The sequence below is a fragment of the Suillus fuscotomentosus genome (genome assembly GCF_016647785.1).
Source record: "Suillus fuscotomentosus strain FC203 chromosome Unknown F5891scaffold_29, whole genome shotgun sequence".
Classification (NCBI taxonomy): Eukaryota; Fungi; Basidiomycota; class Agaricomycetes; order Boletales; family Suillaceae; genus Suillus; species Suillus fuscotomentosus.
Window position 1 is genome coordinate 298,996 of NW_024539541.1, and position 259,521 is coordinate 558,516.

The following is a 259,521-nucleotide window of genomic DNA, read 5'->3' on the forward strand; positions in this document are numbered from 1 at the left end:
CTGAGAAGTAGAAGAAGCAGAGCACTTTCCAAGTGCTATTAGTCTGTTATGGTTAGTCACACGTTCTCTAGAAAATATTGCCGTCCGGGGCTCGCAGCTTCAAGTTGTACTTGTTTGTCTCAGGCATGAACTTTCGAGTCCCGGGCACCTGCGGCGTGCTTCATAACTTGTCAAAGAAGTTTTCGACTACTAATAGGTCAGACAGTCATGTCTGGACTCTGCGTGTCACAAACGTACTAGGAACATCGATCAGCCAAGCCAAGCGAAACTTTCGTCAGGTCGGGTGCGAGACGCATAATTTATCAAGTCCAACTCCTTATTATCTTAACCGCAAGTGGACCTTACTTCTGTGACTCCGGAGTAACCATTTTCTCATCTTGCTTATTTGTTTGCACGGATAACAGTCACTTGGTGCGTCCAACCGGCAGGAAAGATATTCTCATCTTACAATCAAAAGGCACAGGTATAAAAAAATAGGAAACTACATCTCAAGAGCATCGTGAACATTGATTTTGACCTGAGACCTCGTTCTTGCGTCGCCCCAGGACATTCGGGGGAAAAAAATCCTTGTGTAATACAAAACCTACTTTGTGGTGATGTGGTGACAGGGATTAATAACCCGTCATTAATACCTATTCACTACCGTCCCTTGCTAGTCAGGCCAGGTCGTTCCTATCACTACCGTGGATCCAGAGCTTGTGATAAACTCAGTTTACATGTTTATCCGCCGACTATGTGACTCTGGCTATGCCAACACTGAAGTCTGCCAGCGGCAACCATTCTGATAGAACCACCGAGCCTGTGCTTACCAAAATCACGATTTTAGGATATATAAGCAAGCTGTCGACTCTCAGAACTATCATTCGGGATCCCCTCGACGCATCCAAATTATCTAGCACAAGACATGCGTTTTTCATTCCTCCTTGCTGTTGTTGCTACTCTGACAACATCCATAATGTCTGTCAGTGCATGCACAGACGAAGACGGGCTTTGTGGCGCGAGTAACGTGGGAGGCGATCCATGCTGCTCAGGCCTTACTTGCAAGTTGGGTGTGAGTATGATCCATCCGCTTTGGATCCGAGATCCAGCTCCATAACTTACCCCTTGCGCCTTGTATCAATAGAATCTCAGCGGCACAAACAAAGTCTGGTACTGCCAGTAGCCTTCTCTCGATTGACTTTGAAGACCGAGGATGTTCGTGGCAGTGAGTCGTCTTTCTGCTTTCACGTTGTCCCAGTGGTCAATTGATTACACGATACGCAGATGATCGATGTCCTTATTACTGCACGAATTTCCAGCTTTTTGTCGAGCAGACTCTAGAATAACATAACATTAGAAAAACTTCCTCGCAAATCGATAAAACACATTCATGTTACTCGACTTGCGTACGATTTCCCACTACTAATGCACAAAAAACTGGTGTATTCAGCCAACATCAAAATTGAAGATCGTCAAGACAGATCATTAAGAAGGAAGAAGGGCTAGTGCCGGTAACTGCTTTGCTAACATCTCAAAGTAGTTTTATCGATAGGCTGTCCAGTAATGCTCTGCCTTGCGTGCGTTTTTCGTACAATTGCCTTGGGTCCATAGGATTCTGGCGGTTACTCGCGCTCATGAGGTCTCTCCGAATGTGCGGCGGTCTTTTGAAACAAATAGAGTTGAGTACTGTAAATAATCTGAAACAGCATATCAATGAGCCTGGCTCTGCGTGTGTTCTTATCGACTTTCTCATACTTTGTTCTGTCCAGTGCCACCTGAGCACCACAACTTGGGACCGTTGTCAGACTGGACCGAATCTTGAAGCTTGAGCTTGAAGTCTGAGCATGTTGTAATGTCCTGGTCAAGTTTCCGATACCCACTCGATAGCTGCAAACCCAATTAATCAACATTTATCACAAAGGGATCTATCACCTCAGGCATTACTTCTCGGTATCAATAGAGACCTTTGAGGTAGGGTTTCCATGTTGTGGGAAACTTACCTCTGAGGTGCGCCCTCCCACCATTCTATTAATAACGTGCCTCATACATTACATCCAGCGCCTCCTGGCGTGGCTCGCGTGCCGTCCGCATCAGGGAAAGCCTCTGCCAGGAAATTCACCGAAATATTCAAACTCGAGCTTAAAACGGTTGAATTCCAGGAAATGTAGTATTTTCACAGAAATCATTGTATTTCAGATGAATGTAGTCGATTCTAGTACTAGTCAGATAATAGTTAAATAAGCATGCCTGTCGCTGAACGAGTTTACGAAGAAGGTAGAACAAAGCTCCAGAACGGTACTACTGGTCCATTCACGAGGTGCTACAGGGCCGAATTTTGGAATAAGATGTACACTCCTGCGAATATCAGAAATGTCAATGATGCTTGCCAGACGCTCTCCATTACGAATGAGGCGGGAAATTTTATACAAACCATGGTTTGCTTCAGGCTGCCCGAATGGCATGAACCATTCCACATATGCAAAGTGGGTAGGCAAAATTCCAGGTGTGCGAAATAAGGCAGCTGTAGCCTGGCTTGTCAGCGTGAAGATGATGCGCACTTGTGCAACACGATACCCTGATATTGATGATCAAATATTAGCATGATGTTACAAGGGATTAGTACAAAAAACACGCACCATCAACACCTGTCGTCCCACCACCATCTTCGTTAACTAAAACCGTGTCGAAGCGCGCAGGAACTATCTGCCTTCTTTTGTCCTTTCGTGGTGGCTGACAGTGCACTGAATCCACGGTAACGGTTGAATCACGATGTCCGTGAGCATTGATTGCGTGGAACTTGACCCTATGGAATGCGGCAACAGTCTGGAAGGGAAGGATGACATGGGAAGCTTCTTGTTCAAGTTGCGCTGGAGAAAGGCCAGGTTGATTTGTGCGAACGACATAACGAGCTAATGCTTCGGTGAAAAAAGTGGCGCCATAGTTGTGAACTACACTATCCAATGGAACACGTCTAATAGTTGGGTGTTTCGTCATCTTGATCGAGCGACGATAGTCCATGTCGGGCGGTAACCTGTCTTGTGGAGGAGGATCGCCAGCAAGGCGCCATTGGACGAAATTATTGTGCCATAACATCTTCTCGCATCTTTCAAGCCAGAGTGTCATTTGCGTATATTCGTCTTTATGGTTAGTAGCTCTGTAAGCATCCTTTGCGAGATCAATATGTAAGCGTTCGGTGTACTCGGTGTTGTAGTTGTCAGTCGTGCCATATAGTTTGATCATATGCACATAATGACGGAAGAAATGGAGTTTTGGAAGGTTGAAATTCGCTCGAATGCCGAGATCGACAAAGATGCTTTTGTTGTCATGAAAGCGAGTCAGGGCTTCAGTGAGAAGCGCGAGAGTTTGATCGGTGTGGCAAGGGTACTGAGCGAGGTAAAGGAAGTCGAGGATGGCACGAACAGCACGAAGAAGGCGACCACTGTCAAGATTTCCAGGCAATCGGATATCAATGATGATACCGAGCAAAAAGCGGCAGATTTGGTTGTGTTCTGTTCCACTGACACGAGAAAGGCCACTGATGCCTTTCATAAACAGGCGAATATTGTGATTTGGCGGAAGCCTGCGGCTACGGGCATCAATCTCAGCCTCACTGAACGCTTCCTTGATCCACTCGATCAGATGCTTGATGATGCCCTGATAGAGCTGGTGCAACACGTCTGGAGTGATTGACTGGAAGATATTAGTGTGCGGGAGTTCCTCCCAAAATGGTTTGAAGACGGGCTTGATACCGCATTCCTGGCATGCTCTTGTCCACATGCCATAGTCCTCATCGACGAGTGACAAAGCAGCAAGAATCGCTGCCAGGTCCCGAAGCTTCACAGGAATGTCAGGACTCCCCAGCTCGTCCCGTGGAATGTCACACTTCGGACACTCTCCCGATTTAATTCCTGTTGTTAGCAGTTGTTCCGGGTAATCTGCAGAATAACAGGCGAGAATAGGATGTCCCCGTCATACAACTCCATCGCCGCTCGCCATGGCAATACCGTCTTCTCCAGGGACTCTCAAAGGTTCTAAGATGTGACGCAAGCAGGCGTGGAATAAATTTGTTGAAGTACGTCGTCTAGCGGCCTTATTCGTAATGTGTTCGAGCTTGGCAGTGGGCAGATATGCAAGCAGGATCCATGCTTGTCGGGAAGGCTTTCGACGAATTTCCTTCGGAATATTCCCTATCGTCATGTAGACGGGATATGCAGATTTGTTTCTAAACATGGTGACCTGAGTCTTGTCCGACGAAAGGATAATGGGTATGACAGTGGCTCCAGTCTTAAGCTCCTTCTGTGTGAAGTGATACATGGTAAGCACACATAGGCAGCACAAATATATGTATGATCACTTGCCTGGGTGGACCACCACCATTTGCCTGTGTGAAGATCGTGATACATTCTGACGGTCTTATCAGGGTCGGCATAATGACGCTCAGGAGCATGAATGAGATGTGGCGAGAAATCCGGATCTGAATAGAGAGCTTTAACACACTCCATGATATCGCGTGAGTATACATCGAAGGCCTCATTAGCGACAATTATCTCTTCATGTTTGAATCGTGGTCGTCTGCATGGCAGCTTTCGGTCGATAATCTGATTGAGTTCACGGGAGTTTCGATAGGAAAGCCCTAAGGCATCATAAAGCTTCAATGACGGATGCTGTTCAGAATATCATTGACCATCATTTCGGAAATCAAACTCACCCTGTCAATTGCCAGCAGATCTGAAAAAGCTGTCGAGCTTGCACCACGAAGCTTTGCCCACTTCGCAACCTTGTAATCTATGCGAGAAGTGAAAGGAGCCCACTTATTGTCTGAGTCCGGCAGTTTGTCCTTATAGGACTTGAAGGCCGTAGTGCCGGCACAATGTAGTGGAGCCCCTGCACCACGCCATGGAAACTCCTCAATAGTGGGGCATTGGCCAAGGGGTGCCTCGGCTTGCTGTCGTTCCGTGTGATGTGGTTGTGGTTGCAGAACAGCATCCTCCAAATCACTGGCAGCTGAATCGATGTCCGGTGGTATAGGACCTGCAGGGAATTCCCAGCCGCGCTCAAGCTCAGCATCATGAGCTGCTACAACGTCTCCATCTCCGTCTCCATCTCCGTCTCCGTCTCTGTCTCCGGGTTCATCATCGTCCTCGGACTCCATGAATTGATGACGGTCCTCTGGCCACTCGAAATCTTCTTCATCATAGTTGCCAAAGTAGTCCCCTGTAAATTCAGTTAATGCTGGTGGTTCAAAGTCGCTGTGATCGTCATCTGTATCCATATAAAAACTAGAATGATGTTGAAATAGAGCTGCACATGGCGGATTTTTCGTAGTGGCAAGATGATGAGAATGGCCAGTGAGCTCGAAGTTCTTAGCGCAGCCTGGGCAAGTGATCATTCTGGTGGTAAAAAAACAAGGGCCGTAACAAAGACAACCTACAGCCACAAACAAAGCTTCAAGCAAAGTTCAGCGGACTACGAACTTTGTCAACCCTGCCCCAGCGCAACCCTGCAACCCTGCCCATGCAAAGTTCAGCGGACTATGAACTTTTTTCTTTAACACTGCCCACCAACTTGACCGCTACATTCTTTTTACCCTCAGTGTCCTGTATCATTCAATTTCGTAGCAGTACACTCTTTGAAAAGAGAAAACACTCATTCACCTTTTAAAATGCCTCCCCGTCCATCTGAGATAGCTGCTCAGAAGCGGAATGCTAAAAAGAAAGAGAAAGTAGCGGCGAGACAAGTGTCTTCCGGCGCTGAGGTCGTAACCCCAGACATAGCTGATGACATCACAGATAGCAGTGAGTACAGAGGCTGTCATAATCAGACCCAAAAAAACTCACATTCTCGCAAAGAGCTGCAACGGTCTTCAAAGAAAAAAGCACTGGAGCGCAAAGGTGAGCGCCTAAACCCATATTGTGCAAAAAAAATTATGCTACATACCTATGTCAGTCTGGAATGATACAACCAGCAATAATCGCAAGCGTGCACCAACAGTGACTGAGCTTCTGTCTGCGCCTGCAACAAAGTCAGTAAGGAAGACACTGAAAGCAGTCGAAAAGACACAGAAAGCAGTTGAAGGTGGTGGTCGTGAGAGAAGCAGTATGTGTGGCCTCTTTAAAACCGAGTCGAAGTGATACTCAACTTAAAATAGGTGTAGCTTCCACTCTCACGAGTCACAATGGTGTGTCAGTTGACACCGACGACTCTGCGAGTGAATATGGTATCAGCGACTCTGAATCCAATAAGTCAGATGTCAATGTGGAAGTTGAAGACGACAGTGATATCTCAGACTTACTGTCTAAAACCCCGGAGAATCTTCATGAGGTACTAATGAAAGAGGTGCATGAGATTTCAAATTTACTAGCTGATAGTCACTTACAAATTGGTACAATGTCAGATTCCGCGTTTTGTTCCACCCTGCCTTGCTTCACGTTACAGTGATAGTTCAGCCGCTGCATCAACGTGGGATGATGATGATCCGGCGGGCCAACTCGTCACGGTCACAGCTGACTCAGTCAAGGTCAAATGCGAGCCTGACGAGAAGAAGAAAAGGAGCAAGCTCGAAGGACGACAACAGATTGAGGTGACCTAACAATCCCTTTCACTGGCCCGATTCACGATTATTTCTGATTTTTGCTTTGTAGAGACCACAGTTTGCACAGCCGTCACATGACTTAGATGATTCCATCGCTGTCACAACCCCCGGACCGGAACCACGTGACACATCCAACACTTATGCGCCTTTCAAATGGCCTGAGTTCACTAATCTAGTTTACGAAGCAGACGGCTCCATCAACCTCAAGGCTCAGAACACACGCGTACAGATGGTTTTGAAGACGGCTGTCTTTGAACTCAAGAAATCTGCTATCTTCGAGAATGCATTCCCTACTATCATCGAGAAATGAACCATGGCTATGCAAGCAGTCAGTAACGCTGCCTACAAGCATAAAGAAAGGGCTATATTGAAGAGGCTTAAACACGACACTGACTTTGCAGTTGCTCTTGCTAGTATTGTTCGTGTTTGTTTTTGGTATGAACTCGACGCTGATGCTCTTGCTTGAAGCCTGAGGGACGGCTTAGTGCTTTCCGCACTGGTATCAAAAAGCTCGCTCATCAAATCGTTGTGTCTCGATTCGCACTTCGGAGAGGTTGTTCCAATGAGGTCGAAGAGCTCCTGAAAAGTCACAAGTATATTTTTCCAACTAACCAAAATGTGAGTGGTTAGTGTCATGTTTCATTGTCGATATTGATGTCACTGCCCAGGGTAAAGTCCTTGGTGATCAACCTTTCTGCGACGAGGCCATGATCGATACGCTACATCAGTCATTGTTCGACGGCGAGAACTCGATCGGAGTTCAATCACATGAAGATTTTGTGTCGGTCTTAGATGGCAATGATGAGCCGGAGCTCCCCATAGCTATGGTTGCCTTGATTGCAACTGTTGTACGTTTTTTATTTGTATTTTCTAGATGAATACTTACGAAATGTGATGGTTGTTGCAGATCTATGCCATACTGATGGACTGGAGGAGCGGCAATCCACCGTCGAGCTCTCAAGTCAAATCATTCAATGCTACTGTCTACATTAGTGTTTACAAAGCCCATGAAGCAACCCTCACTCGGATCTTTGAAGGCGGTAAAAAGAAGTATCATGCGCTGATGGCACGGCTTTACAAGGCTGTCTGGTGCGTTTCATCATCCTCTGATCAAATGCCTGCCATTAACATACTATGTTAGTGTGTCGGACAATGTGTTGCTGCCATCTGGTGCGCTGAGCAACTTCGACTACCTCGATCTCAGTGCAATGTCCGAGGATTGAACTAAGGTTGTTGTGCCATGTGCACCCGCGGATACCCATGTATTACTGATCTCACTTTGTACATTTTGATAGTCATTCGTACATACTGACAGGCCATTCTGATCCAATATAATGTTGATTTTCGTGTATTTTGACAATAACCGACGAGTGAATTCGAACTAATTCGTTGAAACTATGACCGGACTTAAATAAAACAGTAAAACATGATTTCGCTGAAAATCAAAGGAAAACCAGGGATTTACTGGAAATTACCTCGATTTCGGGGGGAAGGCTTTCCCTGATGCGTGCCGCTCAAACCTATCCTCCATTCATTATTGCGCACCTCCAGCATTCCCAGGGCGCATTGGCCTCTATATGCTCTTGGGGCCCTCGCGCCACAGGAATCAAAACCTCATCATGGTGTCTATCACTAAGTTTGTGTTGTTAGTGAGTCTTCCTTGCCACTCACTCTCTCCCTTTCACCATGGTCTCAACCAGTGCTCTCGCTCCTACTCATGGAGCTCAATGTGTATCATCTGGACTAGGCCACCATTTTGTCAGCCCGAAGAAATCCAGAGATAAGAAAAAATCTCAGACACACATTGAGTTACCTGGCGCGCAAGCCAAACACCGTCAACTGCTAGCTCGTATGCAACAACTGATGAAACCAGAGCACAAACAGACCAAAGTTCATGCTGTAGATGCAGTTGAAACTGTCTCTGATACTAGTCAGACTGACGCCTTAGCCGAAATTCCTGATCCAGACTTCGAAATACCATCAGAACCTTCTTCCGACATACTTGCGCAAGAATCTCATATTAAACGTCGCATTTTACCTGACAAGGCCACAGACTCATTGTATAGCAGTTGGAAAACATTGATACCCTTCCTTGTTGAACCACATCTCAAATATTCTGCGCAAACGCTAGCAACAGCACTGGAGATTACCCCTGAGGTCATCTCTGCATGCGCCACACATTTGTGCCCTCAAAAGTGAACAACAATTGCATGTTTATTTTTCGACAGTAAGTCTTCTTATCTTTGAGTATACACCATGTTAATGAATGAACACACACATTCAGGATTGAGCCCATTCAGTGAAATAGTCCGTATCTCACAGCCAGCCCAATTTGACAATTCCCCATACTATACGAGCCATCCCATATGGGCCCATGGGCAATTGTAGCCATAAGATATGGCTGGGCCCATGGTTAACAATACACGAGAGTCTTGATTGGGCCCATAGTCAACTGGTAGGTGTATAGCACATTGGCACCGTGGATAACGTTTCGGCCTATGAGTCCATGACTCATGTCTTGGCCCACATGAATAATGTTTTGGCCTATGAGTTCGTGACTCACATCTCGGCCCACATGAATAATGTTTTGGCCTATGAGTTTGTGACTCATATCTCGGCCCACATGAATAATGTTTCAGCCCATGACTCTGTAACTTAGGTCTTGGCCCACATAAATAATGTTTCGGCCCATGACTCTGTAACTTAGGTCTCAGCCCACATGAATAATGTTTCGGCCCATGACTCTGTAACTTAGGTCTCGGCCCACATGAATGACGTTTCGGCCCATGACTCTGTAACTTAGGTCTCGGCCCACATAAATAACTTTTGGCCCATGAGTCCGTGTCTCACATCTCGGCCCATGACCACATGAATCACATCTAGACAGATATCAAATAACATTCCGGCCCATGAACCCTGAATACTTTTCAGCCGATATAAATGATGTGTTGGCCCATGGGTTAGAGAACTTTCCAATGTTTCACTGTGGAGTCCCAGAAGGAAACCTCTAAAGCCGAATGTCATGGCCATACAAGGAATACTGGCCGATCGTTAACATATACAACACCGGTCACTCACATTTCCAGTATAGTGATGGAATACAAATCATATGAAGTAGGTGAAACAGAACAGTGAGGATGATAAAGTCTACATACTGTTTAAAATGTCTTCCACCTTGCTGTACTTTGCATAATCTTCCTCAGAATACCATGCGTGCTCCCCATGGGGCATCTTGAAATGGTTATGAACACTGTCTCTCATGAACCATGCCCACACCCATCGGTCGCCGGTCTGCATGTCCACTGCATGGTGGATAAGCCGACCGCAGAACTGCTACCATCACTCCTGAGTCATACATCAACTCAATACCTAGGTTATGTAGCGTCATGCGGGCACTTCTATAGTTGCTGACCGATGTCATTAAGTCAAACCATTCAGGACAGCATTTTGGATCACGGTGTGCGGGTGACTGGTGGTTGGCCATCACAGCGACACCTGTGAAGACCAATGCCCAGTGTCTAATGCGCTCATACATCTTGGTTTGACCACTGGAATATGCCCAGTGTCCAACCTCAAGGGTGGTGCGCAATGAGGACCAATACAGGCTGGGGTGCATGACCCTCAATGCAGCCAAGGCGAGGAGAGATGGTCGTCGCATAGATTTTATGATGGTTACACCTTGAGGGCCTTTGAGACTAGCTGATATCTCTGGACAGCAGCTCACATCAGCATTATCTTGAGCATGACCATGAGGCTTGTTCTGGTCAGGCCCTTGAATGTTGATGATGATGAGACATGACTGACCTCGTGACCTTGTTGAAACCAGCATGGAGATACATTGATGCAGCCTGGGGACACACCAGGTGTTTCGGTCAGATAGAAATAGGACCTGTCTGTTCTCCAAATGCAATTGGCATTCACTGGGGACAGACTTTTCTTGAGGAGATCATTGGCACAATGCATTGCCGCACTGATATCCTCCTGCAGCACAACCATTCAATGAATGACCAACATGAAAGAACACACTCACCTTCACCCAGTCCGACAGTGCTCTGGACACATACCACAAGATGATGCGATGACCTGTATCCAACAGAACACAAGGCTTTTCAAGAACCATTTCACAACTGGGCAGAAATTTCTGCAGCAGCTGCGCTTCCTGTGTATCGCTTCGGCCTGTCGGCTGTTGTCCACAAGCATCGCTGTATCGTTTCCTGTTGATGTTTAGCTGAACTGTTGTTGTTTAGTCAGGACGTAAATACCGAATATAAAGAGAACCTACTAGGATTGGTATATGCATCGGCCAGAGTTGATGCTAATTGTGCACAACTCAACATGATTTCGACATCAAGCTCCATGGGTGGAATAATGTATTCAGATTGAGAAACATGGGCCCAAAATTGATCCTCGACGTATTGGCTAGCTAAATGGACCTTTTGCAATGCCCAATCCTTGGGCACTTCGACAGTATGCATGCAATGTTTTTCAACGAGTAAAATTGTGTAACAGACTGCGGGTGATATCTGCCGAGACGATAATTATGAGACCTCTGGCTTGCAAAGCACGAGGATGATGGTTCAAAACTTCAGTTGGGCACATGTTCCAGCACCGACGGTGCTCGGATGCCTTGCCAAGATGATGATAGCCGAAAAATGTTCACATGATATTATGACCTGATTTTGGAACATTACATAATCAAAGCCGAAGGACTTTTCATTGGCTGACTGCTGATGTCATTATATACATATTCCATGATATCATGAATCATAAGCTAAATATTGTCAACATGAAAAGCATATAATATAACACAATTTATGGAGCGTCAAGTTGTTATGTGCAGGTGACCAAGGTGTAAATTATAACTATGGAGTCGTCACCATCTGTCTCACACAATGTACCACACGGCGAGAAGCTTCCATAGCATGGCCGATATTAATCTCCTCCAGGTGGCCGAGAGACTCAGCACCAATGACAGCCTCAATCTGTTTATCTTCAATCATTCGGCGAACTTCATCAGTAGCACGTGCTGCTGCTGCCCTGACTGCGAGAAGTTGCTTACTCAATGGACCTCCCTGAGGATTCATGGTGGTGGGTAAAGCAGCCAGTAATGCACCCTCCGGCTGTCCTATGTTAGCCGACACATTGCAAAATAACTGAAATCTCACCCATTGCTGAAAATGTTTGCTCACGATGTCCATCACTTCTGTAAAGTTTAACTGCACTTCTGCAGTCTGGAAACACATGTCCCAGCGGTCATTCCACCAGGAATAAGGGTGATATTTGACAAGCCGACGACCTTCCCACAAACAGAGATGCTTCTCTGTGGGCAAGCGAGAAATGAATGAGTGAGTTCTTCATAGCAAAACAACCCCAACTGCCACCTGCCGATGAGGCCCGCTATCTGCACCAGAAAAAATGGTAGAGTGGGCTGCATGTTGGCTCCCATGCAGATGTTAATGAATGGCAAGACAAATGTCTCAACATCGGGTCAATTTATTGGAGGCATACGAGTCAAGAACAAAACTCACTTGTGCTTCCCACATAATGTGCTTTCCCAGCAATTGATATACATTGGGTGTGCGCTGTACATAGCTCTTGCCAACGGCATGGCGGATGGCCATGAATCTAGATGTTGCAAACTTGAATACTTTGGAAGCATCCCAGAGTGTGAAGTGTGGTAGTGGATCATTATAGTGACCTCCAGGTCGTTTGCCTTTCGTTGAGCAATGGCCAGTTGAGGGCGAATCATTCCAGGATGAGTTGTTGGAAGTGCGTGACATTAGTCGAGATTAACGTAGTAGCTATCAAGATGGATTATGTTGTGATGAGGACCAGTGGAGATTTAAACTCAGCATACATCTCTCGGCTGGACTTTGGAATGATTTATTATGTTATCACTTACAATGCTCACTGTTAAATAATGACCCTAAAATTGAAGCATGGTGGCATCACTGGAATCTAGAAAACTATGCTATTTTGTGCGACATTTCAAATAATTCTCCGCTTAAAGCATAGTGCATTCGGCCATATTGAAACCGAGCACGCAGACATCCCTCAACCGATATATAGAATCATCTTATATTATGTGTGATGTTCAATGATTGTTTACTTGACATATTTTTCGGCCAGATTGCAACCGAACCAACATACATACTTGGGCCGGAGCTCGGTTCTATATTACTGTCTTCGGTCGGATCAAATTATAACATCTTGTTGCTGGCACTTTAAACTATAATATATTATGTGCTAAGTTTTTCATTAATCTCAAAGTCAAGGATGGTGCTTTCGGCCGAAATGCAACAAACCAAACAGACATCACTCATCCAGTATTTGGAAAAATCTGCTACCATGACATCGTGCATGACATGAAACATTCAAGCTAGGATGCTCGTCAATATATTCTGTAACAATTTTCCCCTAGCTTTATGATTAATGTTGTTCACCAGATGATGAATACAATTCAGATCGCCAATATTGTACCAATTTGTAGAAATGTATCTGAATACCTGGTAAATGTAACGATGTATTCAAAAGTATGCGTGTCAATCCTCATTGTTGCGATCCTGTTCCTCCTCCAATCTCTGCACATTGTATATTAAATCATCTAGTGAGCCAAGCATTCCACAATGATAATCAAGCACTCTGTATAACCTGACCAGATCTCTACATGCTTGTGTGATGCTGTCTCTTCGCTCAGTATATGAAACCTCCACCACACGTCTGGCATATATCATTTCTTTGGCCGTGGTTTCACGGCAATTCCCAATACCTGAAGACATGAGATCTCTGGCAATTCGATCAACTAAAAGATTCATTATGAGTCGGAATATGTGACAGAGTGTATTGACTTACTTTCATGGTCATCATTGACCTCCAGGTGATCTATGACATGGGCGATGGCCTCTGCAGCATCAGCATACAAAGGATCGTGGTTTTGAAGGCCGTCCGCCGTCCTGGGGGATTTCCAGGACACGTGTGGGGCTGCACGGTCACCCAAGTTCTCAACTTGACTGGCGAGTACAGCTTGCGTCGACAGTTCTTTCATGATGGCCTCATCCTCATACTCCAAGCACAAATCACCTGGTAATGTGATGCTGGCCGATGGATTTATATGTGTTGGTCCAATTGTGCTATTTGAAGCTATGGTCGGGAGAGCTTCATCCTCGTACCCCAAGCACAGATCGGCTGGCAGTGATGGATCAGTAGATGCCTTGATGTCATTTAGCCAGACTAAATGATTTGAAGATGTAGTGGGGAGAGCCTCATCTGCATAACCACAGAAAGAACAAGATGGACACAGTTTCAGGCGAGTGTTGAACAATATGATTGACCGACTCACCTGAAGACGTGGTTTGGATGGTCTCACCTTCATGCCTCGAGCAAAGGTCGGCCAGCGACACCACAGTCAGGTGATGGTTCCGTAAGAGTTGACTGAAGGGCATCATCTGATGACTTCATAGAGAAAATCTTCTCCTCGTATCCAAAGTCAAGATTAGCTGGCAATTCAATGTCAGGTAATGACTCTATTGCTGTTGGATGTACTGGACGATCTAACGGTGTGATTGGCAGGAAGTCGCCCTCATAACCAAAGTCAAGATCGGCTGGTAATAGGATCTGGGGGGATTGCTCGACACCTGCCCGGTAAACTTGAGGGTTTTGAGGTGCGGTTGCGATGTAATCTTCCTCATACCCAAGGTACAGATCAGCCATGAACACATCATCAGCCGATTTGCCTGTGCACATGAGGTCGACAGCACAAGGCAATGGTGTATCAACAGAGATGCGACCGTCAGGATGGTTTGTCTTTGAATCAGGTTCATTTGTCACGGTCGGCCCTGAAGTCGGCGATCACAGATGTGCTATTTTCGGATGAGGCTTGTGATTGCACCTCGTCATCATCAAAGCCTGGGTAAATTTCGGCTAAATTTATTATGTGAGATCTGAGATAACGTAATGGAGGAGGACATACCAGAAGCCGGCCTTGGCTTGCACAGACCAAGTAATGTTCTATACATTGATTCTGCTAACATATGGCCATATCCCAGAAATACCTTGTCTGAAAATCGTTAAGTTGTGTTGTAAAATAAAATTTGACAAGCTACCTGCTTCACTCATTTCTGCAAGATATTCTTCGGTAGGTACATTATCCTCGTCAGAAAATGCTAACAGAAGCGTCAGGATGATTATATGTGCCAAAATGAAAACATACAAGTTTGTGGCAATTGTCTGGGTGAAAACTCATGTTGCAGGTATCTGGTCTCATCACTGTAATGGACAAAGGGCACCGACACTTCAAGACAACAATAAGTACTCCCAAAGCATAATAATAGCTGACCTACACATTGGGGGCTTGGATGTATCAGCAACTGGTTTTGCAGATGCGTTGGCAGTCACAGGGAGGGCTTGTGACATGGATATGCCATCGTCATCGTCATAGTTGCAATCGAATGAGGCTGTAATATATCCTATTAGTATGTACTGTGCAAGAATACAATCCACACCTTGTTGGGCCGATGGCGAGGATGACGTGTCATAGCCTGCATAGAAAATCTGCAGTTTGTCTGTAAGTTTGCTATATAATGGAAAATAGAACTTACTGAATGGTTCTGCGGTCTCAACTGGAACTTTTTCATCACCAGTGAAAACACGTAACATGTCATCTGTAGATGCGAGCGATGTCAGCCGAAGTAAATAATATGTGAAACTTACAATCTACAATTGAGTGTGAGATGGTAATGTCATCCTTGGACTCAATAATATCTGGCCAGTCATCAGTGTTGCCGCTGGATTGAGTGGCATAACCTGTTTCAAAATCTAACATGTCCACTCATAGTACAACCAAGGGTCAGCCGAAATCTCCTCAATGGAGAATGGACTTACGCTGGTCCAATGCAGCAATATCTTGGTCTTGACTGAAATTATCATAGCCGGTGAAAAAACTGGACGTTTCATCTAAACATCCAACCGAGATTCAGCCGACAATAACATGAGATGGGAAGGAACTCACTGTCGGAACTATGGTCGGATACTAGATTGAATCGTACACGATGCGCCATAATACAAATGCCGATAACAGACTGTCGAAATCTACAAAATTGTGATCAGTGCAGTGACTTAGGGCTACAATGATGTCACATTCAACTTACTAGCTACCAGTACATCATGTGCGTGAGAACCCACAATTAACTGCGCATTAACGATTAAGGTTGTAGAAATCAATGAATTCCCACAGGTACAATGTCACGTGATGTTGGCCAGCCGGTCCGAGCATCTCATAACTTTGTTTGTACTTCTCTTCAATTCAACTCCCACTTGAAATCGTGTACATTTGGCGATCACAAAACATGTCCTCTCACACAGAATCCAATGCTGCCATGGAACTTGCATACAACAAGATGCAAGACATTGTCTCCAAGGCGTTGAAGATGCAAGATGGCCACCCAGAGCATCAGAAGCACACAGTTTTCCTTAGCAATTGAACTTGTAAGTCTCAGCTCGGTTGTGATCACACTTAATAGTCCCATCTTATCAATGTAGTCATCGGCATTAGGTTCTCATGTCCGATCGGCCACATTGATCCCGCTGATGGTATTGTCCATTGCCACAGAGATCAAGGATGCCACCCACCAGAGAAAGTTCTTGAGGCCGATTAACTGGCGATCACTACGACACAACGAACCCTCATATTGATGACCACCCCTTCAAGGAAAAAGCTCGTGCTTACATCGCAGATCATCCCATCGAACCAGCAACCATGCCATCTTTGGCAATCGGATCATTGGACATGGCACACACATCTGCAGCTGCTGCCATGGTAGAGGTCAATCCTAATCCCACAATGAAGCCAGACCACGTCGCCCGACATTTCCATACTACCCCCCCTCGCCCATCTCATATTCAATCTCACACATCCTCCCGGCCTCGATCATTTGGACTGGTATCCAGCTTCATGGAGACAAAGGGAAAGGTCAAGGGGAAGGGAAAGGAAGCTGAACCATCTACGCCCCATCAGCCGATTGCCTCACAAAACACTTGCTGGAAATGCTCTCGAAGTCCAACTGCCCCTCCCAATCGGCCAGTCACAAGATGCCAGAACATTCAGAAGTCAAGAGTGATCTTGAGTGACACAGAATACCAGGACACCACAGATGATGAAGACCAAGATGAGGATGAAGAAGACACGCTCATGGAGGACAATGAACTGATGAGGACTGCCGTTAGGAAGGTGAAAGGGAAGCAGAAGGCTAAGTGAGAAACTGACGACAAAGCTACAAGAGGACGGTCGATGCTTCCATCGATTGTAGTAAAGGTCAGTGATTCTTTTTCTTTCCCTTCAATTTGTTTATTGATCTACAACCACAGCAGAAGAAAAATCTGCCCAGTATGTCCAAGTCAGCACCTGGGACATCGGCCACGTCATCACCAAAACACTCATGGGATTGTGATCTGTGCTTGCAAGCAGGAGTGCCTTGTCTGCCTGGAATCGGAAAATGCACTAAGAGGCCCATTGGTGCATGTGCCTGCTGCCACCAGAGCAAGCTGAGATGCAGGCCACCTACAGACACCGTTGTGAACCCTCCTGCCGCCACCACCAGCCAACCAGAGCCAACAAACAAAAACATCACTTGGTCAAAATCTCGGGCTTGGCCAGTCTCCTCCACCAGGACGAGGGCAGGTACACAGGCCTCAGCGGTCAGGGATGAATCTGTATTAATCGAGACGTCATCTGCTGGTGGTCAAGCAGGTAAATATAATTTACTATTGATATCCATCCTATATCCTAACTAACCATAACAAGATACTCAGGAGGCATCTCCAAATATCACTGATGCTCAAACACCAAACTCCGCAGACGACGAATCAACGGCTGTTGATGGTGACCCCATGCGCAGGCCGGACAGATCCTCCACGGTGCCGATGCTCACCCAACCCATCCCACCCTCTCCTACAGCCAATATATCACTTCCCGCAGCTAGTACGGACCAAATGGTTACCACAACCTCCTCTCGGGCATCAGCACCTCCCGGTATAGCTATCACAATGAGCCCCTCGTCACTAGGTTGGTCTTCATCTTTTCCAGGTGCACCGGCTGGCACCAATGTACCTGGCCTATCTGATTCTCATCATCAACCTTGCACCCAGCAATAAAGTAGGAAGGCCATGCTTAATATTGAAGGTTTAATGTTGTACAATAGGTGTCAAATGGTCTACATACATTTACATTAATGCTGAAATGTACCATATTGTATTGCAAGTTCTTGAATGAATCAATACAATGACTGATTTCATATGGTTTACCACGAGGAGATTTGGAAATGTGTAACCGAAGGTAAGCAAGCATCAAAGTTCAATATGTAATACATAGTCATGCAATTGAGTACAGTCAAGATCACATTTATTGTGACACTCAAACGAGCACATTTCGGCCGGCCAATACATGGGAACCACCAACAAATCAGTGTTGTACAACACTATTCGTGGTCAGCATACCTGCTGGGCAACCTTCTTTGTCTAACTGCCTGTTTCCTAGGAGGTTCTGGCAGTTCATCTACTCTCCGTCGTTTGACGCCTTTACCCTGTTCTGGTCTCAGCATCAGATCTGCACCCGTCCCTCCTGAACGATCATCTATATGTTGGCAATTCGAGGATACAGCTGTATTTGCGTTCTGACAAGTATTGTTGGCTGCTCTGAATGTGTGAACTTCAGCTGGTGTCAATGTCGTTCCGGATGTCTTTTCGGAAGTCTTCCTATCCCTCAGCGGTAGCATACTGGGTGTCTCATCCAGGGTACCATTTTGACCATGAATCATCCTGACAGTATCTGCGACAGGAGCCTGTGAATGCTGTTTATCCACGAAGTGATCAAGGAGAACATGTTTGCCTGTGGCAGTTGGACGATGACTGCTGGTGCCAAGCAGTTTTCCGGCTGGCCGAGGTCTTGGCCGAGATCTCTCTACAGGTAGATTGTTTGGTACTGGTGTCACTAAGGCACCTGTTGGAGATCCTTCATGTATTGCAACCATTGCTGAGGTGGATGTCAATGACTTAGACTTCTCCGGATGCCCCAGCCGGGGTGGTGGCTTGGGTACAAGTATGTGAGGTTGTGGGACGATGTTATTGTGTGGTGGCATAGAATTTTGTTTGGCCGTGATAGGACCGATGGTCAATGCATTCTGAAAGATATGCTTTTGATTTACTTGCTTCAACCAGCCGGCCAGGCCAGGCCAAGGACGTGGTTTTTGCAATGGCATCACTAGATTTCTCGTAGCTCCACCCTTTGCATCTCCAAGGTTCTTTGGTAAACATTGGTTGTGAGGCGATGATGAGCTTGCATTAATGTCCGGGGTTGACTCAGCACCGGTTCTGGGTCTCTTCCCACCCCTGATGTGCTGGATTTTTTCTGCCTGGCCAATCACCATCATTGCCGTTGGAGAGATAGATATCGGAGGATAAGTCACATCACTCTCGTCGGTCTGTGGTAAACGAGTCCTGATTCCTCTCTTCACTAATGGCCTTGGTTGTATTGAATCATCGGACTCTGGCTCCTTTCTACAGGAGATGGAGGCAACCCTCGCCTTCATATGACCATTGCCTTTCCATCCAGCATTTTGGCTCGATTGGCTGTCAATGTCAATGATTGGACCGATGGGAGAGTTACAACATGACCCAGTGGTTGCTCTCTGTCTTGCAAGACACTTTGACTTTTGACGTGGTGGAAGGCGTGCATCATCATTGTCCTCAGAAGACTCCTCGTCTGTATTCTGGTTGCCAGTGCTCCTTGCTCTTGATTTGCGTGTCCTAGACCATTGTAATGGCTGATGGCTTCTAGCTCGATCATTCGACCTCTGAGTTGGTTTCCTAACAGGAGAGTGTATGTTTCCATCTGAGTCCACCCATCCCTTGAATTCAAATGTGGTGTCAGTTGTGTGTTTCTGCCTCTGATGCCAGAATTGAAGAAGCATTTGAGCCTCAGCCTTCTTCAGCTTGGACGGATCTTTTATTCTTGTTGCCTCAGGGAGATATTTACTCTTGATGAATTCTTCTTGCTGCGATATAATCGTCGCCCACGGAACGGGAACTTTCACCTTCTGGCAACAATGTCCTGTTCACAATGTCAGTTTGGCCGAAGCATGTCCATCATCGAGCTTACGGTAATGTATTGTCATGAAGTCACGAATAAGATCCTTTGTGGTTTGAAGATCAAGGCCTTGATTGTCCAGGATGATTGGCATGCCCTCATTATCCAATTCAAAGTGAAACAGCTGTCAAACCTGCCTGTGTCTTTCCACGGATCACCCGATCGTCGGTCCCTTCCTGCATATCTGGTGGGTTACACTCAGCATGCATCCTGGCAGACCAACAATCACTTACTGAACTGTTCCTCTGCATATGGATTCCATTCTTCCAATATAACTTGCCAATCCTTCGTGTCCATGAATCGTTCACCGCCGCCAATTTTGTCGTTAAAATCATGGCTGCATTGGATATCAGTGTGAATATATAACTGAGCATGACCTTCTGTACTCACCCTCCAATCATTAGCTTTCTGTCTTGTTCCTTCCATGCTGATACCACAAATATTCTCATTCCGGCTTGCCTGTACATCTCTGTTGCAAAATACTTTATCAATGATTCACCCTTTGTCTTCGCAATATTGGTTTGTATATCTGCTGGCGGACCTTCCTGTGACCATGCCAATGTGGTCGCTTCAGCCTCCTTTAACTCATCGGAGGTAAGACCTTGCATAATTTTGGTGACAACACGTTGGTAATGTTTCATCATTCCCTTTTCCCCCAGCTTCATCCCAGTCTGCTCCTGGATGATGGTTTTTACCTTGGCCTTTCATTGTTGTTTGATCACCTCTCGAGCTGTCCATTTTCGGCCATACTTGATGAGATGCTTTCGAACGCGCTGCTTGCGTGCACCATTATTGTAGAACCATTGCTTGTACATCTGGCATGCATGGTAACTGAGGAGTGTTTAAAGACGGCCGAGTGACATACATATTTGCGACACTTCAGTGCATCCTTGTCCATCTTCAGGGCCAGAAGATGAGCTTCCTTGACAGCAGCATTCAGTACTGCATGGCATTGTGGGTACAACAATTCAGATGGTCATTCTGAACAATGTGTTGGGTCTTGCAGAACCTAGCTGCTATTCGACCCTAAAGGATTTCTGGACCGGGCTCAGGCTCAGAGGAGAGGAAATATCATAAACTGTGCTGAATACTCAGACTCATAGTAAAACTGGTAAAAAGATGACTTGATTATGTAAGCTAAGGTGCAAACATAACTATAGGTAAAACAGCCTCTGCAAGCCCAGCCAGGAATCAGTCCCTACAGTGTTCTCCACCTTTGCAAGAGTTCCATTGCTCCAGGTGTGATTGCAGGGCAAGCCGTTCATTCTCATTCAATGTGATCTGCTTGTTGTCACCTGTCTGAGTCCTCTGTCAAGCCATTTTGCAATGAGGAATCTTTCTGATGAAGTGCTGGTAGTACGCAACAGAGGACGAATGTGGTACAGATTTAGTACAGATTTATTCTTGTTATCCAAACACATGAATATGTCATCATGTCCTGATCTATGTCATACTTCTCATTGGTCCGACCGAAATTGCTTTCCGTAAATATTGGTTTCAACCTATTATTGTTGACTAGCATTTCTAACAAACATTAAATATGAAGAGGCCAATGGTGTTCAATAATCCTCAGCCACCAAGTTCCAGCAGTGGTGCAAACACCTCAGCCCCGAGATTAATACTATTTTGAACGAGCCTCTCTTGCTAAAACATCTTCAGTTATCTCTTCCTCCACCTTGTTGATTAATGTGAGATGTTGCATGATACTTGCAATTGTACCATCATTGGTTCATGACATCCTCTGTAACATCCACTTTGAGCTACTTTTGCGAGTGACAGAACTCATTGCCCCAGGTCCTCGAAGGATATCCTTGTATATAATCTTTCGGCCAGAAGCATTGGTATAAAACCATTCCAGGTATAACTGTTGTAAATGTCATCTCAGATGATCGTTGATTACATGAACAAATTCAGACACCCATTTCCACTGTTTCAATTTCCATTGATGCATATGAGGTGCGAGAGGTTGTACATGCTCTGTTACCTCCATCAATACATTCTTGCGCACGGCGCCTGTAGCAGGGTTCCAGTCATCCAGATGAGTTTCAAGGGCAAGGACTTCGAATTCATTCAGAGGTATCTGATTGGTGACTCTAGTGAATTGTCGGATGTAAGGCATGAGTCAAAAAGCAATTTCAATGATGTGATGCAAGTTGGTGGTGATGTTCATGCAGGGAGGATGTCAAGTCAAAATGACGTTGCCATGTCAAATTTGAGCTGTCGGAATATCATTATCTAATAGAATAGCAGGTAAATAATAATGTTATTATCACACAAATTGTAATGCCCTAGTATAGGCTACCATCCTCACCTTATTTACTCTCCACATGGGAAAATCTATAGTAAAGGAATGGACACCACAGAAGAGTGTCAGGGTTGTAGTATGGAAAAGCAGAAACACTAACAGAGGGGACAAAGGCCGGTGGGTCGACATTGCATGCAACCAACGCTCCAAGCAAAAGCAAGAAACACCGAGCAAATCAACACCCCACCGATAACAAAGCATCTTATACAGTGGTGGAGACAAACAATATGATATGGGTGCTATGCATGTCCCGGCTCCAGCGCTGCCAAAGTCCCTGGTAAGATAATCCCACAGTGTGTCACAGTATTGCATCCTAACATGCAAATGGAGAGCCAGAATGACTATCTTCGGCAGTGGCAACTGCGCACTGAGGAGTATCTCATACTGCTACTAGACAGAGAAGCACCACCCATCGGCCGTGCATGTGTCATCTGTGAGCAGGCTGGTGTCTTCAGGTATCATTGTTGCTTGGGAGAACCATTTTATTGCTCCAACTGCTGCCGGACTGCGCACAGAAGATTGCCATTTCATCACATTTCTGAATGGAATGGAACATACTTTGAGGAGTCCTCCCTAACAAAGGCTGGCCTAGAATTTTATCTTGGCCACGGCGGCGAGCCATGCCTGAGCGATCCAGACATTCTCACTGGTGATGTCTTTGACTGGGTTGAGACAGATGATCAGATTGACCCAGACGACATACCCCCCGAGACTGTTATGACATGGGTTTCTGATACGAAGGCCACAACGATAGTAGACAAGACTGGGATACACTTGCTCATCTTGAGGTACTGTCAATGCCCGAACTCTCTCAGTCCAGATAGGCAGCTCTTTCAGATGGGTATGTTCCCAGCATCCTTCACCCACCCAAAGACAGCCTTTACGTTTGCGGGATTGGACAACTATCTCCTTGACAATCTGGAATGCGGGACATCGGCCATGAATCATTTTAGCAAGTTGAGACGAATGGCATCCAGTGTTTTCCCTCATATCATTCCAGTAAGTCTAAAGTCTCTTTCGGCCGACACATTATCAGGTACATGATGAGAATGCTCAATGATTTGTTCAGGACCATTATTGAGAAATGATGAGAGTTTCGAGACAATGGCGGCAGCTAAAGTCTCTGAAATGGAATGGCTTTGGGCATGAAGTACAAAAACCAAAATCGGGGGAACTGGCCCTGTTTTGCGCCACATGCCCACAGCCAGGGATTAATATGACTCTCCCGGAAACAGATTCGGCCAGCCGAGATCCTAATAACACTTGGTTATATACCCAATCGTTAGTCATGGATGGCAATTTCAAGGCTGAACATTTGCATATGGCAAATCCCAATGATGAAGTTTGGTTAATGGATGGTCAGGGCTTCATGGTGGGCAAAGACCAATACAAACTTCATCTTGACCAGGCCAAGGACCACATTGAACAGTCGGACTGTAACAATCACAAGGCAGTCAATCTAGCCAATGCATCCAGGCACAAACTTGAAGCAACTGGAATTGATGGTTGTGCATGTGCCCAGCACGGCTGCTTTGTTCCTCACTCAATGGTAGATTTCCAAAAGGGAGAACGGTGGGTGGCATGAACACAATGTTAATTAGTTTATTTAACATCATTTCTACCACAGGCAAATGAATATGGATTATGCGCTTTGCCAAGCACTGAATTATAATACTGCCGGAATCACATGTGCTCTGACCTTTTACAATGTTAACTGTCAATACAATAAGAATCTCAGGAGCCAAGTAGGCCAAAGTCCCTATTTAGGGATGCCAGTCGATATCAACATCACACCAGGAATCGGCCTGTGGCACGTTTATGGACATCAAGAAAGCTGTGTTGTACGCTACGCATCCAATTTCATTCCTGGTGCTGCGAGAATCAATGGAGAGATAATGGAAACATTGTGGTCGCCCCTGAATATTATCTCACCATCGGCCTGTGGCATGTCGACTCCTCACCGAAAGGAGTGCTTGGATTACTAGATGAATGGAGCCCATTCAGTAACATTTTCCGACTTAGTCAGACAGCCAAAGGTTGAGATTCTGCCCAGGTAACCGGGCCATCCAAGTGGGCCCACAGTACAGAAATCACCGACACTGGCAGTTGGGCTGAGGTGTGAGGTCCATAGAGATGAGTGGGCCCAAAATGTGTGACCGGGTGGGCCTGCATGCTTGAGGGTGAGAATGGGCCAGGTGGATTTGCGAAAATTTTGACAGGATGGGCCCAGCCCGCATGTATGCGTATATATGGGCTCAGGAAACAGGGCAATGGATGGGCCCAAAATGTGTGACCAGGTGGGCCTGCATGCTTAAGGGTGAGAATGGGCCAGGCGGATTTGCGAAAATTTTGACAGATGGGCCCAGCCTGCATGTATGCGTACATATGGGCTTGGGAAACAGGGCAACAGATGGGCCCAAAATGTGTGACCGGCTGGGCCTGCATGCCTAAGGGTGAGAATAAGCCAGGCGGATTTGCGAAAATTGTGACGGATGGGCCCAGCTTGTAGGCATGCTCGGGAACAAGGGTAATGGATGGGCCCAAAATGTGCGATCGGGTAGGCCTGCAATGCCCGAGGATAGGCCCAGCGAATTGCATGTAATGTTGAAAATCACGAGGGATGGGCCCACCGTGGATTTCATATCAGAAAAGGCAAATTGGCCCAGTGCATATGCAGATGTGGTCTTGGAAACAGTGACAGTGTGTTAGGGGGTTTGGCATCAGGGACTTCCGAGGGTCTGTCCGAGGTGTCAGGGGTCCTGCCTGAGCCTCGAGGTCCATAGGTACATATAGCTAGAGCATGTCAGTAGTCATCCTTTGCCCATTCCAGTTGTCCTGTTCCTTCTGTCTGGTCTGAGTGCCACCTATCCAACGGATGGGCCCAGTCCACTGTGTTTGGACTCAGAAAAGGCAACCAATGGGCCCAGTCCCCCATGGGTAAAATAACTTCGAGTGGAGTCTCGGGGAAGGCTATGGATGGGCCCAGAACATGCTTATTTGCTTGCGAAAATGGTGGCTGATGGGCTGAATGTGCTTGGAAGGGACTCAGGAATAGACCCTTCCACCCATGAGCGTGGAATTGGAAAGGGCGACGGATGGGCCCAGCACTCATCGTATATAGCCGAGAATGGTGGAGCCCGTAGATTTGGTCTCGGTGAAGGCGACGGGTGGACTCAACTTGTGTGTATTCCCGAGAATGGTGACGGATGTGTGCAGCATGTATGTTGCATGATGGAAAGGGGCTACAGATGGACCATCTGTCATCCCTTGCAATGGCAATGATTTCTGGGCCCATTGGGCAAAGATAACAAATTGGTCGGGTGGCAGACAGAACCTTCATGTAGTTTGTGCTCGGCCAGAGCGGCAGATAGGCAAAGATCCTTACCGACCCTGGGTTCTGACGACATCCCAATGATAGGTCCGCCAGGCACTTCTGACATCCTATTTGCGCCTTGGCAGGAATATAGTGTATCGTACGTGGGGCTGACGCCATTTGATGGGCCATTAACATTCACTGGGCCGTCCGAGATGCCCTTCATTAACGAAGAGTTGGCATTGCCAGACCTGTCTGATATCCTGTTTGCACAAGGGCCAATTATGCTTCCTCTGTCCCGCTCATACGTCCGCTGGGCCATTGATTTATAATCAGCTAGGGCGCCATCAATGGAACCTCGGACTGTCAGAGACATTGCTCTTGATGCCTTCCTCTATTTATAATGTTTGCTGTCTGGAATGCATCAGGATGTCCGAGCGATCTTTTGCACAAGACTACGATCTCCGGCTAGAAGTCAACACAGCCGACGATGTCCTTATTATGCGATTGATGCATCGGACACAAACCACATGGGTGAGAAGTGGGTTAAGGCTTGTTGCGGTTGCAGACAGCGGTGCAAAGGCAATGTACGGATCGGCCCAGAGAGTGCTGATACGGAGGGGCCCAACTGGCCCAGCCCATACACATTCATAGCGCGGATCGGTCCAATGCAGAAGTATCTGGTGCAACCGGTTGTTCTGAACCTAGTGCATAGAAACTCTATATGCAGATCGGCCCAGTGCACAAGCACCCGGAGGAGCCCAACTGGTCATTCTGGTACTAATTCGGCATGCGGATCAGGCCCAGTGGGTAAATTGTAGGCCCAGTATGTGTGTATCCTGATTTGGGCAACTTCCGGAAGGCTCAAGCGACACGATGTGCCACCCATTGATATTGCATTGCGGCAGGGAAAATGGAAGGGCCCAGCTAGTCGTTTTGAGCACAATCAATGAGTTTAGTTAATGCATATACATTGATGCTCGGGACATGTTGATGGATGCGCTCAGTCAGTAATATAATATATCAGCAAAGCAAGTAAGTAATGCATTCAGGTCTCGTTGGGGCTTGGGAATGTTGGGGCCGGAACATGAACATGCTGTTTTGGACTCTAAGTAGTCAGCATCATACCTTGGTAGTTTAAAATCTCGGCAAAATATAATCGAGCACCAGTGGTCCCGGATGTTGATGGCGACGTGGGCCTTTACAAAGGTGACTCCGAATGCGAACTCCCAAATGGATATGTCTCATTATAAACAGAAATTTTCAGCACTGTATCAGTATTAAATAGATTGGTTGTCGCTATTCAGAACTGCACCGTGATGACTGGTTCCGGAAGCTAGTACAATCAGACAACCACATATCAGGTCATCACCACTTGGTATGGTGGGTGATCACAATCAGTTCCAGATGCACCTTCTGTGTATGATGCTAAATCATGTCGGATATATGCAGGCGCCGTCTGGCCAGTATCACGGTGATTCACGGAACCAAGAGGGTACTCCTATTGCCCGACTCATGCTTTCGTCCACTGGACTCCTGGATGCACTTGCCGGTACAATAATCTCATGTGAAGATGATTTGCGCATGCTCAGGTCCCAACTTTTAGTTAGAATGAAGCAATACTATGATTTGACAAAGATCTGATAACAATACCACATACACAATTTGCATGGACTCAACTTATTGAACTCGGATACAAATGCAGCACCAGGCTGAACATGCAATATTCTAACAGTACACAGTCCTCTGGAATATCTACAGTACATGTGGGGGTCCCACAATCAGATCTATCCTATATAACTAGTGACTATTTAAAGTTGTCATAACGTCGTCCATCTATTTTAGGGATTCCAAAGATTTCCACCGGGCATCAGATTCGTTGAGCCATTGCTCTAACTCGTCCAACCACTGAAGCAGGTTGGTCTCAACTGAACCCACTCTGACCTCCAACGGGTCTACCCGCTCATTGGCGGCAAGGAGATCCAACCTCCAACCGAGGTCCTGGATGCCCTGCAATATGTCTCTTGTGGTGGGCTCTGGTTCCAGCAGGTTGGTGGGCGCAGGTGATTGCCAGTGTTCCGGCTGTATTTGAGCCTGACCCGGTGTAGGGATTCATTTCTGGCTGGGCTTGTAGAGACTGTTTTTACCTTACCTTATGTTGGCACTTTTGTAGCTTACATAAGCAAGCAATCTTTTCACCAGTTACCAGTATGAGTCTGAGAGATCAGCAGTTTTCTATTATATTTCTTCTTCTCTGAGCCTTGAGCCTGGTCCAGAAACCCTTTAGGGTTGAATAGCAGCTAGGTTCTGCAAGACCCAACACATTGTTCATACTCACCAATCATCCCCCAAATTCACCTATTATCCCACCACAGTCATTAATTACCAGCTTCTCCCACAATTCTCACTTTTCAGCATCTTGTCCTCCTCCCCAGCGCATTGATAAGCATTTTTCCCACGCGTTTTTCGAGCGGATCTCTCGCAAACTTAGGGTCGTATTCCCCTCGTCCGTACGATCATTTTTCGCCCTGGCTCATCGAAATTGGAGCAGTAGTTGTGGAGATATCGAGTTTTTGGTGTTTTTGAGAAGTTGAGGGGAGATAAGGGTTTTCTGGGTGCTCTAAGGCCTGTCTCATTTAGCTCTTTTGGCAATTTACCATCCCCCAGTGGCTCTGTCAATTGCCCCAATCAGCTTCTTGATAGGACCAGTCCTTGTTGCCCTGCACCCTACCCCTTCCTCCTCCTCTCTCTTGCACCTCCGCACTTTTTCGCACTTTCACCAGCCCATTTCGCATCAGAATCGCATCTACCCTATATCCGTTTTGAAGCCCTCGTTCATGGCTTTCATTCGCGCATATCCGCGCCTTCGCGCGCTCAGCCGTTCGCTCGCTATCCGCATTTGCGCGTTCCCCTCTGTTCTTTCGCCCCATTTTTTGTGTTTTCTTTATATCTCGTCGCCCCGTGATCGCGCGCCCATCGCCTTAGGCGCGTTCTGACCGCATTTCTCCGCTCTTTCTATCCATCCGATCAGATTTCCGATACGCCCGCACGCGCCCTCGCTATCCGCACTTCTCGCAATTTCCGCCCTTTTCCACCATTTCCCTCGTTTCTCACTCAGTTCTCCACCAAACCTAGTCAACCCTATACTCATTTCGAAGCCCTTGTTCGCCTCTTTCTATCTGTCTACTCCCCATCGTCATCCATGCAACCATCATCGCATTTCTTTCACTTTAGCATCACTGCTCCTCCAGTACTAAAAGCAAAGTCTGGAGGATATTGTTTTATTGCATTGCCTGACTCTCACTCACTGGCGCAGTTTACCTGGCATACGCGTCAAGGAAACAAAAGATGTTTGAGGACCCCCAGGTTAGTTTACTTAAGTTTAGCTTAGCTTTGGTTTATATAGGTAGATGACTGGGGACAGTCATGATTCAAAGTCCCCATGAGATGTAGGGATTCATTTCTGGCTGGGCTGGTAGAGACTGTTTTTACCTTACCTTATGTTGGCACTTTTGTAGCTTACATAATCAAGCAATCTTTTCACCAGTTACCAGTATGAGTCTGAGTGCTCAGCAGTTTTCTATGATATTTCCTCTCCTCTGAGCCTTAAGCCTAGTCCAGAAACCCTTTAGGATCGAATAGCATAGTGCCTCGGAAGTCCGGTCCCGAACCTAGGTTCGAACTCGAACCTTTGCAGACTGGACCATTGGTTCAGTCACAGGTCTGGTATTTCTGCTGGACCGAACCCCCTAATAGGTCCGAGGTCCGGTATTTTCCTGGAGCACGTGAACCGGTCCAGACGCGTCCAGGACCGGTTTGAACCTGATGTATTTTTATCCAACTTAGATTCTCAAACCGGCAACGAAGCCTCATGTTTTTGGTAAGGTTTTCTGTTTAAGCATTGTGCTTGCCCGTCACTTTACTGTCTTCCCCCCCTTCTAGCCTACTTGCAGTAACTACATTGCCCTCATCCATGTTCTTCTCTTGGTCTCTTCAGCAATGCGACTTATCAAGGTGCCAGTACATTCACAACACGTTCACTGTTTGTCGTTGCTAACTTCTAATGCCATTTATTTCAGGACATACTGTCCACACTTTTGATTCACCACACTGCTGTTCTGGCATTTGTTCACACTCCGGCGTTTTCTGGTGTGGAATGTTCGTGTATCAGGGCTTTATGGTGCGCAATCATTTTGAATTTAGTTACAATATACTTACTTGTTGTATAAGATGGCCATTTTCACTCCCTGCTACCGCTACTGCTGCCACCATGTCCTCCGCACATCGTGTTGATGGTTCAGCTGAAAGATGCTAGTGAGATTGATTGGTACAATGATTGCAGGATTACCTTGCCATCCAGGGATCCGCAGTTGCGTCCGAGCGTGCATTTTCAAGCGGCAGCATTACTGGGACCGCACGTCGCAGCTGTTTGCAGCCAGCAACATTCGAGGCTCTCCAGTTGCTCAAGAGCGCATACTGTCAAGGCCACATTTCTGCAACATCCCAGGCTGAGTTTGCTGCTCCTTATGATAACTGCGTTGTCGTCGAGGAAGAGTTTTAGTAGTTATTTGTACTAGCAGGTTTTGTTCTCATTTTTTGTTAATTTTAATTTTTTTTGCAATTTAAACAACGGTTCGAGAGTTCGAACGTGTTCTGAACCTGAACTGAACCCTTCCGAACGCGTTCGAAGGCGTCCGGTCCAAGGTTCGGCCACCATGCCTGAACCTGACCAATGGTCAAGTTCAGGGTTCGCAGACATAGGGCCATGAACCTGACCGAACCGGACTTCGGAGGCACTAGAATAGCAGCTAGGTTCTGCAAGACCCAACATATTGTTCAGACTCACCATCTGAATTGTTGTACCTTCACCGGAAGGACCTCCATGGGCTTTTTCTCCGCTCCTACCGAATCCAATGAGCTCAACTCATTCCGAGGCCATGAGAAAACATACCTTTGCTACCAGCAATGCTCCGTTGAGAGCGAGAAGGACGTGCCGCGACTTTTTTGGAGACAGCTCGGGACTTGGACGTCTTGGGGGTTTTGCATGCATCAGAGGATGCTTTCGCCGCATTACCTTGCAACCTCTGCCGGACACCAACACCGTCGATTGCGCACGCGATCTTCATGTTGTCGCAATTGGCGCAGGCGAGGTGTGTGTACCCAAATTTCTTGTCGGGGAGGACAAGGCAGGCTATGTCCAACTTGGCACACTTGTCGCAGCGCCGGGGGTGGTAACGAACGGAATGCTTCAAATTCATTAGCCCATGTTTATAACGATGCATACACAGATTTACCTGCCAAGGAGTAGCGACATCAGAATCCGAGCCCCATTCTGCAGGCTTAAAAATGGCTCAATGTCCGCGCTATGCTTATGTGAGAATCACTTACCCGAGTTTCTGCATCCAGGAAATCCTTGTCTGTGACTAGGAGAATGTCCTTGTCAGTAGCGACAGGCGGCAATTCCTGGAGTGGTAAGCTGTTAGATGCCTGATCAAAGATGAATGGACATACCCTTCGTTTTACATGGATGACTCCTCTGGTTGGCTCTTTTTCGACATCGGACTTCACCTTCCTCATCTTTTTGGCAACTGTGGTCCCATCAATATCTTCATCTTCCGCCTTCCTCTTCTTGCTATCGCCGGCCGTGAAAGCTATCTTCCACTGTTCCCTCTCAGCTTCTGGAAAATACAAGTGTCGGTATCTTAGGGGCGGATGTGCTGGACGACCAACATGGGGCGGGTTCTTGGCCGCTCACACCCGTCGTTTCGGTTCCTCTACCGGTTTAGCGATGACATCCAGGTCTGTTTGGGATGGCATAGATGGCGGAGTCGAGGGAGTCGATGGTGGGACGATGAGGGCCAGTGGTATTGGGACGGTGGTGGGAATATCAGTCGATGTCGCGATGGCGGGAATGTTAAATGTGGAGAGGGGGCGATAGTCCACGGTCTTCTCAAATTGTGGGTGGTTCTTTATCCGAGGGTCGTCGTTGGTGACGGAGGTCCAGTTGGAGACATTTTCAAAGGCCCCACCCTTTGAGTGCTGTCTCACAATGGCGGCAAATGAGAGTAGCTGTGGGGAGAATAATGTAGCATTCCCACTGTATAGTTTTAAGTCTTTTGCCTGTGTCGAATGTCTTAGTTTAACACGGAGAATTTGCAATAAACATAACAAACACTCACCACACACCTGGCAATCTCGTCCGACAGCTTTAAGGCCTCGGGATCACCCTTCTTCACCTTGATGCAGCGCTGAGCGAGCGATTGCACGACAGCGAGCATGGCATTCAGGGCATCATTTGCTACTTCGGGAGGTACGGCCATGATGTCTGATTGAAAGAAAACACGGTAGTGAACAGGGTAAATACGGCAGATATGAGAAGTTGACTTAGAAAATTCCGACAAGTCTGGATTGTAATCAATCCGGTCATGAGTAATGCTGGGGACTTGTGGCTTGTGGATAGGGAAATGTGGATTAGTGGCAACGGTATTGTACTTGGGAGTGGTTCTATTATTGTCCTATGCATTCAGATGTAATACTAATAATCCATCCATCAATGTCCGGATAAACCGATACTGCATGTTTGAACGAGCCAAACTGTCTGCTGCCCTGTATCCACCCATCTTGGTCAGGGTGCGATTCAACTTCTTATGCTCATTTTCCCCACGATTTCCACATGTGATACTTCTGAAACCCTATGCTCGGATCCACTGGCCAGAACTTATTTGTTGTCAAAGCCCCATTACTTATTCGCCGCCCAGCTTATACAATTTTGTCACTGCATTGCAATTATTCTACTAGTAGCAGTTGTGAATGCATTTGACAAGTGCGGCCGAACAAGTAGCCTATGTAACAGATAACTACTGATATAATTTATGTATGAAATGAGCTAGCTAATTTGGCAATTGTAGCCCAGTAGTAGTGCTGCCGTGGTCAGATTCGGTCTGGTTCAGAGGGTCATTGAGGAGAACCCAGAACTGGACCAGCAATTAGGTTCTATGAAATGTCTGAACCCATAACCAGACCACGGAGAACCGTTCTCTGTGGTCCAGTATGGTTTTGTTGGGTTCCGAACCAAAACCGGACCCAAAATTTTCTAGTAGTGTCCGAATGCTGTGATGGAAAGGTGAAACAGGTTCTGGCAGGCTTTCTGTGATTAAATCAAAGCATAGGGCATCTACACTTATGTCAGGGAGTGCGAGTCGATTGAGGAGGGATCCCTTTGCGAATAGATAAATCCCAGCTAGGTGAACGCATAGCACCCAAAACAAGATACATTGTGGTGCTATCAATTTCAATGCTGAGCGTCCGCTCAACGTCACTGAATGCAGTAAGGATTGAGAATGCTCCATTTTACAAAAAAGTTGGCTGTCTATGAGATATCAGGTCTATGAACGACTTCTTACGACTATATATTAAGAAATTGGCCGGAAGGTTGGATTTGTCTTTATAAAGCCAGCCTGTGCGTGTTTGGCAAGTTCTTGGTACATATGGGCCTGCCGAATCGCATAACACTTGTGTCCCTCCGTTTGTGCCTCGCCATTCGATGTGAGCCTTGTCAACCACATGCTTGCTTTGAAGAGGAAACACTCCAGAGTCCACCCCATTTCAGGTTCAACGAGTATGAGTTCTTCCGCCCATCGGTCACGTAATGCTTTCGTGCGAAGCCAATGAACCCTGTAAACTGTCGTGTCTTGAGCCTCGGCTCGAAATATCCGGATTACAACTGATGTACATTCATTCATCCAATCGCTGCTGACAGAATCACCTTGTACGTCTAGCGACCAGAATCACGGGAGAGTTGCATTTCGCTGCCCCTGGGCATTCGGGTCCGCCATGGCAGCAGTGGTTTTGAGATGGCACTTTTCCATCTGGAGATACTTCTTAAGTAGGCCATGAGCGTCTAGGTTTCCTAGTTGTGCCTGACATTTCATATAAATCATCGTGTTGAGTCGGATGACCCTTTCAACCTGAATGAACCTGCATCCATGCCCTCGTTGACTTGGCTTGTGATTTCGCCAGACGCATGGCGGTACGAAAGAGCACAGCCTTATCCACTAGATGCATTCTGATCGCTTGCAAGGCATCATTGGCCTGACCTTCCCGAAGTGCAATTTCCTGACCAATGAGGTGTTCAACTCCCAGCTCCGCACAGTGTGCTACGCCGAAATTAGATGGCAGAGGTATCACGGTCTTCTCGGGGTAGAAGAGATCCCGCAGCCGACATCCATGTGCTTCGGGTTCAGATTCTGTATCACTGCCATTAATCCCTTCATCTTCTGAATCGTCATCCATGAAGTCCAAGTGAAGATCTCTGATTTCATCATCAATGTCAAAGCCCTCGCCGAGATGTGTTGCTGCCACCATTGTAAACTCATCTATCTGACTTTGCAATTTTGTCTGACATTGGCATATATCCAAGGTTTGGGTTTCTGTGGGGTGTCTGCCAAGCCTCCTAGTATCCATAGTCAGCGCAATCTGCATCTCTTCTATGGTAATGCCGGATGCAATCCATGTAGCAGCACCTCATTGCAGATTCCCACCCAATCGGCCTACCCAGGGAGGACAGCAAAGCTAGCTCCTGCTGCTTCCGAGTTGGTGCTGGTCCATGCAATCAGTTTTGTGGGGCGGACAGCTGAGGGAGCAGAAACTCACCCCTCTTTAACTGAACTTCAAATACATCCATCGCTGATGGATCGGCGACTCGACATGAATGTGCATATCGGTCTTGTTCTTCCCATGTTGCAATCATGATAGGATCGGTGGTTTCATTGAGCTTGTCAAAAGCAGAGGCACTTTCTGCGACGCCCTTCAGTAGCTTCCTTATATTTCCGGCAAAGAATACTGCCTATATCAATGCCATTAGAAAATCTTTACCAAGGAGATTCATAGCTCAACTCATGTGAATCATCTTCATAAAATTAGAGTCATTCATCTGGTAATCAAGACACTCTTGCCGATGGGGAGTTGACATCCCTCTCGCGGCAGGAGAAATGATATTCAGAGGCGCCCACAACGTCTCCATGATTTCTCCGTCGATCCTAGTGGCCCCGGTGATAAATGTTGATGCATACCAAACATAGCATTTGTCTTGGTGTCCATGAACATGCCAGAGGCCAATTCCCGGTATGATCTCCATTCCAGAAGGGAGGCTCAAATAGAGGCTCTCGTTCACCCGACGCTGGAAGTGCTTGTTATACTGACAATTAATGTCATAAAATGTCAAAGCTTGACTGAGCCCATTTGTGCGGTGGCTTAACGCGTTACATAGGGCGTAGTCCATATTCATTTGCCTAATCACGGAAGTCACCTCGTGAATCAAATCGGTAGAATCCTGAAACATACCGTTTGCCCTTTTGAAAATCCACAACCGAATGAGGTACAAAACAGCTGTGGCGGGCACACGCACACCCGCCTATCCCAGTAGCTTCTATTTTATGTCGTGACGCATTGGCCTGGTTTACAGCTTGGTGATTGTTGCACTCGGACGGTTGAACAACGTCTTTGGCAATGGCTAGATGAGCCTTATATCGGTCTTTGGAAACCATGAAGCACTGGCCATCAGTCAACCAGACTTCATCTTCCAGGTGAGTAGGATGAAGGTGCTCTGCTTTGAAGTTGCTATCCATGACCAGCGATCGGGCATATAGCCAACTGGGATCATCGGGGTGCCTATTGGCCGGTAGTGGGGCGTTAATGCCGGGCTGAGGGCAAGCCAGGCAAAAGAGAGCGAGTTCACCAGATGTCGGCCTTCTTCTCTCATAACCAAACCCATTCCATTTGAGCAGCTTCAGCTGTCGCCATTGCCGTGCTACCCTCATCAGTTCTCTGTAATGGTCCTGTGGGGAATTGAGCTTTGATGATGTTGAATTTCTATATGCAACACCTACAGGGACTAGTTGCGGAAATATACTTGACATCATTCTTCTCAACTTGTTGTAGTAATTCATTGCCGAAGTTCCGCATTCCAAGTTGTCCAAGGCGAAACCATCCAGCACCGGAAAGGTAAATGCGGTCTTCGGCCGGGTGAAGGATGCCAGAAACATGCCCATCTCAAATAATTGCTTGTTGGTGGTACAAGCATTCAGACACTGACAAAACTGTATCATGAGCGAATGTACTCCGGACTTGTCAACGATGGTTATGCATTGCTTGCTGTTCAAGAATGGAAGTTCGAGTATAGTAGGGAGGTCCTCTTCCGGTTGATGTATTGGCTCGTCGGTGTCCTCCCATTCGTGGATTTCCCCAAGTACTGGACAAGTCTTTCCCTGATGCCCCAAATAAATTTCCATGCCCATCTTAGTCAGAGACGTTTCCTCAAAAAATCCTCCATTCCATTTCCCTATCTTATGGAAGGGCAGTCTCTGGTGCTCATCTCTGCAGCACTTCAAACAAAATAATGGCTCGCCGAGACAGTCGTGGCACCTATACACAGTTGACTCAGCACTGCACAGGCAGCATGATTTATCTGCTGGTGGAGCCTCTCGTTCGTGGAGGATCCGGAGGTAATCATCAGTCTGAAATTTCCATTCCCAGAGATAATCATTTGGGCTCTAGGACATCGGTCAGCGCAAAACATATGGCATGAACATTGTAGTACACCTTTGTCTTCTTTCTCCCTAATGGTAAGTTGAGCGCACCAATTGGTTCCTTATTACCAAAGTCCTCATAGTCAGCATTGAAATCGGTTGATGATTGATCCCATGCCCTATCAGAATTATGTTTTCTGGGAGACTTTGCTGGAGATGATTGCACGGATGGGCTTGGCTGACTGGGTTTGACTGGACACCACTTCCCTTTCAAGCCGCGAGTGGTCTCTGTTGTTTTCCATAGTCACCCATTGCGCCGTTCCCCGTGGAGCCAATGTCCTTGCCCTAGACTTGCCCATGTGGTGACTGGAGACTTGTGTGAATTTTAAGACAAGCAAAATTTGCATGCTAACACTTGGCTCACTTAATAGCCAAATGAAGCGCAAATTAAGTAAAGGACATGATTTTAAATAAGACCCCATTCAAAATAACCTTGTCCTTCAATGATGTCCGACCACAACTCTGCCTCTGATTCAGAGTCCAACAAACAACCTCCAGCAAATGAAGAAGAGGTTGCTGTCCTGCAATCTTACCTCGAGCAATGGCGCTTTGCTTCTACATCGGAGCGCAAGAATATATTGAAAGCAGCTACAATGGAAGCCCGGACAAAAGCACCAGTCATGTCAATTGTGCTGTTCAAGGCTCATAAAGCGGTGTGTGGCCATTAATTTTTTGGTATATGATACGCTCCTCATCGTTATTCAGACATATGAGACATGGTTCCAAAACCATGCCAAAGCGAAGAAACCAGGGAAACCCCCAATCAAGATGGGGCAGAAATGGACCGAGAGAAGCGTCAGACACACTCCAGAAAAAGGAGCTCTTGAAGAAAATCAAGGACGAGACTGGTGCCAAACCCAGAACAAAGGAGATGATGAACCATTACACAGTCCACCTAAACCGGCTGATGGCATCACTGTCACCAGAAGACCTTCAAGAAGCCAAAGAGATGGCCGATGAATGGAATAGTCAGGGTGTTCCAGATGATGTCAAAATCGAGATCGCGAGAAAGAAGGGCGACGACATGATCCAACATTTTTCATCGGAGATGTGGAACCGCACGGGAATGAGAGTGTTCATTTTATCAGCTTGGAAGGATGGAGAGAGCAAGGTCCAGGTGGCCGGGTGCGTTTTCCAACTGCTGTGATCCACAATGTCTCACCCCACAGACAGATGACTATAACCAAGAGTTCGGTGGTGCCGAGTCGTTCATGAAGAGTTACAACTGGAAAGTGATTGAGCCAGAATGGGACGCATATGCCACCAGTGTATTCGGTAAGCCACTTCATTATGTATCCGGTGCAAACTAACTGCGATCAGAGGGCAATGTGGACAAGAATCCGGTTGCTCGGAAGAAAGGCAGACAGGACAACATGTATACCCTTGACATCGGAGGATGATGGATATCCTGTAATCCCTGAATACATATCCATGGACTTAGATACAAAGAAGGCAGTCGTCCAGGCATTTTTGACATGGCACTACAGTGCGTCGATTTCCTTCTTCCGGTGAATTCAGTGACTCAAACAACATGAAGGGACGTGCTGTGGGGACCCTAAAGTTTCTATACCATGGAAGTATGTGATACCCAGGTACGACAAGATCATTCCCATACAATATCTTCCGGAAGGTCACAATCTCGCCGAGCCATCAAAGCTAAGGCAGGTCCACGCCACAGAGCTTTTATGATTTTGGTATAGGAGACAGGAAGAAGGCGAAGAGCACATCTTCGAATTTACAGGATGGTGGGACAATGATAGCCAGGATATCGTCCTTGCGACCGACCACAATAGGCGTGTCACAAGCCAGGCACAGCCAACCACCCAGACGAAGAAGCCATCGGGATCAAAGTCAAAGAAGCATGGCCATCACGGGCAATCCACAGGTGGACAATCTTCTGGTAACAAGGGGAGCAACGATGAGCCAGCCCCTGCACATCGTTCCAGAGTCAAGGCAACAAAGAGCGCCTCATCTACAACTCCCGAAAACAAGAGCGAGGGATCTAAGAACAAATGCACGTCTTCCGACAAGGACATAGATCGTATCGGGACAACCGATGAGTCCTCTGCTGAACCATCTGAGCAATTGGATGATGATGTACTGCCTTCACAGAAAGGAAGGCAGTTGAAGGGGAGGAAGTCGCATATGGGGTTGCCGAGGCACCGCTACCGAGCGTCTGTCACAAGTAGCAATGACTCTGACAGTGAGGTCGAACAGAATCTCCCTCAAAAGGCCCTTGCACCTTCAGACAAACATGTCAAGATGGATATGGTAAAAAATAGCAAGGCTCAGATCCTCGATATCAGCTCGACAGATAGCAGCACGATAGATGATGTCAAACAGACTGCAAAGTTTACTGCATGCGAGGGATCTAAATCCGGCATCACACGACTGGTGATACCACCCACCTGCACGGTAGGACCAGCCTCCCGGTCTGGCGGCGCCGCACCCAGCTCCGGGCGAATGCCAGTCACATGGAATCCGCATCAACAAGGACAGCAGAACCTGCAATGCCCATAGCACACCATCTGACCGGTAAAGAACATGCAAAGAAGGGAGGAAGGAAATGTGCTGCCGAAGAAACTTTAGAAGGGTCACCTCCTAAAGGGAAAAGAGGCCGAGCAATTGTAAAACAGGTCACCAAGAATGAGATAGAGCCCGTGGCGAAGAGACTGAAGAAACGGGTCGCTGAAGAATCCATGGAAGGATCTCCTTCAAAACGCACCTGAGCAAAACATCCAACCGCCTTCCCACGATGCGTGCGCGCAAGCCAAACTCCCGATATGCTACCGACTATGTAAGAACTTGAGCACAAAATTATGCTGCATGGTTTGTATCATAACTCTCTATTCCGGTTTTCTTCGGATAAAGAGACATGGACATTGTACATTTTGTTTGTATGGTGATACATAATGCTACTACTACATGGTTCTTTCTATGAATGAAAGTTATAAATCCTCTCAAATCAACCGATGTCTACCGATCACCTTGCTGAAGGTTTGTTACCATGGCATCCAACGGATCCATAATGCGCCTGTGGATGTCCAGCAATCGGTAGATTGCAACAACATCCTCACCGAGCTCTGTCACTCTGTCCCTGCGCATCTGCGTATGCACCTATGAGCCTTTGGTTCGCCCGCAATGTGGCTGCCGGAAGTGAGTCAGGCATGCCAGCAGGATTTTGCTTGACCATATTTTGTGTAGATGCATTTCCTGTTCCAAATATATGTAAGGTATAACCATTCTACAAGTCACTACGACTTACGCTGATCAGTACTGATGCTGTTCAGGTGCTGGATGGCATAAGTGCATCGACAGGCTGGCCTCCTGAAACGTGTTCCGTTGGGACACTCCATGCAAAGATGCTGAGCAAGCTACACGATTAGCAGCATATACAACATATCCGAAAACACTCACATCCAGCATCCGACGTGAGGTCGATTACTTCCGGTATCTCTATGCTCATCGGCCCATATCTGGCGTCTCTTGTTGATTTGGGAGCTGCAATATGATTAGCGACAAGTATAGAATATCAGGACTAACTTACATCCAGAAGACGATGTCAGGTCAATTATATAAAGCCCATCCATCAGAGTCGGACTGTTCGTCCGGCGACCGATTTGTCCATTTTGAGGGTCATGTCTTGATGCAATATCCTGGTTGTCGGCATCACTTCCCCATCTGCAGTCATAAGGGTCCTCCGGAATTGTGACCGGGGACGCACTGTCGGCATCTTTTTCTTCCTCCCATCCGCAATTGTACAGGTCTTCTGTTGCAACACCTGAGATGAATGCTGCACCATCATCCTGCTGATCGCTCCATCTGCAGTCATATGGATCTTCTGCGCATTCAACTGTCATAACTGAGTCCATGAGCCCCGCACCATCATCCGGTCGATGCTCCCATCCACAATTGTATGGATCATCTTGATGGCCGAGAGTCATCAAAGAGGCCATGGGTTGCGCATCTACAGCATCCTCCCATCTGCAGTTGTACACGTCTTCTTCCTCAACCATAGGCAGACCCGGTACCAGACCATTCTTCAACTCATCCTCCTGTTCAAAGTTGTTTGAGTCTTCCTTCACTCCCAGTGTATCGAGCCCCTTCAGTGACCTAACCCTGTAAACATGGTCAGCCCACCTTGACATTTCTTCTGAGTGACGTGGGCCAGCCCGCCATGGGCCCACCTTATCATGGTATGTCATTGTGTTCGAGTGGGCCTGTGTGTGCCATGTAACCCATGATTATGACTAGGCCTACTGCACATATTTATTGAAATGTTGCAGTGGGCCCACATGAGTCTATATGGGCATACATTGCATTAGAGGTGGGCCCATAGTACACTGGAAAGGTATTTCCCCTAGAGTTTCGAGTGGGCCCATGCATGTCTACAGGATCACCGGCGCAATACAGGGCGGCGAGCAACACAAGTTGTGCCGGCAAAGACAAATAAGATGTGCAACCGGCAGGATTATGCATGTCATCGCTGGCAGGCGAGAATGACATGTCAAATCCGGCACAATTATTATCATCGCAACCGGCGATGAATTACACTGGCGCCCAATATTATAAATTCATTCAAAACGGCAGGTGGGAATTACTGCTAAAATTAGATTGAGCACAACCGCCGGCAATTGGGCATTTTGCAACCAGGCGAACAGTGGTGCGAATCACGACTAGATCACAATTAAGTTATTAAAAATGTCACCGTGCATCAGCGATGTTGTCCGGCGGGTGCTCCTGATGCGCAGTCCTTTCATACGATGACCTGCACCAAACCGGTGTAGAGAATCATGCCTCTCATGGCGTGATATGGTAGTTTTCACCAAGGAGTATACAGCACGAACTCATAGCATTACTCTGTGCGCTACCCGCAGCTATCTCTATATGACGCGCAGCTTTCCCGCGCAACGCGCGCCATGCGCGCACCATTCCCGCGCTTCGCGATGTATACGCGCGCGCGCGTTCCCGCGCTTGCGCGCCCTATGGCGCCAGCCATCCAGAAGCATCCATCCACTGTCCACCAAGCCCTCTAGTGCGTATATTTCCATTTCTTTTATTAGCATATCATTCCACCTTTATTTTTATCATGAATTCTCACTTATATATATCTTTACATACCTACTCGGTAGCGCTTCGGCTCCGCATGACCGCGCTTAGGCGCGCTATATAAACGCCAGCAGTACATACTATTACTTACCTTACTTTTCCCTTGAACTTACTAGTTATCACCCACTATTTACTTAGCAGTACATAGTAGAAGTCTATTGGTCTACACTTTGCATCTATCTTTTCTTATATTGCTTTATATCATCACTTAAGCTTAGTCTCTTTTATTTCCGCTTACGCGCGCGCGCTTTCCCGCGCTTCGCGCTAATACGCGCGCGCGTTCCCGCGCCTTCGTACCTTGCGCGCACTTGTGCTTTCTCACGCTTCGCTGAAGCGCGTACCTCTAGATCTTCGCAGCACTCGCTTCCCCTAGGGTCGAACGCACTTGTCTCCTCAAGAATAGCAGACTAGGTAATGCGCGACCTCACAACATTTTATAGATACAGTTAGGAGCATCCTTGTTCCTCATTGTATTGTTGTTTCTACACCGGTTTGGTGCATGGACGACCAATACTCTCTCATGAGTCATATACCCTGAAATACCACTATGAAACCCTTTTCCCTCTTATCTGAAGTTGGACTGAGGCTAAAGGAATATTTTTTGCTTTTCTTTTATTTTCCAAGTCTGTATACCAGCAGCCTGAATATTTTAGTACATTTAATTCTGCAATGAGTTTTGCTTAGTCAGCCATGGTGATGACTCAGACAAAATCCCACACATGTCAGGTGACTGTGAAAAATATTTCCCACATATGTTGTCCTGGAAAAACATTAGTAAACCCCTAAATACTAGGCTCGCGTCATTCTCACCCTTCAAACAAAGCAAAGCAAAGATAGCCACACACAGGATTCATATCATGTGACACTTCTTACTCTCCTTCTGGATTTGTCATCAGGGGTTGGACAGGTCACATGACTTAGCAAAATACCCAATGACTCACTATGACTTACTCTAGATACTTACTATGACTCACTATGACTCACCTTGCACATATGACTCATTATGACTCTTGATGACTCTTGAATACACTAGTAGCACAGCCACATTTATTGTGTATATAATGACCCCAGTTTTTGAAATAATAACAAGCGAACAGCAGCAGATAGTAGGGTGTTTTTCAGCCCATCCAACACTAAGTTGTGAGTAAGGTGTGATAAGCGTCAGTACCAGTGTCAAGAACTGTCTTAAGACTGAGAGGAACATTCTCAAGAGACAGTAATACTGCAAGCTCATCATACTAAATGACCAGCTGTGAGCTCACTGTGTGCAACAACCAGCAAACAAGGTACAGCCACAGTTATATTCTATTTTCTATTTTCTTTTTCTTTTCTTTTACTTTCACCAACCTTTGGTGGTCTTTGTCCAGAAATATATTTCCAAAATATTCGTGTTGTCTCTACGTCCACCTAAGACTCAGAAGTAGCATAGTGGGGAGACTTTAGGAATTGATAGTGAAGCTTGACCTCACTCATCTGAGTAGCGATACTGAGCCAAGATATTCTGTGCCTGCTAGGCTTTAGCCATTGAAGAGGGGACTTGGTAGTAAACCCAAGGACGTCCGTTCCTGAGTCTGTTTGAATACTCAAAGAAGAGTTCCTTGACAGCAGGTTCAATATTGAGCTAAGAGTTCTACAATAAAGCATTTGACTAGTCTTGACCTTTGATTCTACCTGTTTTGTGCTGAGGGGGTTTATCATTGTAATTCTGCACCATTTCTTTGGAGTATAGTTGGTATGAAGCACTGTTGTTGAAAGGGAACTTGAGGAAGAATCCCGTATATTCTTTTGGTCATTGTCATACTGTCGGGCTGACCATTGTTTGTTTGTTTTCCTGTCAAAGTCCATAGATTGGATTGACCATCATATTACTGATCTTGGAGAAGTATCCTTAGCTGAACATACTTTGGGTAGTATACAACTAGCCACCCACGAACGACCACATTATCAGTCATTGGTATTTGTCTGAATCACTGACTGTGGAGATATTTGTTTTTATAGGTGTTTATCTATAGATCATCTATCTAAGAAGACAACGAGTGGGCCCACATGAATTCTATCGATCAGTTGGGCCCACGACGCGTCACATCGCAATGGCCGAGCCTGAAGGATGTATGTCCATGTAGCGTGGGCCTGCCATCAGCCGATGAGTGGGTTGGGCCCATTTCTCTTCCAAGCCATGGAAGGGTGGGCCCAGGCCAGTTCCCTGGTTTGTAGGGCTGGCCGAGCCAATTTCAATATGCCCACGGGTGGGCCCGCCTGTGATGTGACAGATGGGCTGGGCTCAACGGCAATCAACTGGACAGGTGAGCGGGCCCGGGAACTGCACAGATGATACAGGTGGGCCTGGCTAATACATCATGTTGCTAAGATGTGGGCCCGCTGGTGATCTGATACATGAGCTGGGCCTGATCTCAGTCACAGGAAAGGCGGACAGGCCTGGTGGATCGCTCGGACACTAGCAGTTGGCCCAGCAGATGTGCACTCGCTAGCGAGTGGGCCCACTCCATCCCTTCATACGCATGGGCTCATACAGATGCAACTCTGCATACAGGTGGGCCCCGACGATGTATTCTGGTGTCAGGAGTGGGCTGATGCACGCCAGATCAATAGAGTTGGCCTATGCGAGGTACACAGCAGACGTGGGTGGGCCCATGTTACACCATATCCTGAAATTCAGGACATGCTGCTGTCGGCTAGTCTCGCCAGCAAGACATGTATGGCGACTCACAATGCCGATGAATCATGGCAGCCAAGCATAACGGAACAGGCAAGACATAAACATACTGCTGTCGGCTGGTCTCGCCAGCAGGACATGTACAGCGACTCAAAATGCCGATGAAACATGGCAGCCAAGCATAACGGAACAGGTGAGACATAAACATACTGCTGTCGGCTGATCTCGGCCGGTAGCACATGCACAGCTACTCACAATGCCGATCAAACACGGTGGCCAAGCATAATTGAACAGGCGAGAAATGAACATGCTGCTGTCAGCTAATCTCGCCGGCAGGACATGACCTGGCCACTCACAATGCCAGTGAATCAAGCATGGCGATGTGGGCAGATATCCATATTCACAGTCAGATTTACAATTGTTGGGAAACAAAAATGTTATGTACACTAAACTACAGTGGGTATATATTGTACATTGCATGACATGGGAAAATTATTTACGCCGGCACAACATGTATTGTGCAATTACATTGCCGGCTCACCAGAAACATTAGAGTCCTCCGCCTCAGGAGTCTTTATGGTGACCTGGCAAGCAAGCCGAATCCTCCATCTCTTGGGCTGGACCAGCAGCCAAGTCAGGACACTCATCAGCGGCGATATCTGTGGGGGTCACCGAGGAAGGCGGATCGACAAGGCGGTGAATGTCGGCGATCTTGCCGGCGAGCAGATCGGTGCAGTTATCTTGCGCATCCACGCGCATGTATGCAGCTTGTAGCAGCTGGTCGCCTGCCACCACTTGACCCATCAGAGCCTCGACGGTTGCACAAAGTGCAGTGACTTCCATCTTCAGCGCTTGCAGTTCCTGGTCATGGGCGATACAGGATGGCGCCAAGATGGATGATGGGCCGGCGGCCACGGGATCGTCCAGCGTTTGGGACAACTCGGGATTGGCAACCGCCGGTGTTGCAGGAGGCGCCGGCTCTTCCTCAACTAATGGGCCGGCGTCTGGAGCTGGATCTTCTAGACTGGGAGTTAGCATGTCTTCAGCGCTGTAGAAATGATCTCACCTTGAATCGGCGAAGGGCGGCGCCGGGACTTGGAACGCGCTCGGCGGCCAGCCGAGGACTTGCCTTTGGCTGGGGGAGGATTGGAGCCTTTCCCACCGCAACGAATCTTGAGGTGGCTGCACAGCGCACAAACCTTCAAGGTCCGGCCGTTATTCTTGTTGATGCCCTGACGGCAGATGAGATCGCGGGCCACACATTGGCCACAGCGAGGAGCCCATGTGGGCGCCGAAGTATCGGCGAACTCATCTTCTGTCAAGACGGCACCTGAAAAGTTGGTGGTAATCTGTGCCGATGGTGAGTGAGATAAGGCAACAATGAAAAAAATACGACTCCCTTTCTTGACAATCACCGTCGGCTTGATCTGGATAATGGGTTCTTCATTGGCATCCATCTCTTCCTCACTGGCGACTTCTACATATTGGCCTGATTTTTGGGCCGGTGGGTCTACAACTGTTAGCTAAAGGTACCATCAATCGAGGCTCATGTCAGAAAAGGTAAAAACTTACTTTATTAGTCGGTGGCACCAACTCATCCTCATCAAGCTCATCATCAGTGTCAATGGCAGCCCTGGACTTGCCGCGCTGCTTCTTGGAGATTGCCGGGCGGCTTCGGCTATGGGCATTTGAGGCCCGGGGATGCTTGCCATGCTGAGTGCCTCGCCCCCGTTCTTCAGCAGGCAAGGAAGGAGGTTGTGAAGGGCCGGCTTTGGGAGATGGCGACCTGAGATTCTCCTCAGTAATGGACGGTGGCAGGGAAGAGGGGGTGGCCTTGAATGTGGCGATCATCCCCTCGGATCTGCGACCACACAGGTGGGGTGCTCTTACAGCGTTGTCGCCGTCGAGGTGCTCCTGTAGTTCGGCAGCAGCCGACAAAATCAAAGGTGACAATACTGTCACCCAAGAGCCGTGGGTCATAACTACTTCAGTCTAAAGAGCAATCAGACACGCCACAAATCACAAGAGAAACTGACTTACTATGGCCTGCCCCATCGTGGTGGCAAGTGAGAGATGCGTGGCATCAGCCTGGCTGCAACTGGCAGGCTTGCCCAAGGATATGTTCGATCTTGTCAGAAAGATCACGGAAAGATTGGTTAGCGGCGGCTACACGGTTTGATGGAGACATGGTGGTAGTAGTTAGATGAGGAACGGCGACAAACAGAACACAACATAATATATACAAATTTCATGTGGCCACAGTGGTGGCTGATTATGTCATTTTCCCATTGTCCGCCCACAGGTACTGTACAATCAATTGTACAGGACCTTCTCCACAAAGACCACAGTTTACACTCAAATGTTTGGTGACCGTTCACCATTAGTAGCACGCTGCACAATGAATTTGTGGATCTCCAAGGATGTGGCCAAGCACCAATCAAAGATACCCACCGTGAGAATTCAAATCCTGACCCATTAATCTATTTAAACCCTGTTTCGTACACATTTCGAAGTCAAAATTCATTCTCCCACCCATGTCTTCCCAACAAGACTTGGAATTTACCTTAAAGGATTTCACACAAATTTTCGAGCATGCCAGATCCCACCTGCTCGCCATTCGCATTGAGCTAGAAAAAACAAAGCTCACAATATTGCCAGATGATAGCCGGGTGATCGGTGAATATCTGAATTGGGACATAGAAGTAAGTTTCAACTTGTCCTATTTTGCACAGAGGTCAATTGACCTCCCAGGCTTACACACTCCCTTGGATGGCGTTTTGTGCTAGGTTGTCTATCAACCCACCACTATCCAAGCACCTCCGTCACATGGTCGGCATGCTTTCAATGAAACAGCTCGACATGCTGAAAGACTACACAGAGGTGTATGAGGCATTCCTCAGTTTGCCGGTTTCGCCATCCGGGCCATGGACTAAGGGCCGCCTTGTCCGGGAGTATCGCCATGCTTGGTGGACGGGTCTTGCGACCATCAAGCTGGATGAAAAGTTGTCCAGATACCCGAATGGCGTTGAGGTGAAGGAATGTGTCACAGCGCATTTTGCGCAATTGGTGAGTGATTGACTTCACATGGATGACAACTAACAAATGCCGGTTGCAGTTTGAGGGAGACGCCTTAGTCACACTGGTGACACCGGTTCAAGCAATGTCGATGCTGATTGCTCAGCAGCTAGCCACCATCTGCGCCGAGGCTAGGGAAGAAGGAGAATATCTTTTAAAGATGTTGGAAGACAAGGTTCTAGAGGCGAAGATGGTGGCAGCCACTATGCTGAGAATGGACACGACATTAGGGGATGATGTACTGCAAGCCATCACGGCATCCGACAAACTAGTAAAGTATTTGAAAAAGAGGCCACAGCATAAAGGCTGGTCTGAGTAGTTAGCTATAATGTCCTCTATGTAGTAATAGGTCCTTTGAGATATGAATAGATTCCAAAGATGGCTGTCTGGACAGGATGCTGGTTCAATGGCTCATGCAATTCAACAATGGCCATACTGGTCTCATTTCATCTATAACAATTTGTGGGCACGGCGGTCAATCCTCTTATCATTGCCGAAGTTGCACAATCCTGCGAACGACATTGCCGGGCTCACAAAACAATGGCAGTGTGCTCCAGCGATAGACCACCAGCCTGACCAACAAGCCGGACCGTCCTGTTCATGGACGTAGATTGGCTACCATTGCCAATGATCCCCAGCCACTGCTGATGAGTGCCATCCTGTGTGCTTCAGTGATAGTAAACTAATTGAGCATATATTCAAGCAACCTTTGGCATTCACTATACTAGTGTGTTACACCGGCGGTCATGCAGCCATCACCCAGTTGAATGAATCTCTCGCCTCTCCAAACAGATGTTGATAGATTTTGCACTGCCTCTCTGAGTATGCCACATGTCCATGCTTCTGGGCTAGCTTCAAGATGGCACCGAGACGGATCCATTTGTCGGCCTTCCGAAGCAAAAAGTTACATGTCCAATCCATTTCATGCTGAACAAGCAACAACTCTTCTGCCCATTGGTCTCTCATAGCCTTGGCACGAAGCCAGTGAACACGGTAAACTGCAACATCGGCGGTATAAGTGCCGCTTCCATGGAGTATTGGTGACCTGCTCACACTCATTCAGCCAGTCACTGCTATCGGAGTCCCCTTCCATGTCCAATGACCAAAACCAAGCTAACACATTGTTCCTCTGCCCTCTTGAATTTGGATCGGCGACGGCAGTGCTGACCTTGAGATGCTCCCTTGTCAACGGTTGGTATCTCTTGAGCAGTGCATCATCTGCGCCGAGTCTGCACAATTGCGATCGGCATTTTGAATAGATACTTGCATTGATGCTGACTGCCCTGTCCACTGAATGAACTTGAGCCCAAGCTCTGGTAGACAACGCTTGTGATTTTGCTACTCTGACAGTCTTCCGGAAAATGACCGCCTTGTCAGCCAAATGCACCCTGATGTGGTGCAGGGCATCATTTGCCTGACCTTGCCGGAGCATGAGTTCCTGATCGGCGATATCAGCAACACCAAGGGCCGCACATTTCTCTAGCCCCATATTGGAAGGCAAAGAAATTACCGCCTTTTCCAGCTCAAACGCTCTAAGCTCGGTGTCCATAGCTTCTTCAGCGTCTTCTTGAAGTATTAACAGATCTGGCTGCATGATCTGCATGTCATTGTCGCCTAATTCCTCACCGAGAATGATTGCTCTGGCCGCCGTCCAGCGATCAATATCCCGTTGCAGGGTATCACGTCAGTGACCAATCGCCAATCACTGAGTATCTGTTGCTCGATGTCCAAGCTTTCTCACATCCATCTGCAGCATGACCTGGGCTTCCTCGATAGCAAGGCCCTCTGCCAGCCACATTGCCGCACCTCTCCGGCGCACCTCGCCAGGCCACCGGCCTTGCGCCGTTAACAACCTTAACTCTTGCTGTTTTCTTGTCGGCACTGTGCAAGAATCAGAACTGACTGTCCGTATGATAAGTCTACATACCTTTGCACAGCTGAACTTCATAAATGTCCATTGCTGTTGGATCATGGTGCCGCCGTTCATGTGCCAACCTCTCTTGGGCCTCCCAATCTTTGACTTTATCGGCATCGGCGCTCTCATCAAGCCTCTCAAATACCATGTTGCTGTCGGCAACCCCTTTCATAGCTTCCTTGTATTTTGGCAAAGCGATTTGCCTGTACGGTCTCTGCTATCAGATTCATGCAAAGAATAAATGAGACACCCACTCATTCTGATCATTTTCATGAAGTTGCAATCATTCATTTGGTAATCCAGGCATTCTTTTCGGTGAGGAGTTCCCATGCCACGGGCCGCCGGTGAGATTATATTTAATGGCACCCATAAGGTCTCCATGATCTCGCCGTTGATCCTGGCTGCGCCTTGTATGAAATTGGAAGCATATCTGACATAGCAGCTGTCTTGATGGCCATGGACATGCCATAGTCCGATGCCAGGGGTGATTTCCAGCTTGTCATGCATCTTCAGCAATGGACTGTTGGCGATGCGGTCCTGGAGGTGCTTATGATACTGACAGTTCACATCATAGAAGGTCAATATATGGCGGATGCCCTCGGCATTGAGTTTCAGTGCCTTGCACAGCGCATAATCCATATTCATCTGTCTGTTGACAGTCGGCGATAACGCACACGGTCCGAGTGATTGTACACACCTTTCTCCCTTCTGAAAATCTACCATGGTGTGTGGGACAAAACAACCATGCCTCGCACATGCACATCCGCCGATGCCAGTGGCCTCTAATCTGTGACGAGATGTATTTGCCAAATTTACCGCGCGGTGGTTGTTGCATGGCATCCTTGGCAATGGCCAAATGCTCCTTGTACAAGGCATCACCGACCATGAAACCATGACCGTCCATGAGAGACACTTCATCAATGGGATTTGTGGCATGAAGATGCTTGGCTTTGAAGTTTCCGTCCATGACAAGTGATCTTGTGTATAACCAACTCGGAGTCTCTCAAGCAGATCCATTGTTAGCATTGATGTCCTCGGCGGTGCCTCCAGCGGGCAATGTGACATTAATTCCTGGCTGAGGACATGCCGGACAAAAGAGGGCTAGATCGCCTGGTCTCACTTCCTTTTCCTCATGGCTGAAGCCATTCCACTTCAGGAGCTTCAACTTCCGCCATTGTCTTGCCACCCTCATGAGCTCCTGGTAACGGTCCTTTATCACAATTAATGAAATGGCAGATGGTGCACCACAAAGCTCACCAGCACCAAGTGAGGAAAGACGCTTGTGGTCATCCTCCTTAACTTGCTGTAATAATTCATCGCCGAAGTCCTGCACTCCAGGTTGTCGAGTAAGAAGTCATTCAAGACATCAAAGGTGAATGCTGTCTTCGGTTCTATGAATGACACCGGAAACAAACCCATGTTAAACAACTGTATATCTGCGGTGTCGGCCTCTGGGCATGTGCAATACTTGACGATGTGGGTATGTACTCCGGACTTGTCAACTATTGTTGTCATGGCCTTGTTGTTCTTAATGAACGGCACACCGGTCGGTAGGTCATGGGCCTCCTTTGTGCTCTGCTCGGCATTTGGTTCCTCCAATGTGCTCTCGGCATCCGTATCATTGGAACCTCCTTCCTCTGTGGTGAACAGAGCTGACTCCCCTACATCATCATCCCATGGACATGCATTTCCTCCATGTCCAAGCCAGATCACCATCCCACTCTTGACCAAGCAACTTTCCTCAAAGAACAAGCCTGTCCATTGACTAACCCGATGAAAGGGAAGCCTCTGGTGCTGGGTTCTGCAACAACTTGTGCAAAAGAGAGGCTCACCGAAAGCATCCATGGCATTTATAGACACCATCTGTCCCACAGATGATACATGACCTATCTGATGGAACTTCTCTTTCAAGGAGTATGTCAAGATATGCTTTGGTCTTTGGGACCCATTGACGTATATAGTCATTTTGACTCTGAATACAGATCAGTGGTGAAATAGAGGTGATATCAGCGGATGGCTCACCAAGGACTTTGGCAGGTGCAGTGGAGTCACCATGTGATCACCAAGGTTGCCTGAAAAGTCATCTCCCCCATGATAAAGCATACCATAAGATTCCTGCTTTGAGGAAGACTTAGTAGGGGTTGCTGGAACTGATCTACTAATGATAGGTCTCTCCACCCATTTGCCGACCACCTTTCTCGTCCTATATGTTCTCTGCCATTCCACCACTGCATACTTACATTTTGGAGTCCACTCTTGTAGTCTAGAACCTCCCATTTGTTGAGCCCAGTACTGGATAAGAATCTGAAAGAATGACAAGTTTCAATTGACCGATGCAATATGGTCATATTGATTGATCACCATTGGTTACAAGTACATAATAAGAATTATAATATAAGCTGAACCGAGCAGAACACAGCAATCATATCCACTATATATCCATGATATGAACTGTAATATAGGGTGAATCAACCGAGCAGAACAGAACAAAACCATGGAACACCAACGACAGTCAACCAACTGTTGTTGAGTCTGGAAAGATTCACCATCACCATCCTTTATAACACAACATGCCAAGAAGTGAATCTCCTATTGTGGTTCCACAAAAAAAGGTTTGCTTGCAGAAGGCTGAAGTCTTGGTCCTCAGAGCCCACCTAGAAGACTGGAAGTCTGTGAAAGGTAAAGAACATTCAAGGGTGCTGCTTGCCATCTACAAGGAAGCATCCCTCCAAGCTCCCACCAAGGAAAAGGCCCTGTTGAAAGCTCGGCAAAAGGTATTTAACAGTTTATAACATATCGGAGATCCTGGAGCATGATAACATGTCTGTCAAAGATTTACAAGCAGTGGTTGCAGAACCAGTCTCGCCGGAGAGGAGCTGCAAAGCCCCTTATCAAGTATGGCCGTCATTGGACGGCGAGGCAAGTCTTGATTCACACACACAAAGCCTCGATTCGACAGGAGACAGGAGATATGGCTGGAAGCGAGGGGATGATTACCAAGTGGCCGAAGGCAGCAAAGACAGTCATTAATTGTTTGTCAGCAGAGGAGAGAGAGGAAGTGGAGGCCATGGCGGAGAAGTGGAACAACAAAGCGGCGCTGCCGGATATTCAGGCCGAGGTCGCCGAGAGCAAGGGCGCCAACATGATCGAGCATTTTGCCACTGAAATGTTCAAGAAAGCTGGAATAAGGGTCTGCATCCTATCAGCTTGGAAAGACAGCCAAGGCAAGCTTATGTTGGGAGGGTGAGTGTCATTGCCAATCAATCGGCAATTTATTCAACAGTCACTGCAGCCACAACTTCAATGAACAATTTGTGGATGGAGAGAGCTTTATCAAGACAAGGGATTGGGAAGGCATCATCATGTCTGAATGGGTGGAATATGCGGGGGAGCAATTTGGTGAGGCCATGTGAGTGTCTTACCGGCGAGCATACTGAGGCAAATGAATGTTTAGATGGCGAGGACGACGGGGAACCCCAGATGGTCAAATCAAAGAGACGAGTCCCCAGGAAATTAGTTGAACTTGACGAAGACGCCAATGGGTGGCCAATTCTGCCCGACACAACAGGATGGAAATGAGCGGAACAACAGCACATGATTCAGTCTTTCTTGACGAAGCTCTATAGTACTTTGTTTTGCTCTGTCAGATTGTACATCATTCTGATTCTTAACAGGAATGTGCTCCGGTGAAGAAAACCTGAAAGCGGCGGTGCCATGGGGGGATGTAATCCATGACCCATGGGCATTCTTTGACGGTGCCCACTGGCCAGCCAGCGTGCAGCTCAAGGAGCCATCCAAGATGGATAAAGCAGATGCCACCACCATACTAGATTTCTGGTTTGACCGCCAGAAAAACAACATGCAACCGGCATTTTCATTCAAGGCCTGGAAAGACTCCGATGGTGAGATGCAAGAGGCAGACATGTGTCCACCCACTGCTCACCATGGCAATGCCACAAAGCAGAGCAAAGGCAAGGGTAAGGGCAAAGCCAACCATAAAGCCAACCGCCACCGTGTCGTGGAGAATAGCAATTCGGAGGACAAGTTGGACAGTGATCTCGGAGAGGATGGTGTTAGTCCATCCAGTGAAGATGAGGAAGCACCATCCACCAGTGGAGAGCCCAAGATTTCGCCACCCCCAAAGGTCGCCTTGCCGACCAAGAAGACATGGGCTGCAGGGTCACGCCGGGCTACCAAAGAAGTTGTCACTGAGATCAGTGGGGTTCAGAAGCCTCTGATGAAAGGTTCTATTCCCTCCAGACAGCCTCTCAAGTCACAGGGGAGCAAGGAGGTCGCATATACATCACATGAGCCTCCCAAGAACTTGAAATGCCATGGCACTAACGCCGTGAGTGACATGCTGGCAAAGCGAACCAGGAGTAAAACCACTGCGCCAGAAGCTTCAAGGGCTAAGCGGGGCAGGAAGTAATCATTATGTCATATTACATCTGTACATAGGATACGCCGGCATAGAATGAAAAGCACTGTCCGCCGGTGCACATCAGTGTAACTCATCGGCAATGTGAATGTATGGCCATTAACATAACATTGGTGGTACTAAAGAAATAGCCGCAACTAATTGAAAGATATAATGTATGTACTATGGATTACCGGCGGTCCTCTCTGCTGTCTCAACCTCATTTGCGAGAGAGTCCATGAACGAAAGCTGGCATATGTGGTGCTCAGATGCATGATGAAGGGTGATAAGATCTTTGAAGATCCTAGTCAACCGATCTCTGGACTCACAGAACACCGATAATACAGCGCGGTTGCTGTCCAAGACATCTTCCGGCGTGGGATCTCGTACATCATCGCCAGGCCTAATGAGGCTACCCAGCATTGTTTGGGCGAGTCGATCAACTGTAAATAAGTCAGTAAAGTTGGAAGACTCATGTCAGTTGCGGGACTTACATTCATCCCCATTGAGCCATTTCACAATGTCAATGGCAGCCTTCTCAGCATCACCGATAAGGCCTCTGATGGTGCCTTGGCGGATCACTTGACTGGTGGAATCGAGTTTCCGTTGTTTGGCAGCGGGGAAAGCACCCTCCCAGTTCAGCAAGGCCTTGGGCATGTAAGGGTCTGGCTCAGGAGCCGATGCTGCCTCTGGCACAGCGGCTATGTTAGGCGCCAGTCTTACCATCGGCACCAGTGCAGCTTGTGGCACAGCGGCTGTAATAGGCGCCAGTGTCCATTCCCCTACCTTTGCCAGAGGGACCTTACAACCGAACTGGAATGCTAGAATGGTGGTTAATCTTCAAATAACTAATGCATATAGATGAGCGACTTACATTTATTATTATGGTCAAACCCAACATGGGTAGCAACAGCTGCTGTTGTTGAAGGTGGCTCCTTCCAGCCGAAGTTGAACTTGGCTGTATGTTTGGCCACCGGTGCCTGAGGAGGAGTTGAGGGCAGTGGTGGAGATATGGCTCTCTTGAGAGGTATCACCGACACTGGCACTCCATTGTCGGGAGTGTTGGAAAAGCTACAGCGGTTGTGCCAGACATCCTGCGGCAAGGGCAGTGAGGGTGGAATCTCACTCTCCACATTCATTCCAAAGTTGAATGGTTGAGATGCCTGGACCGGCGGCTTCTCTGTGGCAATGGACCGAGTCCAGCCAAAATTGAATGTTATGGGAGCTGGGGAAGATGGTGCAGGCTCTGAGTCGACTGCCGCTGGGCGTGCCGGAACTGCCGGCTGCTCTGTGGTATGGGATTGAGTCCAGCCAAAGTTAAATTTTGTTGGAGCTGGGGAAGGTGATGTAAGGTCCACTGCCTGCATGGCCATGCTTGGTCGCTGTAAACCCAAAGTCGAATTTTTGAGGTTGTGGTGGTGTCACAGCTGTGTGATGTGCCGCCTCCGGCTCAAGGGCATCTGCCATGACTTGCTTTCGCACCGGAAACCCAAAATTGAAGGTTCAGGGGACGGTACGCCTCATACGCGCAAAGTCTGCCGTAAGATGGCTGGGCGAATTCCCAAACCCGAAGTTGAACCCTAATTGGAAATAAATTAACAATCATGCATGCCACAGAAACACGTACTTGGAGGTTGGTTGCCAGTGTTGGAAATCGGCGAGTTGGAGGGTGTATCGCCGTTCGTGGGCCACATACTACAGTGACCTATCTCCATATAATACGAGGGAACGGACGTGCATAATATCCCGTATGATATGGGCCAGCGGATCATGGGCCCATGATAAAAATATTCTCGACTATGACGGATGGGCCGGGAGGCAAATTATTCCCGATGGAGGTGGGTGGGCCCATGCAGGGAATATATAGAGTAGATGAGTGGGCCGATGTAAATGAATATTAGATAGACGGGTGGGCCGAGGTAGCTGGATATTATGCAGATGGGTGTATTAAGGTAGATGTGTATGAGATAGATGGGTAGGTACTTGTTATCACATTCACGGGTGGGCCCAGACACATATTAAATTAGACGGGTGGGCCGAGGGTATTATAAAATATTGTATTATACGGGTGGGCCCAGACGCATATTAATTAGACCGGTGGGCCGAGGGTGTTGTATGGGATGTTGTATTAGACCGGTGGGCCGAGGGTGGTATACAATATAGATGGGTGGGCCCATGTGTATCATAATTGTAGACATGATGGAGCTGAGGTAGTTGTACATCAACCAAATCAGAGGAGGTAATAAATCAAAGTTACCAAGTTCCCGGAGCATCAGGTGATCTCCTGACATGGCAGTGCGAAGCTTGTGTTGCCCAATGAGATGCCAAGTTCCAGCCACCAGAATTTGAGTCAACTGTACCGAGTTCCGAGTTCCGGGACCCGGAACTCACCACATAAGTTGGTTAATACTTTTTGATGGTGCACAGGTTGTCTTGCAGAATGTGGAATCTGGGGTGCGAAGCTTGTGTTGCCCTATGAGAAGCCAAGTTCCGACCACCAGAATTGGAGTCAACTGTACCGAGTTCCGGGACCCGGAACTCAACACATAATTTAGTTAATACTTTCCATGTTAAATGGCCAACCGAAGTTGAGATGTTTCTGAAGAGAGCAGCAGGTGCTCTCTTGACATGGCCTCTGATGGTGCTTAGGTTGTCTTGCAGAATGTGGAATCCGCGGTGCGAAGCTTGTGTTGCCCTACGAGAAGCCAAGTTCCGACCACCAAAATGTGAGTCAACCGTACTCAGAGGAGGTAATAAATCAAAGTTACCGAGTTCCCGGAGCAGCAGGTGATCTCCTGACATGGCTGTGCGAAGCTTGTGTTGCCCTACGAGACTCCAAATTCCGACCACCCAAATATGGGTCAACCATACCGACCTCCAAGTTCCAGGACCTGGGAGTTGACAAATGAATATCTGATGACCAGCGAGTCAACCTTACTCAGAGGAGGTAATAAATCACAGTTACCGAGTTCCTGGAGCAGCAGGTGATCTCCTGATATGGCAGTACGAAGCTTGTGTTGCCCTACGAGACGCCAAATTCCGACCACCCAAATATGGGTCAACCGTACCGACTTCCGAGTACCGGGACCCGGGAGTCGACAAATGAATATCTGATGACCAGCACACTTCCAATCAGGTAGTATTTCATTGAGCAATGGATAATAATACATCTTTGACAGCAGCCAAAATTATCCATGGCTCCCTTATCTGATCCTCTCTATCTCCACCCCCTATAACACCAAAGTCCGGACATCCAGCATTCAGCGTCTGATTTCCCAAGATTAACATCCAGCATGAATGGTTCTTCCCCTTCCCCTCCTGATAGCATAAAAATCTGGCGCACTTGGGCCCTGACTGTGACTTATGAAGCAGGGGAATATACTGAACAGAAATTCAAGGCAGAGAAGACTGGAGGAGGCCCAGTCATACCTTCCCCCAACCTAGACACTGATCTGGTGATGGCGTGCGATCACTTGGCTGATGTACTCATAAAGGCATCTAAAAATCCCAGTGGGTCTTCCTGCAGATTCGGAAAATTCTATTTATCATTCAAATTCCTGCATGACAGTTCAGATGCAGATGGATATTGCAAGATATAGCAAATTGATCTCCCCGAAGGACACCAGGCATAATGAACATAGAGAGGTGAGGTTGCTTGAGAGGTGTCCTCCTGGCCATGAAGGCAAAAGGTTGGTCGATGAACCTGCAATAATTCTTGATGCATCCGGTGCCATCATTGCATGGTATCTCTCAGATGCCCTGACAGACACCACCCAGGTGTGTAATATACATTGTTACTCGATGGATATCGAATATTAATGGAACCTACAGAAGGAAATCAGGGAGGCCACCTATTTGCTTTCTCCAAGCCTCGAAAAAAGTGTAAGGGCTGATGGCAATTGGCGAACTAATCAAAGGTTGTTCAACCGGGGCTTGGAAGATGTTGGAGCAACTCCCGGATGCATCAATCTATCTCCGGCATGGTTTCAACAGGGACACAAGGTAGGATCTGATGAGATGGTGATTCCGGCAGTCATACTTACCAATCCCAAAGAATGTGTCCGATCCGGAGGTATCTGCATCATTGAAGGGACCTTCCTGCAAGAATATCCTCAAAGCCATTGCAAGGCCAGCAGCCATTGCGTCTGCGGCACTCAGAGTCATGCATCCTGAGCAGTACTGGGCAGGGTTGAGAACCTTGTCAAACCTTGGAAATATAGCAGTAAGCAATGATCTGCCACAGATGCCGGAGGCCCTGCAGTACTGGGCATCCGTGTTTAACACCCTCTCCATCATTTCCAATCGGGAAACCCCCCATCATCGAGACCACATGTCCATTGCTGAATGCTTTGACATTCTCACCACCATGGGGGACTATTCTAATGCTCGGATGACAATGCCAAACCTTCAGCTGGAGTTCAAGTACAATTCCGGCTGTATGATTGCGTTTTCCGGAAAGATTGTGAGACATGGAGTGTATGATGTGGAAGGGGATCAGATTGCTTGGGCATGGTATATGAGGGATGCTGTTCATATTTATGCTGGTGTTCCATCATGTGGATGGGCTAGTGTGGATGGTCCATACAGCGTGTGAAAGATCAAACAAAGAGCAAGCATTGTGACCTATATACATTCCAACAAATGAATACCATGTACCAATTGTGATCCGGACCTCAATACTCAATTTTGAGCATTTCCCAAGTGATATGTGGGACTAAATAATTTGGATGCAAGCCTCGGTATTCGATAATTGGAACTCGGGACTTGACATATGGGAGTCCTGAGTGCTGGGGTACTTAGTCCCGACACCTGGACCTCAGTACGTGATATTTGAGACTGGGGGAAGATGTATAAATACGCTCGACGAGTTCCGGATGCCCAGGTCCTGAGTCCTGAATTTTGGAGGTCGGGGCTCGGAGACCCGGAGCTCGGCAACTGTGTTGGGTGTCAGGGTATCCAGACCATTGGAGATAGCATGTGTCAGTATTTTGCGTTTCATGGTTTATGTTGGGTGAATATGGAATCGGGGATCAGGGACTCGGTATTCAGAACAGTGTCAAGTCCCAGGTCACGAGCTCCGAGTCCCAAGTGCCGAACCCCGAGTCCCGAGTCCCGAATTTCGGAGGTCGGGGTTCGGCGACCCAGAGCTCGGCAACTGTGTTGGGTGTCAGGGTACTTGGAGCATTGGAGATAGCATTTGTCAGTATTTTAAGTTTCATGGTTTATGTTTCGTGATTATGGAATCAGGTGTCAGGGACTCGGTATTCAGAACAGTGTTGAGTCCCAGGTCATGAGCTCCGAGTCCCGAGTCCCAAAACCCACACCCAGCAGTTGCCGAGCTCTGGGTCGCCGAACTCCGACCTCTGAAATTCGGGACTCGGGACTCGGGGTTCGGCACTTGGGACTCGGAGCTCGTGACCTGGGACTTGACACTGTTCTGAATACCGAGTCCCTGATCCCCGATTCCATATTCACCCAACATAAACCATGAAACGCAAAATACTGACACATGCTATCTCCAATGGTCTGGATACCCTGACACCCAACACAGTTGCCGAGCTCCGGGTCTCCGAGCCCTGACCTCTGAAATTCGGGACTCGGGACCTGGGCGTCCGGGACTCGAATGTGAGATTTTCGAATGCATAGAATATGTTACATCTTGTATACAATGAAGAGTGAATGGGACTACACTCCTTTGCCTTTCCTCAATTTCTCTAACATGTCAGTGTACATCTTCACCTCTCCCATCTTAGCTTCGATGCCATGATCTTGCTCCTTCAGCAATGCTTCCATGCGTTCTTTGATGAATCTCAGTCCCATGAGTGGTGGAGTTGAAGTGTTTTTCAACTTCTCTGGAAGTACCAAAGCATCATCCTCAACATTAAGCTGAAACAGATAAGTCATCAATCAAGGTAATTCAGCTGACATCTTACCGCCCAATACTGGTAGTGAGAGATGCAGGAAGCCATTATTTCATCCCACTGCCATGGTTGATCAAGGATCCAGTTGTTTCCCCTCCACCATGGACATGTATATGCGAACACAATCTGGGATGGATGTCCTGCAATTGGCTCATCATGAAATGAAAAGACGTCGTCCGGAACCGTGTTCCAGGTCAGCATGGGATACAACTTAAGGATATAAGCGACAGGGACCGGAAGAACCGACACAATATTCTGTGAAGCGGAGTACTGCAGGAGTGGTGTGACAAATGTCTGCTCAAATTCTTAGCATTGACCAACAAAGTCATCAGGGCAGTGGTAACATACATTCATCTCCCATTGCAGCCCGGCTTTAAAATACTTGATCCAGTCAGCAGATAGACCATTGTTGGCAGCTTCCGTCCGATATTGAGAGATGATTGCATGGACGTGCGATCCAGCCATTGCCAATGTGCAGGAAATAGTTGCAAGGCTCAGCTTCAGAGGTCGGTAATGGCTTCCGGGATTCAGAGTGCCAGAAGTGGATGCATGAGATGCAGACATGGCTAATACAGGACTATGGCGCTGGCAATACAAGTGAAAGATGGTCAAGATGTGAAGATAAGAATCACTTATGGATGGATACGAAATTCAAACTCCGACATGGGCTGACCCGGACAATTCCCGGGCATCAATTATGTATGTGGAAAAAGGGACTTCATGAGAAAACAATGTTCATTCATCTCCAGCCTCTATCAACACATTTTGTAGGTCTTGAAAAGCTGCCTGTGCATCCTGTGCCAGCAATGAATACATGTGGGATTGCCTTCCGGCGTAGCATCCGTGACCCGGAAGTCGTTTCTCCAATGATTCCTGCATGTGCTCGCCCCATATGGTTGTTTTCCACAAAAAGAACTTACATGTCCAATCCATCTCCAATGTGACCAATAGCATTTCTTCCCTCCATTGATCTCGTAGTGCCTTTGCCCTCAGCCAATGGACTTGGTAAACTTGGCATGGGTCCAGTCAGGTAACCACGGGATATGACATGCAAGCGGGAACTCACATTCTTCATTCCATGATTGATCAGGACCCCCAAGGTCGACTTCAACAGACCAAAACCAAGCCAAAGATTCATTTCATTGACCTCGGGCATTTGGGTCACCCACTGCAGTGCTGATTTTGAGTTGCTCGCGAAGCAGGGGTTTGTATTTCTGAAGCTGGTCTTGCCCCGGCTCAAGTTTCATCATTTGCTTCCTTGTCTTTGTATATATGCTGGCATGGAGGGAGACTGCCTGCTGCACCGACGTCACCTGGGACCAAGCTCGAGTTTTCAGGGCCTGGGAATTGGCCTGCCTAACGATTGTTCGGAACAGGATGGCCTTGTTGCAAAGGTAAATGCGGAGATTGTGAAGGGCATCATTGGCCTGCCCTTCACGAAGCGACATCTCCAGGGGAATCAGATCCTTTGCCATGCATTGTCTGCATCTATCAACCCCCAGGTTTGATGGCAATGGGATTACAGTTAGCTCGGGAGAGTTTGTCCATGTGTGAGATGTCTCTGTGAAATCCGCCGGGTCATCATCGAGATCATCTAGAATGTCTACGTCCAAGTCTTTAGGTTCATCATCTGCATCAAATCCCTCCCCGAGATGTGTTAGAGCAGACCGAGCAAATCCATCTATCTGGCCTTGGAGCCAATCTCTTTGATGGGCGATGTCTAATCTCTGTGTCTCGGTGGATCTTCTTCCGATCCTTCGGACCTCGATGAGCAATGCAATCTGAGCCTCTTCAATTGCTAACCCTGTTGATATCCATGTCGCCACAGATCTGCGAGAGGGTGCTGCATTGCGGGCGTTACCCTCCTTTAACAATCTAAGCTCGATCTCCTTTTTGCTAGGTGCTGAGTGCAATATTAATTCAGACCTCGACGGAGACAATGGAACTCAATGTACCCTTTTTGATATTGATCTCATATTCATCCATGGCTGAAGGTTCATTCAATCTGCTTGACTGAGCTATCCTCTCCCTGGCTAACCATTCTGTCTTCAAATGTAAGGGTGCTGCTTCATCGAGTCTGTCGAATGCCTTTCCACTTTCTAAGATACCATTCCTAGCCAGTTTGTATTTCCGGCATAGAGTCCTTTTCATGCAAATCATCTTGCAGAAATTGGAGTCATTCATCTGATAATCAAGGCATTCCTTTCGGTGGGGAGATGACATTCCCCGAGCAGCAGGGGATATCAAATTGAGCCATGCCCATAGCATCTCCATGATCTCTCCATCGATCCGACCAATGCCTTCAATAAAGTTAGAAGCATATCGGACATAGCAGCTGTCCTGATGGCCATGAACGTGCCATAACCCAATTCCGGGAATGATGGTTAGTTGTGGTGCCATTTCTAGAAATCGACTTCGATCCACCCGAACCTGAAAGTGTTTGTTGTATTGACAATTAATATCATAGAAGGTGACAGCCCTGGTGATGCCTTCCATGTTGTGCCAGGAAGCCTTGCAAAGGGCATAGTCCATGTTCATTTGTCTGCAAGTGACCCATGGTTAACTTGTGAATGGGGAATGGTGGATGTGGCTTGCCTTTCGCCTTTCTGAAAATCCACCATGGAGTGAGGGACAAAGCAACTGTGTCTGGCACAGGCAACTCCCCCGATACCGGTGGACTCCAGCTTGTGCCGAGCAGCATTAGCTTGATTTACTGCCTGGTGATTGTTGCAGCTTGATTTTTCCACTGTGTCAGCAGCCTCTGCCAGATGCATTTTATACCTGTCCTTTCCTACCATGAATCCAAGCCCTATCGGACAGCCAAACTTCATCGAATGGCTTAATGGGATGCAGAAGTTCGGCTTTGAAATTTCCGTCCATCACAAATGACTGGGTGTATTTCCAGCTTGGATCCCTAGTATTATTATGGAGGCCACATAGGTTGAGAATAGGACTCACTCATCAAGAGATTCATCCTCTGACAACAGCACATTAATCCCAGGCTGAGGACATGCTGGGCAAAATAATGCAAGTTCTCCTGTGCTTGGGTTATCAGAACGATGGCCAAAGCCATGCCATTTCATTGTCTTCAACTGCCTCCACTGTCGAGCAACCCTCATGAGCTCTCTGTATCGGTCCTTGCAATGTGCTTTGTCAATATGATGTCCAGTAGATCATGAGGGTAAGGCATTACCGGAACAAGGTGTGGAAACATGCTGGAGGTCATTCGCCGGAGCTTGCTGTAATAGTTCATTGCCGAGGTGCCGCATTCAAGGCTGTCCAGTAGAAAATCATTGAGCACTCTGAAGGTGAACACAGTCTTTGGCCTGTTAAAAGATGCAGGGAAAAATCCATGTCGAAACATTTGAATGTCCGGACTCATGGCATTTGGACATTCACAGCATTGAACCTCCAGGTGATGAACTCTGGACTTGTCCACGATGACCATGGTGTTTTCCTTTGGCTGGAACTCGGGTCCGGACACAAATGGCAGATCTTCAGGCTCGAGCAAGTCTTCGGGTTCATCTTCTTCAAACAAATTCCACCGATCAGGTGACCGCCGGACATTGTTTGCCATCATGGCCAAGGTATATAATGAGTCCCACATGAGCTAGACAACTCCGCTCGAAGAATCGCCCATTCCATTGACTGATCCAGTGGAAAGGATTGCGACGATGTTGACTCCTGCAACAGCCCGTGCAATAAAGTGGCTCGCCAAGACAATCTTGACATTTGTACACCCCATCCTGTTGGCAGATGATGCATCTCCTGTCTTCGGATGGAGCTTCTCGATCGAGGAGGTGATGTAGATATGATTCCTGCCTTGGCAGCCATTGCCTGAGGTAGTCATTTTGACTCTGTATTTTGAATGCTTAGCCATAGTTTGAATGACACTCCAACATTGTACATGAACTTGCCATGGTTTTTGGGAGTTGCAAAGGCTCAAATGAGCCTTGGTCCTGCTCGTAAGTATTGTCAGGAAAGTCTTCCCAAGGAGGTGGTGCCTCAACAGGCTGAATTGTTGATGATTCCGGGGGAGAGTTAGGCATGGACCTGTAGGCATGTCGCCTCGTGCTTGCAAGTGGGACCTTGACCCAAGTCTTCCTACCTTTGCTGCCCCTTGCTTCCACCCTGTGAGATTTTTGCACTGGGGTGCATCTACCTATCTTCATCTTGTTTATTAATGTTGCAAGCAAGGCATCAGCTCAGGTGTAATGAATTGTTATTGCAATATGATGTGGTGCAGTCCTGTTGGCTTCATTACAAATTCATTTCCATTAATGGCTCAGGGTCCAATATGGGCCGATTAACCTATCATTAGGCTTTGCTCAAAGTTCAACTTCGCACAATTCATTAATACTTTCACCTTGCAAATCCTTAGCCATTTCTGCATTCTGATTCACTATGGCAAGAACAGGTCATTCCACCAACACGACTTCCGGAAGACACAGGATGCAGTCAACCACAGTCTCAGAAGCTCACGGACAAGGAGATTTTGGAGTTGAAGAACTACCTTCCTGAGTGGACTGCTGCCAAAAGGAGTGAGAAGCGAGCGATTTTCACTGCCATAGCAAGGGCGGCCAGGTTGTTTGCTTCAAAGTTGGACCAAAAACAATGGAAAAAGAGGAAGCAGGTGAGGCTTCTTTGTTGTGTTGAAAAACTAAATTTTTAACTGTCACATTCTTTCATCAACTCTTAGGTGCACAAGACTTGGTTGTTCAACAACAAGAAAAAGAAGGAAAGGAAGGACATGATCAAGTATGGGAGGAAATGGATGCCCAGGATGGTGGTCTACCAGCAAAAACGCGAAGAGGTGCTGAAGAGGATTGAGGACGAGTCCGGGGTAAAGCCAGGAGATCCTGGTATGTTCAAACATTATCAGGTGGTGGTGAAGAGAATCATGGCTGAATTGGACGACGACGAGTTGGAGAAGGCTAAAGAAACAGCCGAAGAGTGGTCCAACAACTGTCCGCCTCTGGAGATACAAGCACAAGTCGCTCGTAAGAAGGGTCCAGCATATATGGAGCACTTTTCGAAACGAGATGTGGAGGCAATGTGGGATGAGAGTGTTTGTGATGTCGGCTTGGAAGAATGAAAAGGGCGAGGTGCTGTTCGGGATGTGAGTACATTTATCCATTGACGGAGATTTTCGTCTCAAAATATTCATGCAGGCATGATGATAATGAGGCCTTAGGAGATGGGGACAGCTTCATGAAGATGAAGGACTGGGAGGACATTGAGCCAGTGTGGCAGGAGTACGCGCAGGAACAGTTCGGTGAGTGTGTGAACCATGTATACCAGATTGAACATATTGAGCATCACAATGATAGGTGCCGGGGCACGGGATGGAGGACGTCAGGTCAAGGGAGGTCGAAAACGAATTCGAAAACCAGCCTTGAGGATAAGAAGGCCATAGTGAGGGCCTTTCTTACATTGCACTATCGTGAGTTTGTCGTCGCATCACCTGACAAATTGTTCAATGCATGGACAAAGGGATATGCTCTGGGAAGGACAAGGCGGTTGTGCCATGGAGTGCCATTGTACAAAGTCAGGATGACTTCGTGGCCCGGACATATCTTCCGGTGGATGTTGACTTGAAGGAACCTTCGAAGCTGCAAATTTGGGACACCACTACCTTGCTCCAGTTTTGGCTCGCTCAGCAAGAAACAGGCGAAGGGCCCACATTTCTGTTCAAAGCATGGAAGAACAAAGATGGGGACATGGTACCATCTGTCATATCTGGCAACTCGCCCTCTCCTCAGACTCATATAGTGAGAAGGCAACAGAGGGTTACCATCCGAAGGCCTCGGGAGTCATTGACAGAAGCCAAGAGTGATAAGGAGAGTGCCACTCATCATACGGAGCATAATGTGGATGATGACCTGGCTGACGGGAGACCTCCGCTGAAGAAGCCCAGGATGGGAGGTCCTACACCCAGAGGGCCGGCAGTCCCACGTTCAATTCCAAAGCCTCGCCCGGCCAAGCCGGCCAAAAAAGGTGCATTACTGACATCACAATTGGGAGACCTCCTCGCTGGGTTAACTGACAACACGACGGGCGAGGTTAGAGATGATGTCGAAATGGAAGAGAGTATCACACCGCCGGCACAGAAAAGGAGGAGGGGCACTCGAGTCACTGTTGAACCATCCACGAGGACAACCCGGAGTAAGTTGCAAATGCCAGTAGACAGTACACCTAGAGTAACCAGAGCACAGGGACACACTTAATGTACATATATCTTCCTGCCCTCATGTGTAATGTCATAAGTGCTATTATGTATATGTCAAAGTACTAACAATCAAATTGTAATTGCCAAATGCCAAATCTCGAGTACCAAGGCCTGAGTACCGAACCCTGAATACCGAAGCCCGAACGCCGGTCACCGAGTACCAAGGCCCGAGTACCGAACACCGAGTACCGAGCCCCGAGGCCCGAGTTCCGAGGCCCAAGTTCCGAGGCCCAAGTTCCGAGGCCCGAGTTCCAAGCCCCGAGTACCAAGCACCGACTACCGAGCCCCAACTGCCGAGCCCCAACTACTGAGCCCCAAGTACCGAGCCCCAACTACCGAGCCCCAAGTACCGAGCACAGAAAACCTGGCAGCGAGTACTGGGTAGGTAGAGTATACAAGTACCAAGGACTACCTACTGAGTAGTACTGCAATGTGTCTACTATCAGACATTGATCAATATTTACATGTTACTTGAGTCCTCAAAGGCCTCAATGAGGGTATCCAATACCTTCAGCATTTCGGAGGTTGACTCCCTTACCCTTTGCATCCTCCAGAGGTCCACATCTGCTTTCCGCAGTTTGTCGCATGTTTCAGCCCATGCCATCCTGAATGGTCTGTCAGCCTCAAGAATTTGGGCTACTGTAGGGGCAGGAAGATTTCCATGATGCTGTTCGTAATCTCCCAGGCGATCTACAATTGATTGAACTTGCAGGATATTAGCAGAGATAAATAATCAACTGTTGTATACTTACTTTCAGCTTGATCATAAGATCCGATTGGCATGAACTCCTGAACCATGGCACGCAGGGCTTCATTGTTGAGTTCCGGCTCGGGCGATTGACATTCGGGAGTTTCTGACATAGCTTAGGAGATAGCATGAGTAAAGCACATGAAATGATATGAATATACCTACAAGGTATGGGTGCACCTGGTACACCCGGAGTGGCCGGATCGGGCTCTGGAGTTGATTCATTCACTGGGGAAATGCCATGAAAGGTGACCATGGGATTGAAAGAGTAATCTCACCAGCCATAGGAAAATCGGGTATAACCGGAGCATCATCAGACGAAATCAAGGTATCCTCCGGACCAAGATACAAGTCCAGGTCATCGTACAGGGCCAGTCCATCTGCCAGAGCCGGAGATGATGGATCTGGAGATATGTGATGAATTTGCACATGTAAAATATGTACATTTGAATTGGAAAACATACCGGGAATTACATTCAACACATCCAAACCACCGGACGATCCAGAATCAGAGTCTAACTCATCATCCAGCCCAAGGTATATATCATCTAATGGATCTGAACCATGTCAGATCAATTGACTGAAATCAGAAAAAACAAAACATACCAAGGGACATCCGGGACTGGGAGGACTCATCCACATCCATTGAAGTAAATTCAGTGACCAGAGGGTCATGAAATCTGACCCCAGGTTGAGAGCTCATGATATCTGATGAGCTGATGCACTGATGAACTGATTGATAACTGATAATGTCGAAGTTCAACACATGGCCGGTGATTGCCGAAAGTTGAACGATGACCAAACAAACACAAACAATCAACGAATTTTCAACATTGTCCTTCAATTGTATTGTTTCTTTGAAACTTCATTCTATTGATAACAGATTTCACCCTGCTTTCAACATTCTCACATCTGTCAACTCCATCCAAATGTCTACTCAAGTTCAATCTTCATTGGCCAACCTCAAGGCATCCACTGCTCAACTTGTGGGCATCATTGCCGGCGCCCGGCACATCCCGGCCAGCTCTGTGGACGTCCACCTTGTTCTAACAAAGCAGGTTACCACTCTTTTGGTATGTTGAACTTATTAAATTAGTGTAACATTAATGTTTGTAATGTCCGGGTAGGCTGACATCATCCGGGCCCATGAGAAAGGGGAGTACATCCCTGGAATTGTGGTGTCCTGCTCTAAGGAGCTGATGAGGGTGCGTTCCATGACTCCCCGGGCATTGCCCAACTGGCACAGCATTGGCCACGATGACCCCCGGGTGGCTAGACATGCCTGGCGCAAGCAAGTCCGTGCCTGGGAGGCGTTGGGTGACAATTCCTGTGATCTCCCTGTTGTCCCTAACGTTTCCACTGGCCCACTCACTGTCAACCTTCCGTCTCCACCTGTCCCTTCACCTGCACTTGTCCCTTCCCCCACCCCCGTCATTCCCTCACCTCCGGTCGTCGCCGGACCTTCCGGCAAGACGACCCCTGAGGTCCAGGACAAAGGAAAGGTAAGGCCACCTCCATCGACCTGTCGCCGGAAGTTGGGGGGAGCAACAAGAGGAAGTCTCCAATGATTTCGGGACACTCCTCCTAACCTCCAAAGTCGGCGCTGAAGGCTCGCAAGAGTGTCAAGTCAAGTCAACTCCCCAAGTCGAAGCCGTTTGTGGAGTCGGAAGATGATGAGGACCCAATTGTTCAGGTATGTGTTCTGGCTGATTTCTGACATGCTCTCAATTTGTTGCAGCCGATTTCGCGTGGAGTGCCGGAGGTCGTCCTTCCCCAGCGCACCATTGTGGTAAGGAAGCCCCAGTCGCCTCGGTCACCCGGTTCCCCCAAGAAGCAATCATTTGGGCCTGCTTCGGTAAGGTTGCATTTTTCGTTTGGACTTTAAATATATGCTCATGTGTCCACAGCTGACTGCCGGCAGTTGTCCGGAGGTTACGGTGAGTCGTTTGGACATGTCCGGACCTCCCATGTATAATTCCCACTCATTCCCATTACATTAGAAATCTCCCATCAGTTGTCCATCTCCCATCAGTCGTCCGGAGGCTCGGGTAAGTCCTAGAAGTTTTCCAGAAACTCATGTGTATTAACAATCTGTCAGGCAACCTCCGGCAGGCGTCCGGAAGTTGAGGAGGAGTCCTCCGATGATACTTCCAGTTCTTCGGATGGTGACCCGCCGGCCACTACCACATTTGATATCACCATTCCCGGCCCAGTGAGTACTCAAATAAATTCCCCTTAGTCCATCTACTAACGGATACTACAGAACAACCCCTGCCATTATTGTGTCAAGGAAAATTGGCCCTGTGCGACTCGATTGGACAAGAGGTCCAGCCTCCCCTGCTTGTCTTGCATCCGCTGCTCCACCAAGAAGATCAAATGCAACCCTGCATCTCTGGGATCCCTGCCCAAATGGACCTGAGGGAAGTCTACCACCGGCCGGACGCGTTCCAAGACACCTGCCCCTGCTCCATCCAATGCTCCATCTCCCTCCCGGTCAAGGGCCTGAACTCGTAGTCAATCTCGTGGCCCTTCCCAAACTCCAGCCATCCCTGCTGCAACCACACCCCAGGTGCAGTCACGTGGTCGCAGCAAGACCATCACTACCAAGAAGACACCTGCACCTGCACCTGCACCTGTTCCTGCACCTGCGCCAGCTGGTATGTCACCCATACTTTTGATGACTGGCTGACCAAATTTTTTACTTAGCAGTCAGGTCTTCCAGTGTCGCAGTGCCTCGTGCAGCACTCAATGTTCCCATGCCAGATCTCCATTCCATGGCAATCGCAATTCGGGATGGTGCAGCTCGCATCGCTATTCTTGAGGCTCGGGTGCAGGAGCAGGACGCTAAGATTGATACCCTGCAACGCCTCCATGAGAGCCTCCGGCACACAGTGGTCGACTGGCACCCTTCATTTTCACTTCCGGACACACCGGCCGATGGAATAATGTTGCTTGGTCAAGGAGGTCCCCCCCGTCCATGTCACCCCTCCCCTCCGCACTTTCCAACCTCATTGATTTGGACTTTTCAGTCATGCAACCTACATCCTTGACGCCTGAGCATGAATCTGCTGTGGTAGGTCCCATGGTTGAGCCCACCCAAGTTCAGCCTGAGGGTCCACAATCCTCCGGCGAAATTGATCTCCCTGATGAACCAGGCAACCTCCTGCCAGAATCCCCTGGCGATATTGTGGTCCCTAATGAACCAGGTAACCTCCTGCCAGAATATGATTCTTCTGATGAGGAGATGGATGTTGAGGGAAAGGTTGATCTTCCTGGTGAGGAGGTTGACATGGCTACATAATTGCTCAGTGATAGATGTACATAAATGTTTTTCCATGCATGTTACCTATGCCACAATTGAATCATTCAATGATCACTCCCGATATCCAGAACTCGAAACTGCAGATTGAGGTAGATATCACCCGAAACCCGAACACCCGAATGTCAAATTATCAGTGCCGAACCCCGAGTCCCGGGTGCCGGGTACTGAGTCCCGACACCCGGAACTCAGGATTTGACATTTTAGACGAACGACATCTTCCAGACATGTTTAAATCAACCTATGTATATCTGTAAACATTTTACTGACCCCCAAACCCCAAACTGAGATGTACCAACCCCCGAACCCCGAAACCCGAGAGTGCCAGGTCTCGGGTGTCTGGAACTCAGAACTTGGGAGAATTTGGGGAGATCAATACAATTTAATTTACAATCGAGTTGATTGACAACACATTGACTTACCCATGTTTGCAATATATTTTTGTTTAGACATACCGAGTTCCGAGTTCCGGACATCCGATACCCGAGACCCGAGACTGCCGGGTCTCGGGTTTCGGGTGTCCGGAACTCGGAACTGGGGAAAATTTGGGGAGATCAATACAATTTGATTCACAATCAAGTTGATTGACAACACATTGAATTAACTATGTTTGCAATATATTTTTGTTTAGACATACTGAGTTCCGAGTTCCGGACACCCGATACCTGAGACCTGAGACTGCCGGGTCTCGGGTGTCCGGAACTCGGAACTCGGTATGTCTAAACAAAAATATATTGCAAACATAGTTAATTCAATGTGTTGTCAATCAACTTGATTGTGAATCAAATTGTATTGATCTCCCCAAATTTTCCCCAGTTCCGAGTTCCGGACACCCGAAACCCGAGACCCGGCAGTCTCGGGTCTCGGGTATCGGATGTCCGGAACTCGGAACTCGGTATGTCTAAACAAAAATATATTGCAAACATGGGTAAGTCAATGTGTTGTCAATCAACTCGATTGTAAATTAAATTGTATTGATCTCCCCAAATTCTCCCAAGTTCCGAGTTCCAGACACCCGATACCCGAGACCCGGCACTCTCGGGTTTCAGGGTTCAGGGGTTGGTACATCTCGGTTTGGGGTTTGGCACTGAAAATTTGACATATATATTTTTGTGTGTTGTGCTTCTGGTGTCCATGCTTAGAAATAGGATTTGTTGCACACCAGGGTTCAGGTGTGGGGTTTTTCCACTTCAGTCCTGGATTATTGGTCAATGCCACACATGATAGATTCATGTTTTTGTGCTTAGGGGTTTATATTTGGTGGTTGATGGTAGGTATATGCACTGATAGTGTACATGTATCCTATGTGTTTGATTCACTGGTGGCTACATCAGCTGTATGTCTTGATGGAACATATCTAGGCTCACCCATATATGTAATACACCCCTGTCGGCCCGCCCATCTATGTATTATCCCCCACGTCGGCTGACCCGTCTATGTAATACATCCTATGTTGGCCCACCCGTCTATATAATTATACCCCACCTCGGCCCACCTGTCTATGTAATAAATATTTTATAGCACCCTCGGCCCACCTGTCTATTTGATATCCCTTTCGTCGGCCCACCCGTTGTCTTGTTACTTAAGGGTCTTATATGAAAGTTGTGTATAATGACAACACAATTATACACGGTGAAGACTTCTTGCCAGTCCTTAAGTCCACGGTCTCCGACTTTTCTACTTCGTGGGAGGTAACATGGTGAGTTCTTGGGAGGATTTAGTTTGTTGTCCTCTTCTTGTGTAGTCTTATACGAAGTTGTTGTGGAATGTTCTGTGTTCTGGATAAATTCGTTAGGTTTGTTTCAGCCTAGTAGGTCGTGTTTCAACCTATGAAAGTCTGTTTCAACTTTGTCGTCCTTAGATGTGTCTCACTTTCCGTTGAAAGGGAGAGTCTTATGAATACACGTAAAGCTTAGAATGAGAGCTGTTCAATGGTTATATAGTCAACCCCTGTAAGGTAGTATATAACCTAGAGTAGAATAACGATAATGAAAGTTATATAGTCGACCCCTGTAAGGTAGTATATAACTTTAGAATAGATAATGATATCTTAGATTACCTCAAGGCACTTATATTGGCCTGCACTTTAAGTCTTAGTGGTCTCACACGGTTTGAGATAAGAGTCAAGTGGGAGGATTGTATTTCATGGGTGAAAATGGGGTCCTTTTATACCTTTTGGGAACCCCCTTACTAAGCATGATTAATCAGATGGATTAGTAAGAATGTGGCTTACAAACCAGGTGATGAATCAGCTTATTACTAAGTACATTACAAATACAGTGTAATCTTACAAAGAAATTAGAAACCATGACAAACCATGACTAAACATGTTGAGTCATGTTAAATGTTGTTACAAAGCATGGCCAATCATGACTAAACATGCTGAGTCAGCTTAAATAATGTTACAAACCAGAATATTTCCCAGTCACATGATGTGATGACAAATAAAAGCTGGTGGCTGAAAGAAGCCAAATACAAATAAACAGTCAGAAATAAATAGAGATACAAAACTTGGTGGCTGAAAGAAGCCAAATAAAAATAAACAATGAGAAATAAACAGAACGTCACATGCTTGATACAAATACAAGGTAAAATAAGCCTGTAAAGTGAGAAATAAAATACAAGACAATGAAATAAAGGAAAAATAGAGAGGTAACTTAGTGACAAAGGGCTAGACAGTCTCTCATATCTTCCTTATCACTCTCTATATATATCTGACATGGTATGAATCACATACCATGCATGACATCCACCCCAGACAAAAAATCGCAACTGTCCCCAGTTGAAGGGTAGGTCATGACATTTTGTTAATTGTGATGTTGTTAACTCCTCCATCTGTTTTCTGGGTTGACAAGATGGTGACATTCATCTAGGAGTCTGAAAATTTTGAAGTATACTGCACATGTAGGACATATTTGTGATAATGCTTCCTGGTAATTATGATCCCAGAAGTATATCATTTGATTGTAATGGGTTCTGATATCTTGAAAAATAAAGTCTTCGTGAAGTTTATTGCAATCCTCTAACAAGATGTCAAATAAACTTGCAATGTTTTGTTGAATTCGCTTCTCTATAGTGGAGTCTTTTCCATTCATGATGTGATGTGTTTTGTTATTTGTCCTCTGAGAGGAAAGAAGTATCTGAATCTGATCCTGATGAATTTTCCTCATAGTATTGATCATTGTCAAGAGTATCTGCAATTGTTTGCAGAGTAGGATTGTTTTGGCTTATATATGGAATTAGTCTAAAGGAGGCTACACCACGTCTAGACAGAGTTCCATTCATTTCTTTTAGAATGTAGGATCCACCTTTGGTTTGTCTCTCAACAACAAAGGGTCCTAAGTATCGTGGTTTTGTTTTGTGATTCAGTTCTTTCTCAACTTGAGTATTTCGGACTAGTACAAGATCACCTGGTGCAAATGATTTTCTGTGCATCCTCAGATGATATTTCTGTTCAAACTGAAGCTTGGACTTAAATCTGGCCTTCTTTAATATTTTAGCGGCACGTCTCAAGTCTTCAGGACGTCTTTCGATTTGGCGTATTCGTAATGTGAGGAAATCAACAGGATTCATATTCTCGTGAAATCCATCAACAAGGAATGTTGCTTCACTAAGGTCAAAAGGTAGAACAGGATGGACTCCATGTAATAGGTAGAAAGGTGAGAATCCAGTTGCATGGCTTGTGGTAATGTTTTCGGCAAAGAGTGCCTGAGGAACCTTCTCAGGCCATCGTGAGATGTGCTTTTCACAACTTTTTACTATTGCTTCTCTGATATTAAAGTGTCCACGTTCAACTACCCCATTTGCTTGTGAGTTGTAGGGCGAGATTTGAATCTGTGGAATGTCCACTTGTTGAAGTAAATTTTGGAATGCTCCCTTAACTTCGGAGCCATTATTGGTAACTATCTGTCCTATTGCTCCATATTGGCAATACAAGTCTTCCCAGAAAAACTTGGCCATAGCTTTGGCAGAGGCAGATCGTAATGCTCTTCCTTCTACATATCGTGAAAGATCATCTCGAGCTAACACTAGATGCTTCATACCATTCCCGGCAGGCATCTTGAGTATGTCAATGTAGATCTTTGTGAAGATTGTGGCAGTTGTAGAGACTGTGATAGGTATGTGCATTTTCTTGGTGCTTCGAATCTGACAATCATGACAAGATTGTACATGGTGCTTAACATCAGTATACATATGTGGCCAGAAGAATCTGTATTGAATAGTCTCAAAGGTAGACTGTACTCCTTTGTGACCTAAATCTTCATGTGCTCCTGTCAGTATAGACAGTCGTTTATCGGGGTCAAAAATAACAAGTAAAGGGGGTCTATCTGGTAGACGCTTGTACATCTTTCCCTTTTGTACGAAGAATCGAGTTGTACACTTGACAAATTTCTTGCGTTTAGCAGTACTTTCAAAACTTGGTGCTTCAAGTGTGGTAAGGAACTTGAAAATATCTGTCAAAGTCTGCTCTTGATCAGCAGCTGACAAGAATACGGATGGTAGGTTATTGGGATTATATGGATGTGCAGTGAAATTTGAGATTGATGTGAATAGGGCTATTTCGTCTAACCAAGAGTCATCTTCAGGGATAATCTCTTCGTCTGAAGCTAGAGGGCGTCGAGATAAGCCATCAGGCCCTCTGAAACTTGTTGCTGGTACATGGTGAAATGTGAAATCAAATAGGAGAATTCCTTGAATCCATCTATTGATTGTAGCATTTGGTTGTAGGTCGGGCTTATTAAGCATGCCTTTAATATATTTTGCGTCAACTTCAACATGGAGGTTCTGAACTCCAATGATGTGAAGTCTGTAATGTCGAAGTGCTCTGAAAAGTCCATACAATTCTAACTTGGGCTGAGAGTATCGTGACTCTGCATCCCCCATAGGTAAAGAACCATATTGTGCTGGTCGTCGTCGTCCTTCATCATCTATTTGTGAAAGGATGATTCCTACAGCTATGAAGCTGGAATCGACTGATAAATATACGGGATTTGAGGAAGTATAGTCAATGCTTCTCATTGCTGGTGCTGAACATATACGTTCCTTCAAAGTTTCGAAAGAAATATCTTGCTTCTCTCCCCAAATAAAAGGGGCATCTTTTTTCCAAAGTTGGGTGATAGGTTTTGCTAGTTCAGAAAATCCTAGTATCCAAATACGAACTGTCCCACAAAGTCCCATAAATCCTCGGGCTTCTTTAACCGTAGTGGGGATTGGCCAGTTAAGAATTTTTGACACTTTCTCGGTATCAGGTAGTCTACCTTCTGGAGTACAGCGCTGTCCTACGATAAGGACGTCTGGAAGGCAACACTGAATTTTTGTAGCGGAGAATGTTGCACCTACATCTTTTATACGGTGCATGATACGGTGAACATCATTTGCATGTTCCCAAATAAATTGTCTAATCCCTGGGTTTTCTTCTAAGACCTCGGGATTACCTTCATTGTCAGGATAGATAGTCTTTGGACCTTTGACTGGAAGGTCATCTATGAAAACATTGGCTACATGTGGGATTTCATCCTGCAGTACAAAGCTGGTACATTTCTGAAATTCTGCAGGTGCATTTGTGTAGCCCATTGGTAAGGCTATTAAGCGTAGCAGACCTAATGGTGTTAGGAAAGCTGTAAGATCTCTGCTTTCTGGGTGCATTTTACATGCATCAAATCCCCAGAATAAATCGAATACGGTGTAACACTGAGCTCCTGCAAATGACTCTACAAAGTCATCAACTATAGGAATGAGACCAGCATCTCGAATAGAAATTTTGTTGAGAGGTTGAAGATCATGGACTAGTCTTAGTTTTCCATTCTTCTTGAGTACACAGAACCAGCGTGAACGGTATGCAGATTGGCTTGGTTCATATACCCCTGCGTTAATCTTGGATTTGAGTAGTTCAATAACTTTCTGACGTATCCCAGGTGGGATAGGAATATTCTTATATTCCCAAGGTACATGAGGTACAGTGGGAATAATGTATGGGGTGAAATATGATTCTTTGAGAGTACCCCTATCAGTTTCTTCAAATGCTAGGGTCTCTTGATTTAAATTCATGATGTGTTGAAAAAGTTTCACTTCTTCAGGTAGTAGAAATCCTTTTGAATTTATCCCAAGGTCAACCATACGTTCATGAGTTAGACGTCCATTAGGAATAAATTCAGGAGGATGTGGAGTTAATGCTATTAAGTTTTGAAGTGGGTTATGAGGAAAATGACGATCTACTCTGGCTCCTTGAGGAAAAGTTCCTGACATGGGCTTGACTTTTTTGTCGACCCTCTTGTACATTGTGAGTACTGGATTTCCCTCAGGATAGTTGATAGAGTCACAGGAAATTAAGATATCAGACTCAGTATCAGAATTGTCATAATATTCTGAGTCTTGAAGTATAGATTCTTCATTTTGATTGGAGTTTGTGGTTTGGTTTTTGGATGTGAGATTATTTCTAAGTCTCTCAAAACAATCTTCTATAGACTCGTTTTCAAGTAAATCTGAAGGATACACTAGCATCTCCTTACTTGAATTTTGTTCAATAGGTTTTGAGTGACTTAGACATAAAACTTGATTTTGATGTTGTTGAAACTTAGGTTTTTCAGACAAAAATTTGGACCACCAAAGACTTGAATTACAGAATAGGTAACTCATATCTAAGGCTATCACTTGACTTTTTACACCTTTTTCCTGTATCAATACACTCATACACATAAGTCTGCAATGTAGTTTTTGTGAATAGGCAAGAGCACTAGAGACAATCAAAACAAACAAAGACAAACAAGTGAAACAAGATACTGAGTCGAAAATGGAGATATAAATACATAGGCACTGGTTCGAAGACGCGAGGGTCCATGTTTTTGGGATTATGTGAATTTTCACACGAGGCAATAGAAGTCGAAGGGGAAATAGAAATGATGGACATATACGAAATTTTGAGACTTGAGGATCCAGTAACGAGTTTTTAGATTTTCTATTAGAAAGATTGATAAGTTGAAAAGATAATAATGAAGGATAGAAGTTTACCTCTAGAGTACTAGAGAAAAAACTTCTTAGCCTTAGATTTCGGCTCTTCATCAGGTTCCTCAGCAATATCTGAGAGAACAAACCATTCCTTTGAATAAAAGGGGTCTTCGAACATCTCACTTCGAAAAGGTGATGTTGCTATGATAGTGAGGCCCGAGCACGCGATCCCAAGGACTAGGTCTCTGTCTGATGCAAGACGAAGGATGTCCTTGACAGTCCCAACATCAAGGAGACGAGATTCAGTAAGGGCACTGACAGTGTCCTCGTCAGGGAAGGGCATAAGGAGGGCATCCAGGATCTTCGAAGCTAGCTCTCCTTCTCCATGAGCTTCGGCAATAGCTGCATATGAGTTCATCCGTTTAGCCTCACTCTCTGAGAAAAAAGGATTGACGTCGTTGTAGCGTCCAGTGTAGACTTTGTTAGTTAGACCTCCCTGAATGTGCAGGGTTTGGTCACATTTGATGGTCCTCGCGTGAGAGGATGCTTCAGCAAGCATGCGAGTCGAAAGGACAGTTTCAATGACATGGATTAAGTGCCGAGTGTGTGCCCTGTGGTCCTTGAGTTCTCGGACTCATTCGTGCCAAGTCCTCCCAGAACGCGGACCTCCAGTGGGCAGTTTGACAGTTCCAGGGATGATAGGATGTCCAGGGTAGCTTCCGTCTCGGAACGAATGGTAGTTCCAATCATTAGCAATAATCTCGTCTTGACAGAAACAGTAGGACTCAATAGCCTGGACAATGTTATGAATATAAACAGAATGATAGTTGTTGTACTTCGCGAACTCAGAGCTTGGATATTCCTCGGCCTCGAGCCTTGTTAAACCTTCGAATGAAACATACTTCCTACCATCAGGTCGACTCGGGCCTCGATAAGGGAAGGTCCCTTCTGTAGGTGTAGGTGCTGTGTCAGGTAGGGTTAACATAGGGATGTCTTCGTCATCCTGCGCGAGGCTCGAATCTCTCAAAGTAGGCTTAGAGGGCAAATTATATTCATATTCACCCTTGAAAGGATGAGACGGCACAAGCGAGGGGACATATTCATCATCCTTAGGTAAGCTCGCGTTAGAATTTGGAGGTGCTACCAGGAATGCGCTAGATGGTAGTGCGGACATCAAGTTTGAATACATAGACTCGTCGTCGAACGAAGGACGGACGAGAAAAATGTCGACAGAGTCTTGAGCACCAATAGGAGGAGGTGTGGATGCTGTAGAGGATGGCATGGACGTGTTCTCGTTTGCATTAGCATTGTCTGCTTGATTTAATATATAGTTGAGTGTGTTGTAAAAACTTAGAGTGTGAATGCTCTCACCATTCGGGGCAAGAAGCAAAGGCTCTCCTTCGTCTGGACCAATCGCGTGCACGACCTCGTCTTCCCTAGGTTCATCTGGCAGGGAGGCAATAGGTGGAATTAGGCTGTCAGAGAAGCTCTCTGTTTTGTTAGAAGTGCACGGGATTTTGTCAAAACAAAGTTCATTTTTAATCAACGATACATGTATATTTAATTTAGGTATCGTGTTGGGGTTAGAGAGAGAGGGTGGCGCGATGCCCGAAGTTGCGATGGGTGAAGGACCAATGGTGGAGAGAGATGGTGGCAAAAGGCCAATGGTGGAGAGAGATGGTGGCGCGATGCCCGAAGTTGCGATGGGCGAAGCGCCAATGGTGCAGAGAGATGGTGGCAAAGGGCCAATGGTGGAGAGAGATGGTGGCGCGATGCCCGAAGTTGCGATGGGCGAAGCGCCAATGGTGCAGAGAGATGGTGGCGAAGCGCCAATGGTGGAGAGGGGGGTGCCGGTACCCAGAGTAGTGTTGGGTGGAGGTAGTAGGAGGGTGCCAGTACCCAAAGTAGCGTTGGGTGGAAGGATGGTGCCGGCCATGCCCAAGGTAGTGTTGGGAGGAAGGATGGTGCCGGTACCCCAGGTATTACCCAAGGTAGCGGAAGGTGGAAAGAGGGTGCCGGTACCCAAGGTGGTGTTGGGTGAAGGTAGTAGGAGGGTGCCGGCAGTAGCATTGACGTTGGCATTGGCCAAAAATTATCGAGGAGGGGGTGAATAAGATGTACCATTTGTTTTAATTAGATTTTGAATATAATAAGAATTAAAAAAAGACGTACCCTTCCCTCCAACAAAGTCTCCAGCTCCAGGATCCTCTACAGGGTCGTCCGGGTCCAGGGAAGATCCGTCCCAGAGGATGGGAGAATAAGAGGGAGAGGGAGGATCATCCTGGTCGTTGCCGGCAGGTGGGGAGAAGGCAGTAGCGTGGAAGGAAAGTGTGAGCGCGTCATTCTCAATGGAAGTGCTGAACCGGAAATTGCCGGGATTCTCAAAAAGGAAATCGGCCAGTTCGGCGCGAGTATTGTCGAACACGTGTTCTGGCATATTCCGAAAACGCAATAGATTACCAAAAATGGATGTGCATGTGATTTCTGGATGCCTTGCGCTGGATTGATCAGACACGAGGCCAGTGGGCGCTGGGCGTAGCACTGGTTCTGGCGCTTCTTTTATATATTTTGAGAAATCTTTTATTTCAATTTTGGCTGACTGATCTCGGCCTTTGCTGATAAATTTCTTACGAATAAAATTCTCAGCATGGAGATCATTTTGTAATTGTTTGGTCATGTGATTTTTGAGTTTAGAGTTTCGCGCGCTAAATTCTGAATTCGGTAATTCTTCATTAATTTCGCAAAACATTGTCGTTTCGCCCATATTAGCGACCCAAGTGGACGGTTCAAAGTCCCAATTAGGATCATTTCCGTCAGGAGTGCATAGAAGTTCATAACGGACTTCTAAATCAAGTGGATTTTTGAATAATAACCACGTCCCGTCCTTTCTTTCGTCAATGGAGATGTAGTTTCCTCTTTGCCATGGACGACCTAATAATAGACTGAATGGTACGTGATCACCAACAAACAAATTCGCGTGAGTACTAACTCCTCCACAATCTAGTGGAACATTTTGTACCAATCCGCGTAGTTTGCCTTCGCCGCCATTCGCATCGTTCATAGATACTGACTTGGCAATATCTATAGGCCTATTAATAATAGTCTTCCAGACGTGTTTGTTTACAATATTGAGTTGTGAACCCGTGTCAATTATTGCATTAATCGCTTGACCGTCACAATGCATGGCTATTTTGATTAATAGTCCACGTGTCTTTGTCCATACTGAATGTGCTTCTATCTTCGAGTCATTAGGTAAGGACTTTGGTTTGATAGCATTAGCGAGGATTCCGCTAAGCTCACAAGAAGTGCCAAGAAGCTCTCCTACCTCAAGTCGGATAGGAGTCCTCAACACTGTTTCAAGAATTTTCTCTGGCTTAATTTTAGCCGCGATGTCAGAGACGCGTTGACGTGTTGTTGTATTCTTACGATCAGAGTTTGGGATTGATTTGTAAGGTGTGTCATTGGTCTTTGGGTGTTTCTCATTGACCTTCCTTTCATCCACATCATCCATGATGATGTCTTCACTATCCCACCCATTATCTAGACCTTTTCCCGTCTCTTTCTTATTTGCAGGCTTTGTCTTTGTGGGTGAAACGGGTTGTGTGGACTTAGGTTTGGTATGAGTATCAGCCTTCTTGGCTTGAGTAGTGGGAACTTTATCTTTCCCTTTATCTTTTTCGCTCGGTTTCCTTAGGGTTTTGCTTTGACCTGGAGGGAATACCTCCTGGAACCTTTCGTGTCTTCCTTGTGTGGAGTTTCGTGTAACTCTTTCAACTGGGAATGCATATGTTTCTTCATCTGTATCACTTTCTTCTTCACTCTCTTCATACTGGTTGGTTGAATCATCCATGTCACTATCTTTGCTATCAGAACTCACATACTCTTCGATGTATGCGGTCCTAGTCTCTTGACTTTTATTTTGCTTATTTGCACTATAGGTTTGTGTGTCTCCGCTATTCACTTTGATAAAGTGAGCTACTGGCACACTGTCCTCTCGCTTTAGTGCTTCAATGATCGTTTCTTCAGGTAGCCGTCTTACAGTTCTTCCATCTGGTTTTCCTATTTGCCCATGGTGTGTACGCTGTAGCTTACCATCAGCGATTAGTTTATTTATCTGTGGACACATTGGAATACCATGTCCCTTTTCACCACAACCAAAGCATGTTCATTCATTGAAAGGGGTGTTCGGTGGGTGATAGAACCTAGTACCTGGTTGTGGTCCTCTGAATGTCTGATTGGTGTTACTGTTTTGCCTTACATTATTTTGTCCATTCTGATTGTAGTAAGGCTTATATTCTCCTTGGGTAGCATTACCTCTTTTCAAAATAGGGGCTGCTATCATTTCTTTGATAGTAGGATCGATTCGTGTTGCTCTGTAATAATACAAAGCATAGTCTGGATCATCGAGTGAGATTGCATTGAGTCTCTTGATGAGTCCCTTTATTTCATCCATAGGTTCTGGTGAAGTGATACTAGGACTCTTAGTATCTTTTGAGGAAGTCTTAGTTTTGGCTTCCTTGACATGTCCTTTCGCTTTCTTTTGAGCTTTCTTTACTTCTTTCTTATCTTTTGGCTCTGGGGCCTTCTTCTTCTTACGAAAAAACTCGGTTTCAGATTCACTAGACTCTGAGTCTGTATTGGCATCAGAGTTTTCTTCAGTAGAGGAGTCAGTTTCAGACTCAGTCTCTACTTCAGAAACTAATAGGTCTGCATCAAACCGGTCACGGTGTAACAATTTCTCTGCTATTGCGACAACTCGGTCTACTGGGAAGGCTTCAGATAGATCTCTGTCTGGATCCTTGGCCATGAGGCGTGTTTCAATTTTGATACGGAGTTTCTTATAAATCCCCTCCCAGAAGTAACTTGCATATTCTTCACTTGTTAATTTCTTGGCTTGTTCAAGCCATCCTGCAATACAAATAAACCCTCTCACATACTTCTTCCAAGCTGTGAGTGTAGGGATTTTCTTTCCTCGTGTTGTCCTTACATAGGACAATAAATCTTTGCGTCTATATCGCTTCGTGTCAAGGTCTACATCATAATACTTCAGAATGTCAGCCTTGAGTTTGCCCCAGTTATTAGATCTGAAGCTCGGTAGTCCCTCTACAAATTCTGTTACATGACGGGACATGTACTGGGTAATAGATTCACATTTCTCCTCATCAGAGGTTACATTGTGATAATCACACAGTTTTTCATAGTGTTTCAGAAAGTCCTTGACTTCTGAAAATCCACCCTTGAATTTGGCAGGTGCTGCCTTAGTTCCAGGGTTAGGCAATGTTAATACGGATCGTGTAGTCATGTTTGACCTTTGTTTGTGTTGCGTTGATACGATTGTTGATGTTGTGATGTGTGTGTGGAGTGATTTATACAAAGTATGGCTTTGTTTACGATTGTTGTGATTTCTTTGTTGTGTTTAAATATGTTTGTTGACGTTTTGTTGTGTGGGTGGAATGAATTATATGAAGTGTGCTTTGTTTACGATTGTTTTGCAATGTTTGGTACAAGAAGAAGCCTCCCTCGCGGTGGGCTCCAGTGATGTCTTGTTACTTAAGGGTCTTATATGAAAGTTGTGTATAATGACAACACAATTATACACGGTGAAGACTTCTTGCCAGTCCTTAAGTCCACGGTCTCCGACTTTTCTACTTCGTGGGAGGTAACATGGTGAGTTCTTGGGAGGATTTAGTTTGTTGTCCTCTTCTTGTGTAGTCTTATACGAAGTTGTTGTGGAATGTTCTGTGTTCTGGATAAATTCGTTAGGTTTGTTTCAGCCTAGTAGGTCGTGTTTCAACCTATGAAAGTCTGTTTCAACTTTGTCGTCCTTAGATGTGTCTCACTTTCCGTTGAAAGGGAGAGTCTTATGAATACACGTAAAGCTTAGAATGAGAGCTGTTCAATGGTTATATAGTCAACCCCTGTAAGGTAGTATATAACCTAGAGTAGAATAACGATAATGAAAGTTATATAGTCGACCCCTGTAAGGTAGTATATAACTTTAGAATAGATAATGATATCTTAGATTACCTCAAGGCACTTATATTGGCCTGCACTTTAAGTCTTAGTGGTCTCACACGGTTTGAGATAAGAGTCAAGTGGGAGGATTGTATTTCATGGGTGAAAATGGGGTCCTTTTATACCTTTTGGGAACCCCCTTACTAAGCATGATTAATCAGATGGATTAGTAAGAATGTGGCTTACAAACCAGGTGATGAATCAGCTTATTACTAAGTACATTACAAATACAGTGTAATCTTACAAAGAAATTAGAAACCATGACAAACCATGACTAAACATGTTGAGTCATGTTAAATGTTGTTACAAAGCATGGCCAATCATGACTAAACATGCTGAGTCAGCTTAAATAATGTTACAAACCAGAATATTTCCCAGTCACATGATGTGATGACAAATAAAAGCTGGTGGCTGAAAGAAGCCAAATACAAATAAACAGTCAGAAATAAATAGAGATACAAAACTTGGTGGCTGAAAGAAGCCAAATAAAAATAAACAATGAGAAATAAACAGAACGTCACATGCTTGATACAAATACAAGGTAAAATAAGCCTGTAAAGTGAGAAATAAAATACAAGACAATGAAATAAAGGAAAAATAGAGAGGTAACTTAGTGACAAAGGGCTAGACAGTCTCTCATATCTTCCTTATCACTCTCTATATATCTGACATGGTATGAATCACATACCATGCATGACACCGTATATGTAATACATTCCACGTCGGCCCACCTGTATATGTAATACACCCTACGTCAGCCCACCCGTCTATGTAATATTCCCTACCTCGGCCCACCCATATATGTAATACACCGATGTCGGCCCGCCCGTCTATATAACAATATTTCCCTTACATCTCTCTTCAGCCCAGCTGTCTATAATATCCTACTCTACATATTACCCAGATGGGCCCACCCATCTCCATGAATGATCATATTCCCCCGGCCCATCCATCAACATTAATGATATATATATCATTGGCATACATGGGCCCACCCGTCTCGATCGGAAATAATATGTGTCCCATCTGTCATCATCGAGAATATACACAACATGGGCCCATGATCAGCTGGCCCGTCTCATACGGGATATTATGGAGGTCGGGTGGCCCGTATAATACGGAATTTGTCACTGAAGGGGCTCCATGGGCAGCTCAAAATGGACGTGACGGTTGCTAGTCATATTGTAGAAAAAAGTGATGAGGTTTCAGATGAGTGATTGGAAGATCCATCGAAGACATGAGCATTAAATATGTGCTGATTAGTGTTGTGGCTGCATCTGCGGGGTTTAAACACTTAGCCAGGACAATAGATTATGTGCGTGTGAAAATTGACACGTAGTCACAGATGTGGTCAGAGATCAGTGCTTTTGAATCTGCATGCCGCCGCATGGTACGGGTGACCAAGCTGAGTTTGTATTATGACATGAAATTTTAATTCGTTCCATCTGCCATATAATGACAAGCGAATTGTCCCCATTTTTGTTATCTACACTCACATTCCCTGCTCATCATGCCATCCTCAGAAGTCTCGAACAAGGTCTTCAATGAGGTAACTGCCGGTGTGCTCCAAATTTTGGCAAGAGCCTTGCAGTTGAGCGAAGGTCCCACTGGCCACCTGAACATGGCCACAGAGATGGCAAACATCATGGTCAGCATGTCCTCATTAGTCATGCACTGTTACCTAATTAAGCACAGACTCTGGCATTTCAAACTCATGCACGGTTGGTGACTGAAATTCCGCTGATCTTGCTTTCGGCAGCCATGGAATTAATGGAGCATGTAGATCGTGTTGGTCAGACATTGTTTCTTAGTGTCCCGGTGTGGAACAACATCAAGTCTAACAACTCTCACATCGAGCGCCATCAGTTATATGGCAAGGCTCACAAGGTAATTACTGCCTCGGCGCCAGCACCGATGTCGCAACCTCCAGATACACCACTGGTCGAGGCGACCACAAATACACCGGCGGTCCCATCAGTGGCAGCAAAGTCCGAGCCACTTGGAAGATCTGTCACGAGGAAGATGCCGATAGACTTGTGTCAGGACAGTGACGAAGTCGAAATCGTTGGGGATATCACCCAAAGTGATGCTCTCCACAAGAGGAAGCGGAGCTCTACTGGTGGATCTGCAGAGGTCACTGTTTGCTCTGAAGACAAGGTCATCGTGCCGGCGATTGTGGACAAAGCTGAGGATGTCGCTCCGGGCGATACAAATACAATGCCGACTAGACCAAGGCCAAAGCCGAAAAGCAAGCGGGTGGAGATAGTAGTCTCATCTGGGTCTGAGGTCCCAATGGATAGAAAAGGGAAGGGAAGGGAAGTTATGTTGCTGTCAGAGACACGCCGGCGGGACCATGAGCAGAAGAAGTCTAGAGATGTGAGTTCTGGCAAGCCGCCGAAAAAGGCCTCTGACCATCCTCCGCTGATGCAAAACGCTGGTGATCAATGGAAACCATGGTATGAGGTCCAGGTAGGGAGCTTTGTCATTCTATCTTTATGATTGTCTCATTACTGTATTCTCCAGAAAAGGTTCAGCACTAGGACTGCTGCACGCGACCGGCAAAAAAGTGAAGCTATGTTGCTGGAACAAAAGGCATCGGTCGCCCCTGAGCCTGTGGGTACCATGAGCACGGCGATGCAGACTGATGTCAATGCTGTAAGCTCCCAAAATGCCTTGAGTCTTCCTCCTTCTTATTCGGTAAAGAACACTCCCATCGCCGCAATTCCACTCACGCTGCCTCCTCATCCAACTCAATCGCTGAAGACATGGAAATTGACATGCCCGGTGACAAGGTTGCAAGGGATTTGTAGGTCATGATGCTAGAGGTGAAACTTGATTCGGTGTCGCCCCTAGTGGCGGTTCAGGACACCATCAATAACCTTCAGACTCAGGTGGCTGACATCCGAACTCAGAATGCCAAGATGGCCGAGTTGGTTCAAATCATGAACGCCCGCCTTGCTGCTCAGGATACTGACATCCGAGCTATGGAGAAAATGCGTGCCGAGGTCGCCGGATTGCAAGAGGAGGTGAAGGCCTTGCATGCCGAATCTCAGACTCGTGAGGCTCAGATCCGGAGCGCCGATGCAGTGTTGACTGCACAAGGACATCATACTGCCGTCCTGATGGATGCCTATGAGTCCATCTGGCAATGTGTTGTCCCCAACCCACCCGTTCCTCATTTTAATAATGCTGTGTTATTCCCTCCTGCCGGTCATCCAGTCCCATACAGTCAAGGCATGAGCGCCGGGCAGGCCCAGGCAATGGAATGGCTTTATTTCAATTTCACCCCAGGTCCGTCCACCATCGCAGGTACTTCCATTCCAAGTATCTCCGCCGCACACGCCGGACCCTCAGGTTCCCAGATCACCCGTCCCTCCGGTGAATCGGCATCTGGGAAGGGTCCCGCCACCTAAATGATTTCCATTGGTCATTATTCTTACAGTCACCATGTAGTGGTAGATAATTTGGAACTGTGCAATAATATTCTTGTTCAACATTCACTATTGATCATCCTCCCTCAGAGATGCACCATTGTGAGGTGCCGCTGCAATGCCGGTGATTTCCTTACCTTCCGGTGACCGACTCCGAAGCTGCGGTCCATTGTCTTTATCTAGCATCATTATGTTTGTGTTATCCATTCATCGGGAAGGCTCGGGCATGTGGCTTTCTTAACCGGGGGCCTAACATTCTTTTATGTCATTATCTTATGTCCCATCATCGATTCCCAATAAGTGGTAATTATAAAGGTGTTGACCAGTCAGTGATATGGTTGTGTCTGTCCCCGCCTCCATGAGTTTGCTCCCTGCTGACTGGGCTTTGGCCACCACTCATCTTGCCAGTGACTATGTTTGCCGCCAGTTCTGTGCCATTGTTGGAGTGATGCCAAAGGTCCTCCCGCCGCTGGAGCTCGATGTTGTTTTGATGCTAGGTTGCTCTCACCTCGCAAGGATCCTCGCCAATGCATATCTCAATCCTGGTAATGACCTTTCCGTGCATCTGGTGCTAGTGTTGATTTGAATTGGCTTTAGTCACTATCAACTTTGATATGACGAGATATTCCGAAGTACTGCAAAAGCAGGAGAGAGGTGTTAACCCCGGACATGAAGAATCGCTCCTTACCCGATACCCGCTGGATCGTGAGATTATCCTGGAGCGTCCTGCAGTTGTCCTCGACAAATTTGGTCTTATCGTGCTATGGTACCTCCCCGGAGCAATTGATGCTGCCATGAAGGTAGGCTTGCACAACTCGCCGATGATCTCTGCTGTTACATAATGACATGCTTTCGGCAACAATGATGATGTCAGGCCCGCTGGGCAAAAGTATCACCCGTGGTACATCGCCGAAGGACACATGGCATACCCATAAATCCAATTTTCAAATCAGTGAACATGGCCTTACCTCAGGGTGCATAAATCTATCGCCGGGGTGGTTCCTGCAAGGTCATCCGGTGCATTGACTGTTCGGAACAGAATATTCTTGCCTGATTTCTTCATAGGCTCCCTAGTTTCAGCCTGAAGTGTCGGCGACCCTTAAAAGCGACGATGGTGCAGCTTACTGCCGGGCGATGTGCAGACCGGCAGCCCTTGTTGCCGCTGCATTGAGAGTCATGCACTCCGGTCTCTATTGGTCATCATTGACCACACAACTGGGGCTTTGGGTTTGGGCAGATACTCATCAAACACAGATCATGGGGACTTGGCTCAGAGAATGGGCATCTGTCTTTACCGTCATCGCCGTTATGTGCAACCGGTATACTCCCTTGCACTGAGATGCTCTATCCCGCACTCAATGGTTTGACATAATGACCAGTGTCGGCGGGTATACATTGGCGCGAATGAAGATGCCAAATATTGGGATTGAAATTGCATATAATGCAGGTGTCATGGCCGGCGCCTCGGGAAGAATTGTTAGGCATGGGGTGAACTGGGTGAACAGCGATCGAGTTGGCTGGGTGTGGTACATGAGGGATGATATCCATGAATTTGTAGATGTACCTCGAGGTGATTATTCAAGGTACAAATCTGTAGTTACCGATGCGATGGAATTTGCATAGAATTGGGGTATATATAGTACATTTGGGGATTTCTTCAAAGTCATTGATCCCTCAGTTCCATACAAGCATCAGCGATTGTCAGTGCCGTTCGGCGCCATATCGCCGGTTCAAGTTTATCAGTGGATATTGTGCAGCCCGCTGGGCCTGCCTGTTAATCCCGTTAGCCAAGACTGGGCCCGTTCTGCTTGTTTGATGTGATGTGGGCCCACCCCAGATTTAAGAGGTGTCATATGGCCTGCGTGCCAATTTGGCTTACCTGGGATGGGCCCATTGCATCGATCTGGTGCTATTGGGCCCACCTGGCCACCGCTGCACAGGGGGTAGGTCCGACTGTATACAATGCTGACGCCTCTGGGCCTGTGCGTCTCCCTAACGTCCCTTGGGGTTTCATTACGATTATGCGGCCAGCCCATGAGCTCCAAGATAGAGATCTGGGCCCAGCAGTGTTCATGAATGTGGTGCTCCAGGCCCACCCATCCGCCGCACATACGGGGCCCGGGCCTATTCAATTCAGGCAACATGATATGGGCTCCCTCAAGCGCCTTATCGCCGCAGCCCCAGCTCAGCCACATATAAGGTAGTATCTGCTTGGGCCCACCACTCCATTCATCCCACCAGCAATGAGCCCATTGTTTTATTCTACCTATCATGTGGGCCCACCTGTTGTATCAAAGCATATTGGTAGGACCCACCGGACTACATCGCCGGTGCGCTGAGTAATCTCCGCCGGCCGTTGATTACTTTGCACGTCCGGTAGTCCGCTACATGCGCCAGCGGTCGTTGACCTTATGATCCGCCATCATTTCATCACCGCTACATTCGCCAGTGGTGGTATTTCCACTCACTGGTTTACTTTTACATTCACTGGAATGCCTCATTTTTTTGGCCACTGGCAATTCATCGGTGCCAGTATTCCAGCCATCTCGGAAACTCATGGGCCCACTCGGAATTGTTGAATGATCCCTGTTCCTCATTACTGCGAGTCCACCTGTAAACACAGTCTACTTCATCCAGACCCCTGTCAGCCCACTGCAATGTTTCGAAGAATATCAGCAGTGGGCCTGCCCATAACAATATGGTACACAGCACCGCCGGGCCCACCCATGTACACCGACATACACTCATAAAGTGGGCCCATGTCACATGGAGAAAATGTCAAGGTGGGCTGGCCAGTAAGTAAGGTGATATGTCACTGTATTATGTGACTCCATTATTAAGAGCACACGCTTCTTGATCGTGCTGGTGTTCCCATTGACTCAATGTCCCTCAGTGTTTGTCAATGTTATCGTGTATCATGGTCATCAACACATCTTCATCAACAATGAAGACCACATCAGTAAATCAACTCTAAGTTGATATGACCGGGTAGTGCTGACAAATAGAACTCATTATGATGCATCTAGATTTAGAATTGCACATTATTATCCTTGTGCAACATATATACGAGAGAATATATGACTTTGCTAGGAAGATTTCATTTTGACACACATCTTATAAGTATGCAACATATGTATGAAAGAATACATGACTATGCTATGTATATCTCATTTTGATATATATCTTATAAGTAGATATCAATGTGACTAGTAACCTCCATAGACTGCAATCAGCTGGCTGTAGATCATCAAATTTATAGCATGTCGCAACACTTTGTTCATGTTAGCTATATGCCTGCGAAAACCGCAATTGTGACGATGAATTGACAATGTCTTATAATGCAATGCCAGGCGCCATCAGAAATCAACGAGGATATAATTTTCATATGTAATGACAATTCTACGACAATTAAAATACAGTATGACAATAAATTGCACTTAGTGATTGAGATTTAAGTGGTAGCACCTAGTATTGAACGCAACTGGTTGAGACCGCAGTGATGTGCAAATTACCTTGGAAATAAGCTGGCGTGCAGGGCGACTGATCACATAGTACTAGATCACCTTAATCTTGATATGAAGGCTGAAAGTTTCGATACTATTTCATGATGGGTACTACCGAGCGAATGGTAATTGACTATCAGAGACATAGAGAAGTAGCACAATTGACATAGATCCAATCTGACGTACAACTAGCTTAAATAGAAAAATATCAATACAACGTTAAAGAAATGTCCCAAACTACGATCAGGGAGGAGTCAGGGCTACAAACCGATAACACAACTACAATTGAGAAGATTACATCAGTAAAGAGACATTGGAAGAGGCATATGAAGACAAAAACCAACCATCAGACCAATCATTGTTATGTCCATACGTCACAGCACTCCCAGAAGAACCTGCAGAAATCTTAGTATGAGAACAGAAGCAAGGGCTGCATGCTCACCATCAGACTCAGTGCCCTCGGACTCAGCAATGCGTGATAGGGCTTCAGACAGCATATCCACTTCTGTCTGTGCGCGGTGCTTCTTCAGGTCCAGAATATGAATATCGGACCTAAGCTGGTCCAGACTTTTGGACTCTTTGGCTTTGAAGCCATGCCTGTTATTGAGGTATGGGGGCTTGCTCTCTGCAAGAGATGCGTTCACATATGTACGATATGTGATGTGATCCACCCAAGCTTTCAGAAAACGTGGCAGGGAAAGAAATATATCTTTGGACTACATAGCATCAGAATACAAGGTCCTGTAGCATAGTGATAGCACTCACGATTGGAGAGTATTCGATTTCTAGAGTCTGTGGAAAATCAATTTTGCGGCTGACATTAGATTCAACTTTCATAGTAGTGTCTTGGAAAGACGACGACGCGAGGAGCCATGCTTTGCACTTTTCTGTGATGTTACTCGAAGGCTGGAAGCAGCCCAATCTAACCAAGCTAGGCGCCGAGCGTGCTCCCGCGTTCTCGACAGCGTTCACTGTGACCGGCTGCTTTAGACCAACTAAAAACAAAATTAAGTGTTGTCACTATCCTTTGAACAGTTTTACTTACGTGTGTGAGCGTCTGGGTGAGACCTAGTCTCCAGCTCTTCGCACGCATTAGAAATAGCATTGCTAAACAATGAGACTTCCATCTGGGCTCGGAGCATTCTGTCCTGCATCAGACATCGTCCTCCTCCCGCAAATAATATTATATGCTCTTCTTGCTGGAGTATCTCCTGCATCGCGACCTCCTTAAGGCTCACATCAAGGAAAGCCATAAGATTGTGGGAGTCGACCCAACCAAACAGCACTGAAGCTGTGACAAGGAGGGAGTCTGGAAGCTGGAGGAAAAGTCAGAAAAAATATAAGAAGGTTGTGAGCGTACTAACATCGGCACGTCCCTGTTTCCGGAGCCATGCCACGAGGGCGGCCTCGCTCTGGTCATTTCCAAGAAAGTGACATTTTGGATGTCTATCCCATGTAGAAAGAAAATGTGAACAAATATCGAACATATTGAAGTGGAAGAAAAGAGACTCGCAGGGCGTTCTCACGATTGTTCAATACTTACACAACCTATACAGAAGATTGGGAAAGGATGGCCAACTGATGGCCAACTAACTATTAATCAAATGTATTTCGAAGTGATGGCATCATGGCCAGCCGACGGCGATCAAACTCTAAAATAATAGAAGGTTTAATTGAATACACAAATTAAATAATAATTATAACTCAGCGTACCAATTCATTTGCGCAACTTGGCGTTGACTATGGCGGAAGCCGTTTCAACTGTCACAAAGTTTGCAGCCAACCAACATATATTTCAAAATACAGATGAGACACAGAATACAAAATCAAGTCATAGCAGACAAAGAAGTAGCTGTAGAATTGTTCAGCCTTCCGATGTGGCAAACATCGGCCTCACTGTACATCACGTTAGGCATCAGCAGCAGTACGGATGCACATGTGAACTCACATAATGGTGCAAAGCCTGCGGAAGTCACTCATGAGTGTGACAAAATCTGGATCGTTCTGCTGATGCAGCAACATGAAAGCGGTTTCGCGCAGTTCTTGATGCACCTGGCTGACGGTCGAAAAGGGAGGCATGACATCAGATATCTCCCAAATGCTGATCAGCTTTATCATGAGAGCATTGTAACACTGAAAATAAAAGTAAAAAAGTGCTCGCCAGGAGAGTCAAAGGTGCTTACAGTGGACCCCAGTAATGCAAGTGTATCTATGGGAGGGTGTGGGGCATGCCTGAACGCCGCGGGGTCGAGATCAGCCATAACAAGTCTGATTCGACATATGGTGGTGGTACAGAAGGCAAGATGATACATGATTTCCTTTGCAATCTGCTCCCTTGTAAAGACTACAAAACTGTTGGCCTAAATGCAAAATAAGGTTCGACAATGTAAGAAATAAATTCACTGGAACTTACTGCGATGGGGAGCATATGCGCGTAAGGGCGAGTAAACATTCGCAAAAGGCCCAGAATCTTCTCCCTTAGGGCTATGCCCCACAGTACATCACTTCCAAGGCCAAAACCAGCGCGAGGGTCGTCTAAGGAATGTGCTACTACTCACCTAGTATCATAAAGAAACTGCGATAACCATGGACTCGCCTATACTGAAATTAGACTAGTGAATACAAACAAAAATGACGCATACCATGAGCAACACGTCGTTGTGCGATATGGGCAACTTGGTTACTGCGGTGTCATGCATGGTATGTGATTCATACCATGTCAGATATATATAGAGAGTGATAAGGAAGATATGAGAGACTGTCTAGCCCTTTGTCACTAAGTTACCTCTCTATTTTTCCTTTATTTCATTGTCTTGTATTTTATTTCTCACTTTACAGGCTTATTTTACCTTGTATTTGTATCAAGCATGTGACGTTCTGTTTATTTCTCATTGTTTATTTTTATTTGGCTTCTTTCAGCCACCAAGTTTTGTATCTCTATTTATTTCTGACTGTTTATTTGTATTTGGCTTCTTTCAGCCACCAGCTTTTATTTGTCATCACATCATGTGACTGGGAAATATTCTGGTTTGTAACATTATTTAAGCTGACTCAGCATGTTTAGTCATGATTGGCCATGCTTTGTAACAACATTTAACATGACTCAACATGTTTAGTCATGGTTTGTCATGGTTTCTAATTTCTTTGTAAGATTACACTGTATTTGTAATGTACTTAGTAATAAGCTGATTCATCACCTGGTTTGTAAGCCACATTCTTACCAATCCATCTGATTAATCATGCTTAGTAAGGGGGTTCCCAAAAGGTATAAAAGGACCCCATTTTCACCCATGAAATACAATCCTCCCACTTGACTCTTATCTCAAACCGTGTGAGACCACTAAGACTTAAAGTGCAGGCCAATATAAGTGCCTTGAGGTAATCTAAGATATCATTATCTATTCTAAAGTTATATACTACCTTACAGGGGTCGACTATATAACTTTCATTATCGTTATTCTACTCTAGGTTATATACTACCTTACAGGGGTTGACTATATAACCATTGAACAGCTCTCATTCTAAGCTTTACGTGTATTCATAAGACTCTCCCTTTCAACGGAAAGTGAGACACATCTAAGGACGACAAAGTTGAAACAGACTTTCATAGGTTGAAACACGACCTACTAGGCTGAAACAAACCTAACGAATTTATCCAGAACACAGAACATTCCACAACAACTTCGTATAAGACTACACAAGAAGAGGACAACAAACTAAATCCTCCCAAGAACTCACCATGTTACCTCCCACGAAGTAGAAAAGTCGGAGACCGTGGACTTAAGGACTGGCAAGAAGTCTTCATCGTGTATAATTGTGTTGTCATTATACACAACTTTCATATAAGACCCTTAAGTAACAAGACAGTGTGTAGCCTTCGGCGACTGCACAGACAAACCAACTTCACCGACCTCTTCCTCTTCCTCTTCATCTTCATCATCCTCCTCGGCCTCATGAAGGATAAACTTGTATGCGGCCTACATTTGTAGTTTAGTTTATTAAAACATAAGTCGAAACCTTAACTTACTTTCGATAATCTTCGTGACTTATGAATCTGTGACTTTGGCAAGCGGCCGACTGCCCTCGAGCCAGGTATACCCATGGAAGACTTTGCTGGTGAGTCCAGTATGTACATCTTCCTGATAACCCTAAGGTTCTTCAAGGATTCAGCGTTGTCGGCATCGCCGGAGAACAACAGACGTCTGGGTTCCACCCAGTCATCTTCAGAGTAGCGATCGCCGAGGTACGCTTCAAGCGCGTCGTTCATCTCGGAGAACAACATAGATGTCGTCAGGAATTTTTCAAGTATATCCCAAGCACCATTATCGCACAGCGCCTGATTTCCTGTATGGTGTGCTCATGAATGACAATGTTTAGAATATCAAATTAAGATCACTTACCTTGAAGTGTGCAATGATGCTTTGGGGGCGGTTCATCACCACCAGATGCTGCGCGTTTTGACATCATTCTGAGCCTAGGAGATATGATCAATTCGGAAATATACAATGAACTTTGAAGCTTTCACATACTACTACGTTACTTGATGGGCTACTATGTTATCTCTAGTACGGTCTATATTATCTAGTACTACTGACTATCGTATTTGAGTCATATTCAAGGTGATGGTAGGAGAAAGAGGGTATGTTGATGCCTGAAGCCTGTATTTATAGTGAACAACTATTTTGGATTAGCCAATACTACATACAGTGGTACGAACTGTGGTTGTGGACAGTTGTGGGCAGGCAAGTCGGGGTACGAATTATTGACATTGTTCGACAGTGCAACAATAAAAATTGAAGGTGTTGTGGAGCTCCGAGCAATGATGTAGCAAAAATATTAATCATAGTCAAGTCAAGCCCGACATTTGAAAGACCTCCCACCCGTCACATACACTATTAACTACACTGCATACACCGCCAGCCAAAGCTTACCTCCACACAGTACTATACTTAATTACATTGGTGCTAAATATATCTTAGGCTACGGAAACAGAAAGAGGTATATTATGTCCGAGTCAAAGGTTGATATAATGAATGACAATATATTCAGACTCAGCTGGCAATACCCGATTAGTCAGAGTGTTGGCGCCAAATGCCGGCTGACTTTGAATATAGTTGTTCACTATATTAGCGTGCTCCTTGCATGAACTTAACTTCTTTCTAGTGTTCGTTATACCTTACCATACAGTATACTATCAACTATACTTACTTTGAGTTTTGTTACCTTACCGTACAGTAATATACTATCAACTATACTTACTTCGACTTTTGTACTTTGTACTTTGGTACTCAAGTTGTCTTGACGTCAGACTTCAGTAGTTCGTGTCGGTAATGAATAGTGGGATACTCCAGTGTGTATAGCTGCCAAATGTTGACGTCGTTTTCACGTCCGGCAGTATCATTCAGCCCTCAATGTCGCACACGGTAAGCATATTCTTAAGTCTTTTCAGTGTGCTACTTTAATTCAAAACTGGATATTAGATGACCGCGCGGTCGCGCCCCCATCCTGTAAGTGATATCTTCATAATTGTCAAGTTCCTCGTTCAAGGGTGCGCATTGGTTGTAGTAACGTCAGTCACAGTCTTGACTTTCCCATAAGGATTTTCATTCTGTCATGCACCAGCAAATTTTCTCAACCTTGTAACCTCTATTTGTTTCAACCCGCTAATACATATTGGTAGGCTATGTACAGTCACATGGTTGAGCACACACCAAAACGTCTACTTTCGACATTATGGTGCAGGAAGGTCATATGGGCACACCTCAATCGTTGCAAGCTCTTTGTTGAGCTTCATTATCGAAACACACAAACTCTGGCGAGAAGCCGGGAGAAGGCGCGCCTTCTTGAATTTGATCAAGGTGGGGTATATCGATGTCATCCGGCATAAGGACCTCAAGGTTCTCGGCACGGTGATACTCTTCCAGCCATCTGTGTCTGTACACCCTCACCCATTCTAAAAGGTACGCAATATTGACTTCTGCACCGCTTAGCTGTTCCTTGATGCAACACAGCTCAGATTCTAGTTCATCCTTGCATCCATCAGTGCCTAGGACATGTTTTTTTAGATGTGACGCACGATTTTAGGTCTGAATTGTTAAATCTTACCTGTAGCCTGGATTCCTGCATGGATCAATTGCTGTATTTCAGGGAATTGCCTGGAAGGTAATGTTGGTTGAGTTGTTTTCCGAAACACTTGATTACTCACTCACAATCAGTGCTGTATAGCTCGTCTACATCAGAGCGTCTCAGCATGTGCGTCGAGGAAAGTTTAAAACTGAAGGTAATTTGATATGTTTGTTGTGGAATATTATCTGAAAAGCTTACTTTAGTGTGAAAGTGCTTTCAACGTGGGTGCGGGGTCGTGGACCCTTCGAAGAGGGTGAGTAGGACATGTATGGGGCGTCAAATAATGAGCTAGTTGCCTGCAGTGCACGCAGGCTTATATCTGCTTGCAATGATGACACACCTTCATTATGACACCTATGGCGCTCGGTAAGAGAGGCTGTTAATTTTTGGATAATTATGATGCCTATGGTGCCTGGATGAGTAGGCTTTTTCTTGCATCTAATTACAATATCTATGGCGCTTGGATGGGCGGGCTTTTCTTATATATAATTACAATATCTATGGCGCTCGGATGGGTGGGCTTTTTCTTATATATATAATTACGATATCTATGGCACTCAGATGGGCGGGCTTTTTCTTATATATAATTACGATATCTATGGTGCTCGGATGGCAAGATTTTTTCGTCACATGTGATTGGACATTCAAACATATAAAGTACCTCGTTTAGTACCTGGTATTAGACCCCCAGTTCAGTTTTATGAGCAGCGACGAGAATAATCCCTCTTCCGCCGATCCTTTGCGCAAGCGTAGTGCTTCAGCCCTTCATACGGGCCCGCGTAAAAAGGCGTAAGTCTCACTCTTAGAGGCGAACTACTACTTTCTTGACCTGCCACTTTCACCAGGGCTTCATCAAACCTGCTTGTCCTTCATGGCCGACATTTTGGCCACACAGTGTTTTCCCTGTGCAACTATCCTGCTCTTCTGACTGCTGGCATACTTCGACTTGAAGAACTGCAGGACTCTCACATTGAGGATTACCCAGCTGAGTGAGTACAATTCTGACAATTGCATGGCCAGGAAATGAAAAAAGGCTGATGTCGATCTTTGGCAGTGTTCAACGGGAACATAGGGTGTTCATGAATCTAATAGATTCGTATCCAGGTCTGTTAGACCGTCTGACGAAGGGTGAGGAAGAAGATATCATTCATGTGGGAGAACTGGTTTTTTCTTTCTTTTTAAAAAAAAAGATGGTTGTACTCACCGTCTGCAGCTAGGTAAAGGAGCCTCTGGTGCATGAGGTGATGATACCAAGACCCTCAAATCTGCCATACTCGAATGGCTTGTACCCAGAGGACAGGTAGTCATACCACCCCTCTCCCGGAACATTAAGTCTGACTGCAGGTTCAATCATGAAGTCACCGGTGCGTTGTTTTGCCCTGCAGGCCTTGATTGGTCCAACATAGAGTAAGTCTTTCCAGCTTCACATTAACTTAACCTCATACCCTTCACAGAACTAAACAGGGCCTGAAGAGCGGCGAAACCGCGGTTAGTGGTGACCAGTGGCCCGTATTCTTATATGCCGGGTATGAGTATGATTCTGAAGATCCGTGGAAGGGGTTACTGCGCAGCAAGATACTCATCTTCGTGAGCTTGTGCTTGTTTTATTAACGATGAAGTTCTCAGTCCAAGTTCTTTCTAGGGTTACAAACATGTCTTTACGTCTCCAAGCTCGGTAGATAAGGAGCCAAAGGCCACGCGCTCCGGCAACGCTTATCTTCACAGTATGAAATGTGTGACTCAAGGATCCTTAGCTTATATTGCTACGCAGGCACGCACATTTGATTGTACATGCTTTCTCTCGCTGATGTTCCTTTAGGTATGCTTCTCGTTAAGCTCTTCGTCGGTATTTTCGCATACCAATGCAGTCACGGACTCCGAAAATTTTTACCATAGCATTCTTGACTTGTTGGAGGATCCTGATGAGAGTGAGGAGGTGGCTGACCTTATGACATGGTGGACTCGGTTTGTGATTTATCTCATCAACTTGAAGCTATCCGAGTTAACACCTTACATAGTCGCATTTTTCCTAATTCTTCTTCTTCACTGCGCAGTATCAGCAAAAATAGTGTGCTGTCAAAGATTCGGGAAAAACGCGCTGCCTTGCGAGAATGGGCTGCCGCTGGTACCAATTAATTTGTATATTTTCGTAGCTGTACTATATCCTAATACAATTGATGTGGTTTCCCTACGTGAAGCTATAATTACGAACAAAATGTGAAATCTCGATCCAGATGGTAGTTTCCTCTGCAACAGAAGCTGTGAATGTAATAGTAGACATCCTCGGCCGAATACCAGCATCTTGCTAGGACTTCATAACCCAATGCCAGTGTTCAGCTAAGTGTTGTGGATGGTGGCTCCTGCCATCGTAATCAACTTGATAGGATATGATAACTCAATGTCATCCCCTGACACACTGTCATAGATGGTGTCTTGCGCCATCATAAACTGCAAATGTCAGGGTAGTTGAAGACCGTCATCTTGATAGGGTTTTGCAACCCAATGTTAGAGCTCAACTCAGTGTCCTTATTGATAACCCAATGCTACCCCCCTACATACTGTCATGGATGGTGACTTCTGCAATCTGAGGCTGCCCATGTAAAGCCAGACATGGTTGGTACTTGATCAGCATCTTAATAGGGCATGGTAACTTGATATCATCTCTGGGCATACTGTCAGTGATTAATACACCCTGCAATTGGAAGCTGCCCCTGTAGCAGCAGACATGCTTGATAAGTAAATCACCATATTGATGGACCATGACAAATCCATATCACACCCTGACACACTGTCATTGATGGTGGCTTCTGCCGTTGGAAGCTACCTATCCAAAGCTTGATAGGCTTGGTAGAAAATCACCAGATTGATACTCCATTACAAGTCAATATCATTCATTTGTCACAATGTTACTCATTATATATTGGAAGCAACCCATGCAAGAGTAGATACATCTGACAATGACACATCAGTGTGCCAGTACATTGCAATTTGATACCACAGGCCCATCAATATTATAGCTTTGGCAGATTCTACCTATGTAGTCTACCTATCTATTCCTTTGTCATGTGGTCTACAATTGTGATACATATTATTGATATTATACATTAGATAAAGCTAGCTAAAGCTTTGTCATACTGGAGCCAAATGTCTGATGCGAGGACTGGCTTTGGTCGAGTACATAGATGGGGAGGAGGTATACTAGTGGCGGGTGCCTGTCTGAGAGTGATTGAAGTCGTCTGCTGTCCATATAGAATACTGCTAGTCCATGGAAATGAATCTGCGGCGAGCCGACCACAATTGCAGAGCTCAAGAGTGTGGTGAGGTAGTAGTCAGTCGTAGTGCCCAAATCCAACTACTAATGGAAGATCATGTACGCGGGGTTCACTTGGACAGGCAGAGTCCTTCATACCTTTGTGTTCAACGAGAATAACCGCACAATTGAGAAATAAGTGTTGCTTTGACTGACTGCTGTAACAGATTAGCACGCACATCATGTTGGATTCAATCGAGTTGAACTTTCAACAACAACATTCGCTCGGAAAAAAAAATGATGTTGTCACTGACTAATTATAACAGATCAGCATGCAAGACAACACGCGATCCAAAGAGGAGTCGGGGACTGGTGTCCACGCCGTTATGATCTGTAAATGGACTGGGCTTAATTATGAGCTTCTTCACCACTGCTGTTACAAGTAACATCGGCTACATGGCCCCCCTATCATTTTTCCCCTTCGTCCTCGCCCTCGTATGCCTCTGGCTCGTACTTCTCTATCGACTATCCATTGACCGGATCCTCAGGACCGTTCCCATCCCTCATCCCCCTCCTATCGCACCAACGTGCGCATGTGCCTTCGGGCTATGACTCGTTCTGACTCATGCCACCAATGTGGCTTTCCTTATCTTGTCTTATCTTTCCTTTGACTCATGCGTGCTGCACATTGTATCATTTATCGTTGGCTCGTTCCAACGTTTCTCGGTCTCATTCCGCATTTGACCTCACATCACTAATCAGGCTCTGCTACCAGCATACCTATACCCTTTCCGTTTCCCCTTTGCCCTTACCTACAGTACGGTAGCCTTGCCCTTAACCCTTTCCACTTAGTATAAGTAGTCGGTCGCCCTGTACTAGATTCCCTAACTTGAATCTACTCAATCTTCCCTCGAACATACTTCCCTCTGAAGCCCCCTCAGCTTCAGTCTCTAGTATCTTTTCTTAGGTGCTCATTGCGCCTAAGTCTACCTTGATCGACTACTCATCGTTCGGACAAGACTGTCCTTACTTTGAGAACATCAGTGACTTTGAAGACATCCGTCTTAGAAGTCACGTGACACGCGCGTCTCTGATATCTGCCGACTCGTCATCGCCAGTCTCAGTCATTACACCGGACCCTTCCAGTTACGTCACGAACGTTAGCGGACGACGCCCCTCTTAGGGCTCCGCATAACAGATCTATTTGAGTGCGTAACAACTGCCAGTGATCATCATGATTATGCGCTCACTTACTATATTACCCGCACCTCTGTACTGCCACGGCACTATGAATGGACGATTGATTACAAAACACGCATGCCACGAAATAGTCTTGAATGACCTTTGTAACAATTGAAGACCTCAATCAAAGAAGGTGCGAATGCTCAGCAAGTACGAGATAATTGCCCTAGTATTGCGCACAGGCTGTGACAGTGCCATGTCACAACGTAGTCACGAATTCCCATGCCAATTTCCAACCGCTGACCTTTGCTAACGCTACCTGTCATGGTAAAGTCTTAAATAGTAATGTAATTCAAAACACAAGTCGGGGGAATCGAGAACATTCAACAGGGGTCAACAGGGGGTCAACAATTTGACCACCAACCCTTGCTGGTTATCATGTAAAACAATAACGACATCGTCACGAACTCCCCAGAGGACTCTAAATTTGCAAACATCCGTGGCTATGTATTAAGACGTCAAATTTTTCACCGTATAAATTGACTTATTTTGCTGAAGAAGATTTTTATCCCTCTGTAGATCTCACGGCTACCATATCGAGGACTGATGAATTCACTGATGATCTGTTCTCACAAAATTGATTTCTTGCAGCCTAAACTTCTACGCACATTACAACTGAAGGTCGATAAAATTTTCGAACGTTCAGTTACCTTACTAGGAAGGGTTCTGAGAAATAGAAGCCTTGGAAGCAGAGCACGGCGGTCTGGCTTTCCAAGTGCTATTAATCTGTTATGGTTAGTAACACGTTCTCTAGAATTGCCGTCCGGGGCTCGCAGCTTCAAGTTGTACTTGTTTGTCTCAGGCTTGAACTTCCGAGTCCCGGGCACCTGCGGCGGGCTTCATAACTTGTCAAAGAAGTTTTCGACTACTAGGTCAGGCAGTCATGTCTGGACTCTGCGTGTCACCAACGTACTAGGAACATCGATCAGCCAAGCCAAGCGAAACTTTCGTCAGGTCGGGTGCGAAACGCATAATCTATCAAGTCCAACTGCTTATTATCTTAACCGCAAGTGGACCTTACCTCTGTGACTCCGGAGTAACCATTTTCTTATCTTGCTTATCTGTTTGCACGGATAACAGTCACTCAGTGCGTTCAACCGGCAGGCAAGATATTCTCATCTTGCATTCAAAGGGCACAGGTAAAAAAAAAAAACAGGAAACTACATCTCAAGAGCGTGGTGAACATTGATTTTGATGTGAGACCCCGTTCTTGCGTCGCCCCAGGACATTCGGGGGAAAAAAAGAAATTCCTTGTGTCCTACAAAACCTACTTTGTGGTGACAGGGATGGATAACCCGTCATTGACATTAATACCTCTTCACTACCATCCCTTGCTAGTCAGGCCAGGTTGTTCCTATCACTACCGTGGATCCAGAGCTTGTGATAAACTCAGTTTACATGTTTATCCGCCGACTATGTGACTCTGGCTATAGAACTACCGAGCCTGTGCTTACCAAAATCACGATTTTAGGATATATAAGCAAGCTGTCGACTCTCAGAACTATCATTCGGGATCCCCTCGACGCATCCAAATTATCTAGCACAAGACATGCGTTTTTCATTCCTCCTTGCTGTTGTTGCTACTCTGACAACATCCATAATGTCTGTCAGTGCACAGTGCACAGACGGGGGCGGGGTTTGTGGCCCGAGTGACACGACAGCCGATCCATGCTGCTCAGGCCTTACTTGCAAGCTGGGTGTGAGTATGATCCATCCGTTTTGGATCCGAGATTCAGCTCCATAACTTACCCCTTGCGCCTTGTATCATTAGGAGGCCAGCGGCGTATGGAAAATCTGGTACTGCCAGTAGCCTTCTCTCGATTGACTTTGAAGACCGAGGATGTTCGTGGCAGTGAGTCGTCTTTCTGCTTTCACGTTGTCCCAGTGGTCAATTGATTACACGATACGCAGATGATCGATATTCTTTATTACTGCACGAATTTTCGGGTTTATGTCGAGCAGACCCTAGAATAACATAACATTAGAAAAACTTCTTCGCAAATTGATAAAACACATTCATGTTACTCGACTTGCGTACGATTTTCCACTACTAATGCACAAAAAACTGGTGTATTCAGCCAACATCAAAGTTGAAGATTGTCAAGACAGATCGTTAAGAAGGAAGGTGTCTTGGGTCCATAGGATTCTGGCGGTTACTCGCGCTCATTAGGTCTCTCCGAATCTTTTGAAACAAATAAAGTTGAGTACTGTGAATAATTTTAGACAGCATATCGATGGGCTATAAGTCTGGCTCTGCGTGTATTTTAATTAATTCAAAGTTTGCCTTACCATCCAATACTGTTTACATGTCGGCGAGGGACCTTCCATTTGCCCAACTAAACCCCTGTCAGTTGCAAAATGCATGGGAATCAAGCAAATTCTACAAGCGGTTGCACAATAATTTCTACCCATTCGGTATTGATCACCTTTGGTTGGATGAGCATTTCAAATGCAATCTTGACTCGAACTGGTTTCTGCCTTCTGGCTGATTTGATATATTTGTTGGTGTCGAGGATTTTATATTAAGTAGCTAGGATTCCACGGGCTTGGGACCATACAGGCAGACGAGCGCCAGGTGCAGCCGAGGCGCCTAGGCGCTGGACCCCGCTTCACGTTAGCAAATACGCTGGAACTGCCAAATGATAAGTAACTCAAGCTAGGACCTGTAGTAGTCAACCCACTTGCCTGCACACTCATCTTGATTCTGTGTATCCACTATTGGAATGACTATGGGCCGGTATTGCCGTCTTAATCCTTTCTCTGTGTCGTGAAGTGCAGTTCATGTGTATCTCTATGGGTCGAGCCATGACTATTGGGTTCTTACCAGAGTGATTATTTTCTTGTCTCGTTTATTTGTTCGCAGAGGATGGAATAGTGCTCAGCGCGCCGCGTCACGACAGTGGAATTTTCACCCGGTCCCTTGCCACCTAGACTGATCTAACGCACGGATCATAGCACGTGCGTTCATTTGATAGACCTAAAGATATATGGCGCTATATCAAAAACTTTTGGGTGTCGCGTCTTGCACCCAGCGCGCTTTCGAAGTTTGTGTTTCATCAAAATTCTACCCCCATGGAAATACACGTGTCGTGTGGGTTCATCGACAAGTTGATGATAGTATGTGAGCGTGCCACAAACTTCTGCGAGTGAAGCATTCACGCTCTGCGTGCACATTAGCTGGGTGGTTTACACTGTATGGTGAACGATAGGTTACGGTTCGATTTGCCGATTTGCCGCAACTTATTTCAAAGTCCGATCACTGTTTGTTCTAGTCTTTTGAACTATTTGTTAGTACACCTCAAATATTGCGGTCACAGGAGGTCACAAGCGGTTGTGTACTTACAATAGACATAGTTTGACCGCTCCAGAACTTTAGTACCGACCGATCGACCCCAGCCTGACTCAGACGGACTTAGAGACGATGGAACGAAGCCATGGTTCAAATATGCAGCATCGGTAAGCCAGTTAGAACTTGAAGAGTGCAACTTGATATGCTTCTTCAAGAACAGTGCACCACTGCTTCGTTCGCGGTCCGCTGAGTCGGGCCTATGTATAAGCAGTTAGTATCCATTCAATAATACGAACTTTTTTCACATGGAACAAATTTCGGCAGAACCTGCGGGAGCGTATTCGATTAACAATGACCATTGAATCATAACCTGCCTGCAGGCATCGACAATTCTCTTCTTTGTAACGACAGAACCCTCGCTCGAATCACCGGCCTCTCGTCCTAACCCCTCACTCTTCGCTTCAAAGCTTCATCATTTGAACCTGCACTGACCCTGCCAGTGCAACGACAAAGTCAAGAAGTTAGCATCATTCTCGCCGATACTTACAGATCAATATCAATTAATCTTTAGTGAAGCTGGTATTGCAAGTCATGTCACGTCCGCGGCAGGCACGACTGGCCAAAATGAATGAGGCAGTGGACACCTTTGTATTGTTCGAGCAATGTGGATGTTTGAACTTATCTGAAAAATGATCGGTTGTGCCTAGTCTTACTCGTGGTTCACTGAGCTTCAAGTCGAGTTCGAGGGGCTGTCGAACGTTCAACAGAGCTCCAGCTAAAGCCGTTTCTGACATTATGGTTTGACCGGTCAACGATGTTAATTGGCCGACTACGCTACTATCCCTTCCATGGACCACTGCAATCGACATCCCCGTTGCAATGACAAAGGGAAACTAGGAGACGAGCAATTTATAGTCAGCCAACTAAAATGACAATACTATCCATGGGACCCACAAAATTATTAGCACATCTAAGCTTGATCTGGTTGGCCAGCACCAGTAAATGTCTCCCTGCCTTCATGCCACGCTTGAAACCCATCTGGAATCGATTGCATTTCCGGCGCATTCGTCCCTAAACGACGACACTGGTACTGAAGACTGAATCAAATGGAGGTGCGCGCCCGCGGTTGTTTTCGTCGATTGCAGACTGCATTGCATCATTTGCATGTTGGTTAAAATAAATATAGATATAGATACGCGTTCTCTAATAAAATTTCTGGGTACACAGAACAAACATCGCGGATCGGACTTCGAAATTTATCACGGCAAATCGGCAAATCGAACCGTAACCTATCGTCCACCATAACACTGAAAGTGATTTCCGCACCTTGGACCTTGGTAGCAAGGACTAGAGTTAGTGCTGGGGGCAGAACTATTTGTGGGCAATTGTGCTGGCAGAACCGGTACTTCTGCCACTCGGCAAAACTATCAACGTGCGACAGGCTGTGCATACAACAATATAACACTAGGAAATACTGTTAGAAGACATCAGCATGTCCACATCCCACTGTCCATCGTCGTGTGATGTGTAATCAACCACTATGATCTCATCATCAAATAAATTTTAGTAGAGGACCTTGGTCAACATGCTCCAATTCTGCGAAATCATAAACTCGGCCTGTCAACACTTCATTTCAATCATCCAGTGCTTGTTCCAACGCACCTTTCTTGCACTCCAATAGTTCAAATGCTGCATCGATCTCGTCAAGTGATATGGATTCAGGACCTGCGAGATTGTCATTGATGTTCTGAGTCTGAGGTGCAAGTGGTGGTGCCAGTTTGGAAGTTGGTTGTCACGACTTTGGATGCAAAGAGCATCTGGACAGTGTTTGCAGGACCAGTAGTAGTGTCCAGATTTGTTGTCAACTTTCTCACCATGATTAAAATTATTGATTATGACATCCATTGAGTGCAGCGGCAGGCATTGTATGATTGTAAATGATGATCGTCTATGTTACGACGTAGTACAACTGAAATTTTTCTCTACTCTACAATTGCTCTACCATCAGTAAACCGGTGAGTTCTTGCTGGGGATTATGCTGATTATGGTGCTTTTACATGGTCATATATTGCTTTATATCACTTTATATTACAATGTGACGAAAACCTTTCCTATATATTACGATATATAACGATATATGACGATATCTTCTTCTCACAGGTTCTCTGATGACAGCCTACAGGTAAGGAAGTGCAGTTGCTGAGTCGATTGAGAAAGGTTACTATGGCCATATAAGGTGAGAAAAACTATTAGAACATTTCTCGCTCTGATCCCCTGCAGGCTGCAGTTTGACATTCTGCCCAGGCTCCTTCCCATCCGAACGCTTCGAGTTGTGAGGCGGCATACTGCGGCTGCGGTACTATCCGAAATCACGTGAAGAATTCAAATCCAGCATAACCTTAACCTCCCTCGGTTATGCTGGATTTGAATTCTTCACGTGATTTCGGATAGTGCCGCAGCCGCAGTATGCCGCCTCACAACTCGAAGCGTTCGGATGGGAAGGAGCCAGAGTTCTGCCATCTGCCGGGCAGAACCGGTTCTGCCAAACCGGCTGGCAGAATGGCAGACTTCTGCCCACAACACTAACTAGAGTTGAAGTAATGAATTAAAACTCCGCTCTTCAGCGGGGTTGGACATTATCGTTGTAACCACGACGTCCCCGCCATAGCGCAGCTGCCCATAAAAGAGGTCCATCTACAAATCGTACTCCCTAACGGCAAAGGGAACTACCGCCAAGCAAGTACCGATCTTCCGACTCTTCGTTACGCGAAATATCCCATCAGTATACATTCGGATTGTAGTCTGGGCAAATATCGGATGCACTCCAGAGCTCCAAGTGTTTAGATGACCGTGTGTGATTAAAAGGAAAAGTCTTGTGCTTCTTGGCATCTAGACTATGCGTAGGCCCGAGGCAGACGGGTTTTCATTATAAACGGTTCCCAACACGTCAGGTGGTAACCTCTATCCGTCGCCAGGACTTTCCAGGGCCATGTGTCGTGATTCTGAACGCGCTAGGTCTCACATTCCACACTCGCCCCCTGCACCTATCTGGGAACATCGTGATTAATATGTGGACTAATTCTGACAGAATCTTTGACCTTGCCTACAAGGTCCATATCCCAACCACTACTTCAAGTTCGTACGTTGACACTTCACATGTTCTGAATTGTTTATCCGCCGACCCTGTAGTTTTGCCTATGATACTCTCCCCCTGAAGTCTCCATGAAAGTCGCCAGCTGTAACTATCTTGATGGAACTGCTGGGTGTCTTCCAAAAACATGTTTTCCTATCGCCAGAGTTGTTATCTGAGATTCCCCCGACGGCAGAAACATCCCATATTACCTAGCCAAGTCATGTTTCCTTCTCGTTACCCCTGCTGCTTTGACAACATCCATGTTTGTCAGTGTGTGCACGACTTTAGATGGAGTTCGTGGCTTGAGCAGTGCATCCCACGACACATGCAGCTCAGGCTTTACTTGTAAGACGGGCGTAAGTATGAGTTGTTCGCTTTGCACCTCTTCACTTCTCGGACGAGCTTGGCGGACCGAACATGGGGCGACAGTGAGTTGTGTTTCTGCTTCCACGTTGGTATAGTGGCTGATCGCACGATATGCAGTTCGTTGCGGAGTTGATAGATGGGCTTACGTCTCTACAAAATCCCCTGCTACCTCGACCAGACTCTTGAATACAAATCAATCACTGTGGCATCGATAAATGTCGCTATTTTTACATGAATACAAGAAAACTGGTGTATGCAGCCGACATCAAAGTGCCTGTACATATGTCCTTGAAGATTGTTCAGAAGGAAGAAGAAGCTAGTTCGAGGACAATCGAGCTTCGTCATTCTGCCAGACACTGCTCCGTAAGCCGCAGGTATTTCTCAACCTCGAAGCTCGTGCCTCGGACCGTGCGATCCACTCTGCTAATGCAAGCCACAGTATCTGCATTTCAGAAATCAACGATAGCGTCGTTCAGAGCAATGATAAAGCTATCCTCTAGAACTCTCAGTGGAGGCCATAGTGATCGTGTGCGTAATTCCATTGAAATTCATTACTCTACTGCTTACATCACCTGCAGATTGCGTGAGCTACAAGCTTACATGGACTCCATATATCTTTATCGATGTTGAGCGGCTTGAACTGGTCTGAAGTCGGGTGCAAACGCTTTAAAGGCACGCTATGCGAACCATGGACTTGTCGCAAATCTTATCACATATTCACAAGTTACGAGTTGTCAAGAAACATTGAACACGATACACGATGTATTTATTTGGGTGGCATGTGGCAAGTATGCCGGATGGTTGTTCTGTGGTCGGATATTCTGGCTTTGTAATGCAAGTGGGGCGACACAACACCGGGTAGGTGATTGAGGCATCCACTAACGCTTGCATCGGTTGTGGAATTTGTGGATGAAGACAATTATGGTGCGTCCACAGTAATTCAACCTACATAGATCGCAATGCGGATTCCCTCTTAACACTTTTCGCAACTCTTCACCCGTTCTTCCTCATCAATTATGGTTTCTTTCAAAAAGTTGTTCCAAAAGTGAGTCTACTGTTTTCACTTTATACTCATGATCATGATACTAATCAATACCCCTCAGGTGTAAGGAAGACAAAAAGCCATCGCTTAAGCACTCCCAGTCGATGCCATTCAGATACTCGCAAGCGAGCATGTTCGAGCCTTACGCCGATCCTTTCATAGCTGTATACCATGGCAAGACCCCCTCTAAACCTTCTAACATCGTGCACGTCGAGCAAGCTCGGGACATCCATCGTGCGCAGTGGCACCCAGGTGTCCACGACCATCCGCCAAGTCATGCCCACTTCGACACGCGCGCCCACTTGCCGGCCCAGTTTCCAAATCCCCCACCACCCCCTCCGAAACCCACTCGCAGTGCCTCAGGCACGACTTCGTCAAACCCACAGAGCATTAGGCCTCAACTGCTCCCGAAGCACTACAACACAAGCGATCAACCTGTCGCAGGCAGACACAGAACTATTCAGCAGTCTTCTTCAGCCACGTACTATTCGCAGCCCACAGCTGCAGCATACCCCTCCCTCGGTCGCAAAAAGCGGCGTGAGGCCACCGCTGATCAAGCTATGGCGGATCTGCTGCAAACACCCGATGGCCGGCCCCCCGTATTTGGGAGCAGTAGGCAGGCAGAACGTGCGCGCGCCAAGTCGAGCACTGGTCACTCATACATCCCCGTCCCTCACGATCTGCTGGAAACAGCTGACGGCCGACCTCCCGTATTTGGAAGCAGCAGACAGGCAGAACGTGTGCGCACCAAGTCGAGCGCTGTTCTGTCATACACTCCTGTCCCTTATGATCTGCTGGAAACAGCTGACGGCCGGCCTCCCGTATTTGGGAGCAGTAGACAAGCAGAACGTCTGCGCGTCAAGTCCAGCGTTGATCGCTCACAAAAACCCCTCCCTCCCATTCCCCCCATTCCTACCAGTCGCTCCCCGCGTCCATTTATCTCGCGCTCTGTGCACAGCTCACGTACAAACTTGAATCATTATAGAGATCGGCGCTGACTGGTCTCGTTGGGTAGTATATCAATGGATTTGTGTACATGGAACTTAGTATGTGAAGATAGAGTCTTGGAGCTGTTCTACCTAATCATGTATGTCGAGTATGTCATTATGTATATGTATATGATCTATGAAAAGATGGTTGTTTGCCATTTGAGATTATGGTCTGCTTGACGCTATCTCAGAATCTAAGTGTTACAATTTAGGTAGTTTTTTATTGGACTGAATTATATTACCATCCGGCAGATGTTGCAAGGTAGTGAAATTAGCTCCTATAACCAAGTTACTTCAAATTGTGCTTCGCCGTTGTAAATCAACTCTTCAAGTAATACCTACTTCTTGTCACCACTGCCTTGTTCATTACATCATGTGATCTCACTAGCCCCGAAGAACGTTACATGGAATCCTTGTAATTCATACTGTGCATCCTTTGAGATGGCTTAATAATATACAATCAGCATGTACATCTGAGTCACGCCAGATGCATGTTCAGGATTACTCTGAGGATGCGCATCAAAGACGCGCTTGAGGAGTTTCGGACCATAACTTTCACAGTCTGTATTCAATACCCAAGTCTTCAGCAATGATCATCGCAGCCTTCTCTCCAATGATGAGCGCCGTCGAATAAGTGTTCTGAAAGAAGGTCAAACCATGCATCAATAATTTCTCGTTCACTACTCACCGTACCAACATTCTTCGGCACGATGGATAAGTCTGCAACCTTCAGGTTTGTCACACCATACACATTTAGCCGAGCGTCAACGACTCCTTGATCTGCCCTTGATTTCATGGCACAAGTCCCGAGCTGCACACACAAGGATAAGGCACCTCCTGATGAGAGTTCAAGTTGCGCATACCGAGTGCCAAGACGTTTGGACTGGGATTCGATCAGGTATGTTACCTTAAGATTGGGGAAATGAATTCAGGACATACTGTTGCCACGGAGAAATTTTTCGATCGCTTCATCATCTTCTGCAGTGTAGATGATGTCGGGCGCATTCAAGTCCACTGGACCGGTCGCTTCTCCGCAGACTGCAGTACTTCCCTCTTGGAAATGAGGGTGGAATGCGGCGACTTCACCTCGGTAAGAAGGCATGCGTCGACAGATTTCGCGCATTTTTTTGTACCCAAAGTTGAGAGGTACAATATCCGACGGACTAGGCGGATTATCATGGTCAGACGGGTCTGGTTGAAATGAAAGAAGTGCCCACTTACTCATCTAGGTAGCCTGTAGTGAAGTCGATGTCTTCCTTGCCGTCCTCTCCCAATTTGACATGAACACTTCCAACAGACACAGGGTAAAGCTATAGGACCTGTGTTCAGAATAAAAATCACAGGGTGTATGGAAAGCAGTACTTCAATCATTTCGGCAGTCATGTAATTGCGAGGTGGAAAGTCACTTGACATCAGGAATCTGGCTATCCTGAGCATTCGCACGTCATGAAAGCAAAGGATTGCACACACCCTGAAAAGACAGTCCATATTGCAACAGCCTTTTCCGGGCGATCCTGGAAGAACTCCTTCCATCGCGGTTCAAAAGTTGAACCCATGACTTTCAATTCTTCGTCGTCAGGACGCCACTTGATTTTTGCATCGTTGCCGCTGAAATACTAGTAAGTGCGTTACAAAGAGCGAATCATTGTGCCAACTTTTGAGCAATGAGAGACTTTCTATGACTTTTCCATTGCGCAAGGTGTTCTGCGCGTGGGTACTTAGAGAGTGCTGAGAACATGGCGAGAACAGACTTGCTTACCCTGTATGACACTCTCCTCCCCACGCCAGAGCCGGTCCATGGTAACAAATTCGTCACCAACAAAGTATGGAACGAAGGCGCCAATATGATCTGATAACCTTGCATAAAGATTATGAGATAAAGATACAAACGCAGACCTCGATAGTTTTCTCCAACGCCGGGCAAGTGTACACGTTGCTCGATACCGCACTGCTTGAGGACCGCCTCAGCACCAATCCCAGACCTCTCGAGGATGGCTGGGGAACCGAAGGCCCCGCCAGAGATGACGACAAGTTTTGATGCTCTCACGGTACTCGATGACTGATCTGCGTCCGGGCAAGACACCGGGTCGTTGGTGAACTCGACACCTACAGCACGTTTATCCCTTTCAGTCGTTAGTAGTTGAGCACAATCGTGATCCAGGGTGCAACACTTACTCGAAGATCACGCACTTTACACGCTTGCCAGCCCATATTTGTAAATTTGGGTTGTGAGCTTGGTTGTAGACATAGCAATGTGCAGCGTCAGAACGCGTTCCAGTTGTCCCATCAATATACCTATGCATATATTGCATGAGCCTAAGTCACGATAGACTACGAGGACATGCTCACTTGAACCATGGCTAAGACGAATTTTGTCAGTGGTGGCAGAGGGAGAAGGAGCATAATGAGGTGGCGCACACTGTAAGAATTGCATGTTTCTAAATCTTCGGAGTCATCGCAAAATGGCCTCTTGTGATATTTCGTGCCAACACGGATAAAGTCTTCGCTGATACTCATTTTACACCCACCAGAAGACACCTTGATAGGCCCATCGTACCCATGGGTTGAACGATCGGCCTGCACCTCGTATGTCTCCAGCTATGCAATAACAGTTCAGCTTGAGAAATGTACAGACAGCACGTTTGAGGACCTTCTTCATGAGGGGAATCAAGTTCTTAGATTCCCAACCATCAACTCCCCAATCATCAAAATCTGAGGCAGGCGAACGAGTGTAATTCATAACTATCCAAGCATCAGAGTCATGCTCATTGTTAAAGCAATAATACGAACAGTTCACACTTGACCCTCCACCAACGCAATGGGCGCACTGAACAATTGGTGCACGACCGTTGAGATGGGGTGAAGGATTTCCAATGTTGAATGTCATCGTAGTACACGTCGGTGCCAGATGGGTGAAATATTGGTAGGGTTGAACATGCGCAGCTTTATTGAGGGTGTGTTGACCTCCTTCCAGAATTAAGATCCTGAGCGAGGAGTCGCATGCTGCCAGGCGACCCGCGACAACGCAAGCTGTACTGCCGCCTGCACACAAAAGGCCATGTTAAGAGTAACGCTGTGTGCAAGATGTCAATACTCAAGTACTCACCTCCAGCAAAAATGATATCAAACTCTGATAAGAACGGATAAGACATTGATTTTGCTGTTTGGGGAGCCAGTCGCAGTCACCAACTCACAGTGCCGCAGGTGTGTACAACTTATAGTATCTACAGCCACCGCTGTTCAAGTAAATGACCAAGGCCGAGACTCCGAGCGCAGTCGTTAGTATCAGTCATCTGCATCAATCGATAACATTAATAATACATACCGTGAACCATATCATGAAATCATGAATTCAAGAGTGGCGAACACGCGCGTACTACATCTCGTGACTAAGCTCATAACGTGATGCACGGCCCGCCTTGGTCTCATGCCAGGTGGCACCCCGACTAAGACCCCGAAAAACTAACCAACATCACGCCCAAAGGCGACAAAGCTGCCCGACCGTGCATCAGGTATATATCCCGCATTTAACTCGGACGACCCGCTCGCTGGGCTTCGAGCCGCCACTGGACGCTGTCGGGCTTGTCCACCAGCGCACAATTGCAATGCATTACGAGACACCGCTGCTACTTGGTGTGCTTGTGGAAACCCGCACAGGACACACTTGCGCCGCGGTCAAGCTGCAACTGGTACGTACATATGATACATGCTCCACCTATCGCTGAGAAACGAAATCCGTTGGCAACGCCTGTTTTTTCAGTCAACATGTGCTGGATTAGTAATCAAGAAGCACGTTTAATGCATCAGAGGACTGGTCTCGGCTTTAATTTCAACATCTAGTTGGGTAATCATGCAGTGTTGAGCCATGCTCATATCCTCTTTACTCAAAGTTCCAACATGAACGCATACGGTTCATTTCTCGGACTAAGCGACGTAGCGAAACACGACATTTACTATCCACTGAAACATCATGGCCTGGCGGACAATGGTTTCAGGGCCGTTACACGTTTTTGAAGAACTTCCGTCGTGGAGCTCCCGTGCTTACGTGTCGGGTGAATGAGCGCTGCCCTGCGCATTACGATCCGTCTCCTCAAAGTCGGAATGCCTCGGTAAATCATTGATGACTTTTAAACAACAGGCTAAGTGATCAAGATTATAGGTACGTGGATTGAAATAGATATGTAATATTTATAAGATGCTAAACGTTTCTGTGTGCAGCTACGAAGTTCAGATTAATCTAACCAATAGCATATCAGGAAGATCTCAAGAATCCCTCCCCTTCTCTTTCTTTCTGACCGCCCACCCATCCCAGCCTGTCCTCGTATTTCGGTACATCCTTGCATCGAATGCCTTTCCAATAAGGACAAAACCGACATCATCCACTCTGTCCATAATCTTGGCGACAATGAGCGCTGTAGCCATTGGCGCCCATTCTTCCGCGACGCAGCTTAGCCCGCCGTGTCCAAAAGCAAGTAGTTGCATCTCGACTGGACGTTCATGCTGAGGATGGAAGCGCATCGCATCGAAGGTCTCTAGACGTGTGCCATATACACACGAGCGATGAACAGCTTCGACGTCAGCTATCTCTTGCGCAGGATAAAAAATACGCTTCCACAAGGGGTGTCGACTTTTGCGTGCAATGCGCTGAACGGGTGGGTGCAACCTCAGGACTTCATTGATGATGGCTTCTACGCTTGGCCGAGTGTTCTTGACTTTGAAAGAACGGAACTGTCTCTGGGTGGGATTCTCGCTGAAATCTAGGAAGGCATTATGCATGTGTTGGTTACCATTCGCATAGGCCAATGTGACAGCAGCTAGACGCCACATAGACTCATACGCGGGAAGAATAGTTTCCAAGGCCTGAGAGGCACGCTCTCCCCCGACCCATCTACAAACACGTTCCCTCATCGCGTAAAGTTCGCCAGGATAATGGGGAGTTTGCCGCAAGATACCATCCGAATGGTGGTTGAGTGCGCTGGTCATGAAGGCGACATCGACAGGGGAAAGGGTTCCAGGGTCTACGCCATAAAACCCAGTAATTATGATGCAAAAAGTAACACTTTGTATAAAAGCGGCGAAGTCGACTTCTCGGCTCGGAAGGAGCATATCTGTGCATTTCTCAGCACATTTCACAAATCTTTGCCACCCAGCACATTGCAGGGGGCTGATGGAGTCGATCAATTTTCTCGCGTCTTGTACGAAGCGGTCGTGCCTTGAGGGGTCGAGTATTGCACTCGAGGATGTTAGAGCGAAGTGTTCATGAAGATGGACGCGAGAACGAATTTCGGCTTGATGGTCAATGTTTCTTGGTCTCAGCATTGCCTTGACAGCGCTAGCTGTGCGGTGGGTCCGAGTGCGAGTGACATGGCATGCCCCGAAAACGACGATAGCCAGCGACCACAAAGCTACTGCAACTACTATGGGAAGCGCCATTCTGAGTAAGTTTTGCATTCACCAGTCTGTCTCGGCTGATTATATGTGAATGAGACCCACGTGTCCAAACATTCGTGCGGTACGGGAAACACCTGTCTGTGGCATTCATTCCAGTTTGCGCCATCCGCATGAGCCGCACTGCGACGCAGCATATCAATGTGTTTTTTCTTTGTGCGGATAGCAGTGAAACATACTTCTTCCTCTTTCTGATTGCTAAGTGAGGGCTGTTAATTATGCAAACCAGTGCCCTGATGAACTCTCCTTCCCTGAGTTAGTGGGCTGTTATCACAATAATGGTACATGATCCACCGAAAATTCCGTAGTACAGTATGAATTAATCACAACAAACAACCACAGCACAGAATTCTCATGTCCGTCAATGAATTCGGCTAGATACGGAAATCATACTGTTCCTGCTGCGTTCTCAGAGTTGTCTATTTCCGGAGTTGCTGCTGCCGCCCTCAACACTCAACGATCTTGTTCGCACTAATGAAGAAGAAATGTGGCCGAGCGTACTCAACTTTGGAGAATCGTCCCTGAGGCAAAGCTGCACGACATCGTGCCAATACCCTCGTGGCCTCGGCAAGTCGAGTGGATTCGGAGTGCCTGCATAGCCACGTGCTCGCCCCTTGCTAGAATGGCGTCAGACTTGACATGGACAGGCAATTAATGTGAGTGTAGACATTATGAGCACGGAGGTGGCTGTTGCGCATGTCAAAGTTGTGGCCCTCTCTACTCCACAGACAAATCGAGTGGTGCAGCCATGCCAGTCAGAGATCTTGAATAGTGATCTTCGCTGAGAGTCTGAATAGGATTCGGAGAGGTAAAAGAATATCAAGAACCCTTTGATTACGTACGTATCATGTCTAATGAAAACGGTGCAACGCCCACTGCAGCAGATCGGCAAAGGGTCGACATGCGTGGCACCAAGTAGGAGGACCGCCTCAATGCTGTATCCAAGTCGATTTGATCTCCGATGTCCTCGGATTTCTACCGTTGACTACGAGCGCTCCGCCTTTCCGAATTCAACAACTTTGCATACCTCACCCCCAACTCTCGGTTACTCTCTTCCTGAGGGCGGGTGGCTGGGATACGGCGGTATTCTACACTATCCTCGGCTTCCGAAGAAACCCTCAGTCCAAAGCTAGCGGGCTGTCTGTCTGCAACCTTCGTAGACACGTTCCGCAGACACCAATCAAGGGCTTTTTCTGTGCGCTCCTTAAGTGCGTAGGCTTCCTCCGACTGATAGAACGCCACAGGCAGGCGATGGCTGAGCCACAGATAGAGCACGAGCGATTTGTGAAGTCCCTCAAGAGTTACGAGGCCCTGAGACGGCGCACCAGCAGAAGACTTGCCGCCGGACATCATCCCTTCCACATTCTCCAGTGCTTCTATATATGGGCCGACTCGGAGGGCGTGCAGGATAGGGACTCGGATCTTCTCGTTGTATATCTGACATAGGCGAGCTGTGAATTCCACTGCAACGGCATCTCGCCAATTCATTGGTGAACCGCCGATGAGAAGTCTATCATACAATTTCATATGTTTGGCGTGAGTTTCGATGAACCGAGATCTTTCCTCAATCTTGGAGGGAACGAAGGCACGGCAAGGGGGCCGAACATTGGAGACATATGGAGCCACTTCCAATAACGTTTGGTGCAAAGCACCGGCAGGAAGTGCTTGAAGAACACTCTCAGCCCAGGCCAAGGTAGGAGAGACGCCTGCAAACACGATAGGATCTGGTTGGCGCAGAATCGCAGAGTGAAGCATTGGGAGATCATCTGCATGGAGAGTCGTAACGAAACCTCCAGGTTCACCATGAAGGCCATAGCGCCCCGCACGCCCAGCAATTTGCTTAATTTGAGAAACTGATAGAGCGCGTTCGACAGTACCGTCAAATTTGCGCAAGGTCTCGAAGATGATCCGTTTGATTTTGCTAAGCCGAATGAGACGGGTAATACGATGAAGGGTGCAAAGTACTCACAGATTAAGTCCCATGCCGATGGCATCACTTCCGATCATCACATCATAGCCGCTATGAGGATTATTGAAGAGCGCCGCTTGTTCGGCACGGATCTCAGGTGGAAGTCGCCCATATGCAACAGCACAACGCAAACCTGTATTCTCTTCTACCTTGCGCTTCAGCGCAAATATGCTGCTTCTCGAAAAAGCGACAAGACAGTCGCCCTTTCGGACTCTACCGAAATCTCCCTCCAGAGATTCGTCTTGAACAGTAAGAGGTGACAAACGCTCGTAGCGGTTGATGAAAAGCTCATCATCTGTATCATTCAAGAGCGCTTGGACAATTGGGACCGCAACTTCTTCGCCACATAGATGGAGTTCTTCGGCAGGTAGACCCAACACAGCAGCGGTCCATGCAGATCCACGGTCTGGGTCAGCAAGCATTTGGATCTCGTCCACGACTGCCACTTCTACCGGAAGACTCAAAGACGTCATCTCTACCGTGCAACTTATAAGACCGGCATACTCGGAAACGATCCTAAACTCCTCTCCAGTGCGAAGGTTGCACTCTCGTGCGTACTTCGCCTTCCCCTCTTTCCGCACGGTTGGTCTGGACACTGATTCTTCGATTATATCCATGTTCGTGGATGTGTCCGGCTCGGAGTCGGGGTCTGGATCCATCCCGAGGGGCACGATCTGGCCCTTATTGAGCCGGTCCCAAATTTCATGTGCGAGTAGCCGCAGCGGACCAGAGTAGACACCAGTCTTCGCCGCCGCGAGCGCACGTAGAGCCATGTGGGTCTTCCCACTATTAGTAGGCCCAACGTGCATGATGACCTTGCGACGCATTGAGCGCGCTTTAGGGTACATATCCGCAGGGTATGACATATCTGCGGCTGAATATAGATACGAAATTTGTTCCAGCGTATGCAACGACACTGATTTCAGGAGAACTTCTTGTTGCTCGGGGTCGGACGCCCAGGAGTAGAAAAGTTGAGTGAGATTCTGGTCTAGCCGGAGTCCTTGATTCAGTTCTTTTGCTGTGAGAACAAATCTCTCTATGTGGTACTTTTTCTGCTTGACTGGATTGTGAAGGAGCCCAGAGCTGACCTCTCGGGCGAATATTGAAAGAATGGGCTGGACGTCTGTTCGTGGTACCCCGAAGGACTCCAGGCGACGATGTACGTGCGGAAGATCAGCCCATTTGTGGACCTGTTTTTCCATGACCAGGAGAGCGTCATTAGCGTCCCGTACTGAGAAACCGTCCAGGATGTGACCCTTCTTTTGCTTCGTGACGTACTGAGGGTTGGAACGACCACCATGTTTGAAGCTACCACGTTGATTACCAGAAAAAGTTTTTGGAGAATAATATGAGTTTCTTGGTTGTTGACGCGAGTCGTTGGAGCGAAACCGACGGAAGTGGACTTGGCTGGCTTCTAACCAACTTTCAGATTTGATGAATCCCGAAAGGAGAAGGCGACAGCGGGGCAGCATAACAACAGACATTAACCAAGGTCCAAGTAGAATAGTGTTATATTGAAAGTCTACGCTGGCTTTATGAAGCCATTGAATGGAGTTGACCGTATTCTGCGAACGAGGCGGTTAGAGGAAAGTGGTTGTTTGGTGATGTTAGGATCAGAAGGTTCACTCAAAAATATTAATGACTTGTCAACTCTAAGTCAACTCACTATACTTACACCGGCCATGGCTGCCGCAGCTGCTGCCATTCGTCCTATGCGACTTGCAGCACTGACACGGACACGTTCCTCCGTATTTCAGACTGCATATAACCCCACATCAGCACGTACTGGAGCCAAATACCTTCGCGCACGACTTCGCGGGCCTTCTATGGTCAAATACTATACTCCAGAAGCCAATATTGCACAGCTCATAAGACAATGGCCTGAGTTGGAAATGATAAATTTGGCAGAGGACGAAAGACTGCAAGATGTGGAGGACAAAAAGAAGAGAGGGAAGGGTGCACCGAAGAAAGCCAAGGAGAAAGGTGAGTTGAGACTTTATGACATATTTGCACAATTAACGCCTCGTTTCAGGTGACAGTCGCCGAGCTAGCAGGAGGCGATGATGTATTGTGTTGGAGCTGGAGAACGACCCTGTTTTGTGTGTCTACGACATGGCGGGAGACGACAAATAGAGGACGGTCTACTACGTAGGTATATATACGTGGTCGGGATCCGGACATCGAACGATGACGAAGGGTGAACATTAAACTCTAACACACACCCTCGACCGAGACATCGTGAGGAAGATAATAAGCGCGTGAAGTTGAAATGACTGAACTATGAAACAGCGAGAAAGTGCTAGGAAGTTCATTACCGCGTATATGTCGTACTGAGCACTGGGTGTCATCTAAATAGAGCCTGGAAAGAGATATTAGCATACTTGGTGAAAGGTCGAAAACGTAGCTTGGTATCACTGCAGTGTGTGAGGTGTTGCGTTGCAGCATGCATTCGAGTAAGGCGGATTATGTCAGCGGATATCATTGGCGTTAGTGGCCGGAAATGGATGGAAGTCGTTTATTGACTGGAAATGAACAGCGGCATCGCGGCACACCTGCCTAATACGGTCAAATTTATGATATTCTAATCAGAATCTTTCAAGCCTACGGAAAGTCATCCAATTATCGATCAAGGCATGGCATCAATATCCAAGGCCGAGAAGGCCTTCATCCAATCCTCCTTACTATCTGATCCGCCATTACGAGCAGACAGCCGCGGTTTGATAGATTTTCGAACCATAGCCCTTGAGTCTGGAGTTGCCCCCATCGCAAATGGCAGCGCACGTGTTAGCATCGGTAGAAACGCGCAGGACGGCGGTGGAGGCACCGAAGTCGTAGCCGCTGCAAAATTAGAAGTTGAGAGCGTCGGCGATGGCGAAGGCGCAGATGGTGGACGAGTGGCTTGCTCTGTATCCTGGTACGGCTTTTTGCTACACTTTCAAAAGAAAAGACTGGACAACTCGGACTGATAGCTCTCCAACTGCATACCCTCTCCTTTCCCCAAATGCCCTAGATGACCTGCAACATGACATGACGTCCGCATTGAATGCTACCCTCTCTCATCCGACAATCCGACCAACAAACCTTGGTATCATACCTGGAAAGAAATCTTGGTTGCTCAATCTCGATATCATAGTGTTTTCTGACGCAGGGAACATATTCGACGCAATTTTCATGGCTGCACGCGCCGCTTTGTGGGATACAAAGGTACCTATAACAAAAAGCGTCCAATACCGCGCGAAGAAAGGCGAAACTCAGGCTATGGACGTGGACACAGACGAAACAGCCCTTGTCGGCAGCGCACTGGACACACGGCAGGCGATTCAAGTGGCTGACTTCGAGCTTCCTGACTACTGGGACGAAGGCGAACCCCTAGATGGAAGACAAGCATGGCCGGTTTGTCTGACTCTCAATCTGGTTCGTTGTTTGTTGAGTTCAAATTCGATGGTATGCGATTGACCTTTGGATAGTTACCAACCTTGCATTTCCTAGATGCTACGCTACAAGAAGAAGCTTCTGTGCCTCTCAAGTTACTCGTATTTTACTCCTTCCCGTCAGATGCGACTCCACTGTTGCGAGGCATGCGCTTGCTCGGGACAGGCGTGTCGGACCTCACACAGGTCAAAAGCCTCTTGAAAGTAAGCATCCAGCACGTATCCTTATCACTGTATTCTAATCCTCTCAGGATGGGGAGAAGTATGCTCGGAATGTGTGGGTCGCTCTTGAAGGGAAGCTCAAGGACGAAGACTTTAGACGCAATCAAAAAGCCAGAGAGAGATTTCTTAATAGATAAACCTACAATCACATGGCATTCTCACAATGACTCTTGACGAATGGTGAAGAGTAAGCAATTTCATGGCTTCAGGCTTATGATTGTCGTTGCAGGACTGGACAGTAATTGCCTCCTTCGTGCTGGTATTCCGGGAATCTTTGACCGTTGATGCATCCAGGCACTGGTGATTGTATCTATCCGTTTACAGGGAAGTTCACTGCGCAGGCATCGAACGCATGGTAGGTAGAAGGCATAGCCTGTCCTGCCTGAGAAATCGGACTCAGGGGACGTCACGCGTAACAGCTCAGTCACAGTTTCGCATGCTAATGAACTGAACACTCTGCCCTCCAGCTAGAGATATTGAGCCAAGAATAGTTCTCATCCGTCAAGCATGCACCCTCTCAGTCTGCTGACCCACACAAGATGCCTGAAATGTCCGGACATCATATTCCGAGTGCGAGAACGCCGCATGGAATGCTGGTCTATTTCGTACGCAGGTTCTTTCAGCGTAACTAGCGGGGTGTACGAATCAGATAAAAGGAGTGTGTTCGTGGTACACTTCTGCAGCGATCACCCTCAACCAGCATCATCAAATCAAAGCCCCTGACCACCACCAACCCATCATGAAGTTCACATCGGCAGTCATCTCCCTCCTTGCTATCACTCTTCCCGTGCTCGCTCAGACTGAGAGCCTTTCGTATGACAACACTTATGATAACGCGGATCTGTCTCTCGACGAAGTCGCTTGCTCAGATGGGCCTAACGGACTCATCTCCAAGGGTTACACGACCCTTGGTCAATTGCCCACATTCCCCAATGTCGGCGGTGTCTACACTGTCACGGGATGGGATTCAGTTTACTGCGGAACATGCTACGAAGTAACATACGGCAGCGAGACAATCGCAATCCTTGCTGTTGACGTTGCGAGTTTAGGGTTTAACATTGCGGAGGCAGCGATGAACACGCTTACTGATAATGAGGCTGCGTTTTTGGGGAGGGTATCGGTGACTTCAGTTCAGGTCAATGCATCTGTTTGTGGCCTTTGAAGGTAAGCACGTCGGGTTTCCTTGCACATGAAAATCGACGCTCATGTCGAGTAACTTAGTGCCCATTGATAGATACTATTGGTCACTTGGATTCAGATTCAAGCACAATTTTAACTTTCGTCCTTTTGGGTAGTAGTGTCACGATACGGACTGGAACTAGACATAAATTATGCAAGAAACTGTATTTCATTTTCATGGACGTTCATTGAGCTCAAGATATATACGCACCTACGAGATTACAAATAAACATCTGTCCACCCCAGACTAAAACCTATAGATCCAAGACCGAGTGAACGCAGCCTCGTACCGCTCTGCCAGCGAAGCAAATACCAAAAGCGGTTCTTTCGAAAGCGTCCACAGACCTGCCAATATAGGCACTACCGCTGCGCCTGCGACGATCTTGCGCGTTCGTGGGCGCATGCGGAATTTCCGAGAAGCGAAACGTGATGCTTGGATAATTTGTGCGCCTTCGACTGCGTGGAACATGACGCTTGCAACCAATCCACCGTACAAGATCCAGCTCCGCCAGGGAAACCTAGCCAAGCCAGTTTTGATGAACTCATAGTCCAGCTCTGAGGGCCCTACTTCGAATATTGGTGGTGAAGGATTGGCAGGGTGCACGCGGTGTGTGTAGAAATGTATAGGAAGGAAGATTAGAAGAGCTGAATATGCTGCGAGACTGAGGGTGCTGGTAATCTTGCGAGGCGGTGCTGAACGTGGACTGATGATCCTTTTCGTAATACTTGAAGCTACGTGAGCTGCCAGAGGTAGAAAGAGGAGATATCTCTCCCCAAAGCCAGTTTGGTAGTACTCTCTACCGAGAAGCTTGATTCAAACGTCACATCTCTTTGTTACCAATTTGATGATACTGTGTCACCTACCAAAACATTGGAAGACAAACTCGAGCCTCCGACAATTGCGAGTGCTGGTGCAGACAGATGGACAATGAGGAAAACTGAAAGAAAAGGTGCGGAGATGTGGGCGACATTTGTCAAAACTGCCACTGTGTGTCTTAGTTTTGACCCATCTCCCTTGGCTGACATTGTTTCCGCGTCGTCCGAAGCAGCCAGGAATGACCGTTTGGAGTTTTCGAACAATCCGAGAAATATGCCGCTGAGAGTCATGGAAGTTGGCTTGCAATTTGTGGGGGATCGCCGTTTGCCGCGACTTAGAAGTGATGCATGCAAACTAGTAAGCTCAGCAATTTTGAGTTTCGAATTTCCAGTTTGCTAGCATTATACGTCCTACAGGTAAGTAATCCGTCCCTAATTATACTATGCACATGAATTAATGCGAACCAAGAGAAATGTGGATATGCATGGTGGGAAGGTGATATTAATGATACTAGAACGCGGAGCAGGGGGCTGAGTATTAGGATCAAGCAACCGTAAAGAAGAAATGAAGCGAAACACTGTGGGGCTATGAAACACTAGTGGGAATAGGGCTACAGGGTCAAGATAGTAGTGACGGAGATCATCCTCGTGGGTGAGGTTTTACTGGGTGCGTGTTGGAATTCCACGATTCTGTGTCTTGCTCTTGGAAGAGTGCCGAGTATTCAATGTCGCAGGGAATACCAGGTACATGATCAGGGTATTCAGAAAGGGGATGGGGATGGGGATGGGTGAAAAAGTCAAAATTGTGTAAGCCAAGAGCGTAAGCTTCCAGAGCCTGTGCACGCTCCATGTCTTCATAAGGTGCTAATAGCTCATCACCAGGCAACATTTCTTGCCCCGGCATACAGGGGGAAAGGGGATCGCTATTCCAGCCAGAAAGGGAGGAGGTGATAGTTGTAAAGGAGGAAGGAGTGTAGGTGAGTCCATTCCGGCTCTCTGGGGATTGGTAGTCAAGCTCAAATGCCATGTGCGACTCGGACGGGTTGCCTATCGAGCTATCATGATCCTGTATTATGGGCTTAAGCACACATCCAAGGAAAAAATCGTATCAGAAACGTACCCCAGTCGATGCACCGAAAGCGAAGGATATAAAGGAAGATGGATCGTTTGAAGCATGCCATTGCTGAGGTTGCGCCTCAAATTCCTTCCCAAACCGAACATGTGCCGCCTGTGACACATAATCAAGAGGACGCAGTGGCCACTCTCGTCCTTCAGTCGAGCGAGCCCTGCATGAGTCGTCTTTTGGAGCGTATGATGGGAGGATGGGAGTGAGAAACGCGTCGGGTAGCGGAACAGACGACGATCGTCGTTGAGCTGCGGCACAGTTCCCAGGGGCGTCTTTCGGCGCGAAGTCTCCGTATGCCTCGACACTCTCGCTCCCTTCCTTCTCGATGACCTGTTGATGTACAACATCCTCTTGCGAGTCTTCATCCACATCTGCGATATAGTGAGGCATTTGTTCGTCTGAATCCAGCAGGAAACTGCTGTTAGTCAGGCCCATATCGTATTGACGTTTCTTCAATCCAGAGATTTGGCGCCTCATTGGACGAAAGCGATAGTGGGGGTAAAGACGTGCATGGTCCTCTCTCTCCTTATCTGCAAGCACCTTATAAATGTCCTTTTCAGAAGCCGACAACTCCTTCCACGCCTCAGCGGCTCGCTTGGAGAGGGTCTTGGCAGTAGGATTTGGTGCTTCTGATTCCTCGTCGCCTTCTTGGGCTGCCTGGCTGTGCTTGCGTGAGTACTCACAGCGAAAGATTATGAAGGCGTTTCTAGGTCGAGGGATCCAACTAGGGTCCCTGCTTCTGTTACGCTGTGCACGTCGATCAGATGAAGGAGCCATTGGTTGGTGAGTGATGCAAGAGGTGGACGGTATAAAAGGCCTTGGTTGAGGAAATGTATGGTCTGGCAGATGAACATCATGGTCATCCTCCACGGAAGGAGGAGACCATCCGCGGAGGACAGGTTGGGGGGTGAAGACCATTGAAGACCTTGAAGGGATTTCCGGGAAGCGGACGGGACAGGGCAAGGTTATGTTATATGATTGTAATCAACAAACCTGCCGTTGATCTTAGATCAACTGCTTGCTGTTGCCCCAAGGTTAAGTGAATTTGAACTCAGACACATGAAGGGGTTTGTTTTCAAGGACAGGATGATCAAAATTGAAACCTGGTCAGTGAGCCGAGCAAGGAAATTGAAACAATCGAGACCCGAGAACAACACGAAAACAGCTTGGAAATGTTCCCTATAATTTAAATGGATTAATAACCAAGACATCATTCGATCCGTTCGATCAACCAAATCTAGATCATACCCCGCCGATCACTATGAACGCCGTGGATACTTCCTGCAAAGGGTCTTGAATACCTGCCCGTTAAGGTGCCCTGGAAGCTTGTAGCAAGCTTGATACTCCTCGCGATAGGAGTCTTTCATAGATATGCGGGAGCTTGGCCCCAAACAGACAACCACTCGGGCTCGGACTCGGTCGACCGCGGCAAGTACTTTCAGGGTAAGAAGCGTGGGATGGCAGTGCTATGGCCAAAGCGGGGACAATGCAGCACCAAGTCTCACTATTACAGGAGAGTTACGCTAATGCTAACAACCGGGGCCTACACCGAGGCCAAATTCCGGGGGTCACCGTATGGCCGCCTCCACGATGCACTTAGCGCTCGTAAAACAGGTTCTCCTTGATGCCATTAATCCTTTAGTGATCGAGCGCGATCATACTACTTCCGATTCACTGCCGGCGGCTAGTAGTGCATTCTCCGTGGACTTGCTGACAAACAAACAAAAATCAGACGAGACATGGTCATCATTTTCTAAACCACAGCTGATGCTAGACCTAGGCGTGTTTTGACTTCCATCATAGTCACCTCGGAGTGTTCAATAGCGCGAATAGCACCGCGACGCGCTACCTCCTCAAGATATGTCGTTTCATGACGGATACGATTGAACTGCGCCCGGGGCCCTTTCAGGAATTCCTCGACAGCCTCTGCGACATCGCGTTTCAGCGTTCCGTGACCTTGGCTCTCATAGGCTTTGGCAACCTGGGTGACATCGCTGTCTGTGCAGGCAGCGAGGATAGTAAGCAGATTTGAGGTACCCGGGCGACCTTGAGGATCGTAAGTAATGCCCTGATGGAGTCCGTGACAGCAGCCCGAATTTTCGATTGGATCTGGGAAGCGTTATCGGTGAGCAAGATGCGAGACTGGACGTCGGGCGAAGATTTCGACATCTTGGATGTTGGGTCTTTGAGTGATAAAATCCGCTTCGATGGAGCTGAAGGCATGGTTCAACGGATATATATGCACAACCTCAAATACTTACTGTTGACATAGGTCGGAAGGGGGAACAAGGGAGACGTTCCTTTGAATGTTCGGTTGAAGATATCGGCGAGATCTCTCGTAAGTTCTATATGTTGCTGTTGATCGTCGCCAACAGGAACGTGGGTGGCTCTTAGCAACACATCAGTCGTGCCAAAAATGACCACCATTAGAAGGCCCACTTATAAACAAGTACGTCCGCGGCTTGTAGCACAGGATACATGAATAGACCGGCGTTAAGCATCGACTCATCCACTTCATCCTCTGAGCTAGAATTTCGCGCCGTAGCTAATCTTGACTTGAGGAACGTAAGAATTGAATTGAATGTAATTACGCTTGGAAGACCGTACCTTCCAAGTCGTCATCCGGCGCAGTTTCCCCATGGGCGCTATGCAGCTTAATATCCAGGAAAGTTCGGTGTGGTGAGGATTCTAGGTACTGTTAACCAATCGGCTGGTGGGATAGAGCAATCAAATACATGGTCCTGGTGAAACAATATCGACCGGTTAGGGTCGATGCCTATGGCAAGTAAAACAGCCAGCATATCATTCCTTGCAGTCAGTAGGGAAGCAGGATCCTGTGGAAGGGTCAACGCATGCCATCCCACAATCGAAAACAGCAGTTTGTCCTCGGGCTCGGCAGATTTTTGAAGCTTGACCCAGTTAGACAGTGCGCCTAGGTAGTTCCCTAGCTATTACTATGTAAGTTGTTCCGTGTCAAAAAAAAGAATATAATCTTACATGAGGGATACCAGTCGGTTGAATGCCAGAGAGTATCACGCGTCCCGGGCGGATCTGGCGGACACGTCGGGGAATGATCATGTGTGATGAGCACTAAGAAAAGTATTTGAAACTCCGATAATATACAAGGTACTAGACCTCAGCTGTGCTCTGCTTTACTGACGTCTACTACCAGCCATTACCGGCTCATCTGGCGACCGCAGCCACATGGAGCACGATCCCTTGGTGGACCTTCCTGGCGGCGACAATTTTCACGATGTGACTGCATTATTTGAGGATGCTGCCGAAGGTGACCAGACATGCTTGTGTTAACTTACCTGCATGCTCATTGCCTAAGATATGCAACCCGGGGCTCTCGTGTTGACCGACGGATTTACTCTTCTGGATGCTATGTCGTCCTTCGAGGTAAATCCACTTATCTCCGAAGTTCAACCAATTCACTAATGATCTGTGAAGATAGGCGAACCACGCTTCGATAGCGGCTTGGCGCTTCTGGACAAATCTAAGCCGTCGTTCAATCCTCTCGCTCCGCTTACTCCAGAGGAAGTGTGCTGGATCATAGATCGCTCGGTTTCCTGCGAGGTAAATCAGAGACAGCGTAAACTCTTCCGCATGTATTCATTTATCCCCTGTCTGGCACCCAGATGGAATGGCATTCCGGTTATACTCTTTCGCAAACCATATACTCATTCCTTTACGTTCACTCTTTGAAAGAGATAGACCCTGACCTTCGTCCCCGGGGGCTCACTGCCACGCTCAGACAGCTTGCGACCACCAGAGCTAATCACAGTCGTTCTAAGGGCAGCTCTGTTAGGCCTTCTCAAGTGTTGTGACCTGTCCTGGAGGGAGCTAAATAAAGGGAACGTGTACGATGTTCGTCAAAGTACTGCTTAAGTTGCCAGCTATGCTCATCTATGATCAGGCCGAAGACTGGCAAAGCGAGAAATGTGACGTGCCTCTCTCCGAGGCTTTGCCCGTCAAATATATCTGCAAGGCGCTTGATGAAGCGTGTCGTTGGCTCGAGACCTCGGCCAAAGGTGTGAAATGACTCGCATAACAATGTTCACCTCGATGTTCATGCGATAAAAACTACAGTTCAGCAACCTTGGAAAACCATGCTGATGAATCGATTAGTGTTTAGAAAGGTTTGAGGCGTTTCTTCTTTTACATGACAGTCTACTGACTTGTGTCAGTCACTAATTGTGTTGTTCGAGACACAATTGTCTCAACCTCACTCTGGTTTGCTTCCGACGATGATAAATCTAAGTCTGCAATTATTGCAGCCTATCATGATAGTGACTCCGTCAGAACCCGCGCCAGATTCTCCAGCACGTCTTGCGTTTGACCCTCAGTTTCCTCGTGTTATCGTATCATACATCCCTCTGCATGTCCTACAGCTACCCGACCAAGCTCATACCTGGACTTTACTCGAGGGACTGTTGACATCGCTAAAAAACGTCAACGATCTTGCAAACACAACAGAACTGACGACATGGGAGGTATATACTATTACTGCTCCTCCGTCGATAAACATTAAATCTAGCATCAGGTTGCCGGCCATTTACAGCTGTGGTGCCCACGGCCCCATAGTCGACTTCCTTATGTGCGTTCAATCACACAGGCGAGTAATTCGTGCATGACAATTATCTAGTCGAATTTTATGATAATCCCTAGTCCGCATTCTGGGACGGCGTCCTCGTGCTCAACAAGTTTGCACTTAAACACGTTGTGGTCCAGTTCTTTCGCGAAACACTGGACATTTCCTATGATGCTTTCACGCAAAATATCGTAGCAAGGTGGGAGGGTCCGGCGCCTCCACCCCTCGTACAGATTGAACGCACCATGACGCAGGTTTGTTTGAAGTTGTGACATCCTGCATATGTGCTGACAGCAAGACAGATACTGATTGCGAACATAAAGTCGCTGTGGTACAACCCACCACGGCGGCGCCGATTCTGCGCAAAGTCCCTTTTCGACTGGCACGAGCTGTTTTCCGTGTTCATGGACGTGTGCGTGCGCCTTGCGCCCTTGGTGAGTGTATCAGATGTAAGTAGCGACCTAGAGGCTCACTAGACGATGCTTATCAGCAAGACCAAGAAAAGCTTGACCACGTTCGTCGCGCCAGGGTAGCCGTCCTAATGTATAGGTTGTCTGTAATCCGCGAAGTTATTTTATCGGGATTCCAACTGTCACTCTATACCAATGAAGAGCGCGTGTTTGCGTACTGGTATGTCGTACAGGTGCTTGAAATGCACTTGTCCTGCATAGATCAACTCATGCCAGGCATGTCGAGCGGTATGTGGTTCGATGCGTATAACGGCTAGAGTTGATTTTTCTCATCCAGACTCAAATGCTTACTTCGAGATGTCATATCAGTCGCAATTCCTCACGGCATTGCAGTCCCTCTCAATAGCTGTCTTCATTGTAAGTAATGGTGAATATCGCACACTCGTTCCAGATCTTGACTAGACGAAAAGATCACGGTTAAACAAACGACCTTCTCGTGGCGACGCACGAGACTCAATTTTCTGCGGCGCTACAAGTGGGCTTTTATGCCCGAGTACGAAGACATCGATCTGCAACCCTTTGGACATCCCAACTTTACCAAGTTTGCTACTGCATGCGAATCGATGCAAAAGGTGAGTGTTCGCAGTAACCGAAAAGAGGTGCCTTTTTAAATCGAAGGTAGGATAAGCAATTCTCGCTGGATGGCATCGCGGTCGCCATAGAAGTTCTATCATGTTTGCTGACGTCACCCGATGGCTGGGCGGGACGATGGAGTGAAGAACGGAAGAAGGTGAGAAAAATATTTAGTTGTACCTACCACAGATTCTGATCTCCCGCAAGTTCGTGCAGAAGCTCCTAGATGTGTGCATCGATTTGCAGAGACAGCTCCCTTCAACCGAGCAGGCCTTGACGACATGGGATGCGAAGACTTTGAAGTGGGATGCGGATATTCATCCTTGGTTTCCGATTATCTCTGGATTCCCTCCAGTGCCATCACGATAGATTGGTGCTGTTTTTTTTACCCGTTGATATAGATACAACGTTTCCTGGAAGGCCTTGTTTCAGCCACTAGTAATATGATGTCAAATCTATCGTGCATCGCGCACGTGGTGGTCGGCTGAGACCCCTACAATTGTTATCAGTCAGCAAATTAATCGCAAACTTTAATCATGCATCGGAAGTCTGTCTGACGGTTAACCTGTCCATGCCAAGACCTCGCTAGATACGCAAATTTATCTGATTGTTAACGTTTAACGGCTGGTTTAACTGACGAGTCTTCTAGCGCTACGTTGCCGCGCTAGCTATATTTGCCCCATTTTCAAGCCTAGTCACTGGTCTGAAGTTGTTCTAGATCAACATGTGACTACTCCTAACGATGCCGAGGGGTACGAATGACGATGGTGCTCCGCGAGATTCGTGCTTTTTTTTTTCTGTCAATGTTGTGACACTGACAACAGTACATCCACCGGCTGCCTACGGAACTTTTACAACAAACATTCTAATGATTTACCAGACACAGGTATATTCTCATTTGGCGATGACACCATTAATCGGTCCACATTGCAAGCCCTTCCCTAGTGGTAACGTTAACTAGGGTGCACGACCTTTAAATTTGATGAGTTGCATATTCAACGACAGCGATCTGATCGCGTATCGAGGTCGCCCGCCGACGCCTATCTACTGCTAGGGTCCGAGCGCTTCTGACTTGACCATTCCTGATTTGTGTGCTTTCGATCTGTTTTGAATCTGAATATCGAATGTCGACTTAATTCAATTTACTTTGATGTTTGTTTGATATGCGGCCCGTGGAGCCAATCTAAACGTCTTTTTTGAAACAAAATGGGAAGGGTGACGGTGGAGTATGTTTCAGATATCCAATTGTCTCCGAGTCTAACCTACTCGGTATGCTAAAGCTTGAAAGCTTGACGGCCAGCCCTTGCCACTTTAGCTTTGTCTGGGGTCGACATGGACAGGTTGTCAGCTCGGATAGGGTGGAGCTGCTCGGGAGGGTGGGATGCCAGCTCACGAGTGGGACGATATCGAATGACTCTTCGAGTAGCTTTAGAACGGAACATGCATGGACGCAGCATACGAATGCTCGAGTAACAAAGGAACCAGCATGGAGTGAACTGCGGTGCGAAATTAAAAGGGAGTGGTGGGTGGATGTAAAGAGAAACTGTAGGTACGAGTGAGGAAGTGCGAAGCACGAACTCGAGTCACTCGACGTCGTGGCAGAGAGCAGACGAATGTAGGAAGCGAACAGTCTGGATGAGTATGACGCCGGGACATTCCGCGGGTTTACATCACCCGGTACTTATCCATGCTCTGTCTTCTGTCTGTTAACATCTGACTACAAAGTCGTATTATTGCAATGCCGTCGTCGCAACGACAGGTATCGGGAGTTGTCACTAGACTCTCGGCGCGTGCAAGCCCATATCACAATGCAGTCACTTTGTTTGAAGCCGGAAATGCGGATCAGCCGTCAACATCACTGTCTTCCAGTCCAAAGCCGTCGAAGCGTATCAAGCTCGAGGTCGAATCCGGGACCTCGAGCATCTCAGACTGTACACGTTCCGAGAGCCCACGGAAGACGTCACCAACTTTGAAGCTGGAAGAAATGGTATCCGAAGGGGATGCGAGTTTGCAAGTGAAAATCAAGTCCCCCAAGAAACCTAAACCGATACCGCGGTCTCTGGACACTCCACATATTACTCCATTACGCTGGAAGGAGGTGTATGACTCGATCAAACAGATGCGCACACAAATGGTCGCTCCTGTAGACACTATGGGGTGCGAACAAGCCCAGCACAAGGAGAAAGACCCAAAGGTTGATATTCATGCAATCTCATACGATGACGGTCTTATTTTGTATGGCAGAACCGACGGTTTTCTACGCTAGTTTCTCTGATGTTATCTTCCCAAACGAAAGATGAAGTCACGGATGCAGCTGTTGACAAGCTGCGGGCTGCCGTAGGAGGCACGCTATCTGTAGCTGCCATCATATCTGCGGATGAGTCTACAATATCAGATGCAATAGCAAAAGTTGGCTTCTGGCGACGGAAGACTGGGTTCGTTTATTTTTCCCGTAGACGGAAGAATGGTTTTATTCACATTTTCTATCAGGTATATCAAGAAGGCGGCTTTACGGTTACGGGATGAGTTCGATTCAGATGTACCCAAGACGGTGGATGAGCTATGCTCTTTGACAGGAGTCGGACCTAAAATGGCGTTCCTTACACTTCAAGTCGCCTGGAATCTGTATGTGGTGGATCTACTACGCCCTTTATGAACTCGCTAACTGCACTTGCAGCAATCACGGCATCGGCGTGGATGTGCACGTTCATCGTATCACCAATAGGTTGGGATGGCATCAACCGCCCACCAAAAAGCCTGAAGAAACGAGGTTAAATCTTCAGTCGTGGTTACCTCTCGAATTGCATCGCGACATTAACCACTATGCTCGTCGGATTTGGTCAGGTATGTTTGCGCCATAGGCCATGGGGATTCTCATAGTGATCTTGTTTTGTTAAACAGACTATTTGTGTCGCTGTGGGACCGAAGTGCGACTCGTGTACATTGAGTACTAAAGGGCTGTGTCCAAGTGCTAATACAAAACCTCCGAAAAGCCCGAAGAAGCGGAAGAGACAATCTTCTCCAAGCCTTGAACCCGAGTCTGGACCAAAGATCGATATTGCAATCGAGTCTTGACTTATGGAGAGTTGATGTCCTTCCTGCCCCCACCTAGCAATGCATGCATATATTTTGTGATGTCCAGATACAATATCTTATTACCTACTAACTCACATAACTGATTACCCAGATCGAAGTGTTTGTCTCGAGCAAAATAAACAAATTATGTTGGACGCTGTAATTTGAAGAGTCTTAATCATGGAATGCAGCATCTTCGGATTACACAGATAGCTCCAGCGTGAGAGGAACGAACTTCGTTTACATTCTTCAGTGAATGAAGACTACACGCTCTTCACGTTGTGCATGGAAACTGATCACATTTCTAATTAGACCACACAACTTGTTTCAAGGGCCTAGCTCATCATTTATTGGCAGATGAGATTATACAATCTTCTGACCTGTCACTTCTTGAACCTCCAGGAGCAGCCAAAGTCACTAGCCTGGCGAAGAACTGTGGCGTCCGTATGTTCCTTACTGAACGAATTTTTATTCCTTTAGTACAACCATCCCGAAGTCCGACTTCCATAGTTGCGGAGCTCTGGTTGTTCCTATGTGCCTACACTACGGAACAGTTGGTTCCCATTACTCCCGGCATCATGTTCGGGACCAGATGTACATGTATGTGCGACTATTCTCATAAGTTATTGATGACAACAGTTTGGACCTTCTGCCAAGTATAGGCCCAGACACTGGACGGGCCACCTTGAGGCGATGATGAACATCAGTGCACCCACGACACCGAGTCACGTACCCACCGCATTCCTGTTCGGTATGGGACTCGGAAATAATGTTTAGAACAAGTTTCAAGCACGAAAAAGTTCAGAGGAAGCGACACTTTCCCGTGGTCAGCTGAGTTTCGTGTACATATAATTTAGGGGCTGAAGCAATCAGCATTCAATTTATGTTTCTTATCGCCTATGTAGATTCTTCAAATGGGCCAATCTCCTTTGCATGATGACAAGGACATTGCGAGCTTGTACAAGTTGAGTCGATATTCGATACACAGGAGTCGCCCATTCTGACAGACTATGTCTAGGTTTCTTCCCACATATGTGCGAAAGGATATGAAACACGGAGTAACGAGGTTGATATCCGCACCGCCTATTCATTCAGGGCCATCGGTAGCGGCAGTTTCATTTGTGAGACTGCTATCAGTGGCACTATTTAATACTGTGCAGGTTAATCCTTGGCCCCCACCCACTCTTTCAGTAACAGACAGGATTCCACACCTGCCCATGTCGAACACAACTACAATCACTCCAGAAGAAATCCAAGCTTTGGACTTGGACCTTATGACAGCCCCAAATATCAAATATATTAGCAGTAGGCCCTTTTGTTTTCCGAGACTGGTATGCTTACCTACCATTCGGACATCGTGTAGTTGCTGCTTTGACCCTATTTGCCTGGGACCTGAGTGAGTGAGCTTTCTTTATGAGTTTATTCTGGACCGCTGACAGAGATACCAGTCCTTACTTTTCCACACGAGGTAAGTTGTTCAGCCGGACCTAAATTATTGCGGAGGCTCAGCAGTGGCAGTATAGACTATGGGTACGTCAAGTTAGGGGGAATGCTGGTTAGCAAATGACGGGGACTACTTGCAGAACGCCAAGTGGACGCCTGCAAAAGTTCTATTTTTTGTGGTGAGATAACGTCTATATCGGTCGAGTGCTCTGCCTTATCCTTCTCAGAATCGATACTTTGCGCTTGGGACAGCTATCCTAATAACATTTTGTGAGTTGTGCACCGAAATTTCGTTGACATACGCGTGTTACGATAGACGCTCATTGCTGAAATATAATACAGTGACATTCGACGTTACACCCACATTGGCCACGTGCGTTATCTCACCACTCACTCTTATTGATACTAATTCGAAACAGATGTAAGCTCAGACACTTTTATCCCCTAACCTCCCTCATAGAAATGTCAGGCTCTGCAAATACCCTCTTTGCTGTTATCGGTATGTAGCTTGCCCGTCGATCAGCTTCAATCGCCTTTAGTCTGACAATTCCCAGCTTTGTTACTAGTGGCCAACATTGAAAGTAAACTGTTTGAGCCATCTGACGTACCACGTACTCATCAAAGTTGTAGTGATTCTCCAACTTCGATTATACGCGTTGTACGCCTATGGTGCGTAGCAATGGAAATCCTTCCAGTTGATACCTGGATGATATGCAGATAAAAGAATTGTCCTCCCTGTGTCAGCATTGTTCGTCGCGGTCTTCAGTGGCATGATGGTGATGGCAGTAATCATATACCAGTATGAGAAGAGTGAGCTTCATCAATCTTACCGAGTATGTGCACTAATCAAAGTTTAGATCACGAAGCTCAGATCTTTGGCGCATGCGCTATACTTGGATCTGTGGATTGGCTGTATCTTTTCTGGTACTTACACTGTGGACTGCCTTTGCGACCTGCTCCTCATTCTCCACTACAGGGTACCAATGATGGGCTTGGACTTTGTCCTTGTCCTGTTAGCAGGCTACAAATCCCTTCAGCACTATTTCCAGGTACCAGACAAGAACTGGTCTGGTGCACGTCTTATGCGTGCCTTTGCGCGAGACTCGATTCTTTATTTCCTCTGGTGAGAGCTCGTGCAACGTGGCGGGCCGATGCTGATCCAAGTACCACTTTGCTGTTTCCAGTAACTTTTTAGTATACCTATTCAGTACCTTGCTGGGAAAATTCGGTCCTGTTGAGTATTATCAACTTGGCGCGATCACGATCACAATTATCCCACCTGTGTCGGCGAATCGTCTCCTCATCAATATGTACAACTCAGTACACACCGAGGAAGAAGAGATAGATAGAAAGAGGTCTGTCTTTCGCAATCATCTTTCGCCAATGTATTTGACATGATGGTCAGAGTACACTACAACGTAGAGCTCGTACCCATGAGTATGGGAAGTTCGCTCGAGGTGTAGTCGCGTAATGGTATCTATAATACTGTCAAGCTCATATAGCTGGCTATGACCAGAATGCTTGTCTTGAGGAGGGAAGCTAATTTGTGTTATGTCGGATGCTCTAGGGGACTTCATCTTTTGCGCAGATGAGGCTTTGACCTGGAAACTGACAATACATGTTTTCCTTCTTCAGTGAAGCCACTGTTCTTCAAGTGTGCTTGATCCCGGCAACTGCAGCTCGTCACATAATGCAAGCCACATGCCACCGTGGACTGTCGTAATTCTCCCCTTGAAAGTTAAGCTTCTAAGATTTGCTCGTTTGGAAACTTATGTTTGCTTGGCAATCTATTATCACCACCGCCCGGACGCTATAAACCAACCACCCGTGTCTAGAAAGAAGGGGCGTGTAGGGGAACACCGATTCGGACAATAGCAGCTCCTTCTATCAACAATTCACGTGTGAGTGTCTATTTATTCTACTGATGGTCAACACTGCGCACAGTGATTATCAGGATGCTGCCAGTGTATCACAGCCTAGGCCTTATCTACTAGTTACAACAATGTTGTGGAGACTAGTAGTACCAAGGACTTAGAGACAGCCGCAGATTGCGGCGATGATTCAATATGGATGCTATTGGCATCATTGAATGTACGAATTCGAATTTATTTTTCTCCTTCGTTACCAATTATGTTGATTCATCTAGCACTGACGCAGACGGCATCTTCTAGTACTATTCTAGCTATCTCCTTGTCTGATGCTTGTCAGCCGACCTATCTGCCATTGGTTAAGCTTTTTTTGCTGCCTAGGCGCCCATACATTATTTTGGAGGAAGTAGCTCCGGCATGTCTTGCGACTCTAAATTATGAGTTATGAAGCCAACGCCTTACATGATGAACGTCATCACACTACCTCTGGTTAGTGGACAATGTCGAACCAGTGTCAATCATCGAAGTTCGCAGATGATATCATGTTCGCTTCAATCATGGCGTCAGGTGAGGAGTTCATATCAGCTAATTATGTAAAGATTTCGAACTGATCCCCATCATACAAAGATTTTAATCACAAATTCACAATGATTTACATAAATCATGTAAGATTCAGAAGTGATACATAGAACGAGGTTGCCGATAGGCCGTCAATGAGAAGATTTCGAGCCGCATTTACTGCCTGTGCAGACTTCTCGGTCTCCAAGGCCGCATCGGCACTTTCAGGTTCATCTATGAAACTACTATTTAATAACTGCTTTTAGACCCCCGAATCCTGCCCCCTCTTTTCTCCAGGTGATACCACGTGCACCCATGTCGACCACTATCACCCCAGAGGAAATCCAAGGTCTGGACCTATACCAAGTGACAGCTCCAAAAATCAAATACATCAGCAGTGAGCCCGGCCACGTCTTTCCTGAAATCGATGTGACCTATCATTCAAATGACGTGCAGTTGCTGCTTTGACGCTCCTTACGTGGGACCTTGGTGAGCAGGCCCTCTTTGTGCTGTTATTCGGTATCGTTGACAGGAATACTAGTCCTAACTTTTCCTCAAGAGGTAAGCACATTGATCGATTTTCAAGCTGTTAGAGCTCAATGGTGACAGGTTAAATTATGGGTACGACGATCTGCTCAAGTATAGCATGTTGGCTAGCAAGGTGACCAGGATTTCTTGCAGAACACCAGATGGACGCTTGCAAAAGTTCTGTTTTTCGTGGTGAGAATGAGTGCATAGGTCAGGTGTTTTTACCTTGACGCCCCCCAGAATCGATACTTCGCGCTTGGAACAGCTATCTTAATGACATTCTGTGAGTTGTGCGCCGAAGTTCGGTTCCAGTGTATCGATGCTCATTACTGAGATGCAGTAACGTTTGACGTCGCACCAACCGATGCTATGTGCGTTATCTCATCGCTCTCTTTTGTCGATGCTCATTCAGAACAGATGTAAGCTTCAAAATTCTCAGCCGATATCTCTCCTTCATTGAACATCAGGTTCTGTAAATGCGTTCTTTGCCGTCATCGGTATGTAGCATGCTCGTCCACAGGCACCAGTCTACTCAACTCTGACACGCCTTAGCATTGTTGCTGGTAGCGAATATTCAAAGTAAGGTTTCCAAGCCATATAAAGTATGATGTACTCATCAAAGCCCAAGTGATTCTCCAACATCGAATATATGCGCTGTACGCATATGGTACGTGGTAATGCAAATATTTACTTCCGGTTCACACCTGAATGACATTCAGACAAAAGAATCGTCGTTCCTGTGTCGATGCTGTTCATCACGATCTTCAGCACTATGATGGTGATGGCAGTGGTTGTATACTTGTATGAGAAGGGTCAGTTTCGTCAATATTCTTGAGTATGCACACTGACCAAAGTTTAGATCACGAAGCTCAGATCTTTGGCGCATGCTGTTTGCTTGGATCTATGGAGTGGTTATATCTCTTTTGGTACTTACGTTCATGAAATATCATCGTAACCCTCACCTCATTATCCTCTTCAGGGTACCCATGATGGGCTTGGAACTTGTTCTTGTCGTGTTGGCAGGCCACAAATCTCTTCAACACTATTTCCAGGTACCGGACAAGACCTGGTCTGGTGCCCGTCTTATGCGTACCTTTGCACGAGACTCGGTCCTTTATTTTCTTTGGTGAGAATATATGTAATGTAGCGGGCCAGTTCTGATCGAAGTGCTCCCTCGTTGTTTCCAGCAACTTTTTGATATATCTGTTTAGCACATTGCTAGGCAAATTTGGTCCTTCTGTGTATTATCAACTTGGCGCGATCACGATTTCAGTTGTCCCACCTGTATCGGCGAACCGTCTCCTCATCAACATGTACAACTTTGCACACGACGAGCAGTCAACTTGGACGATAGGTTTCGGAAGCTAAACCTTCCCTGCAATTTGTGAAAGACACGTCGAGGTCTGTTTTTCGTGTACATCCGACGAAGTTATTTGACAATGACATGGTGCTCAGAGTACACCACGAGGATATGGAGCTTACATTCGTGAGGACGAAGGGTTCCGAGCAGGCGGATGCATCATCGTTTGAATGATATCAGTCGGGTGTATGGGACTTTGTACTATATGGTTTTTTTATAAGTTCGTGCCTAAATAACACTTCCAGAAGGTATCCGTTCAGATCCCTTGGTTCTTCCACCTGAACCCAATAGAGCGCTGCTACCATCGCTCTCATGCTATATATCGTCGTCAATGTCGTGCGAATCGTATTTGGCCGTCTTGTAGCCCGCTCGGGTGTGACAGGAGTATCCTGCAGGGATTCTGTCACTGTAAAGCACCAAGAGAACTGGCTGATCAATATGCACCATCACAGAGATTCTACAAGCGTCCCATCGGCTGTTCTGCAAGTGCAAGCGTAGCCGCGGCAACATGTACTAGTACACTTCAACTAAACGTACCCACAATTTCTGTCACCACTTTTATTGGACGGAACGACTGTTTCCCTTCTTCTAAAGGTCTGGCTCGGGGAGATCATATGTTTATCAGTGAACCTGCACAACAGTTTGGTCCGATCAAAAATTATGTGAGGAACTACCAGTAAATATTGTTATAAAATTAATCGCGACAGCAAAAAGGGCGAGCTAGGTTTCCAACTCCGCTAGGATTCCCCACCATCTTTCTACCTATACCTCCATCCTCCTTTATCTGAGGCTCTAGATCTGTCACGTTCACTCTTTCATGCACATACGAGCGTCGTTCACGCACGGTATTTGCGTTGCTTCAATCAACTTCAATGGTTGAAGTAGTGTAAAGAGCATGTTTATGGATTTACAGAGCGGCCGGCGGCCCCCCGCCTGAGGAGGCTTCCATCAAGGTCGCTCAGGTTGAGTGTCGGCCAGGTAGCAACAATGAAATTGGTAAGACATAACATACTACTATGATGCTGACACCAGCATCCTGACAAGCCTCACCTTTCCCCTTTTTGTCTCTTTGAGTTATGTTCTCACTAAGAATTTGAGTTGCGATTCTGTTGTTCAAAACGCAGGTCTTGTGCCACAAACCAATGGTCATTTCATCCTTGAAGGTCTGTGGGCTGGTGTGTGATTTGACCTGCAGATAACCACAGGAAAATGTTCGTACTGCATCCATGGAAGATGATATCTGGTGCTTTCAACAATGTTCACACCGTGAGGACAGACGGATCGTATTCAGAGTACGAATGGCTTCCGGTGGGTGGAGGGGGGTCAATGTGTGCATCATATTAGTTGAGATCTTTTGTATGGTATTTGCAATATTTGGATTTATAAGTTCATGCCCAAAAGTGAGATGATCTCGAAGCACAATACAAGGAGTAATTGCCCTATCAGGTCCATCAGGGCAGAGTGGATGGGCAGAGCGTATGTATCAGGGTCAAGACCTTTCGACCACAAGAAATTGGTCAACCATCGAGCTACAACTAATGAGGTGAAGACCTGTTGTGAACTTCAGTAAACGATCAGTGCAAGGCGGACCTGGAACTCACTGCACAACAAAAAAATAATACTGATAATACCGCAAATATGATGGGTAATTTCAACCACCCAAACGCGCGTAGAGTACAGAGGAACAAGATCTCTATGGGAATTGTAATGACAGTCAACGTAACCATGACAAGTTTTGGGGAAGGTTCGCTTTTGTGCAGGCATGCGTTCGCAGATGCTGCATGAAGAGCAGTCGAGAGTCGGGAAACAAATATAGACCCAACGCTGCCAGGAAGCCCTGTTCTCTTGCGTTATAACGATATAAACTGTAAGATTCGCTCAACTCACCACTGATAACGATGGCAAGAAGAGGGAATCCTTGATAACGAGAGGCAAACATATCGAGCACAATACCAGTAGCGCAAGAAATTACCATTGCACCAAAGAGTGGAACCCAGCCCTGGTAGATCAGATCCTTGACGCTGTTGTTACGCCTCACCAGGAACACGCATACCGTGGCGGAGAGAATAGTGAGTATGACACAAATGAGAGGAATGGGAGTATTGACGACGTTGATGAGTATGGAGGAAATGACACCAAGAAGGCTGAGTGTGACCAAGTCTCCGAGGCACGATGCTATGGGGGGCGCAATATTATCTGAAAGTGTAGAAGTTTTAGCGTACGTGTTGAATACAAGCCCAGCATCACTTTCCTGGGTCACGCCCATATCGTCGACATATGATAACAAGAAAACACATGAAGGAACCGAGGACAATGCTTGACAGACATGCGGACATCATAGCTGAAGAGGCCACCATCGTGAATCTGCCACGAGATTAACTACCACGCGCTCAATATGAAAACCGCACATACTCGATCAAACCAGACTTCGGTTTCCCACCTAGGGGCGGTGGCGGCCGAGGCAACCTAGCAGTTAGCGATAGGGTGCTGTTCTGTGGAAAAGGGTCTACAGGACCCGAAGATAGCTCTGGGACCAAAAGACCGAGGAGCATCGCGACACAAGCTGCAATGAATGCGACGACAGTCGCTTGCACTTGTAATAGTGCCAGATTGCCACCCACAATCTTGCGTTGTGCGCTCTTGTCGTCTAGCTCGCCCATATTAGCCGCAGTTCCCATTCTAGCAGAAAGATTCATTTCTAAGTTGCCTTTGAGGTTTAAGACAACAGGAATGATCATTATCAGCTCATCGATGGTGCTCATTGCCCGCCAACGCTAGAAATAATTAAATCGAGACCTTAGACGTCACTACATGTACTCACTGATACACGGTCAAGGAGTTCCCCGGTGAATAGGAGGCTTATGGTAGTCATAAGAAGCGTGGGTGCACACTTTTTAAGCAATCAGAGGGATTTCTTCTCTGCAAGTTCTATCCACGTACTTCGACAACAATGCTACCAACTTGTGGCCAAACCCTTCCTGTGCCAGACGGTATTCGCTCGTTTCCCCTGGTTCTTCCACCCGAGCCCAATAGAGCGTCGCTGCCATCGCCTATATGCTCTACATCGTCGTCAAAGTCCTGCGAATCATACTCGGCCGTCCTGTAGCGTGCATGGGGTGTGACCAGGATGTCCTGTAAGGTGTCTAATTCCACGTTGTCGTTGCCTTTGTCGTCGACGTGTTGTAGAAATGATTCTGTTTCATTTCTGGGGTCCTCTTGCATAGTTTTGGCGAGTCCCAGTCAATCCAGAAACAGAACAAAAGAAGGCTTGTGTGGTCAAGCAAGTCTCGAGGTTTGCTGAAAGTGACGATCGTGGATCACGTGGGAAAAGAGCTTATGTAAACAACGACAAAACGCTTGGTATTGAAGGTGTCAGCGTTTAAACCTTAGCAAGGTCTGGTTCTCACCTACTTGCTCGTCACTAATCTGGCATACAGAGTATCTTCTGCTCTGCATCGGTTACGCGCAAGACTGCAGTAACCGGTCACTGGATTTGTCCTGTGGTTTTGGTTGCCAAATCCTGACGTGCCTAGTAGCCACCGAACTCGTCGGAAGCGCTGCTATGTCGTCCAAACTGTATTCCTATCGTCCACCTACCCCGACGTGCTCTCCCCTTTTTAAGAGTCCTTCGGAGACTGTCCCCTCGACAGATGACCTTGAAAGGCTGCAGGAAGAGCTTAAATCACTTCGGCAGAAGTCATTGGAACGCTTCAAGAAGGCCGGAGATGACTTGAAGACTATCGAGGAATCTATGAGGCGAATCAAGGAGAAAGAGAAAGGCAAGGCAAAGGCGGTAGAGAAGGTGAAGCGTGAACGCCCTTGTATGTTATTCCGTTTTATCTGTCTTGGCTTAGTTCTGGCTCATGAATCTTAATCTCTCTTCCCCGGTCCACACTTTTTCACTACTCAATCGACGGTCGAAAAATTCCCCAAATCTGTACATATACCGGACGTCAAATTCTCTTGGTATCCTGTTCGATCTGATGGACGCCATGCTCATATTATTACTTCACGAATATCCTCTCAATCTGCCATGGTCTCGCCACAATGACAATGACGTTGTTGTAGTTACTCCAGCTTTGGATGGGGACGAACGTGACCTTTCTCCCTCTGTCAATGGCTCTGTAAGGGCTCGAGCACCATCGATACCAGTTTCTTCCTTCCCTCCCTCTTCTAGGGCATCACTGGACCCTCGAAGATCGTAAGTCCAAAGACGAAGCTCCGAATGCACAGTCTCACCATTTTTCAAAATCTTTATTAGAATACCGGACGATATCAAGAAAAAAAAGAAGAAACGTAAACGAGAGGAAGATAGTGACCTCGAGCAGGGTAATCTACAGAGACCATCCATAGAGACCGTGATTCAGATTCTTCGTACAGATTCCGGCCGCGCTGTGAAGACCTTGCCAGGCCCTTCTCTCAGTGTCCCTCTCAAAACATCGAAGTCACTGGGATTTGTGGCAAATCACGTGAAGGTATTTTATCTGCATTCTGTTGCACTCTGTCGCTTCATTGGCGTCCTAGTCTTCATTCGCACCCGACTTCACACTTCCGCCCTCCACAGTACTACTACCCGCCCGTCCTCCGATACCCCCCGCGCCCGTTGCCGGTCCTAGTAATGCAACGGATGTCACCGAAGATTTCAGTAAGCTCAAACCGCCAGCACAGACTCCCGTCAATACCTTCTATACAAGCATTGAGCCTTGGATCCGAGGGATTAAAGAGGAGGACGTTGGTTTTCTTGAGTTTACTGCGGATGAAGTCGAGCCTTATGTGATACCAAAATTGGGCAGGCATTATTTGGAAGTATGGGAGGATACCGATATGGCCATGTATGGTGGGCCATTACCTGGCTTTTCGTCTGGTCGATTGGGTGAGAGCTCGACGTCAGCACCGAAATGGGACCCATCGACCCTGATGGAGGCGGACCTGTTAACGGAGGAGCGCAGTCACGGGCCCTTGACTGAGCGATTGATGAGTGCCCTTTTGCCAATGCCAGATTCGACAGTGTGGAAGGGCGTCAAGGCGGCCGAGGACGCTATGGAGGGCAGGCCAGGCGGAACTGGTGCTGCAGCTGCGAAGCGGGAGAAAGTTAATGTAGTTGATTTGGAGGAGAGGGTTCAGGACACGATGCGGTTTCATGGGTTACTCCATGAGCCGGTAAGTATACTTACTGGTTTCATGACGGGTGTTTCACTCATAGCCCTGTTGTAGCCTGATTTTTCGACGAAAGTAGACGACCCAATTGCCACAGCTCTCAGGCATGCTCAGCGTCAATTACGGACCGTGGTGGCCATGAACAAGGCCAGGAAAGAACGTCTTGCTGCTATTGCTCGTGATCGGCTCGGTTATCAAGAATATCTGGACCTCCGTTCCGCCCTTGATAAAAGCATCACGAGCGCCTACTCGAAAGTTCAGAAGAAAGATGAGCCGAAGCTGAATAAAAAGAAAAAGAAAATATCGGAGGTCAACGGGACAGTGAACGGGACCACTTCTGGTGCCAGCGCGCCTAAACCTTCACCTGCAGCACTTGGACTCGGTCCGGATGATGATCTTCATCTTGTGGTGCCAGATCATTTGCAGCAACTCGTAGAGACCCGGCGGCAGTGGGTAGCAAGCGTCGGGGGGGTTTTTGATGAGAAGGAGAGGGAGTGTCCTGGTCGAATATGGGGCCTTCCGGGACGGAGCATTTATGAAGGGCTTGAGGATGCTATCCGCCACGATCTGGCTCGGTCGTTACATCCACGTAGTACTGCATCAGATCAACGGACTACCCAAGGGAATGGAGATGAGATGGATGTCGGATGACATAGGAGACAGTAGAGCTTTGCCTATCGTAATCTATCTTATTCTCTCCGTTGATTACACAGTTTCTTGTACACTGCCTTTTCACATTACATGCGCGTTTAATTACTCCTGTACTATCCAGAAGCATTACACCTAAGACACGATTACAACCTCAATATTCATCCTATTTCGCTATTTTGGGTTTTTTGACTGTTATCTTACGAAGTGTCTCTCCCTCAACTTTACGTTTACCACTCTTCGACTCCTTTACCTTGGACTCCTTTGTCTTGCGGAGTGACCCTCCAAAGCTAAGACCAGTATCACCGCCCTCCGCTTGGCCATCATCGTCCATACTCGCATGATCGCTGTTTATTGAAAGTTTGGCTCCATACGGCACGAAATGATGCTTGAGTAATTCTTTTGGATATGAGGGGCGAGGAGGATTTTGGTGCAGAATGGATGGGTACTCCGGAGGGGTCGCTCTTGATGGCTGGGCTGAAACAACGAAATGACGTGTAATCTCTTTTGGTGCTAATCATGGAATGTTCAATAAATCATTCATATAGCTTCACAGAATAAATAACTTGCCTATGTATAGCCTGCCCTTTTTTCTTTTTCTAGGAAGTAAACACGACAGTCCTCTCAGTTCCTCTGCTCCAGCGAAATCCGCCTCATCGTCACCCATCGACCATATATCATATACAGCGCTCTTTCGCGTCAAGCTACCGACCTGACCGCTCCGTGAGGACGAGGGCGCATCAATCTCCAATCCGTCAAGATTTTTGGGGTTGACCTGTCACAAGCATGTCATAAGGCCAGCAACCATGCATTCTGACGGATACTTACTGAGTCTGGAACCCGTATTAGCCATATTTCTAGATCATCATCCTTCTGAACGGAGTCCCAGTCAAAAGTCTCGGTCTCGAATGCATGGTCGAATGACTTATAACCAGGCGGAGGTTTGTAAGCCCAGTGCGGGTTCTCTCCTTCGTTTTTTCCATGATCGGTGACAGTGACTAGCTGCGATTTTGACTTTTTCTTTGAAGTCTCTTTGATTTTGTTTTTTGAGGCTTTGGGTGCTGTTTGCGCTGGTTCTGGAGATGACATGTTTTAAACTGCGGGCTGGTCTCCTGTAACCTATAGGCAAACCAAATAGAAAGGAAAAGCTCGTTACTGGGTCTTTATGTATGTTATGTTATAGACCACCGTGTCAATGACCAAACCGTGACGGTGAGAAAGGTGCCCGCCTCTTTTGGATTGTTTGGCAAAGGCTTGGGAAATAAACAACATGTCCGATCAATGCGGAAGGCCGCATTCTACTGCGGTGCACACCAGCCCACGAGAGGACCATGATGATGCTGGAAAGTCCCCCAGTCCTGACAATCGCCGGAAGTGATTCCAGCGGAGGGGCAGGCATACAAGTGCGCATTTGTGCTACCTTTTTCACGTACGGGAATCCAAGACTCTTTGACTGAAGGCAGACCTGAAAACGTTCACTGTTCACGGATGCTACGGTGCAAGCGTGACTACTGCCCTGACTGCTCAGAATACCACTGGCGTGCAAGCAGTGTACGGAGTGCCTCCCGACTTCGTGAAGCAGCAGGTATGTAACTCAATTACATGGTATGCTGTCCCTGTATTAGCTTGAGCATTTCCCATAGATAAACTCTGTCCTGGACGATATTGACATCAAGGCGATCAAGACTGGCATGCTTTTCAATGGAGAGAACACCAAGATAGTCGCGCAGGTACTCAAGGAGCACTTTGATGCCAAGGGGCACATTCCTTTAGTCTGCGATCCCGTCTGTGTTTCCACCTCCGGTCATACACTCTTACACCCAGATGCCGTGGATACCATTATAGATGAACTATTCCCCCTTTCGGACCTCATAACTCCAAATAAAGCGGAAGCGGAACTTCTTCTGAAACAGCGCAATTTTCCGTCTCGCATTGCAAACTTACAAGACATGGTCAATGCTGCTCGAGAGTTGAAGACACTTGGCCCTCAAGCTGTGCTCCTGAAAGGCGGTCATTTTGTCGCTTCGCTAGGAGATCTTGCGAATGTTTCATCGGACAACACGCAGGTGATTCGAGATGATCTTCTAGACGAGAACACGAATATCCTCCGGGTTCATGGAAGGAAAGATCAACACGTAGACTCACTCGTAGTAGATGTGCTTTGCGCATCTGATAACCACATCACCATATTTGCTAGGACTAGAGTACAATCAACAAGTACCCATGGCACTGGTTGTACGCTGAGTGCTGCATTGGTCTCTCAACTTGCGAGGGGTATACCGCGTTTGTCACCCTCGTCATCCTTCTTTGACTGTTCTTTGACTTATCCTAACAATTCATACAGTGGGTGAAGCTGTAAGGCTTGCGGCTGCTTACACCCATATTGGAATTGAGACCGCTATTCCGATCGGGAGTGGCTTTGGCCCTCTGAACCACATTCATTCAATTACTCCGCAACTTGTCTCGCCGTACGTGACTATCATAAATACATGTCAACGCATTAATTGCTTTGAATGTAGGCGAACCAAGACGAACCCATACCCACTCACGAGTTCCCTTATACGGAGTTCAAGGGTAATTTGGAAAGAGTATATCAGACACGAGTTCGTGGTATTGCTGGGAAAGGGTACCCTTCCAAAGGAAAACTTCATCCACTTCATCGAGTGAGGAGTTTGTTGACAAATAAGAGAGCACGTTCTGATTGCCTCAAAAAGACAAGATTATCTTTATCTCAAATATTATGCTCGGGCGTATGCGTAAGTAGTTGGACCATCCCGCTTCCGTAGTTAACGTCTCTCTTCCAGACTCCTTGCAGCCAAGTCACATGCCTATGCACCCATATCGGCGGCTATCGATGTGGTTTTTAGCATAGTTCAAGAGAGCTCGATGCACATGGGGTATTGTGCTGAGTGGGGTATCACAGAGGACGAACTGATCAACACCTCTGAGTCTCCCTCCCTGACAGCTTATGGGGCTTTCCTCATTGATACCGGAATGCAGGGTACGGCGGTTTATTTTGTTGATGTTTACTTGCTGAAGGTATGGCTGTCAGGTGATCCTATGAAACTCGTCGTCGCTCTTGCCGCCTGCCTGCTTGGTTACGGAGAAGTTGGCTTGTGGCTCAAGGAAGAGGCTCGAGCGCCCGACTCGTGGGTTCAATGGGAGGGGAATCCATACCTCAAGTGGATGGAGGACTATTCAGGTGACGTCTATCAAAAGGCAGTGAAAGCTGGACTAGGTGAGGATGCAACGAAAATTCTTGTTGTACACGACTCCATGTAGCTTCACAGAGACGCTTGAAAGTCGTGCAGAAGCGGACGCACCTTCACTTATCAGGTTTGCGGATTGGCAAAACGTTTGGGAGCGGTGTACGCGGTTGGAGAAGGGTTTCTGGGACATGGCGATGAATCTTGAAGTTTGAGCAACCATGCCGTTGAATGCCCCCAATGGCTATGTTACCAGTCCCATTTATGTTTCTTCGAACTATCCTGAGCATATTTAACTGGTAAAGCACATAAATTTAAACTGTAACGGAAAACTCTCAAGTTAATGTACAACAGACACATCTTTGTGGAACAAATCGAAGACCCTACATACTGTACAAAACCATGTATCACTTCTTCAGTTATACAACAGCAAGCAGTGCAGTATTCTGAACATGTCGTTGTGTCAGCTCTATGTCCTTCGAGGACTCAGATTCCACATTGGTCCTTGAGTCTGTAGTGGAGTTGGTGTCTCTGAAACGAGATTGTTCCATATTTATGAGCAGGTGGTTGGCAGCTATTGGAGGTATCACAATTGTCCAGCTTGCTCCTAGTTGGAAGAACTCAGGTGGTGCGAGATGAAACACAAAGGTGATGGCCAAGTAATTAAAGAAGTTGCTAGGCACGAGATTATTTTCAGCATGTGAATATGGATACCCCAATGCTCACCATGCAAAGTAAACAAAAGAGTCTCGTGCCAGAGTCTTCATTAATCGAGCACCAGACCAATTTTTATTAGGAACATGGATGTAATGTTGCATAGATTTGAAGCCAGCAAGTACCATGATCACGAAGTCGAAGGCCATGATTGGAGTCCTTTGTTGCCACATGAGAAATTTTGACGATGAAAAGTATCCCACACTCACCAGAACGGAATGAACCAGCTTGGAATTATTTCTTCACATACACCAAAGAGCACAAACTCATTTTCTAGGTGAAGTTGTTAGTTCAAGCTAAGTGCATCGAGACAGCCCATTGTCACCTTGAGAGTATACACTCATTGCAATAGCTATTCCCACTGTACTGCATACATATATGATAAATAATACTACCATGGGAATCACAATCACTCGTTCTGTGAAATCAAGTCAGCTTTCTGAAACAGCTTTCTGGACATGACCTTCATACTGTAGTCATAGAGAGCAAACAGCCTTCGAAGAAGGATAACTATCAAAAAAAGTTTTAGTTTTGGAATTGGAAAAAGGAGATCACTCACTCTCGATGTTCAAAACAAGAAAAAGTCCTATATTTTTGATGACTAAGTATACTGATGGCAGTACTAGTGACTTGGCATCTTACTCACCAATGATGTCGAAGTTCGTGAATGCATGACCTAGTAACAAATAAGGGTTACTGGTGAACAAACATGCTAGCAGGGAAACATCTACATCTAGTAGTTGTGAATAAGATTGATGGCTAATACAACAACATGAAGGACTTACATGGCATTAACAGGATTTGTGTGGACATCAACTACAAAGAAGTAAGTTGATGCTAGTACAAACGAAGACATCAGAAAACTGACAGAAGGTCGAGGCAATGATTACAGCAAGTCCAAAATATCGATTCTGAAAAATAAGCATTTCATATCAGGGAGGCTACAGGTTGAATTGAACCACATACAATGAAAAACAAAATCCTGGATGTTGTCCACTTTGTTCCCTAACATAAAATGACTGCTATGATTCGAAGTTGGGTAGAATTGACTTGAGCCTACCCATAGAATATTGACCTAGCCAAAAAAAATGAGTTTTAGCTTTGTTTACATAAAAATAAATTCAGTACTTCGTCATGGAATGTTAGAACTTGATGAGATCATAAATTTCATGTACTGTTGAAAATTATGAAGTCTTTGCTCACCAAAGTCCCAAATGTACAGCACAGCAGCTGAAACTGAACAAATAGAGGTAAACACAAGATCCTCCAGACTTGAACTTATGGCTCTTACCTCCAAGTCGACGAACAATGGTGTCATACACCTCATATTGTTCAAGCTGCTGGAATTCTGCAGCAATACTCGAAGCATTCATGATAAGTGCTGTGGGAGTGAGTTTGTACATCTTGTTGAATGTGCTACTCTCTTTATATCTTGACTCAGAGGGGGTCTAACTTGACGACACCCGGAGATTATTTGCCAGAATGCAGTGCAAACACTTGAAACAGATGCGAACAACAACTATGCTGTATGATAAGCATAAAATCCTTCAGCCTCAATTCTTTAAAATTGACTGAAGTTGAGGGAAGCAATTTCTATTCTGAATGTTGTCCAAGTGACCCTTCGTGATAAAATCATGAAAGCTGTGTTCTTTGATCATGGAACCTCCAGTTAGACCAGTTCAGAATTAGGTTGATCAGTCCTTTCATCAACATCAATGATCATGTGGGGCAGTAACAGCCCACTGGCACCCGATGTTTGTTTATTTCATGTTTGTTGTACATAACCCTAGTATCGTGTAGGGGGTCTTACTCAAATATCTAGTACCCATGGTACATCAGTCAAGCGTTATCAATGAAACCTGTGTTCTCCAATCACACAGCCGGTGCAAAATCAAGATGGTCAATTCAACACGTGGAGGCATAGCGGTGACAGGCGCGCGGCGCGGCGCGAGCAGCCAAGGCATCTGATGCCTTCGACCAAATGTACAGCTATGCTATACATAAACAACGCCATTGAGAAGAGGTGTCACGAGCCATCCGACCAAACTACCTATGATCAAGAGGCTCTGAGCCAAAACATATACATCGAAAGAAGTAGGAAGCATGGATATACCTATTAGCGTTTCGCAAAGCATCGAACATCTAGATTCTGAAGTGAACAGGACATCAAGCGTCGCAGCTTCACGATATGTCAATATCCAAATCCACTGGAGTCGGTGCGTCAGTCTCTGCATCGACAGCAGCTTCGAGATCTGCATCCGGAAGATCTTTATCTTTTTCTGCCGGTTTGGCGCGGGCGCGGGCTCGGGGTTTCGCTGTTCTCCTTGGCTTCGTAGTGCGAGAGGTTGCCGCGACCGGTATTTCTTCTATCTCCTCCCCGTCCTCTTTTGCATTGGCACTCGGTCTCCCTCTTGCCTTTCCCCGTGCCCGCTTTCCTGACGCACGGGGCTTTCTTGAGCTGACGGTTCTCTTCACAGATACAGGGCCCTCGTCCTGGTCCACATCGTTGTCACCTTCAAAAAACTCATTGCGCGCCATTGTTCGGTCGCTTCTTCGCTCTCCTGCGAACGCAGTTCCCCGCTCTTCATCGATCTCCTCCTGTTTACGTTCTTCATCGGCAAGCCAACCCTCCAAGTCAGGCGGTATTTCTTGCATGGCGACACTTGGTGCACCTTGCAAATACCGCAGCTTGTTCCGAATGCTAATGGTTATTCGTTGCAATGATGTTGGAGAGTTTTGGTTCTCGACGCGTCCTGTGAGGGGAGGATGAAGCTTCCACTGCGAGTCGCGGAAGAATGGATCGTAAACTGTAGCTGGAAGCTCATCAGGTATTGTCGCCCCGACCAGAACGGCGGTTTCATATGTCCAACAGCGGCTGACATTTTTGATTGTGTAGCCTCCTCCTCCTAATACAAGCAGCGGTACATTGAACTTCCTAACAAAGTTCACACATTCACCATGGGCTGCTATGGATAGATTAAATGCCCCGAGTCGGTCGCATCCTAACGAGTCTGCACCGCACTGCAAGACAATAGATGTCGGGCGGAAAGCCGTGACGGTGTCTTCAATGACAGTTTTGAATATCGTCAAGTACATATCATCATCGATCCCATCTTGTAAAGGCACATTCAGGCAAAAGTGCTTGCCCAAGCTTGCACCGTTATCGTCAAGTTTACCCGTCCCAGGGAAGAAATCGCCGGTGTATTTGTGGAAGGATACCGTCATAACACGATTCGAATGATAAAATGCGAGCTCTACGCCGTCCCCGTGATGGATGTCGATATCTATGTAGAGTACTCTGGGATGATATCTGTAGGACTCGAAGTCAGGTCTAGGTATCACCTAGTGAAACGACTGCTCACCTCAGAAGTTCAAGAATGGCCAGAACAATATCGTTGACGTAACAGAAACCACTTGCTTCTCCACGCTTGGCATGATGAAGCCCACCCGACCAATTGATTGCAGTATCACAAGTACCCGCCGTAAGCTTCCTTGCACCTGCGAGGGAAGCTCCAGCATACATACGACAAAAATCATACATTTCAGAAAATATTGGACAATCTTCGACACAATTGAACGTGTCAATAAGATGTCGCATTTCGTTCTGGTTATTTGGTGTCACGCTATATGATGTCATAAGGTGAGCCGTCAACGAGGTAGTGTAAATTCCGCACCGTGAAAGAAAGTCAATGTAGTCGTGATCATGATACATCTCTAACTCAGCTTGAGTAGCTGGACGAGGGTTATATATGTGATGTATTTGCTTGTCAAGACCATAACCCATAACCAGGGCGTTTGTCAAGGTCAGCCTATGTGGTTTCATCGGATGGCGTTCCTAGCAGTGCTGGGTAAGAGTAAAGCCTAGTGATGAATATGAGATGACACATACCCCATAATGGTGTTCACCGACGCCTTTAGGGAAAAAATATGAGACTATGGGACGAGAATGTGGCTTTTATTCATCTCTAGGAAAAACAGCTCATTAATAGAGGAGGTAACTTACATTGACATGTTCAGTTATCGGCTGAGCAGTACCGTGCGGCCCCCGATCGTCGAAGTAGGCAGAAGATGAGAAGGTAGTCGCCTGTGAGGCACGAACCATGAATGTCTGGTGATCTGGCTGCACCACGTTTAGTATTAGAAACGTTATCTGCGAAAAGATAAGATTGCGGTAGCCCGTGTGCTCTGTGCGCTTGCTGCGTACGAAGATCCTTCGGAGAGCTCGATGGGGCAATTGAGTTATTGAAGTTCTGGTCCAAGTCAAGATTGAGCTTGAGGGAGGCTTATTATGTAATGCTAAGACCGCCCGTGTTCAATTGATGCTAGTGTTCTTGTCATTATGTTGCTCGCGTATCGCTGGGTATTGGCAACCCTTCCATTTCTCGTTTTTGTCGTTGCTTCCTCCGGCGACAGATCATCAAACTTTCAGAACTGTGTCTCTGCATGTTATGGAGACTATTGCCATCCTCAGACGACGCTTTCACTTGGCCTCAGACTGACGCGTTGGACGTGTACAGACGACTGCAAGTACCAGTGCATGCATATGCTCACAGATATCGCAATCCGTGGAAGTTCGAAGATACATCAATATTACGGAAAGTGGCCCTTTTGGCGGCTCTTCGGAATGCAAGAGCCAGCCTCTGTCGCGTTCTCACTGTGGAATATGTACTATCATATCCAAGGATGGCGCCAGCTTCGCAGCAAAATACCAAGTGACCACCCAATGCGATCTTACTACTTAACATGCGCCATAGTGAGCGTTAACGCCTGGCTCTGGTCCGCAGTGTTCCACACAAGAGGTCTGCCCTCAAATTATGCGTGATCACGTTCTCCTACTTATCGATTCCTTGAAGATTTGCCAAACACAGAAAAATTGGATTACTTCTCTGCTGCTCTCGTCATCTTATATTCCCTGTATCACACGGTTTTACGGCTCTTCAATCAATACCCCACCCGTTCGCGTGAGGATGGCCATATCCAGCGCACGCCCGTACACGTTCTATGGTCGTCCATTTGCACTGTAGCTTACCTTGCCCATGTCACCTATCTCAGCATTCTACCACGGTTTGACTACAGCTATAATATGGCATTTAACCTCACTGTTGGCTTCACGCATAATTTGCTGTGGCTGCTATATTCCCTTCCCGTATCGTTACCCCTCATTCGACGCTTTCCTTTCAAATCAAAAACGTACCGACCATCATACGCATCTGAGGTAGCAGTCTTTGTTGCTCTTATGACGGCTGCAACTGCTCTAGAGCTCTTCGACTTCCCTCCCTGGGGTCGCATCATCGATGCTCATGCCTTGTGGCACCTCAGTACTGCCCCTATCGCAAAGTTCTGGTATGACTTCCTGATCAAAGATTCGTTGGATGATGGATGGAGGGAACCAAAGAGGTGAAGACATATCTAGTTTTATCAACTACTGTGTACTAATGGTGTGGAATCCAGATAAATTGTTCAGACGTCTAAAGCTCCTGCTCTAACCTGCTCAAAGACTGCATTTTCTCCGTTTCTGTTCAAGCACGAGTAGAGAAACTGCAACATCGTTAGCGTCTTCACTTACTCGCTTCAGCATACCGCACCTATAACTGTATCCAAGGAATCCACCACAGATGACTCGATCTCCAAAAATGCCTGTTGCGATACCATGGTCACCATGAAGTGACGTCCTGTGGGGATAGAATGTTGCTATAGGGGTCGGACTTTGGGCTCCACTCTCATCAAGACTGCGAAGCTGTCACTTGTCAGCCCCACCGTATAAATATTGTTGTACTATTTCCTAACCTCGAAATTGGAACCTGCTACAGCCCAGGAGAAATAGTTTCCCTCGCCGTCATCAAATTCCCATCGACTACACAATGCGGTAAAGTTGGCGATTGTTCAGCATCACAAAGATGAATATACCTCTGTCGGCCTTGTTCCTCAATTTTCCGCAACCACAACTCCTCATTTACGAACTCTCCGTTGTACATGCTGACTGCGACGGGTTTGCTAGACTGGCTTCGGACGCTACCGACAGTGTCGTATCGATTTGCGTGAGTGTCCAGTCGGCGCACTGTCGTCTGATGCGACTCCCACTTAGGAGTTAACACCTCATAGTAGAGTGCGTCAGTCGGGTTGGAAATGACAAGATTCCGCACGCTAGCAGTAGTAAACGTGAGTTTTTGGGTCATCGTTGGCATGAGACGTTGGCTCGGGACGAGATGCATGCACTTCATGCATTCCCTGTTTAAATACCTGAGTGATCAAACTCACACTCGATGCTTATCTTCACACAGTTTGTTTCGACTTAGACTCGCTTTCCGAATAGTCATGTGAACGCCGGGGATCCAATTAATTCAGAACAATGAGAATGAGAAAAGGCTGACGATTTGTGCAATCCCCCGCTCCATTTGACTAGTGTTAGAAGATGTTAAATCGTGGGTAGCTAGGGAGCTTCTGCCAGAACAAACCTCAATCATCGGAGTCCCGAGGATCGCAGTCGCGCACGGAGGAGTCAGGAACTAGGCATGTAGTGTGGCGTTTCTAGGATGTAATATGTACCGACACGAGAGGATCCGGAGCAAGGAAACAAACTAAATGATGATATCAAGACCCCTGCCTTCCGCCCATTCACCGAAGAGTAGGCTGATGCTTTCACCGTTATGTGTGCGACGTATGCTTTCAGCGATGGTAGAACTAATGTCCAGCGCTATTAACTTCGAAAATTGTTCCTTATGCTCGTTTTGCGGAACGGTATTTGTGACCTACATGACACATTAGCGGCACAACGAAAGTCATGAACGACTTACCACAAGCTGCTCTATAGGAAGACTGTTCAAAGAAGCCATGTGAGCTTCTGCGAAGAGTCCTTCAGGGATCATGCATCAGGCGATTGGCAATTACATCTTGCATGACACGCACCGTGCGAAATAAGAACGTAAATAGTTTTGGCGCCTTTCTCATGCAGCGTCCGAGCCGCCAGTGTGAGCGTGTGACCAGTATCTATCATGTCATCCACCAAAATAGCCACCTAGGGTGATCATCAATAAAGTTTCGAATAGACTATAAGAAGCAGGTGATTCCTTATCTCGAACATCTCCTACCAGAAGCTCCATGCGCTCCGGAGCATTTTGAGATTTCCCATCACGTTTCCGGTGTATAAGGGCGAACTCAATGCCAAGTTTATCTGCCATTGCAGTGACCCTGATCATAGCCAAGCAGTGAAACTGGCGTCAATCCCCAAAAACAAAACGACACGGACCTCTTGGCTCCACCGGCATCCGGACTGACAACAATACTATTTTGCCACCCATCGATGTGCCTCTTGATATACGATACCATCAAAGGCTCCGAGAAAAGATTGTCTACTGGAATGTCGAAAAATCCTTGTATTTGACTGGCGTGCAGATCCATGGTGATGACATGATCACATCCCGCACCAACAAGCATGTTTGCGACTAGTTTTGCTGTTATTGGTGCTCTTGACTCATCCTTTTTGTCCATGCGGGCATATGGGAAACACGGAATCACAGCCGTAATACGCCGCGCGGAAGCTGTTTTGCATGCGGATATGAGGATCAAGAGTTCCATCAAGTTGTCGTTCACATCGCTACACCCTGACTGGATGATGAAGACGTCCTCCTCGCGGACGGATTCGGAGATCTTGACGTTTATCTCGCCGTTGGAGAATTTTTTGGGCATGCATGGCGTGAGGGGCACTCCGAGCCTATGTGAGTGAATCACTAGTCCGTGGGCTGTTTTGCTGCATCATGTAAAGCGGCAGCTCACCGCTCGGCCACAGCATGGGCGAGCTCTGGGTGACTATTGCCTGAAGAATCTAGATCAGCGAAAGAAAAGCACTGGTGCTAAATGAACATACCCGCAAGAAGTCTGATAGAGTTTCCGTGATACATAATTTAGAAATTTGCTGGATGGTTTTATAACATAGAGCAGGATGAAGAATAAGAAAAGGGTGACTGTGGCAGTTGATTGACACAATAGCTTCCCTTGCCAAAAAATAATCGATGAAATCTTGTTTGCGCGGCACAAATAATCTACATCTACACTGCCACACTGCCACATCAAGCAGACACTCTAATGGTGATATTTTCTACAACGTATTCTGTGTCTGCATAGCCGATGAGTTGAACTATGCGGGCGCTGAAGACAACCGAATGAAAACACGTCGAAAAACAAAAGTAAAGAACCCACCTGTTTAGGCCCCTCACTCGGGATATCTGCGCAGAATTGTAATTTGCTAAACCCCGTCCCACTTCTTCACAATCCCAATTTTCGCATTCGTCCATCTTCTCGATCGATGGGATCTCATCGTCTGTAATAGTCTGAGAATCATAGATCATATCATCTGATAAAGATGCCGACGACCCAGAACGCGAGAGTGGAACAAGGGACGTGACTGAGGCGGTCACTGATGGCCCGGGTTCTAGGACTGGCGTGCATGGTGTCGTTGCAGCCACGTTGGAATATGACATTTGTGCAACTTCCTTGACTTCAACTGGAACTCCTTCGGTACGGCGGTGTACTAGTATGCGGACTGCTTGGCCAGAGGCAAATGAACCTCGAACTCCGAGCACCCCAGCTGGCAACAGGCGGCCACCAGATTCTCGACGAGACAACACGGCATGTGCTCCAGAGTCGATAATCACGCTACCTGCTGGATAAAGCGTATGGCTCGTCCATGCCTTTAAGTCCCGCATGGGAATCAAGGCAGGCTGAAAGACAGTATGCGGAGGCCTCGGCCAACTGAGAGATGCAGCGACTTCATCCAAGTCGACCTGATTAGCTTTTGTGGAGTGATCGGGCTAGCAGTACCTGAGGTGGGTATTGACGTGCTTTTCAGTGCTGTATAGTAGTCCATGATGTCGACGATCACTGAGGGCTGTTTGCTAGATGTGATAACAGTTGTAACGCCAGCGCCAGTTGCGATTTCAGCAGCAATCAGTTTCGTTTCCATTCCGCCGGTTCCAAGGCTAGATCCTAGCGTCGATGTGCTGACTGGAGGAATGGGCTCAGCTTCTGCCAAATCGTTACTGTATCTCTGGATCCGTACCTTGTGCTCGGATAGCAGCAACAGAGATGACTACATCAAGCTTTTTTGCGGAGGGATCTTTTCGTGGGTTGGATGTATACAGACCATCGACGTCTGTAAGCAGGAAAAGGTAATCGGCATGAATCATAGAGCTTGTAATAGCAGACAACGTGTCATTGTCGCCGAATTTTATTTCCTACAGGTAGTTAGCCCGCCCGTGTCGCACTCATCATATATGTAGTAGACACTTACGCTAACAGATATGGTGTCGTTTTCGTTCACGATGGGCACTACACCCATCGACAAAAGTTCATTTAGTGTGTTGACAGCGTTCAAATATCGTGTGCGCTAGGATGTTTTCAGTGCCTGAACAGGGCGTCTGAGGAAAGCATCTTACATCAGATATATCTCCTCTTGTTAGCAGAACCTGCGCAGTTCGCTGATCAAACTGCCCGAAAAGATTGTCCCATAGTGCAATGAGACGACCTTGTCCTATCGCTGCTAAAGCCTTCCGTTAATCAGTCATAATCTTACAAGATACAGAAAGAAGACATACCTGCTTTTTGGACAGACTTTTCGGTCTCTGTGGGATATCCATCGTCCTCAATCCCACTCCAATAGCCCCAGAGCTGACAAGCACCACTTTGTGTCCATGGCTGCGTAGACTGATAACAGTCTCAACAACCGCAGAAAGTATGGACAAGAGGGGCTGGTGCGTTTCTTCATGGACGATGGACGATGTTCCTATAGGGTTTCACAGATTACACATCTGCGGGTGGTGTGGCGGGGATAGTGACTACTAATACTCGCCAAGCTTGATAACGATCGTGCTAGGAGGCCCGCGTTTGACTAGCCGTGACATTTTGTACAGGTCGAGGCGGTAGATGTGGTCGCGTCAAGAAGATGATGGGTAAGTTTACGAGTGACTTTCTACGACGCTGACTCGGGCAGTATGAGTCACGATGAAATGACGTGAAGTCTTCTAATAGTCAGGTGTCAGCAAATTACTTACACACTAGCAGCGGTAGTAGGCTACTAGTAGGTGACATTAAATTATCGAACTTATGGAACGGCAGCACCAAATGTATGTTCATTCGCAGAACATACAAACATCGTAACTAAATATGCATAAAACATCACCACAACTCCTCCAATCGCTCAGATGCCTCAAATGATTAATTCATGGGAGCCCTGGCAGCTTCCTTCTCGCCCTTCAGGATGCGTTCGAGGTTGGCACCGATGCGGCGGCGCTGATCAAGGGTAAACTCGGGTTCTAGTGCAGAGTAGCCTAGTTCTGTGGGTTCAATCAGTATGATTGTAAGAATGTGTTTGTGAAAATAAACTCACTCAGACTCGGATATTGTATAGGTAACTCTTCAGTCTTCACCGGGAGGGCAGATAGATCGAGAGGGAATGGAGGGCCAATCCACGCATTCCGGAGCTCATGGTCTCTGGGAGGCCACTGTCAGCTGTGTGTTATACCGGCGATAATCTGTACTCACTTTCTCTGCAAAGGTGTCCACGCATCGGTCAGTCAGTCAAACACTCGATAAGCAAATGAATTACCGCTTCACGGGTCAGCGGGTGTACGAGTATGCTTTGGTTGCAATAAGGTGGTGAGTAGACGTGACTGAGGAGAAATAAAGAAATACCTTAGACTACCCCTGTTCATGCAAAGGAACGAAAATACAGAGGAAAACGAGGTCGCAGGTACCCAGATCTCGTATGAACCTGGGACCAACTTGGAAATGATTTCTTTCCAGGCAGGAAGGGTATGATAGATACTTACCGATAGGATGAGGGCCGATGGGGTCGGTGTTCACACGAAATAACGGCACGGCGACGAACGCCCCATCACGCCTTAGACGCAGGACAGCATCACGTAAATCCAACGCAGCCTGGTGCTGATCAGCGTTGCGCTGATGGAAGTAGATATCTGCACACATTCTTCAGCGACCAAGAGATTGTTACCCATACTCTCAACTCACGGAAGTGCCATTCTCTGTCATACGTAGCGCGAACGAGCCATGAAAAGAGTCAATGATCAGTACTCAGTAGTGAACTCGGGGCACTTACTTGACTTCAGAGTTAACCACTTCTTCAAGGTCGGTTGGTGGATGGTAGTCTGACATTGTAACCCACCGTGGAAAAGAAGTGTGGCTCCGCAACTGGTCATAGCTGCCAGTGCTAAGGATGATATATATAGTATGCAAGTGTCGACTGCTACGCCAGCAGGCTCCAGGGATGTGGGGCCCAATACGCCTATGTCACATGGGCCAAGATGATACGAGTTCGGTGGAAGACATGTGGGGTAGATGCAATGTTCGTATTCTGTCGGCTGCATTCTCCCAATCGGACAACAGCATTAAATGTATTCGGGCTTCGGAAGAACAAGTTTCTTGCAATTGGTCGCAGCAAACGATAAATGAGTGTCAACATGTGATTACGTACTCAGAACCAGAACAAGACTACCGGTAACTGAACTAGACACCATGACACAAATAGCATTGGAACAACCTTATAATTAAGTTTGTTTTCAACTTCTCCACAACGAATATTGGCCGGTGTTCAAAATGGGTCCAGGTATCCAGGAAAAAGATATCTCCATTGCTTTGCCTGATGACACAGCTTCCGTTGAGGACGGCCATGCGATGCTCACGCTAGCGCTATAATCGGCTCGGCAATGACTGACTCTCCAGGACCGCTCTGGATTTCAGAACAGACCCTTCTGCGCATGGCGTGGAAAATCATAGAGATACACTCTTAACTTAAGTTCGTCAATGAAGAACAAGGTAGTGCCACATATCGTGTACAACCGTACCACTTGTGAATGCAATTTCACTCAAAATCATGTACGACGACCGGAGGTGAGGGTTTGCATAGTATGTATTCAATGGATCGTTTATCTAACGACAAATTTGATGAAAGATGAATCGCCGCGGCAGAACGAAAGATGGTGGCAGGGTCGACTGCAGTTTGAGGCTCGGCGATCTTGGGAACAGCATTCGAAGAATCATGCATGGCCAGGCAGTCTCCGTTGATCCTACAAGTACGGTACCCTTGCCGGAGCCGTCCAGGCTCTTGGTGATGTATATTCTATATTTATGCTCATGCGAACGCCTTCTTACTACCTATTGCTTTTGTCACTAACCATCTCATCTAGCCCCACCTCCGAGATGCGTCGCTTTGCAGCTTCTACAATTTGGGGATCCGAGCTTCACTTTGCTGCGTCGTATTTGCTCTCACTGATATAAGAATCGCAGCTCACCTCAGCTCACTTTGCACAGGTCGCGTCACTATCGGGGCTTCCGCGCGGAAAAACCATCTCCTTGCAATCAAGCATATATTTTTTCCTCGTTCTTACCACTTACACAACTGCACAAGAACGCCCGCAAAGTGACCCACTCAAACAAAACTATTTATTTTGAACTGACCCAGAAAGAAGATGGCTACCATGCACTAGCTGTCATAAAATAACGGATGAGGGGCATGCCATGAAGATCGAATGACGAGGGTAGGAGAAGGATGTGAGCGAGCGGACTACTTCTAGCGCACAAACCACGTTACCGTCATGTCTATATATTTCCATGATCAAATCAAATCTAGACTCATCGTTTCGAACCAGTTCTACCTGTGCATTAGTGAGATGTAAGGATGGAATACGAGGCTATGTAGAGGTATGGATCATCTGTCATAATCCATCTGTTGAAGGTGTGCCCATCATATATTAGTATACCTAATACAGTGATTTCGTTATAGAAAAATCAGGCGAGTTGTACCCGGGCAACTTGATCAAGTCATGGTAGGCTGGAGTAAAACACAATTGGTGTTTAGTTATTCCTTCGATGCATTAAATGAACTTCAGATATATGCCGCCACACAGAGGAGCGGCGCATGACATTCATTAAACGATCACCTCGCCTATGATAGTCGCAGTGTTCCCATTGGCATTGGATCATCGCACCTGGGAATTCAGGAAGATGGTCGTCGTACCAATGCTGTTTTAAATCCTCCAAGGTTCCGTCATACCCGCAGGGTGCGTTGTTATGTAACCACCGGCAGAGGAGGAGAGATGGCTGGTTGATTGGCAGTTCCGACTGGGCCGAACTTGGAGGGAGCCGAAACCCGGAGTGCACGCCTTCTAAATCATGAACACATGTCACGCTTTGTGAGGGGCCAAGTGAGACAGAGGTCCTGAGATTGTTTGGTGTCCGCGAGACAGCGCTACTCGTGTTGTCAGATTCACGTAAGGTAGATACTCGGGAGCGTACTTACTTGGAATTTGTCGTCATATGAACGACAGAATGTATATCCGAGGCGGTCATCCCCCATTGCGAGGGCTCGGACAAAGTATGGCCAATCGGTCCCGGCCTGTGCATGAGTGTGACTCTGTATACGAGCAAATAAGTGTGACGAAGGGCATACATTTGCAATGCTTGTGGAGACGAGTAGTCACTTCCAATTGCTGGATGATTAGGGGCCCCAGACCTGGCACCTCCTAGTTCGTGGAGATATGGCACAAATTGCGACTCGCCAGGCCAGCCAAGTGAGGCAGCGGCCCCGAGATTGTTTGGTGCCCACGAGGCAGCACTACTTGTGTTGTTAGACTTATGTGAGGAAGAAAAAGAGTGCAATTACTTGGGATTTTCCATCATAGGGACAACGGAGTGCGTATTCGAGGTGGTCATATTGCATTGTGAGGACATGGGCAAAGTGTGGCCGATCGGCCCTGGTCTGTGTTTGAGTATGAGGGCGATTATGAGAGCATAAATGATGAAAGACATACATTGGGAATGAACGTGGAGATAAGTAGACCCTTCCCGTCGCTGGATGACTGGAGGTTCTGGACCTCCTAGATCGTGGGGGGTTGGTGAATTATACGGGGAACCACTGTGTAAAATAGCATTTCTGCTCGATGGACTATCTGACATCCATAGGAAAACACTGCTCGAGTTATATTTATGTCATGAAAATACTAGGGAGCATACTAACTTGGTATCTGCCATCATAGGGACGACGGCACGCATACTATCCGACATGGTTGCAATGCGTTGCGAGGACGCGGATGAACTGTGATCGTTTGGACCTAGCCTGTGTACAAGGCTCATCATGTGAAAAATAAATGGTGACGGAGGGCATACATTTGGGATGCACATTTGCTGCCTCCCATCGCCGGAGGACTAGAGCCGAAGCTGGCATCTGTATTGTGCTGGTTACTGTGAGGGGTTGGTGGATTGTGCGCAAAGCTATAATTGCCAAATGTTGTTGATCTTTGCGGCATTGAAGCAGACATTGTTCTAAGGGATGGAATGAGGTTCTCCCGTGTCTTTATACCATGCCCCGCCACAGCAAAAGAAAGGTGTCCAGCAAGTGTAAGAGTGTTATCATGAAGTGATTTTCCACGGCCTACAAAGAATGCTTAGAATGGGATATGGATCCATCTGATGTTTTTACCATACCGTTACTGCGGCATGGCGGACCAGAGATGCAGGGATGAACTTTACTTGCATGGTGGAAACAAGCGAGCTCCAAACAAGACTGCTGTTCAGTAGCTGGTGTTGCGTTGCATCGCAACTATGTACGGCCTGAATACAGTGACCAAAATACTTACACCTTGATTGACGATCATGACGGACTCGAAATCGATGGAATGACTCGAAATAGATTGGGCCATCAGGGGACTGGTGAGCCGCAGATATTGTCATATATGCCGTGTATATATGGTCATATATAGAAAAGGTTTTCGTTATATTGGAGTATAAAGTCGTATAAAGCCATGTATAACGTCGGAAAACCACCGCAATCAACGTAAACACCCTGGGGAGACTCACGAGTTCTCTGATGCCGGGGAATTGCGCCAATTTCAAGATGCGTCTTGAAGTTTCACGTCATGGCATTTTCCTGTGGATGGTTATACTAAGCCCTCGGTACATTCGGACAGTACCGGTATGCATGTGCAGGGTTAGTATGCAGGCCAAACTTTTGCCAGAGCAACTCTCGTGAACCAAGCCCTTTGGTACGTTCAAATGGGGATTGTTGCATGACCTAGAAATAACGGCAGATGCGCATCAGGGATCCCTGGAAAAAGCCGAAGAAGAAATTTGAGGAGCAAGCTTGCAGATCTCCGATCAACCGGTGCGTGCTTCGCAAATGCGGATAAGCGCAGAGAAGAGGAGAGGAATGCATTATGTGAAGCACACACGGGACCTGCCAAGTTTTACGTGTCTGAGTCAACGCCTGTCAATGCTCGCGACAAGCTCGTGATGCACCGATGCAGTCGCTTTCATTGACAAATCGCAGTCAAACAATAATATACTAGCACGTACTCTTTCCTAGTACTTATGCCTCCCTCAATTTGTGAACTTGAACCTCCTCGGGAATCCTGTGGCTCGGCGGGCAGACAAGACACATCACAGCAAAAAGCGGGTGTTAGAAGGACATAGGGAACTAATGGTAGGCAACCTCAAGGTTTGGTGGAGCCTGCCCATCTGGGGCCTCGAAACGTGGGAACATGTCGTGTGGGGGATCAAATCGCTGAGCGCGCAGGCTCTATAGACTATAGATCTAGGGTTTCAGGCGTGAGACTTTAAATTTTTAAAGCTTTCCCGACTCCAACAGTAGTGGAGGAGGGTTTTGTCTGCAACAAACGTGCCGTTCCGCCGGCTTCGGGTGCTTTTATGTGCACAATGCTATGAAGCGAATCATGATTACATAAGCTCAGCTGCTATAATTTATTCGTAGCCCTCGCTGCATCAAATGGTGTTTATTCGCCTCATGCAAACAAGTTATCGAGAAAAACCTCATGGGGGAAGGTGGGTCTAACCCTAGAGCGACTTACAAACTACGACATTCAAGGCCGCGGCTGAATCGGAGCCGGTTATAACTTGTCTCCGAGTTTTTACATACTGTCACGTCAGTATGTTCTATGTTTCCAGAATTCATTCGCTAAGGCAAAGTTTGCTTCTAATCAGTTCTGGAATATAATTTCCATATGTAGGTGACAGAATGGACAAGAAATAAAAAATAACTGATTTGAATTTGTTGGTAGGCGCCATGTATGGCATTTTCCCTCGAAGCACAGCCTGGACTCGACATGGAGCTGCTGGAGTCCGGATGCATTGCACATCGTCGGCGAGTCTGAAGACGGAACGGCGATCATCGTGGGACATCCTATCAGAACTAGCCACTCGCATGTATATGCAGTACGCTATTCATCTGATGGTGAAACACTTGTGACGAGCGGATACAACAACAGGATTACCTTTCGGGACGTCAGGACAAGAGGTGCTTCACTCTGTAGAAGCATACCATTTATTGCAGCAGGTCCATTGCATCGTACGGACCTCATATGATATAATTCTCTGGGCTGTATTGATGGAGTTGTACAGGTAGGAGCTAATACCCAAGGGCCCGTCTAGGCGAACGTACTGGTCCTATCTGTGCCATTGTCTTGTCTCAAGACGAGCTTTTATACTGGCTCTCTCGATATTTCGCAAGAAACAAGAGAGTGCTTGCCACTAGTGGTATCGACAAGAATGTGTATATCTGGGATCTTCAGGCGCTGTTTAGAGATATCAATGTAAGCCTCTAAATTTAAATATCCCCCAAGCGATCATTGACACACTCATGTTCACCAGGTTACGGACAGCGAGCTAGAACCGTTACTGTGAACGTCTACAGCTGGTCACTTGCTACTCAATGTACGTAACACATCGATGGTCCTCTCTTGTGCTAGAAAAGGGTCGGCAACAGACTAACGCAAGTATTCATTCCGTCGGAACACACGAAAGGGTCCACGGCACGGTAACACTAACATGTATGCCTTACTTCTCCATCCAATTTGACACCTTACGTCCAGCTTAGCCCGATAGCACGCATCAACTACCAGGGTCTTCTGATGCGATACCAGACATTAATATTTCTGTGCGTAGTAGCAATCATCTCTATTGGGCTATGTGTTTTGACATCTGTGTAGGGCGCATCGCCTCCGGTACAAGACCATAGCATGAGCGTTGCACAGCGCCGTGAAGTTCCTTATTCAGAACTGTTGGCCAAGTCGCTGAGAAGGTCTGTCTTATAGTTCACCTGATAATTTAGTCGAGTCGTGACACAGCTTACTACTAGGCGTCTAATCGTTTAAAATCATTTTTACGCACAAATGCCGCTGGAGTGGGGCACGGTACGTGAGAAAACTCTTCGTATGGCTGTCAAAGTTGTCTCCCTGGTGAACAGGACAGTGCCGTGCACCAGCCTGTTAGGGTGAAAGATAATGTTTCGTTTCGTTTTTGGCTACGTGTTGCTTGCATGTCCTCCGTCGGGGACGGTTGAATGTTTTTGCCTTGGTTTATCCTCTATCTCCATGCACTAGTAGATACTATTTTGTTCTTGTTTCTACTAAGTCTTTGTCGCGACGGGTTTGGGGTTGTATGGTCTAGACAACTCATTCACCTGTATGACTACATTGGATCCGGCACGGCACGTGGCTGCGTTTGAAATGATAACTTCGTAGCTCGCATATGAGGAGACGTGAACGATTTGCAATCAAATTAATGTCTCAGACCCTCAGCGATCTACATGGTTGCATGCCGTATGGTTTAAGTCACCTGCTGATAAGTCTTGCTATAATCCACGGTCTCCGTCGAAGTGTCACATCTCAGGACGGCTGTTAACGTTCAAACGTTCATCAACTGTTCAACCCCATGCATATTAGTTATTCATCCTATATAATTGTAAGTTTCTCTCGTGTCATAGTGTCCATCACCCAGAGATTAACTCTGACCCCTCAAGATCCCAAACTCCCAGAAGTAATCCCGGCACCCCAATTGACGTAAAATAAAGATTCGAGCGGACTTACAACACAATCTCCATCGTCCGCCTTCGCCTCGGGCATCGTCCAGCCCTTCTTGAGTCCAGTCCCCAACCAACAGTTTACCAATGATTTGGGCAATCGAGTGCGCCCACAGTATATCCACCCAAGGTGGGTGACGGTGTTGTAGCGGATGGCCTTGCCCAAATGGCATCATGTCTCCATGGCATAGCCTGCGATGCCACAAGATCAGGCAACGCTGATACAGACGCCCGTCGGGATAGGATCAGCTGTGCTGAAGACGTGGATGATGTGTTGTGTCGAGGGCTGTATTTCATCCGAGGGATCAGCATTTGAGAATGGTTGTGATGAAGAAGACTTAAACTGACTGGAGAAAGCAGATGCAAACGCATCGCAGCCGATTTATCGGAGGATGCTTCAAATGCGACGACAAGTGCTCCAAACGTTACACCGATGAGCAAGGCGAGGGTCACAATTTCGAAAATTGTTTTTTGTGCTCGTTTTGGGGAATGATATTTGTGACCTACGATGTACATTAGCAGCACAACGAGAGCCATGAACGACTTACCACAAGCTGCTCTATAAGAAGGCTGTTCGAAGAAGCCATATGGGCTTCTGCGAAGAGTCCTTCAGGGATCGTCATCAGGCAATTGACAATTCCATTCTACACGACACGCACCATGCGAAATAAGAACGTGAGTCGTTTTTGCGCCTTTCTCATGAAACGTCCGAGCAGCGAGTATGAGCATGTGGCTAGAATCTATCATATCATCCACCAAAATAACCAGGGTAATCGTCAATAAAGTCGCGGGCAGACTATAAGAAGCAGGTGACTCCTTACCTCGAACATCTCCTACCAGAAACTCCATGAGCTCCGAGGCATTTTGAGATTCCCATCACGTTTCCTGTGTATAAGGGCGAATTCAATGCTAAGTTTGTCTGCCATTGCAGTGATCCTATCCACAGCCGAGCAGTGAAACTGGCGTCAATCCCCAAAAAGAAAATGACACGGACCTCTTGACTCCACCGGCATCTGGACTGACGGCAATACCATTTTGCCACTCATCGATGTGCCTCCTAATGTACGATACCCGCGCTAACATGTTTGCCATCAGTGTTGTTATTGGTGCTCTAGGCTCATCCTTTTTGTCCATGTGGGCATATGGGAAACAGGGAATCACAGCCATGATGTGTCGGGTAAAAGCGGTTTTGCATGCGGATATAAGGATCAGGAATTTGATCAAGTTGCCGTTCACTCATCGCTATACCTTGTCGACCGGATGATGGTGATGTCTTAAGAGGTGTGCGTTCACTTGAATTTACATAAGCTACAAAACCTCAATGTACAGCCACTCTAATTTACAGCAGTTTGCATAATGGTAGAGGCCGGCGGTATTTCCAAAAAAAATGTGCATTTAATTTCAAAAAAGTAGTGCTACAAAGATCGATTTTTATCTCAACAACGAAGCAAGCTATTGACATGGTCCAAGCGACAAAACTGATCAGAAAAATCGAATGCAGACGACCAGCGAAAAAACTAAGCGATTCGGTGAAGTTGATGGTCACCTGCCCTCAGAGCCAGTAGAACTACAAAGATTGATTTTTATTTCAGTAACAAAGCAAGATAATGACAAGCGATAAGATACAAACCTGATCAGAAAAATGAGGCGCAGATGACTGCAGAAAGGATGGAATGATTTGGCGAAGTGGACAAAGTCTTGCCTCGTGTCTACTAGCATAAAACCAAATTCACATACATCTCACTTTTCCCGCCGGTTTGCTACATCATCTCACAGGATGGCAAAGGCTTCCACCTGAGTGCGCAAGGTCAAGGAACCCAGGAAATGTGGTCGTCCTCCGAAAAAGCAATTACAGCCCCCCAGTGGTACATGTAACACAGGTGGAAGATCCTCTGAGTCAGGAAGTCGTCTCAAAGACTAAACCTGTGCGATGAAGTATTTGCCAGATTGTGGACAATGATAGGTGTTTCCCGCGAGCCTTGCTAATCTCATCATGGAGCTCGTCTAGATACATATCACAGCTGCAGGACAAACAGCCATGCATGTACCTTTGTTATGTCAGAATTTGTGCAGAAAGAGATTGAATATGGACGCACCTCGATATCTTCCAAGTCCAAATCATACTGGCACTATTACCACTCTGGCTTTCTTTATACGGCTTCCCAGTCAACTTATAGCATTGCGCAATCTTTTCTATTGTCGATTTGCTTGCACCAGTGTATTTCGGATGTGTCGAGGAGCAGTAGCATTCAGATGATTATTTTGCATAGTTCTTGCGACAATTTGTGATTGGGTAAGGGAGACATCTGAAAGTGTTGTTGTAGACTGCTGGCTCTGAGAGCAGGTGACCATCAACTTCACCGAATCGCTTAGTTTTTTCGCTGGTCGTCTGCATTCAATTTTTCTGATCAGTTTTGTCGCTTGGACCATGTCAATAGCTTGCTTCGTTGTTGAGATAAAAATCGATCTTTGTAGCACTACTTTTTTGAAATTAAATGCACATTTTTTTTGGAAATACCGCCGGCTTCTACCATTATGCAAACTGCTGTAATGATGAATGGAGGAAGACTCTCAGGACATTACCTGATTTTAATTGTTGAACGGCTTCTTGACAGTTTAAACATTCATATATAGGGCACAAATATTGATCGATCATGGCGTTGACGATGTGCCAGCGCGGACGTTTGCAATGTGTTCAACCAGAAGCGGCTGCTCTTTGTTTGGTACCCTTTGGCACTTTTCCAGGCCAAGTCTCCGACCCACCATCCCCTAGGTTGCCAATGGCACAAGTGAGCTACTACAGTGTATGTCACTAAGGGACAGCAACTCTCCCCAGGCCGCAATTTTGATCCATATGTGCTTAGATTGAAATTTTGATAGGAAACTTAGACAAAAGGAGCGTAAATCTAAATTTCCGAAATTTCGCCTGATTACGTAATTGTTCACTTTTGCTGTCGAATGCCTCCTACCAAAAGACAGAAGCAAGTGAAGCAGCAGTATGCTTCATCATCGAGGTGCTTTGACAATGGGCTGATAGAAGATGTTTTTGAAGTCTTTCTGGACCCAGATTATGTGCCTGTCTCAGATGCCGAAAGTGAAGCAGACTCCGAGTCCGACTTTAATGGAGCATTGTCATTCAGTCTCATAGACAGCACGAGTCGGATGATGAAGCAGCTATGGAGATTGTGGTCGAGGCTGAAGAGACAGTGGATTATGCAGAGGGGTGTGCACAGAGGGCAGCAGTATCTGCTTTTCTTCCAAAGTTTCACTGTGAGCTGAATCCCATTGAAATGTACTGGGGATGGGTTAAAACTCGTGTGTGGCCGCATTGTCAGCGCTGACTCATTGTGATGTGACGAAATTCTCGCAGGTTTCCGCAGTGCGGCTGATGGAACATTCCTCACCGCGAAGCGCATTGTACCAGAGCTTCTTGATGCATGCCCCATCAAGACAATACGTGCCTTTTATCGAAAATCTTGGAGATATATGGATGCTTACAGGTGTGTAACTCAACCAGCTTCATAGTTCCTTCTCACAGTATCCCAGGAAAGGTCTTAATGCGCGTCAAGCTGAATTTGCCGTGAAGAAATACAAGTCGCATCATCGGTGCGGTCCTACATTGATGATGAACTTGGGTGTTCTCGTCGACTAATCGCGGAGTCGGCCGTCAGATGCCGCATACCCAAATAGGAAACTCCGACACGCTCCGCTCGAAATTCACTTTTGGCTAGCGAAAATTTTGAAACTTAAGTTTTTTGAAAAAGTATTCTGATAGACTTACTATACTACTCTAACATAGCACATTTGTTAGGTTTTTGAGACGAACGAGGTATTTCTGAAGGTGTAGATAGAATTACAAGTTTTGATGTCGGTAGTTGCCGCTTTTGAGTGACATACACTGTACTCCTTTGTGACTCCCGTTTATAGTTTTTGACCTGAATCTCTGTCCAAGGTAACAGCTCAGTTGGCGCGTCCCTTCTCATACATATATCTGCACGCAGTCCAACCACGCTTATAAATTTGCCTTGGAGGTGAGTATATGTGCACTGCTTCCACTCTTCGTATTGATTTTCTGCCTAGCCCTGCTCATTATGCAACTACAGTGACAACAAGGTGTTTTTGGTAGGAGCATGTTTTTATTCAATAAGTACTACTAGTACTGACAGGGCCGCCGGATATCCCCCTCTCAGATGTTGGCTTATGAGCTGAATCCTGATGGTGCTATGACCATGATCCATTCTCAGGTAACACGTAATTTGTCTTTTCTGTCACTTCACCGCCGCTAATGGTACCATGGCTATGTCCTGCTCTCAGAGTGCCTGATTTCGACCCTGACAGTGCTTGCTTGTCGTGTTCTAGCCACCGGCAGCCTACCACTTTGGACTCACCTTCAAGTGCTTCTCCGCATTTCTAAACTGAACTTTGTCTTGTTGGCGATGTTCACGCGCTTCTATTCCCATGTCAGGATTTTCACTGTCGTGTTCTCATTGTTACCTCCAGCTCACAACATTGCTTTCCATAATTTTCTCAGTGTTTTCTCATATTCTACTACTTCGATGGTGGTGAACCAGGTTCCAGTGTATTATAATATTTGTACTCTCTTGATGACATGCAATATAATTTATATCATCGCCTGGAACAAGTACATGCTCTGTCTGATATATGCCCTTCCACATGCTAGAGATTTATTACATATAGGATTGGTCAATAGCAAACTAATCACAGTAGCGAGCGTGTCAGACCATTGCCAATTGCCATTGATCGGAAAGCACTGCAAATCTGAAAATAGAGAGGAGACGACCTTCTGAATGCATCTATACAAATGTTATCTTTTTGACGGATATGAGTTGAAATATATGGGCGCTCTCACTAGCTCCTAGCGCTCAGCCTCGCAGCAATGGTATATAGGGGTGTACGATGTGATGCAGGTGATGGATTATGCATATGTAGTAGTGGTCCGGAATTTGATCCGAATGTGGATCTAGATAATCCCATGTTTTCAATAATTCCGCGAACATCAGCTACTTGCCGGATATCATATATCGTGATGCAGGTGCTGAACAAAGAGGTTTGTTACATATTAGTCAATAGCAATATACAGCAGCGAACGTGCCGGACCATTGCCGATTTGATATCAATAATTATATGTGCAAAAGTGCAGCTTGTTGACGCGGACGGGGGATGTTCACAAACGTTAACTGACGGACTTAAGATGTTTTGCCCAATGTGGTCTGATACACGTAGCCTCGGGGCATATACTAGGCCCTAGGGATCGTCTATCTATAGCCTGAGCTCCACCTAGTACCCACATCACATCCATTTCAACCCAAAACCCAGTCATGGTAAATATTTGCATACTTGTGCCATCACATCATGATGGCGTGATGTTGAAGCGGCGACTTGCCTAGTTTAGTACCACTAGTCCTTGCGTTCGATCAAATTTTTGCTGTAGCGTGTTGCGGTCCTTGTGCTCGATCAAACTTTTGCTGTAGTGTATTGCCTATTTGCATCACCTTCCTCCATATTCACCTCCTCCCGTTCACATCACTGGCATGAACCGCAAAGGAATCGTCACCTGCAGGTTGTTAACTATCTCCCTTGCATCGGGGTTAGTCAATTCAATAGCCCTCATCTAGTATCCGTCCAAGACTCCATTCTAATCGATGAACGGAGTGGATCACTACAGTGATATTAATACAATCTTTCACATGCATCCATCCGAGTCTGCTCTTTAGAAATCGACCATACTATGATTACATGGTAACTTCCAAAATCAAAACAACGTACTTGGTGAACTAGAGAAGCAATGATAGCGTTGCTTGCGTATCATGCAGTGGAAAAAACAACCGAGCTCCAGCCGACTCACGCGGCATACATGTACCACTCCTGGAGCAACCAAACGTGATTGCAGCTGCCTATTATTGTACAGGAAAAGGTAGCGAGGGAGGGAGGCCAAATTCGTACTGCAGGTTTTTACTACTCAAGAGACGGTCGGCGTGGTGTCTAGCAGAGTAGCACACCCTTATCCTAGTAAGCCCGGGAGACGTCGGGTGACTGCAAAGGATGTGGCCTACCTCGCGATGCTATGCTGGACGCTTCTAGCTTGGGCTTCGCTTCCAAGCAGTTTGCTATGCATCAGAATGATATGACCTGTATGTAATTGATCTGGCGTCTGAGGGTGCAGACGTACGTAGGTTATAGTTGGGGCTAGTGGGGAGATAGGAAGCTTCGGAGCCAAGATCTACCAGTGGTGGCTTTTAGCAGTGAGCACACATTTCCGCACCGAACCGACCGGAAATTTGGTGTCTTCATACAGACATGATGCTGTACCTGCAAGCTGATGCGACATCACCTTACATACCCCATACTTACTAGTACTTACATGGAATAAGACTTCGAGCATGTCAAGTATTGGCAACAAATGGGAGATTTGAGCGGGTCGGGTATTGTTGACATCGTTGACATACAATAACACTAAGGGTACCCAGCTTACCCCCAAATCTATCGTTTATCTGTACTCTGAATTTCCTTAGGACTCTAAACTGACAAATGGCTACAATCCAAATCCTGGCCATCACACTTGCACTCAAACTCGTTTACTTACCATGCCCTCGATATTCCCATCTTCGAGGACATCACCTGCGTCCGAAACTCACGGACCAAGTGAAGAAAACAGGCCATCCAAATGAGTTGCTGATATGTAGCGTACAGAACGTTACAGTTGCTTATTATGGATGGGTGTCTCTCTTGTGAAACGATAGGAGGTAGCGTGCGCCGTGGACAGCTTGTTTGTTTTACAAAAAACGAAAACACCTGTGGTACCAGTATGGGTTGTGGCAATGCCGTTATAACCAATCCCTGATGCGTCATCATGCGGCGATGCGGTGGATTTAACCAGCCTGCCATGCCAGGTAAGTGGTGCAGCCAAATTGCAGCCAGTCGTACCCAACCTTACCATGATCACTTGATTAGCCATCCGCCGCTACAATGTGTACACAGAACTGTTGCCATACGCCGCATCGGTATCTCTGTGACCCATGATGCATAATCCACTGAACTGTGCCAGTTCAATGAGAGACTTGAGGGTGCGTATGTTATCCTCTAGACGAGGATCATAGCCACCTGGAAGATGGTCAGTGACGGACTCACATAATGACGTTTACCCAACCAAACAGTTAGAACCAGCCTCGCGTTTGAAGGATATAGGAATCTGATGTGTCGATTGGTGAGATATAGGCTGCGACATTAATTCCAAAAGTGCAACTTGGTTACTTGCGCAGTAAATTTTGAGTTGACGAGAATAAGGTCAGCCTGTGCTGGGTCTCCGGTAAATGTGAATTCTGTGCAAGCGGTGGTACACATACTCAAAGTCACTTCCTCTAGCCAATCCGATAGACGTATACTGACATTCTGCCCCCGCCGGTCCTCTACATAGACACCGTTTGCAAGAAGTTTATCTGGAAAATGGCAGTGGAAAACGACGCGCTTCCCACGCAACATTCGGAGGAACGGTATGCAAGTAGAGAGTTGATCAACAGAGAAGACAACGTATTGATGCGCTGATGTGCACATGAGGTGCATTGTGAGATGTAGCTACCTTACATGTGCAAACATGATATGAAAATTCTTCTGTATAGACCGACGTAGCGGTGGAATTAGTACATGGTGGACACACAATCTTCCTGTAAAGGAAGCTGTATAATGGTCACGGTGAGCATCTACTAGTAGCAGCCAGCCTGTCGGCTCCTCCTATGTGTCAGAATGTGAGTTGAGTTCTATGTTCGAATTTTACACGACATGATACATACTGATTCCCAAGTCAGGGTGAATAACCGCTGCGCAGCTTTGGGTTCTTCGCCATCTTTCAATTTTGACGCGTAACGAGTGCTCTGTGTTGTTTTGCTCAAGGAATTGTCACCCATCGATAAAATGATCTTGTTTGCGTGACATAAATAATCTACCACGATGGTGCTGGTGATGTTTTCTACAACGTATTCTGTGTCTGCATAGCCGAGGAGTTGAACTATGTGGGCGCTGAAGACAGCCGAATGAAAACACGTCGGAAACCAAAAACTAAGAACCCACCTGTTTAGGCCCCTTACACGAGATATATCTGCGCAGAGTTCCAATTTGCTAGACCCCGACCCACTTCTTCACAATCCCAATTTTCGCATTCGTCCATCCATCTTCTCGATCAAAGGGATCTCATCGTCAGTAATAGTCTGAGAATCAAAAATCATATCATCTGATAGAGATGCCGACGACCAGAACGCGAGAGTGGAACAAGAGACATGACTGAGACCGTCACTGATGGCCAGTGCTAAGGATGATATATATATATAGTATGCAAGTGTCGACTGCCACGCCAGCAGGCTCCAGGGATGGTAGAATGTGGGGCCCAATACGCCTATGTCACACGGGCCAAGATGATACGAGTTTGGTGGAAGACATGTGGGGTAAATGCGTATTCTGTCGGCTGCATTCTCCCGATCGGAAGATAAAATGGTGGTCGCAGCAAAGTGTCAACATTTAATTACGTACTCGTGATCAGAAAGTAGACTACCGGTAAATACTCTTAACATCCTGTTTATTTCTAAGTCTGCGCTAAGATAGGAACTCTGGCCATCATCTTTACACAGGAGTTATATTTCGCAACTGCAGTAAGACGTCGCTGATCTTTGGACGTAAACTTGGCTTTTGATCCCAGCACTCCTCAATTAAGCTCCAATACCGGGTATCATTAATAGCGCCAGGCCTAGAAGGTCTTTCGCCTTTCCTTACACGAAGCATGATGTTGGTTTCGGCGATGCGCCCCGTCACGTTCCACAAGTGGGATCCGGTAAAAATCTGAGGAAAATGAGAACCAAAGAAAGACTAACGGCGGGTCTCGTACCAGATACATTAGGCATGCGAAAGAGTACACGTCGCTTGGTAGGCTTGGATCTTGTCCCCTACTATCATGGGAGTCAGAGAACAGCTCTGGGGCTGCCCAGGCTACTGCTCCTATCTTCGCATCGGTGTATGTGACCGACAAATTGGTAAAGCCGCCCAATATAATGGAGAGGCCAAAATCTGTCGGTACGGCCCTTTCGTCATCGTCGATCCGGGCTTAGGCGGCATCTGGGACTGAGGGCATGTGGTATCCCTTGGGGAAAGTCTCACTGACTGGCGGAAGCCAGAAATACAAGCACTATGTCGCTCAGTAATGAGTACGTTGTCCTGCAAGGAAGATTAAGTATATGCCAGTGTTCCCAAACCACGATGATGAAAATCCTACGCTCTCTAGGTTTCCGCGAACTACCCAGTTTAGATGAACTTTGCACCTGGCCGCTCGCTTCAGTTGTTTCATTACTTAAAAGACGACTTACGATATTCAAGGCCAGAGGAAATGTCGTGCAACTGAGAAAAGGAGTTTTAAAGTACGACTCCACCATTTGAAAACAACTCACAAGAGTCGCCTTGGCAGCTGTTTCAAGGACTGCTTTATGAGTACGAATGAACGACGTGACAGTGCCGTCTGGCATCCACGGTATGACCAGGGAATGGAACGGTTTGTCCTTCTTGAAGCCCAGGAATGGAACTATGTTGACGTGATGAAGAAGGTTTGATGACAGCAACTGTAATTCCGGATGAATTTTCTTGATGATAAGAGCAATCGCATTGAGTCTCTAAGCCATATGCCAGTAGTGAGTACACTGACTTCCGAGTGATTCTCGCGCGGATAGCCGGACATGGACTTGTACAACTTGACTGCTACCTGAAGCACACAAATAAACAAAATGTTGCACGAGACGAACCTAACCTACTAGTTTCCCGCTATCTCTGAGATTGCATTGGTTCACCTCAGTATATGGCCCAGAAACACATGATCCTTTGAGGGATGATATTCGACTTGTAAGATCATAAGTCTCGGGACTAAAAGCATTCGCAATTAGCGAATTCTTTGCAGGATAAAAGATGGACGCTAGGGGCGCCCAAGATTTGGGCGAACATAGTGGTATTCCTACAAATTAGATGATAAGCTAGTGATTTGTCTAATGGTACTCTGATCAGAGTTACTTACATTCTCTGGCGTGCGGATGAGTGAGTATTAAATCCTGGAAGATAGAACTATCTGATACAACGCAAAGAACACGAAGGAATGTGGAAGATGACGAAAGACTTATCCCACATCCATAGGCGCACGCGCTTCTGAGTCACACGCACTCCTGAGTGGCATGTTCTGGAAGGGCTGTATTAGAACTTTCATCTGAAACTAACCAAACGAGTAAGAGGTAGGATGTTGTACGCTACACATAACAGACCCGAACAGGAATCTGAGCGCTCGCCGGTGGAGCAGGATGCCGAGCCTTTGACAAGGCAGTGTGCCAAATAAAAATCATGCTATGCTTGCTGTAGTACAGGGTTCATTGGGTCTAGTTAGACTCGTGACCAGTCCGTCTATGAGGCAAGCCATCGATAGACGTCTAACGGCACCATCGATTCATACATGGAATACGTATCCTCCGCAGTATAAGCTCTTCTGCACTTGGTCCAAACGCTACAATTAAGACTCACCTGACAACAGCACCATCGCCTCACTCTCATCTCGTTGTGAGTCCACCTAGGCCATTCACAAAAGTGATAGACTATCAACAGGCTGTGCACCCCGACCGAATCCTAGAGCTCCCTGACGTTCAAACTGAATGTCTTCTCGGGCTAACAAGCTTGTGCCAGAAAAACTTGTCATCAAGGTCAATCGCGACAAGCAAGTGCTGGCCATTGCATTTCTCTTCAAAGACCAACACTTCATCGTCTGTCTTCACGACGGTCGTCTCCAAGTCAGAGAAGCGAAAACTGGCAAACTTCTGGGTGATCCTTGGCAGGATACAGAGGGAAGCCAAATTTGTGCAATCAACGTATCACCAGATGGTGGGCGCGTCGCGACTGGCAGCAAAGATGGCAAAATACGAGTGTGGAAGTGGAATGGAAAAACCGCGAAGATAATTGCCGAATCAAAGAAGCACACTCATGGTACTGCAGCAAATTGCATATGCTGGAGTCGACATGATGGTGGCGCTTACATCGCTAGTGGCTTTGACGATGGCAGCGTAGCAGTCTGGCCAGTATCATCGGGGCTAAAGAATCCCACGAGTACTGATGTGACACCCGCCTCCGACACATACACGCAATCAGCTACTCACACGACGGCACACAACTCCTCGTGAGCGGTTACGACCGCGAAATCTCGAGATTGACGATCAACAAAAAAGCGCAGGAGATTCAGCTGGATGAAGTCATCAAAATTTGCAACAATCCCAACAATGTATCAAGCGCAACATGGGCTATGACTACAGACATGCATGCGATCGTCGCCGGCCTAACAGATGGGAAGATTATGATACTTGAACTTCCGGAAGGTCAACCGTTAGAGCTTGAGGGACCAGGTCACTCCGACCTTGTCTGCGCCGTCGTACTGTCACTTCCAAACAAACGTGTACTTGCAAGTGCCTCTCATGACCGTACCCTCCTCTTTTGGGATCTCGGTACCAAGCAAACAATTTGTCAACCACTCCTGCACTCCGCAGATGTGACATGTGCAGCATTCGCAACCAATGGGACCTTAGTAGCCACTGGTACTTGCGATGGAGAAGTCTACCTTTGGGATGTGGCAGACTTTCTCTCTAATGCAATGCCAATGGAGGATGCGAATGTGGATACTCATATGAGATCCCATCCACCTATCATGTACTGACACCGTGTCACTTTCAGGGTCGTGACAGAGGCACGACTGCTAGACCTTCTCTTAACTTTGACGTATGTAATGCTCGTGTGGATGGTTCATGGGTGCTGGCTCATAAGCATACAGCCTAACTCGCCAATCCCTACCTGCCAACGTGAAGCCCGACAACCACTAGTACCCCCATCCCTCGACACTCCGAATCATGTAAAACCAATATACGGTCAGGATTTCTTTGTAAGTGGTGCAGTCGCTAGATGTCTCTGGTTATGAATAACCTCTGAACTGCAGGACAATGTGCGTCCTGCAGTCGTAGATAGTCCCACTCCAAGTGTTAGCAGGCGATTTTCTATATCCCGGCCTATTAAAGTTGCTGCATCACGTATGCAACAGGTTTGTCATGCTGTCTCTTGCCCGCTAATTCACCATTGAAGTGAATCGATTGCAGGCATTGAGGGTATCCCGAATACAAATTGAAAGGCCTCTGACGAACGTGCACCTGGGTGACATTCAAGAAGAAAGACAAAATCACCACGGGCAACATCAAGTAACCAGTGGCATTCCGCTTACCACATTCGAACAGCAATCAGGGGTGACAAATGAACCGACCACACGAGGCGCTGTTCTTATACGACATACTCGCTTGGTCAATGCCTTGTTACGCATGGGGTGCATACCCCAGTACCCCGATCAGGTGGATTGACTTCAAAGGTACTTTGCAGTGCGTACCGAGTGTGGTTTCCGTGTTGAATGTCTTCAGTTTGGAGTCCAACTAAAGATAATCGCACCACATTATGGCAGGAGGTTGTATCGGTATAGAAACCCAGCCTATTCAAGAAAGACTGCACCGCTGCGGCTTATGATCATTGATCAGTGGCATTTTCCTTTGCAGGGCTGTGGAGAGTCGACGCATTGGCAGTGGACACCATCAGGTTATATATAAATCTATCTCAAAGATATTTGTAATGTACAGCCTAGGTACAGGAGAAAGGGTGCATGTAAATTATGCCCCAAGGACTCAGGGGGACGTAGACCTATCTTGCGATTAAAAGTTTGAATCAGGTTCGCTTCGCAGTAATTCACAAGCTTCTTCAGCGGATGGGCGAGAAGAAGCTATGTGTCCCCAGCATCGTTGGATAAAATCCCAATGCTTTTGAGATACATTATTGCCTCGGATTGTGCAGGGTGCTTTTCCTCGATAAATGGCGGTATCTGGCATTGGGTCAGACGCAAAGGGAAGTGCACCAGAGATGACCTAAAAAGGTGTGATCGATATCAAACGACTGAAGACATCACAATTGTCAAAGAGCATACGTAATTCATGATGGAACCAAAGGAATACATATCGCTGTGTCTAGAGGGAGAAGAGACGTGAGGTCCATACATAGGCGACACAAAATTGTTCTTACATTGACGGTGTTGAGTCATCCATTGCCAGTTCTGGTGCCATCCACCGTGCAGCCGCGGTGACGGGGTAACTCCCAGTATGTTCCGATATTCGGAAAGACAGGCCAAAATCAGCGACCACTGCGCGTCCGTTGACATCCACGAGGATGTTATTCTGTCCGCCAATTAGTCTCAGATGCCGATATGGAGTGTTACACACACATCTGTCAAATCTCCATGTACAATGCCTTGCGAATGAACTGCAATGTTCGACAATCAAAATGGGGCAAACGATAAATCCATAGCACGCACGATAACGAAGGCCGGTGGCAACGTCGCAGAGCTGTAACTTGATTGAAACATCGATTTTGCAATAGCTATCCGCCTACAACATACCAATTTTAACTTCTGTCGTAGTTCCATTGCCGGATACCTGTCGATGTACTTTGAAAGTGTGCCATTCTCCATCCAGGGGCAAACTAATGCATCGCAGCCAGGAGCCGCGTCAAAACCTCGCGCAACTCCAAGTAGAGGTAGGATGTTTTCTTGCATAAGTCTTTCCCATAGCTTGCGTTCACGCAAGTACTCCTGATGCAAGACAGACATCATGAATCAACTCAGAGCACAAGGGTGGAACGCCGAACCTAGCATACCTTTTGATCTGGAACATCGCGTTGGAATCGAATTGACTTGGCAGCTACCTGGGTATGGATCATTCATGTATCCTCTTATTTTATGGAGGATCAGCCGACCTGTATAGTGTTCCAATCCCTCTTCAGCGTACACTTTGTTATGTACGCGAAACCTCCCGAGACAGTATGAAACGGGGGGCGGTTGCAGAGCATCTCTGTCAGGTCATCTGAAGAGATATCGACCTCGCTGGGCTTGTACTGATATTTGAGAAATTCGAGGATTTGTGTTGCGGATGGCCGATCGCGCGGTATGAAGGAACAGCAGCGTGTGATAAAGTTCCATAGGGAATCATCGATACCGCCACCCACTGGACGTGGCGGCATACGACGCTGTCGAAGTCTGTTGATAATGTCACTCGATCTTGAATCATGCCATGGCAAACATCCCGAGAAAACCTGGATGCAAGCTTCAGAATTGTCAGGATATGCAAGCACACACCCACGTGAAGTAAGATACAGCCGATTGAGTATATATCCCTGTTGATGATAGACAATGAACTGTTGCCTTTCTTATTGATGAAGCATTCAGGAGCAGCAAATCGCACTCCACCAGGCTCGGGTGTTGTGAAGGGTTTATCAAGGTCGGTTGCCAAAGAGAAACCGGTCAGATATGCTCGATTTTCTGGGCCTATGAGAATATTTTTCTGGAGAAATGTTGAGGAAAGTTGTATAGCCAAGGAATATCAAGAACGAACACTCTCTAAGTTACCGTGAACCACATGGGACTCGTGGACTGCAAGCATTCAAGCAGTTAGCATGAGGGCCTATTGGGATGGAGTATTACTGACGATAAGTGACTCCGGAGGCGATATCGCGAGCCTAGGGAAGTATGTTATTACTTAACAAGTTTCGAATTATCTGTGAATTTACCAAGGACAACTTGAGTGATGCCTCGATTCCTGCTCCGTGGTACGCGATGTAGCAATCGAGGTCTCCACTTGGCATCCAGGGGAACACAAGCGAAGGGAAGTTACCATCTTGGAAATCTCCAGTGGTACCTAACAACTGAATGATATTTGGGTGATTAAGTCTCCTGCGCAAGTGTATCTCTCTCAAGATTCGCTGAGGCGTCATTAAAAATAGGTATCGATGCCGAGGAATTGGAAAATACTGACATCGTAATATTCTTTGTGCCTGCCAAATCGGATGAACTTTACTGCGACCTGTGAAGTAAGGGTAAATTGAGGCTGGGCTCATCCCACGGTGAAGTCAACTACGAACGAGAGTGCTTTCGCTGCCGGTCGTCAATGTACACTTGTATACATCACTGTAGCTCCCGGGTGCGCTCAATATTGAATTGATAAGATCAGTAGCACTGAGTTAGGCGTAAGTCAGGCAATCGACACCACAGCTTTCCAGGGTACTGACGGTATTTCTGGTTCGGGATTCACTGGATTCCTTCAAAGAAATGTGAGGACGTTGTTTAACATATGTCATGTACATCTCACTCACATTTCATGCAAAGTTGTAACAATCGTGGTTGTATGTGCAGAAGGGGGATGAACAGCTATCAAAGGTCAGCTAGCGATCAGCATAACTTATACGCTCGGAAGTAATGATGATGTCGATTTTTCGGGGGTGCCCGTGCAGATTGGTCCACAGCATTGCTATGCCCACTTACCCCAGCTCAGCTCCTGCTCGCTCAATTCTAACCTGAAGATGTCATTGTCAGTGTCAACTGAGCTGCGCAGCGGTATTACGATATACATATTAATATTTTTATTACATAACACTTTTGTACGTAAATTAGTAAATCAATTATTACGTGTGCCGCCTGAATCGGTTTTCTTGGAGTTTCCTTATTAGTATGTTACTATGTATACGTCTGTGGCTAAGGTAGCTTCTATTCGTTTTTGAAATACGATTTCTCCATACCTAGGAGGCGGCAGTACGCACAAGAAACAAGAAATAGCTGATTTGAATTTGCTGGTAAGCGCTGCATGTCATTTTCCTCAAAGTGCCTGGACTTGAACATGGACCCTGCTGGAAACCTAGGAATCAGGATAAATAAGTTCCTCCTCTGAACGGGCTACGGTATTTCATAGTAGCCGTGATGAGGCGGGGCAGCGGCGGGCACGATTCGGACACGCCAAGTCAACCCCTGTTGTGGCACACAGCTAGTAGGCGGCTGCTGTGCGACTCGGGCCAAGTCTACATAAGTAATCCACGCAAGGTCCCATTGCATCCGTCTCTTAACTTTTCCACCTGCAGATCTCATTCGTAGCAGTAGCCTATCCAAATATTTAGCATCTCGTCCTATTTAAAGTCGATTGTGCTGCTCTAGCTCGAATCACGTTCTCTAATTTAGTGAGTACTACTAGTCCTTCATCTCTGATCATGAAATCGTAACGAGGTGATACATAGTTTCTGGTCGAAACTGCCAGCCACTGAATCTGTCAAATCCCTTTGCCTTCGACTTACCTCGCCCCACCTGTTGTAACGAATATTTATTGTTGTGACATCATCATACCATGCTCTGTTCGGTCAAACCTCATATCCAGCTCAATAACCAGGGAATCCACTCCGAGTCCGCAACAATCACATGCATCGATTTTATAGATGAAGATCGATGCATCATCACCTGCTCCGAAGATGGTTCCATCCAAGTTCGGAAGGCGGATACAGGTGAAAAAGTGGGTGAGTCCTGGACAGATGAAGGAAGTGGGGGCATCCACGCCATGGCAGTATCGCCAGATCAAACGGAAGTCGTAACCGGCAGCCAAGATGGTAGGATACGCCTGTGGGAGGTGGCCACCGGGAAAAGGACCAGAAGATCGAGGCAAGCTCACAGCCTCACAATCCTGTCTGTCTGCTGGAGTCCGGACTCGGATAGATTCCAAATTGCCAGCGGGTCTGAAGACGGAACGGCGTTCATATGGGATATCAACCAAGACGATATCGTTGGACATCCTATCAGAACTAACCACCCACATGTATACGCAGTAGTGCTATTCACCCGACTGTAAAACGCTCGTGACGAGCGGATACAACAACATGATCGCTTTCTGGGACGTCAGTACAAGGGAGGCGCTCCGCTTTGTAGAAGCATGCCATTTATCGCAGCAGGTCCATTCCATCGCATGGACTTCATGTGATAGAATTTTCCTGGGATGTAGTGATGGAATCGTACAGGCAAGAGATAAGGCCGAAGGAAAGGTCGCCCGTCTAGGCAAACGTACTGGTCCTATCTGCGCCATCGTCTTGTCTCAAGACAAGCTTCTATTGGCGGCCGCTTCTCTCGATAATACCATCTCCCTACTGGAATCCAAAGACCAACAAGTCAGTTGGTCGGCCGATTGTATCGTCTTACGGGCTTGAGGTGCGCGGCTTTCGCAAGAAACAGCAGACTGTTCGCCGCCAGTGGTACCGATAATGTGTATATCTGGGATCTTCAGGCGCTGTCTAGGGATGCCAATGTAAGTTTCCAAGTCACAATAAAGGCGATCATTGACATACTCATGTTGATCACTTGTTGCATGTAGAGCGCATCGCTTCTCAATCCTAAGACAATGGTATGGGCGTTACATAGCGCAGTGGAGTTCTTTATTCAGAACTGTTGCCCAAGTCGCTGGGAAGGTCTGTCTCATAGTTCACCTACTAATTTACCCGAGTTGTGACCTAGCTTACCCCTAGGCATTTGGTCGTCTGAGATCATTTTCACTCACGCGTGCCGCTAGGCCCGGGAGTGGAGCACGGTGCACGAGAAAACTATTTGCATGGCCGTCAAAGTCCTTCACTTGACAAGCAGGAAAGTGCAGTGCACCCGTTAGAATGAAGGACAGTGTTCGGTTTCATTGGCTGTGTATTGGTTATTTGTCCTCCGCCGAGATGGAGAATTAGATATTTTCGTTTTGTTTTATCCTGTATCTCCACGTACCAGTAGGTACTATTTTGTTCTTATTTCTACTTATATCCTCCGACGGGTTTCGGGGCGGTACACTTATGACACGTCTAATCGTTAGTGTACGAGACATAGACATATTCTTGGATCCCTTATTTCTGGTCAATACAGCGCTTTAAACAAATACATTAACCACTGTCCGGCTCCGCGGTAGGACAGACTGGGTTTGAAATGACAACTTTGCGGCTCGCGTTTGGCGATTTGCAGTTAAATTAATACGGATGTCTCAGCGGAGATGGCGGTTGGATGCTGTATGATCTACGTCATGTGCAGCTGATAAGTCTTACTATAATTGTAGCGGCGGTGACCCCGACTCCGCCTCTCACGACATGTCCTTTGACAGAAACGAGGGCATGGTTGCGTAAAACCCAACTAGGGAGTCGGGGATCTACGGCCTCCGTCAAAGTGTCAGGACGGCTGTTCAGAACGTTCTAGGCTTCTAGCCCAAACTCAAATTAGTCATACGTCACGCGTCACATATATATACATATTAATGGTAACCGTAAGTTTCCCGCTTCCATGACCGAGATTAACTCCGGCCCTTAAAGCTGCCAAACTCCCAGTTAAAGCAATCCTGGCACCAAAATTAACGTTAGCAGTAAAACAAAAATTTAAATAGACTTACAACACAGTCTTCATCATCCGCCTTCGCCTCAGGCACCGTCCTGCCCTCCTGTCCTTCCTGAGTCCAATCCTCACTCAACAACCTATCGATGATTTGAACGATCGAGTGTGTCCGTACGTCAACAGACCATCCGAGATGCGTGACGGTATCGTAGCGGATGACCTTTCCCAGATGGCAGCGTGTCTCCATAGCGTAGCCTGCAATGCCACAAGACGAAGTAACACCAGTACAAGGTGCCCATTGGAATAGGGTCAGCTGTGTGGAAGACGTGGGTGATGTGTTGTGTCGAGGGCTGTATTGTCGTCCGAGGTATCAGTATTTGAGAATAATGATGATGAAGACTTGCACTCACCGGAGAAGGCAGGTGCAGACGCGTCGCGGCTAATTTCTCGGAGGGCGCTTCGAATGCGACGACAGGCGCTCCAAATGTCACACCGATAAGTGAGGCGAGGGAGCCACCGAGAGAATGCCCTTTCAGGATGATGAGAAGTACTCGGAAGATATAACGTTTAAACGCACCTGCGAGCCAGATATTGGCATGGGGATACAAATATGTGATGTTATTATATAAATTCTGCAGCGGAATCAGGCCGGAAGACTAAGCTTTGAACTGACACATACCACTCCAACAGAATAATATAAGTTCTCCCCCATCAAACTCCTCTCCAGACATTCCTGGTCACATTTAGAGCCACCCTGGTGGCAATCGCAAACCGTTGACCAAGTCGGACCAACTCTTGCACAGCAGCAAGAAAACAAAAGATTATCGTTCAGCTTATCCTTTCGTACAGTTGGGCCACCACCACCTGTAATCCAGCCAGCGGAAGTACCCTTGATCGAAAGCACCACTGTTGAGTTGTCGTCCGAGACAAAGATATGCCCTCGAATGCCATCTGCGTCAGGTTCCCAACCAAACGGTGTAGACTGTTATTTTTCAATATATTGTAAAATGTATCATCAAGGTAGGCAAACGCACCTTATTCCAGCCTTCCGGTGTGTACCAATCTGACGCAGTGGATGACGTATATGCATTAGAGGTCATCTTCGCAAGCGTAAGCAGCGTCTCTCTCTCTTCAACGTTCGGTCCGAGGACGTCGGCTGTATCCCACAATACCTGTTCGCTCTGGTCATATCTAATAGAGCGTAGTCGAGCACTATGAAATGCCTTCGCCGACTGCGGTCTGTGGGTTTGGATATTCGATGTACTCATAACGAACGAATCTGCGGCAAATGATGGATCCACATTGGAGAAGATCACCCGAGAATCATTAGTTAGAGCATGCTCGTGCCGCAGCTGGAAGGACAGCGGGGTCCGGGCTGGCAGGACAGCAGGTGGCTGAGAGAAGTCGAGCCAAAGTATTGAGCCAAGTAAGAAGCGAAGAGTAGCAGGTAGTAAATTAAGCATTGCGAGCTGAAGGTCTAAGGGTATCTATGCATGAGACGTGAGGTAGATCGTTGTTCTATCACAACCGTTCGAACGTTCAGCCTCGAGGTGTACATGTGCTAAACTGGGAAGATTGTGAGTGATTATGTCAGCTTTGTTTAGTAACGCGAGCAAAACTCGAGAGTCGAGACTTGTCGAGACCGCGCTGTTGGAGTTTGGACCGCCCAAGTTGGACCGCCTGGTTTTGCTTATTGATCATGCTGCTCAACGACGGACACGAAGGTTTGACGTCGACAATTGCCTTATCATATACACAGGTTGTGGAGCTCGCAAGCGCCTATTGATGGACCCTGGGTCTAGCCCTCCGCCTTCGCCCATGAATCCCACTTCTGATCCTTGGGTCCTGTTAAGGTAGAGGTGACTATTTTAACACGAAGCGGCGTCTCCTCAATGCCAGTACATTTTCAACCCGTAACCACTTCATGGAACTCTGCCTGCGACACAATGACCCTACACAAACCCTACTCATGACCCCGGACGGCATAGTCATGTACCAAGTCAATACGGCACCAGGACAAACCACGATAAGCCGCTTCGAAAACCATGCTCAACGCTTGAGCACCGGGCGGGTATCTTGTGTCGTTGGCGAAGTCGATAGTAGCCGGTTGAGGTTACACGATAACGAGATCCCAATAGACATTGTGATGGTTTCGAGCGCGGAAGATATTGAAAACGTCGACAGGTAAGGCACTAGATTTGATGCATCGACGTTAGTTTAAGATTATAAAGACCTTGGACCTTTAATGGACCAGACGATAAGCCGTACACATGGCAAATTCTGTTTCGTTCTCCGGTGGTAAGTCGTTGACGAATCAATTCCCGCGTTATCTCTAACCGCAATCCAGCTCTTTGTATCCGACAATGCACCCGTCCCTCTAGCACGATATAGACAAGCGAAACTTGGTATTGTATCACGATCAAGACGAGCTTTCCTCGAAATATTCCCCGCTGGAATAAATGTCATCGATTTCATAGTCGTTACATTTGTCTCTTACGCGAAGCACCATTGGTTGAACGAGCCCCATCATGAGTCCAGTCCATCGGCAATTTAGTCCTACAAGCGGCTGTTGAAGGTAGGCACGCTCAAAAGCATTGTTAAATTATTGATATTGACCATGACTCCTCTTCGTCACTGTTGGCTTTAATTTTCAGCTGGATAAATTGCGCGAAAGATTGAATTATGTTTCGCTGGCTGGGTTTTGTAAATTATACCTGAGCTGGTGGGGTACTCGGGAATAGCATTCTGGCCAACTCCGAGCACTTGCTTCTGATATCTGAGAGCTAAGCGTGAAGAGGGTTAATAATCTATTTGTGATCCTGTACGTATGCAAGATCGTTCATGTGCTCTGACCATGAGAGGGTAAATGTTCGCATGACTGACCTGCGAATCTCAAACACGTTCCCAGAACCAAGCAAGAATCAAGAAGCACGGTAATTTTGTGGATATCGTGTCAATTGTATACCAGTTCTGTCTCGATATTGATATCATATACTGACTAGCTACATGAAATGGAAGTTGGAACATGCAAGTTTGGTATCTGTCCCTGCACTTGAATCTTGCTTTACACCGTATCACTCACTCAGTTCATCACTTGAACATTGGGTTTGATTCTGAGTGACAATATACCACACATTTCACATTGGACTGGCCAACTTTGTCTGAGACAGTAACATCTACTAGGTTGTCGTCAGTCTCTATTCCGCAGTACTTGCTTGTCTGAGCGTACTATACCCCCAGATACTTCAAGGCTTACGGTTTTCGCCGCCGAAACAACGACATCATGCTATCAACCAATCAAGTGCATCCAGCGTCCATCGATTTAGCTCTAACGTTAACCGATACATCACCTTTCTTTGCCGATCCTGCACGCCTCCCAAGTGTACATCCCGAGCTGCAAGGCCTCACCTACGTTCAAGCTGTGGGCACTGGATTGATGTCAAACGAACACGTATACAGGCTGGAAGACAGAGAACGGGCTGCAGTTGTACGGGACTTTTTGAAGAAAGAGCAAGGGGTGTCTAATGTGGTTTTGCTTGAGAAGAAGCAACGGGTTAAGAGGGATGAGTTTTGATTTGTGAGCATCGCTTCATTAAACAGTCTCTCGGAACGAGCTTTGATTCAGATACTAGAGCAGCTGATATCACTGGAAAGGCATACGTTGCCATTGTGATGTCGGGATCTATGTAAGTAAAAGATACGCAGCTACATATTTTCAAGAAGACTACTGGTGTGTGTATGGTAACGATATATAAAAGACCTCGTGCGGGACTAGTACTACCTAAATAAAAATACGGATATACGAAAAGAGAATGTGGCGTGAAGCGATTATCCAAGAATGACTGCCTGCAATCACTACGGTGGCAATGCACTTTGAACATAACTGAGAATGTGGTCAACAGTTGGTCTGTCAGATGACCTTGACCAGCATTCTTGAAGAAGGGGTACGTGGCGCCTGTCAACTGAACTGTCTGCTGCCATGGGTTGCATACCCTTGTGTCTGGCAGCCATGATATGAAAAGGGTCTGCCAGCCAATCATAAGGGAGCTTTCCGGATAGCACCTGAATTGTAACTTCAAAATGCAGGTACTGCAAGGCAAAATAGAGGTAGCGTACCTGAAGTATTACGCAACCGAGCGAGTAAACGTCGGAGCGGGTAGTCGGCTTTCCAGCTTCTTCATCTGTAAGATCTATCAATTCAGGCGCGGCCCAGCGTATAGAACCCGGGTAGTAAGTTTCGCAGGACGAGCTATCGCATTCTGCAAGGATCGCCGACAGTCCGAAGTCTGTTACGTGAGCGTTTCCTTTGGAATCGATCAATATGTTGTGCTGTAATTGTTTAGCTTGTCAAACGCACGTCCAGAGTTACAACCTTACCCCAGAGAGGTTCCCATGAATGACATTTCTGTCGTGAACTGTGGGAATTATCAAAAGCTGTATGCGAAAAATATGGACCAGCACAAACGATACTGGATGGCTGTCGTAATCTGTTCAAGCTACAGGGAGTAGTTGTCAACGCGATCAGCTTGAATTACTTGGCAATAGGACCCACGAGTATGAACTTGTCACCATCCATTAGATTAGAAAATTCAATAGACAGATAGTTCGTCAATGATCCACGCTCCATCCAAGGAGTCACGAATGCGGGGAGCGATCCAAATCCTGAGGTCGTCCCAAAAAGGCGAAGTACATTCTTATGATGCAACGTTGTCCACACGCGCACTTCGCCATAGATCCTCTGAAACATGATTAGCCTGAATAGAGTGAGCTGTGGCCGTGTACCTTGCGCAATACTCTTATCGCTTCTTCGCTTGAATCAAGGATCCTCAAGGATTTGATAGCAACCTGTTGTGAACTTCATTGGCGGTGACGAATAAAAGAAGGAGGAGGTACCTCTATTTTTCCATGAGACTTTGAAACCATGGTACATCGGTAGACATCGCTCAAATCGCCGATGAGATGAGGAAACCTATCATATCTGAAAATACATGCTCGAGGGACCTCTGTCGATTTGTCCTGGATCGTATCGGACCTATACAGTGCCATCTTTAGACCGACAGGCCAGCACGACAAGACGTTTTTTTTTACAGAGAATGCCATAGTACTTGCAGTCTAGTGACCCCGCCAATCTGATGAAATGAAAAGTTTGTTTCATGATTAGAAACACTGAGAATCGTCGATTTGCCAGCTTAGATGTACACTCACCTTCAGACAAAAGATATTTAACATCGCTGTGCACCTCTGTCGTGAGTCACAACTTCGTCGGAATGCTGGGATGCGATACGGACGAGATAAGCAGGCGCCGAAACTAGATTCATGGGCCTTAAGTTCGAAAGCGACTAAAAAAGGCTGGGTCATGGGGAATCTGTAGGCCATTAGGTGAAAGCTGTACTTACATATATATATTGCGGCTGTGTAAACGATAAACGATTTTTTATTGGCTGAAACCAAAATGCAGTGTAATTATGTAAGTTGGAGATTTGAGGCGCTCGCGGCTCAGCCATGTGTCAGAAATTCAGAATCTTATTCTGCGACTCCCACGTTAGGACCTATTTTTCTCCGCACACGGATTGATCCCATTACCTTATCTTCCTGAATGTCTGTCTTTGGTCCTCGACTTCTCAAAGTCCCTCGTTTTTCTCCTTCTAGTGTTCTATGCAATGGTATATCCTGCACCAGTACCATGATTACCCGTCTTGTAACCTCTTGGTTCTTAAGCTTCACACCGGTCGAACTTCCAGCCCCCCTGAAGCCCACTATATATGGGTCTGTCCAGGACTGCCAAAGTGTGACATTTTCGCGTGCTAGCTCAAGCTCACATCGCAAAACTGGATGAAGTGGGCACCGACTTGGCTCGCGAACGGTTTTTTCCTTACATGGTAGAGAGTTCATGAACTCTAAAATCTACTAACTTCGGACAGACATCGGCCTTCCAAAAGCCTCGAATTAGTCTCGATTTTCGGCCTGCTAAACTTCGGATAGACCTATGTGAGAAGCTTCAAAGGGCCTGGTCAAACATACACCCTCCCAGGTTTCACATCGGCGGCTTGTGTTATCCATCCGGAGGTTCCTTATCGAATCCTGCATGTACTTGATGCCTGAACGGAAACAGGTCCTCTCCATTTGGTGTTCCTTCCCCTCCCTTATTTAACAAGGTGCATTTTCATTCGCTGTGTTGCATGCCTCACCGTTTACCATCGGTCTTCTCAGGTGGCCGATATTAACGCTCTGTATGTTACCGCGGTCAGCGGTGATCTTGCGTGGTCTTTCTTTCTTGAAGACCATCATTCCACATCCATTCCTGATTTGCCTGCGTCTTTCGTCATAGAGGCTCCCCGACTTCCTTCAGCCTTTGTTTCGAAGAAGCGTACCTGTCCTGATTCTGTCAGTCTCCTTCTGTTGTACTTCTGTCGTTTACGCGCCGAGTCGGGTGCTATGTCATTGGATGGACTTTCTTCATGTGTGCTCGGCGTGAACTGCCTTGCCCTGTGTGGCTGTCAAATAAACTCTTTCGGATGTGGTCCTTCCTTCTGGTTGTGTCCGTCTATTTTATCTGTGTGTATGGAGCTGAGGTTGCTATGGTCCTTTGTTCCCTTCCGGGCTGTTACGCATGTAACTCGCTCGATTGTTGTCGTATCCTGTGGTCTGCCCTTTCGATCAAGTCTCTTGGTTATCACCCGTGCACACCATCTATCGACATGTTATTGCAGCGCATCCGTCATCTACCTTTCGAAGGTGGCCCCGTCTTAAATGCTCGGTTTCGCGCTAAGACCAGGACGGTCTGGCTTACCGCATCCGTGAATGCGCTATGTGTTTGCAGGCCATATGTTCTAGCGTCGTGCATCATGGCTATGAGGTCTTATTCATCAACGATGAAGTACTAGGGCTGGCTTTGGCTAGGTTCGGAAATAAGGACCACTGAAGCGCTGAAATAGAAGGTTCCTAGTTGTACTGGTAGCCGTTGCTAGCCACACCTGACTTCCCGGTCTCACAAGCAGCAGTGTCATACTGATCAACAGCACAACATTAACGTATACAAGAATGTCAAGTAGGTAATGAGAGGAAAGTAGAAGTCATGATTTGGTGTACCGTGCTAGTATCTCGAAGCTACATATACGTAAAAAGTCGTGTAATATACATACAAATATTACAATAGATTGAAACTTGTTTTTTAAAAGTGCGATATGTATGTCATCCAGAATAATAATAACGGGGCCTCGTGTTGCCAGAAAAACAACGCCGGTGGCCATGACCCCATGAAGTCCATAGTAATGAGAGCAAATAATGGGTATTAAGAAACGGGTGTAATAGTTTCAAGCAAAGGAATGAGCAGGTGGATGTGAGTTCCTCGCATAGGCCTATGTGGTGAGAAGCTCGACTTCCGTTTGAGAGAAGTGTAGCACTTCAGCGGCAGATGGGCGATTTTCTGGGACTGACCAGCATTTTTCCATGAATGACCAGTGATGGCATGTGATATGAGCATCATGCGATCGTGAAGGTTTGTTTCCGTTCAATATTTGGATAGAAACCTTGTTTCCTGATCTGAACTCATAATAAGGTTCACGGCCAGTAAGGATCTGCAAGATTTTCAAGCGATGCATCTAATATCATAAGCGCAACGAACCTGGTAGATGATGGTTCCAATAGAGTAAACATCACTCTTGGTCGTGGGAACGACCACGTTTTTACTGTCAAAGCGTTCTGGCGCTGCCCATCTCACAGATGGGGGAATATGTTGCCCTCGGTGTGCTGGAGTAACGTCGTAATCTGCAAGATATGCAACACCCATGATATCGATCAAGACGTTGTTCTAAATGCATTGCAATAAGATACAAAATCACAGTGACAAATAAAGGTGGCTCACTCCATGTAGATTGCCATGAATGATGTTCTTGTAGTGTACTACGTTAATTTTTCAGAAACCCGAGTCGGGATGTGTGTCAAAAGTGGAATTCTGTAGTGCTCACGGTAAGAGAGTCCAGCGGCTACTTGCTTGATCTACTTTACCAAATTAGACGTGTTCAAGCAGAAAGAGTGGACAAGACTTGCCAGGTTGAAGCTTGCTAGAACATTTAGACGGTCAGAGTTTTTTTCCAGGTATGAGGTCAATGTCCCGCCCGACATCCAATCGTACACAATTGACGGAAGCGGTCCAAATCCATCAGTGAATCCTATAGGGATAAGAATATTGTCGTGTTGCAACGTCATCCAGACATGAGCTCTGATTAATATCTCCTAGAAGATAGCAACGTGAATAATCTATGAATCACCTCGAGACATTAATTACAAACCTGGACTTCCGTGTTTCCGAAATTTCTATCCTCAATGACTTCACAGCAACCTGTTTTTCGTAAGAATACACTAGATGGCATTTGATTGTCCAGCACGAACCAGTTTGGAGGTCGTAGCGGTAGAATATACAGCCTGATATACATTTGCCAATGGAGTTTTGCCAATTAATCTTAATTTTTGAGTTTTCGAAGTGAGGTTGCGCCTGGAATGCGAAGCATTTCTCGTATTAAACGATCTATGATAGGATCAAGAAGACGGTAGCTAAGGCTTACGAATGGTGCTTCTGAATCTTCAAGTCGGTCCTAGAACTTGTGAACAAGCTTTGCCAAACACGTAAAAGAACATAGAGTAGCGGCATCTGAGATCAGGAGACCTATGTGGGCCTGTGTGGAGTCCTCCAGACCCCGAAGGATTTGGTAACAAACGTGATCGTCCGCAGAGGTGTGGCTCATCCAGATCTTAAGAGATAACTGTATTTATTGATGTTTGGCTATCAATGTACTTACTTAATTGGTGTAATCATATAAATTTCCCCCCCTCGGTTCCCAGTTCGGAAGGAGATTAACTTTTTACACTGCCCAACGTGGGGCCCCGCTGCATGATCACAGCGATTTTATCTTCTGCCCCGCGGAGTGTAGAGTTTAGTGTCAGCCATCTCAGAAAATTCAACTCGGCAAGGCACTCGATCGAACCCAGTTTCATTTTCCACTGTGGTACAAATGACTGATTTCGATAGCACAGTATCTACGCATGAACGTCTTTCTGGTGGAGTTAGATCTCTTTTTTCACTCTTTTCGTTAGTGGGCAATACGCTAGAAATCAAAGTGGGGCATACCAACATGGGCGGCTAGCAGAACAGGTCTGTCAAACATAAAAACTGAGAAAGCCGCCATACCAGGTATAGTTCCCTTCAAGATTCGTAATCCAGTGAACACGAGGTGCGTAACATCTATTTAAACTGCCTTACGCAAATTATAGAACCTCTGGCAGGTTTGGTGTGTATCTTGACGCTGGTCCTTTCTACCCCCACCTCATCAAATCCCACCCTCGCAATGTCCAGGCAGTCGATCAGCGATCTTGTCGACCTCACAGAGCGTATCACACGCACCTGTTTTTTTTGTTCAGCTGGAGGAGGGTTTGGTGACATCTGGCGCTGCACTCTACAAACTGGTGCAACACATGACATGGTACGGTTACTCGCACCGACGACCAGCATACATCTCATGTTTCCAGGTTGCAGTCAAAGCAATCAGGTTCCAATCTGGAGAGGCCGGTGCATCACAGGAAAAGGTAATTTGCAAAATTACACTGCCGACTCATTTGCTTACTACATTTAAAGGCGCTGCGACGTGAACTTGGAACGTGGAAGAGACTTGTCCATGCGAATATCTTGCCACTACTAGGCATAGCAAGAGGTTTTAGCCCCTCTATATCTATGGTCTCCCCTTGGTACGAAAATGGTTCGCTAGCAGCTTATCTCCAGAAATACGAAGATATTTCTCTGTCTGATCGCCTCCGCCTAGTGAGCTTTTCTGCTTGACAACACACCCACCTATCTTACCAATAGTTTGATATTCAGCTTCAAGACATTGCGTCGGGTCTCCGTTATCGTGTGTATTCAATGCATTGTGTCTACGTCTTGCTCATATATATATTCATGTTTGATGTAGTGCATGGCATCCCGGTGGTTCACGGTGACTTAACTCCAGTAAGACGGGTTATCTTGGAGAGTTTTAACAGTATCTTACTACCTTACTTGCAGAACAACGTACTCCTGAATGACGAAAAAAGGGCTGTCCTCACAGACTTTGGCTTATCGTCCATGCTCGGGGATATCACGGGTTTTTCATATCTTGAGCGGTCTTGTGCACAACCAGGAGCAATTCGCTACAGCGCTCCCGAGCTTCTGATTTTGGGGGAGTCTGATGCATCTATCCGACCAGACATTCGAAGTGATGTCTACTCATTTGGCTGTCTAGCGCTCAAAGTATGACTCTAATGTGTGCGTAACTATTCGAAATGTTGATAGCGACATTTTGTCATCGTAGGTCCTTTCGGGAAACGAACCCTGGTCTGATGTCAAACACTGGAGAACTATCGTCATCAAAGTCGCAAATGGACGTACACAACAGAGGCCTACCCACAGTCCGATTTCAGATGCCCATTGGCGACTAATACAACAATGTTTCTCACGACCTCGTGCTCGACCATCTACAAATGACATTCTGAAATTTCTCAGAAAAGAATTACAGTCGGAAGGTATTGATCGAAATGTGCCTTCGACAGTTAGCTAATGCGATTCTGGAGATCAAAATCAAAAAGTCTCGGCCGTAAATCGATCGACCCAATGCTCCAATCGAGATGAAGCAACGGCATCTCTCAAGTACAAAGTATGTATTCCTCTGTCCAGGCTCCTATGCGAATACTTACTCCTGGTCATTCAGGTTACTGCCAACACATTTCATTTGACACGTGCTTCCGGGACAAGTCACATTATTGATGCAAATGAACAAATAGCGTCTACGTTGCTCAGTTCTATACCTGATATTCCTGACAAAGGGAAAAGTCCTGCGCGCAAGTTCAGTTTGAATTTGTTCCGCCGTAAAAGCGTGCAATCGGTAAGAATTGTACTATATTCCGCAATAAAAAACATAATAAAAGTTTCGAAACAGATTCAAACACAAGGCCCGATCATCGAGGCCCGTTCGCTGACGATAGTGCAAGACTTTGCCGTACCTTCGGGGGGGCTTGGCAATACTTTTCAGTGTGTCTTGCGGAACAAGACTTTCAAAAAGGAGAAGGTCAAGCAAATTTCTATTTATATCCTTAATAGTATTGATAATTCCTCAGGTCGCTGTCAAGTCCATCAAGGTACGAGATGACGATGAAGAGAACATTAAGGAGGCTCAAAAAGTCAGCCTCAGCAATGCCGAAAAACATTTCAACGCTGATCCCTAGACATACTAGATCATCCTGAAAGAAGTGCAAGGCTGGATGTCTCTCCCCCATGAAAATCTATTACCTATCTACGGTACTACTACTGGCTTCGGTTCTAGCCTTCCATGTTTGGTTTTACCTTGGATGGAGAACGGGTCGTTGACCAGCTACCTGAGCGTCAAGAATCAAAACCTCCCAATCGCTACGAAATTTTTGCTTGTGCGTTTCTCAGCTCGTCGAACAAATTTTCTGCCCATTCCTCAACCCGGATCTAGCTATCTCATGTCGCAGCTGGGCTTCAATTTCGTAAGTACGGAGATATTCCGCCCATTAAGTACACCTCATCAGTTACATCAACAGTTCACAGCAATTCCATAATACATGGCAATCTCAGTAGTGTCAGTATCTTCCAAGTCATTCTGGTGGAGCCTGCTGACAGCGGATGTAGAATAATGTCCTAATTGATGAGCGCCACAATGTCCGTCTCGCAGGACTACGGATTGTCTTCAGTCGTATCCATGTGCGGCGAACTCTTTCAGTCCTATCATTGTGGTGCTTTGCGCTGGACGGCCCCGGAATTGATTGACGACGATGATCAGGAGCTCGGTCATGCGTCCGATATCTATTCTTTCGGATGCATCATGCTTCATGTATGCTAAGTTGATGTATCACTCTTACTTCACCACTTCAGCTAATGCCTTTTAGGTGCTCTCCGAAAAATTACCATACTGGTGGCTGGACGATGTTCTGCGCGTACTTTCTGCGCGACATAATGGCGTGAATCCAGTCCGTTGCGGGCCGGAGATGCATGAGGAACATGTGAAATTCGTCCAGCATTGCTTGTCGGTTTCTCCTACGGACCGGCCAATAATGGATAAGATCGACGATTTCATTGCAAGATCTACGCGGTCCATTGTAAAGTAGAGCTGTATCATACTGGAGTCTGGGGTTATATATAGTCACAACCAGATGTCAGTAATTAGATATCGGGCATTTGAGGAACCACTTAGTACCGCTGGACGGCTATGTGCGGAAGGGAGCACAGCATTCTCGCACGTGATGGGAATCCGTTTGCGACAAAGCCTAACGTGGGAGCAGCCTGGATGGTACCACTACAACTAAGTGCGAAAGACGAAGCCTGCTCTTGACATCTAGGATCTAGTTGATGATGATTTAAACCCTTCAATCAATACAGTGCGAATACACCGGGTGCAGGACGCTTCAAGGATATATCGGTGCGGGATATCATGCAGTAGAATGCATTCAAGAATTTCAAGCTCACTGCAGCTGCGCGGGTGTTTAACGTTCAGCAATTTGGCAATTGCTTATAATACAGCAAACGTTCATGCGATGATGCATTTGGACTCCTTGATATGGTCGACGGTACGCGTACCAGAATATTTCGATCCTGGAATATCCGGAATTTTGGTTAGTACTTCCCCTAAACTTCCTGTGCAACTTGTCGCAACCTCGTGCCTTCCAGCTGGTCGGACCTTGCAGGCAGCGAGACAAGCGCCCGCTTATCTTTTCAACTCGACTGCAAAGTTCAACCATGAGCCATCTATCGACTTCGAATATAATCGCAATCAATCGTCCTATTCTAGTGTGCAAGCATCCTGTGATATCTTTGTTGCTCGATCGTTTCAACATCACCGGCCATCACCACTTAAACCTCTTTGATTTGAAACGAAGTTACATTTTAGAAATTGACTCCTCAATTAACTTCGTATGTTGTCCCCTCCGAGATAGCCATCGCCATTACAATTTCTAATCACACCGCTGAACTGAACTAGTACTACTTCCACCTATTCCGACTCCCATTTTGTGTCGCATTCTATCGTCAACCTCTGCTGTGAGATTGATGTAAATATCTCCTTCCCTTATCACCTTTCTCGCTCTCTGACCCGACTGACAGTTCCTGGCGAGCTTCTAGCAATGACCGAAGGAACTTGGGAGAAGCTGTCCTAGGTCGCTGTCCTGGGTGCTGAATATGACTCCCCTGAACGCCAGTCCCATCCAAAATGCTTGAAAGAGACCCGAGTGAACCTTCTCGAATTGATCTACAGATTGTTGGACAAGCGAGAGATGAGCCAGATCATTTGGCTACATGGCACAGCAGGCGTCGGGAAGTCTGCCGTGGCATTCACTGTGGCCGAGAGGATGAAGAGTCTGAAGATGACAGAGGAGTCGGAAACCGAAACAAGGCTCTCGGGAACATTCTTTTTCACGCGCAAACACACGAAACGCACCACGACCGGACATTTCTTTGCGACCCTTGCTTACCAGCTTGTGAGCAATTTTCCTAGCGTTCAGAAGGACGTGAACAAAGCTATCCGCGAGAATCCTGCGGTTCTAGACTCCAGCAAGTCTCTTCGCGACCAGATGATGGCGTTATTTCGCCGCCCTCTCTGGCACCTGCAATCCAGGTCTGCGCGAGTGTCCGCCTCCGGTGTTTGTTGTTGATGCCCTCGATGAATGCCAACCTGAAACCATCGCTGATCTGATCTCCCTCCTCGGAGAAGTTCTTTGTGATCCTGAACTTCCCGTGATCCACATTCTGCTCACCAGTCGCTTGGAAGAGCATATCCGTAAAGCCATTCAAAAAGAAGAGATGCGCACGCTGGTGTACGAGATACCGGTGAACACTTCTGGGGAGGGCGTTCCTGGCACCATTTCATTAGACGGTGAAGATGTGGACAATGACATCTGTACATTCTTGCAGCATTCCTTCACAGGGTTGCGAAATCGCCATCCTGATTTCCCTCGGCCTACTGCGGATAATCTTATGCGGCTGGCGAGGTCTTCCATCTCTCGCGAGCTCTTAGTATAACGGACAACAAGCTGAACTGTGCATTTAAGGGCTTCTGGGATCGCCACCTCCTTATTCCGCAGTACTTGCTTGTCTAAGCGTAACATGTCCCCAGATACTTCAAGGCCTGCGGTTTTCGCCGCCGAAACAACGACATCATGCTATCAACCAATCAAGTGCATCCAGCGTCCATCGATTTAGCTCTAACGTTAACCGACACATCACCTTTCTTTACCGATCCTGCACGCCTCCCAAGTGTACATCCCGAGCTGCAAGGCCTCACCTACGTCCAAGCTGTGGGCACTGGATTGATGTCAAACGAACACGTATACAGGCTGGAAGACAGAGAACGGGCTGCAGTTGTACGGGACTTTTTGAAGAAAGAGCAAGGGGTGTTTAATGTGGTTTTGCTTGAGAAGAAGCAACGGGTCAAGAGGGATGAGTTTTGATTTGTGAGCATCGCTTCATTAAACATTTCTCGGAACGAGCTTTGATTCAGATACTAGAGCGGCTGATATCACTGGAAAAGCATACGTTGCCATTGCGATACCGGTGGACTAGGACGAAAGCAGTGAGGGGAGAGCTCTATGATGCGTGATGATGTGTTACACTATGAACAGAGTTTGGCTATGTGCGCGTGTCGCTGACTAAGCTATGGCTATCGCCGAAGGACCAACTGCCTCTTGTCTATGTCTCTTCCTTTGGTCTATGCCTTGGGACCCCCGGTCCATGCACCCCCCTAAAAAACAACCAACGCCGTCCTCGGCGTTCTTCCTACTATCACTTCTATTGTCCTATTCGTTCTCTTCTTCATCCGCTTCGTCTCTTGTCTGGTCGTTCTCTTCTTCTTCATGTCCCTTCTGTTTCTCTGATTCTTTCTCCGTTCTATCTTCTGTATCTGCTTCCGTGTCGTCGTCTCCTCTCTCTCTGATTCTGCGTTCATGCTCTTCTTGTTCTCTTGCTAACTTCGTTCCCGTTCTCGGGGTGAATGCTCTGAGTCGTCTTGCACTAAACTCTCCTTGAACTGGGATTCCGTTCAGCGCTTCAAGCTTGTACGAGTTTAGGATCTTCTCTCGTATACGCCTTGGGATTGACCATTTTGGTATGAGCTTTCGTTCCGCTTTGAACGTATAATCTAAATCATTGCGATATACTTGAACTAGTTGTCCGATTCGAAATATAACCTCACCTGGCGCTCGTTGTAGCAACTTTTTATCAAATGCTGCCTTCCTCTTGATCGCATGTCGCACTACTTCATCATATCCGTCCAACCGTTGTTGTTCGACGTATGCTATTTGAGTTAGTGGGTCTGAAGTGCGTGTCGCTGATGCGCTTTCTTCTACATTCGTCTTCGGTGTGTTGACTACTAATCCTAAAAGAAGTTCCTTTGGAGAAAATTTCAGCGCTGGCAATAATCGATAGTTAAGAGCGTGCACCGCATCCTCCAGATGGTCTGGCCACGATTGTGTCAAGCCGCTTTCTGTCGTTTTTTGTCCTTGACTTTGATCTTCTCCTAAACTTGGTGCGCATAAGCGTTTTAAAACGTGTAGTAAAAGCTTATTTGTTCCTTCTACAAGGCCGTTGATCCACGGGGAGTACGCCGCTACGATGTGTACTTTGCATTTCTTCGATTCGCAGAAGTCCTTCACTGCTTCGTTGTTGAAGTGCTTGCCACCGTCCGCCATGAATGTTTCCGGTGTTGTGAATGCGTTGAAGATGTTCTTGAGTCCTTCAATCGTCGTTTTTGCACTACCTGATGTTTTATATTTAAACACCCAGATATGCTGCGAAAACGTGTCCAAGTACACGCCGAGCGTATTGTATCCTCCTTTCCCTTTCGGGAGGGTGAGATAGTCTCCAACTAACAGTTCGAATGGGTGCCGCCTGGTTATTGGCTCTAGTAGCGAATTTATGTGCGTCGGTCCGAAGTTCTTGCATTTTGCGCAGTCTTTGATGGCATCTAGGATTGACGCGTCTAGCTTGGGGCTGCATATTCGGTCCAGTAATGCGATTTTGATCGCATCTCGTCCCCAGTGGCCTCCTTCTGCATGCTCTTGTGCTGCTAGTACCTTGGCTTCTCCTCTCGAGACACATTCTACTCTTGTCCTGGCTCTCGTCGTTGTGCCACCTCGTAGCTTCCAGAGCCTCCCTTCTTCTATAACGTACTGTTCTGCTCTGTGTCTTGCTCGCCGTTTCTCTCTGATCTCCGTGGCTTGATCTAGGTTACATATAGCTTCTACGACTTCCTTGAATACTGGCTCGTTCTCGAATCGTGTGCGAAGCTTGTCTACTTGTGCGTCCACCGTCGTAACGTTCATGATGTCGTTAATTAGTCCTATCCTTGCTTCCCAGTCTTCGCTTACCGTCCACTCGTTTCCGTCTCCTGCTACTGGAGCGGTGTTTTCCCATTTTCTGCTAAGGCCATCAGCAACGACATTCAGCTTTCCTGGTACGTGCCTTATGTCCACTATATGATACGCTAATATTCCCTCTCTCCATCTTGCGTGTACTACGTTCAGATGCGGATTCAGCAGCGTGTCTCTCATCGCCCTGCAGTCTGTTTCAATCTCGACCGGAAATCCCCAGATGATGCTCGAGAATTTATCCAACCCGAATTTGAGCGCTGCGAATTCTAGTAAGTACGATTTGTACTTCTTTTCTGTCGCTGATGTCCGTTTTGATGCGAAGCCTAGAGGATATAGACGTTCGACCCATTTCCCTGCTGATGTTCGCGTCTTGATTCTCTGTGCTAGGACCGCTGCGAAGCCTTCTATACATCCGTCCGATGTCACTATGAAGTGCGACCCATCGTATCTTGGTGCGTGTAATACTGGTCTTGATGTAATCGCCGTTTTTAGATCTAAAAATGCTTTAGTATGTTCCTGCGTCCAAATAGTACTTAACTTGAAGCCGCTCATGGCTCGTCGATACGCTGTTTTGGACATTGTGCTGTCTATGGGTGCTTGCAGTAGTAAATCTCTTAGTGGGCCTTCTCTTTTCGCGTATGCATTGATTAACGTTCTGTAGAATCCTGTTAGTCCTAAAAACGAGGCTAAGTTCTGTGCGTCTTCGGGTTGTCGCCAGTCTACAATGGCTGTCAGCTTTGTTAGATCTGGTTTCACTCCTTCTCTTCCTATCGTTCCTCCTGCGAACTCGGTCTCTGACATGCAAAGCTTTGTCTTGCTCGGAGCTATTGAAAATCGACATTCTCGAAAACGTTGAAACAAAACTGTTAGCTTATCCATCATTTCTCTAAACGTACCTGTCGCGCATCCTCCGTCGTCCATGAACAATTCCATATAGTGCGTCACTAGGAAATCGTGTAGCCTTTCTGCTAATGTATCGCAGAACGCTGTCGGTGCTCCTGTAATTCCCATCGGCATTCGTCGATATTGAAAGTACCCTCTTCCTTCGATGTAGAACACTAAATATGGACGCCACTTCTCCGGCACTTCTATCGCATAATACCCTGCTGCGAAGTCAAAAATTGAGATGTAACGTTGACCACTTAACCTCTGTTGTTTTGCTAATATATCCCCCTGCGGCATTGGGACTACTTCCGTTATTTTGTTAAGCTGCGCGAAATTCTGACAGATCCTCCATTTTTTCGGTCCTTTTTCTCTTGTTTCTTCTAAGGTAGGATTCTGTATCTCTCGTGGCGGTAACTCATAGGCTGGTTGTAGTCCCGCTGCTCTATGTTGGTCGTTGATTCGTTGCTTTAGCTCGTCCCATGGTAGACCGCCCGTTTCGTGTGCTCTTTGCGCTATAACCGTGGTTGCTACACATCGAATCAGTTCTGGGGATGCTCTCTCTACTATACCTGCTTCCAACATGTCCGTTACTCGCTCATTGTAAAACTTCGCTTGTTCGGGCATTAAAGGGCGTTGATGTATCCGTAGGTTGAATATTGCGTTATCTGGAACGTTTAAATTCAGCGCTGCTCCAGGAATAGGGACTACTTCTCTTAGCGTTAGTGCAAAACTGTCTGCGTTTTCCGCTATAAACTGTTCTAACTCCTTTTTCTCGTCTACTGTCAGGTCGTTCCCGAACGTGATCTGTCGGAGAATTTCTTTGACTCTTGCCGGATTAAATGGATTCATTTGTCTTGAGTATATTGACGCGTCGTTCCTCATCGGTTCTAACTCTGGAAGTTCTTCTAATAGTTGCTCTCCTCCTTCGTCTGGTCCTTCTTGTGCGTTTAATATGTTGATGCTCGTTGTTTCTTCTGTTAGATTATGTGTGTCAGTGCTTGATTGTTCTCTCGATACTCTGGCCGCTGTCACTCCCTTTGATGTGTTATTCTCTTTTTCTGCTGTTCTTTCTTTTGACGCGCTCTCTCTCTTCTTTCTGATCCAGTATCCTGTCGGCTTCCATTGGCCCATTGGGATGTTTGATGGTTTTGTTTTGTTTTCTAACGTCCTTTGTTGTTTCTCGTCTAGCGTGAGACTGACTGCATCTGCTCTCTGTAACATCCGCTTGTCCGCTATCTGGTTTTCTATTGCGACTGTTTTGATTCCGTCGGTTATCACGATCGTGTCCGTTTCGTATTCGTGAATTGCTGCGAATGTTTGAAGTGTCGGTTTTCCTAGTAAGAAGCCCCAGCTTCCGCCACTGTCAAAGACTTCAAACGTGCTCCGCACTCCGACTTCTTCAATCCTAATCATTCCCGTCCACTTTGCGATTGCTTTGACTATATTTCCATTTGCCATCCTTAATCGTTTGTCTGATGCGCTCCAGTTTCCCAATCTGTGCTTGATCTTCTCGAAGATCGACGTGCACATTGCACTGGTCATTGCGCCGTCATCAAATATCGCTCGTACTCTGACTCTTTCTCCTTGTGGACCTTCTAGCTCTATTCGGTGAGCGAACGGAACTGCCTCTCCATTTTTTAACTGAGTTTTTGTGACGACCGGGTGTCCAACCGAATACAAGTCATCGGTTTCGATTGCGTCGTGAAGTTCGGTAGTACATGCGATATCCTTAGCTACGCGCTCAGCAGAAACTTTGGGGCTAATGGTCCTAGAGTTGTCCTCGCATGTTGCCTCTTCGCATGCGAGGACTTCGACTCCGGCTTGAATGTGTTTGAGACTTTGGGTCGACGTAATGTTCTTTTTTACGTCAACCCGTCCGCTTTTCCCTGTTGTTCAGGAATCTCTTCAATCCACGCTTCTAACTGTGTCTCCTCGTAGCCGTTACTCATGACTAGTGATATCGGTGTGGCCGTTGCTCTGTTGTATGCGCCCAGCGTCTTGCTCACAATTGCTCTCCACGCTGCTTCTTTGCGCGTTAGCCTCTCTTCGTGGTTCGGCGGTAACGGGCAATCCTGTCCGTTGTGTCCATGTGTCCCACACGCGAAGCATTCGCTGGATGCGATGGCTGCCGTGCCCGGCTTTAGTGGGTATCCTGTCTCTTGTGTGACTCTCGCGTTCTCTCCCCATCTCGTGTTCCACTGTGCGAGCTGCGCTCTATATGCTGCTTTTCCTGCTGCGCTATCCGGGTGTTGCGGCATCGTTTGGACTAACTGCCTGACCATTGTTTTCATCTCCTCCGTTACTACTAACGGCTGTTGCGTTGTGGCCGGTTGCCGATTATACATTGGTTGTGCGTTCTGACGATTGGTTGCTGCTGGTACCCGGTTATATGTGTTGTTCGCTGTCGGAAGCGTTGGCGGTGTCGTGGGGTTAATCGACATTCTATTGAATTGACTTTGTAATGCTGCAATTGGGTTTTGCTGCGGTGCTCGTGTCTGGACTCGAGCTAGGTCTGCGCGTAGCGCTTTGAGCTCGTGTGATTGCTTGAGGTATTGTTCTTGTTTCTCTACAAGCCGACTTCCCTTGAGCTCTGTCACCGCTTTCGTGAACTCCTCCCACTTGGTATATTCTTCGTCTTTCAATAGATCCTTTACGATGTCCGGCAGTTTACTGCGGACTTGCCATATCATCGACGTGCTCTGTTCGATGCCTGCGTCTGTTGCGAGTTGAAGCGTCTTCATCGCCCATGCTACGTGCGTCCAGCATTCTCTATCGTAGAGCGTCTTCTTCTTTCCTACGTCTTCTTCTCGTAGTATATGCTCTAACAATTCTTTCTCATACTCTGCTCTTGTCTTTTCCGCTATCTGGACTGGCGGCCAGCGTTCCTCGAATGCTATCACAAATGCATTCCATGTTGCTTTGTCTTTCGACTGCAACGCTTTGAACCATCGTTCTGCTTGTGAACTTGTTCCGAGGTAATCACCAAAAGCGTCTAATTTGTCGGTGCTGTCTGTTATTGTCTGCTGACGCATTGCTCGATTGAAGGATTTCAGGAAATCCGCCGGATTTTCTGATGCTCTTCCATCGCCGTGAAATATCTGCGGGGTCTCTACAGGCATGACGGCTTTTAACTGTGCGAGTGCAAAGAATTCGGCTAGATTGTAATTCGGTACTGTGGAGATGGATGTGAGCTGCTCTGTCTTCGTGCGACGACGTGGTTGTTGGACTTCGGACGATGGTATGTAGATGTCTAATTTTTGGACTTCTAGTTCTGGGAAGGGGACTTGATTGTTCTGCTGTTCGTCTTCTTCCGAGAGGCTGCTTAGTGACGATGTGCTACAGTGACTTGGTGTGTTGTGTCCTGATGGATCTGGTGTATCGAGAGGAGATGATGCTGCTGATGTCTTTTCTGACCAGAGTTCCCAGTTCGTTTTTAAACGAATGTTGGTTACCGCTTGTCCTTTTGCTGTTCTGGGTCTCAATTTGTTAGCTTTGGGCATCAAATATAAACGTAAATGCGAGTAAGATGAACACTGCTCTTTTTTGTAATTGGTGTTGTTTTTGATGTGAGTTGCGACGTAATAAGACTGTATGTTTCTGTAAATGGTTCGTTAGCTTCTATTTGGGAGCTTCTATGTTCTATTCTATGACTAAAATCTAGACCGCGAGCTAATGCTTCTTTCTTCTGCGTGCTTTTTTGTGTGATAGGTGTGTGATGCAATATCGCGCTGGTTCGGATTCTCTCTGTTCACCACGATGGACTAGGACGAAAGCAGTGAGGGGAGAGCTCTATGATGCGTGATGATGTGTTACACTATGAACAGAGTTTGGCTATGTGCGCGTGTCGCTGACTAAGCTATGGCTATCGCCGAAGGACCAACTGCCTCTTGTCTATGTCTCTTCCTTTGGTCTATGCCTTGGGACCCCCGGTCCACCGGGATCTATGTAAGTAAAAGATACGCAGCTACATATTTTCAAGAAGACTACTGGTGTTTGTATGGTAACGATATATAAAAGACCTCGTGCGGGACTAGTACTACCTAAATAAAAATACGGATATACGAAAAGAGAATGTGGCGTGAAGCGATTATCCAAGAATGACTGCCTGCAATCACTACGGTGGCAATGCACTTTGAACATAACTGAGAATGTGGTCAACAGTTGGTCTGTCAGATGACCTTGACCAGCATTCTTGAAGAAGGGGTACGTGGCGCCTGTCAACTGAACTGTCTGCTGCCATGGGTTGCATACCCTTGTGTCTGGCAGCCATGATATGAAAAGGGTCTGCCAGCCAATCATAAGGGAGCTTTCCGGATAGCACCTGAATTGTAACTCAAAATGCAGGTACTATAAGGCAAAATAAGAGGTAGCAGTGAAAATACGTATGATTATGTTCTAGACCAAAAGGTTTGAGGACGAGCAACAGAGGTGCAGAGTACATTCAGGAGATGTGAGATTGCTGGAGAACTACTCTAACGAACCATAAAGTCACAGCCTTTAGATCACCCCAGCTGTGCCCGTTTTTGATCGTTCTCGCGCACACATGCATTGATTTACGGAAATACGTACTGTACAATATGATAGACGATCTCGACTCCACAACGTGAATAAAATCAACAAACGTTCATACCCTAAACGTTGAGAGTGGGCTTCTCTTTCTCTCCTGCATGAACCTTCTTTGCGACAATGCCCTTATAGGCAATTTGAAAGTCGGATCGCATATCTTTCATGCTGCTGGGGACCCCCTGCATGAATTCCTCGACCTCTAGAACTCCAGATCTGAGTGCATCAATGTCACGGGCACGATGAGCGGATGAGGAAGGTTCCAGCTGCTTGCGTAATCTGAATCCCTTCTTGAGGAGCGCTCTGTAAACAGGACGTTGTTAGCTATTGATGTTGCCGAGTAAGTGAGGACGGACGCTATCTCGCTTATCTGCTGGCCCAACTCCTCGAGCTTTTCATGAGACTCCTTTTTGAAAAGGACTTTCGTCTTCATTTTGGCAGTGTGAGTCAGAGTAATGCCTCGTTCCAAGCACACCAGGAGGTGAGGCAACGGTCCAAGGAAAAGCAGGCTGTAATAACTAGGACGCCATTCAGGGGACTGCGTCTGCTTCAGGCATGCCATGAATATCCCATTGATTTCGGCATTGACTGCACGACTCGAGCGGCGTCTGACGTAACGACGGTATGCGTTCTGAATTTTGCAAGCCGCCTCTTCTTCCTCCACCGATGGTCCGTTGGTGCGTAGCGACTCGTCAAGGTCAGGTGCAATAAATGTCACCGCTTCATCCAAAGTCTCCGATGCATCACGGGTCTCGGTATCAGCATTCGCCGTGACATCTTCCGCCCTTTCTTCTTCTCCTTCGAACTCTTGGGGTCGCGGTTCCTTTATCTCTTTCTCATCATACTGCATAACCTCTGGTTGGTCTTTGGGATGTCCTAAGCGACGTACGGGGGCAGGGGCCTCTACTCTCAGGGTAGACTGCGCGATCGCTGCACACGATGAAAGGAGATGGGGGATCTCGATGGTCTTCTCGTATGCGAGCCGTCGGCCTATACTAGTATTGACTCGAGTATGTTGGTTCATCGTTTTGTGGACAAGATGCACCAGGTTTCCTACTCCTTTATTGTCGTCGAAAGCCAGGAGAGCTCGCAGATAACCGTCTGGAAGTGGCGTACATCCTGGCAAGGGTATTATGCACCTGACCACGTCATCCACGAGTTTCCGATAATTAACTGGATGCACATTCGAAGGAGGGTCGTTTCTGTGCAGAGAAAGAATGATATTGTCTACTGTGTTTCTCAAGGTGCGATTGCTGATGTTATGAGCAACTAATGAATACAATTCAGCAGCGGATGAGTATTGAAAAAAGACAATAGACGTACTGAGGCAGAGAACCCTGCAGCTGCAATACACATGATCAATATGTACATCGCCGACGGATACTAAATTGGACTCACATCCGAGAAATGAAAAAATTGCGGAGAATGGGCGTAAATCTCGTATGATTCAGCCAGAGAAAATCTGCCTAATTGTAGTCTCGGATCTCCGAAAAGTCGAGAGACTCACCCATGCTTGCTTCTACGCGCAATGCTTCGACTAGCCTCGCTATCTCATCCAGAAGCTTGTTCATCAAAAGTAGGTTGGTTTTTTTCTTCGCAGTGAATTTGTGGGGAAATAGTAGCCAGTTACACGGAAGGACGACGTTGTGAAGAGGAAACTCATTGAAGTCCGGGCCCATTCGATAGTTGATTACAAAAGCACTGCAGATGTCCTCAATACAGTCGCACAACACCGAGAGGTTGACATATAAACGATTATCGAGGACATGCCTGAATTGCACTTAGTTCATTGCATGTAGAGACAAGAAGAACGCGCTTACAGAATATACAGAATCCCCGATGAGATGCTGCTGTGAGCAGCTCCTTGGTAAGAATTGAGCAGGTCATGAGCCATGTAGCGTTTGTCCCACTTGCGAACGAGTTCGAACGGTCCGGAGATCGTACACTTTGCTCGAGAGATGTAGACAGGTGCGTCGTCCTTGTCAAAAGCAAAACTGAGACTGGTCATTCCCATCAACACCGTCAAAAATTCAGCCTGAGTATGCAATGGGTCGAGCGAGTAGAAGGATTCACGGATCCAGAGCTTCCCGACTTTCATGCCATCTCGACGAAGAGGCATCAGGTTCATGTCGAGATCCGCGGGGGAACCTTGAATGAAGAAGGGTGGATTGTTAATCTCGTAAAGATGCTTGAGCCAATTCTGCATGCTAATAAAGTGATCAGTATGAGCACTGGATCATAAGCTACCTCCAGGCGTACCTTTTGCGTCGCTCAATGTGTGGGTGAGCGGAATGCATGAATTGCAAGATCAGGATCTGCCAGATGTGGATAGCAATACGGTTGTCGTGATACTGGCGATCCAATTTCGATACTGCAACATGCTCTTTGGGACAGTTATCTCTTCGACATGCTCCGGATATCAAGAATTGCAGGCATTGCGAGAAAACGGGAGATTTGCAACACATAGCATTGATCTCCGTTATTTTGTCCTTCAAGATCGTTCGAATGGATTGTTGTAGCAGCTGAGTGACGACTCTACGAGAAGTTGTGTACCCAGACGAATGTTCCGATATCCAAGTGATCCCCTGGCGGACTTCCATCAAGTTGTTGTGGAGGAACGTTCCACCTGGTATGAGAAACTGGTCACCGGATAACCGCACGATGGAGAACAGTCTCTGAATATCCCTATGCTTCATGGGATCAGGGAAGGTCAAAATCAGATAGAGCAGTCGCGCATAGGTGTGAAATTGTTGAAGAAACTGTTGCATTTCATCGACCGTGAAAGCTCGAATATCTGTGGTCCGAGAGAATATATGATCCAGGCAAATGAGAGCTGCTAGCTTGTTATTCTGTTTATGGAAGTTAAGCGCAAGATTTCTCAACGGCTCATGATTTCCGCGCAAGATGTTTTGAAACATCGATATCTGAATGTCGATCAGTCCAGCGGTTACTCTGAGACTGCTAATACGTACTAGATCACGTGTGGCCGGCGTTAGTTTGTTCGCCTCTAGTTGATCAGCAAGAGCTATGAAATGCTGCAGTGGCTCGTCAGCAATGGATTTCACAGTGATCCTAAAGGAGCATTTGCGCCAGAAGTATTCCAACATAGTATCGGCCGCACGAATGGTAGAATCGACGTTGCTTTCGTCCTTGATGAATGCCCGGACAGCTTCCAAGGGCCTATTCTCTGACAAGTGGAGTTCTGCGGCCTCATAATACCTCGAGTGAGATTCAAGCAGTGAGGCACGAACGTAATCGAGATCATAGTTCTCCATAAATTCGAGTTCCTCCTCAAATGTCGAGAAGAGGGGCAAGGGGGGCCTGCGCAATTGCCGTTAAATAAAAACATTGTGGAGAGTCTAAGACTTACCGAGTGGTCCTGCTGCAGTAAAAGAGTCTGCACACAGTCCATAACTCCGCCGTGGTCTCTTCAGGTATATCCATGCCATGGTCATTAAGGACATGAAGGGTCTTGTCAAACCGTCCAACCTTGCGATACCTCTTCGCCGCTTGCTCGAACTCTTGAGCACTGAGATAGGCCTCAGCAGCTTTAAGATCATCTCCTGCTCGAACGTAGCAATCCGCTGAGTTACGATAGTATTGGAGCTTCTGATTTCCTGTCGCGGTCGCCCCACAATCAGTAAAGGCATCGGCAGCCACGTTAAAAGCTCTTTTTTGGTTGCTGAGTAAGGCCACTCCGACACTAGAACGTGCGGCTTCTCGGAGTTGATATGCTTCACAGACCTTCACTTCACGATGAAGGTTGGCACGTTCGAAGCAGTGGATAGCCTGCGAGTAGCGCTTGTGCGAGAATAGTGAGCGCCCGAAGGAGGCCCATTCTTCTGGAGTCGAGGAGACGGCTAGATGAGGGACTTCCGTGCCGGGGGTACAATTCCGGACCTGGTTGCGAGACGTCCAGAATATCTGAAGAGAAATGGTTATGAGATCGAGTTACGCCAACATGCTGCTCTCAACGTACACGCATCGGCTCTGATCTGTCAGATTTGTCAACGATCCATATGTTCTTCCTTGCTCGAGTGATTCCCACATAAAGAATTTTGAGCTAATAAAGTAAGCCAGAGTCTATTTCAAGGATCGGTGTGCCCACCTCGCTGCAAACCCCAGCGTATCGCGCTTCGTCTCGATCGAAGTTCGGTGCATATCCTTGACCATCTACCCCATTGAGAACTACGCGCCATCGTGACAGATCTACAGCAGAATCCTCGAAAAAGTTGTACAAAAGCACCTGACCGAAGTCAGACATCCATCAGATAGCAAACTTAGCTTTCTCACATCATTAAATTCCAGGCCTTTGCTCTCATAAAGCGTCCTGAGTACATATGTAAACATGAAAACACGGAGTAAAGGTGGTCTTTACACGACTCACATGATCAGTCCAACCTCACCAACTTGGTCGCGTAACCTCTGACGTGCTGCATCGTCACGCACAAGAATGCCTAGATATCTTATCAGTGTATGAATGTAAGCTTCAAATAATTGCTTTACATTGCTCGGCTCCGAACTCAATGTGACCACCCCTAGAAAAATCTTCAGGAAAAGAGGTGGGCTATTGTCCAGGTCCACTTACTTCGTCCCAAACAAGAACTGCTCATGATGAACGGTGGCTTTATCCCAACCTGTAAAAAATACGGGCTTCAGCCCGTCAACCACCCCCATTTCTGGTCGAAGTGTATCAATTGTGTTGGGCCAAAACTTTGTGATGAGCTCGATCACAGAACGTGCGCAGTTGACGATACCACCGTGCGATCTGTAGTTGATCGCCAATTGAAACATCGCAGGCTGACGAAGACATGCCCCAGCGGAATTGGCCGATATATTTTGCTGCTGCTGCTCTAAGGTATCAATTCAGGCCCGAGCTAAGTCACTGTCTGCTCACCTCCACACGGTAGAGAAACGCTTTCAGGTCATCGAACCTAAAGGAACTCCCTGCAGAAATCGTCTGTGCGGTGTCCCCAGCCCAGAACAAACCGTCTGGATTCCTGCATAGTTGCCTCAAAACTATAACAGAAAGTTCTAAATGTATTTATGTCAACGAAAGATGGAGTAGCTACTTACAGAGTGCGTCGATCAGAAGGTTGTCTTGTGCTTCGTCGACATACCTAGTGCAGGTGGTCAGGCGCAAGATGCATTGGTGGTGATAATACATACAGATAATCGATCTGTTTGCCAGGGAATTCTTTGCTCCGCAAGACCTTGAGTATTGCATGCGTGCTATTTGTGAATATATCGTGACATGACATGGGTGAGAAGGGGAATAGGTCATACCGGTCCGCAACATCATGATGACGTCGCTGCCTCTTTATTTTCGTATAATGCTCGAACATGTCGTACAGAATTCCCCTCTGATTCGCAAAATTTGGGTTAGAACGATGAGGAAGACGGAGATAGTTTGGGCGATCGAGGACTCCTTCAGGACAGGTCAGCGCGTGTTCGGAGCCTTTGACGATCCCTGTATGTATATTAAAAAAGTGTCGGTGTCAATGTAATACAAATAGTACTCACCCATGAATTCGCTGAAAACCAACCACGGATCTAATGGGGCAGTGTCAGTACTCTATTGTCGTCATAAGAGAAAAGGACGCTACTGAGATTCTTGCTGAGATTCTGTGGAAAATGAGGCCAGTATTGATTTGCGAACACGTCATAGGTGACGAAACAGTCATGCGCGTCAGCATCGTCAACATTGAAGAAAACTCCTGCACTGTCTTTCCTGCTCAAGATATCTGCCGCGATCATTTTCGCCAGCTACATAAAGTTTCGATTAGCTTGGGAATTAAGACGACAGATTGGGACGCACTCGATCGAAAGTGAGAAAAAGAGGAAAGTGCTTATCCTCAAGTTCGCTGTATTTCATCGGTATATTCATCTGTGATTCGGGCACATCGTCGAGATCAACAAGGCCCTCCTGGACACGTCGTGCCTTCATTTTTGCAAGTTCCTCTAGGGTATAGCCTGCTAACGCCAGAGATTCGAGAAGCTTCGTGAAATACTCTTCTACTTTCGTAGCGAGTACTCTGGATTTGGTGACAAAGATTTGGCGTGGCTTCGGCATGTCGATGGCACTCATCTCCCAAGCTCGCTGAATGCCGAGAATCTTAAACAGCATCGTCGTGGTTTTGCTAGTTGAGTATGATAAATAAGTGAGATATGTTAGGGGCAGGACACTTACCCCGTGCCGCTGCGACCCAGGACGTAACATGACGTAGTACACTCGACAATCTTTTGTTCTTGGGGACTGAACCAATATCGATCAGTAAATTCGGTTCATTGGGGCAGAACTTACGTGAGCATAAAGACGTGCTGTACATCTTGGTCTGCGATGAGACCTTTTGCAAAGATGAGAATAAGTGGCGAGCCAATTACATGATCACTCACTATGCAAGAACGCCTAAAACAAGAGGTTATCGAGTCAATATTCGCGTGCCCATAAACCCTATTTATAAGCTTACTTGCGAGAATGTGACATATTTCTCCAAACTAGAAAATTGTTAGATGGAAACCAATTTGTATAAGGCTGGCGAAAATACACACACAAGCAAAGAGTGAAGCTATGACAGGGATCAATGACCGCACAAATGACAACTGAAACTACTCAACGTGGTCCATGTCCTTGTTACTAAGATTAAGTGGGCCTCCTGAGCATTCTGGTTCAGGTTCAGCTAGTGGGAATGACGCAGGTAGAATCGCGTTGTCTTTAGATAGGACTGGCCTGTTCCGAAAGATACACCTGCACAAGCAACGATTCACTGAAATGCATCAAGAGTTGAAAGAATGCCCTCACCTTTTACGATATTCTCTACCCTTGCGTGCGAGATGGCTACCCAAGGCATCCCATATTCCGTCAAGCTGAGCATCCATATAAATGCCGTATATCTTGATTACTGGAGTTCATATGAGTGCTAATGGCGCAAAGATGTAATTGCACTTGATAGTTTACCTTGTCTGTCGGACTGTCAAGATCAGTATCAGTATCATGCCCAATGTTATGTAAAAACGACGTACCTTTCCATCTTGGTCAGGGACACAATCGATTTGATACTGTTAGAAAAGGTCGGTCGCCTCAAGCTCTAAACGACGTACGTGAAAGTACACTTACCACCAGTTGTAGGTCCTTTGTCATCTTGGCATCGTAGATGGGTATGCCTGCATCCGGCCCGTTAAGTCGCCTGTGATTATCATCTGAAAAATGGCCATTCGATAGTTGTCTGTGGAAACGATGAGATCATTCCAGTAAAATTCTTCAGAAGACCGACTTGATCTTCTTGAAGATGATCTTGAATGTCTTCTTATCTGTTCTACGGAATTCACGCAAATGTTTGTAGGCCTCCGTAGATATCAGGATTTGCCACTCTCCGAACCCGTCCGCGTTGTCGAAGTAAAGCGCAGCCTTCATAGGCTGCACCATTTGGTATGCATTGAGTCGGTCTGTTGGGCTCTCAACATCCTCGGTTGACGAAACTTCAGGCGCAACATATTTGGCATACTCTCTCACGACTGGAAAGAGTAAGGCTTTGATGTCGCCTGCCAATTCCGTCCTCCGCAGAAGCGAGAAGTAGAACTTACGGAGAACTGTCAGGGGAAACGTCAAAAAAAGCGAATATACTCACCGAGAGGGCGTTCTTCAGCTTTGCAAGAATCTGAGTAGACAATGATGCGGCAGCCTCGCTTGTGAGAGGGACAACCACACCAAGCCTCACGAAGAGCGATGTGTCGATAGACGTATGAGCTTTCGGGCGATTACGCTTGCGCATTTTCTGAGGGACTTTCTTCTTGACGAACCCATCATCAGATTCGTCGAGAAGATCGATCTCGTCTTCAAACGACTCTACACAAGAAAATTCCATAGTGTTCAATGCGAAGAGTGCAGGTAAAGCGCCCTCGATGAAGCATCTGTGGCGGGTGATGTCCCTAGAGACACCCATCGCTAGAGACTCGGCCGGAAAAGCTAAAAAGTTCATAGACAGATTGTCCAACATCTTTCTCGCGATGGATGCCGGATATTCTTGAGATTTCGTTGGAAAGTCTGTCATGATCTGTGAGATCATTGCCTCGCGACGATCCCAAACTGTTACAGAGTCAGAGTTGATGACGCTCGAAGAAAGTCTATGAGATACCAGATATGATATATGCAAAAATATGGGGTGACGACAACATATGTTCGACCGTAGCTTGTAATGCGGTTGCTCCTGAACTTGACATTGCGTCCAGATGACGCAAGGCGGCTCTGAGGCCTGCCTCGTTGACTATTCGATCTTTGGAGAATAAGTCCAACATGGTCTGTTGAACTTGTGATGACGAAGTTGTTATATGAAAGGCTGGGGAACTTAGACTTGAGCTATGTCAATGGTATAAAGGAATGCGGCCTCGAGCTTGAGGCAATTCTGCAAGGATGTTAGTGTCACAACCCAATAATGAATTAACGCTGGGCAGAGACTAGGACTCAAACAAAGAATAATCACGCAGAGGAAGTAGGCAGCAGGTACGTCTTGGTATTGCTCACTTGGAGATACAAGAGGTTTGAACTAAAGAACTACTGACTACGACGAGCTACCTATATACACATATTGAAACTGAGACTGAAACTGAGTATGAACTAATTAACCAATCAGAATAATTAAAGGTATCGTACGATTCTATATATAACTATGATGTCATAACATGTGCCGCAGCCGCAGTAAGACTCTGGAACATTCCAAGAGTGTCGCGAGGCATGACGTCAACATCTTCGGCATTGTCCGATTGATCACGTGACTCTGGTAATTCTACAATAGACGCAATAATAGGAACTTCTTCAACAGTAAACATATTCTTAGGAACAGGCGCTGTGACTGGGCGCTTAAAGGACTTAGAATTAAGGAATGAATAATGGTTTGTATTTGGAACTCGTGACATTACCCCCTCTCTAGGATGAGCGTCATCGCGAATGAAACTAGGACGAATAAACTTCTTGCGCCATTCCAAAAACTCTTGGGTTTTGAACACCGATTTATTAATTTTGCGGGGATTTAATGCCTTCGGATTTTGCCGGTGAAATTCTTGAACTTTCAACCGTGCATTCTCAAGGTTTTCCTCAGGTTCCCATGTCGCTTCTTCTATCGGATATCCTTCCCACTCTACTAGGTATTGGAGTTTTGATCTGTGCAGTCTCGAGTCTAGGACTTTTCGTACTATCCATTCGGAATCGCCTTCTGATAAGATCTCTGGCGGCGGACGATGATGTGGAAGTCTTTGGACTAAGGTCGAGGGGGAATGCGGAGTGAGTAATTCTACGTGGAATACCGGATGAATCTGATATTTTGCTGGAAGGTTCAGGCGGTAATTTACGTCACCCGTCTTCTCTAGCACTTCAAACGGACCAAGTCGTCGATCGGAGAGTTTCTTATTTGGTCTTTTCTGACGGATATTTTTGGCATTGAGCCAGACCAGATCTCCTTTCTTGAATTGTGGTGCGTCTTTTACTCCTTTATCGTAGAATCTCTTCATCCGCTCATTCGCCATTCGCAGCATACTTTCTGCGTCTTCCTTTGCCTCTTTCATTACATCCACTCGTTCATCAGCTGCAGGTACTTTAGAATTGGAAATTGGTGAAAAAGTAAACTCTGGATCGTATCCGTAGAGTACTTTGAATGGACTATGACCCGTTACAGTGACAGAGTTATTGTGAGCGAATTCTGCTATCGGAAGCCAGTCTACCCAATCATTTTGGCGGTAAGACGTGAACATTCTCAGATATTGCTCTACTTCTTGATTGATTCTCTCTGTTTGTCCGTCTGTCTGAGGATGATAAGCCGTTGACATGTTCCATTTTATGCCTAGGCGTTTCGACACTTGTCCCATAAACTTGGAGACGAATTGTGTTCCTCTGTCCGATATCACCTGTTTCGGAGTTCCATGGTGTTTCCATACGTTATCTAGGAAAAGTTTCGCGATTCCTCGAGCATCAACTTCCTTTTTCGTAGGCATGATGTGCGTTTGTTTCGTGTATCGATCAACGACAACAAAAATAGAATTGAACCCTTCGCTTTTAGGCAAATCTACTATCAAATCACAAGTGATTGATTGCCAAGGTCCCGCTGGTATTTCATTTGGTTTAAGCGGACCATGTGGTTGCGTTGGGTGAATCTTCGTTGCTCTGCATCTATCACAGCCATCTACGTAATCGTGGACATACTTCATCATTGAAGGCCACCAATAATTTCTGGAAATCAATTCCAAGGTTTTGGCACGTCCAGGGTGTCCAGCCGGTGGAGAGTCGTGAAACAACTCCAATATCTCTCGGCGGATCTCCTTATCATTTGGAACATAAACCAGTCCTCGGAATAACACCAATCCATCCTCCACATTCCACTCTTCGACTCCTCTACGCAATTGTACCGGTGCTGCTTTTAGCGTTTGTAGCGCTTTAGCGACTTCGGGTTCTCGTTCTGTGCATTGCCTTATCTTTCTCAGCAATTGTTTTTCTCCTTGCACTAGAACTTGACCTCTTTTAGCAGCTTTTACAGTAAAAAACTCCGGTTTTAACAAAATACAATCAGAATTGTCGTTTTCTACCCCCCCTCTGTGGTCTTCTCTCCGAGAAAGCTTATCGGCCTTATCGTTGACTACACCAGGCTTATGTTGGAGCGTAAATTCATACTCCGCCAGGAACAGACTCCATCTGGCTTGCCTTCTTGTCAACTTTTGGCTCGTCATAAAGTACTCGAGATTCTTATGATCCGTCCAGATCTCCACATGGTGAGGTTTTCCCTGCACATAGTGCCTCCACTCCTCCAACGCTCGAATGATTGCGAGTAACTCTTTGTCATGGATGTCATAATTTCTTTCTGCATCGTTCATTGACTTAGAGTAATACGCCACGGGGTGCCATAGGTCATCTTCCATCAGTTGAGATAGAACCGCTCCAGTTGCATAATCAGAAGCATCGGTTTCTATTTTCATTTTCTTCTCAACGTCAGGCATTACTAGGATCGGAGCTGATGTAAACCTTGACTTCAGTTCATCAAAAGCATCTTGCTGTTTCTCCGTCCAGTCCCATTTGACATCTTTCCGTAATAAATCATTCATTGGTCTGGCAATGTCCGAAAACCCGAAGATAAATCTTCTGTAGAAGTTGGCAAAGCCCATAAATGCTTGAATATCTTTAACGCATTTGGGTACAGGCCATTTCATTACTCCTTCTACTTTCACAGGGTCCATTCGAACACCACCCTTTTCCACTATCAACCCGAGGAACTCGACTTCTGTCTGTTCGAAGCTACACTTTTCAGGCTTCAGATACAGATCATTTTCTTTTAGTCGTTTCAGTACCTCTTGTACAACTTTTCGGTGTTGCTCCCTATTGCCATTCGTGAACACGAGGATATCATCGATATAGACAACTACGGTCTTTCCATCAATTAAATCTCTGAATATCTCGTTCATCATGGTTTGGAACGTGGCAGGGGAATTTGTTAAACCGAAGTACATCACGGTTGGTTCATGGTGACCAAACGGCGTTTTGAAGGCCGCCTTCCACTCATCTCCTTCTTTCATGCGAATATTATTGTACCCCCATCTTACATCCATCTTGGAGTACATTGTGGCGCCGGTTAAAGCATCAATCAAATCTTGAGATCTCGGTAGCGGATATGCATTTTTAACCGTCTTCTCATTGAGCTTTCTATAGTCCATCACCGGTCTTAACTTGCCATCATTTTTAGCCACAAAGAAGAAAGGTGCTGCCACTGGAGATTGTGAATTTCTTATACGTCCCAGTGCAGTCTCAGCTTTTAACCAATCTTTCAAAGTGTCCATCTCCTTGGGTGATAAGGGATAGGGTTTCGCATTCGGCGGAAGATCGCCATCATCTTTAAGATCTATCGCATGATCCCATTTCTTTCTTTCAGGGAAGCGCTTAGATTCTTCTTCTGAGAAAACTCCCAGGTACTCGTGAAGCCAATCGGGAACCATCTCTTCGACCGATTTCTTCACCTTCGTTGCTTCTTCTGCAACCTTCTGCTCCGTGGCAAACGAGGCTTTATACTTGATCCATTCTCCAGGATACTCTTCATCTTCTATTTCCTCAACTGTCGCCCTTTTCATCGCCATGTCTTCTTCGTCATCCTCTTCTGTGGGAATCAGATCTGGCACTTCTTCTATCTTTTTTTGTTCTTTTCTTTTTTCTTTATTTTTTTGTCTTTGTTCTTTTTTAGTAATACATTTAACCGGGCAACGAGAAAGTGCAAATCGTCCAGTGTTCCAATCTATTTCCGGGTTGTGATATCTTAGCCAATCTATGCCAATAATAACATCATCGCTTCCTAAGTCTGTAACCATGAAGGCTGCTTGATCCTCAACATGATCACCGATCTTTAGACCTAATTCTGCGTAATGAGTCATCGATCCAGCGGCATTTAACGAGCCATCGATATTTTTAACCGGGATGGGCCTTAATAATTTATGGCACCGGACTTCGTTCTTTTTCACAAACTTTTCGCTAATAAATAATGTTGATGCACCGCAATCTACCAGTGCTTTCACATCTGCTTGTCGGTTCTTTCCTTTCAACGTAATCGGAATGTAAAAATGTTCAGATTTGGATTTAATATATACTTCTGATACATCCGAGAACGTAGATAGGATGGAGAAACGATTGTTCGGGTCTAAGTTCGCAGACTTTGACTTCGACCCCTCTAAAAACCCTTGCCTTCCTTGGAGCTGACCCAAGCTTTGAACCAACTCGGAATAGGGTCTTCTTCTTTTGGCACTGTAGTAGCCTTCACCTGCACCTTTGGTGCGACTGCGTCTTTGCAGTTTCTAGCCATATGGCCTTCGCCTCCACAGCGGTAGCATTTGAAGGATCCAGTCCTTCCTTGAGGTTTTGGAGCACCTCGCTGCTTGTTGGCGTCGACGTCCATAGCGTCGCTTTCCCTGCTCGGACCAGGTTTATATTCAGGGGTCCTGGGGCCTTGTTTAGGGGTCCACCAGGTCGTCTTCTTTTTGTCCGCGTCTAGCTCTTCGAAGTTGCGTCCGATTTGGATCGCATGTTCCACCAGTTTCTTCATGGTGTTTTTGTCCTTGTAACGGACATGAGCGAGCTGTATTTTGACACGGTCTTGAAGTCCCAGTCTAAACTTCTGTCTCTGGTCGTAGTCGGAAAAGGAGGTGTGTGCAGCCTTTTGTCTGAAAGCGGCTGCGTACTCTGGAACTGAGGAAGATCCTTGTCCAAGGGATTCCAGTTCTCTGATCGCCTTTCCTTCACGATCTTCTTGCCCCCACATGGCTTCTAAGTCTTCCAGGAATTTCTCCACGGTCAACTTCTCATCTCCGGTCTTTCCAAGTTTAGTGATGTAAGGTTGCGCCCATTTGGCTGCAGTACCTTTCATAAAGGAGAGCATTACTCCGATTCTTTGGCCTTCTTGGATGTTGGGCCATTGCGCAGTGTATAGCGCTACTTGGGATATCCAGACCATGAGTTCTATGGAGTCTTTTTCTCCAGTGAAGTCTTGGGGTTTGGAGTATTTGATGGAGGGGGAAGAGTTCGATGAAAGTAGACTAGCTCCTGCAGAGCCGAATGATGGTTGTTGAGATTGTATTTTCACAGTCTCATCTTCTTGCATTTCCAGGCGTACGCCCAGGAGTCTGTTTGCTTCTTCTAGAGCCACATTCTTGGCTTCTAGTTCCGCTATTCTGACCCTGAAGCTGTCCGCTTGGTTCGCAAGTGACATGTGAATGTAGTCAACAATTTCTTGTGGACTAGATGGTAATATCACCGTCTGTGCAGGTTGCGTAGGTAATTCAGACATAGTGCCAGTTGTGTTCTGGAACCCGATTCACTGATGTCTGTTTGAAGAGCTGCTCGTAAGGGCTCTTCCGAAAGGGAATGATGGTGAAAAGAAGAAAGTTATGTGATGGAAAACTGAAGCGGTCCCCGATATCTGATCGGATCTACCACGTACTTCAGGATCGAAGGGTTCTTTAATCAACCCAACCGATGCTTCCCTAATACTAACTAAAAAAGGATACGTAACTATACTCGATCGAGTGGGAAAAACTAGGGACAATGCAATCTCCGTTCTGAGGGTACAAGCCTAGGACAAGTTATCACTCTTCCAGCCGAAGCTTACAAGTGCGAGTCTCACTAGGGTATGTCGCTAAATCCTCGTAGGTCGAAAGCACGGTTTGTCGTCTAGACAGTTCCGCTATTGACTCGAAACGAATGCCTACGTGCGTATGAAGAAAGGAATAGGTAAAATGAAACTATAGTAACGTTGAGCAGGCAGGGTTTTGGGCCAGCACTCAAAGTTGCAGTGACACGCCTAATGTCGTGAACACCTCCGTATACTGGCGGCTGCGGTAAGACAGGGCCTGGTATAGGACTACTAACTACGAAAGATGATAGGTAGGAAAATGCGCTCAAATGAGCAAAGGGATGAAACAAAGGATCGCGGCGGTTAAGCCGGGCAAAAGTATAACGGTTCTGTTTCGGCTAATGGTGTGGTGACTACCAACACGACCAGGCGAAAGAGAAAGATGTGCGAGAGTGTAACGCGGGAGTCGGAGTCTCCTATAGTTCAAACCTAATGTCACAACCCAATAACGAATTAACGCTGGGCAGAGACTAGGACTCAAACAAAGAATAATCACGCAGAGGAAGTAGGCAGCAGGTACGTCTTGGTATTGCTCACTTGGAGATACAAGAGGTTTGAACTAAAGAACTACTGACTACGACGAGCTACCTATATACACATATTGAAACTGAGACTGAAACTGAGTATGAACTAATTAACCAATCAGAATAATTAAAGGTATCGTACGATTCTATATATAACTATGATGTCATAACATGTGCCGCAGCCGCAGTAAGACTCTGGAACATTCCAAGAGTGTCGCGAGGCATGACGTCAACATCTTCGGCATTGTCCGATTGATCACGTGACTCTGGTAATTCTACAATAGACGCAATAATAGGAACTTCTTCAACAGTAAACATATTCTTAGGAACAGGCGCTGTGACTGGGCGCTTAAAGGACTTAGAATTAAGGAACGAATAATGGTTTGTATTTGGAACTCGTGACAGTTGGAGTCCTTATATCGTAGAGCCAGCGCTCTGCCTGAATTTCCAAACTGGTTGAGGCGCAAATAGCACACCCAAAATCGACACCTGCTGGCAACCTGAAGCTGTACATGAGGGATAAACTTGGACCCCCAAATGATCCTAGATAGTGAAAAGAACACGACCCTTACGTAGGTGGGACCAGAATCACCAGATGTGTAATTTAAGCTATCATTCCGAAATAAATCGGCTCACCGTCTGATCAAAATGGTGCGTGTAGACTGATCTTTCTTGGAAACAAGGCTACGAGTCACAGGCTGGAACCTACGGAGCGTGTTGTGAGAGAAGCAGAGTCCAGACGAGAGGCGCAATATGTTAATTTTTCGGAAATCTCCTGTAGCTACATATACATTTTATATCATATACAAGCAAATATCATCCGTTCACCTTCGAATGTTTACTACGATGGATTACAATAAGGGATGTCTGTAGACTGTTATTCTTCTCTTGCAAATACCGTTCGAACGAATGCCTCGTACTCTTCACCGACATGATATCTTATTGGTATTTTTCCCACGCCATAGGGTATTGGGCATTGTGTAATTTGTGTTGACAATACCAAGTACAGCTGAGCGCTGATCACGGTGATCTTGAATTGATGATCCAGGGACCAGCACAGGCTTGCGAAGTTCATGAAACGCATGGCAGCCAATCCTCGAGTGTGGAAGGTCGTTATCAGTATGATGCACTTCAGGTAAGTTCAGACCATCTGTGTGTCTCCCAGACATGTCCCAGTGACCTCGTGTTTACTAGTACTATCAACCATCGTGTTTACCTTGACAGAACACATTGCAAAACGTCGTGATCTTTTTCTTGTCATGATCGTCGCCGTGGTCGTCGGTCGAGCAGCCTGACAGTATGTTCATTAACTGGTTATTGAGGCGCAGGTACGATTCTACGAAGATGAAGACTTGGGTGCAGCACCGCCGCAGCTGGAGACTTGGAGCATATTAAAAGTGCTAGTGAACGATCACAGTGGGGTAGATGCCATCAAGATTCAAGATCGAGTGGAGCTCCGTGTAGCAACCTCCGCTTTGGTCGAAACGACTCAGACTATAAGGTATGCAGGTCTCATGTTCATGAACGAAGTTACTCTCTTTTAAATTTACAATGTACCATACGCGCAGATACTGTTTTCGCATAATAAGACGGACGATGATCCACACATTGATGTATCTATGCAAAAGCCGGACCAGGACGAGCCAATCATAATTGTATCATTTCACTATATCACGTCTTCACACAAGGTGCAGCCTCGCATCATGATAATTTTTTTCTGTTCTTATCATCCATGTGCACAGCCGTATCATATATCTTCGACCGCTCGCTACGATACTTCAAAGAACGCTGTATACTGTATACATCGTCGAATTCCTCCCAACGTTTCAAAGGTCCATCGTGTCAGCCGGGAGTCTCATTCTTAATGTCTCTCTGTCTTACTTTCGTATCGATCTTTCATTCCCCTTCAAACTTGCATTTCACGCCATGTTCTTCTTGTGGGGTCGCAGTTAAGACTTACATCTTCAAATCCTCACGTCGCGATTTTTGATGTTTCGAGTAAGTAAATCACTCCACCTGTGCCCGGTTTTGATTGTACCAAGTACTGACTATCCGCTCTTGATATTCCACGCTCTTACCGTCCCATAATTGGATTCGCTCACATGGCCACTCGTTCATCCAGTACATCGCGCGCGAACACACGAAGGTTGCGAAATCGCCATCCTGATTTCCCTCAGCCTACTGCGGATAATCTTATGCGGCTGGCGAGGTCTTAGTATAACGGACAACAAGCTGAACTGTGCATTCAAGGTCTTCTGGGATCGCCACCTCCTCTCCTGGCTTGAAAGGCAGCGGTGCTTGAAGGGCTTGCAGTCCTGCCTCCTTATGTTATCCAAAGGAGAGAAACTTGCACAGATGTGTTCTCATTGGTTAATGATTTTTGTGTATTCAGCACCTGACCTGCGCACAAAGGACTGTCTCGTTGAAGCTACAGAGTCATCTCAGTCCCGGGTCTGAAACTGTTGACTTTATGTACTGGATGTCACGCTGTCTTGTTATTTCGCGTTAATATTTCTCTTTCACGTCGCTTGTGTATTTTCAGGAATTGTCATGTTGAAGAAGGTTGAGGATTGAATTGTTGGGAAGGTTGAGTGGGGCACCGCCCACCTCTTCTCCTTGTTATCTCGCATTGACCTATGTATGTATATACAGATCTGGTTAATGCAATATCCATTAGAGAGCACCAGCAGCATAACCTGCGTCCCATCCCCGAGATCTTGCTCGCTCTCTCTCCCGCCACTGATTCTCGAAGTAAATAAAGGTGACAACAATATCATCCAAGATGTGTACTGCTTCCGGTGATATGAGAAGCGCAGCAGACTTCTTTTTTCTGAACAGAGCCTGTGTAACCGTGGTTACAAAAGTGGCGATGCATGCCTGTGAGCGAGCGACCTCTAATGGCACGAGCTGTCCATATGGAATTAATCAGTAACCAGCTGATGCTTACATGCTGTACAACAGCATAGATACTCACTTGCGCGCGAGACTGACGGATTTGCCACTCATACCACTCGCTGTGAATTCCCTGAAACTTTTCCGGACTGTTTGGAAATTCATTAGCGATGAACATTTAATTTCGCTAGGTAAGTTTCTTACGATGTAAATAGTCCCATCTTTATCATCTCGATTGTCCTAGACCCCACCACCACTGTGGGCCGGTCATTAGGGTTAGCTGGCCACTCAATGATGCCCACGTGGATAGATTCTCCAACGACATGTTTCCAAATCGTCGTGGTAGCTTTACTTCCACCCTGAAGGAAGGGTCGATTACGTGTCACTGTGTCAGAGGTGTAGTGTATGGCACGCTCTGGGCAAGAGAAAGTGGTCTGAAGTGGATCATTTTTTGCCAAGGATAAGCGAAGGGTCATATCGCTAAGGAATATGGACACTCGTGATTGGCCCCAGTTTCACGCCCCGTTACTCCGTATACTAGTCTAGGGCCCTCCTAACTTGAAGGAGAACGTGGACTTGGAATGACTCACCGCCCACAACTTCGATTTCGGGACTTCGAAGACCGAAACACGAACTAGAGCATAGAGCGACGCCCAGCGCCAATACCATGACTCGGGGCATATAAGCAGGCGATGAACAAACAACACCCACCCCACGGTGCCACCATGTACATAATACTGACAGGCACTACCAAGTAACCAGACTGACTCCGAGTCAAGTCGAACATCTATTATTATGTAATATGAACTACAGCATTCGCTGAGATTGAAATTGTATTATTACTTAGATGCACTCGCGGACTCGTATAAATCAAAAATCTATGTAAATACCCAATGCAACAAAGACCTTTGTTCTTGAACCAAGATTCTCACAATGGCGATTAACCCAGAGCCCAAGAAACAATCCGTATCTTTCCACAAAAAGTCTGGTCCTAAGGACTTGCCTCCAACTTTTCCCCCGTTTCCAGCAGCACCGCACGGTGTCACCATAATTCCTTTCAAAGATTTTACGCCATACGGCTACAAACGCCTTAGAACAGAGACTGGAGAAGAAATCGAAGTTGACGCTCTTGGTGGCTTACCTACCGTGAAGGTTCTCTCCGATGAAGAGGTCATTCAGAGAAATAAAGACAGAAGACGACGCAGAAATGCAGGACAGAGCGCGGACGCTACAGGAAGAATTGTACCTTGGTGGGAGGAATGGGAAGAGGGTGAAAGTTCGCGCACCACGAGCGAGCCAATAGAACTGTACTTATCTTCTCTTCTTGTTCACATGTGAAATAACTAATCTCCGTCATCCAGGCGGAACAACCTCATCGATCGGGTTCACCAAGCTGCGGATGATTTCCGGATCGGTCGTACTTGGCCGCCGATATCTTCTGGAGTTAGATCATTATGGGATCATGTATAGACTTTCTCGTGTTGTTTGAGTGTTCTGATTTATTTCTGCAGTTTCGTTTGTACATCGGCCTTCTGTCTAGCTTGCCGATCTACCGCAAAGTCAAGAAGTCTAAGGGAAATACAGACATGACTTGTGAAGGGGATGGTGACGTCTCGGATAACGATGATGTCCCAAAAGCAAAACAAATAAACCTCGACATTATACAAGATCCACTGGAACAGGTCGCCCATCCAGGCAAACAGCTAGAGCCAAAGGAAGGGGAGAAAGATATCATGGCTCGTTTACTTGAAACTTTCCTTGAAGACATGGAGAAGTCCATCAAGGTCTTCATGTCTTCATACATGCGAGATAAAGGTTTAATCTGGCAAGTTTGTCTACTTCCGTACTTGTTGTTCTGGTATTCATGGGTCACGCAGGTCGGAACGCAACCTTTTCATTGCACCCACAGTACTCCACTTTTTCCTCCGTTTCATGCAGCGGAACCGAGTTTTCGCTGGTTTCGAGACTCACACCGAAAACTTAAACCGTGCGGTAGTTGTTGCCGAGCTCGCTATCAGGGAGCTTCCTTTGACGGCTAGGGTTGCACGAGTTTTGCCGGGCATGTTCGATGCTGCGTGCAAGGAGTGCTGGGGATACAGAGGAAGCCTCAGCATGTACATCTCCACCACTCTTGACTCCGAGGATGATACTGATACACCTGCTTCGTCGGCGGTTGGCACATTTGAGGAGGCGCTCAAAGCTGATCACACTGAAATCGTATCCTCAGATGTTGTCCTTGACTCGTTGATGGCGAAGGAGGTTTTGGATGACACCTTCGGGCCCGGTGATGGCACGAACATTTCCCCTCCTCCGGCGAATGACCCTTGGGCTGCAGCCATCACTACAGGGCAGAACACTACGGTATCGTGGACTGATGTCAAAGTTGATTCACTGCTTACCTTCCTCGGCCCAACTCAATTGCCCTTGACGCATACGGCTGGTGTCGTCGAGTTCTCCACGCGCAAAGTCAAAGAAATAATGCTGCCAGAAGATATCAACTCAGTTCCAGATATTCCCTCTACAGCGATTGAGCAGGAGTTAGGAAGTCGCTTCGCTCGTGTCGTGTTGGAACCTTGGATTCGCACCCCAACAGATGAACTTCTTGATATTACGAGACCTATCATCACGTCTTCTAGTCGCGGAGCCGTCGTCGAGGACCCGTTCGCGGACAACATCGATGTGTCTGGTGTCCACTCCCCTTCTGAGGCATTCAATCCGTGTCGTGACAACTTGACTATACTCATAGATCCAGCGTCTATAGATTGCTTCCATGTCGGCCTTGGCTTGTGTGGTACATGGGTGCAAATGGCTCGCTGTGAAGATGTGGAGAGTTCCACCAGTCCTATTGACCAAGGTACTCCATACGTCAGCAAGCATCCTCGCGATTGCTTCTGGTATCTAGAGGACGTTGTATCTATCTTCCCCAGCTTTTACATGGAGTCAGAGGTGCAGATTGACCTTGGTCAGACAACCGATAATGATGATCTCTAGGTTGTCTCTAGGTCATAATTCTGCAGTTTTTTTGGTATCCTGGTGTATAGGAAGAAATCACTATTGTATGTTTTTATCACCATGGACATCTCGCATCACGATTTGATATGCTTTATTTTATCTTGCCGAACTAGTTTGATACGTTGGTAGCCGGACTTTCATACATACAAGAACCATCGAAGTTCGCGCCATACAGTATGTATATCCAGCCTCATCGCTTCGACAAGAAATAACTGTAGTGATAGTATGAATAGAGACAAACTTGACACCAAGTACTGTTAGGGTAAGTACATACTGTACTTACCGGTTACTAGCGCGATCGAGGGAGTTCACACATGACCTGGTGCACTTGCTGAGTGTGGATAGTCACCGTCTAGTGCATTGCGAGTGAGATGCGTGGCAGCGCTTAAGTCGACTGTCATAAAGCGTTCAAATTCGGTGCTTGGAAGTGGCGGGATGGGCTATCACTAGTTTACTTCTTAGCATGACGAGCAGATCTTCAGAATCATCATGGCTGTGCATGTCCATGATTCCACCAGTCTCCATTCGTGAGCTAAGCCGCAATCAAACCAACGGCATTAAAAGTGTATGTTTTCGGAACTCGCTAGCAGAAAGAGTTAGAAAATGGCTTTGGATGGAGCCTTGCAGTCATATGTGGTGGGGTGGGGAACCCCAGGGCTTGGTACTCTCCGGAAGACCTATTGTACACGCCGAGGCGAGTTGAGCCAATGAAATCACGATGCTTACGGAATTGACAGTAAGAGCTCGTCATACACAAAAGTGGGTTGGGTTTGGCCGTGACCCTCCTTGCTCGTTATGATCAGTAAGGTCAGGCATTTGTTGTTTGTTGGCACGACATTCCAACATTTGAGCCCAGAGTCCTGAGCGTCAGAGGTATGGTATGAACACGGACGTTCACTCATCTAAATCAGGGTAAAAGTAGTCAGTATTTTCTGTGATTTGATGCTTGAAGACAGAGTCCTCAACGTTTCAACGCTCAGCGAGCTGTGACCAAAATCTGATTTTCGACGTGTGATGAGAGAGAAGCAGATTTGTCATCGATCATTAGGGTTAGGTATACAACATTAGGAAATCTGATTAACCCTAACCACAATGCGGGGTTCTGAATTTCGAGCTCAGCTTGTCGATTTATGCACTTTCGGGTCATACTTTGCTTCTTTTGAATCCTGACCACCACCATGCCTTTCGCGGATGCCGCACGACGAAATCGGTCTGCTGGATCCAATGATGAGGGTGACATATTTGTGAAAGATGAGTATCCCGTAGCCTTCTTTTTCCATACGAGTGTCAGGGAAGGGCGCGATGTACTCGAACAGAAAATCACGGTACTATCTTGTTTAATGTAGAAGCCTCCAATTGCTGATTCTATTTGATTATTGTAGAGACATGGCGGTTATGTATGCGGGGATGAGAAACGAGCCAACGTGATTTTAGTTGATGAAGAAGCCGACATCGAGCATATCCGCCGGCGCTACTACCGCTCACATGTCCTCTGGCAGCAGGGCGTCTATATCGAGTCGCGGGATTTTGTCCGTAAATGCATCAGAGCTAGAAAATATGAACATCGTCCTCCACCAAGGAAGGGTATGCCCGGTGCTCCGGGTGGGCGCGTGTATGACATTTCGCTTCTGCTCCTATGTCTCGTTTACTGATCCACCTATCAGACGCGTACCCTTTACCACAGATGATGACGATCATCTCGCATTTTACATTGCAACTGTCTATCCTGATCCTTCTGATGGGGGACGCACTGGGAATTTGTTGTACCAGGAGTTGACAGAGGAGCTGGTGCGTAATTAAATCTTGTGCATACGCATCTTAATTCTCTTCCAAGGCTGATGAGCCTGAATACAAAGAGTGGGCGAAAAGGCACACATGGCAATCCTGGCGTGAGCGTTACAGGATGAATCGCGTGCGTTTTGATCCTATGATTGCCATGTATGCGGCGCAGCTCAAACCTGTGGCTCATGGTTTCGGTCACGATCCACGCTCGCGTCGCTTTAAACACGGAGAGATAGTGCACAGGGAGGAAGAGGAAGAGGAGAGCGATCAGGAACTGGAACAACAAGCAGAGCGTGGTGCTGGATCTGATGACTTGAATAACCGGGTGCCCAACGGTATTCCACGAGCCCGTGACCAAGTTCAAGATAACGATATGCGCAATCATGAACCTAGCGCTGCACGGCCTCAATTGCGTAGGCGGCGTCGCGATGATCCTGATACGTCTCAGCGTGCAAATTTCCAAGGGGAGTCGCCTCGGAAGCGACAGCGTGTGGCCAGTCCAGCTACAGCATCAGAACCTCGCACTCCCGCTGTGGAGAAGGGACGATGGGGTAGTGGTCATGGTAGTCCTGGCCAAATTCCGAATGAGAACGATAGGAGATCACCGGAAGCGTGGGGGGCGCTCGATGGTGCGATTAGTTTCGACAATGATCAAATGCCTCAGTAAGTTTTTTTTGTACAATGTATCACAACTATTTAACTAGTTACTTTACGGTATTCATTCTGGGCAGACTCAATGTGTTACCAGTGCCGCGATCACCTGAGCATGACGTTCCAACAACTCAATCCGATGGACCATTGGCTACGCAGCAAACCTTAGTCGATTCACCCACCGACATACGATCCAGACGGGCTCCGAGTACTCGAGCTACTGCTGTGGTTCAAGCGGCGTCGATGAGCTCACAGGCTATTTCAATTGCACAGCCCCTGCGAGCTGCGCGAAGGCCACATTCACGCCGTGGGCGAGCCCAGCGAGAACAAAGCCCCGCTGCCGAAGTGCGCACCTCTGCTGCTGGCACTGAAAGTCAGTCACAGGTCAAACGTATACGAACGTTGAGCAAATCTCGCGGTAATCAACCTGCTGTGGCCGCTTCTGACGCACCATATCGCCACACTCGGGCAAGATCGCAGTCAGTTGACCTGCCTCCACAACCTGCACCGGCATCGAAGCGTCAGAGAGTAGTTTCGGCGAAGGGTAAAAAGAAAGAACCGGAGCTAGAGGAGGTTCCCGAAGAAGATGCCGAACGAAATGTGGTCGAAGGCGATGATTCTCAAGCTCACATTTACGAGGGTGTCGGGTTGGACAGTCAAGGATCACACATTTCAATTCGTCGCCCGGAGGCCGAGACATTCCAAGAGCAGCAGGATGTGGAGGACCACCTTCTGAAGGAAGGGAGTAGTCTCTTCACCGACGAAGAACAATCTGACGAGTCTTCTGATGAACAACAAGAATTCACAGCGGACTCTTCATCTGAAGATCCTTCCGACTCTGATGATGCAGCCACCCATAAGGATCTTCAGCGTAGTGGGCAACGGCTCAATAGGATGGCAGCTGCTGGCTTCCGCACTCGTCTTCCGAGTACCTCAGTGTCAGCCTCAAACAAGGCCCGGATGACCACAAGATCATCTGCAATTCGAGTCACACGCCACGCGGCCTAACTTCCTCTCTTCCCTTCTCCAGGCACCAAGGCGATTTACCATATTGCAAGAGAGGAGAGGGAATTAACATTAGTCATTAATCAACGTTGTTTATATATCACTTAGAATCATTAAGTCTAATCAATTGATGATATGCGCACGGACCATCCGGAGTTACTGGATCCGGAGTGTGCTTGATCGACTGTTTGTTGCTCTCCACATTCCTCGTCAGCAAGCACGAAGACGAGCTCGTTCATTTTCCGCCTCACTCCCACATCCTTCCAACGTTTCCTTGTTGATCGTGCGGTGTCCCGTAAACCCAATTGCTTTCGAAGAAGATGACTAACACATCAGCAGGATCAAAGCGGTCTTGGGAGGGTCACGCAGCCGAATCTCACTCGCACAAGAGGCACAGAGACGAACCTAGAGACTGGCGGGATGTACACCTAAAGTCTCCCACAGATAAACGTAGCAAATCTAGCAGTAGCAGACGAGACAGTATCGATAAGCGGGAGCCTAGACGGTCCAGAGAAGACTCGAGGAGGCCTAGCGACCATTCTCGAGACTGGGACAGAGACAAAGACAGGCGCGACGACCGTGATCGGGATCGTGACCGTGAAAGAGACCGCGATCACGACAGAGAACATCGCCGTAGAGAAGACAATCGAAAAGATGAATATCGTCGTCGAACTCCACCTCGGAATCGCCGTTCACCTGCACCAACCAATGGACATTCCTATCAAGCTAAGGACTACTCAGACAAAGAAGAAGGCGAGTAAGTATCAACGCATCCAAGTGTATGAATACTCTTTCACACCACTTCTTTTTGTCAAGAATTTCTCCTACGCGTAGCGCCCGTGCAGCATCTCTGACTCCATCCACACAAACTCCCTCAGAGGTCACTCATATTCAGAAGCCGGTACAGCCTATTGCTCCTCCACAACCTGATCCAGAACTTGATCTCGAGATCGATACAGCTGCTGCAGAGGCAGCCGCTCGAGCCGCTCGCCGTGCCAGGCGTCAAGCCCTTTTAGCCAGGGACTCCGGGTTAGCTAGTGCTAATAAGAGCGTCAGCCCCAGCCCTGGGCCTAGTAGTGCGGTCCAACCGCAACCTGTTGCACCTGTATCTGATACACTTCAGCCCCACAGTGCTGTCGATACTTCCGCAAGTTCAGCAGCCGACTCCTCTAAAGTGAGGCATGATTCAATGAGTAAGGTTCTCTCCAAAAATATCTCGCGCGGATTAATGTATAGTATCATGCAGGCAAACGAGATTCTGCATCTCCACAACCAGATGATAGTATCTTTGAACTTGCTAAAGACGAGGACGATGAAGATGTTCGTGCGAAGATGCAAGATGGTGCACCAGATCAGATATCTGCTGCCGACTATGACCCCAGCCTAGATCGCCGAGAGGACGAACAAAGGCGAGTCCTCAAAGACGAACCCATGGATGTAGAAACTATCGAGGAAGAGGAGGACGACGACGACGATGTGGATGACATGTTCGCAGCAGCCACAACCGAGAAGAAGCGAAAGAAAGTCAAGAAAGTTGTTGTATGCCCTCACTATTTTGTCCGTCAACGATGTCTGACCTTGTATGCAGAAAAAAGCAGCACCCGCCCTTATCACAACGACATTAGACTCCGCCTCAGATCATGAGGGTTATTACCAAGTTATCCTTGGTGAGCAACTTGATGGTGGTCGGTACCAGGTCTTCTCCTCTCTTGGGAAGGGAATGTTTGCCAATGTTGTCCGGGCACGCGTTCTTCAAGATGCAGAAACCGGCAAAGAGGTGGCCATCAAAATCATCAGGAGTCAGGAATCTATGTTCGTACATTTTCGCCATATGATACTTCTGAGTATGCTAAAGCAGCATGCAGGCATCGTGCTGGTCTGAAGGAGGTGCAGATATTGAACAAGTTAAAACAGGCTGACCCAGAAGACAAGAAGCACATCGTCCGGCTAGAGAGAAGTTTTGAACATCGCGGACACCTTTGTCTTGTGTTTGAGTCTATGAGGTTGGAGGTTTTTTAATTTCATTCCTGGATGTTTGACAAAAATTCCTCTAGCATGAACCTTCGAGATGTTGTGAAGCGCTTTGGCAAGGATGTCGGTCTGAACATCAAGGCCGTCAGAGCTTATGCACACCAACTTTTCCTTGCGTTAAGTCTTCTCAAGAAAGTCAACATCATGCATGCAGACATCAAGCCTGACAACATATTGGTGAGATTCGATTTAGCTCTGGCACCTGTCGATTCACTAACGACAAATTCAGGTTAATGAACAGAAGACGTTATTGAAGCTGTGCGACTTAGGCTCAGCGTCGGATGCGTCGGAAAATGACATCACCCCCTATCTTGTTAGTCGTTTTTATCGTGCGCCTGAGATCAGTACGTTGCTTATACTTCTGTCGAAGTTAAAAACTAACGTCATTTTATTTAGTCCTCGGAGTCCCGTATGATCCAGCGCTCGATATCTGGTCAATTGGGTGCACACTCTATGAATTATACACGGGGAAAATCCTTTTCCCTGGCCGGTCGAACAATCAAATGCTTTTACTCATGATGGAGCTCAAGGGAAGGTTCAATACCAAAATGATCAAGAAGGCGAAGTTCGGAGAAATGTATTTTGATGAAATGGGTGGGTTTGAGAGCGTAGAGACGGACCGTGTCACTGGTGCCGTGAGTCAATGTGATCTCTTATTAATAATTTTTCCTGTCAGCTGATTGTTCTACCAGAATGTTGTCCGCAAGGTTCACGTCTCCAAACCTAGCCGTGACCTCCGCGCCCGTCTCATGCCACCTGCATCAGTCAAGATGAAGGATGACGAGATGAAGTTGCTCACCTCATTCATCGATTTGTTGGACAAGTGTATGGCACTTGATCCAGCAAGGCGGATTACTCCCAAGGAAGCGTTAATTCATCCATTCATCAGGGGATAGGATTGCCACGAGCATCTTATCTCGGACCTGTACTACGTTCCCGTGGCGTGTATTTATATTTCTCTTCTTGTTCTCATCAGTATAAATTGCACCTCTGACCTGTCTGCTGGTCCAGGTGTGAAGGTATGACGATAAGGGAATCTCATTACTCCGCACGTAAATGAGGGGTATATATACTTACCAATGTGTCGATACTTCTCCAATCACGCGGCAACAGTCATGACATCTCGTTTGAAACGTATGTTCTCTCGGAAGGGTGGAGAGAGATGAGGTGATCACTGATATCAAACCTGCGGACAGTCGGAGCGCTCCCTACATTCGATGAACTGCCAAGCTTTCATGATTTCAAGGGATGTGCGTGGGATGTATGGGGCAAGGACGATGAGCTAGGCACGATTAACCTACTCACTCCCGAGCTAGTGGCACAAGCCGCTCAGGAGGAGATTCGGTACGTTTATCACAAGAGCCGAAATGATATGACAGCCAATCATGCGTCTTGTTGTCAATGATAGCCTAGGGCGTACAGTTTCATTGAATTGGTGCGAGCAATACGGCTCCCGCGTAAAAGATGAGCCTTACAATACTACTAACCAGGCCAATCCACTTCCCCTCGAGGGTAAGCAGATAATCGCCGCATTTTCCTTCAGTGTCCATTGATCTTCCCTTGCAAGCCCGTTTTCGAGCGTAAGATTCCATCGATCACTACCTTCGCGAAGCATGGCCCCACCATACCTATCCGGGATGATGTTATCCATATAGTATGTCCCACTCAAGCCCGACTGACGAATGGCACTTCACTAAACTAAATTTGCAGAATACACAATCAGGTTCTCAGTGGGACGGTTTGAAGCACTATGGGTTAACAGAACACAACGTGTTCTACAACAAGTATATCGATTTCGTACATCGAGGGCTTCGACAGAACTCACGGATCTTGTTAGCACTCCCGCCGAAACTCTCTCTGAGGGCGAAATGGAATTACACGACCCGAGTGAGATCGATTATTCAAAAGTCAAACTTGGGATACACAGTGGGTCCACAAACCCGCTGCCCCGTATAGTATGACTGAGTACTATCTCTAGACTGGGCTAATCATGGTATATGCGGCCGCGGCGTTTTCCTGGATGTGGTAAGGTATTATACGGCCAACGGCGAAGCCCTACCTTACGATCCCTGGACGAGTCATCCAATCACTGTTGCCGAACTGGAGGACATCGCGAAGAAACAAGGGGTTGAGTTCCGACAAGGGGATATCCTTCTCTTGCGCGTTGGATTTATCCAAAAATACTACGCGAGCACTAATGAAGCAAAGGCCGATTTGAGAGGCGGCTCAGAAAAGGAAACATTGTATGCAACCCCATCCGTATCCTGACGCCCCTTTCGCTTAGCAAAACAAAATACAGCGCTGGAATAGAACAAAGTGAAGATATGAAACGCTTCCTCTGGTATTTTGTCATCAGATGTTACCAAATAATGGCCTGATTGTGCCTGCAGGAATAATCACTTTGCTGCTATCGCATCTGACCAACCATCTATGGAGGTGAGTTCCCCGTGGGTACTATCGTAAGCCTGACCAGCTAATTGCGTATTAATAGTGCTGGCCCGCGCCAATGGGAACGCAGCTTCACCAGGTCAGTCTACCCACTAGCATTATCGCTGCGCTAAATTCCCGCGACCTCGCAGACGATTCTCGGGTAAGTTTCGGCTCTTCCCAAAATATTTTCACCCCTGACAACTACGGATGTAAGCCTCTATGGGATGCCTATTGGTCTGTGCCTCATAACAATCTTCTGCATACAATTTTCATTTCTATCCAAATAGGTGAATTGTTTGATCTTGAAGCTCTCTCAGTGTTGTGCCAAGAGACAGGTCGCTCTACGTTCTTCTTCACGTCTTGGCCTTTGAACATGTTAGTCGCCTTCCATTCTGTATGGAGCTGTATCTCAAATCAGTGTCCTTTTCCTTGTTCAGTCTTGGCGGCGCTGCGAGCCCCCCCAATGCTGCCGTGAGTATCCCTCATAAATATGTCCTGTCACGTTAATAATTGTTTATAGGCATATTTCTGAGCTGTCCTCACTTGACACAAGTTCCTGATAGCTCATGTGGTCGGTTGAGGTGTAAGTTTGTGAAAGTTGAGATGTCAAACGAACATAGTTGTGGTTATATGAATTGTAGCTGTCACTAAACGACGAAGGGTTGCGATTGACCCTATGCAATGAATCTTTGTAGAGATGTTACCCTGCTGACCCAATCGTGTCCACGAAAACTGAATCTTCTCGATCCTCAGGAACGTAGAATTACAAAAAATATATGGTATTTGTATGATAGTGGCATACTTGCTTGTTTGTACTTGAGAGCGTTTCATATCGTCATGATCAATAGTATACTTAGAATAATCCTACGCGGAAGGATACCATGTATAGAACCAAGGTACAGCATCAACCAGAACAAAATCATACAGCCAGGCTATGCCGTCTGCCGTCATCAGCTTCGAGTGCACGACGGACGGCACTTTGATGTGCGCTCCGTCGACGCCCCTCAACGTTCACCCAACCATTGATGTTCCCGTATTCGGCATCAGCTTGGGCACCTTCGCTTTCGTCGTCGTCTACTTCGACGTGAGGGCGTGATTTCTTCCTTTTCACTACAGTATTTGCGGTAGCTGAGGATGACGAACTCGTGCCGGACGAAGAACGAGCAACAGGGATTGAAGTCTTGGACTGCGAAGACCCTTCTGAGGAGGGTCTGTGCTCAGGATCATCATTTTGAACACTAGTTGTGGATGATCTCTTCTTCAGCCCTGGAGCAGCTGTAGGCTGCATCGGTGGACCATCAGGTTTCCGCATTTTCCTAGTGGTTTGGACCATGAGTCATAGCGAAATTGTGCAAGGGATGGGACTTACGTGTTGAGCTTGGGCTCAGCATAGTTGACACTTTTCCGTGTACGACGTTCGCGCCCTCCAACAGGGGCTTCTTCAGAAGTAGAAGCACACGGCGGAGGGACCGGACTAAAAGATGTTCGAGGTGTCGGCAACTGAGGGATCTGAGATGTCGTTGTAGGAGTGGTAGCTGGCGTGGATAAGAAGCTCCGGGTTGTTGCCAGCGACGTGACTCCGGATATTGGCGTTGTTCCATCCGTATCAGGCGTGTGCTGTCGATCCCGATCTGCAAATCGATCAGTTAGAGAAGACATGATCGCATGTGTCCGCATTTCGCGTTGCCTAAACGTGCGCCGTACCTGGTGCATTAATGTTTAACAGTGGTAACATAGCACGGCTTCTGGGTGAGTTTGTGACATCCTTGAGGCCCGAGTACTCCTCGCGTCTTCGTCGTTTCCTTTCCTGCACTCGTGATGAAGTAGTAGCCTCACCCTCTTCCGATGGTAACTCTCGTTCAACCTGCTTTGTCTTTTTCTCCTTCTCTTTCTTTGCTGGTAGTACGTAGTCCAAATCATCATCCTGAGTTGGCGGTGGTCCCGATTTCCTGACAGCTTCTTGTTCCTCATCGTCCTCAGCCAAACCAGCCTCCCTACGAGCAGGAGACCCGAAGGCGGGACTAGCAGCTCTGGGTAGAATTATCCTATCACCATCCGTACTTACACTGAGAAACCCACCCTCCCTTCTCCCTGTTCTCCTCTTGTTTGACGACCCTCGCTCTTCTGCAGGAGCTTGCGGTGGCGTTGGTAGTGGCGGAGGCGAGGAAACTCGGGCGGGTAATGGCAGGCGAGATGCTGCAAGTCTTGACTTGGTTTTTCGCCGGATAGTAGGACTAGGTATATGCTCTGCCTCCTCTTCATCTCCTTGCGGAGAAGAGGTCAATTCTTCGTCTTCGTATATGCCCGGTACGTTGGGCGCACGTGAAAGTTTGGGCATTTGTGGTGACGCATTTGGATCTATGAGCGGTCGACGAGCTCTAGACGCTGGCTTCTCTTTGGCGGGAGAAGCTACCCCAGGGGCAATACCAAATGACTGCCGCAAAAAAGTCAGATGTTTGACCAAATTAGCAGTCTAGCTGAATCTCAGCGACAGCAGGTGGGTTCTCGGGATATGGAACTCGCCGCAGCATCAGCATCAGCCATTATCTTCCTGGACTTTTCCTGCTCTTTCTTCAGCTGTGCCGCGAGTGCAATCTCGGATGCTCGTAGTCTGAGGTTCTCGACGTATAGGGTGGATATTTGAGCGTTAAGCTCCTCGATGCGGACGCTGAGAGTCGAATTAAGTCTGTTGTCATACAGTGAGCTGTTTTCTAATTAGATTAAACTTGACAGGGCGACATACTTGGTGATGTGCTTATTGGCAAGCAGGAATTTCTTCTTAACTAAATGCCACAGACGTTAGTTGGACCCAGGGTGACATAAATGACATACAGTTTTCAAATTCACTGAGAGCATCGTTCTGACGGACATTAAGGGAAAGGCGTGAGTCTCGCCTGCTCATCGTGGGCGGCGACGAGGACAAGCTCTGTGGCTGTCCCGGTCGTGGTCGTAGTTGGGTCCAACACGCGCTGTTATCGAACAATACCATATCCACGTGATCAAGACGCGTCCCCAATATGGAAGTTCGGTATCTTACTTTGCCTCAAGGCAGTGATGGGCGCATTCTTCCCTTCAACCTTCCTTCTGGGGCCCAGACTCGATTTGAAACTATGTTTTTCTTCCTAGTAAAGCAACAAGTTGCGACTAAAATACACGAGAAGTGGGGTGCGACTAGTCAGCAGCTTGCACGTTCGCGGGTATTGCCTAAGGCTATGTTGTGATAATCACTATTCCGGACTGGCTTCCAGTTCTTCCACTGATGGTACATCACGCAACCACCCACAAAAGTCAACATCTTTCTCCAATAATTCACTAACACGATCGACATGTCTTTCCACATCAAACTGGGAACGATAACCCCCTCCAAAGACGCCACTACTCGTCTCGTTGTGACCTGAACCTCCAGCCTGGGTGGAGGTAAACTGCGGAAGAAATGCGTTTGGATTTTGAGCGAATGACCGCATTGGGCTGACAGGCGAGTGAAGAAGGAGATTGTGATTGGACGTAGGGGAATCAGACGCCCCCGAACCCGGGGTTGAGAAGTAAGACTTTGCAGGCGAAGGGTTTTCCTTGGCGGCATGTGGTGAAGGCTCACTCTCGGCACGAAGTATATTTTTCAAAGGAGGCCCCTGGCGTGACTTCGGTTGAGGGGTGGCTGCCAGCAACTCAGTGAGAGTAGGAAGTCTACCTTCACCGCGAGGGGAGGCTGGAATAGCTGCACGTTTCGACGTTACCTCTGGCACATTTGCCGATTCCGTCTGTGGTCGAGAGCGAATTGCGGGATTTTCTCCATGGGGGGACTGTAACCGTCGCTTCTTCGAAGTGGAGGATACTATGTCATGGAGAGAAGACGGCGATAGAGGGCGTTTGTTTGTTTGTCGCCCGTCGGAATGTAGCGGAAAAGAAGGGGATATATCAACAGTATAAGGATCTTCGCCGAGATGATTATGATCGCCATCCCTGGGAGTTGACGGATGTGAAATAGACGACGATGAACATACAGGGTAAATCGGCGGGGGTTTTGTCCGAACAGGCACCGCGGCGTTATGTCGTGGCTGCGGAGTTGAAGTTTCAAGCTGTGATGGGAAGGATGGAGGAATATACGGCTAGGTACAAGGTAAAACAGAGACTGATGAGTTCGATAAGAAAAAAATACCTGACTTTCGCACTCACCGTTTCTGGAAAGTCTGCAATCTTGGGCAGATCCCCATCGGAAGTATGCAAAGACTTCAGCGGGGTCTTGAAGCTAGCTTTTTCTGGCTCATCACCGCTAGGTTCCGTTGGTAATTTGGAGCCGCTGGCGGTATGATCACCTTTGGGATCTCCGTGGACCCGAAAATTAGGGGGACCATGTCTATCTGAGCGTTCTTTATTACTCTTCTTACCAGTCACGGTTGTAGCATTACGCTTTACGACCGGAAAACTAAGCGACGAGGATTGGCTTTTATCTTTCAGCAGTGTCAACTTCATCCCTGACTTGGAGGCACCCGTGAGTGCTGGGGTAACGGATACGGTCTTTTCGCCAACCGACGCGCCTTCAGATGTGGGGATCGTCGCTTGCCACTTTGCCACCTTCTCCTTGACATTCAGCATGGTTTTGGGCGAGACCGTTGCTAGCGCTTGAACAATATCTATTGGCGGTTGATAGGCAGCAAGATCTGATCCGCGGAATGGTGCAACTGCTGTTATCGACACGTTGGCAGGATGACGAGATTGCTTGGCATTCCCTTTCGACGTCCTCGCTTTTGCCCTATCTTTCTCTAGCTTCAACCATGTTTCCTCGTCATCTGGTAGTATCCATTCCGCGTTCTCAGCTGGATTCCAGCATTGGTCTAACCCAGTCATACGATATCGTCCCCTGACACAACCCATCTTCAACTTCGCGCTGACCTGGGTCCATTTCCCGTCCCCTGTGTCTCCTCTTGCAGCGTCAACTGCCTCTAGGACAGCGTGTTTCAAGTCTTCAACGTTTGCGTCGAACGAGGGGGAGCTGGGTCTTGAAGAGGGTGCAAGTACCTCAGGTTTGGTGGCAAGAAAAAGGTGAATGTCGCGTAGAATCTCGGTAGTGGACAGATGATTTGGTTTATTGGATGAGGACGCGCCCTTCCGCCCTGTTGACTTGCGTTCGAGAGACGGTGGGAATACCGGTGTATAAAGCGACATTGTTACTATAAAACACCGTCAAACTGAGTGTCCTGATTAATGTTAGTGAGACGGTCCGCAGCGAAACTGTTACAAACTAATGAGTGCGCCCAGATTAGAAAATTTGGAGGGAGACCAGACTTATTTCCCCTTGAATCCCTGCCAGTCGGTGTTGGATCGTTGTGTTTGCTTGGTGTGTTTCAGTTAGCAAGTCTAAAGGCAAGTTGGATGCGGCACGTCAAGCGCAAGGTGAACTACGCACAGCGGACTTTGAAATTCCACTGTACACCCAGTGACAGGGCCACAAATCCGCCACGGTCAGACCACGACCGCATTTAATTATACAGATCAAGCCCATCAGCACAGGCAACCACGTTTACGCTTGCGAGCACTGCTCATAATCAAAATGTCTCACCGGCCTACATACGCACGGAAGTTTGCTTGCATCACCGGTGTTGCTTCGCAATGTTTGTGGACAGTGCCACATATATCACGCTATGATCAATTGTGAGCCTTGCAGCTCTCACACCTTACCGCCTCACTATACTAGAACACGCGTGTTAGTAGGAAATGGAACTTGTAATCAATAATCAATAATGCTCATGATTCCTCCAATGTGTCCTCAAGTATTCAAGGATGGCTAACTGACGCCGCCGCCACAGTGGCGTATTGATCACATATGCAAGTCCCGCGACTCATCTCAGTTTATCCTATACGCCCACAGGTAGGTTACCCTTGGCGGCGTGTGCAAGAGCTCGATATATCGACTTCCCCGAGGTCGCAACTTCTTACACGGTCCCTGACCTAACTTATTTACTTTGACATTAGCGGAGCTCGTTATCCACGAGATAACTCGTTGATCATCCAGATTCTCTCCAGCGCATCTGCCACTCAGAATCAGAATTTAATTTTCATCCCAAGACAATGGAACGCATACTGACAGTGAGTGACAGCGTGACATTGGTGTGTAGGTGCCTGAGTTGTGGAGTTAGGTTTCTGTAACTCTCTACCATCCACCAAAGGATACCTGTTGTTAGGTAAGACTACGATTGGCGACGGAATCGTACCTCGAATATGCCTACATGCGCCCATGCCCGGTTCTTCCTCGGGGCTCGAACTCAGCTCAAATATCTATTTTTTTAACATTCTGTGGGTAAATTCAGGGTTTAAAATCATCCCCCTCGGTTTTAGGCATGCACCAGAATAGAGTCCGCAAGGTCATTCTCAACGACGACCTTGTCTTCGTGTGAAGTTGGAGAGAGGCTGTATAGCTGCGCAGCGCACAGTCAACATTAATGACGCTCAGGAGAGCCTCGACCTGTCCCATCATCTAAGCAACAGTGTTCCCTCTGCTCCCACTCCCACTTAAACTTGGACAATCAGTCAGTTGGACTGAAGGCGGTATATATGTTTACATCGGTCGCGATAATATAGCGGTCCTGAACAGTGTGACCCACAACCACAATCATAATCACCGGTCATACGAGCGACACAGGAGACCTTCAAGTCTAACAAGCATCGGCTCCTTGATGACGCCAGCCACATACCGAACTCAACCTTTTTTTTTTCTCAGTGTTACCAATCCATAATATCAACGAGCGGTGACGGCGAGACACTCCGAGCTGATGATCAAATATTCCCACTGCATTGGATTGATCGAGAAAAATGTAAAATATACGTCAAAGCTTAAGCAAAGGACACCCTCTTGCGAGGTGCACGATCCTGCGCGGGGCTTGACTTTTGATGGTCCGCGGGGCCCGGGCGCTCCTTGCGCATTTTTACTTTCTCCCTTTTCAGCCGAGCCCGCTGGATCGCAATGGTAGCCTTGACCTCCTCCTAGAAACCGCGTAAAAAAATAATTGCACCCTACGCACAGTCTTTGATGATTTACCAATTTCTTTTTTGTCCTGCTTTTTTGATGAGTACGGTCTGGTCGGGGCTGACCAGCCTACGAATCGGAATGATTTGTGATGAGAGGGATGTATCGGGGAATTGACAGACTGGGAATGTGATGTACCTACCTGCGGTTGATGATGCCTCCCAGCCTTAAGCAACGCTTTATCCTCCTGTGAATTGCCGATTGACACCGCTAGATCCAAAGAATCCTAACCGTAAGGACTTTCATGAGATAATTTCTGGCTGACGATCGCGAGTAATGCAAGCGCTGTGTCAGAATGAGCGCCCTACCTTGCCGTGTTCATAGAAAACTTTCCTCTTTTTCTCCTTCAATGTTGATAGTGGGAGTGTCACGACAGGCGGTCCTGATTTCGTCATAACATGGAGTTTCCCGTGTCAACGAAGGCGCGGAAAGTGGAGGCGTTCAAGTCCAGCCGTGACGGAATCAACTTGAAAAGGATTCAGACTGATGACTCAGCAGAAAGTTAGTAACACAACCTTCCGACGCAATCAATCGCCTTTGAAGCGCTGCCGTGTACCAGCTATCAATTATCTTTTGTCACACTGTGCGTCTGTTCATCATATGCAGCAACAGGAGATTGGCGTAAAGCAACCGGTAGACAACCGGTCGACAACCAGATTCCAATGGAAACGACTCATAGGATTATGTGACTATTTTTTCAGCATCTGATTCATCTGCGGTCCCGTTACAGTCAAATGCAGGGGATAGCCTGAGTCCACCTTCAATGAATGCCGGCAACGGAGGGTCGCCAGCAGTACGACATATTCCAAATTCACGCTTGCAGCTCAAGCTTTCTCTTCAATTGTTATACCAGGGTAACCTAAGTCATTCCCGCAAATCAAGTAGTTTAACTTTGTTCAGGTATTGACAGGATGCAATCTAGCCATATATATGGGTATCGCCAACTTTACTTACTTCATGCCGCAGGTGTGACCGAATCTGGAGTTGATCCCCGGGTTCGAATTGTGCCCGTCAGGACCTTGTTCCTCATACGATTAGTCGTTCTCGAGAAAAGGTCCTGCGAAAACGCTATCAAATGACGCACGGCAATACCTCTCGTTTTGGATGGCTGGCGACCTGTTCTTCTTGTGCACAGATGGCCACCAAATTCAAAATGCATAATCCGCTTTAGCACCCTGAGCAGACACGCTACGTTCATTCCATTGCCGTGTATGCTACATAGCCTATCGGGGGATGGATAAAAGGGCAGACTGTTCTTCGTCAAAGATCACCCACCAATCGACTAGAACACTTCTTTCTACAACACTCATATATTCACCAACCACTCTCAACTACTATCAACAATGTGCTGCTGGCGCCAGTATGTGCAGTCGTCAAATCCTTTCATGGTTTACTGACCCTCTCTTCAGTGTTCGCAATGTTTACCTCCGCTGCGGACACGCTATGAATCTCGTAAGCCTCACACGAATGACTCTTAGCGACGTGGCTAACGTCAATGACTTTCCTACGTCAGCCTGATGAATTGGTGAGACATCACAGCACAACGATACCAGCGATCTCTAAAAGTTTTTGCAGATCGTCTGCGACAGTTCCAGGTGCAAATTTGGCCCCAATCACCCTGCCACCTGCCTCCCGCCCACGTGCAAGCAATCTTGCGCCCAATAGTGCGTGCACACGACTCATTTACGATTACAATGACTGACTTGCATGATGATGAAAATTTCTTACCCCCGCTCCACTCGCATTTCGGACAACGCCACTCTGATGACTCGTCGGATCATTAGTCGCCAGTATCCTCAACAATATTGTAAGCTCGTGATTGTTATCTCTCGCTGTTGTTTCTAACAACAGACATTATAGCGCCCAACATCAACAGATTCTGCCCCTCGTGTGAGCAGGCTGGACGCCGCTGAGCGCCGAGCGCCGAACATCATTGTGAATATCTTATCTTGCACCTTTAATTCTTAGAGCCCAGGCCAAAGACCCCTTTCGTTAATTATTCCATGTGTCATATTATTTATAGTGTATCACCTAACATCGGGATCGACTACGCGTATAGTTCGCTTTCTTGTTACTGAATATCGAATGATCTGGGATTTGTTAAAGTTTGTCCGACCGAGGAACGTTGCATGAAGCCCGGATAATTAACTGAATTGGATGGCGCTGTGCCGTAGCTCGCCCGAGTCATCAAATGAAACCTAAGAGCAAAATGCGTTTCAGGCCACTTACATACAGGATGATCCTCACGGTCCCTTGATCAAATGCGATGAACCGGGAGTCGCATCGTCGTGGCGTACGATGGTCGAACAACAATAAGTTTTTTTTAAGGTTGCAACCGCAGTTTGATCATTCTTTGTCTTGGCGTCACAGTAAGTTTGTGCGGTGTCATATGGGTTTCTCTGGTGAAGTAATGCTGTTCCCGCAGTATATGCCGCTTTTTTACTCCCCTTTTAAAATTATCGTAAACGATTGGTCTGAGCAGGCGGCCGTCGTGTGGTCAGGGCACGCGGTACACTCTATTTGGACATGGCACGTTGATAGGTCTTTGCCATCGGTGGGACTGCCGTTAGGATACGGCCGCCAGTCAGTCTTGATTTAGGGTCTGCGTGGTGAAGCACTCCATCAGGACGGGATTCGGTTGACAGGCTAATAACAATAAAGGAAACAATGGTGCTAACTCTGTATGCGCCGAGCCATACCCTGGGGGATCATCCGTAAACCTCATCCAATGGTTTCCGTTCACATGTACACATCAGGATGTCCGTAAACTGCCGGGTAGCCGAGCTGACAGCAAATAGCCATTAATGGGGTGTCCGTTACTTTTGACGGTTGGATTGAATAATCGCCTAGATTCTGCCAGTAATGTTGAGAAAAGCCTGACTAGTATGTACTGATTGTGTTGCAAACGCTTCGTGCGCTACTAGTGCTGTAACCGCACGGCCGCGGAGACTGAAGTTGTAGACCAGTACCATGGAGATCTCGAGAGAGTACTTAGATGTAAACGTCATGATGATTTACGTACCTTTTTAGGCAGCCCTGAACTCGGCCTCAGCAGGATAAGCGGTTTTGAATTCGATAGCCTTCATAATAATTACGGTGGACGATGTGTGTCAGGTATCACCCTCAAAACTTAACGTGGGAATCCTGCAAGCCAATAATGAGTCATATGACCACCCGCCGAGACGGGTTGACAGTCACGCTACTCCGTTTTCGACTGAATATTAAAAGAGACCATCCGCCGAGAGGCAACCGTTGACACTGTCTACCGTTTTCAACTGAATGTAAGTAATCATTCCCGAGTCGGACGTGTTGTCGCGCCACTGATTTCGATTGAATGGAGGTGACCATCCACCGAGACGGAAGCGTTGTCGCGCTAACTGTTTTCGATTGAATTGGAAGTGGTCATCTGCCGACACGGAAGTGTTGTCGCGCTACTGTTTACAACTGAATGGAAGTGACCATTCACCGAGACGGAATTGTTGTCGCGCCACCGTTTTCGATTGAATGGAAGTGACGCATATGCCGACGCGGAAATGTCGACAGTGCCTCAAAGGTCGGCTACTGCTTTAGACCGAATGGAAGGTGTGCACTGCTGCCCTATGATACGGTACTAAGCATTAATTGCACCTCCGATCTGAGAGAGATCCAGCTGAAGTCCGCGCCTTAGCAGTTGCGCTGGTCTATTTTCTTCTGAAATGGAAGACAAGGAAGGTCTTTTCCGATGGCAGTTTTCATCGGATGATATACGCATCGCCCAGACTTGTACGAATAAGTAATAGTAAGCAGGATCCAGACAAAGGTGCCTTGTTCTTCAACTTCTATCAAATCATAACCCGTGTGTCCCAACGTTACTGATGTAGCGCCAGAATTGTGGCGAGCTGACGCCGCTTGTGGGAATAGTCAATTTGTCTAACACCACCAGATATTGTAGAATTTGTCCTGGGAGTGTTGGCTTGCAGCGTAAAGCAAACTCAATATTACATCGGTACCATGACAATATATCTGCGAAAATCAAACCGTCAGTTACAGATGGAGTGACGAAATAGTAGACGTACAAGTAACGTGAGTTTCATAAATACGTCCAGCTACGTATGCCTGGTCTAGTAATCATGTTTTGTCTCATAAAAGTTTAATCTTTCATCTCCCAGCTAATCCCGCAGCCACATCCACCCTTCGCCTGCGGGTTCTCCGCGATGCGAAACGAGCTCCCTATCAGCTCGGTAGCGAAATCTATTGTAGAGCCGTTGAGAAGTCCGAGGGAGACTGCGTCGATATAGATATTTGACGGAATAATGGCCGGATGTGTGAAGTGGCTGCTGATCCGATTAGAGATAACGCAACTTATTGTGTTGTCAACGCACTAGTCTTCCACATTTCGTTCAGAAGCCAGCTCCATTGTATACTGGTAACCGTGACATCCTCCTGACTCCACTGCAATGCGTAGGCCTGCACTGGGAGAGTGTTCCCGCGTAGCTATAGATTGCAGTTGCTTCGGTTCCATTACAGTTCAGAAGACATTAAGAGTTGATGAGAAGCAGATGACGCACCTCGGCAGCTCGGTTTGTAAGTTCTAGCTTGATATCCTCTTTGGGTATTATGTCTAGATCAAGCTCCTGTGCTTTTAGTTCATCTGGAGTTGGAACAGAAGATATTAAGGCGGCGGATTTTGGAACATAAATGGGTGTTGAGGGGGCTGCATGCACGATTGAGGAGCATGCGAACGACCGCGTGTTGTGGAGGGCGGAGCCAGACTTCCATCTTGTTATCGGCGTTGAGACCATCCCGGAGCGCATATAAATGTCTGCGGCATGTCTCATGCATGTCGACACCAAAAGTCCAAATCTCGGTGCGCTCATCGTCGTTTGTGCGCAGAGGTCGATGATGACCAATTATGATGATGACATGTATTTGGTCATCTACGCAACTGACCTCACGTGATCAACTATTTAATTAAACTGTTTGTTGAACCGTCATGTACATATATGACCGTTTATATGCCGTTATCATGATTTGTGTCATTCGTTCCACGGACTCCATGCTCCGCGTCGGAAACAAGTCCGAACTCTCAGGAAGCTCTTCAGTGCGTGACACTCTTTGAAGTTTGACTCCCAACTTCCACTACATACGCACGAAATGGCGACCGAAAGAGATCCGTTAATCTCGAATGGAACACAAGATCATCGTCCGCCTGGCCCTCGAGACATTTCAAGGTCGACGCGTTACGGAATTTTGATTGGTCTGTGGTCCGCGACTTTCCTTTCAGTGAGTTTTTTCATCCAACAGTCTTTCTGTATTTTCTGATTAGTCGTTAGTCTTTGAACAGTACGTTGAATTTTCTATTCCAACTCATGAGTTGTGTAACTCTCATCAAAACATATCCAGCAACCCTAGTCGCTACTCGTACGACGTCCTGGCTGTTGCATCTATCGGAATACTAATCCGGCGGTTCCGTCACAGTGCTACCATCTATCTCCTCTGACTTTAACAAGTCAAATCAAGCTAGCTGGCTTGGAACATCGTGAATACCGGATTCTTCGGCCCGAAATTCTATTTTCTAATACTCTTTCTTAGGTATTTGCTTGCGGTCTGTACTTTTACACCTTTATATGGGCGGTTATGCAACATTATGGGGAGACGGGGTGCAAACCAGTTGGCTGTATGTATTGCCGCGCTGGGTACCCTGCTTTGTGGCTTCTCTACGAGCATGGAGCTGTTGGTTGTTGCACGATTTGTACGTTCCTTCATTGATTTCATTTCACTCTTTTGTAACATGTTCCTCTAGCTATCTGGCATGGGAGGTGGTGGTATTCTAACGACCTGCACGTGAGACAAACATCGACCAAACCATTCTATTTATTACTAAGCACGACCCATGACGAGTTAGGATCACTACAAGTGATATGTATTCCATGCGGGTACGTTCTACTCCATCGCCTTCACTGTTATCATTATCTCAGGAACACCTATAGTCAAGAGGACTTGCGCAAGGGGTACAAAGTGTGTTTAATGGCGTCTGTTCGGTTTCAGCACTTTTTGAACCTGGAAATTTACTACTTATATTTAGCTCGGCATGGGTCTAGGAGGACCCATAGGAGGTCTCATAAGTGACCGGTAAGCGCACGCGCCTTATCTTGTTTCCTATCTACCATGAATTCTAGGTTTGGTTGGAGATGGGCATTCTTGATCCAAATGCCCTTTTTCGTATTATCGCTTGCTCTTACGACTTACAACTTGCGATACGTCACCCCCGTGAGCGCTTGAAGATTTCCTAAAGTTGTCACCTACTCATACTATATTAGGGTAAAAGCGGAAACACCAAGGACATTCTAAAGAGAATCGATTACGGCGGTATTTTTTCCCTTCTACTCTGTGTGAGTCAATACTATCATGTGTAGATTGTTCTTGATTCCTTGCAGGTTGGATCATGCTTGGTATTCTTGAGTATGAAATACAACGAGGATCTCCCAGTGAGTGATTATTCTCATGAAACATCTAGTTGGTTGACCTTGGCCAGTGGTCGAACCGATGGGTATACGTGCCGCTGGCTCTTGCTTGCATTTTCTCCGTAGTTTTTATCTTGATAGAGTTACTGGTTACCTCAGAGCCTATCATGGCGCCATTCCTCTTGAAACAGAAGGTCCCTGTTCTTGTTGGAGCCAACAACTTCCTTGTATCATTGTGCAACTTCTCCGTGATGTATTTCTTTCCGATGTGGTTTCAGACAGTGGCCTTGACAAGTGCATCGACTGCGGGTATGTTAATGTTGATTTGTTTCAATATAGTATTAACCGCAATCTGCATTATGGATAGGCTTGCATCTGATGCCGAACAGCGTATGCATGTCAGCCGGGTCTTTGTTTGCCGGGTTAGTGGACGCGTCGTCGTCATTTTGTTTTTGATTCTCATCAGCGCCAGATGGATGATGCACCGCACTGGGAAGTATAAACTCATCAACCTTATTTTTGGTTTCTTCCCATTCATCGGCATCACTCTCATCACGTTATTGCGGAAGGACTCCGGACCACTGCAAATGTGGCTGAGCATTGTGAGCGCCACCTTGTATTCTCTGATTGATGTATGAATAATCCTATATCAGGTCCCACTCGGGTTTGGCAACGCCGTCGTTTTACAGACAAATCTTGGTGTGTAGGATGTTGGTAATCGGCTATGCTTTAGGTGGTTAATCATATTGCACACAAATAATCAGTTGCCTTGCTCGCACACCTCCCTGGTGCGTGATTATGGTTCCTGTGCTGAAGTTTTCAATGATGTAATATACCATAGAGAGCTCGATGGCCGTCGGAACTGGTTTTGGTCAACTTTTCAGAGGCATAGGTCAGTCGCTCGTATGGTTCCTGGTTATCAAATGCTCACTGTTCCGGTAGGTCAAGTAGGGGGCGTTGCCATTTCGTCGGCGCTATTCCAGTACAAACTTGACTACGAGCTTCGATCAAGAATACACGGTGATGGCGCAGCAGAGGTGAATTGTTACCCCTCGAGCAGTACATTTCCATGCTACATTTTCTTCATCTAGATTGTGAGTCGGATCCGGCACTCAACTACCCTCCTGGGCGAGTTGCCGCCAGATTTGCAGCGCGCAGCAAGAGAGTCATATGCCATCGGTCTCCGTGCTGTGTTCATGCTTGCTGCATGCTCCGCGTTACTAGCGTATTTCGTCCGACTACCTGTACGTTTCTGGCCTGTTTTTTTTCGGTTCTCTGTTGATGGTATCCCGGTTTAGATTCCTGAGAAGAATTTAGACAGTCCGGCTAAGGAGACTGATACCCAACCCAAGTCCATCAATCCCGGGGCTGAATCAAGAGCTCTGCCTCCTCCCCAATGGTCGCCACGCCGTGGAGAGCGGGGGGTATGAGGACACCCTGCTGTCGCTTTCCAATCACGAGTCCAGTTTCTCCGCCCTCGAGCCGACATAATGTACATATATGAGGTTAGAAAGCGCTTCGATCGGAGGTTCAGACAGTGATAATAACTTCACATTAATATCTTTATTCCTTATTCCAAACATAGAGTAGAAGGGTCTTGCATTTCCGGATGTCTCCGTGGTTCTGATCCTCGACTTCTCAATGACCCTTGTACTTCTCCTCATCAATGAAATCGCACCCAATCCCGATGTTCCTCCTAATTGTTCATGCAGAACTTGTAGCCGTGCACTATAACCCGTCTTGAGTCTTGAGCTTCATATTCGCGAGATGGTTTGATAAGGGGTTATGATAAAATATCGAGTGGCGCAGATCTTGATTAGGAAGACAACCATTTAGTACTAGTGCGCCGCTGCATCGAGGGTTGGTTGTGGTCGCCGAGAGTTCAGGGAACAAACAGCCTAGCTAATCGTTGGCCGATAGGCCCGACAGATTAAGACCCTGATCCCCGAGGTGGTTCGGAAACGGCTACCTTGCGTTTGCGCTTGGTGTTGGTGCCGCGTCCAGTACCTTGCATTTAGAATAATGTGAGTAGAAACAGCGCCAGTAAGCAGAGGAAAACGAGCAAGTCAAAAACGATGGTGGTGGGCGGAAGGAAACAAGCAAGTCGTCGATATCAATGTAGCGAATACTTTTATTCTAGAATGTGAGCAATAACACGTACAAAACGAAAAAAAAAAAAATTAATGAAACAGGGCTATCTACTGCGATATGAAATCAGCGCGGGATATCAGCAGTCACATGCGCATGTACACACCACGTTTGGAGATCTTATCAGGCCTCGAGGTCCGAGAAATCATCCAAGTCATCCTCATCTTCTGCGACCATAGCTACATTCAAGGGTAATTTGAATGTAGTTGGTGTCGTCTGCAACTTCTGTCAGTTTACGGGAAGAAACCTATTCTTTCATTTTCTTCAACTTGGCGTCCTCTAACCCCAGGAGCTGTTTGCTCTCGACGCGGAATGCTTCAAGGAATGATGTGTAGCGCTCGGCCTCTTCAAGCTCCCACGTCGTCGTCACCGGACGTTGACGCGCAGCCACGCAGGAAGCCAGCTTCGCTTAGAATGCCTTGCACAGGGTTGCGAAGCTCAATTGTGAGAGGCCTCTCCACTAGTTGCTCATTCTTGCAATAATTCAACATGAGAATGAACGAACGATTGTAAGATTTGAAATACCTGTTCAGTTTCTTCGGGAGTGAATTCTGGTGGGCGTACCCTCCCTGTTACGCGAGCTGCAAACCGAAGCTCTAGCAGAGAGGGTATGGCTGATGTTTCCTGGCCATTCGTTCTGTCCACAAAGGGAAGCACTCACAGATGGAATCTCAGAAGGCTTAAAGAATAGGCTCTCTTTCCCATCTGGAGGACTTGGTGCTTCATCCGTGAGGAGGAGAGCACTGTGTGGCCCAGTTGGAGTTAGCTCACTCGGAGGTCATCGATTAAAGGGATGAGTTAAAGTTTATCGGCCTGGATAGAACACGAATGCCTGACGGTAAGCTTCTGTATTTGGTGAAGTCAAACGTAGATAAGTCGACAAGAGTTTCATCGATGGATGCTTGATCGAGACCTCAGCCTGTAGCGGTACCGAAGCCCGGTTCGGTCCGGTTCTTGTCCTTCTAGCTGCGAACCCCGAACCAGACCAAGCAAGGACGGCGAACGTTAAACCGAACTCTTATGAACGCGTTCGAACGCCCGAGGGCCCATTCGCGTCAGCGACTAGGCGCGCACAGAAGGAGGTCGCGATGTAAAAAACGGGCGTCGAGTCTCGACTCGTTCGACAAGTAGATTGATATCGGGTGGTACAGCTTTTGATAGACGCCGACAGGTATCCGGCGGCAGCGAGCAGCGGTCGCGTATTCCCGTCCCGGCGGGTGGGCGTACAGGAAATAGTCAAGATTCCCGTCGGTCGGACCCTACGAAACATGTGAATGTTTAAAAAAGCGCTGTGGAACTATCCATATAGTACGATGCATAAAAAAAACCAAGAATCATGAGACCGAAGGTAGGGAATGAAAGAATGAGACCGGAAGCAGGGAACTGACGGGTTTACGAGCTTTGTGCATCCGTGGCTTAGGGTGGCGTTCTCCGCGAACAGCTGGGTTATGGTCCGACACAGGGTTTACGACCTCGACGACGATAAATGTTTTTTTTCTTCAAAAAAGGTTAGCACTGGGCTTGTGTGTAAAACGTTAGTAGCTATGTAGGGATTGAATCAGCTCACGCTCTTTATTCTGGGAGGCCCGCCAGTTCTCCCGTAGACAGACAGATAGGAAGAAGACACCCATTCCTGCGGATTAGGATAAAAAGGGACGTGGGTAGCACGAGGTATCTCAGCGAACAAGTACACAGCAACATGATGGGATTGCGTGCTTCAAGATGCATATGATAGTTTCTGCGAGAGTGGCCTATCACACTGCATTTGACGTGACAAACGTCAACAGATATACAAAACCCGTAGGTATGTGAGTCCATACAAAATGAAACATGTGGTAACTCTAGATCTATAACAGTATCTAGGGCAAAGATATGACTCAGTGAAGAAGAAAAAAGAACACAATTCAAGTAAAAAAAAAGAAAGAGCACTTGCACGCATATATGCATATGAACGAACGAGACAGACGCAGCACCTGAAAATGAACACCGAATGAAGCGATCGGAAGTAGGTTTGAAGGTTTGAAATTCCTCCGCATGACATCATCTTAGACTCTTCCTCATTGTATGTCGGCGCTCGCCTTCGACGCAGACGAAGCTCAAAATGACATCTCCGGTGATAGTCAGACCATGCGGGGTTATATGTAGCAGCCCGGGATTTGTTCTCGTTGCTGGTGTATACGTGGCAACTGGAGCTTGCCTGCTATCGTTGCTCGCCATCTTTGAGAGCAAGATCAATATTTGAGCAAGGTACTTTCTGTGGTGATTCTCACCAATGCTGATCCTTCGCGGAACGTCCATTTATACGACTGCCCATTTAGTGCTGTGAATGTTCTTGACCTAGACGGAAGGGAAAAATAAGACGACTGCGGAAGATTAAAACAAAGAAAAAAAAATCATACGAGCTGAAAAAACTGCTTTTGTTGACATATATCTCGTGTCCATGTACGACAGCTGTCCCAGGTCTACCAGACTGCCACACTACTCTTCCAATCTCCACTTCACTCTGCCCACCGCCGACCTTCTTGACGGTAGTCGTAAATGAGCTAAGATATGTATCGATGCGATACACGGCACCACCCTCTGGGGATAGTAAAGCAGTGTTAAATGGACTGTCCGTAAGAAGTGAATAGTTCATGATTGGGACGGTTCTACAGCAGTGTTTAGTTTGGGGCGCTGTATGAGCTGTACTTATCGGTGTGTGCAGAGTCTGAAGAGCGTGTGGCGAGAGAAGCTCGAATTCTGCCACGGTGGGCGCCAGCTGTCTCCGTGCGCACGGGCACGACATGTAGCGTTGAATTTTTAGGATTTTCGTTCATGAGAGCTGGGGAACGATATCATAGCTGACATGAGTGCTAAGAACAACGTTGATGAACCCATCAAGTCCACATCTACTCGTGTTGCGACGCGTGCAAAGGCAGTGTGCTAGTGACACTGTGATTGGATAGCATCCCTTGGGAATCGTCGAATCGATCACGCTTCGAAAGAACCATTTCGGCTCGGTTCGGCTTGTATTTCGGGATTGACCGTCGTACCTTGTTCTCGTACGCTCCAAGATCAAGTTCAAGTCGACAAAAAACTGTTCAAGTACGCTGAGCCTTGCATTGGTTCTTGTAATAATGTTTGTTCCCCGAGTCTTGATCGTCATTAAAATTTTGTTATACAACACATCCAGCATATATATAAAAACTAACACAGCTCCATAAATCAACGTCTTGCGGTCAAACGTTCAACTGACGAGGCAAAACTCACGTAAGTACTAATAACAACAAGAGAGCGTGAATGCACATACCAGACCTCTTCAGCAGTGGTAGTCATTGATAGTCTGCTTCGCTTGTATGCCCGAGGCGCTTCCGTACTTGGAGGCAGCCGACGCATGGGCTTCCCTACAGCATGCACCCTGTTCAACAAAATACCCGCGACGACCTTGCATCGGGTCTCGCGCTCCTGAGCGGCCCGCTGTGCAGTTCGCTGACGAACTAGGACGTCGATTGGGTTTGAGCCGGGGAGTCTGACGGTGTATGATTGTGAAGCGAGGTGGGTGCGCTGGGGAATGGGTCGTTGTGGTACGGGCAGGGCGCATTCGTTTGAATCATTAAATGGGTTTTCGGAGGGGAAAGGGATAGCTTGCGGTGCGATAGCACGAGGTGGTGGTGGTGGTGGGACACGACGAGCTACAGGGAAGGAGGGGAGACGACGAGAGCTTGAACTAGGGAGTGATGCGGGCGCTATGCGCCAAGAGGCGGTTCTGGCGAAGCCTGGATGGATTTTATTGATTGGGGAGCCTTCGATTACGACGCCAGCGTTCGATGAGAAAGTAGTGTAGGACGGTACGCCTGCGAAAGTGCCGTGGATTGAATGAATACTGTGAGTTGGGACGGACATCTCGTTTGAGGCGGGTATCGTGTACTAGGAGGGATAGAAATACTAGTAGTATTATGAGGGACGTCAGCTGAGCCTGGAAGCAGTGAAGAATTTATAACCGTATTTGTTGCAGCGTGATGAACCATTTCTCACAAGTAACAGCCTCCTTAACGTTGTACTATCCAAATGAAGAACACAATGATTTTTGGCCTAGTGCAACGAATTTCACCCCTCAGCTCTTTGTTTTCCCATTCCTTTTGTTCCCAGTTCACGTCCAAGTCCAATTAGTTGCTACTGATAATTCAAAGGGAGTGTTGTGTTGGTTTATCAATGGGCTTGCGTTGGATACTTGTTCAGGTTACGGCGGTTCCGAGGCTATGCTCCATCATAGGCTGATCCAGAATCTTATCGGCAGTACTTGTGGGCCAGGTCATCAACTTCTATCAAACGCTTTAGACGAATCTGGATTGGTACCTGTCACATGTCGCGTGTCCCGCAGCAGAACCTAGCTTGATACGGTAGTGAGTAGAAGCTTCTATTGGTTTCGCGGAGAGCAGTATGTATGTCCGGGCCTATCTATGTCCCACCAGCGAGTTCTAGCGGATTTTCAATAATCCAACAGCAGGCACCCTGTCATCGGACGCCAGATACCTTGAGCCATACGGTCAGATAACACCATTCTTCGACCCCTTCTTCCTTCAAAACGCACCCTGCTTTCTATTCCCGGCTAGCGATTCAGAACTCCTTCGCCGGGGTTGGAGTATGCGGATGGCGACGTGACGTACGTCTGATCAAGGAGCCTTTCAGCATGTCTCTTGATAACATGGCCCGATAAGAGTGCTTCGTTGTGTGTGACTTGCTCCACACTGAGGTAAATACCTGAGAATCTGTGAGTAGAAGCCCGTCGTCTTCCAGACTTGTCCCCTGATTCTCAATCGCGTTCTTGATGGTAGCAGCCGTCATAGACAAGACCACTACGAATGATGTTTGGCAGGGATCTCGGGTGGGATTCCAACTCAAGGTAGAAAAGTACGCAAGTCTGACTGTAGTAAAGCCAGGATATCTGCCATCAGTCACCACTATGTTTCTACACAAAGTAGAGTTTCCCGCGGATCCGTCGTTGGAACTTTGGAAATCAGGGCCCTGCTAGGCCTGGACAAGCGCTCGCGTGGAGATTCTCCATCCCTGATGCTTCTTCTGCGCGTGTCTAATAAACCAGCAAGTTGAAATGTAGGCCGCTCCTCTCTTCTCAGCTCCCGTAAGTACGATTCACTCCCATCTTCATCTTCGTCTGTCCTTGGGCGCCAATTAGCTTCAGCCTTATAATCGTTATCACTGCAGACCGTTCTGCAGTCCGAACCTGACGTAGATGTCAGACTGTTGACAGCTGCATGCCACATTCGGACCTTTACGCACATAGCAGTCCCAGCTCCATCCATCATAGCAAATGAATTCTTTTACGTGATCCTTTGTTTTCGATCTCATCTAGCCTTTTCTTTGAATCAGAGCTAGCGCTGATCGATCGATCTTCATTTCAGCTCCCGCCTTTTCTTTGCTCCACAATCGGCCCCATGTGAGTGCGCGATTTCCTTCCTCACAAAGTGCTCGAACTACGAGATTCTCCTGCAGGTGGCTTCCAGAATATTTGTCAACATCGGCGATGGTCGGCACAGTCTAGCTACAGGTGAGAAGGTATTGGCGTACAGGTGACTCATACTTTCACTGACTCTGTTCATCAAGGCCTAGGTCTTCGTATACGACAAGGATTTCCGTGGTCTCATTTGCGAGCTGGTGGTGTTCTTTCCCCGAAGGTACTGGCAAACAGGTGAGTCATCTGCCCATCCTTCCACTATGTAGTGCTGACGTCATCTTCCTGGGTGTTCATATATACTAGCTATTACTATTGAATATGAGACTTCTACATCATCGCCTAACTATGTAGATCTCATGTTCACATGTACAAGCTGCTGGTGTCCTTTCTCCTGCTGGAAGTGCAACTTGTTTGTCATGTGGACATTCCGTCATATCTTTGAAACTTGCGTTAAACCGACCCTAGCCATATCGTTAGGTCGTCATGCATTTCCGAGACAGAAAACGACTATTCCCATTGAGCTCGGGATCTATGTAGCTCGAGATGGTTAGAGTCATTCTACCTGTCCGACTACATATATCAGGAGCTGGTGGTGATCTCTCTCCGGAAACACAAACCGCACACGAGCTCTCGCATGTTTCGGCCTCCTTTGCTTGTCAGTGTTTTCTCTACTTTTCCTTGCCAGCTTTAACCCATATCTGCCCTTCAAGATCTTCAACTCACGACTCCAAACTGATGGGTACACAGGCGCTGGCAGGTGAACATTCTGTCATATCTTGTTGAACCGACTCTAGCCATGTTGTTAGGGTCGTCATGCATTTCCGAGACAATCAACAACTATTCCCATCGAGCGCGGGATCTATGTAGTCAGCCAGGTCCCACCGTTCTACCTGTCTGACTACATATATCAGAAGCTGCCGGTGTTCTCTCTCCGGAAACACAAACCGTATACAATCTCTCGCATGTTTCGGCCTCCTTTACTTGTCAGTCTTTTCTCTACTTTTCATTGCCAGCTTTAGCCCATATCCGCCCTTCAAGATCTTTAACTCGTGACGCCAAACTGATGGGTACAAGAGCGCTGGCAGGTGAACATTCTGTCATATCTTTGAACTTGCGTTGAACCGACTCTAGCCATGTTGTTAGGTTGTCATACATTTCCGAGACAATCAACAACTATTCCCACTGAGCGCAGGATTTATGTAGCCGGACAGGTGTCATCTTTCTACCTGTCCGACTACATATATCAGAAGCGCTGGTGTTGTCTCTCCGGAAACACAAACCGTATAATTTTTCGAGCTCCTTTGCTTGTCAGTGTTTGTTCTCTACTTTTTCCCGCCAGTTTTAACCCATATCCGCCCTCCAAGATCATTAACTCGCAACTCCAAACTTATGGGTATAAAGGCGCTGGCAGATCATGCTTATCCTTGAAGTGATCCTGGTTATCATCCCCAGGTCTTTGTGCATTCCTATTCCCAGGTATGTGATGAGAACCACCCGTAATTCTATTCTCCCTTCGATTCGTAGATGTCAGGGATCTATTTCTGCTCATCTGTGTAGATTCCGCACTCCCGTTCGATACATGCTGTTGACGTTTTTTCTTATGTTACAAATGCAACTCTGTATATGTTCTCACACATCCCGTCCGTTGCAGCTACTCAAGTGCTTAATCCAGGTGTGGTATCCAAGGTCGACCACTGTTTCTAGCCATGGGAGTCTTCTCTTCTAATTACTTGACCCGTAGATCTTGTTCTCTCTTTGGCAACGTATCCTCTGCAGTTGCGATATCCGAGTCCAGCAAGTATGGCATGCAGTGTCCCTAACACCGATAATGTACGTTCTCTGTGAACGAGAAAGGTCTTTATCGTTATTGGGGAGCTAGTCATTGATCACTGATTCCACCACTTCACTCGAGAGTGTTCGACCTGGCTGCCATTCATGCTTACCGATGCTCATTCTGACGGTGATGGCAAGTCAGACGAATAGACGAGGAGCTCGAGTACATTCACATCTCTTGCTCGAGTTATCAGCTGACACGTCAAATTGACAGCAGTGCAGGGTTCCTGAGATCAACCTGTCACCACCTGTTACGACCGGCTGGTTCTTTCCATTTCGGGCTTATAAAGCTGTGTGTATATCAAACAGCATCTTCCACATAAACACCGTTTCCTACAAAGTTGTCAACTGCGCGCCCTAGTACACGCGCACACCTACCTAAAAGGTAAGTCTCTATTTTGATACAAACAACATCCCATCTGAGCACATCATGGACTCCCAGATAACTCTCGTTGACAGCGATCCTGATTCCGAACTCGCTCCTCCAGATCCGGCATTCGGTGCAACGACGATACTGGACTTTGATAGCAATGCGAGGAGATTGACGAATGCCACGGTGCGGGGAGAGAGTCACACACGATACTCTGTTGGAACCGTCAGGGCTGGTCTGGCAGGGATGAGCCGCAAGACCATTTTCAGCCAGGGAGAGAGGATACTGGCAACGGTGCAGCGCAGGAATATCATCCCGGACGTGTTGACGCTGGGCGGTGAAACTATGAGGCTTGGCGGCTGGCTGAAGACGCCTATATTCTCATCGTTGTAAGTTGCATCTGACGAGCTTTTGCACATGGTGGACGAGTTACAACATCTGATGATCTAGTCCTGCGTCGTTCCGCGAGGGGAGAGAGACGTACCGCTGGAAGAAAGGCCGGGACGGCAGAATCGATGTGGGTTTAGGGCGATCTAAATAAATGTGCACGGGTTCTGACGGTTTTCAACAGCTGTACAAGGGAAGCGGTGCTGATACTAGTACAATCGCTCGTTTCTATCCCCCCGATTTCGCTGTGACGCGCGATCGGAGAAGGATAACGTATCGCGCTCACTTGGACCTACGAGCCGAAGCTGATCTCATACGCGAAAAGGTGTTCATATCATGTGCGCTGATTGTGCAGAAGAGGAAGAATGCGAAGGTGAAGGAGCAGGACTTAGGTGTCGGTTAATAGTGATGAGCTTGGATTGATTTTTTTCTACGCGATTGCTCCGGTCCTTGGGTTTTGACTAGACGAAACCTGTCCGAAGCGCTACCATTTATTTATTACCTGTTCATATGCAAAACTTCTGCGGCAGTCCAACTTCAGTCTTAAAATAAATGTAACCTACTAAGTCAACTGCACGGACTCCTGCAAGAGATCTGATGAATATATACTTAGCATATACGGAAGTCGCGGCAATCAACCACTTCCCCTGCTGAATCAAAAGTCTGAACTCACGTTGATCACGTGGGCGAATTCCTGTATTGCGAAAAAAGATACTGTCCACATGCTCGTGTACTGAGCACTGAACTCCAGTGCTATCGCAGCAGCTGCGCAACCTTTTTTCTCATCCCTCGCTTGCCCAATCGCCTTTCAAGCATTTTATGCACCTCCTCATTCCCAGAAAGGGGGGTCAGACCCTCATCCGCGTTCCAGGGCGGAGATACTGAGCGTGTGCGGTGAACGTCCGATAGAGCACCATTCAGTACCTCTTCCCCATTCAGTGCCGAATCCCCACGCGGCGCGTAAAATGGAGGTGGTGGTTGACTTTCGCGCTTGATGTGCACGGCACGAGGAGGTTCTTGGAGTGAGAACTCATGCCGATTAGCCTCATCGAGTTGCTCTGCATCATCGGACGCAGGCCCGGGTTCATTTTCGCCGTCGTACTCGAGATCGTCCTGATCTTGATGATCCTCCGATGAAGATTCAGGTTCATGCCGTACCCGCAGCCCATTTGGCAAACGCCGCTCTAGCAAAGTTTGCTGCAAAGATGGTCGATAACGAGAGCTGCGAGGCGGTTCGTCGTCGCTACCATCGCTGTCTTTGTTCTCCTTCGAAGTTCTCCTGGTTCTACGCGCTTCCCGCTCCCTCCGCTCGAGTGCCGCTTCAATCCAGCTCTCAGAAGCATGGCGCATGCCCCTCACATACTTCTCAGTCTCTTCTAAGCTTTTGACGCGCTTGTAAACCTCGAGCACGACGTCTGGTGAGTATCCGTGTGCGGCGGCGATACCTGATAGCAAGGATTTGAATCCGACAGAGGCGGACAGGGGTAAGTCGACGGGCGTTATGGATGTAAGTGGAATTGATGGTGTCGTACGCCCAGATGTGATAACGTAGTTAGAGAGGTGAGCTGGGATGGCCGATGGTGTGGAATGGACGGCGAGAGAGTGGCGGAGGGGTAAATGAGATGCCGAACTACTGGCTCTAGAACGGGGCATTCGGTAAGTTGAGGTTGATAGAGTGCGAAGGTCCATGTGTGGCAGGTCATAGCCACCAGCTGTCTCTCTGGTAGCAGTGGTTAGTTTTGAAGGTCCGGGGGCAGGTTGGGCCATAACTGATGCTTGGCCCATAAGAGGAGCTGAAGATCGTTGATATTCTGGCTTGCGTTCCGCCGAAGATGTTAATGCAGTCGGTCCTCGTCCTACCTCTTTCTCTTTGCCCTTCTTTCCCAGAACGGGAGGCCAAGTCGTCATCGGTTTCTCCTCAGAACGACTACCAAGTCGCACACGACCTAGCCGATCAGTAAGCGCCGTTGTAAAGTGCCCTTCTACCACTTTTGGGAGAACTTTCGCCTTCGAAGGAGTAGGACGATCGTTTGTTGGCGAGAGCGAGCGGAAGATGGGAGAAACAGACTTGTGCTTCAAGACTCGTTTGGGCACTGGTGGCGGCTTTGGGGTGACTACCTGCTGTGAAGATGAGGCAAGAGGCTGAGAACTTGGTGGAAGCTGGGACGAGATTGGTGGTGGGGTCCTGACAGGAGAATTGACTTGGGACGACAGGACGGGCAGAGTATCCGAGCGAGAAGGGAGCGAAGGAATATTGAACGTGTTTGCTGGTTTCGGGGAAGGCGGAGGCACGTCGGACACAGCTTCTGATGGACCCTGATAAGGTGGAGAACTACGAGCTTGATCGCTTGGTCCA

At 46.9% G+C, this 259,521-nt stretch overlaps 86 protein-coding genes across 86 annotated transcripts in view; 35 read left to right on the top strand and 51 right to left on the bottom strand.

Moving 5' to 3' along the window:
• Positions 1 to 2,184: 2,184 nt before the first annotated feature.
• F5891DRAFT_1228836 (uncharacterized protein) lies at positions 2,185 to 5,251 on the bottom strand (the record flags this gene model as incomplete). Its single annotated transcript, XM_041369538.1, has 5 exons — positions 2,185 to 2,554; positions 2,616 to 3,914; positions 3,984 to 4,256; positions 4,334 to 4,628; positions 4,688 to 5,251. 5 exons carry the CDS (start codon positions 5,249 to 5,251, stop codon positions 2,202 to 2,204), a joined length of 2,784 nt encoding a protein of 927 aa, XP_041225582.1. The 3' UTR covers positions 2,185 to 2,201.
• Positions 5,252 to 5,539: 288 nt separating this feature from the next.
• Positions 5,540 to 7,794, top strand: F5891DRAFT_1173357 (uncharacterized protein; the record flags this gene model as incomplete). Its single annotated transcript, XM_041365625.1, has 10 exons — positions 5,540 to 5,774; positions 5,829 to 5,870; positions 5,926 to 6,075; positions 6,128 to 6,300; positions 6,374 to 6,559; positions 6,621 to 6,794; positions 7,040 to 7,189; positions 7,240 to 7,419; positions 7,479 to 7,660; positions 7,713 to 7,794. Exons 1-10 carry the CDS (start codon positions 5,642 to 5,644, stop codon positions 7,792 to 7,794), a joined length of 1,452 nt encoding a protein of 483 aa, XP_041225583.1. The 5' UTR covers positions 5,540 to 5,641.
• A 463-nt stretch (positions 7,795 to 8,257) lies between these two features.
• F5891DRAFT_1189092 (uncharacterized protein) lies at positions 8,258 to 8,770 on the top strand (the record flags this gene model as incomplete). The annotated part of the gene is made up of 1 exon (XM_041367097.1): positions 8,258 to 8,770. The coding sequence occupies one exon, from the start codon at positions 8,258 to 8,260 to the stop codon at positions 8,768 to 8,770; it is 513 nt and encodes a 170-aa protein (XP_041225584.1).
• A 1,042-nt stretch (positions 8,771 to 9,812) lies between these two features.
• On the bottom strand, positions 9,813 to 10,534 carry F5891DRAFT_953041 (uncharacterized protein; the record flags this gene model as incomplete). Its single annotated transcript, XM_041375155.1, has 2 exons — positions 9,813 to 10,306; positions 10,372 to 10,534. The coding sequence occupies 2 exons, from the start codon at positions 10,532 to 10,534 to the stop codon at positions 9,813 to 9,815; spliced, it is 657 nt and encodes a 218-aa protein (XP_041225585.1).
• Positions 10,535 to 11,433: 899 nt separating this feature from the next.
• F5891DRAFT_980626 (uncharacterized protein) lies at positions 11,434 to 12,351 on the bottom strand (the record flags this gene model as incomplete). The annotated part of the gene is made up of 2 exons (XM_041377019.1): positions 11,434 to 11,802; positions 12,100 to 12,351. The coding sequence occupies 2 exons, from the start codon at positions 12,349 to 12,351 to the stop codon at positions 11,434 to 11,436; spliced, it is 621 nt and encodes a 206-aa protein (XP_041225586.1).
• Positions 12,352 to 13,113: 762 nt separating this feature from the next.
• On the bottom strand, positions 13,114 to 16,095 carry F5891DRAFT_980627 (uncharacterized protein; the record flags this gene model as incomplete). Its single annotated transcript, XM_041377020.1, has 17 exons — positions 13,114 to 13,152; positions 13,228 to 13,340; positions 13,424 to 13,837; positions 13,911 to 13,937; positions 13,972 to 14,406; positions 14,541 to 14,627; positions 14,674 to 14,733; positions 14,781 to 14,861; positions 14,911 to 15,024; positions 15,073 to 15,108; positions 15,169 to 15,231; positions 15,281 to 15,373; positions 15,452 to 15,523; positions 15,579 to 15,599; positions 15,650 to 15,658; positions 15,718 to 15,757; positions 15,928 to 16,095. 17 exons carry the CDS (start codon positions 16,093 to 16,095, stop codon positions 13,114 to 13,116), a joined length of 1,872 nt encoding a protein of 623 aa, XP_041225587.1.
• Positions 16,096 to 16,325: 230 nt separating this feature from the next.
• Positions 16,326 to 16,823, top strand: F5891DRAFT_980628 (uncharacterized protein; the record flags this gene model as incomplete). The annotated part of the gene is made up of 1 exon (XM_041377021.1): positions 16,326 to 16,823. The coding sequence occupies one exon, from the start codon at positions 16,326 to 16,328 to the stop codon at positions 16,821 to 16,823; it is 498 nt and encodes a 165-aa protein (XP_041225588.1).
• Positions 16,824 to 17,403: 580 nt separating this feature from the next.
• F5891DRAFT_980629 (uncharacterized protein) lies at positions 17,404 to 20,524 on the bottom strand (the record flags this gene model as incomplete). The annotated part of the gene is made up of 7 exons (XM_041377022.1): positions 17,404 to 17,680; positions 18,062 to 19,673; positions 19,722 to 19,778; positions 19,843 to 19,893; positions 19,943 to 20,046; positions 20,100 to 20,404; positions 20,432 to 20,524. The coding sequence occupies 7 exons, from the start codon at positions 20,522 to 20,524 to the stop codon at positions 17,404 to 17,406; spliced, it is 2,499 nt and encodes an 832-aa protein (XP_041225589.1).
• A 914-nt stretch (positions 20,525 to 21,438) lies between these two features.
• On the bottom strand, positions 21,439 to 22,143 carry F5891DRAFT_980630 (uncharacterized protein; the record flags this gene model as incomplete). The annotated part of the gene is made up of 4 exons (XM_041377023.1): positions 21,439 to 21,573; positions 21,610 to 21,802; positions 21,907 to 21,944; positions 22,021 to 22,143. The coding sequence occupies 4 exons, from the start codon at positions 22,141 to 22,143 to the stop codon at positions 21,439 to 21,441; spliced, it is 489 nt and encodes a 162-aa protein (XP_041225590.1).
• Positions 22,144 to 22,338: 195 nt separating this feature from the next.
• On the top strand, positions 22,339 to 23,999 carry F5891DRAFT_952747 (uncharacterized protein; the record flags this gene model as incomplete). The annotated part of the gene is made up of 3 exons (XM_041375130.1): positions 22,339 to 23,017; positions 23,097 to 23,586; positions 23,642 to 23,999. The coding sequence occupies 3 exons, from the start codon at positions 22,339 to 22,341 to the stop codon at positions 23,997 to 23,999; spliced, it is 1,527 nt and encodes a 508-aa protein (XP_041225591.1).
• A 6,170-nt stretch (positions 24,000 to 30,169) lies between these two features.
• On the bottom strand, positions 30,170 to 31,647 carry F5891DRAFT_1189098 (uncharacterized protein; the record flags this gene model as incomplete). The annotated part of the gene is made up of 7 exons (XM_041367098.1): positions 30,170 to 30,228; positions 30,279 to 30,573; positions 30,622 to 30,666; positions 30,716 to 30,790; positions 30,839 to 31,028; positions 31,083 to 31,447; positions 31,507 to 31,647. 7 exons carry the CDS (start codon positions 31,645 to 31,647, stop codon positions 30,170 to 30,172), a joined length of 1,170 nt encoding a protein of 389 aa, XP_041225592.1.
• A 1,125-nt stretch (positions 31,648 to 32,772) lies between these two features.
• Positions 32,773 to 33,009, bottom strand: F5891DRAFT_895965 (uncharacterized protein; the record flags this gene model as incomplete). The annotated part of the gene is made up of 1 exon (XM_041373367.1): positions 32,773 to 33,009. A coding segment is annotated over one exon (237 nt), but the record flags the coding sequence as incomplete, so codon positions are not given.
• A 105-nt stretch (positions 33,010 to 33,114) lies between these two features.
• On the bottom strand, positions 33,115 to 36,212 carry F5891DRAFT_980633 (uncharacterized protein; the record flags this gene model as incomplete). The annotated part of the gene is made up of 10 exons (XM_041377024.1): positions 33,115 to 33,246; positions 33,305 to 33,849; positions 33,881 to 33,925; positions 33,980 to 34,172; positions 34,399 to 34,505; positions 34,529 to 34,617; positions 34,670 to 35,877; positions 35,927 to 35,943; positions 35,965 to 36,032; positions 36,097 to 36,212. The coding sequence occupies 10 exons, from the start codon at positions 36,210 to 36,212 to the stop codon at positions 33,115 to 33,117; spliced, it is 2,520 nt and encodes an 839-aa protein (XP_041225594.1).
• A 147-nt stretch (positions 36,213 to 36,359) lies between these two features.
• Positions 36,360 to 37,313, top strand: F5891DRAFT_1189100 (uncharacterized protein; the record flags this gene model as incomplete). The annotated part of the gene is made up of 4 exons (XM_041367099.1): positions 36,360 to 36,568; positions 36,619 to 37,030; positions 37,083 to 37,188; positions 37,234 to 37,313. The coding sequence occupies 4 exons, from the start codon at positions 36,360 to 36,362 to the stop codon at positions 37,311 to 37,313; spliced, it is 807 nt and encodes a 268-aa protein (XP_041225595.1).
• A 31-nt stretch (positions 37,314 to 37,344) lies between these two features.
• On the top strand, positions 37,345 to 38,433 carry F5891DRAFT_1189101 (uncharacterized protein; the record flags this gene model as incomplete). The annotated part of the gene is made up of 3 exons (XM_041367100.1): positions 37,345 to 37,399; positions 37,451 to 37,490; positions 37,614 to 38,433. The coding sequence occupies 3 exons, from the start codon at positions 37,345 to 37,347 to the stop codon at positions 38,431 to 38,433; spliced, it is 915 nt and encodes a 304-aa protein (XP_041225596.1).
• A 456-nt stretch (positions 38,434 to 38,889) lies between these two features.
• F5891DRAFT_980635 (uncharacterized protein) lies at positions 38,890 to 40,118 on the bottom strand (the record flags this gene model as incomplete). Its single annotated transcript, XM_041377025.1, has 6 exons — positions 38,890 to 38,947; positions 38,991 to 39,126; positions 39,179 to 39,287; positions 39,359 to 39,414; positions 39,461 to 40,032; positions 40,054 to 40,118. 6 exons carry the CDS (start codon positions 40,116 to 40,118, stop codon positions 38,890 to 38,892), a joined length of 996 nt encoding a protein of 331 aa, XP_041225597.1.
• Positions 40,119 to 44,260: 4,142 nt separating this feature from the next.
• On the bottom strand, positions 44,261 to 45,751 carry F5891DRAFT_1189103 (uncharacterized protein; the record flags this gene model as incomplete). The annotated part of the gene is made up of 4 exons (XM_041367101.1): positions 44,261 to 44,715; positions 44,763 to 45,219; positions 45,269 to 45,688; positions 45,737 to 45,751. The coding sequence occupies 4 exons, from the start codon at positions 45,749 to 45,751 to the stop codon at positions 44,261 to 44,263; spliced, it is 1,347 nt and encodes a 448-aa protein (XP_041225598.1).
• Positions 45,752 to 46,230: 479 nt separating this feature from the next.
• On the top strand, positions 46,231 to 47,090 carry F5891DRAFT_980637 (uncharacterized protein; the record flags this gene model as incomplete). The annotated part of the gene is made up of 3 exons (XM_041377026.1): positions 46,231 to 46,398; positions 46,448 to 46,762; positions 46,812 to 47,090. The coding sequence occupies 3 exons, from the start codon at positions 46,231 to 46,233 to the stop codon at positions 47,088 to 47,090; spliced, it is 762 nt and encodes a 253-aa protein (XP_041225599.1).
• A 425-nt stretch (positions 47,091 to 47,515) lies between these two features.
• Positions 47,516 to 51,034, bottom strand: F5891DRAFT_980638 (uncharacterized protein; the record flags this gene model as incomplete). The annotated part of the gene is made up of 15 exons (XM_041377027.1): positions 47,516 to 47,769; positions 47,825 to 47,989; positions 48,035 to 48,411; positions 48,478 to 48,652; positions 48,699 to 48,889; positions 48,937 to 49,335; positions 49,384 to 49,468; positions 49,503 to 49,686; positions 49,807 to 49,896; positions 49,944 to 50,451; positions 50,519 to 50,658; positions 50,709 to 50,758; positions 50,792 to 50,900; positions 50,927 to 50,990; positions 51,018 to 51,034. 15 exons carry the CDS (start codon positions 51,032 to 51,034, stop codon positions 47,516 to 47,518), a joined length of 2,808 nt encoding a protein of 935 aa, XP_041225600.1.
• A 2,252-nt stretch (positions 51,035 to 53,286) lies between these two features.
• Positions 53,287 to 54,476, bottom strand: F5891DRAFT_1189108 (uncharacterized protein; the record flags this gene model as incomplete). Its single annotated transcript, XM_041367102.1, has 3 exons — positions 53,287 to 53,546; positions 53,598 to 53,924; positions 53,978 to 54,476. The coding sequence occupies 3 exons, from the start codon at positions 54,474 to 54,476 to the stop codon at positions 53,287 to 53,289; spliced, it is 1,086 nt and encodes a 361-aa protein (XP_041225601.1).
• A 4,312-nt stretch (positions 54,477 to 58,788) lies between these two features.
• F5891DRAFT_1189110 (uncharacterized protein) lies at positions 58,789 to 59,588 on the bottom strand (the record flags this gene model as incomplete). Its single annotated transcript, XM_041367103.1, has 3 exons — positions 58,789 to 58,989; positions 59,037 to 59,318; positions 59,373 to 59,588. The coding sequence occupies 3 exons, from the start codon at positions 59,586 to 59,588 to the stop codon at positions 58,789 to 58,791; spliced, it is 699 nt and encodes a 232-aa protein (XP_041225602.1).
• Positions 59,589 to 59,759: 171 nt separating this feature from the next.
• Positions 59,760 to 60,038, bottom strand: F5891DRAFT_952838 (uncharacterized protein; the record flags this gene model as incomplete). The annotated part of the gene is made up of 1 exon (XM_041375135.1): positions 59,760 to 60,038. A coding segment is annotated over one exon (279 nt), but the record flags the coding sequence as incomplete, so codon positions are not given.
• Positions 60,039 to 60,163: 125 nt separating this feature from the next.
• On the bottom strand, positions 60,164 to 60,844 carry F5891DRAFT_952947 (uncharacterized protein; the record flags this gene model as incomplete). The annotated part of the gene is made up of 1 exon (XM_041375145.1): positions 60,164 to 60,844. A coding segment is annotated over one exon (681 nt), but the record flags the coding sequence as incomplete, so codon positions are not given.
• Positions 60,845 to 83,790: 22,946 nt separating this feature from the next.
• Positions 83,791 to 85,693, top strand: F5891DRAFT_1189119 (uncharacterized protein; the record flags this gene model as incomplete). The annotated part of the gene is made up of 4 exons (XM_041367104.1): positions 83,791 to 83,928; positions 83,976 to 84,749; positions 84,804 to 85,086; positions 85,134 to 85,693. 4 exons carry the CDS (start codon positions 83,791 to 83,793, stop codon positions 85,691 to 85,693), a joined length of 1,755 nt encoding a protein of 584 aa, XP_041225605.1.
• A 376-nt stretch (positions 85,694 to 86,069) lies between these two features.
• On the top strand, positions 86,070 to 88,290 carry F5891DRAFT_980643 (uncharacterized protein; the record flags this gene model as incomplete). The annotated part of the gene is made up of 7 exons (XM_041377028.1): positions 86,070 to 86,256; positions 86,309 to 86,511; positions 86,786 to 87,030; positions 87,091 to 87,294; positions 87,352 to 87,411; positions 87,549 to 87,911; positions 88,092 to 88,290. 7 exons carry the CDS (start codon positions 86,070 to 86,072, stop codon positions 88,288 to 88,290), a joined length of 1,461 nt encoding a protein of 486 aa, XP_041225606.1.
• A 1,218-nt stretch (positions 88,291 to 89,508) lies between these two features.
• F5891DRAFT_1189121 (uncharacterized protein) lies at positions 89,509 to 90,701 on the bottom strand (the record flags this gene model as incomplete). Its single annotated transcript, XM_041367105.1, has 5 exons — positions 89,509 to 89,609; positions 89,657 to 89,930; positions 89,980 to 90,209; positions 90,260 to 90,530; positions 90,579 to 90,701. 5 exons carry the CDS (start codon positions 90,699 to 90,701, stop codon positions 89,509 to 89,511), a joined length of 999 nt encoding a protein of 332 aa, XP_041225607.1.
• Positions 90,702 to 93,065: 2,364 nt separating this feature from the next.
• On the bottom strand, positions 93,066 to 93,678 carry F5891DRAFT_1189123 (uncharacterized protein; the record flags this gene model as incomplete). Its single annotated transcript, XM_041367106.1, has 3 exons — positions 93,066 to 93,191; positions 93,242 to 93,558; positions 93,615 to 93,678. The coding sequence occupies 3 exons, from the start codon at positions 93,676 to 93,678 to the stop codon at positions 93,066 to 93,068; spliced, it is 507 nt and encodes a 168-aa protein (XP_041225608.1).
• Positions 93,679 to 94,945: 1,267 nt separating this feature from the next.
• Positions 94,946 to 95,606, bottom strand: F5891DRAFT_980645 (uncharacterized protein; the record flags this gene model as incomplete). The annotated part of the gene is given in 5 exon segments (XM_041377029.1): positions 94,946 to 95,002; positions 95,022 to 95,260; positions 95,320 to 95,369; positions 95,420 to 95,488; positions 95,539 to 95,606. 5 exon segments carry the CDS (start codon positions 95,604 to 95,606, stop codon positions 94,946 to 94,948), a joined length of 483 nt encoding a protein of 160 aa, XP_041225609.1.
• A 434-nt stretch (positions 95,607 to 96,040) lies between these two features.
• Positions 96,041 to 97,476, top strand: F5891DRAFT_1128737 (uncharacterized protein; the record flags this gene model as incomplete). Its single annotated transcript, XM_041364310.1, has 8 exons — positions 96,041 to 96,129; positions 96,186 to 96,329; positions 96,395 to 96,503; positions 96,596 to 96,747; positions 96,795 to 96,927; positions 96,983 to 97,075; positions 97,160 to 97,305; positions 97,359 to 97,476. 8 exons carry the CDS (start codon positions 96,041 to 96,043, stop codon positions 97,474 to 97,476), a joined length of 984 nt encoding a protein of 327 aa, XP_041225610.1.
• Positions 97,477 to 102,830: 5,354 nt separating this feature from the next.
• Positions 102,831 to 104,287, bottom strand: F5891DRAFT_1173358 (uncharacterized protein; the record flags this gene model as incomplete). Its single annotated transcript, XM_041365626.1, has 6 exons — positions 104,076 to 104,287; positions 103,835 to 104,014; positions 103,766 to 103,803; positions 103,669 to 103,686; positions 103,176 to 103,378; positions 102,831 to 102,868 (listed from the first exon to the last, which is right to left on the bottom strand). Exons 1-6 carry the CDS (start codon positions 104,184 to 104,186, stop codon positions 102,831 to 102,833), a joined length of 588 nt encoding a protein of 195 aa, XP_041225611.1. The 5' UTR covers positions 104,187 to 104,287.
• Positions 104,288 to 107,636: 3,349 nt separating this feature from the next.
• F5891DRAFT_1173359 (uncharacterized protein) lies at positions 107,637 to 108,660 on the top strand (the record flags this gene model as incomplete). The annotated part of the gene is made up of 2 exons (XM_041365627.1): positions 107,637 to 107,665; positions 107,724 to 108,660. 2 exons carry the CDS (start codon positions 107,637 to 107,639, stop codon positions 108,658 to 108,660), a joined length of 966 nt encoding a protein of 321 aa, XP_041225612.1.
• A 546-nt stretch (positions 108,661 to 109,206) lies between these two features.
• F5891DRAFT_952985 (GMC oxidoreductase-domain-containing protein) lies at positions 109,207 to 111,803 on the bottom strand (the record flags this gene model as incomplete). The annotated part of the gene is made up of 16 exons (XM_041375148.1): positions 109,207 to 109,290; positions 109,340 to 109,462; positions 109,515 to 109,534; positions 109,591 to 109,814; positions 109,873 to 109,961; positions 110,014 to 110,056; positions 110,095 to 110,259; positions 110,307 to 110,355; positions 110,411 to 110,500; positions 110,548 to 110,774; positions 110,827 to 110,946; positions 111,001 to 111,011; positions 111,070 to 111,249; positions 111,302 to 111,393; positions 111,442 to 111,693; positions 111,758 to 111,803. 16 exons carry the CDS (start codon positions 111,801 to 111,803, stop codon positions 109,207 to 109,209), a joined length of 1,815 nt encoding a protein of 604 aa, XP_041225613.1.
• A 1,111-nt stretch (positions 111,804 to 112,914) lies between these two features.
• F5891DRAFT_1128739 (uncharacterized protein) lies at positions 112,915 to 114,017 on the bottom strand (the record flags this gene model as incomplete). Its single annotated transcript, XM_041364311.1, has 3 exons — positions 112,915 to 113,001; positions 113,026 to 113,815; positions 113,980 to 114,017. 3 exons carry the CDS (start codon positions 114,015 to 114,017, stop codon positions 112,915 to 112,917), a joined length of 915 nt encoding a protein of 304 aa, XP_041225614.1.
• A 1,057-nt stretch (positions 114,018 to 115,074) lies between these two features.
• Positions 115,075 to 117,552, bottom strand: F5891DRAFT_1189130 (P-loop containing nucleoside triphosphate hydrolase protein; the record flags this gene model as incomplete). The annotated part of the gene is made up of 2 exons (XM_041367107.1): positions 115,075 to 116,020; positions 116,069 to 117,552. The coding sequence occupies 2 exons, from the start codon at positions 117,550 to 117,552 to the stop codon at positions 115,075 to 115,077; spliced, it is 2,430 nt and encodes an 809-aa protein (XP_041225615.1).
• Positions 117,553 to 117,724: 172 nt separating this feature from the next.
• Positions 117,725 to 118,527, top strand: F5891DRAFT_1109908 (mitochondrial ribosomal subunit S27-domain-containing protein). The gene is made up of 2 exons (XM_041363703.1): positions 117,725 to 118,051; positions 118,101 to 118,527. Exons 1-2 carry the CDS (start codon positions 117,751 to 117,753, stop codon positions 118,130 to 118,132), a joined length of 333 nt encoding a protein of 110 aa, XP_041225616.1. The 5' UTR covers positions 117,725 to 117,750; the 3' UTR covers positions 118,133 to 118,527.
• A 174-nt stretch (positions 118,528 to 118,701) lies between these two features.
• Positions 118,702 to 119,858, top strand: F5891DRAFT_952962 (ribosomal protein S5 domain 2-type protein; the record flags this gene model as incomplete). Its single annotated transcript, XM_041375146.1, has 4 exons — positions 118,702 to 118,982; positions 119,038 to 119,482; positions 119,536 to 119,703; positions 119,751 to 119,858. 4 exons carry the CDS (start codon positions 118,702 to 118,704, stop codon positions 119,856 to 119,858), a joined length of 1,002 nt encoding a protein of 333 aa, XP_041225617.1.
• A 527-nt stretch (positions 119,859 to 120,385) lies between these two features.
• F5891DRAFT_1035720 (Cerato-platanin) lies at positions 120,386 to 121,134 on the top strand. Its single transcript, XM_041361812.1, has 2 exons — positions 120,386 to 120,885; positions 120,943 to 121,134. The coding sequence occupies exon 1, from the start codon at positions 120,461 to 120,463 to the stop codon at positions 120,881 to 120,883; it is 423 nt and encodes a 140-aa protein (XP_041225618.1). The 5' UTR covers positions 120,386 to 120,460; the 3' UTR covers positions 120,884 to 120,885; positions 120,943 to 121,134.
• Positions 121,135 to 121,147: 13 nt separating this feature from the next.
• Positions 121,148 to 121,926, bottom strand: F5891DRAFT_952797 (uncharacterized protein; the record flags this gene model as incomplete). Its single annotated transcript, XM_041375132.1, has 2 exons — positions 121,148 to 121,708; positions 121,765 to 121,926. The coding sequence occupies 2 exons, from the start codon at positions 121,924 to 121,926 to the stop codon at positions 121,148 to 121,150; spliced, it is 723 nt and encodes a 240-aa protein (XP_041225619.1).
• Positions 121,927 to 122,935: 1,009 nt separating this feature from the next.
• Positions 122,936 to 123,619, bottom strand: F5891DRAFT_935838 (high mobility group box domain-containing protein; the record flags this gene model as incomplete). The annotated part of the gene is made up of 1 exon (XM_041374046.1): positions 122,936 to 123,619. A coding segment is annotated over one exon (684 nt), but the record flags the coding sequence as incomplete, so codon positions are not given.
• A 504-nt stretch (positions 123,620 to 124,123) lies between these two features.
• Positions 124,124 to 125,920, bottom strand: F5891DRAFT_1228860 (uncharacterized protein; the record flags this gene model as incomplete). Its single annotated transcript, XM_041369539.1, has 7 exons — positions 124,124 to 124,823; positions 124,880 to 125,055; positions 125,104 to 125,231; positions 125,282 to 125,397; positions 125,450 to 125,530; positions 125,578 to 125,790; positions 125,840 to 125,920. 7 exons carry the CDS (start codon positions 125,918 to 125,920, stop codon positions 124,596 to 124,598), a joined length of 1,023 nt encoding a protein of 340 aa, XP_041225621.1. The 3' UTR covers positions 124,124 to 124,595.
• A 51-nt stretch (positions 125,921 to 125,971) lies between these two features.
• On the top strand, positions 125,972 to 129,020 carry F5891DRAFT_1035742 (Mak10 subunit, NatC N-terminal acetyltransferase-domain-containing protein). The gene is made up of 16 exons (XM_041361813.1): positions 125,972 to 126,128; positions 126,177 to 126,244; positions 126,296 to 126,421; positions 126,484 to 126,571; positions 126,600 to 126,712; positions 126,762 to 126,876; positions 126,935 to 126,984; positions 127,033 to 127,338; positions 127,389 to 127,460; positions 127,514 to 127,690; positions 127,739 to 127,870; positions 127,927 to 128,134; positions 128,184 to 128,263; positions 128,317 to 128,478; positions 128,529 to 128,636; positions 128,687 to 129,020. The coding sequence occupies exons 1-16, from the start codon at positions 126,047 to 126,049 to the stop codon at positions 128,846 to 128,848; spliced, it is 2,049 nt and encodes a 682-aa protein (XP_041225622.1). The 5' UTR covers positions 125,972 to 126,046; the 3' UTR covers positions 128,849 to 129,020.
• Positions 129,021 to 130,153: 1,133 nt separating this feature from the next.
• Positions 130,154 to 131,717, top strand: F5891DRAFT_1035745 (DNA glycosylase). Its single transcript, XM_041361814.1, has 5 exons — positions 130,154 to 130,673; positions 130,724 to 130,914; positions 130,970 to 131,104; positions 131,157 to 131,318; positions 131,428 to 131,717. The coding sequence occupies exons 1-5, from the start codon at positions 130,218 to 130,220 to the stop codon at positions 131,552 to 131,554; spliced, it is 1,071 nt and encodes a 356-aa protein (XP_041225623.1). The 5' UTR covers positions 130,154 to 130,217; the 3' UTR covers positions 131,555 to 131,717.
• Positions 131,718 to 132,771: 1,054 nt separating this feature from the next.
• On the top strand, positions 132,772 to 134,460 carry F5891DRAFT_1189138 (uncharacterized protein; the record flags this gene model as incomplete). Its single annotated transcript, XM_041367108.1, has 15 exons — positions 132,772 to 132,859; positions 132,918 to 132,950; positions 133,003 to 133,022; positions 133,073 to 133,084; positions 133,138 to 133,176; positions 133,225 to 133,267; positions 133,340 to 133,370; positions 133,417 to 133,496; positions 133,552 to 133,578; positions 133,628 to 133,666; positions 133,715 to 133,807; positions 133,855 to 133,921; positions 133,974 to 134,120; positions 134,182 to 134,352; positions 134,403 to 134,460. The coding sequence occupies 15 exons, from the start codon at positions 132,772 to 132,774 to the stop codon at positions 134,458 to 134,460; spliced, it is 948 nt and encodes a 315-aa protein (XP_041225624.1).
• A 1,172-nt stretch (positions 134,461 to 135,632) lies between these two features.
• F5891DRAFT_337920 (uncharacterized protein) lies at positions 135,633 to 137,500 on the top strand. Its single transcript, XM_041371403.1, has 15 exons — positions 135,633 to 135,820; positions 135,880 to 135,912; positions 135,965 to 135,984; positions 136,033 to 136,044; positions 136,105 to 136,143; positions 136,192 to 136,234; positions 136,292 to 136,324; positions 136,419 to 136,448; positions 136,504 to 136,530; positions 136,580 to 136,618; positions 136,671 to 136,763; positions 136,811 to 136,877; positions 136,931 to 137,077; positions 137,139 to 137,352; positions 137,407 to 137,500. Exons 1-14 carry the CDS (start codon positions 135,739 to 135,741, stop codon positions 137,317 to 137,319), a joined length of 846 nt encoding a protein of 281 aa, XP_041225625.1. The 5' UTR covers positions 135,633 to 135,738; the 3' UTR covers positions 137,320 to 137,352; positions 137,407 to 137,500.
• A 1,169-nt stretch (positions 137,501 to 138,669) lies between these two features.
• Positions 138,670 to 140,687, bottom strand: F5891DRAFT_1035759 (Mg transporter). The gene is made up of 7 exons (XM_041361815.1): positions 140,252 to 140,687; positions 140,133 to 140,201; positions 139,724 to 140,085; positions 139,566 to 139,675; positions 139,199 to 139,510; positions 138,913 to 139,148; positions 138,670 to 138,862 (listed from the first exon to the last, which is right to left on the bottom strand). Exons 1-7 carry the CDS (start codon positions 140,531 to 140,533, stop codon positions 138,692 to 138,694), a joined length of 1,542 nt encoding a protein of 513 aa, XP_041225626.1. The 5' UTR covers positions 140,534 to 140,687; the 3' UTR covers positions 138,670 to 138,691.
• Positions 140,657 to 143,279, top strand: F5891DRAFT_337939 (histone acetyltransferases subunit 3-domain-containing protein). The gene is made up of 6 exons (XM_041371404.1): positions 140,657 to 141,132; positions 141,380 to 141,512; positions 141,573 to 141,640; positions 141,692 to 141,786; positions 141,836 to 142,471; positions 142,526 to 143,279. Exons 1-6 carry the CDS (start codon positions 140,874 to 140,876, stop codon positions 143,117 to 143,119), a joined length of 1,785 nt encoding a protein of 594 aa, XP_041225627.1. The 5' UTR covers positions 140,657 to 140,873; the 3' UTR covers positions 143,120 to 143,279.
• Positions 143,201 to 144,333, bottom strand: F5891DRAFT_337942 (uncharacterized protein). The gene is made up of 3 exons (XM_041371405.1): positions 143,945 to 144,333; positions 143,687 to 143,891; positions 143,201 to 143,629 (listed from the first exon to the last, which is right to left on the bottom strand). The coding sequence occupies exons 1-3, from the start codon at positions 144,203 to 144,205 to the stop codon at positions 143,283 to 143,285; spliced, it is 813 nt and encodes a 270-aa protein (XP_041225628.1). The 5' UTR covers positions 144,206 to 144,333; the 3' UTR covers positions 143,201 to 143,282.
• Positions 144,334 to 144,447: 114 nt separating this feature from the next.
• Positions 144,448 to 146,537, top strand: F5891DRAFT_1128751 (Phosphomethylpyrimidine kinase-domain-containing protein; the record flags this gene model as incomplete). Its single annotated transcript, XM_041364312.1, has 9 exons — positions 144,448 to 144,519; positions 144,576 to 144,701; positions 144,760 to 145,399; positions 145,461 to 145,584; positions 145,636 to 145,779; positions 145,831 to 145,872; positions 145,921 to 146,117; positions 146,169 to 146,354; positions 146,407 to 146,537. The coding sequence occupies 9 exons, from the start codon at positions 144,448 to 144,450 to the stop codon at positions 146,535 to 146,537; spliced, it is 1,662 nt and encodes a 553-aa protein (XP_041225629.1).
• Positions 146,538 to 146,569: 32 nt separating this feature from the next.
• F5891DRAFT_338116 (uncharacterized protein) lies at positions 146,570 to 148,219 on the bottom strand. The gene is made up of 9 exons (XM_041371406.1): positions 148,003 to 148,219; positions 147,822 to 147,947; positions 147,683 to 147,769; positions 147,596 to 147,622; positions 147,508 to 147,546; positions 147,362 to 147,454; positions 147,246 to 147,309; positions 147,049 to 147,195; positions 146,570 to 146,997 (listed from the first exon to the last, which is right to left on the bottom strand). The coding sequence occupies exons 2-9, from the start codon at positions 147,847 to 147,849 to the stop codon at positions 146,742 to 146,744; spliced, it is 741 nt and encodes a 246-aa protein (XP_041225630.1). The 5' UTR covers positions 147,850 to 147,947; positions 148,003 to 148,219; the 3' UTR covers positions 146,570 to 146,741.
• A 768-nt stretch (positions 148,220 to 148,987) lies between these two features.
• F5891DRAFT_1035789 (uncharacterized protein) lies at positions 148,988 to 151,313 on the bottom strand. The gene is given in 7 exon segments (XM_041361816.1): positions 148,988 to 149,090; positions 149,141 to 149,143; positions 149,157 to 150,346; positions 150,399 to 150,659; positions 150,711 to 150,871; positions 150,926 to 150,988; positions 151,040 to 151,313. The coding sequence occupies 5 exon segments, from the start codon at positions 151,136 to 151,138 to the stop codon at positions 149,218 to 149,220; spliced, it is 1,713 nt and encodes a 570-aa protein (XP_041225631.1). The 5' UTR covers positions 151,139 to 151,313; the 3' UTR covers positions 148,988 to 149,090; positions 149,141 to 149,143; positions 149,157 to 149,217.
• Positions 151,314 to 151,368: 55 nt separating this feature from the next.
• Positions 151,369 to 152,634, top strand: F5891DRAFT_338313 (Per1-like protein). Its single transcript, XM_041371409.1, has 3 exons — positions 151,369 to 151,835; positions 151,890 to 152,433; positions 152,488 to 152,634. The coding sequence occupies exons 1-3, from the start codon at positions 151,376 to 151,378 to the stop codon at positions 152,489 to 152,491; spliced, it is 1,008 nt and encodes a 335-aa protein (XP_041225632.1). The 5' UTR covers positions 151,369 to 151,375; the 3' UTR covers positions 152,492 to 152,634.
• Positions 152,635 to 152,957: 323 nt separating this feature from the next.
• Positions 152,958 to 153,212, bottom strand: F5891DRAFT_903514 (uncharacterized protein; the record flags this gene model as incomplete). Its single annotated transcript, XM_041373507.1, has 1 exon — positions 152,958 to 153,212. A coding segment is annotated over one exon (255 nt), but the record flags the coding sequence as incomplete, so codon positions are not given.
• A 402-nt stretch (positions 153,213 to 153,614) lies between these two features.
• On the bottom strand, positions 153,615 to 154,934 carry F5891DRAFT_952889 (phosphoribosyltransferase-like protein; the record flags this gene model as incomplete). Its single annotated transcript, XM_041375139.1, has 7 exons — positions 153,615 to 153,785; positions 153,831 to 153,889; positions 153,943 to 154,051; positions 154,116 to 154,224; positions 154,283 to 154,747; positions 154,810 to 154,849; positions 154,901 to 154,934. 7 exons carry the CDS (start codon positions 154,932 to 154,934, stop codon positions 153,615 to 153,617), a joined length of 987 nt encoding a protein of 328 aa, XP_041225634.1.
• A 168-nt stretch (positions 154,935 to 155,102) lies between these two features.
• Positions 155,103 to 156,668, bottom strand: F5891DRAFT_1189147 (Aspartate/glutamate/uridylate kinase; the record flags this gene model as incomplete). Its single annotated transcript, XM_041367109.1, has 7 exons — positions 155,103 to 155,181; positions 155,233 to 155,843; positions 155,915 to 156,036; positions 156,092 to 156,266; positions 156,323 to 156,418; positions 156,468 to 156,578; positions 156,627 to 156,668. The coding sequence occupies 7 exons, from the start codon at positions 156,666 to 156,668 to the stop codon at positions 155,103 to 155,105; spliced, it is 1,236 nt and encodes a 411-aa protein (XP_041225635.1).
• A 388-nt stretch (positions 156,669 to 157,056) lies between these two features.
• Positions 157,057 to 158,477, bottom strand: F5891DRAFT_338136 (DOPA-like domain-containing protein). Its single transcript, XM_041371407.1, has 8 exons — positions 158,147 to 158,477; positions 158,059 to 158,072; positions 157,860 to 158,006; positions 157,723 to 157,801; positions 157,637 to 157,667; positions 157,573 to 157,577; positions 157,418 to 157,521; positions 157,057 to 157,364 (listed from the first exon to the last, which is right to left on the bottom strand). The coding sequence occupies exons 1-8, from the start codon at positions 158,200 to 158,202 to the stop codon at positions 157,246 to 157,248; spliced, it is 555 nt and encodes a 184-aa protein (XP_041225636.1). The 5' UTR covers positions 158,203 to 158,477; the 3' UTR covers positions 157,057 to 157,245.
• Positions 158,478 to 160,216: 1,739 nt separating this feature from the next.
• On the bottom strand, positions 160,217 to 161,363 carry F5891DRAFT_1189149 (uncharacterized protein; the record flags this gene model as incomplete). The annotated part of the gene is made up of 8 exons (XM_041367110.1): positions 160,217 to 160,294; positions 160,346 to 160,441; positions 160,496 to 160,505; positions 160,559 to 160,660; positions 160,709 to 160,799; positions 160,857 to 161,014; positions 161,063 to 161,161; positions 161,212 to 161,363. 8 exons carry the CDS (start codon positions 161,361 to 161,363, stop codon positions 160,217 to 160,219), a joined length of 786 nt encoding a protein of 261 aa, XP_041225637.1.
• A 768-nt stretch (positions 161,364 to 162,131) lies between these two features.
• F5891DRAFT_980671 (uncharacterized protein) lies at positions 162,132 to 164,202 on the top strand (the record flags this gene model as incomplete). Its single annotated transcript, XM_041377030.1, has 11 exons — positions 162,132 to 162,205; positions 162,237 to 162,330; positions 162,407 to 162,523; positions 162,812 to 162,882; positions 163,119 to 163,291; positions 163,326 to 163,458; positions 163,568 to 163,649; positions 163,719 to 163,770; positions 163,959 to 163,993; positions 164,046 to 164,137; positions 164,184 to 164,202. 11 exons carry the CDS (start codon positions 162,132 to 162,134, stop codon positions 164,200 to 164,202), a joined length of 942 nt encoding a protein of 313 aa, XP_041225638.1.
• Positions 164,203 to 164,716: 514 nt separating this feature from the next.
• Positions 164,717 to 166,084, bottom strand: F5891DRAFT_980672 (uncharacterized protein; the record flags this gene model as incomplete). The annotated part of the gene is made up of 7 exons (XM_041377031.1): positions 164,717 to 164,757; positions 164,925 to 165,109; positions 165,371 to 165,420; positions 165,466 to 165,524; positions 165,577 to 165,650; positions 165,755 to 165,853; positions 165,912 to 166,084. The coding sequence occupies 7 exons, from the start codon at positions 166,082 to 166,084 to the stop codon at positions 164,717 to 164,719; spliced, it is 681 nt and encodes a 226-aa protein (XP_041225639.1).
• Positions 166,085 to 172,086: 6,002 nt separating this feature from the next.
• Positions 172,087 to 172,592, bottom strand: F5891DRAFT_338537 (uncharacterized protein). Its single transcript, XM_041371410.1, has 2 exons — positions 172,282 to 172,592; positions 172,087 to 172,233 (listed from the first exon to the last, which is right to left on the bottom strand). The coding sequence occupies exons 1-2, from the start codon at positions 172,496 to 172,498 to the stop codon at positions 172,163 to 172,165; spliced, it is 288 nt and encodes a 95-aa protein (XP_041225640.1). The 5' UTR covers positions 172,499 to 172,592; the 3' UTR covers positions 172,087 to 172,162.
• Positions 172,593 to 173,548: 956 nt separating this feature from the next.
• F5891DRAFT_980674 (kinase-like domain-containing protein) lies at positions 173,549 to 175,136 on the bottom strand (the record flags this gene model as incomplete). Its single annotated transcript, XM_041377032.1, has 8 exons — positions 173,549 to 173,764; positions 173,811 to 173,989; positions 174,286 to 174,316; positions 174,367 to 174,585; positions 174,618 to 174,674; positions 174,724 to 174,832; positions 174,981 to 175,014; positions 175,124 to 175,136. The coding sequence occupies 8 exons, from the start codon at positions 175,134 to 175,136 to the stop codon at positions 173,549 to 173,551; spliced, it is 858 nt and encodes a 285-aa protein (XP_041225641.1).
• Positions 175,137 to 175,602: 466 nt separating this feature from the next.
• On the top strand, positions 175,603 to 177,339 carry F5891DRAFT_1189153 (WD40-repeat-containing domain protein; the record flags this gene model as incomplete). Its single annotated transcript, XM_041367111.1, has 7 exons — positions 175,603 to 176,022; positions 176,093 to 176,120; positions 176,170 to 176,609; positions 176,669 to 176,713; positions 176,766 to 176,873; positions 176,928 to 177,029; positions 177,085 to 177,339. 7 exons carry the CDS (start codon positions 175,603 to 175,605, stop codon positions 177,337 to 177,339), a joined length of 1,398 nt encoding a protein of 465 aa, XP_041225642.1.
• Positions 177,340 to 177,430: 91 nt separating this feature from the next.
• F5891DRAFT_338632 (kinase-like domain-containing protein) lies at positions 177,431 to 180,362 on the bottom strand. The gene is made up of 17 exons (XM_041371411.1): positions 180,336 to 180,362; positions 180,167 to 180,221; positions 180,083 to 180,112; positions 179,936 to 180,029; positions 179,830 to 179,877; positions 179,585 to 179,776; positions 179,503 to 179,533; positions 179,410 to 179,447; positions 179,158 to 179,358; positions 178,775 to 179,110; positions 178,676 to 178,723; positions 178,419 to 178,610; positions 178,335 to 178,365; positions 178,245 to 178,282; positions 178,046 to 178,197; positions 177,951 to 177,990; positions 177,431 to 177,891 (listed from the first exon to the last, which is right to left on the bottom strand). Coding segments are annotated over exons 2-17 (1,683 nt in total). The 5' UTR covers positions 180,169 to 180,221; positions 180,336 to 180,362; the 3' UTR covers positions 177,431 to 177,681.
• An 823-nt stretch (positions 180,363 to 181,185) lies between these two features.
• On the top strand, positions 181,186 to 182,489 carry F5891DRAFT_980677 (WD40-repeat-containing domain protein; the record flags this gene model as incomplete). The annotated part of the gene is made up of 5 exons (XM_041377033.1): positions 181,186 to 181,647; positions 181,847 to 181,993; positions 182,110 to 182,130; positions 182,197 to 182,290; positions 182,392 to 182,489. 5 exons carry the CDS (start codon positions 181,186 to 181,188, stop codon positions 182,487 to 182,489), a joined length of 822 nt encoding a protein of 273 aa, XP_041225644.1.
• A 655-nt stretch (positions 182,490 to 183,144) lies between these two features.
• On the bottom strand, positions 183,145 to 184,645 carry F5891DRAFT_1128756 (Alpha/Beta hydrolase protein; the record flags this gene model as incomplete). The annotated part of the gene is made up of 7 exons (XM_041364313.1): positions 183,145 to 183,189; positions 183,241 to 183,437; positions 183,463 to 183,532; positions 183,593 to 183,711; positions 183,760 to 183,814; positions 183,862 to 184,164; positions 184,217 to 184,645. The coding sequence occupies 7 exons, from the start codon at positions 184,643 to 184,645 to the stop codon at positions 183,145 to 183,147; spliced, it is 1,218 nt and encodes a 405-aa protein (XP_041225645.1).
• Positions 184,646 to 184,876: 231 nt separating this feature from the next.
• On the top strand, positions 184,877 to 185,953 carry F5891DRAFT_338811 (uncharacterized protein). The gene is made up of 4 exons (XM_041371412.1): positions 184,877 to 185,366; positions 185,414 to 185,480; positions 185,530 to 185,757; positions 185,837 to 185,953. The coding sequence occupies exons 1-3, from the start codon at positions 185,107 to 185,109 to the stop codon at positions 185,734 to 185,736; spliced, it is 534 nt and encodes a 177-aa protein (XP_041225646.1). The 5' UTR covers positions 184,877 to 185,106; the 3' UTR covers positions 185,737 to 185,757; positions 185,837 to 185,953.
• Positions 185,954 to 186,809: 856 nt separating this feature from the next.
• F5891DRAFT_338924 (kinase-like domain-containing protein) lies at positions 186,810 to 188,553 on the bottom strand. Its single transcript, XM_041371414.1, has 8 exons — positions 188,388 to 188,553; positions 188,076 to 188,311; positions 187,965 to 188,027; positions 187,735 to 187,920; positions 187,648 to 187,678; positions 187,560 to 187,597; positions 187,299 to 187,511; positions 186,810 to 187,229 (listed from the first exon to the last, which is right to left on the bottom strand). The coding sequence occupies exons 2-8, from the start codon at positions 188,280 to 188,282 to the stop codon at positions 187,038 to 187,040; spliced, it is 930 nt and encodes a 309-aa protein (XP_041225647.1). The 5' UTR covers positions 188,283 to 188,311; positions 188,388 to 188,553; the 3' UTR covers positions 186,810 to 187,037.
• An 812-nt stretch (positions 188,554 to 189,365) lies between these two features.
• Positions 189,366 to 190,112, top strand: F5891DRAFT_338912 (uncharacterized protein). Its single transcript, XM_041371413.1, has one exon. It carries the CDS (start codon positions 189,641 to 189,643, stop codon positions 190,064 to 190,066), a length of 426 nt encoding a protein of 141 aa, XP_041225648.1. The 5' UTR covers positions 189,366 to 189,640; the 3' UTR covers positions 190,067 to 190,112.
• Positions 190,113 to 190,149: 37 nt separating this feature from the next.
• Positions 190,150 to 191,917, bottom strand: F5891DRAFT_1035898 (kinase-like domain-containing protein). Its single transcript, XM_041361817.1, has 8 exons — positions 191,747 to 191,917; positions 191,574 to 191,676; positions 191,474 to 191,503; positions 191,232 to 191,417; positions 191,150 to 191,180; positions 191,047 to 191,084; positions 190,807 to 190,992; positions 190,150 to 190,759 (listed from the first exon to the last, which is right to left on the bottom strand). Exons 1-8 carry the CDS (start codon positions 191,830 to 191,832, stop codon positions 190,541 to 190,543), a joined length of 879 nt encoding a protein of 292 aa, XP_041225649.1. The 5' UTR covers positions 191,833 to 191,917; the 3' UTR covers positions 190,150 to 190,540.
• Positions 191,918 to 192,526: 609 nt separating this feature from the next.
• F5891DRAFT_1228913 (kinase-like domain-containing protein) lies at positions 192,527 to 195,410 on the top strand (the record flags this gene model as incomplete). Its single annotated transcript, XM_041369540.1, has 17 exons — positions 192,527 to 192,661; positions 192,708 to 192,764; positions 192,814 to 192,996; positions 193,054 to 193,084; positions 193,145 to 193,182; positions 193,237 to 193,461; positions 193,523 to 193,733; positions 193,797 to 193,864; positions 193,919 to 194,092; positions 194,147 to 194,275; positions 194,325 to 194,387; positions 194,442 to 194,630; positions 194,687 to 194,717; positions 194,772 to 194,809; positions 194,860 to 194,889; positions 194,951 to 195,061; positions 195,117 to 195,410. The coding sequence occupies 17 exons, from the start codon at positions 192,527 to 192,529 to the stop codon at positions 195,333 to 195,335; spliced, it is 1,932 nt and encodes a 643-aa protein (XP_041225650.1). The 3' UTR covers positions 195,336 to 195,410.
• Positions 195,411 to 196,353: 943 nt separating this feature from the next.
• F5891DRAFT_339022 (uncharacterized protein) lies at positions 196,354 to 196,942 on the top strand. The gene is made up of 2 exons (XM_041371415.1): positions 196,354 to 196,700; positions 196,752 to 196,942. Exons 1-2 carry the CDS (start codon positions 196,497 to 196,499, stop codon positions 196,872 to 196,874), a joined length of 327 nt encoding a protein of 108 aa, XP_041225651.1. The 5' UTR covers positions 196,354 to 196,496; the 3' UTR covers positions 196,875 to 196,942.
• A 7,912-nt stretch (positions 196,943 to 204,854) lies between these two features.
• On the bottom strand, positions 204,855 to 212,448 carry F5891DRAFT_1228927 (uncharacterized protein; the record flags this gene model as incomplete). The annotated part of the gene is made up of 28 exons (XM_041369541.1): positions 204,855 to 205,337; positions 205,391 to 206,377; positions 206,433 to 206,496; positions 206,542 to 206,804; positions 206,855 to 207,241; positions 207,294 to 207,958; positions 208,007 to 208,355; positions 208,405 to 208,958; positions 209,014 to 209,097; positions 209,155 to 209,280; positions 209,328 to 209,364; positions 209,422 to 209,491; positions 209,541 to 209,572; positions 209,623 to 209,879; positions 209,932 to 210,053; positions 210,111 to 210,154; positions 210,204 to 210,266; positions 210,321 to 210,504; positions 210,558 to 210,587; positions 210,641 to 210,778; positions 210,849 to 211,174; positions 211,225 to 211,290; positions 211,339 to 211,425; positions 211,645 to 211,782; positions 211,837 to 211,936; positions 212,054 to 212,093; positions 212,152 to 212,260; positions 212,309 to 212,448. The coding sequence occupies 28 exons, from the start codon at positions 212,446 to 212,448 to the stop codon at positions 205,103 to 205,105; spliced, it is 5,697 nt and encodes a 1,898-aa protein (XP_041225652.1). The 3' UTR covers positions 204,855 to 205,102.
• Positions 212,449 to 222,185: 9,737 nt separating this feature from the next.
• F5891DRAFT_1035962 (uncharacterized protein) lies at positions 222,186 to 223,416 on the bottom strand. The gene is made up of 3 exons (XM_041361818.1): positions 222,805 to 223,416; positions 222,683 to 222,749; positions 222,186 to 222,615 (listed from the first exon to the last, which is right to left on the bottom strand). The coding sequence occupies exons 1-3, from the start codon at positions 223,074 to 223,076 to the stop codon at positions 222,382 to 222,384; spliced, it is 573 nt and encodes a 190-aa protein (XP_041225653.1). The 5' UTR covers positions 223,077 to 223,416; the 3' UTR covers positions 222,186 to 222,381.
• On the top strand, positions 223,394 to 225,955 carry F5891DRAFT_1035964 (uncharacterized protein). The gene is made up of 5 exons (XM_041361819.1): positions 223,394 to 223,907; positions 223,962 to 224,064; positions 224,112 to 224,425; positions 224,478 to 225,656; positions 225,726 to 225,955. Exons 1-4 carry the CDS (start codon positions 223,534 to 223,536, stop codon positions 225,589 to 225,591), a joined length of 1,905 nt encoding a protein of 634 aa, XP_041225654.1. The 5' UTR covers positions 223,394 to 223,533; the 3' UTR covers positions 225,592 to 225,656; positions 225,726 to 225,955.
• A 788-nt stretch (positions 225,956 to 226,743) lies between these two features.
• On the top strand, positions 226,744 to 229,181 carry F5891DRAFT_1035972 (uncharacterized protein). Its single transcript, XM_041361820.1, has 5 exons — positions 226,744 to 226,937; positions 226,995 to 227,224; positions 227,277 to 227,400; positions 227,447 to 228,057; positions 228,126 to 229,181. Exons 1-5 carry the CDS (start codon positions 226,791 to 226,793, stop codon positions 229,051 to 229,053), a joined length of 2,040 nt encoding a protein of 679 aa, XP_041225655.1. The 5' UTR covers positions 226,744 to 226,790; the 3' UTR covers positions 229,054 to 229,181.
• Positions 229,182 to 229,225: 44 nt separating this feature from the next.
• F5891DRAFT_339190 (kinase-like domain-containing protein) lies at positions 229,226 to 232,069 on the top strand. Its single transcript, XM_041371416.1, has 9 exons — positions 229,226 to 229,807; positions 229,867 to 230,243; positions 230,297 to 230,583; positions 230,639 to 230,862; positions 230,916 to 231,053; positions 231,105 to 231,258; positions 231,311 to 231,425; positions 231,478 to 231,716; positions 231,774 to 232,069. Exons 1-9 carry the CDS (start codon positions 229,371 to 229,373, stop codon positions 231,975 to 231,977), a joined length of 2,175 nt encoding a protein of 724 aa, XP_041225656.1. The 5' UTR covers positions 229,226 to 229,370; the 3' UTR covers positions 231,978 to 232,069.
• On the top strand, positions 231,962 to 234,226 carry F5891DRAFT_339223 (uncharacterized protein). The gene is made up of 16 exons (XM_041371417.1): positions 231,962 to 232,215; positions 232,278 to 232,425; positions 232,490 to 232,516; positions 232,572 to 232,593; positions 232,649 to 232,735; positions 232,792 to 232,865; positions 232,919 to 233,007; positions 233,060 to 233,324; positions 233,381 to 233,422; positions 233,472 to 233,517; positions 233,573 to 233,608; positions 233,661 to 233,671; positions 233,726 to 233,745; positions 233,799 to 233,886; positions 233,949 to 233,982; positions 234,032 to 234,226. Exons 1-16 carry the CDS (start codon positions 232,161 to 232,163, stop codon positions 234,041 to 234,043), a joined length of 1,056 nt encoding a protein of 351 aa, XP_041225657.1. The 5' UTR covers positions 231,962 to 232,160; the 3' UTR covers positions 234,044 to 234,226.
• A 7-nt stretch (positions 234,227 to 234,233) lies between these two features.
• Positions 234,234 to 236,473, bottom strand: F5891DRAFT_1035981 (uncharacterized protein). The gene is made up of 6 exons (XM_041361821.1): positions 236,344 to 236,473; positions 236,255 to 236,294; positions 236,035 to 236,197; positions 235,216 to 235,984; positions 234,881 to 235,142; positions 234,234 to 234,827 (listed from the first exon to the last, which is right to left on the bottom strand). The coding sequence occupies exons 1-6, from the start codon at positions 236,411 to 236,413 to the stop codon at positions 234,431 to 234,433; spliced, it is 1,701 nt and encodes a 566-aa protein (XP_041225658.1). The 5' UTR covers positions 236,414 to 236,473; the 3' UTR covers positions 234,234 to 234,430.
• Positions 236,474 to 236,608: 135 nt separating this feature from the next.
• Positions 236,609 to 238,951, bottom strand: F5891DRAFT_1035983 (uncharacterized protein). Its single transcript, XM_041361822.1, has 2 exons — positions 237,685 to 238,951; positions 236,609 to 237,617 (listed from the first exon to the last, which is right to left on the bottom strand). The coding sequence occupies exons 1-2, from the start codon at positions 238,672 to 238,674 to the stop codon at positions 236,739 to 236,741; spliced, it is 1,869 nt and encodes a 622-aa protein (XP_041225659.1). The 5' UTR covers positions 238,675 to 238,951; the 3' UTR covers positions 236,609 to 236,738.
• Positions 238,952 to 240,276: 1,325 nt separating this feature from the next.
• On the bottom strand, positions 240,277 to 241,074 carry F5891DRAFT_1035989 (uncharacterized protein). Its single transcript, XM_041361823.1, has 5 exons — positions 241,048 to 241,074; positions 240,841 to 240,998; positions 240,675 to 240,758; positions 240,545 to 240,601; positions 240,277 to 240,489 (listed from the first exon to the last, which is right to left on the bottom strand). The coding sequence occupies exons 2-5, from the start codon at positions 240,925 to 240,927 to the stop codon at positions 240,340 to 240,342; spliced, it is 378 nt and encodes a 125-aa protein (XP_041225660.1). The 5' UTR covers positions 240,928 to 240,998; positions 241,048 to 241,074; the 3' UTR covers positions 240,277 to 240,339.
• Positions 241,075 to 241,635: 561 nt separating this feature from the next.
• Positions 241,636 to 242,672, top strand: F5891DRAFT_339351 (uncharacterized protein). The gene is made up of 5 exons (XM_041371418.1): positions 241,636 to 241,984; positions 242,046 to 242,057; positions 242,108 to 242,196; positions 242,317 to 242,339; positions 242,393 to 242,672. The coding sequence occupies exons 1-5, from the start codon at positions 241,766 to 241,768 to the stop codon at positions 242,443 to 242,445; spliced, it is 396 nt and encodes a 131-aa protein (XP_041225661.1). The 5' UTR covers positions 241,636 to 241,765; the 3' UTR covers positions 242,446 to 242,672.
• A 1,989-nt stretch (positions 242,673 to 244,661) lies between these two features.
• F5891DRAFT_953006 (uncharacterized protein) lies at positions 244,662 to 245,313 on the bottom strand (the record flags this gene model as incomplete). The annotated part of the gene is made up of 3 exons (XM_041375152.1): positions 244,662 to 244,845; positions 244,894 to 245,021; positions 245,080 to 245,313. The coding sequence occupies 3 exons, from the start codon at positions 245,311 to 245,313 to the stop codon at positions 244,662 to 244,664; spliced, it is 546 nt and encodes a 181-aa protein (XP_041225662.1).
• A 352-nt stretch (positions 245,314 to 245,665) lies between these two features.
• Positions 245,666 to 248,405, top strand: F5891DRAFT_1189173 (major facilitator superfamily domain-containing protein; the record flags this gene model as incomplete). Its single annotated transcript, XM_041367112.1, has 21 exons — positions 245,666 to 245,794; positions 245,845 to 245,854; positions 245,915 to 245,932; positions 245,990 to 246,050; positions 246,104 to 246,263; positions 246,315 to 246,355; positions 246,417 to 246,447; positions 246,502 to 246,543; positions 246,597 to 246,643; positions 246,691 to 246,781; positions 246,832 to 246,903; positions 246,949 to 246,999; positions 247,029 to 247,284; positions 247,343 to 247,397; positions 247,448 to 247,577; positions 247,629 to 247,674; positions 247,740 to 247,763; positions 247,817 to 247,867; positions 247,918 to 248,012; positions 248,067 to 248,219; positions 248,274 to 248,405. The coding sequence occupies 21 exons, from the start codon at positions 245,666 to 245,668 to the stop codon at positions 248,403 to 248,405; spliced, it is 1,695 nt and encodes a 564-aa protein (XP_041225663.1).
• A 2,758-nt stretch (positions 248,406 to 251,163) lies between these two features.
• Positions 251,164 to 251,758, bottom strand: F5891DRAFT_1128762 (uncharacterized protein; the record flags this gene model as incomplete). Its single annotated transcript, XM_041364314.1, has 3 exons — positions 251,164 to 251,340; positions 251,394 to 251,460; positions 251,523 to 251,758. 3 exons carry the CDS (start codon positions 251,756 to 251,758, stop codon positions 251,164 to 251,166), a joined length of 480 nt encoding a protein of 159 aa, XP_041225664.1.
• Positions 251,759 to 252,159: 401 nt separating this feature from the next.
• Positions 252,160 to 253,078, bottom strand: F5891DRAFT_1036040 (uncharacterized protein). The gene is made up of 2 exons (XM_041361824.1): positions 252,413 to 253,078; positions 252,160 to 252,353 (listed from the first exon to the last, which is right to left on the bottom strand). Exons 1-2 carry the CDS (start codon positions 253,003 to 253,005, stop codon positions 252,350 to 252,352), a joined length of 597 nt encoding a protein of 198 aa, XP_041225665.1. The 5' UTR covers positions 253,006 to 253,078; the 3' UTR covers positions 252,160 to 252,349.
• A 3,735-nt stretch (positions 253,079 to 256,813) lies between these two features.
• Positions 256,814 to 257,730, top strand: F5891DRAFT_340105 (uncharacterized protein). The gene is made up of 3 exons (XM_041371420.1): positions 256,814 to 257,167; positions 257,229 to 257,295; positions 257,350 to 257,730. The coding sequence occupies exons 1-3, from the start codon at positions 256,839 to 256,841 to the stop codon at positions 257,566 to 257,568; spliced, it is 615 nt and encodes a 204-aa protein (XP_041225666.1). The 5' UTR covers positions 256,814 to 256,838; the 3' UTR covers positions 257,569 to 257,730.
• Positions 257,731 to 257,918: 188 nt separating this feature from the next.
• Positions 257,919 to 259,521, bottom strand: part of F5891DRAFT_1189176 (uncharacterized protein) — a gene marked incomplete at both ends in the record, with an annotated part of 2,196 nt that continues 593 nt past the window's right edge. Inside the window, one exon of the mRNA XM_041367113.1 lies at positions 257,919 to 259,521. This exon is cut by the window's right edge and continues 347 nt beyond it. Coding sequence (XP_041225667.1) covers positions 257,919 to 259,521 — 1,603 coding nt within the window.

Coding starts and splice junctions, on each gene's coding strand:
- F5891DRAFT_1109908 (XM_041363703.1), top strand. CDS start 117,751: ATGGCTGCCGCAGCTGCTGCCATTCGTCCTATGCGACTTGCAGCACTG. Junction 118,052..118,100: donor GAAGAAAGCCAAGGAGAAAG/GTGAGTTGAGAC, acceptor GCCTCGTTTCAG/GTGACAGTCGCCGAGCTAGC.
- F5891DRAFT_1035720 (XM_041361812.1), top strand. CDS start 120,461: ATGAAGTTCACATCGGCAGTCATCTCCCTCCTTGCTATCACTCTTCCC.
- F5891DRAFT_1035742 (XM_041361813.1), top strand. CDS start 126,047: ATGGAGCACGATCCCTTGGTGGACCTTCCTGGCGGCGACAATTTTCAC. Junction 126,713..126,761: donor ATAAAGGGAACGTGTACGAT/GTTCGTCAAAGT, acceptor ATCTATGATCAG/GCCGAAGACTGGCAAAGCGA. Junction 128,264..128,316: donor TCTCAATAGCTGTCTTCATT/GTAAGTAATGGT, acceptor CTAGACGAAAAG/ATCACGGTTAAACAAACGAC.
- F5891DRAFT_1035745 (XM_041361814.1), top strand. CDS start 130,218: ATGCCGTCGTCGCAACGACAGGTATCGGGAGTTGTCACTAGACTCTCG. Junction 130,674..130,723: donor ACAAGGAGAAAGACCCAAAG/GTTGATATTCAT, acceptor TTTGTATGGCAG/AACCGACGGTTTTCTACGCT. Junction 130,915..130,969: donor TTCTGGCGACGGAAGACTGG/GTTCGTTTATTT, acceptor ATTTTCTATCAG/GTATATCAAGAAGGCGGCTT.
- F5891DRAFT_337920 (XM_041371403.1), top strand. CDS start 135,739: ATGTCGACCACTATCACCCCAGAGGAAATCCAAGGTCTGGACCTATAC. Junction 135,913..135,964: donor GCTCCTTACGTGGGACCTTG/GTGAGCAGGCCC, acceptor CAGGAATACTAG/TCCTAACTTTTCCTCAAGAG. Junction 136,878..136,930: donor GAGTGGTTATATCTCTTTTG/GTACTTACGTTC, acceptor TATCCTCTTCAG/GGTACCCATGATGGGCTTGG.
- F5891DRAFT_1035759 (XM_041361815.1), bottom strand. CDS start 140,533: ATGCAAGAGGACCCCAGAAATGAAACAGAATCATTTCTACAACACGTC. Junction 139,676..139,723: donor CCGAAGTCTGGTTTGATCGA/GTATGTGCGGTT, acceptor ATCTCGTGGCAG/ATTCACGATGGTGGCCTCTT. Junction 139,149..139,198: donor TCTTGCCATCGTTATCAGTG/GTGAGTTGAGCG, acceptor GCAAGAGAACAG/GGCTTCCTGGCAGCGTTGGG.
- F5891DRAFT_337939 (XM_041371404.1), top strand. CDS start 140,874: ATGTCGTCCAAACTGTATTCCTATCGTCCACCTACCCCGACGTGCTCT. Junction 141,641..141,691: donor AGATAGTGACCTCGAGCAGG/GTAATCTACAGA, acceptor TTCTTCGTACAG/ATTCCGGCCGCGCTGTGAAG. Junction 141,787..141,835: donor TTGTGGCAAATCACGTGAAG/GTATTTTATCTG, acceptor TTGGCGTCCTAG/TCTTCATTCGCACCCGACTT.
- F5891DRAFT_337942 (XM_041371405.1), bottom strand. CDS start 144,205: ATGTCATCTCCAGAACCAGCGCAAACAGCACCCAAAGCCTCAAAAAAC. Junction 143,892..143,944: donor TAATACGGGTTCCAGACTCA/GTAAGTATCCGT, acceptor TGCTTGTGACAG/GTCAACCCCAAAAATCTTGA. Junction 143,630..143,686: donor AAAGGGCAGGCTATACATAG/GCAAGTTATTTA, acceptor TTCCATGATTAG/CACCAAAAGAGATTACACGT.
- F5891DRAFT_338116 (XM_041371406.1), bottom strand. CDS start 147,849: ATGTCCACACAAATCCTGTTAATGCCAT. Junction 147,770..147,821: donor ACAAATCCTGTTAATGCCAT/GTAAGTCCTTCA, acceptor CACAACTACTAG/ATGTAGATGTTTCCCTGCTA. Junction 147,310..147,361: donor AATGAGTGTATACTCTCAAG/GTGACAATGGGC, acceptor AACTTCACCTAG/AAAATGAGTTTGTGCTCTTT.
- F5891DRAFT_1035789 (XM_041361816.1), bottom strand. CDS start 151,138: ATGGTTCGTGCCTCACAGGCGACTACCTTCTCATCTTCTGCCTACTTC. Junction 150,872..150,925: donor TCGGTGAACACCATTATGGG/GTATGTGTCATC, acceptor CAGCACTGCTAG/GAACGCCATCCGATGAAACC. Junction 150,660..150,710: donor TACATTGACTTTCTTTCACG/GTGCGGAATTTA, acceptor GACATCATATAG/CGTGACACCAAATAACCAGA.
- F5891DRAFT_338313 (XM_041371409.1), top strand. CDS start 151,376: ATGTTGCTCGCGTATCGCTGGGTATTGGCAACCCTTCCATTTCTCGTT. Junction 151,836..151,889: donor CGCAGTGTTCCACACAAGAG/GTCTGCCCTCAA, acceptor GATTCCTTGAAG/ATTTGCCAAACACAGAAAAA.
- F5891DRAFT_338136 (XM_041371407.1), bottom strand. CDS start 158,202: ATGTCAGACTACCATCCACCAACCGACCTTGAAGAAGTGGTTAACTCT. Junction 157,802..157,859: donor CATCGGCCCTCATCCTATCG/GTAAGTATCTAT, acceptor AGTTGGTCCCAG/GTTCATACGAGATCTGGGTA. Junction 157,668..157,722: donor ATGAACAGGGGTAGTCTAAG/GTATTTCTTTAT, acceptor TTGCAACCAAAG/CATACTCGTACACCCGCTGA.
- F5891DRAFT_338537 (XM_041371410.1), bottom strand. CDS start 172,498: ATGCACCTCATGTGCACATCAGCGCATCAATACGTTGTCTTCTCTGTT. Junction 172,234..172,281: donor GCTAGAGGAAGTGACTTTGA/GTATGTGTACCA, acceptor CCGGAGACCCAG/CACAGGCTGACCTTATTCTC.
- F5891DRAFT_338632 (XM_041371411.1), bottom strand. Junction 179,534..179,584: donor CATCACTCAAGTTGTCCTTG/GTAAATTCACAG, acceptor ATACTTCCCTAG/GCTCGCGATATCGCCTCCGG. Junction 178,198..178,244: donor TACATGGAGATTTGACAGAT/GTGTGTGTAACA, acceptor ATTGGCGGACAG/AATAACATCCTCGTGGATGT.
- F5891DRAFT_338811 (XM_041371412.1), top strand. CDS start 185,107: ATGGAACTCTGCCTGCGACACAATGACCCTACACAAACCCTACTCATG. Junction 185,367..185,413: donor GATATTGAAAACGTCGACAG/GTAAGGCACTAG, acceptor AAGATTATAAAG/ACCTTGGACCTTTAATGGAC. Junction 185,481..185,529: donor TTCTGTTTCGTTCTCCGGTG/GTAAGTCGTTGA, acceptor ACCGCAATCCAG/CTCTTTGTATCCGACAATGC.
- F5891DRAFT_338924 (XM_041371414.1), bottom strand. CDS start 188,282: ATGGCATTCTCTGTAAAAAAAAACGTCTTGTCGTGCTGGCCTGTCGGT. Junction 188,028..188,075: donor AGTCTCATGGAAAAATAGAG/GTACCTCCTCCT, acceptor AGTTCACAACAG/GTTGCTATCAAATCCTTGAG. Junction 187,679..187,734: donor ATGGTGACAAGTTCATACTC/GTGGGTCCTATT, acceptor TACTCCCTGTAG/CTTGAACAGATTACGACAGC.
- F5891DRAFT_338912 (XM_041371413.1), top strand. CDS start 189,641: ATGTGTGCTCGGCGTGAACTGCCTTGCCCTGTGTGGCTGTCAAATAAA.
- F5891DRAFT_1035898 (XM_041361817.1), bottom strand. CDS start 191,832: ATGCCGCTACTCTATGTTCTTTTACGTGTTTGGCAAAGCTTGTTCACA. Junction 191,677..191,746: donor AAGATTCAGAAGCACCATTC/GTAAGCCTTAGC, acceptor TTCGCATTCCAG/GCGCAACCTCACTTCGAAAA. Junction 191,418..191,473: donor TCGGAAACACGGAAGTCCAG/GTTTGTAATTAA, acceptor GCTATCTTCTAG/GAGATATTAATCAGAGCTCA.
- F5891DRAFT_339022 (XM_041371415.1), top strand. CDS start 196,497: ATGAGCCAGATCATTTGGCTACATGGCACAGCAGGCGTCGGGAAGTCT. Junction 196,701..196,751: donor CGACCCTTGCTTACCAGCTT/GTGAGCAATTTT, acceptor GCTATCCGCGAG/AATCCTGCGGTTCTAGACTC.
- F5891DRAFT_1035962 (XM_041361818.1), bottom strand. CDS start 223,076: ATGACCCTTCGCTTATCCTTGGCAAAAAATGATCCACTTCAGACCACT. Junction 222,750..222,804: donor AAGATGGGACTATTTACATC/GTAAGAAACTTA, acceptor ATTTCCAAACAG/TCCGGAAAAGTTTCAGGGAA. Junction 222,616..222,682: donor TCCGTCAGTCTCGCGCGCAA/GTGAGTATCTAT, acceptor CCATATGGACAG/CTCGTGCCATTAGAGGTCGC.
- F5891DRAFT_1035964 (XM_041361819.1), top strand. CDS start 223,534: ATGGCGATTAACCCAGAGCCCAAGAAACAATCCGTATCTTTCCACAAA. Junction 224,065..224,111: donor TTAGATCATTATGGGATCAT/GTATAGACTTTC, acceptor TTATTTCTGCAG/TTTCGTTTGTACATCGGCCT. Junction 224,426..224,477: donor CGAGATAAAGGTTTAATCTG/GCAAGTTTGTCT, acceptor TGGGTCACGCAG/GTCGGAACGCAACCTTTTCA.
- F5891DRAFT_1035972 (XM_041361820.1), top strand. CDS start 226,791: ATGCCTTTCGCGGATGCCGCACGACGAAATCGGTCTGCTGGATCCAAT. Junction 227,401..227,446: donor AGGAGTTGACAGAGGAGCTG/GTGCGTAATTAA, acceptor TTCTCTTCCAAG/GCTGATGAGCCTGAATACAA. Junction 228,058..228,125: donor GACAATGATCAAATGCCTCA/GTAAGTTTTTTT, acceptor CATTCTGGGCAG/ACTCAATGTGTTACCAGTGC.
- F5891DRAFT_339190 (XM_041371416.1), top strand. CDS start 229,371: ATGACTAACACATCAGCAGGATCAAAGCGGTCTTGGGAGGGTCACGCA. Junction 229,808..229,866: donor TCAGACAAAGAAGAAGGCGA/GTAAGTATCAAC, acceptor CTTTTTGTCAAG/AATTTCTCCTACGCGTAGCG. Junction 231,426..231,477: donor TTATCGTGCGCCTGAGATCA/GTACGTTGCTTA, acceptor CATTTTATTTAG/TCCTCGGAGTCCCGTATGAT.
- F5891DRAFT_339223 (XM_041371417.1), top strand. CDS start 232,161: ATGTGTCGATACTTCTCCAATCACGCGGCAACAGTCATGACATCTCGT. Junction 232,736..232,791: donor GGGATGATGTTATCCATATA/GTATGTCCCACT, acceptor CTAAATTTGCAG/AATACACAATCAGGTTCTCA. Junction 233,325..233,380: donor GGCTCAGAAAAGGAAACATT/GTATGCAACCCC, acceptor AACAAAATACAG/CGCTGGAATAGAACAAAGTG.
- F5891DRAFT_1035981 (XM_041361821.1), bottom strand. CDS start 236,413: ATGAGCAGGCGAGACTCACGCCTTTCCCTTAATGTCCGTCAGAACGAT. Junction 235,985..236,034: donor TGGCTGATGCTGATGCTGCG/GCGAGTTCCATA, acceptor AGATTCAGCTAG/ACTGCTAATTTGGTCAAACA. Junction 234,828..234,880: donor GCTGAGCCCAAGCTCAACAC/GTAAGTCCCATC, acceptor CCAAACCACTAG/GAAAATGCGGAAACCTGATG.
- F5891DRAFT_1035983 (XM_041361822.1), bottom strand. CDS start 238,674: ATGTCGCTTTATACACCGGTATTCCCACCGTCTCTCGAACGCAAGTCA. Junction 237,618..237,684: donor TTGCAGACTTTCCAGAAACG/GTGAGTGCGAAA, acceptor CCTTGTACCTAG/CCGTATATTCCTCCATCCTT.
- F5891DRAFT_1035989 (XM_041361823.1), bottom strand. CDS start 240,927: ATGACGAAATCAGGACCGCCTGTCGTGACACTCCCACTATCAACATTG. Junction 240,759..240,840: donor TTTTCTATGAACACGGCAAG/GTAGGGCGCTCA, acceptor CCTTACGGTTAG/GATTCTTTGGATCTAGCGGT. Junction 240,490..240,544: donor GCAGGACAAAAAAGAAATTG/GTAAATCATCAA, acceptor CGCGGTTTCTAG/GAGGAGGTCAAGGCTACCAT.
- F5891DRAFT_339351 (XM_041371418.1), top strand. CDS start 241,766: ATGGATAAAAGGGCAGACTGTTCTTCGTCAAAGATCACCCACCAATCG. Junction 242,197..242,316: donor AAGCAATCTTGCGCCCAATA/GTGCGTGCACAC, acceptor TCGGATCATTAG/TCGCCAGTATCCTCAACAAT. Junction 242,340..242,392: donor CCAGTATCCTCAACAATATT/GTAAGCTCGTGA, acceptor CAGACATTATAG/CGCCCAACATCAACAGATTC.
- F5891DRAFT_1036040 (XM_041361824.1), bottom strand. CDS start 253,005: ATGTCCGTCCCAACTCACAGTATTCATTCAATCCACGGCACTTTCGCA.
- F5891DRAFT_340105 (XM_041371420.1), top strand. CDS start 256,839: ATGGACTCCCAGATAACTCTCGTTGACAGCGATCCTGATTCCGAACTC. Junction 257,168..257,228: donor ACGCCTATATTCTCATCGTT/GTAAGTTGCATC, acceptor CTGATGATCTAG/TCCTGCGTCGTTCCGCGAGG. Junction 257,296..257,349: donor GCCGGGACGGCAGAATCGAT/GTGGGTTTAGGG, acceptor GGTTTTCAACAG/CTGTACAAGGGAAGCGGTGC.